This window comes from Gymnodraco acuticeps, unplaced genomic scaffold, assembly GCF_902827175.1.
Source record: "Gymnodraco acuticeps unplaced genomic scaffold, fGymAcu1.1, whole genome shotgun sequence".
In the NCBI taxonomy this organism is placed as follows: domain Eukaryota; kingdom Metazoa; phylum Chordata; class Actinopteri; order Perciformes; family Bathydraconidae; genus Gymnodraco; species Gymnodraco acuticeps.
Genome location: NW_022990199.1, coordinates 1 through 267,511, shown reverse-complemented (window position 1 = coordinate 267,511; position 267,511 = coordinate 1). Strand labels below are relative to the sequence as shown.

General features: G+C 40.0%; 9 protein-coding genes across 14 annotated transcripts; 2 read left to right on the top strand and 7 right to left on the bottom strand.

Moving 5' to 3' along the window:
- Positions 1-28,150: 28,150 nt before the first annotated feature.
- On the bottom strand, positions 28,151-57,147 carry c1qtnf12 (C1q and TNF related 12). The gene is made up of 8 exons (XM_034218198.1): positions 56,144-57,147; positions 38,831-38,935; positions 38,562-38,673; positions 36,751-36,938; positions 34,895-35,003; positions 33,898-33,991; positions 30,221-30,299; positions 28,151-30,129 (listed from the first exon to the last, which is right to left on the bottom strand). Exons 1-8 carry the CDS (start codon positions 56,321-56,323, stop codon positions 30,031-30,033), a joined length of 966 nt encoding a protein of 321 aa, XP_034074089.1. The 5' UTR covers positions 56,324-57,147; the 3' UTR covers positions 28,151-30,030.
- Positions 57,148-58,576: 1,429 nt separating this feature from the next.
- Positions 58,577-70,369, top strand: sdf4 (stromal cell derived factor 4). Of its 3 annotated transcripts, none has more exons than XR_004569189.1 (8): positions 58,577-58,715; positions 62,398-62,714; positions 63,522-63,658; positions 63,779-63,892; positions 64,005-64,163; positions 67,738-67,913; positions 68,632-69,003; positions 69,061-70,369. XR_004569189.1 is itself a non-coding variant. In XM_034218218.1 (7 exons), the coding sequence occupies exons 2-7, from the start codon at positions 62,404-62,406 to the stop codon at positions 68,806-68,808; spliced, it is 1,074 nt and encodes a 357-aa protein (XP_034074109.1). In that variant the 5' UTR covers positions 58,732-58,903; positions 62,398-62,403; the 3' UTR covers positions 68,809-70,369. The 3 variants fall into 3 exon arrangements, 1 of the variants encoding a protein (XP_034074109.1); XR_004569188.1 differs by lacking the exon at positions 58,577-58,715 and adding an exon at positions 58,732-58,903; XM_034218218.1 differs by lacking the exon at positions 58,577-58,715 and adding an exon at positions 58,732-58,903 and having other exon boundaries at positions 68,632-70,369.
- Positions 70,370-74,403: 4,034 nt separating this feature from the next.
- On the bottom strand, positions 74,404-95,504 carry hipk1a (homeodomain interacting protein kinase 1a). Of its 2 annotated transcripts, none has more exons than XM_034218188.1 (17): positions 95,126-95,504; positions 90,598-90,876; positions 89,908-90,371; positions 88,584-88,957; positions 87,273-87,396; positions 85,858-85,977; positions 83,852-83,938; positions 83,582-83,763; positions 83,038-83,188; positions 81,585-81,756; positions 81,011-81,129; positions 79,715-79,860; positions 79,447-79,563; positions 78,592-78,744; positions 78,100-78,302; positions 76,468-76,586; positions 74,404-76,060 (listed from the first exon to the last, which is right to left on the bottom strand). In XM_034218188.1, exons 2-17 carry the CDS (start codon positions 90,872-90,874, stop codon positions 75,683-75,685), a joined length of 3,186 nt encoding a protein of 1,061 aa, XP_034074079.1. In that variant the 5' UTR covers positions 90,875-90,876; positions 95,126-95,504; the 3' UTR covers positions 74,404-75,682. The 2 variants fall into 2 exon arrangements, with proteins under 2 accessions (XP_034074079.1, XP_034074080.1); XM_034218189.1 differs by having other exon boundaries at positions 79,715-79,857.
- Positions 95,505-96,483: 979 nt separating this feature from the next.
- On the bottom strand, positions 96,484-203,960 carry LOC117547445 (arf-GAP with coiled-coil, ANK repeat and PH domain-containing protein 3-like). 2 transcript variants are annotated; one of them, XM_034218200.1, is made up of 25 exons: positions 203,774-203,960; positions 160,995-161,052; positions 156,361-156,480; positions 155,346-155,399; positions 140,169-140,227; positions 139,685-139,868; positions 133,102-133,146; positions 132,896-132,991; positions 131,443-131,517; positions 129,184-129,195; positions 122,002-122,114; positions 118,484-118,535; positions 117,948-118,048; positions 116,989-117,100; positions 116,076-116,284; positions 113,701-113,770; positions 112,773-112,867; positions 112,473-112,690; positions 111,442-111,531; positions 109,578-109,676; positions 108,630-108,844; positions 107,188-107,297; positions 105,850-105,960; positions 104,286-104,347; positions 96,484-97,412 (listed from the first exon to the last, which is right to left on the bottom strand). In XM_034218200.1, exons 1-25 carry the CDS (start codon positions 203,818-203,820, stop codon positions 97,306-97,308), a joined length of 2,514 nt encoding a protein of 837 aa, XP_034074091.1. In that variant the 5' UTR covers positions 203,821-203,960; the 3' UTR covers positions 96,484-97,305. The 2 variants fall into 2 exon arrangements, with proteins under 2 accessions (XP_034074091.1, XP_034074092.1); XM_034218201.1 differs by having other exon boundaries at positions 109,578-109,667.
- Positions 203,961-213,046: 9,086 nt separating this feature from the next.
- Positions 213,047-216,761, bottom strand: LOC117547450 (PHD and RING finger domain-containing protein 1-like). The gene is made up of 7 exons (XM_034218212.1): positions 216,292-216,761; positions 215,227-215,310; positions 215,009-215,142; positions 214,406-214,497; positions 213,898-214,085; positions 213,437-213,530; positions 213,047-213,343 (listed from the first exon to the last, which is right to left on the bottom strand). Exons 1-7 carry the CDS (start codon positions 216,433-216,435, stop codon positions 213,306-213,308), a joined length of 774 nt encoding a protein of 257 aa, XP_034074103.1. The 5' UTR covers positions 216,436-216,761; the 3' UTR covers positions 213,047-213,305.
- A 749-nt stretch (positions 216,762-217,510) lies between these two features.
- Positions 217,511-229,724, bottom strand: wasb (WASP actin nucleation promoting factor b). The gene is given in 11 exon segments (XM_034218214.1): positions 217,511-218,905; positions 218,992-219,094; positions 219,781-220,341; positions 221,148-221,322; positions 222,733-222,919; positions 224,391-224,426; positions 224,518-224,547; positions 224,970-225,066; positions 225,165-225,251; positions 228,608-228,748; positions 229,459-229,724. Coding segments are annotated over 11 exon segments (1,578 nt in total). The 5' UTR covers positions 229,561-229,724; the 3' UTR covers positions 217,511-218,846.
- A 712-nt stretch (positions 229,725-230,436) lies between these two features.
- On the bottom strand, positions 230,437-246,143 carry LOC117547452 (sodium-coupled neutral amino acid transporter 3-like). 2 transcript variants are annotated; one of them, XM_034218216.1, is made up of 16 exons: positions 245,983-246,143; positions 242,869-242,976; positions 242,261-242,345; positions 242,032-242,147; positions 239,314-239,387; positions 239,135-239,227; positions 238,961-239,042; positions 238,781-238,863; positions 238,548-238,606; positions 237,663-237,800; positions 237,325-237,404; positions 237,075-237,175; positions 235,782-235,906; positions 232,561-232,705; positions 232,329-232,432; positions 230,437-231,650 (listed from the first exon to the last, which is right to left on the bottom strand). In XM_034218216.1, exons 2-16 carry the CDS (start codon positions 242,907-242,909, stop codon positions 231,546-231,548), a joined length of 1,431 nt encoding a protein of 476 aa, XP_034074107.1. In that variant the 5' UTR covers positions 242,910-242,976; positions 245,983-246,143; the 3' UTR covers positions 230,437-231,545. The 2 variants fall into 2 exon arrangements, with proteins under 2 accessions (XP_034074107.1, XP_034074106.1); XM_034218215.1 differs by lacking the exon at positions 245,983-246,143 and adding an exon at positions 244,633-244,811.
- A 996-nt stretch (positions 246,144-247,139) lies between these two features.
- apex2 (APEX nuclease (apurinic/apyrimidinic endonuclease) 2) lies at positions 247,140-251,584 on the bottom strand. Its single transcript, XM_034218199.1, is given in 7 exon segments — positions 247,140-248,596; positions 248,960-249,029; positions 249,340-249,483; positions 250,296-250,476; positions 251,183-251,216; positions 251,218-251,267; positions 251,369-251,584. Coding segments are annotated over 7 exon segments (1,722 nt in total). The 5' UTR covers positions 251,484-251,584; the 3' UTR covers positions 247,140-247,468.
- Positions 251,585-252,483: 899 nt separating this feature from the next.
- zgc:162200 (uncharacterized protein LOC558638 homolog) lies at positions 252,484-266,957 on the top strand (the record flags this gene model as incomplete). Its single annotated transcript, XM_034218196.1, is given in 7 exon segments — positions 252,484-252,737; positions 254,277-254,606; positions 258,379-258,591; positions 259,730-259,882; positions 261,105-261,605; positions 264,825-265,655; positions 266,778-266,957. Coding segments are annotated over 6 exon segments (2,127 nt in total), but the record flags the coding sequence as incomplete, so codon positions are not given.
- Between the last annotated feature and the right edge of the window lie 554 nt (positions 266,958-267,511).

The following is a 267,511-nucleotide window of genomic DNA, read 5'->3' as shown; positions in this document are numbered from 1 at the left end:
CAAGACATTCCGCCTGTGGGGCCAAAACATTCAAATCTGCTGAGTCCAAATTTGGTCGGTTCATTCTGTTACGATTGGGTGAAGCAGGTAGGACTCAAATGCAGAATTTAACGAAAAGCGAGCTTTATTAAATAATAAAAGCTGTGGCAAAAAAAGGCAGTATCCAAAATATCCAAAAACGAGCAGCACAAGGAACACAGACCGTGGAATAACATGGAGGGGAAACAATTAACCGACATGGAACACAGGGGAAGACTAGACTAAATACACAGAAGGGTAATCACAGGACAAGACACAGCTGGGCAGGGGAGGGAGAAACACAAGGGCAACAGGTGAACACAATGAGACAATCAGACACACCAGGGAAACTAACGACAGGGAGGAGGACCAGACAAAACACAAGGAGGAAGACAAAACACCGAATGAACAGACTTACAATACCCATAACCAGACAGACAACACTAAAACCGTGACATAAACTTGGGAGTGTGACAATTTCTCCTAGTAAGTCTACTCATTTCTCCTAGCTAGTCTACTTTCTAGCAACAAGGTACTAGCATTTAACACGTACAATCAAGCAGTTATTTCATTTTATCTTGTTGCACTGTCATCGCTACTACTTCTGCTTTTACCACTCTTATTTATTTATTTATTTACTTGTGTCTATTTTTTACAGCAGTGAGAGTTGCCAAATAAATGTCATTGTACTTTGTATGTTAACAATAAAGATATATTCTATTATATTCTACAGCACACAGTAACATTTTGAGAGACGGGCCCTTGGACACACACAAGTAAAAAACCTTCCTAAATGTCCTGAGCAATAAACCTACTCTGAAAATACTTTTTAACGTTTCTATTTAGTCATTTTGTATCTTGGTGGTTATTTGTATACGTGTTTTGTGTCTCTTTTAGATCTTTTATGGTTGCTGGCAGTAATGTTTCTTTATGTTCATTTTACATCTCTATGAGGGAACTGTGCTAAACAAATTTAAAGAGACAAAATGAACACAAATGGTGACGCTTTTGGTTATCTCCCTGTGTCTTTTGGGGAAATGTAGCATCTCCTTTGTCGTGTGGCCTGTCTTTGGGCCCCTTTTTACGGTTGTCTTTTATATTAGGTGTCACTTGTTAGACGCTTTATCCAAAGCGACTTATATACTCCGTAAGGCAAGGCAAGGCAAGTTTATTTATATAGCACTTTTCAACACAAGGCAATTCAAAGTGCTTTACAAAAAATGAAAGAGATTAAGAAAATAGCATTTAAAATCAGTCATTAAAAAGAAAAGATAATAAAATAAACATTAAAAGAAAAAATACATGGATAAAAGTTACAGTACTGTCAATTAAACATTAAAAGAAAAAAGTACATGGATAAAAGTTACAGTGCAGTCTAAGATATGAATAGTTCAATTAGAAAAAAGCAGCGACAAAAAGAAAAGTCTTCAGCCTGGATTTAAAAGTAGTCAGAGTTGCAGCGGACCTGCAGGTTTCTGGGAGTTTGTTCCAGATATTTGGAGCATAATAACTGAACGCTGCTTCTCCATGTTTAGTTCTGACTCTGGGGACAGAAAGCTGACCAGTCCCTGAAGACCTGAGAGATCTGGATGGTTCATAATTTAGCAGGAGGTCAAAAATGTATTTTGGGCCTAAACCATTCAGTGCTTTATAAACCAGCAGCAGTATTTTGAAATCTATTCTTTGACACACAGGAAGCCAGTGTAAAGACTTCAGAACTGGAGTGATGTGATCCACTTTCTTAGTGTTAGTGAGGACTCGAGCAGCAGCGTTCTGAATTAGCTGCAGCTTCCTAATAGATTTTTTAGTGAGACCTGTGAAGACACCATTACAGTAGTCCAGTCGACTGAAGATAAAAGCATGGACAAGTTTTTCCAAATCCTGCTGTGACATTAGTCTTTTAATCCTAGATATGTTCTTTAGGTGATAGTAGGCTGATTTAGTAACTGTTTCAATGTGACTGTTGAAACTCAGGTCAGAGTCCATGACTACACCTAGATTTCTGGCTTTATCTGTTGTTTTGAACATTGCACACTGAAGCTCAGCGCTAACTTTTATACGTTCTGCCTTGGCTCCAAAAACCATTACCTCAGTTTTATCTTTGTTTAATTGGAGAAAGTTCTGACACATCCAGTCATTGATTTGTTCAATGCACTTACTCAGTGTTTGAATTGGAGCATAGTCTCCTGGTGAAATTGTTACGTAAATTTGTGTGTCATCTGCATAGCTATGGTAACTTATTTTGTTGTTCTTCATTATCTGAGCCAGTGGTAGCATGTAGATGTTAAAGAGAAGAGGCCCCAAGATGGAGCCTTGAGGAACCCCACATGTCATATTTGTCAACTCAGATGTGTATTTACCTATAGAAACAAAGTTGTTTCTGTCCTTTAAGTAGGATTCAAACCAATTCAGAACTGTTTCCGAAAGTCCCACCCAGTTCTCCAGTCGGTCTAGTAATATGCTGTGGTCAACAGTGTCAAACGCAGCACTGAGATCTAATAATACTAACACTGAAGTTCTGCCACTGTCTGTGTTTAAGTGGATGTCATTAAAGACCTCTACAAGAGCAGTCTCAGTGCTGTGGTTTGGACGAAAGCCTGACTGGAACACATCAAAACAGTTATTTAAATGCAAGAAATTACTCAACTGTTGAAAAACAACTTTTTCAATGATTTTACCTAGAAATGGGAGGTTTGATATGGGCCTGTAATTGTTCATTACTGAAGCATCTAGATTATTCTTTTTTAAGAGCGGTTTAATGACTGCAGTTTTCAGGGCCTGTGGAAAAATACCTGAGTGAAGAGATTTGTTTACTATATGAAGTAGATCTGAGGCCATGCAAGGCAAAACATCTTTGAAACATCCTGTTGGAATAATATCAAGGCAGCAAGAGGAGGATTTCAGAAGTTGAATAATGTCCTCTAGGTTTTTATCATTAATCTGATGGAATTGTGTCATGATGTCTGAATTGATGTTAAGTGGAGATAGGGACAACACATTTGCTGTTCCTGATGCAGAGGCACTGACTGCTTGTCTGATTTTCTGAAGTACTGTGGACAACCCCCACAGGAGCAATTTGGGGTGAAGTGTCTTGCCCAGGGACACAACGACATGCTGCCTGCAGTGGGGTTTGAACCTGTGCTCCCCTGATCCAACCACCAACACACTATTCCACTGCGCCACACGTCTTGCATATTTTCTATTTGTTTTGTTTATTTTTGGGACTTTTTTTAGTCTTTCTTCCAGCTTTGTACCTCTTCATGGTTGTTTTGTCTTGGTTGTTCTTGTTTTGTGTCTTTTGTGGTCACTAGCAGTAATGTTTCTTTTAGTTAAAGGGGACCTATCATGCAAAATGCACTTTGTGATGTCTTTTATACATAAATATGTGTCCCCGGTGCGTCGGGGAACTCACGCAGCGTCAGAAAATAAAACCCTCTCTCTTTTCCTCCGTACCCAAATCTTTTAAAAACAGGGGAACAACGAGCGGATACAGATTGGCTGCCGATATGACATCAAATCTGCGGCGGACCCACAGAAAGTTGCTATCGGAAACAATGCCTGATGTGTTGTGGACGTAATCTCGTCTTTGTTTACATTAGCAAGCCTCGCTAACACTCAGAGCTAACCTGTACTGGAGAGCACATGTGTTCAAAAAGCAGGAAATAAAAAAAGGAACTCACCTTGTGATAAACCCGCAAGAGAAAAAGCATTTGAGCGCCATACTGTTTCAGAAATAATCCTTGATGTGGTTTAGAACAGAATGGCGTTTTATCACAGCAGAATTTAACTTTATCTCCGGTAGAATTCTGATCAGGCATTAGCTCCGCCTCCTCTTTTTTATGTTTTCAAGCTAAGGACCCAAGATCCGTGTTTCTCTAACAGGGCTGCAAAAGAGGGGTATGAGCAGTATGAGGGATGGCTACAATGGGTGAACTGTTTGGTATTTAGAGCAAAAAACTTCACAGACATGTTTTGTATAGGTTTGTTTGGTTGTTTTGTATCTCCCTGTGTCTTTTTAATTGGTTTAGCATCTCTTTTTAGTTGTTATGCTGTGTTTTAATGGGTTTGTATTAATGTGCTTTTAATTGTCCATATGTGCTTTAATATGTGCTGTAATTGTGCTTTAATTGTGCATATGTGTTTTTCTGTGCTTGTGTGCTCTTCTATATTTTTCTTTTAATGCACTCAACCTGCCAGGGACTGCATTATGTAAATCAGCCTTTTGGGCAAAATCTGTTTCCCATTAATTGTTGGGTTTCTTGGGAGTTATTCCTTGCGCACCTTAAGGCAGGGGTTCCCAACCTTTATTCTGCCAAGGACCGGCAGATACATTAAAAAACAATCGCGGACCGGTTGTCAATTTTAACTGATTTTAATATTTACTCACCACCAGCAGGTAGCAACAGAGGCTAATTGTATGTAACAGCCTGAACAAATACTAGAACAATATATATCCAAAACATATTAACAACGTATAAAAAAAGAACCGGTGTCGTTTTTTGGTTTTTCGGAAAACCAAAAAACCGACGTTATTCAGTTTTTAAACCAAAACGGGAAAACGTTCTCGTGCGCACAAGAGGCTGAGACCTTAGGCTGGGTCGCCGAATCCCTCGGAACATCATAAAAGCCATTTTCAACGGTTTTCTGGTGAAAGATTAATAGGCTACTGGATGAAATAATATGACTGGTATAGGTGCGGAAATTAAACACTTTTTGAAAAATATTATGATAAAATATTTTTATATATTTATAATTCTGCAAATATTACGATAAACTCACAGCTATTTCGCGGCCCGGCAGTAACACCTCCGCGGCCCGGTACCGGTCCGCGGACCGGGGGTTGGGAACCCCTGCGTTAAGGGGTTTAAAGACGGATATTGTGTATCCTGTACACACTGTAAAGCACCCTGAGACTAATGTGTCATTTGCAGGGTACAAGGGAGTATTCAGACCCCTCACTTGAGTAAAAGTACAAATACCATGCTCTTTAAATACTGTATGTAACTTAAGTAAAAGTACAAAAGTATAAGAATGGAAATATAGAAAAAGTACAAGAATTTAAATTACTCGTTCTGCACAATGGTACATTTCAGAACAATATAAAGTAAATATAGTGAAAAAAAGTACCATGTTTGCCTCTGAAATGTAGCAGAGTAGAAGTATAAAGTAGTTTTTAAATGAAAATACTCAAGTAAAGCACAAATATGTCAAAAAAAGTACTTAAGTACAATACTTGAGTAGATGTTTCCATCATTGGTAATTAGTGATATTGGGCTATATAAATACATTTGGATTGACTAATTGGATTGAATTTGCCTGACAGACAGATCAAAGATAAAGTTATAGCTATGAAACATGAAGACATTTTACAATTCAGTACACAAACCACAAAGTAGTTCATGTCCTCGTGTGTTTCTGTTTCATCATAGTTTGATTACGAGCCTCTGCAGCCGCCTAATGGCCGACGTCTCTAACGGCGCTCTTCTTCTCTGATTGTCCGCTGCCCACCATCCTCTACTGAGACCTGAACTGAACCCCGACCCAACCCACCCTGAGTCTATTTATACGGCCACAGACGGCAGGCCAGATGGTGAGTGTCGTCATGGTAACAAAGTGCCACACAGCTGCTTTTAGAAATCGAAATGGTGCGACGTGGAGATTGATCTAATCTGGAACACATTGCCTGTCTGGAGCATTGACAGGCCTACAGCTGTAGAAGTGTGTGTGTGTGTGTGTGTGTGTGTGTGTGTGTGTGTGTGTGTGTGTGTGTGTGTGTGTGTGTGTGTGTGTGTGTGTGTGTGTGTGTGTGTGTGTGTGTGTGTGTGTGTGTGTGTGTGTGTGTGTGTGTGTGTGTGTGTGTTTGATGCCCTAGAGGCTTTTTTTTTTCAATCGTCTCAGATTGATGTGAGTAATTACAGTTTTATTTCTTTTTACTGCTCAATTTTTTTTGCTGAATTGATTTCAAGCATGCGTCTCAAACTGCCTGCCAGTCAGTGCAGATGTTTTAATCTATTGTTAATTATGGGTTTAATTGTCCAATTGAGTAGTGTGATGTGATCAAAGGGCAACGCATCACTCAGGATCCATGATGCTCTTCTAAACATCGGCATATTGCAGTCTCATAACCTTTGAGCTTGAGGCAATGAAAGGTGTAACTGTAGCTCTGACATTTGTTTAAGGGTGGGACGCATTGATTGGATTTAATCAGGTGAGAGAAGACAGAAATGTCAGGTGGCAAGATCAGAAAACACACGATTGTTCATCAAGTGTCTGCAAAGTTATCCACAAGATGGCAGCATCTCTCTTTTTGTGAAATAGTCAGTATTGAGTTGTGTTGCTCATGTGCTCCATAAAGTAAACAATACTGTATAGCACGTTTTGTATTTAGAGTCCTATTTTAATAAATAGTTTTTTCACATGTGAAAATACTGGTTTCATGAAAAAATGTCACTTAATACTTGTTTAATCAACTATTCTTGATATACTTATTCATGTGTATCTACTGTAGATGTGTAGCTGGTGAGGTTGAGCTTTGAATATGAGATGGTTCCCAACGGGGTCACAAAATACATCTGATGGCGGTGATGTGATTAATGGGAGAGGAAAGAAGAAAGTTAAACAGTTCTGCTACAAAACTCACCAAATAATAGGATTTGTATTTCTTACCTTTGCTGTTTTTTTGAAATATTGACTACTTTAACCTCTTTAACAGTTATTTACAATTAAATTAAATAACTGTTTAAATGTTGCGACCTACTAAAAACGTGTATACTTAAACATGAGAAGGGACGCCAACCATGTGGTAACAATCCAAGAATATTGGGAACTATTCGTTACATTTTAAACATTGTTTTCAATTGTCTTAACTTATCATATGCAATAGTGATTTAAAAAGTAGCCACAGTCAATAAAGCTGTAAAATAAAAGTGTTTTTATGAGGTAAAAAGTACAATATGTCCCTTTTAAATTGTAATGGAGTCAAGTATGCATTACGATGAAATGGAAATAGTCAAGTATTACCTATAGCACATGTGTCAAACTCAAGGCCCGGGGTAAAATCAGGCCCTTGGTGGATTTAATTTCGGCCCATAGGATCATTTCTAATTACTATTAGATCTGGCCCGCCGGTATATTGCACGCACACCTTCACTCCATCCTGAGGGTCTCCTCAGCTCAAGAGTCTGACCCCAAACATCGATGACCTTGCACCCAAGATGAGATGCCAAGTATCTGAACTAGCATCACAGAGCAGCAAGCTGAGTTTACATGGATGTTTCCTTCTGCACTTTTTCTCTTGAGACAACAGGGCATGTTTGGTTTCTCTTTTGAGGGACATTTTTTTTTTTAAGCTGTTGTTGGCCTGTGGGAAAATGTAATGATGAGAAATGAAGCTGCAGATAGAGCCATAAGAAATGAATGCAACTGATTATGTAATGTTTAAAACAATTTAAGCTTTGTTAGTTCCATGTGCAATAAGTTCATTTCAATAAGTTTTGCAATAAACATTGAACCAGTCCGGCCCTCGAGTAGTACCCATTTTTTTTATTTTGGCCCACTGTGTATCTGAGTTTGACACCCCTGACCTATAGTAACAATTTTACTTAGGACTTAATTGATATGCAAGTATAATTGAAATGGCTCATGCACACATTAAAATCAATAGATTTCGCCGCAAAATGCAAAAATAAACATATACATTATTTAATAAGCTTGTGTGCCACTGGTTGGGGAGACACAAGGGGGCAACAAGAGTCCCTAAAAGACCAAGGTCAAATTCCCACAACTGTCAAATAAAGGTTGTAGGTATAGCCTCAGTGGGATATCGGTGTGTGGCGCAGTGGATTGTGTTCGGATCAGGTTCAAACCCCACTGCAGTCAGCATGTCATTGTGTCCCTGAGACACTTCACCCCAAATTGCTCCTGTGGGGATTGCCCACAGTATTGAGTATGTAAGTCGCTTTGGATAAAAGCGTCTAACAAGTAACATGTAATGTCATGTCATGTAATATCACCAATATATAGAGAGGATGAATTCCTTGGTAGACATCTAATGCTCAAACTCAAATAACACATTTCCAAATAGACGTATTTGCGATTTTTGAGGGGAAAAGTATTAAAAGTGATAAAGTATCAAGCTAATAAAAGAAAGTTAAGTATGTTTTTTGAGTTCTTGAAGAAGGCCAGAGAGCATTAGGAGAAACTACCTCAATAAAAAATGATTGAGTCTCCTTGAAAAAAGAGAGCACTCGTTTAGAGAATCCATTCTCACAAATTGATTATCTTAAGACGTGTGAAAAAACTGAAGTGATTTTAGACTACCACACAATGTTACATAAGGTTGATAAATGGCCTTATTTCTATAGCATTTATTACCACACACTATAATGAAGTTATGCACAGTTTCAAATGGTTATTGACAACAATTATAACTTGTTTGATGAAGAAATACTTTAGGTTGTTACAACTGTTTTCAACTACACTGAACAAAAATATAAACGCAACACTTTTGTTTTTGCTCCCATTTTTCATGAGATGAACTCAAAGATCTAAAACATTTTCTATATACACAAAATAACCATTTCTCTCAAATATTATTCACAAATCTGAAAAAATCTGTGATAGTGAGCACTTCTCCTTTGCAGAGATAATCCATCCCACCTCACAGGTGTGGCATATCAAGATGCTGATTAGACAGCATGATTATTGCACAGGTGTGCCTTAGGCTGGCCACAATAAAAGGCCACTCTGAAACGTGCAGTTTTGCTTTATTGGGGGGGTCTGGGGGGGGTCCGAAAACCAGTCAGTATCTGGTGTGAGGGGTAGGGGTAGGGTTAGGTTTAGGGTTAGGGTTAGGGTAATGTTGTGAATCGAGTGGCCTGTGTTCGTCGTCCATAACATACGCCTGCCCATACCATAACCCCACCACCACCATGGGCCACTCGATGGTGTTGCGTTTATATTTTTGTTCAGTGTAGATTGTTATTCATTACAGCAGCCTTCACCTATGGGTGCTCACAGGAGGTCCTTATACCTGCCTGTAACGATATTCAATTTACTAAATGTGTATATACTGCTTACATTTGAAAATACCACAAATCTCAACTTTGTTTATGAATTTTAATGTGTGTGTGTGTGTGTGTGTGTGTGTGTGTGTGTGTGTGTGTGTGTGTGTGTGTGTGTGTGTGTGTGTGTGTGTGTGTGTGTGTGTGTGTGTGTGTGTGACAGAGTGCAGAGGATCTCTATAATCTCACGCGCTGCCTTCACACCAGGCGTCAGGAGCGGCCCGTAGAAACCTCCTTTCCCCCTGCAAAGTGAACAAAAAGCCAAGCGGGCGTTAAAGGCAACATTCTTTATTACCCTGTTGTATTGATTGAGAGAAAACTTAGCAGCCCGGTGCCAGGTCGTATAAAAGCACAGGCCGAATGGGTGAAGCAACGTAAATCCTTTAGTCCCTTGTAAATAGCTTTAATACACCCGAGGCGCCAAATCACTTGACCTGCGTTAGCCCTGCCGTTTGGGGCTTTCTGGCTGAGTGAGCAGAGTGGAGCCAGCCCTTCTCCTCCCATTCTCTGGCTGTCACTCCAGGTAATAGTCAAGCCCTTATTAGAGACACACTTGCTCTGCCTGGCTTCATTGCATCTCCTGTATTTAATCAGCCTCTTAGAGCCAGGTTTTTCTGCCTCCACAGCTTTGTTAACCTATCAGTGGTGGAAGAAGCACTCCGATTGATTAAAAGGTAGCATTACTACATTGTAAAAAAAAAACAAGTAAAAGTCCTGCTTTCAAACTCCTTCTCAAAGAGGCCGTATTATGCTGAAACGCCTCCATTAGACTCCTTTGTTTACTTCTGTAAAATAGTGACATCACTATGTAACACTTGCACTTCTATTGGCTTGCGCTCTAACACATTGTACCTGATAGGCTAAGGGGCGGGACATCTCTAAGTGGTTGATCAAGCACAACAGAGCTGGCCAGCTAACCAATCAGAGCAGACTGGGCTCTGGTTTCAGACAGAGGGTGAAAGAAATATGTTTTCTTTAAGTAAAAGTACAAAAGAAAATTGAGCTGTTTAATATTGGCTTCCAAAATGAAGAAGTGTAGAAGTATAAAGCAGAATGATATGAAAATACTCAGTTAAAGTACCGCGTAATTGTATATATACAGTTTGATAGTTGAGTAAATATACTTAATTTCATCCCATCACTGTAACCTTTGTAGCCCATTTATTCTCTTTACTGCAATGGTTTTCTGAGATAAATCTTTTTTTTTTCCATGCAAGTTTATTCTACTTGAGCTCTGGATCTCTGTTTGATTGTTGGCCACATCATCTTGGAAAGTTAACAGCTTAGTGTGACTACAAACCACATTTTTGGAACATCTTCGGCGCATCAGAGTGAGTCATGATACTACCAGGAATTGTGAAATGGTTTGAGGTGTGAGGTGTATCCAAGCCAGATCTCAATGAAGTATGTATTATGTACACACATCAAGTATGCACAGTACACAGGTGTGTCCCGTTTCAATTCGTTTCACACAGGGACTTCTTGAGAAAATATTCTTTCCAACATGATCTCTAAAGTTGGCTGTGCGCTGTAATGAAAACTGTCTCTCAGCTTGAATGCTCTTTTTCTCGCTGCCCTGACAGCCGAAACGCACTTGCTCTGGTTTTTTAGCGCAGTCCTGCCTGAGGGGCTGGGGACAGCTGCTCAGAGGGGTAACAACTCTTCACAAAAGCAGCATTTATCCATGGTGGGCGCTGCAATGGGAGCTTGACCACTGGAAATAAAGACACAGTATGTGAGAGAAAATCCAAGGAAATGCCGTCACAGCTATTTGTCGCGGGACAGGAGCACACAGATGTTAGCCACACCGCTCCCCGTCTAGACGCTGCTCTCTGCAGCAAAATGTTGTGTACACATGCTTCTGAGCATCCACAAACACATTTATATCAAGTGGTTTAACAGATAGGTGCACACTTTTTCAAGTCCGTCTTAAACCAGGACTCGCATGCCTATCCAAAGCAGTTCATCAGAAATCTACAGTCGTCGTTATTTGCAATAAAAGTATACCAAAGTTTATCTTAAAGGTCCCATGTCATTTCTACTGATCATAATTCCATTGTTGAGGTCTACTAGAATAGATTTATATTGTGCAATTTTCCAAAATCACATTGGTTTCCAGTCTGCGAGACACAGCAAAACCCAGCCCGAAACCAGCCCGAACACCCACACACACCCGCAGCCTGGCTGGGAGTTTGTGTGTGTGCTCACACACCGACTCACAGCCTCACCGCGTCCCGCCGTCTCAGGGAGGAGAAATCGGCAGAGCTGCAGCTGAGAAAAGATTGAGTGTGTGAGGAAGTGTCCGCGGATTGGTCAATTTGGACCAATGGGTCCATTTGGGTATGGGCACGTCACTGTACCCAGGAAGAAACAATGGAAAAAGAGAAGTCTCCAACGAGGCGTTCTGGGGCAGCATAGACAGGTATTTTCTGTGTTAGAGTTTTACTCGCTACAGGGTGTACTTTGAGGGTTTGTGACTCTGCAGACCGTTTACATGCAGAAAAACCTTCATAACACACAAGGGGACGGTAATAACCGGAAAAGCATGACATGGGAGCTTTAAAGCAGCAATTATCTACATTTCTTTGGGTTAATCGTAACAATGAACATACAGATAGTTATCAACAGAGTATGCACTTCCGTCTCGGCTAACGAAGCTTTATCGTGGGTTTTAGCTCATAGTTTCGCTATCTGACCCTGAACTTCAAGGTTTTGGTACACTCTCACTGAAAAAAACGTTATTGTTGCAAATCATTTGGGTTTTAGATGGCAAATATGAACATGATGAAGGATGCAAAAAGATTGGATCTATCCGTTAACATATATAAGAGACCCAGTGAGATGTCTTGTTTGGATCAGATTTAGAGGAGTACTTAAGTTGTATCTAATGCAACTCAATCACCTGCCATGTGTAAATCAGGTTATATTTCTCAACCCGCTCCACCACCCCCTCCTCGAGCGCCACATGCGTCCCGAGCTCGTCTCCATGACATGTTTCGGCATTGTTCCTCCTGCTGTTACTGCCCGTGGAGCCGTGTGAAGGAACATAGCAGGAGGCGGGCTCGTGCATACCATTATCTCACAAAGCACTCATTACAGGAGTATCTCACATATCCTCTGTACCAGCAGAACATGTCACCTCACGCTCTCCGCCTCATTCTGAACACTCAAACCCAACACCTCCTTGGCACGGGGCTCCACTCCAACCATGACTCACTTGAGTGAAATGCATCAAACACTACAGTTGCCAAATTATGAAGTGCACAGCAATGTATGCAATACGGGCTTGGCCGCTTTTTCCTGTAAGCATAGGGAGGAGGGGACTTTGCAACCCACCTGCAAGCCCCCTTTTCATCAAAACATGTCATATTTCGCCACCATACATCATGAGTACACATATTTGTATTCAACGTCAACACCATAGCAGTAAAGGTGAGGTAACAGTCTGCCGACGGGAACATTAAATGACTGTTATAATTGCTGGAGTTCATTATACAGGCTCTTCACAACATGCTTCAACACTGATTACTGTAGTGCGTAAACACCTGATCCCAGTAGTTATCTTGGTGAAAATCACCACATTATCTGCCCTTACATTTTGTTGAGTGCATGTAAATTGGGCATACTTCTTTTATAAGGTAATTACATGTTTAGCGGCTCCATGTCTGGATTAGTGAAAGTATGAATGCATCCTACCCTGAGATTTATCCATAATTGCTCTGTAATTACCGTTAGAGAAAAGAAAAAAATGTTTTGATACATCAACCCTGACATCCATTGCATCATGTTAAGGTTATAACCTGTGATCACCAGATAAGAGTACAGTGCTGCGAGATGGAAACAATTTAGCAGTGCCTGGATCTTGGAGGAAATTGAATCAAATGTAGGAAAAGCCATTAGGTATTTTGTTTATCGGACTGTCATCTTTAGGTATGTCCTGAGAGTACCTTATCCGAAAACCGGTGTCACAATCAGAGCATGGCAGCAGACCGCAGCGGGCCGGGGGAGATGGGCCTGTCAGCAGCTGTTTCAGTCCGTCGCACGGTGTGGAAAAGCTCTGTCATGGCCCACCTAATGGTGATTGTTTGGGGCGGTGAGAGCCCAGCGTCTTGTCTGCATGCTGGTATCTGAGGGGTGAGTGGAAAGAGGAGAAGAGGGGGGGGGGGGGGGGGGGGGGGGGGGGGTAAGAGGGGAGATATTTCTCTTAGATTTAAAATGTTCCATGATTTCCTCAGTTTATAAAAGCAGGTTTATTCTGTGTCATAAGACAAGGGGATGCACATTTGTATGATCATCATTAAGGGGGAACAGGGGTTATTAGGTGTATGTTAGACAGTGTACAGAATACTGATACAAGTAAATGTATTTTATCATCAAAATAGATAGAGAGGTAGGTAGGTAGGTAGGTAGGTAGGTAGGTAGGTAGGTAGGTAGGTAGGTAGGTAGGTAGGTAGGTAGGTAGGTAGGTAGGTAGGTAGGTAGGTAGGTAGTAGGTAGGTAGGTAGGTAGGTAGGTAGGTAGGTAGGTAGGTAGGTAGGTAGGTAGGTAGGTAGGTAGGTAGGTAGGTAGGTAGGTAGGTAGGTAGGTAGGTAGGTAGGTAGGTAGGTAGGTAGGTAGGTAGGTAGGTAAGGTAGGTAGGTAGGTAGGTACAGTAGGTGCCATGCACAAAAACCTATATGACACACTACAGGAAAGTAGTGTAATAATTTAAGTGGGAGATGGGCAGAAAGGGAAGGGGGAAGAAGTGTCGGTAAGAGAGAGAGGGAGAGAGGGAGAGACAGAGACACAGAGAGAGAGAGACAGAGACACAGAGAGAGAGAGAGACACAGAGAGAGAGAGAGAGAGAGAGAGAGAGAGAGAGAGAGAGAGAGAGAGAGAGAGAGAGAGAGAGAGAGAGAGAGAGAGAGAGAGAGAGAGAGAGAGAGAGAGAGAGAGAGAGAGAGAGAGAGAGAGAGAGAGAGAGAGAGAGAGAGACTCAGACAGACTGTCTGGCTGCAGCAGGATCCCCAGCACTCAGCGTCATATGATTCTGGGGTCAGAGGTTATCCCCACTGATGAATATCGGGCCGAGCCTCGTCTCCCTCACAAAAGAAAGGGAGTTGTTTTCACTCCCTGTGTCTGGAAAGTTTATTTCAGGAATCCATCCTGCCAGCACGAGACTGTAAACCTGTCTCAGGGTAAAAGAGTTACGTCCACAGATATTACTTTCTCACTTTTATTGGCCTGCCAAAACATATCGAGATGCTCTTTCTCATTCAGATGCAGTCGCAGTGGGAGAAAGGAGGAACGCACAGAGACTGCGTATATTTGCTGCCGTATACATCCCTGGGATTTTGACAGGATTTGGAAGATTATAGTGTGCAGTCTGTGAACTGTGTGAAAGTACACTGGTGTTTTGTGTTTAATCCTTTTCATACTGAGCGCCTCATCCCACGAGCCATCTCATTATATCCCTGCGTCTTAAGGAGTAATACACCAGGCAAGCAACAGTCTGAACAACAGTGGGAAAAAAAGGATTCCCTTGTAAGAACTGATAAAAGTTATTTTTGTCCTTACAGTTATTACATTACATTACATGTCACTTGTTAGACGCTTTTATCCAAAGCGACTTACATACTCAATATTGTGGCCAATCCCCACAGGAGCAATTTGGGGTGAAGAGACACAACGACATGCTGACTGCAGAGGGGTTTGAACCTGTGACCCCCTGATCCGAACACCTACGGACAACCCACTACGCCACACACCCCCCTATTAAGCGTTCCTCCATCTTTTCAACAAATGTGTAAACTCTATTATAAATAATCACAGAGAATTTCAAATAACACTGTCAGCGGGATTTCTACTAAAAGCTTCTGGGAGATTATAGCTGCCCCGGGAGTGACAAGTGTGATAAATGAGATCACACATGAACAAATGGATGGACGCCTGGGCATTCACGAGCCTACTGGATCAGCCTCCGCCGGGATATACACAACCGTTTGACTGTCGTGATCTGAGTAATGAAAAAACCACACGGGCTCTCCCTGCAGAGCGAGGACGATCGCTGACAGCGACTGAGGTGTTTCAGAGAGTCGAGCTGAAAAGGGAGGAGGTCTCTTCTCAAGCACGCAAGGACCGAAACACCATCTTTACTAAAGAGTGGGTTCGCTTAAGCTTGAGGAGAATTGATGGCACTGCGGAGGATGGAACATCTCCACAAAATACTGTTTCTTGCTCACATGCTGCTTTCTCATCAATCACAGAAACTAAATCAGAGGCAGCAATGACACATTGTTGCTCCTTGTTTGAGGTATGGTTCCCTCGCTTTAGGAAGTTATTCCTCCCCAAGTTCACATTTAATGACTTAACTTAATAATAACCTAACAAGAATGATTTTCAGACGCGCTCAAGTTCTTTAATAAACCGTGTTGGAGAAGTACATTTACTTCAGTATACTTAAGTACATCAAGTTAAATTCCTCGTATGTGTGAACCTACCTGGCAATAAACCTGTTTCTGATTCTTATACAAGTTCGATGTATTTTTTCTTGTCACATTTTACCTCTACTTGACTCCATTTCAGAGGAAAATATACTACTCTTGTCTAAACTACTATTTTTTTAAACCTTCAGTTACTCCAAAAATATATATTATTGCCTTTAAAAGGTTTTATGGAATATCAATTGTGAAAATAGTGAAAAATAGCGACCAATTCATACTTGGGGGAGGTTACCTAATCGGATTTAATTGGTATTTAAAGGTGGGAGGTAATTCACTTCAGAAGCACTTTTTGTCAGCCTGTCCTCCTACAAAAAACGACCATTTAGGTCGATTGTTCAGCAGCTAAATACGACCCAGAGTCACGTTTTAAAGTGTAGCACCTCTAGTGGTCGTGTAAGAAACAACATGCTCCTGTCGATCGCAAACGCTCCGGAGGGTCGTTTATTCACAAATAACCCTCTCTGGAAAATCCTAAATTGTGGAATAGTTTGGCCATTAAAATGCTTTTTTATTAGATTTCTAGCGAGAAGTGTATATTGTACTTTTATAATCTACATCCAGTGGATGTGTAGGATCTACAGTTTGATAGATATACGAAGATGATTTGAGGTCTCGCCAGGAGAACTTGTACTGTATATGGGGCAGCTTCCATGTAAAGTTAGCGTGGGTGAAAACAGTATTTCCGGTCTCGAAGTTTTCATAATAAAACCGGAAGTATTCCCCACACTGTCAAATGATTACACAGTGATATCTGCATTACTCATCCACTAAAAACCATCAGTTTATCCTAGTTAATTACACAATATTGATTGGTTTAAATTGTGTACAATGCTTTTGTGTTTTTAACCTTCGATTTGGAGAAACAAATTGTTTTTTCGGAGTTTAGACACTACAGAGTTTCCGAAGATACTACACTACCCAGAATCCCCAGCTATCGTTTGGGACTACAACATCCACCTTGCTTTACAAACCCCGTGATTAGCCCTCAAGCTCTGTGATTGGATGTTGGAGTGGCAGTGCGACAAGGTTACGCCGAGTGTCAAACAGCTCTTTGAAATGGAATGGAACCACGGCAGACTTCCCAAAACTGGACTTGGACGGGTCCAGCCCCCCCCCCAGAATTACACATGCTGGATATTGTGTGTTTCGCAACATGTTCTATGGCACGTCTCTACTATGAATTGTAGTTTTAAAAGACGTTTTCGTATTTCCCACAATTAGAAGTTGCCAGTATTAAACTGTATACATCCCTGGAGGTTTAGGGGATACGAAACACATTGGTGTTATCAAATTTAAAACATATAATTAATACATGGGTGAAAATTGCTTGTGTCCATAATGGGCAGCATTAATATACCCACATGACAGCTAAGGTCAGAAGAGCTTTATTTAACAGCTGGTCTTATGTCTGTGACCCCTCCTGTTGTTAATTGATAAGCCTGAAACATGCACTTGTATAGGTTCAGATGCACATTTAGCAAATATGGCAGTAGCCATCGATCATCTTAAGATAAGATACTTTATTGATCCCAAGTTGGGAAATGTTTTTGTTACAGCAGCATGTACTATTTTGTTCTACTCCACTACAATTCAGAGGTTAACCTGGTATTTTTACTCCACTACATTTATTTTTGTTACATTGCAGATTCTGATTAATGATGTGAAATATAAACAACCCTTAAATCAGACTTTCGTTACACCTGAGTAAAATTCAGCCTTATCAGTTTGTATGTTTTGCACATCCTCCTGTTAATATCTTTGGACGTCCTGCACTAAACTGTTTTATTGTAGAGATCACTACAGTATCTTCTTGATATTTTCTATTCTATATTTATATCATTGACCCCTATTTTGTATGTAGGCTACTCTTAATATTTAAATGTTTTCATCAAATATAACTTATTCAACAACTAAATTCAATAACGTGCTTTAAGAAAACCAGTGGTCTAGTTAATAAAACATAATAATATCAAACATAATATGACTATTCACTTTATTGTGAAATTAAAACAGAACGGTAAAGGAAAATACAGTTTCAGTCTCTCGATGTGAAGCTTATGCATTGTAACATGAACTTGTATAGACCTGTAACCAGGGCCGCCCCTCCCTACAGGCCAATCACGCAGGCTGCATGGGGCCCCACCTTGCGCAGGGGGCCCCGCCCAGAGGGCCTCAGCTGCTGTGCGCAGTTCTCCGCTCAGTTCTCCGTCATTGCGGTGACAAGGGGAGCACGTCTGTAACCCGACACCGTTGCAATGAATCGACATCTGACCAATCACGGCTTTGATACGGCCACTAGTGCAGGTGAAGAGATGTCGGTGAAAAGACAGTTTCAGTCCGGCGCAAGCAAGAGGGGAAAAAAATAAAACATGAAGAAACTAGTGCATCACTCGAAGGTGGGTTATTGTTTGAGTTAAATGTACAACTTGCGAATGTTGTATAAGTCAAATTGCCAATTGCCATATTAAAACATCAGCTGCAATTCAGGACATGAAGAAGGCAGTCTCTGCAGAGCATACAGGCTAATGGAGATGCAGTTATTTCCAGCATTATTTATTTACCATTCATTCAAGTATTTTATGCCTTTTATCTGCTAATGTACAGGAGGAAGAGTGATAAACTGTCTAGTTGGCTTATGTAACAGTTAAAGTTTACAGCCTAAAAAACATGGAGCATTTTTTCCCCTTTTATTCATTTTTATGTCAATTTGCACATTTCATGGTGATGCTCAGCCTCTCCCCTTAACTCCTAACAGTCATCATCATGTCAACCACAACACAGAGAAATACTGATAGAAATGTGTGTGTAGTTGTTGATACATTGCTGACAGAGGGAACTACGTTTGAATACAGATTTAAGAAATATCAGTTTTTGAGCATGTCATAAGCATGTTTTGTATTACAACTATATTATAATAAAATAATATAGTATTTATATTATTGAATTGATTATGATTATTATTATTAGTAGAAGTAGTTTATTTGCATTCATTATATTTTAATCTTTTTGAGGCTAGTATTTGGCAGGAAATGCAGACGTATTCACCTGTAAACGCATACTGAACGACATACATGCACATTTACCATTTACCTCACTGTATACAAAAGTAACTGTGTTGATAATAATAATAAACAGGAATGATATTTGCAAAGTAGCCTACTTTGTTTCCAAAACGTTTTTGTTCACTCCTGTCGGTCGGGGGGGGGGGGGCTCATCTCACAATGTCGCATGGGGCCCCAAATTGGCCAGGGGCGGCCCTGCCTGTAACAGTCAACTGCATGAGGAGTTGGAAAGGTAGTTCAGAAAATCAGTAATATCTTTAAAAACTACAAAAAAGTCCCTTTCTATCAGCTGTGCACCGTTATGGTGTAAATACAGACTATCTACTAATTGGATCAAATATAAAAGTCAGCCGAATTAGTGTTGATACTGCAAGGAGACGTATTGTGTGAAAAGAAATGGAAGATGTTGTTTAATTGTTGATATATTTATGGTCCACGTCACGTATTCAGTTTTGGCGGCATCTCTTCCAGTTTGTCAAAAGGTCTTCTGATCAGGGCTCTATAAATAAATATCTACGGCAGATATGTAATATTTAATGCAGCCAAACCGTGTATTACAATGCCGTTATGTGATGACTTTCAAAGAGAAAAGCAAGAACACTCGGAATAAAGTATTATTTTATTTTTTTAAAATGTTTTCCGATTTCATATCACATAAACACCATATCCCGACGTGCATTGCGGCGTGATTTTAGCCTATCAAAACCTCTGAAAAAAGAAATGTGTCTCTCAGAATTGAAAGAGAAAAACCTATGGGAAAAACACAAAAGCATTGTACACAATTTAAACCAATTAATGTCGTATAATTAACTAGGATAAACTGATGTTTTTTTAGTGGATGAGTACTGCAGATATCACTGTTAAATCATTTGATCAATATACTGTTTTCAACCCGTAACTTTACATGGAAGCTTGCCGCATATACACGTTCTCCTGACGAAACCTCAAATCATCTTCGTAATATCTATCAAACTATAGATCCTACATAACGACTGGACGTGGATTCTAAAAGTACAATATATACTTCTCGCTCGAAATATAATCATAAAGCGTTTTAATGGCCAAACTATCCTACAATATAGGATTTTACAGAGAGGGTTATTTGTGAATAAACAACCCTCTGTAACGTTTGTATTCAACGGGAGCACTAGAGGCCGACAACTTTAAAACGTAATTATAGGTCGTATTAAGCGCTTGAACAAACGACATATTTGGTCGTAATAAGGGCTTGAACAATCGAGCCATTTGGTCGTATGAGTTGGAGGACTTGTTGCTTTTTGTTATATTCCATGGAATTCTCTTAACATCCCGATAGCAATGAATACATTACATGCTTTGACAATAAATATATATAAAAAATGTCACCTGTGGAAGCCGTGGCGCTGTAAAAAGCACGACCAATCATCTGAGCCGGCCCGGCTAAAGTAACTGGATGGCCTACCTGCCTGTCAGCCTTCCATCTGTGCACAAGCTTATCTCGTGCGCTCATTGGTCATGTGTGCGTTCGTGTGTGTTGTAGGAGGGCTCTGTAAGGAAGTGGCAGATTTGTTCGGGTTGTGTACTTTCAAATTCTAGCGCACTCGAGCTGGTTTCTCCATTCTTACCTCCCCCACCTTAGAAGAGACTGATTTTGTTATTAAAACTTAAAAGCAACTAAACTAATAAAGTAAAGCGGATCAAGATATGCCAGATGTATCTGTAAGAAGATAATGTTGAGCTTTAGTTAAATCAAGACATATAGCACCTGTCAGGTCTACTCTAATTCTTTCACACACAGTGACGTCACGAGCTACCCACAATGCAACACGCGCCATATATATATATATATATATATAAATACGCCATTTTCCTGGAAGTGCTAATATCCTGGAAGTGCAAATATAAACAGCTAGCTAACGTAGCCAGGCCGAGCGCACTAGGTTTTTTTTCTGAATTAACGACCAAAGAAATCGCTGCATGTCTTCGGATTACATCTCTGGACTTGAGGGGTGTGCTCTAGGTCGTTACCAGCGTAAACTAGAGCTGTGTGGGTTGTCGGATTGCCTTTACAGACTGCGTCGATTTTGGCTGCATCTACGTCTAATTTCTGGAAACACCAGGTGAATACCCCACTTGTCACAATAATATTATCATGCCATTGCATATATGTGGTATTTTAGAGTTGACTAGATATTGATTAAGGCAATAGACTATGATATTCAGTACAGGAAGCTTAGCAACACCTAGACGGTGTACGGCTGCTTGCACCTCGCGTAAAACGGCGGATACCGGAAGTACGGTGTCGCGCTCGGCCCAATACCCATATGTGTGTGTGAAAGAATAGTACGTCATAAGAGCTGTAGTTTATAGTTTGTAGTAATTGGTCCAAACCCATGTTTTTCCCAGGTAGCAGTTACTCTAATCATGTCCTCCCTGCCTCATCACTCTGAGGCCCCTCAGCCCTCCAAACTCTGGAGCCTTATCGCTGCGGGGCCTTATCTTATCCCCATCATCGACCTCAGACTCAACACACCCTCAGACATGAGCTACCGGCCCTGGACATCACCAGATCTACTGTTTTCATTCCCATGGGTCGTCCCGTCTCCTCCCCCCCAACCCACCACGCCTGAGTAGCCTCTGCTATCACTTGTGGAAAACATAATGAGGGATATTTGCCCTTATTAGTGTCAATAGTGGCTATTTAAGGCCTAATCATCTGTCATATGGGGAGGAGTATTACTCTGGATGTCTGACATGTTCTCCATAATAACTGAGCTTAGTGCTGCTGTTGCATAAGCAGTGGGTGAAAAAGGATTCAGAATCTTAAGTATAAGTACTAATAGTACACTGTATAAGTAAAACAACTGCATTGAGAATGGTACTTAAGTATTAACTTGTGTTAAAATGTACTTAAAGTAAGGTGTAAAAGTAATCATTGCAGAAAAAAAGCGAATTAATTTGATGGTAGCCCACTCGTGGTTTTAGTTAGTTAAATATAATGTTGGATGGTTTAATCTTTACAAAATAATCATATTTTAAAAGTGTTATCTTAGTATTGTTGGTCAAAATCTGAATGTAGGCCTATACAGTAACTAGTAAATCAATCTGTAAAATAAATGTAGTGGATTAAAAAAAATCAAAATTGGCTTCCGAAATTAATTAGAGTTGAAGTATAAAGTAGTAGGCTATAAAATGAAAATACCCGGGTAAAGTACCTCAAATGTACTTAAGTAAAGGTACTTTCCACCACTGTGCATTAGGAACCCTGAGAACATGGTACTGCTGTATAGCAATACCAAGTTTAAATAGATAAAAATTAAATGTGTTTGAAGGGACAGATGCATGTACTGTAGGTGTTCTTCTAAAAAAACTGATATAAAAAAGCAGACTCCTTCTCCGTCTTATAACTCGGTCAAATCTAAACACACATACATCATTCACATATTTATAAAGTAATTGGGACTTACTCTTTCGGAAGATCTTGTTATATTCGATGTCCATTGCGAAATAACACCCTTAAATCCGCTTTAAAATATTTTTTAAAAAGGCGCTCCAAGTCCAGAGATTGCCTAAAAATCAGCTGTTTTTAAAAGATGTGTGGAATCAAAGTGGTCCAGTGATAGTTGTCTACATGAGTATAGGTCAATTGCAAACTGGAACTGCTAATAGATGATTCGGCATACATTTGATGTTGCCTTGTAAAGAAAGAACGGCCAAACAAAAGGGCCTAAATGTATTGCCCATATTGAGTTAATGCAATATTATCCTACTTCCTGTTTACGTTCCCCAAAGCATGATGGGAAGTGTCGTTCCTAAACTCAGAAATGTAGTTAAAAGTGATGCAGGTGTTTCAGCTTTGTTCAGATTTCGCTGTGTCAAAATGTGAAGACCCCTGGCTTAATCAGTAGCCTACAAGAATCCAAGTGATGATTTAAAATGTACAAAACACTATTTTCATATTTATTTTTATTTTATTGCCTAAATGTTTGTTCTTGGCTTTTCTGTGTTCAGATCCGTAATTTCTAATTTGTGTGTTGGGAATGTAGTCTTGTATGACTTCATTTTTTTCGTGTTATTGTTTTGCTGTTTCTAGTATGTTAGGACCCCCTGGAAAACGAGATGGTTCACCTCAAGGGGTTTATACTAAATAAATACAATTCAGTAAAGTGTAAAAATGAAAAGATACCCCTTATTCCCAGTATGTTTGCTCATCTAAGCTAACTGGGTTTAGCCTCAAAACAAACACGCACGCATGATAGTGGTACTCAACATCTCATTTTACTCTGCAAAAAAATCTAACATACGCATTCCCCAAAAATGTTAAATTATTCTTGTAACACACACAGACATAAGCAGTCTAGTGAGGCATGAGAGGAGTCACCACAAGGAGCAAAATAGGTCTCGGGTCTGCGTGTGCAATTGTCCCTAATTATGACAATGATTCAAGAGAGCTGCACATTCCAGTGCCTCTTATGGTTTTGCTGCTATGTGTCTTGGAGCCTGTGGAGCCATTAACACGATACCAATCTCACCAATGGCTCCAGTTTGGGCCTCCCACGGGCTCCTGAATGCAACCTGTCCAGCACGAGGGGATCCAAACATCCACCTCAACCCTCCCTCCCCTCTACACTCACACACTTTTCTCCCCCTGAGGAGGTGGGCATCAGGACAAACAATCAATGCCAACGACAGATCCACGTCAGACAGAGCGTAATTATGGGAACAACGTTCTGAGAGATACTGTGTCATTAAAACCCACCGTCTCCACTCCAACTCCACCAGACTCTTTCCTGCTGCCTGCTGTGAGGAGTGTGTGTGTGTGTGTGTGTGTGTGTGTGTGTGTGTGTGTGTGTGTGTGTGTGTGAATGTCAAGCTTGACCAGTGTTTCTAACGTCTACCTTGTCCTCATTTAACTTTTTGTGTAATTGCGCCCGAGGTTGCTGAGTGAACCTGTATACGTGCAGAGATGTGGACATGACGGAGACACGAGACAGAAACCTTGTTAGGAGCCATGCCTGACTGAGGGAAGCCACAATTGCACTTGACAGCTGCAATTTGAGAACTAAATTGCTGAAAATACTTACATGGCTGCTGTCTGATTTTAAAACCGCCCTGACAACATTGATGCAAGATCGCTCGGATGATGATGTGACACATTCAGTTTGCGTGGGCTATGGAAAAGTGGTTTTGGCATTTAATGTGCAGGTAAATAAGGGTAATATGATCTGTGTTTGTGGTGCTGTTTTTCTCTTGCGCAATAATTAAGCTGCTGAGCCAAACATTTCATGTAGAGGACGAAACAACAACCAGAAAGCAACACGTGATTCAAATCTGTCTCTTTTCATTTAAAACACACTGACAAATCATTGTGATGACAGCAAAACAATCAAATGCAGCGTGGATCACCAGCAATGGAAGAGGTAAGCAAGTAAATGTAGCAATACCACACTGTACTGTGGATCCTTATCAAAGGGACCATACAGTATAAAGAGGAGCAGGAATGAGTCCTCGTATCTGGAAATGAGTGAGCCGTCTAACAATTCCAGTTCCCTTGTCGAAGTAAATGGTTTTTGGAAAGGTATGTTAGTCAGAAGCCTGAAATAAGATCTGTGGTTAACACATGCTTAAAGGGGACCTATCATGCATTTCATACATCAACATGTGTCCCCGGTGCGTCAGGGAACTCACGCAGCGTCAGAAAATAAAACCCTCTCTCTTTTCCTCCGTACCCAAATCTCTAAAAACGGGGCTACAACGGAGCTGATCCAGATTTGCGTCCGATATGACGTAATATCTGAAATGTGGACCCACGGCCCTATCAGAAAGTTGCTATCAGAAACAATGCCCGACTGTTTTGGACGTAATATGGTCGGTGTTTACATTAGCATCGCTAACACTCAGAGCTAACCTGTACTGGAGAGCATGTGTGTGAAGAAGCAGGAAGTAAAAAGGAACTCACCTTGTGGTATAACCGGCAAGAGAGAAAGCCTTTGAGCTCCAAACTGTTTCAGAAATCATCCTTGATAATCCATGATATGGCGTTTCATCAGCGCAGCATTTAGTTTAGACGGTAGCTGCCGGGTAGAATGGGTGATCTGTTTGGTATTTTGTGCAAAACACTTCATAGACATGTTTTTTATATATTTGTATATATCTGAGAGCTATGCTATTGCCTATAAATTGCATGATAGGTGACCTTTAAGAGATTTTAACGTTTTGTTTCATGACAGAAAATATGTCAGTAAATACCCCACTATTGAATGTCCAAAGCATCTATGTTTCATAGAAACGGTGGTTGCTAACAAGTGACTAAATCAGACTATTTCATCACTCCGAACATGAGTTTACGAACATCAGCTTAGTGATAAGCTTAGTGGTGAATATTAGCTTAGCGGTGGCGATGCTCAGCCATGCTCTGCGATGTGGTTTGTTTATAGCCTAGCTTTTTACTTCTGGCTATTGCATTTACATTTTAAGTCATATCATATAAACAATGTAAAAAATGTGGAGATAATCCTGCTGAACAAAACCTGTGAGTATCACAAACACGTGTTTTTGCAACACAGCAAATGTTCTGCAATATTTCAAAATCCAATGGAAAAACCCCATTGCTTTTTCTGTTAAGGGACCCCTTGCTGCCAGGTCTGCCTTCAAATCACTGCACCACAGCTATAATATTAGTGTGAAAAACAGCAAGTAATGAGCTCCACTGCTTTGCATTAATCTTTCATCTTCTGCTCCACTTGGGACGGTATCATAGCAACAGGTTTGTTTAGGGCCGCCGCACTATCAGCAGGACTGCTCGGCTCTGTTTGGAGTAACTTAGGCTGCTGTGAAAAAATCCAAGGCATGCTAAAAACATAATATACAGGAGCCTGGCTAAGAGAGAGTCTCCCTGTCTGTTCCCTCCGCAGGTAGCCATGTTTGGAAGTGCTGACAAACAGAGAAGAAAGACAGAATGCATGGGGTCCGGGACGGAGGCTGGCCCTTCTCCAAAACGTCCCCTCCTCCTCATATTTGTGCTCCAACTATGGTCGCCTCTCATAACCAAGATTGATAGTGAGTTATAGCAAACTGTAGCACTTTTAATAATAAAAAGAAGTGATTTAGATTGAGTTCCCTTGGGTTTTTTGTTTGGGTGTCACGTGCAGTAGTGTGAACATGGGTGTGAAGTAACAAAGAAGATTTACTTAAGTACCATTTTGAGGTAGTTGTGCCTTACTTGAGTATTTACATTGTTTGCTACTTTGTACTACTTTGTACTTCTATTTAAAGGTAAATAGTGTACTTTTACTTCACTACATATATTTAATACCTTTAGTTATGATGCAGATTTGGATCCCACACTTCCCCTGCCTGAAACTTCTTCATTGGACTCCATTGTTTACTTCTGTAACAGTGACATCACTATGTAACACTTCTATTGTCTAGCGCTCCAATACGTGATAGGCTAAGGGACGGGACATCTCTTAGCAGTTGACCAATCACAACAGAGCCGACCAGTTAACCAATCAGAGCAGACTGGGCTCTGGTTTCAGACAGAGGGTGAAAAGGCAGTATGAGGAAAATAAAGGGCTTTTGGAAGATTAAAGCATGTAAACAGTAGAAGCACAACATTAAAATATGGGGTGTTTCTCAATATCGAGTACGCTTGCTTGGTAGCACATGTCTTCCGAGTCACTTGCTTCAGAAGCGAGGCAAGAATACTTCCTGGCATTCGGAAAACAAAGAGTGGAACAGGCGAGCAAGTGTGCGTCATATGAGAGGCCCCGCCTTACATTTTCCGCCACAGATTTGGGGAAATTGGTCCGTGCGCAAAGCATTGTGGGGATTTTAAGACCGCTGAGTCTACACATATGCAGCCTCGAAATGTCTCCAAACGAAGTACGCCGGGCTCGGTAGAATTCCAAGTATGCTGGACATTGGAACAGTACTTCGGCGGCACTCGATGACGTAGTATGCTTGAGATAGTGTCTCTGGAGCAGCTTTCCTCGACATTGAGAAACACCCCTGGACCTGAAAATTGAGCGAAATAGCACCGTTAAATGCTAGATCTGAGTACTTCTACCACCGGTCACACGTGTGTCAAATTAGTGACATTTAGCGCTTCTCTCCCTTTGTTTCAGCGACGCTGCTACACAGGATTTGTTGCTAAAACCCATCTCCCAATGACTCACTAAGGTAGAGGAATCTCATAATTAAGGCCTCATTAAAGCTACACAGCACGTTGCACTATGTTGGTTTACAGGGCAGACAGAACCTCAAAGATCCACAATGGGGCTATTCATAATACCTCACTTCTCCGAAAGGAAAAGAGAAAAGCAAGTTGCTCTTAGCATTTCGGCAGATGTAATTGCAATCACTCAGCTTGTCTGATGCTGATAATGGGGCGATGGGAAATTCCTGTCAGAGTCGTGGCGCAGGGTGGTTTCGCAACCACTTTTGGCAGGCTTTATGTTCCACTGCAGGGCAGCGAATGCGTTACGGCATGCTCACATAGCTGTCATTAAACACATTTTGGAAGAAAAAAAAAAACATAAGACAATCAAAACTCACAAGTGTGTGCCATTCTCTTGCTTCTGGAGCAATGAAAAGGCAAATATTATGTAAACGTATATCGTCTGTCATCCCTGCGCTGTTCAATGTAGAAAGACTGCAGCTCATGGGGAAAGAAGGAGAGTGAATATGCTTTAGTCTTACAGTATGTACACTATACATTCTGGCTGAGCTATTTTCAATGTCTTTATTTTCAAAACATTTCTCATGACTGGTTTATGTGAAGCTTTGGGGCAATTAGAACACATAATAACTGGTACCTAAAAATGTTGGCAGCTCATTTAAAAATAAAAACAAGTAATGTTTGTTTTCCAAATGTTGGCTTTTCAGCAAGCAGCCCCCTTCCCTTCTGAAATGTGTGCTACAGTAGGTTGCTGAAATAGCACGTGGGTGCAACGTTCTTGTGGTGGGTTTTTGGGTACAGTATGTGACAGTTGGCATCCCAGCAATGCTTCCATGAGAAGGCATTCATGCAGTGATGCTAACAAGCTAATTTGACTGGCTGGACAAGCATTTATGCAATAAAGTCCTCCTTATTACTGCTGTAGAGACCACCCAGGAAACAATATTAACATCTCCAAAGAGGAGCATTAAAGTGCCATGTACTGGACTTCGCTGTGTTGAGATGGACAACAGATATTCAGTTTTAATTAAAATAGAAACCTGAGAAATACTTGGATAAAAGGTCATTGCTATTTGATTTGATTCCCTGGACATGCCATGCAGTTTTCATTACAAATACCAAGATGTTTTAGTAATATTTTACAGATAGTCATGAATTCCCTTGGCAGTCTGCCAGTGTTTGCAAAGGAATTTCAGGTATTTCACAATTGAAATGATGCCACGGGGAGCATTTTGTTCAACTCCAGGGGATGTTTTCATAAATAAATCAAAGCTACTAAAAGAAAAACAATGAAATGAAGGTTAATTACTCCCCCAGAGATAGTGATGATATTAGAACAGGCAGTTTCACATATTAAAGAGACCAGCATTTTACATTTAAAAAAGTTTAATCTTCAAATTACAGCATAGTATGGGTAATACAAAAATAGCAAAAAGATATAATTTTATTTTTACAATAATCTGGTTTTTCAGGAGTCCACGAGAGTTTCAATCAACAAGTGATTCATACATTTCCTTAGAATATAAATACCATATCAAATGTCACTGCTTTCAATGATACCTGTGTATTAGTTATTATAAATTACAAACATCTATATGACAAGAATTGGATAAAATACAAAAAATAAAACAGATAAATGATAGCAAAGAATACTGTAAAAATAATCTTAAAGTAAAAAAAAATGTTCTCTTACAGCTCTCTCAGTAAATGTCACTTGATTTGTCGGACACATTTAAACAAAACTAAAGCCATACTCAGATTATAGCAGGAAAACTGTTGCATGTGCCACCGCCATGAAAGGCTCCTGTATGTTGTGTGAGCTTTTGGAGGATGTTCATAGTGCGCAGAGCAGGAAAGGGCGGAAAGTTACAATTTGGTGAACGCCAATTGCCGCTTACCTACTTCAACCTTTTCAGAAGTGTCAAATTACAATAGATATCACCGCATGGAGACAAGACAAAACAGATATTTGCTTGGTGAAATATAAGCATTCACACAAATCATTGTTTGAGTCTACGAAACACAGCAATCTAGTGCTAACAACACCAGCATTGTTTAGTAAAGCGGACTTCTGGACTTTGTCAGAACACATTAATACACACTAATGTACTGCATGCTGAATACCCATTCTTAATGTACTGCATACTGCCATCATTAAATCGCCATCATTACAATCTACCACATGGACGCCATTGCAAAGTCTAAAGGGCCAGTTGAGTATTTCCAGTAGGCTCAGATCTCATTATCAGAAGACGCACCACACATTACGCAATACCTTTGTTTTTCCGTTGTAATGTGAATACGCCATAAATCGTCTACAGTCATGCTAGCATCTCTTATTTGGTCACACTCGTTTTCAATGTTTTGCTTGTATAATGTTAACCATCTTAGTCTTTTAGCAAGCCTTAACCCTTATTCTTCCTGAGCAGGACATGAATGTCGGTACCAAAATGTGTGGCCTACTATAGTTCTAGTGAAGACAGTAGGATTCATCCTCTTGTGGTCATGAATGTCAGGCTTACAAAATGTCATTGCGATACATGCACAAGCTGTGAGATACTTTGGTGTGAACGACTGACATTGCCACGGTGTTAGCATGGCTAAAAATGAAGGTATAGTTATATTAAAAATATGTAATAATTACATTTGTGGGACAACATCTCATTGAGCCGTATTTTCTCTGTTGAGCATGTTTCCATTGTCCAGTGTACTCACAGTCTATGTACCAGATAACATCTATAAATGTGAGATTTAATCCATGATTAAAAAGAACATGAATGTGTACATAGATCATGTAGAAAAAAGCATTAACATGTCCACTATACATTAAACACAAATGTACTTTCTAGTGTTCCCCAGCTCTTCCTACATCTATCCAGGGAACATTAATAACATTGATAGTTGGCTTACTGCAAAGGTCGTCAACAAGCACGATAACACACACTGTTACAGACATATTCACGGCTTATTTTCAGGTTACTTTATTGGTGAAGTAACAGTCCTCAGGGGAGTGGCAGTGTCGCACTGTGAAAAACCAACTCAGTCCTTGAGTTCTTCACACTGTCCTCTCACCATCTGACAAGCAGTCAAGTCCATGTCAGCCTCGCTTCCTTCCTTCAAACCTCCCCTGTGGTTTGGTTCTGTGTGATGGTGCTCTTAAGCAGTCCGTTGAAATACAAATATAAAAAGACAAAAATAAATTGGCAGCAGTGGAATGGCTTGGATTAGCCACTGTTCATTTGACAGGGCTATACACCAAGCAGCATGCCCATAAAATCTGAACCGTTCTGTATTGTGATTGAAGCGCCGGCTGCGTTGTCCACAAATATGGAGGTGTACTGCCCGGCCTGTAGAGGAAATAAAACACAACAGTGATGCAGAAGAGATTACACAAACACAGATATTTAATGTTGATGTGTTGTTAAGTGTGCTGCTCACCTGAAGCTCCAGCAGCCCCTGAACGCTGACAGTAAATATCTTGCTGTTACTTTCTAAGCCAACAATCATCTCCAAGGAGCTGCAATCACAAAGAGAAGGACATTTTGATGTTAATTTCGTGTTTTACAAAACATCTCACATTTTCAATCGTCAAGATCTTGCTTTGTCTCTATTCAGATACTTCCCTTGAACAAAGTCAAATCACACCATGCCGGAAATGACGAGCGCTAGCTAGTGAGCTACAGCAAACTGTACCAAATCATTATAGACAGCTCAATTAACACTATACAAATGACAATAGGTTCTTATCAACACCAGTATAGTCAACCCAGTGTCACGGCATTTCGTGTTATAGTCACGAAATTAATTTAATCTATTGATTCGTGTTCACCGACACGATTTCCGTTTTTTTTCATGTCACAAAGAACGATTTTAAAAGCAATGTATTTCTATTGGTAGTATGTTTCGTGCCTGCACCACGTCTTGGAATACCAGAAGCTGTGTGGTTCATAAAAACATTTTCTTACTCAATATCTTACCCTAAGCCTAACCCTAACCCTTTTATTTTAAATTGTATAATGTCGGAGTTTTCTTGCCGTCCGTGAGGAAAATAAATAAATGGCTCAGAGCCTCAGAATACTGAAATCTGTATTTGTTTTAATCCCTTTTTTTTTCTTTCTAATTTGTTATTATTTACATTGCTTTTAACACGAAATGCCGTGAGACTGTGTTGGTATAGTGGTACATAACTCAAATAGTGAACAAAATATAAATATAACCCATATATATATATCTTATATTCGTATACTGCTGTGTTTACCGAAGCAACCGCAATTGTGAATGGTTGTGTAACTTCTGTTAGGCAGCCAAGATATTGATAGTGTCCAGCTTTTCAGAATCAACTTTTTGACCATTATGAGTGCACCATCAGGGTCATGCAACACATTTCGCTATATTTTTGGATGCACCAATGCCCTCAAAACAGCAAATATTAGTCAAGAAGTACGCAATGTGAGACCCAGAACTTGTTTAATTGCTCATTTTAAAAACATCTTCCGACATGAGAAATATGCTTAATTCCTTTTTTACTCAGAATTGAATGAGAAACACATTTTTCACATAAGATTGACTGTCACGTCTTTAGAAATAAAAAGCTACTACAAGCAGCTTACCAAATTAGCTTAGCACAAAGACATGAAATGTGAGATAAAGCTAGCCTGCCTTAATGTGTATATACGAATCCGCAGTGAAACCTCACCAAATAAACCTCACCAAATAAACGTTATATCTCTATTTACAAACTTTGGGCGGAACACATAACACTGTGTAATTGTGACAGAGCAGTGCTAGCTGCTTACTGCTGTTCCAGTCCTTATGCTAAGCTAAGTTAACCAGCCCCAGCTTGTAGCTTATATTGAACGTATAAACATCACAGTGGTCTTTTTCTCTAACTCTCAGTAAGAAAGCCTCCCACATGCTACTTTTCTTGATCAACCCTCTGCCCTCAGAGCCTGTATGGATGGTTGTAACATTTCAACAGGCTTTAACCACACAGGGAGAGCCCTGGCTCCTGTTAAGTGGAAAATGGTACATTTTTATGGCAAATCAATCACGTTGGTCTTCACTCCAACTGCCATCACAATGAGCCTCATTTCACATTCTCTGCATTTTCATGTGTGGGAGGGCGAGACTTTCTGGGGCTTTGGCTCGAAATAAGTAAAAGCCAAGGACTCTTTTGGGTTAGGTAAGCCATCATAAGAATATTATGTATATGTTCCCCTAATTGTACCAAGCTAGGAGAGAGGCTGTGGAGCTCTGCAGAGTCCGGGGGAGACTTTAGGGAGCAATTCATTTTTGCAGTTTTCACTGACTTTATGTAAATAGAAAATATTGGAAAGAACTCAAAACCTTCCTCCACTGGATTTGCACAAGTAGAAATGCTGTATTAGATATCTCATTATCTCCCTCTCACATCCCAATAAGGGCATTTTACTGCGCTGCTGCCGAATAAAACAGGCTGCCTGAAGAGTCAAAGGTGAGTCTGTAAAGATTAGTTAGGCGACAGGGACGAAGGATCCAAGTGAGAGGACATTTCCTTTAAAGACCTGCTCTGCTTTTATACAGGAAATGCCAAACTGGTTCCACACAAACTGTTACAAACAACACCTTTAACAGCTCATAAATACTGGAGACGGTCAAGGCAGCATTGAACACCAATCAATGATGTGTCACAAAGGGAAAGTAAACAATTTGTCAGAATAAATATTTCAAGAAAGTGTAGTTGTTGGGGTCAGATGATTGTTCTCCAAGATCAGTTGTATTAACTTTTAGTGGTAAAAGGTTAAATGACTGAGCAGCTAAAGCCATGATCAATGAACATTATTAAGGTAAGAAGTAGTGTTAGTTAAAGTATGAATTATTGTTTGATTCTAGAGTTCCTATTTACAGTGGTTACGATCTACTTTCATTGTCAACTAAGGTTTTATTTACATGAGGCTATATGGATGTTCACATTGTCGCACGAAATCATCGGAAAATATATCAGAATGGAGAGCTACAATGAAAACTTAAAAAGATATAACAGAAGAAAGCAACACTTTTGCTGTAAACTAAGATAGTTACTCATATTACAGAGCTCTATATGATGCATCACATTTTCAAAGTACTTACATTAGCTATAGCGCTGTCCCATAAGGAAGGATACGTAGGAATAAGTTCAGCTGTTTATTTTAACGACTCAATTTACCAAAAGGATTGTGATGAGCGAAAGGTGTTTCTTAAAGCCGACTTCATTCAAAAACCCTAAGCATAAACTTGTCAGAACAAGATTAAAACTGTAGCAATATTAACCGTGGCAATCTACGGTTTAACAGTGTCACCGCCGTAACATTACTTTGCTAAACTCATTGTGTAGTACACCCATCTGGATAACTACAATAGAAACCAGGATCATTTGGCCGTTGGTACAGAACACATACAGGTGTATGCAGGAATCCTGAAGTCAGATGTAAGACCTTTTTTAAGACCCTTTCCATACATTTTAAGACCTCATCGCCACTTGGAGTTTTAACCGGTTACCTTGGCGACACACTTCACCTCACATTGACTATATACAGTATAGATTGTCCTTCCTCCTTATCTTCCAACCATTTGGACGCAGACTTGCATTTCTCCATAACGATGTTGTTTAACAACCGGCGTAAACGGAGCCTCGTGCTATCAAGCAGTGAGCGTGCGATGTCCTGTTCAGATGACGTCAGATCCAACGGGATGCCATAAATAAACTACACAGAATCACACTACACACCTACGCAATGATTACATTCAGGCAGACTGTAGAACACAACCTCTTTGGACAATTCATATACTTATTGAAAACAAGCTGCAAAATGTAATACCTTGGAAAATGCCGTTCAATACTTTTTAATAGCCTTCATTTTCGCTAAATTGATTTATCAACTTTTAATACTTGTTAAGACCCCGCGGACCCCCTGTGAACATAGAGGCTGAGATGTTGATGAGTCAAGACAAAATGCACACAGATAATCAACACCTGATACTGTTAACATCATGTGTTTGCATGGAGAAGAATAGCCAGGTGTATCATGCACCCAAATAAGATCCAAACTCAGGTTGTAGTGTGCATGTTAAGACACTGAATGGTACAAAATACCTACGTGTATCTATGGCAGAGTGATTCAATGCAGATCAGCACCCGAACATTATCCCTGGCCTTCAGCTGACTCTTGGTCCTCTTCACCTCGTTGTGGTCTGCAAGGAGAGAAACATGTACACAATCACATGGAGATAATGTCTCAAGCATTGCTCACAAACAAATATATCCCATTTAAGTGGCCGCAACTGAAACCCTACAGCTGAACAGTCCAATCTCAGTAACTTGACACAACAGGCCTGTCAAACTTCGCTTTTCTCTGTATCCTGATCTGTATATTTATATTTTTCAGTTTTTCCAAATCCGATAAAGTAAAAGTACAAGGCGTGGATTAAACTGCGATAGTTTACTCAAATATAAGCCGCAGTTGTATATATAGCTAACTAGCGTCTTCGCTGTAGTAACCTTATTTAAAATGTTTGGACATCATAACATTTCCCTCTTCTTTCAATAAAAGCTAATATTTTCTTCATTGTTCCTCATCATACTTTTAAAATAGGAATAACTCGCTTTACACGCAAAACAAGAACAATGCAGTTTCTTTATTTACATATCTACTAAATCAACGTTCAATTGGTGAAGATGTTTCACTTTTGCATGGGACATGTAGCTTTAACCCCAGTTGTTATGCATGTCTCATGTATGTAGGTGTCAAGCACATATTTAAGATCCTTTAAAAGGGTTGTCATTTTAAACCTGGTCAGATGGAAATGTTAAAAGTCAGACATAGGTTTGCTATCCTGGCTCCAAAATGGTGGAATGAGCTCCCCATTGACATCAGGACAGCAGAAAGCTTACACATCTTCCGGCGCAGACTGAAAACTCATCTTATCGCTTTGGATGAAAGTGTCAGCTAAATGTAATATAGACAGCGTAAAAACACTGTTTGCCTATGATGCACAAATTACGCCAATTAAGGACTGTTTCTTTACATTTTTAGACCCTTATTTCCTTTGTATATGTCCTGTAATACTCCATATAAGACAGTGACTGTGACTTACCAATGTGGACGTTAGCAGAGAACTGGTAGATCCCAGTGATGGGAGCCGTGAATCTCCCGGTGGACTGGTCCATCCCCAACCCTCTGAGGAACGCTCCTTTAGCCGGAGGCTGAAAGCACAGACACATGAAGTTAATATGTTAATTCATTCTCTGAGAGCCAATATGCCGGCCTGGCTAACTACCTGGTCAGCTACAGTTCACCAAGTAAGCTTCAACTATTTCCTCGTTTACCCTGAATCAGAATCAGAATCAGAATCAGGTTTATTACCAGGTAAGTTTACACGTACGAGGAATTTGACTTGATGTCATGGTGCATACATAAAAATGTCATTAAAAAATATTAAGAAATAATACAAAATATAGCAGTATTTACATAGAAATAGAATGGAATAAAATATGGAATAAAAATCGGCAGTAATAAAAAAAGAAAACAGATATTTTGTACATTGTGTGCATTAATGTAATGCATAGAATGGTTTAGTTTGACCCAAATCAAGTGTTGGTAAAAACCATAAAAGACTGAGTCAAGTGTTGTGAAATATCATGCAGTGGAAATTCTGCAAATGTCACCAAGCTTATGGAACCGATTTGGTGAAGATGTACGTCGTTAATTGGCTTTCTTTTTCTTTAAATATGACAAAAACATGTACGTATCCCTTCCAAAGCCATATGTACCACGCTTGTACGAACAAAGTGCTGTGTTAGCATGTTAAACAGTTCGGAAAAGCCTAATCCTCCCTCCTGAAACCATGACAGCCCATCCCAACGGGGCATAGTTCTTCCACTACAGCATGCCGTTTCAAACAGTGTCTATTTCTGTCCTCTCCACACTTTATTCCAAGTCAGAGACAGAGTGCCTTTTGTACGCTGCCCAGAAAGTGTTGTGTATAATTGAAAAAGTAGATATTTGTATCCAGAGAGCCAGTCTGGGTCTCGGAGAGGCAGTGCACGCTTTGCCAGTGCCAGTTATCAGAGAGGGGATGATCCTCTCGTAATTCCCCCCACATGCAAACTAAGCGATGATTACCAAACACTCGCTCTTTCAAACACAATTAGGAGAGAGAAGCAAATGGGTCAGAAAGAAAGCGTGAAACCATGCTGAAGCAGGATTAGCCAAAACCTTTCTTTTTCTACCAAAGCTGAACTGGTTCTTAAAGAATAGAATATATCTTTATTGTCATCATACAAAGTACAACGACATTTCTTTGACAACTCTCACTGCAGTAAAAAATAGACACAAATAAATATATGAATAAATAAGAGTGGTAAAAGCAGAGGTAGTAGCGATTAACGACAAAATTCAATGTCATAGTGCATATTTACTGTGTGTTGTTCACAAGGGTTATAGTAACCAAAGGATGCAAGTCAAATAGCCATACATATTTCTAAATAGTAGTGGTTGCAGTCTTTGAGGGGCGGAGGTGTGTTTGTGAATGTTCACAGTTGTGCTCTGAGGTTAAACATTTACTTGGTGGTTTCAATTCAAACGTACTGTCTGAAAGTTCTGCAGCTCCACCAGAGTGAAAATAAGGAGCCCCTCCCCACGCCCCTCTGAGAGATACACAATGGTGCTCTAGGAGGAGATTCAGGTGATAAGGGGGGGGGGGGGTTACCTTGGTTGGTGATTGGCTAATGGTTACACAACCCAAAAAATCGTTATGACATCATAAAGTGGCCAAAATCTGATCAGCTCATTTTCAGACTGGTTTTTATATAAATGGATCAGGACCAAAAGAGAGAGAATCTTTGTTCCTGAAACCTTCAGAGTCTCTTTCCACAGACGGGACACATGTTGATGTATAGAAGACATGAACACGTGGATTTTGCATAATAGGTGACCTTTAAACAAACGTACTGTCTGAAAGTTCTGTAGCTCCACCAGAGTCTTCTTGTCGACCACCACGGGTCCTTTGAGCTTGCAGTGGAAAGCCTCCTCGATCCTCCGGTACGAGGTCATCCCCTCTAGCGTGAGCAGGGCTGTGGGGAGCTGGCTGGGGCTCGCCTGCCTCTCCAGAGACGCTGCTGCTCGCCTCTCTGTGGCCTCTGAAAGAAACACATCCACGTTATTCTACACTCAATGAGTTAATGTTGGGAAAATACTGAATGTACTCTTCCAATATCAGAGTACACATGATAACAAAAGCCCTACGTATCTGTGTACGTAACAGGATGTATGATTAGAAGAGCATCAGGACTAGGATAGACATATGACAAGCATGATCATTTCTGAGGTGGAGCTAATCTGAAGTAAACATTGAATACTGCTTTCTATTCCTCCATCTTGTGACTGTGTAACCCCTCTCTTGGATATCAGCATGTGAAGGACACTGTTCAGGAACTAGTTGATGCTCTGTATGTGATGACTACTTCCATTCTGGAGAGGATCACAGATACATGGATCCTGATATTGAAGCTCAAGCTGTTGATGAGTGATATTTTAACATCGATTTTATTCGATAATATGGTCAAATGTAGATTCGATTAGACTTTATTCCAATTGAGTTCTGGGACAATGAAATACAGTAAGCATCTAACCAGAAATGCGTGAGAAGCTTTAAAGGTCCCATGTCATGGCCATTTCTACTGATCATAATTCCATTGTTCAGGTATACTACAATAGATTTACATTGTGCAATTTTCCAAACTCACATTGGTTTCTCATCCAGCATCTCTGTAAAGTATGTGTATTCACTCTCTGTCCTAAACGGCTTGTTGGAGCTCCTGCCCCCCCCCCCCCTTCCTGTGAGCCCTAGTGGCCGTCTGCGAAACAGCGAGACACAGCAAAACCCAGCCCGGAACACACACACACCCGCAGCCTGGCTGCGAGCCTCGCAACGTCCCACCGAGTGTGTGTGTGTGAGGAAGTCCGCGGATTGGTCAAAACGTAACGGCTCCGCAGACGTAACGTAACGGCTCCGCGGATTGGTTAATTTGGACCAATCTGCGGAGCCGTTACGTTACGTCACTATACCCGAAATACGTCACTATACCCAAGAGGTAAACAATGGAAAAAGAGAAATCTCCAACGAGGCGTTCTGGGGCAGCATGGACAGGTATTTTCTGTATTAGAGTTTTACTCGCTACAGGGTGTACTTTGAGGGTTTGTGACTCTGCAGACCGTTTACATGCAGAAAAAGCTACATAACACACAAGGGGACGGTAATAACCGGAAAAGCATGACATGGGACCTTTAAAGTACAGTGCAATGTATAGGTATAAGTGTCTAAATACGAGATATATACAAAAGTATATACAGAATGAGTGTAAAATGTATAATATAGACACTTAAAAGGTGAATGAAAATGTGGGGGACCTATATGTGGTAATATTTAACGGAAGGATTTACATGTGTTGGCATTTAACATGCTAACACAGCACTATGCTAGTGTTGGCGTGTTAAATAGGGCTTTGGAAACCATATTTACATGTCGTTGTTGTCGTTGTTGTTGTTGTTGTTGTTGTTAAGTCAGAAGTAAAGAGAAAGTATGAAGGAGGACACAAGAAGGCAAAGGATGGAAATCTTCATGAAATATGTTGACACTTTTATAAATAATGTGAAAGAATATAAGTGAATATTAATAAGTGTCATACATATGTGCACATCCATATGTTTAAAAATGAATGAGCCGACTTGTGTCTGGGTTGGAAAAATGAACAAATGTCTACCTTTAATCATGTCTTTGAACTCCTGCAGAAGGACTTCCTGGGTCACCTCAGCTCCAGGAGATCCAGGAGGTCCCTGAGGGCCGGGAGGACCAGGAGGACCAGGGGGGCCGGGCTAATGGAGGGAAAACATTCAAAACATTGTCATGCATCCAACTCAATCTCAAAATCACGATGTCTTATTTACCAATCACTGCAAAGTACCAACGATCATTAATCATGTACACTTGTTTGAAAAACTGCAAGACACACAATCAATCTCTTGGGTTTACCAGGGGTCGTTTGCGTTTGCGACACTTTCCAGGAAAGTTGCCAACAGGTCTTTTAACAAAGTCCATCCATGATCCCAGTGGATCCACTCGCTGGTTGTCAGAAACCTGCAGCAGAGAGAAAAACCCCAGAGTTAGTCATAGAATGAATAGGAAAATATGAGCATAAATCGATTTCAAGGACATTCACAGTGTAACCAATAATGAAGGCATTTATTTTAATCATACTTTTTATGGCTGTAATAAAATAAATAAGACCCAATAAAAAAAAGGCATGCCCCGTTATTGGAAGGCAAGATTTTAATAACCAGGATGTGGACGTTGCTATAGCCATCACACTGTGTTCTCATTCAATCATTACAGCTTTTAAAATACAGATCCATTATGAGTTGTATTTCTTAATAACTTTGCCCAACTGAGGCATGATGCAAAGGAACGTATTTACAAAACTGAATCAAATCCAGAGTCATTTCTTCCTTCTTCCTACTATCATTGGAAAAGTCTTGCCTTAAGATACAATTAACTGGTGCCAGACTCTGAAGAAGGTCACACAAGGAAACCTCTCTGTCTCTCCGACTGCAATTCCTGAAAAGAGGCTTTTTTAAAATTCACCCTCTAAGTTTAGCCACCATTCTTCCCCGAAAGCTTCACTCTGTCTGTGCTTATTTCTTTATCCCAGATAACTCACTCAGGTGCCACGTCAGGTCTTATTTGCCCAAAAAGCTCGGATGAATGTAAAAAAACCCGCAATTTCTTTTCGGCACATGCATGAACATTTCCATGAGCTCTCTGGTGAAAAATGAGTCTACTACTTATACGTGTGATGTAGACTGTGTGTGTGGACGTCAATTACTGTAGTTTATAACAACATGTCAGAATAGTCAACACTTTCTCCGTCATCGAAAGACATACAAGTGTTTTATTGTATTAACTGTGCTTATTTAAGTAATGTAATGATGGAAAAATGTCATAAACAAGATAACAAATGTATATACAGCATGTAAACCAGGGTGGGTTTTGATTTAAGATTGTTTCCTAATGCGCCATGTTCTTATCTCGAATGACTCCTTCATAATAAATTACTGTATAGGAGACTGGGATCTGGTTTGGAGATAAGAAAACGCAGTCCATGAAAAACCCACTGGAAGAAGCATTTTTATGCAACAACTGGCATGTTTTCATTTTGGTCAAATGTGAAGTTGAAAGAATTCCAGCTTGAATCTAACCCTTCCCTAAAAATGTCAAGTGCCGTCAGTGAAGATAGAAGAGGAGATAAAGACGAGGTGAGCTGCCTGAAATGGAATTTGTTTAGGGTTGGCAACGGGACACGGATCACTTATCTTCAAAACCAACATGACCCTTTCTTCACTGTTAAAGACTTGCCTCTTGTTCCGCCACAACAAAGTTACTCCTTGTTTGTCTTTTCAATTTACTGGAATAAAAGCTGTTTTTTTAAATATTCAGGCTTTGCAGCAGCGTCTCTCTCTCTTTCTCCCCCTTTCCCTCCCTCTCAGTGACTTTCTCTTCTCTCTGACAGCAGACAAAATAAACAACTTAACAGGCGCTGAGCCGGCTGTGCGTTGGATCGCTCTGTATTTTTGTTGTGATTTTGAGGTTTGGAAACGGATAAAAGCCAGGCTGATTTGGTCAAGACTTGAAATACTTTTACTCTACTCAATACTGTTTCCATAAGCCGGGGAGCCTGTTGAATAAACCGCTTTTTCCTCTGACATTTCAATTTCTCATATTCATTTACATACCAGCTCTGGAAGCTTTATAAGAAGAGTTTGACATTGTGGGAAATACTTAAACCTGCAATTACTGAGTTATTGGGCGACATGTGAACACCACTTTGGTGTATGTCATCACCTCTAAAGCTAATATGGCTAACTCATTAACAGTCGATATCCACACATCCAGAGGTCACAGAGCTACATTAATATTCTTGTATTCTTCAACAGTTGTGTTTCAGTCCATCTGATGCATGTAGGTCCAATTTTCACTATTGTTTATTTCTGTTTTTTTAAAAGCTTATGTTGAGTGTTGGGTGACCTTTTATCGAAATGCAGTTCATTTGAGTTGGGCTTTTATTCTGAAAGGTAACATCAGAAAGAGTGAAACTGTAAAAGGCTGCTGTTGACAATGTGGTAAATAAGGATTTGTTGCTGTTTTGGTGTGCACTCGTTCGACTATGAAGCCTCCATTATTTCTAATATGCAAAATTGCGACATTATGTTTTAGCTTGAAGTCAATGGCTCTTGTGCAATGTATCCTGGTACATGTAGGGACTGACAGCATGGCTCCACGAGTGCAGGAACTAATCTTTCTTGGTCAATATACCTGTAGCTTTCACCACAAACAATGATTGGACATCAACATAAAAGCAATTGTATTGTGAGAAATGCTAAGCTTAGCTAACTGGCTGCTGTTTGTTGCTTCATATTTACAGCACATCGCATTTCCCAAACTACTTCTTTAAATTGGTCGCTATAACGCTTTTTATTACACTATTGGCTAGCGCTCCAACACATTATAGGTGATAGGCTTAGGGGCGAGACATCTCTAAGCGCCAATCACCACAGAGCCGACCAGCTAACCAATCAGAGCAGACTGGGCTCTGGTTTCAGACAGAGGGTGAAAAGGCAGTATGAGAGAAATAAAGAGCTATCTGAAATCATGTAAACATGTCACAGTAGAGACACAACATACAAACATGAACCTGAAAATGAGCAGAATAGGGCCCCTTTAACATACCAGACTTGTAAGCTTGAACAAATATTAACGTGTTGACGAGTGATGGCAGGGGGTTGCGGTGGTGCTGGAGTCGTACTACTGTAGTATTCCCCGCCTGTGGCAGTTGGAGTACATTTCCACTGGGATTAATTGTAAAACTGTGAATCATCACCTCAGACAGCTCAGTACGATATAAAGACACCCACCTAATTATGAGAGCCAGTGGGCGCTGATTCTTTCAAAAAGCTCCACATATATTATTTTATATCAGTGTCATAGATCATCGTGTTGCTGTTCCAGAGATATGAAACATGTTGGCCCACACATGTGACTGATAATTATACATCTTAGCCATACCCTACATAATAATAAAACAGCATATAATTTCCAGGAAATCAGCCATACTCTGAGCTTGTTATCCTCTTTAAAACACGCCATTGTAATTAAACCATTAAAACCTTGCCCTCAAGGATTTTCTGTGCTCAGGGAAGACAGGCTATGAGCAAGGTAATTATTACCTTCATTTCTGAGCTGAAAAATAACAGCAAATCATTGTATAAATAATCCAATCATCAGCTTAAGGAATGCTCAGCTTTTTCCATGTTCTGTTTTAAGCACTGTCAGAGTGTAACATACGCTATTTAGTGACAGCTGGGATGGCTCACACAACATGCCAAAAAGAAAATCGGATTCATTGTATGCAGGTGAGTCTCCGTCTCGACTGAAAACATCAAAGACGGCACACATGAAAACCATATTGCTTGATGACAGAAAAAACCTGTCAGGAGCATTCAATCTCTCACTGGCTGCTATTGACCGTGGCGTACAGTAAACGTCAGATTCCCTCCCAGAGCTCTGTATCAGCACGTACAAATGGTGAACAAAGTGGGGAGGGAATCAGACCCAGGTATCAGTCTGAGAGCTGATGAAGAACACCAGGGCTCTGGCTTTGATCAGCGCTGATGTACGAGTGCCTCAAAGTGGCCTCGTCTGTCAGCAGGTGTGAGCGCACGCCTCTCCAGCACGGACCGAGGGAATGTATCGGGGCGTTCTGTCTGAAGGTGAGAAAACTGTAAGTCTTCGAGACAGTGTTTATCTTCGTTGACGGAGATTTAAATCATGACACATTACTGAGGCTTCAGATCTTAAGAATGGGGCGCATTGTGTCCAGGGTCTGAGTATAAGCACTAACACAACAATGTAGAGATACTCCATCACAAGGAAAAGCCTTGCATTCAATGTTTTACAGTCAGAGAACAGTGTGTGTGCATGAGCAGGAAGAATTCATAATACTGAACCAAACCCATCCTGCAAAGCTCGCCTGAAATGCATCCAAACCCCAACAGATCACGCCCTGCCATTATTTCTTCTCTGCCTCTCGCTTTTCTTTTTACCTTCTCCTTCATTTTTAATGAAGTTATTAAATATGAGGCCTTTTAATGTTTTTTTTAAATCAGTAACATTTATTTATTATTATAATTTAGCATGTGTACTTATGAGTTAATCCAAATTGTCTACATTAGTATATACAAATTAGTGTTTATGAAAGCAATAGATTCTTCACAATTATTAATCAGATTGAAGCACACTTTTACTTTTTGATGAAGGACTTAAAGAGGACATATACCGCTCTTTCTCAGGTTCACATTAGTATGTAGTGTCTCTACTGTGACATGTCTCCATGCTTTAATGTTCAAAAAGATCTTTATTTTTCTCATACTGCCTGTGCTGCAGCACCTCTTTTCACCCTCTGTCTGAAACCAGAGCCAAGTCTGCTCTCAATAGGAGCTTTCACACCGGAGTACTTTTCCCTTTTAGTTCCGATAGTTCATGAAAACTTTGTTCCCCCTTTAGTCACTGCTAGAGAGCAGGGACTTTCCTGGGAGAAAAGGGTTCCAATTTCTGATTGGCTGGGCGAATTGCAAACCATGCCCCGTAAAACTTTATTTGCTGGCATTAGCATTATTAGCATTAGCCCCGCGCACCAACGGAGAGAGACTAACTTATGGCAATGCAAAATAAAACATGGGAGCGGTGGAGATGAGGAGGTGTCGGCGTTCTGGCGATTTACTCGGAAGGCTTCAGTAGAAGCTGCTGAGAGTCCCAGCAGCTTCTACTGAAGCCAGTCCCCAACTCCGGGGACTTCCGGCCGGGGACTTCGGGCGGCAGTGTACGCTGTGAAGTTGTTTGCGGCCTGCCAGTAAACCCAAAGCAGAAGAAGAAGAAGTGACGCCAGCGGCTTAATTTGCCTAATCCACCCTCAGGGATTTATTCCGGTGTGAACGCGATAGTTCTGATGAACTAAGTACTGGGAACTAAGTAAGGCAAATTACTTGGTGTGAAAGCGCCTATTGGTTAGCTGGCCGGCTCTACTGTGATTGGTCAATCGCTTAGAGATGTCCCGCCTACCAAGTACAATGTGTTTTGAGCTCTAGCCAATAGAAGCCTGAGTGTTACATACAGTAGCGATGTCACTATGTTACAGAAATAAACAAAGGAATCTAATGGAGGCATCTCACGCAAAGGGGGAGTGTTTGGAAGAGAAATTCCCTACTTTCAGATTTTAGCCTTTAGCCTGACCATTTGCACATGCACAAAAACTTATATAACACACTAAAGGAAAGGGAAACCCCAAAAAGCACAATAGGGCCTCTTTAAAGGGATAAGTAAACAATTTTGGAAATACACTTCTGGCAGAGAGATTCAGAAGAAAAGTTGATACCAGTGGTTTGTTTGTTAGCTGGAAACAGGTCCAGCCTCAAAGCGAGCCTGGTTCCATCCAACAGTTACACAACCTTAGAGAAGTTGCCAGTGAACAAGCAGAGACCCCAGGAAGTTACTGTGCCCAGCCAATAAATAGTCCATCACGCAACCCCCTCGTTAAATGACGTGTTAATTAGTGACTTTAGCGTTGTTGGCAGGCTGATTTGTTACCGTTGGGTAAAGCCAGGCTAGCTGTTTCCCCCTGTTCACACTCTTTATGCTAAGCTAAGCTAACCACGAGCTAGAGCCTTACACAGATCATTATTGGAGAGGTATATTCACTTTCTGGCACAAAGCAAATAAGCCTTCTCCTTACAAACATGCAAGATAAACTTTGTTGAGTTATAAGGTACTCACAAATGTAGAGTCCTAACGTAGCATATAATATAAATACTCAAGTACAAATACCACAGGATTGTACTTAACCACAGTATTTATTTAACTAAATACACTGAGTTGCTCTCACCACTTCTCTTGTGTACCCATGGCACACAATAAAAGTCAACAGAGTTTGTTTTATTAGTCGAAAGCAAAGCGGGGTTTCGAGCTTTCTTTGGATCAATTACTGAATTAATAATTGTTGATGATTCGCATTAGGAATTTTGTATTACCTTAAAAAAATAATTGAATTGTTCATGGTTTATTTCTTTTTACATGCACGACTTAAAGCGTATTTGTCATGTCGTTTGGAGAAAATTGCGTTGAATTTATTTAAAGCAATAAAAGAGGAAATATTTCCCTGGGGCTGCATGCCACCAAAAACACAAACACCACTGTTAAAACATGTTCTGGAGCCGACACCAGACGCTGGAACTCTACTCCATCGAGGCAGCTCCTGAATTCCTCCTTGTGTACATACCTTAATCTATTTTCTGTGTCATCTGCTTGTCTACCTGTTCGCACACCAGCGGTGGGAAGTAACTAAGTACATTTACACAAGAAATGTGCTTAAGTACAATTTTGAGATTCTGTTTTTTGCTACTTTTTACTTCTACTCCACTACAACTCAAGGGGTAAATCATGTGCTGTACATTTACTCCACTAAATGTTTTTGTAGTTACTTTTCAGGTTTGCATTAATGATGTGAAATATAAACAACACATAAATCAGACTTTAGTAAATCCACAAGCCACCCTGCAGTATACAAAGTCATTCAAACTAGCTGCACCTTTACCAGCTTGGAGAACACTTTAATGATCAATCATTATAAAACATATCATATATATTATTCTGAAATGGATCTGCTTGATGAGTACTTTCACTTTTTCACTCTAAGTATATTTTGATGGTAATTCGTCTCTACTTTTACTTGAGTAATCTTTTGAATGCAGGACTTTTACTTGTAACAGAGTATTCCTACACTCTGGTACGTTTAATTTTACCCAAGTATAAGATCTGAGTACTTCTACTTTTACTCAAGTATAAGTTCTCAGTACTCCTCCCTCTGTCACACACACAGGATGACTTGAAACTTTTTTTTGCAGAAAATATAAAAAGCTGCACGGGCAGGTTTCAGAGGTTGGACAGGATGATGGAGAGCCTTCTTTAATCCCTTGTTTTTACATCTCCGCACTGCTCCCTGTGCAGTCATCCATGCATGGTTGGGATCAAGCAGGGGTCCCCAGGCCGGACGAGGGGATCCTGCTAACCTGCGTGCATCCCAGTCGTCATGCACCCCCCCACCCCCCGTGTTCCCCCCCACTGCCCTTCCCACACACAGATTGCCTTGAGGATTTATCGCCGACGAGCTAAATACAGTTAGGCATGCAATGTTGACTCTGTACTCCTCTCACACTGTGTTATTACTCAATTGGCAAGCACCGTGTGCAAAACATAATTACTCTATCAGACTATGAGGATGCTGTTATTAGTGCAACACATGCTGAAGAAACACTACTTGGAAGTGCAAATGAAATATAGTTATTATATAATAATACAGTAGAACATGCTTCTTATAACATGGTGGATGTTGTCCCAACAGAAGGTGTGTATACATTTATGATGTGTGAGAGAAAGTGAATACATTTGTGTTGATGCTCAAGAGATCACCCAAGACAATCTTGGCTTCCTCTAGACATAAAAAAGCAATAGAAGCTGAAAGAGACTTTGAACGATGTGTGACATCTGTTTTGTGTACGAATTATAGCTTTGAGATTGAAGTGAGTGCTCATTTTCCCTGTGGTAGGTAGAACGAGCTGATGAAAAGCTCCAGTGATCCGGATCCAGACCAGGTTTGCCCTGTGGCTCGACTGTGGGCAACATGTCAGGTAAGAGGTAATTAGACACGCCTCCTTTTATATAAATCATCGTGATACATAGGTATGTAAATGGTGTTTGGTTTGTTTTCTAACATTTGTAATGCAGCCAATTTGCCCTATGTTGTGTTGGATTACAACTTTTAAGTAGTTGGTGTAATGTGATTGGTGGTTACACACACTCAGCGACCATAAGTCATATAGCGCAAATAAAATTATATAGATGCCAAAAACAAAGATCTTTATTTTTAAAGGAGTTGTCCAGTGTTTTAGGAAATACAGTTACAATCTTGCCGAACAGGATGTAAAGATCAGTAGCCTACCATTATCAGGTTTTTTGGTAAATATGAAGTTAGCCGCAGACACTTAGCTTAGCATAAAAACTGCAAATGGCGGCAAACAGCTAGCCTTGTTCTGTTATAAGGAACCAATATCTGTCTAAAAGTGTGATTCTATATTGTTCAGGAAGGCGTGTGGCGCAGTGGACTAGTGCGTTGGTGGTTGGATCAGGGGGTCACAAGTTCAAACCCCACTGCAGTCAGCATGTCATTGTGTCCCTGGGCAAGACACTTCACCCCAAATTGCTCCTGTGGGGGTTGCCCACAGTATTGAGTATGTAAGTCACTTTGGATAAAAGCGTCTAACATGTAATGTAATGTTTTTATAAAGTGTACAAAAAACAGAGCTTTTAACAGAGTGCAAGCGAATGGTATACACCCCCAAATGTTGTTAGCTTCGGATATAGCTAGACTAGATGTTTACTACGTTTCCAGTATTTATACTAAAGCTAACCATCCGCTGCTGGATGTTGCTTCATATTCACTGTACAGAAAATAAAGTTTGTTGTTCTCTTCTAGAAAACGAGTCAGCGTTTTTCTCAAAATGTAATTTCAATATCATGTTTTTGGAATCTATTATATTTTTCATAGGGAACTGCTAAATATTTAACAGTGTCAACACAATTTTCTTTGTATAACTGACTATTATGCATTTTGCAGGTCATCTAAAATGCCATCATCCATTGTTAATTAAACAGCCATTGTTGACCAATGCATTGTTACGTGTTACAATAATTATGAAATCATGGTTTCAGAAACAGCACCGATAAGAATCAGGCAAGATTAAGGGATTGCTATAAATCTGGAATCAATCTGAAGCTATTTATAAATCAAAATTAATCCAAATAAAACAGTTGCTCTATGTCTGTGTAAGGGAAACATAACACTGTGTGGTTTATGTTACTTGTAGATTTCAGAAAAGACTTTGCTTTCTCTCTCATGATTTCATTGGGTAATTTTAAATGTGAAAGGACCTTTTCAGTCGTCGGACATGTTGAAAGCAGAGGTCACTGACTGAAGGTAGTTCACACCATCAGTAGTGTTTGAGAGGAGTGTGCTCTCACAGTGGCGCTGTTTCCTGTGGGACTCGGCCTTGTCTCTTATGTGTGGGTTTATCCAAAAGGTCCCACACACTGCTGCATTAATCACCACTGGGGATGAGAGAGAGGAAACAAAAACCCTCGCCTGGGGCTTAACCCAGCCATTACTCAACGCGCCAGGCGTGATGTTTGACTTGACTCCCTCAATTACAGCCATCACAGACCCCTCACAGATCCCTCGCCGCTCCACAATGACAGATTCCTCTCATCTTTTGGAGAGCAGAGCAATAAGGCTTTACACACATGCACCTTTGACATTATTATTTTTTAGTCAGTTTATTGAACATGTCAGAAACAAAAACATACAACAATAATATATATATATATTCTCGTTTTTTCCTTTTTTTTCTCACTCAAATTAATAATTATAACAAAGTACAAAAAAAAATAATAACAAAAAAAAAAAATAATAATTCTCAGGTAGTCTCTGTCATGTTCAACAGGGGCAAGAAGAAGCTTAAAAAAACGTTTCTGGTCCTCCCCCCTCTAGCATATATTTTTCTTATAAATAAAACATTAGGTCATCGTCATCAGCGACATGTTTTTTTACAAAACAATGAGAAATAAATTACTTTTACAATTACAAGAAATAACAACAAATGGGATTTTACAGGTCCTATTCATAACCATTAATGATTTGACTCCTAAATAATACTTTCAGTTTAGATAGACTTCAGTGCATCGTTACAGTTATTCCACAGACTAACACCTTTTGATGAGATGCAATGAAGTTTGGCATTTGTTCGTACGGGTGGTTTTTTGAAAATGCAGTTTCCTCTCAACATGTGCATGCTTTCTCTCCGTGTGAGAAGTCCCTGGATATTATGAGGTAATTGTTGATTTGCGGCTTTGAACATCATTTGAATAGTTTTATAGTCAACCAGGTCTTGTAGTTTTAGTGTGTGTAGTTTGATGAACAATTTATTTATAGGTTCTCTGTAGGTAGTTTTATGTATAACTCGTATGGCTCTTTGTTGCAGGATGAAGATAGGATGTGTATTTGTTTTATATGTGTTCCCCCAAACTTCCACACAATACATCATGTATGGAAGTATGAAGGAGCAGTACAGCATAAACAAAGAAGCTTGATTAATTAGGTATTTGGCTTCAGAATTGCTATTGATTTGGATATTTTGGCTTTGATATAGCTTATATGTGGTTTCCAACTTAATTTATTGTCTATGATTACTCCAAGGAATTTTATTTCCGATACTCTTTCTAATTGGACGCCATTTATAGTGAGTTTCTTCTCTGTATTGGTCGATCGATTCCCAAATATTATGAGTTTGGTTTTGCTTGCGTTCAATGTTAATTTATTTTGGTCAAACCAGATCTTCATCCTGCTCAGTTCCTTCTCCATTGTGACCAATAGCTGTTCTAAATCGTCCCCACAGCAGAGTAGACGTGTGTCGTCTGCAAAAAGAATGGTTTTAATCATTTTTGATACTTCACATATATTGTTAATATACAGAATAAATAGTAATGGCCCCAAGACTGAGCCCTGAGGCACCCCACATGTAACCTGCAGTAGTTGTGATTTATGGCTTTGTAGTTCAACGTACTGTTCCCTGTTATGTAGGTAGCTAGATAGCTATGATAGTGCAACACCTCTAATGCCATATCTCTGTAGTTTTTTCATTAATAATTCATGGTCAACCGTGTCAAATGCTTTTTTAAGGTCCAGAAATATCCCTATTAACTGCAAATGATGTAGTTCTGTTAGCTCTGAAACCATATTGTTGTAGAGTATGTTATGTTTGGTGATGAAGTCATTTAGTCTTGTATAGTAGATTTTTTCCCGTATTTTAGAAAACTGTGAGAGCAATGAAATTGGTCTATAGTTTGACAGTACATGTTTATCTCCAGATGTATGTATTGGTATGACTTTAGCAGTTTTCATTTGATTTGGAAATACACCGGTTTGTATTGACTGATTACAGATGTGAGTTAGTGGTTTGACTATACATTCAAATAGGGACGGGTGGCGCAGTGGTCTGTGCGTTTGATCATCAGATCAAGGGGGTGTTGGGGAACTCCAGTTTGAAACCCGCTCCCGCCCCACTGCGTCAGGCCGTTGTGTCCTTGGGCAAGACACTTCACCCGAATTTGCTCCTCTGGGTATCGTCCACAGTCGATGACCATTACATGTATGATCTGTATTTGTAAAGCGCTTTGAGAGTCTTCGATAAAGCGCTATAATAAATATAAGGATTATTATTAATAATGTTTTTAACTGTATACATGTCAATATCATGACAGACTGTAGACCTTTTACTCTTAAGTTTTTTAACTGTGTCAATAATTTCATTTTCATCAGTCCCTCTTAAGAATATAGTTTCCTTCACATATATATCTTTACTTTCAACACCATCACTACAACCAGTATTTGGAATTTCCCCAGCTAGACAACATTGACAAAGTACTTATTGAAATCTTCGGCAACTGAGGTCATGTCATAAATTACTGTATCGTTTTTTGACAGAAAACTGTTTGGGTATTGTGCCTTTCCATTTCCTTTATTAATAATGGTATTTAATACATTCCATGTGTCTTTAATGTTATTTTTGTTATCTTCCAATAATTTGTTGTAATGATCTATTTTGCTACATCGTATTATCTTTGATAGTTTGTTTTTGTATGTCTTGTATTTTTGTTCAGCCTCTACTGATCCATTCTTTAAGAAGTCTTTATATAATTCATTTTACATGCATTTAATATTCCCTTAGTGATCCATGGTTTTTCAGCATATTTTTGTTTCACTATTTTCTTTACACGAGGACAATGTTTTTCATACAGCCCTGATAGAATATGTAGAAATGATTCATAGGCTTCATTTGCATCTGGTACAGACACTTTGTTCCAGTCTTGTTTAGATAATTCTTCTTTAAAAGAATGAACAGTTTTGTGTCTTGTAACTGTGACTTTTCTGGTGTCTTTTTTTATCCTAGTACAGTTCTGTATTGTTGCAAAGACTGGCAGGTGATCACTTGTGTCATTGATTAACATTCCACTTATTACTTTCCTATCCATAACATTTGTGAATATGTTGTCAATGAGTGTAGCACTGTGTGATGTTGACATATTGCTCTTTAAAAAAAAAAAAGTACAACTTGACGGTTCACAGAGATTGTTTGAAAGTGTACTTCACTTATCATCTCATTAAAGAAATTCCACTGGCGGCACAACTCCACACCTCGGTATTGTGATCACTTTCAAATGGGAAAATCTCCCGAGGAATGCGGTGAACACGCTGCCAGAAGCCCACACGCAGGATTGGTCAGATATAAAGCGTATGCCATCATAACAAACTGTTTCCACTGGGCACAAGGGGGAAACATGTAAATGTGGAGCGTAAATGTTTGGCTTGTTTGAGAACACACATTTCTCGCCAAGAAGGTGGACGTGTTGTTTTCTCTGGGATCTAACAGATGTGTAATAGGATAAACGTATTATTTAACCAAAGATAGCAATTTTACCGCTTTTTACCATACGTGCAGAGGTGGGAGGAGTACTCAGATCTTGTACTTGAGTAAAAGTAGAAGTAAGTGTAGGAATACTCTGTAGTCCTGCATTCAAAATGTTGCTCAAGTAAAAAGTAAAACAAGTATTAGCATCAAAATATACTTTAAGTACCAAAAGTAAAATCCTCATTGTGCAGATTGGCCCATTTTAGAATTATATATATATGATATGTTTTATAATGATTGATCATTAAAGTGTTATCACAGCTGGTAAAGGTGCAGCTAGTTTGAATCACTTTGTCTGCTGCAGGGTAGCTTGTGAATGTACTCCAGGTGGAACTAAAGTCTGATTCAAGAGTTGATTATATTTCACATCATTCATCCAACTAAAGGTATTAAACAAATGTAGTGGAATCAAAGTACAATTGTCGTGCGATAGAAGTACACAGCAGCAAAACATTGAAATACTCAAGTAAAGTCCCTCAAAATTGTACTTAAGTACAGTACTCATAAGTAAATCCTACTTTACACCACTGCCTGTGTGGCATGCTTCTTCTTCTTCTTCTTCTTTTTTTAAGGGGGTTGCACCTTAAAAAAATACAGTCTTAAATACAACCACTTCCACCGATGTCAAGCTCAGGTTCTCATCAGAGGTGACAATGTTTGGCAGAGACACTATCTGGCATAACACTGCGTCTTAAGTGTGATTATGTCATTACCCTCTGATTGTGGGAGAGGAGATGAAAAGAATGTTAGAGAGGGAGGCGCGGGGGGCTAATCCTCGCCGAGGTGTTCCCTTTCAGGACCCTTTCTATGGGGCTTTGTGAGGGGCTTATAGGCATGCTGCCCCAGTTTTTCGGGGCCGCACCGCCCCTATCGGATGTCCCAGACACAGCGGAGTCAGACCGGGGCTTGTGAATGACAGAATCAATGGGCTGGGAAACAACATCGTCTTTAAATATCTGCCCACCTATAACTTTCCCAGGAGTTACATCATGGCAGAGGGACCCCAGGGCGAATAGTCAGAGGTGGGAGACGTACTCAGATCTTGTAAAGTAAAAGTAGAAGTACCAAACTGTAGGAATACTCTGTTTCAAGTCAAAAGTACTGCATTCAAAATGTTACTCAAGTTAAAGTAGAAAAGTATTAGCATCAGAATATACTTAAAGTACCAAAAGTAAAAGTAGTCATTGTGCAGATTGGTCCATTCCAGAATAATATATATGATATGTTTTATAATGATTGATCATTAAAGTCTTATCAAAGCTGGTGAAGGTGCAGCTAGTTTGAATGACTTTGATGCTGCAGGGTAGCTTGTGAATTTACTTCAGGTGGAACTAAAGTCGGATTCAAAATCAGAAACAGGTTTATTGCCAACGAGGTTTACACATACGAAGAATGTGCCTTGGTGTGTATATGGTGCACACATAAACACAGCTTGTAAGAAAAACAACCACACAGAAAATGTTAATTAAATAAAGTTAAGTGTAGTATTGTTATGAAAAGTGTTCCAAAAAAAAGTGTTTATTTAACATCTAGGCAAATCTCCAAAGTAACTAAAGGTATCAAATAAATGTCATGGAGTAAAAGTACAATATTTACCTCTGAATTGTAGTGGAGTAGAAGTAAAGAGAGTAGCAAATACTTCAAATACTCAAGTAAAGTCCCTCAAAATTGTACTTAAGGACAGTACTTGAGTATATCTACTTAATTACTTTACACCACTGCTTTGTATTAAGGTAAGTGTAACAATACTTCTTCCATCACTGTTGCTTTTAAATTTTCTACCTTTTGTTTTATAAAAGAATTCCCACTTTTCCGTTCCTCGCCATTAATATGTATAAGCTTGACACAAATTGAAATACTCAACAAAAGCACAAGTCCCTACAAATTGTACTTTAGTACAGTACTTGAGTTAAAGGTCCCCTATTATGCTGTTTTTCATCAATATATTACAGGTCTCAGATATATACAAATCATGTCTCTGAAGCGTTTGGCTCCAAACACCAAACAGATCTTTGCAGCATTACCCATAATCCCCTCTGTTTCAGCCCTGTTTCCAAAGTGCTGATTCTCTGTCTGTTACTTTAGATGAAAATAAGGAGCCCATCCCCACGCCCCTCTGAGAGAGATTTGGTTACAAAGAACTCAATGGTGCTCTAGGAGGAGATTCAGGTGATAAGGGGGGGGGGGGTTACCTTGGTTGCTGATTGGCTAATGGTTACTCAAGCCAAAACATCGTTATGACATCATAAAGTGGCCAAAATCTGATCAGCTCATTTTCAGACAGATTTTTATAGAAATGGATCAAAAAGAGAGAGAATCTTTGTTCCTGAAACTTTCAGAGTCTCTTTCCACAGAGGGGACACATGTTGATGTAGAAGAGACATGAAGAAGAGGGGACACATGTTGATGTAGAAGAGACATGAAGAAGAGGGGACACATGTTGATGTAGAAGAGACATGAAGAAGAGGGGACACATTTTGATGCAGAAGAGACATGAAGAAGAGGGGACACATGTTGATGTAGAAGAGACATGAAGAAGAGGGGACACATGTTGATGTAGAAGAGACATGAAGAAGAGGGGACACATGTTGATGTAGAAGAGACATGAAGAAGAGGGGACACATGTTGATGTAGAAGAGACATGGAGAAGAGGGGACACATGTTGATGTAGAAAAGACATGAGGAAGAGGGGACACATGTTGATGTAGAAGAGACATGAAGAAGAGGGGACACATGTTGATGTAGAAGAGACATGAAGAAGAGGGGACACATGTTGATGTAGAAGAGACATGAAGAAGAGGGGACACATGTTGATGTAGAAGAGACATGAAGAAGAGGGGACACATGTTGATGTAGAAGAGACATGAAGAAGAGGGGACACATGTTGATGTAGAAGAGACATGAAGAAGAGGGGACACATGTTGATGTAGAAGAGACATGAGGAAGAGGGAACACATGTTGATGTAGAAGAGACATGAAGAAGAGGGGACACATGTTGATGTAGAAGAGACATGAGGAAGAGGGGACACATGTTGATGTAGAAGAGACATGAAGAAGAGGGGACACATGTTGATGTAGAAGAGACATGAGGAAGAGGGGACACATGTTGATGTAGAAGAGACATGAAGAAAAGGGGACACATGTTGATGTAGAAGAGACATGAAGAAGAGGGGACACATGTTGATGTAGAAGAGACATGAAGAAGAGGGGACACATGTTGATGTAGAAGAGACATGAAGAAGAGGGGACACATGTTGATGTAGAAGAGACATGAAGAAGAGGGGACACATGTTGATGTAGAAGAGACATGAAGAAGAGGGGACGCATGTTGATGTAGAAGAGACATGAACAAGTTGCATAATAGGTCCCCTTTATTAATATACTTAGTTACATTACACCACTGGAAATAGTGTTAGTGAAGACACCCCCGGCCCCCCCTCAGTGGGGTGCGTCTCCATCAGACTTGAGGGTTGACACAAGGTCATCCTTCATAGCCTCTGCTTTAACAGGGCCAAACCAAGTCAAATAAACACCGGCAGCCACCTACAATGTGTTCTTACAGATACAAAGGAGACCTCACCGCGTGGTTTTGAGGCGGGGAAGGTTACGGTTGGAGGCCGGCGGCTGGTCGGAGCTGAGCGCTGGTATATAGGGCAGCGAAAAGTTATATGAGAATGCCAACATAATGGGTGGGCTAGAAGCTAAACAAATAGCCTGTTGGAAAACCCTCGCAAATATGCAACACCAGCAAGAAACCAATAAATAACAGGGGCCAACTGTTGCTGCTTAAAAAAATGAATTTGACCACTGTGATTCAGTTTTGCTGGAGGTTATTTTAAGGAAAACAACATTAGTTTTTACTTAGAGATGACTTTTTCCATTTTTCTCTCGGGAAACATTTTTATTTCTTACTTTTCAACTTGATTTATTTGGTTTATGATTGTATTTCCTGCTTATATAATGAATTGAACCACTTTAATGCAGTGTTGCTGTTTTTTAAGGAAAACAACATCGGTTTTTACATAGATTACTTTTTCCATTTTTCTCTCTGGAAAATAGCAACTTCTAGACTGAAAACCTTAGACACATTTCACATAACTGTATTAGGTTAGTTGAAAGCAATAATATTAAGTTGAACCTAATATCTTTTATTTAAACTTAATATTATTGCTTTCAATAACCTTGTGTGAAATCTGTTGACATAATACATTTGATTAAAGTCAACGTAACTGGTTAATTAATGATCTTATCTTATTGTATCTAATCTTATCTCCCTCTGCCTGATACTTGTAACTTTCCTACATCCTGATTTGTTCACTTAAGCCGGGAAATTGGTGTGAGACACCCGCGGCGCGCACTAATTGATGCATTGATCAGCCTTTAGATGTCCACATTCCTGGCATACCTCGGAAGTCATCCATTTGGCGTTTCACACATTTTGCTCCGTCTAACTGTCTGAAGCTTGACCCGGCAGGGCACACCTGTCTGTCCAAAGCTTTCTACCTTTGCCATCATTAATTTGCCTTGCATATTGCCTGTGCTGACAAGAAATCTGCACATATCTCACATTTCTGCAGCTTGACTCCAATTTCATCATAATGAAGAATGAATGTAATAGATATGCAACACGCTGAAATATCAGATTCATATTGAGATTTACCTTGACGCTTCCACCGACCTCTTCGCTGTTGGACATGGTAGCGTTGAAGGTCTCTGTCTGTTGTGGTGTGACCTCCTTTGGCCTTTTTCTCTCCTTCTTGGCATCCACCCCATGCAGAAGAAAACACTGAGTCCAAAACACTGCAGCCACCACGGCCAGAGGCCCAGCCCCACACCACATCTTCACACTCTGTCAAATCAGCACCAGAATCCCTGCAGAAACCGCCCGGATCTCCTGCGAAAGGACAAGCTGAGGATGCCCACAAGGCTCACAAACTCAGAGGAGACTGTAGGAATGCAGTTTCAGGGACTCCCCGTCCAAAAGACTGTCAGACTGACTGCTGCCGCCGCCGCTATCCCTCTTGATGAGTGCTCAGCCAGCGTTGCAGGGGCACTGTGTTATAACTCTAGCCAGAAAGCTAGGAGGCTTACTCAACTATGAAATGTGTCAAGCAGAATGGTCCAAGGGAATGACAGATCGGCGCAGATCTGACAGCAAATAAACCCATTAGTGAGATTTTTCACGCTTTCTGCTCTGTTGGGGGGTGAGGTGTAGAAGGAGGGAGGGAGTGGGGGGGTACAGGGGGCAAAAGAAGAGGCAGAGAGGAGGGGTTGTCCAAAAGCTGAGGGTGGGCTGGAGATGGATGGCAATATTCCCCCCTTTCCTGCTGTTTCTCACACTGAGCAGTGGATCCAGTCTCCAGTAAAGTTGTGTGGAAAAGCTTCATAAAAAAGTTGGCAATGTTCACCAGAAGTTGCAGATGAGTGTCCGAAAACCATGCACCCTGCGGGGGATGCAGAGTGAAGAAAAAGCCCAAGAGGAGATGATAAGGTCAAGTTTTGATCTTGTTCTGGAATCCTCACTGCAATCACAAGACTTTACAGAAAAAAATAACTTGTGCTAAATCTCCCACAATGCATCAAGCCATGTGCAAGTTTCACGTCAGAAAGCAGTGATTTGTTGTCTGGTAGCTCTCTGTTTCCTAGTCCCTCTGGTCTCAGTTGCTCCTCTGCTCCGACTGAGCTTACAGGAGGGCTCACAGTGGAGTTTTATCATCACCCTTTCTCCCCCTTCTCCCACTCCCTCTCTCTGTTTCTCTCCCTGTTGGCAACCTCACTGGCTTATTCAGCTCTGCTTTATCTCATAGGTGAAATGTTCACACAGAAGAGGTCCTTTGGCAGACAAGTTGTGTGTGTACAAGTTGTGTATCTGCCTGAGAGTGTCTGTGATTTGGGTTTCATATTTACCAAAGTCCTGTGTTTACATCCAGGCAAGAAATAGAAATGCACTTTTTTATGACCTCGAGGCATTATCTTGTGAAATCTGCTGCTTCAAAACCGTGCCAAACAACTCTGATCCTGCCAAATACAACAGTGTAAACATGTTTTGTTCTGTGTTGATGTTCAGCAAAGTCTCACTTTCTAAATTCTCTGTTAGGAAAAAAGGATTTGAGGTAAGTACTAATATTTAAAGTACTGTAAATTGCAGGTTATTAGAAAATAATACATGACTGATGTGGACAAATTATTGGTCTGGGTGTTCCTGCAATCAGCTCATTTGTCCAAAAGGAATTCCGCCCTGTCATACTTTTACTAGAATAAATAACATGTTAGCTACCAGGTTTTTTTTTTCACTTCACATCTTGCATGTTAAGACTGCGTTTTTCCTGCACTTGATATTATTAGATTTGAACACAGTGCCACCTAGAGGCAGCAGCCTGCAGTGCAAACAAATAAACAGTACCTTTCCAGTATGGCTCAATTCTCCATACTGCTGCAACCCTACTAGTTCCTGTTTCCGCTGGCACGTCAGTCAAAATTCCTGAAGCTAACCCCAGTCAAGTCTTCCACAGGTAAATTAGAACATCGGAAATGTTGGAAATTGTGAATATTTTCCTTCAAAATAAAATACATTCAGGTTGTTATGTTGAAATTGAAGTTCTGTAATGTTTCCAACTATTGCATGTTTTCTATTACAGCTCATGTGCTATTTACACCATTTATCCAAGTTTTTACTTTGTTAAGCATTTACCATAACTGTTAGGCCTACATATGTTTTCAACATGTGGGCTATTTATAACCTTACCATTTATTTTAAATATATATCCATTTGTTTTAGCAGTTTGGCCTTTAGCCTTTAGTCTAAGCTAATTATTCCATCTGTTTATCCATCACTTAAGCCTGTCATTAGCTATTTCAACCAGGTATCCATTGCATTTAGCTAAATATTTTCTGCATTGTGTTTGCCGTTATCTCACCAGTTATCTATTAGCCAACATGTTTTAGGCTATGTCAACCATTCACTTATATTCCCACATAAAACTTGGATACAAACTTGGAACTTCTTGAATCTTGTCTACATTGGTCAGCAATGGTTTTATTTTTGAAAGTGCCACCCGGAAGTTAAACATGAAATATGGTCACCTTACCAAACAAATATAGCTACATTAGCATCTAGCCAGGAACCGGTTCAACTGACAGCTTGTTCGAGTTAACGCCAACTGGAATATCTCAGAGGACTTTTTTTACCTCGCGTCTCTTCATTGGATTATTTAGACCCGACCCACATTGAGGTGGGGGAGTGTTTGTGGGGGGGGGGGGGAGAGCCACGTGTACAGGAACTGTTTCTGACAGCTGACTGGAAATTGCAGGTCTGTGACTGGGGAAGTACAGCTAACATTAGGCAGCTAGCTACCTCTAAACATACAGAGTCCTTTCAACTTTACTCACTGTATCGTTTGTTGGTCTTCCTTCTTGACAGGTTGGTCTCATTTTCTCTTTGTATACTATTCACATAATCCAGGTAGTGTTAACTTACCTTGTTTTGTTAGCTTGTGTTAGCATCTTTAGCCTAGATTCACATGCACTGCAAAATAATTCGTATGACGTCACGAAGCTAATCGTTGTTTACGTTAATTTACAGTTAATTGACTCAAGAGCACGCGACTAGCTGCTGGTATTGATTTAAGGTTACACACAATTACGTGAACTAAAGAAGTCAAGGTTTGACAGCTAAGTTGTGTTGCGTTCAAAGTACACGTCAGGTTTCCGTACACATCAATACGGACGCGTTCAAGTTGGTTGTTTACCTATTAAACTGAGTTATTTACAGTGAGTATTCAGATTCTTTATTTGAGTAAAAGTATTACTGTATTACTACAATGTAAAGATACTCAATTTCAAGTTAAAGTACTGCATTAAGAATGGTACTTGAGTTAAATTGAGTTTAAGGCAAGGCAAGTTTATTTATATAGCACCTTTCAACACAAGGCAATTCAAAGTGCTTTACAAAAAACGAAAGACATTAAGAAAATGGCATTTAAAATCAGTCATTAAAAAGAAAAAATAATAAAATAAACATTAAAAGAAAAAATACATGGATAAAAGTTACAGTGCAGTTTAAGATATGAATAGTTCAATTAAAAGCAGCGACAAAAAGAAAAGTCTTCAGCCTGGATTTAAAAGTAGTCAGAGTTGCAGCGGACCTGCAGGTTTCTGGGAGTTTGTTCCAGATATTTGGAGCATAATAACTGAACGCTGCTTCTCCATGTTTAGTTCTGACTCTGGGGACAGAAAGCTGACCAGTCCCTGAAGACCTGAGAGATCTGGATGGTTCATAATTTAGCAGGAGGTCAGAAATGTATTTTGGGCCTAAACCATTCAGTGCTTTATAAACCAGCAGCAGTATTTAGAAATCTATTCTTTGACACACAGGAAGCCAGTGTAAAGACTTCAGAACAGGAGTGATGTGATCCACTTTCTTAGTGTTAGTGAGGACTCGAGCAGCGGCGTTATGAATCAGCTGCAGCTTTCTAATAGATTTTTTAGTGAGACCTGTGGGACACCATTGCAGTAGTCGAGTCTACTGAAGATAAAAGCATGGACAAGTTTGTCCAAATCCTGCTGTGACATTAGTCTTTTAATCCTAGATATATTCTTTAGGTGATAGTAGGCTGATTTAGTAACAGTTTTAATGTGACTGTTGAAACTCAGGTCAGAGTCCATGACTACACCTACATTTCTGGCTTTATCTGTTGTTTTGAACATTGCACACTGAAGCTCAGCGCTAACTTTTATACGTTCTGCATTGGCTCCAAAAACCATTACCTCAGTTTTATCTTTGTTTAATTGGAGAAAGTTCTGACACATCCAGTCATTGATTTGTTCAATGCACTTACTCAGTGTTTGAATTGGAGCATAGTCTCCTGGTGAAATTGTTACGTAAATTTGTGTGTCATCTGCATAGCTATGGTAACTTATTTTGTTGTTTTTCATTATCTGAGCCAGTGGTAGCATGTAGATGTTAAAGAGAAGAGGCCCCAAGATGGAGCCTTGAGGTACTCCACATGTCATATTTGTCAACTCAGATGTGTATTTACCTATAGAAACAAAGTTTTTTTCAAACCAATTTAGAACTGTTTCCGAAAGTCCCACCCAGTTTTCCAGTCGGTCTAGTAATATGTTGTGGTCAACAGTGTCAAACGCAGCACTGAGATCTAATAATACTAACACTGAAGTTCTGCCACTGTCTGTGCTTGAGTGGATGTCATTGAAGACAGTACGATTAGGTAATTGTACTTAAAGTATTAGGGGTAAAATAACTCCTTCAAAATATGTTGGAGCAAAAGCAACAAATCTTCACATTTAAGAAGTTTGATCTGTGAAATATTTTTGACCATAAAAACGTCTGTTAACCCACTAATGGTTTGAGTGACTTTAATATAACGTTGGATGGTTTATCTATTCCAATATAATCATATATTTTTTAAAGGTTTTCCTAAGTAGTGTGTGTCAAAACCTGCATTTCTAAAGTAACCATTAACTACATCTGTAAAAATAAATGTAGTAGAGTAAAACGTACAAAATTGGCACACAAAGTAAAGTACCTCAAATGTGTACTTAAGTAAAGTACTTGAGTAAATGTACTCAGTTACTTCCTACCACTGGTTAGTTATGTTGTTATATGTGCTATAAGGCTGCCTCATTCTGCTTATCATACCAACATAGTTTTAGTTAAGGGTTTAAATGCAGTACTTTTACATGTAGTGGACTATTGTCACAGTGTGGTACAGTATGAGTACTTTGACTTCTTCCATCAATAAACGCCAGTATTACCCAAATGCCTGTCCTACTAAATGTGACTTTGCATATAAGATATAACAGTAGGCTCCTTTGTATATTCCTGGGTAATGAAAATATTGTGCTACCTTTGTTTTACAACATAATTCCCACTTTCCCAGTCCTCCAGAAAACATGCATAGAAAGGTTGAGTGAACGGGATTTTCCATTGGGCGGGATGCAATTTGGGAAAATCCCATTTGACAGGAAAGCAGCAATAAAGTCAGTTCAGTGTGTGAGGATATTGCATCATTATCTTTTATCATAGCTGACTTTGATATATACACAGTCTATGGTTAATACTAGTGTTGAGAAGATAACGCTTTATAAAGTTGTAGGGCTTCCACTCCGTTTGTCCAGAAAAATACAAGAAGATTTGGGGCCTCAAATTCAGCAAATAATTAGATCTGTTGGTTTGTAAAACGTTCAAAACTGGCCAAAACATTACAACTCCTTGCTCAAAACAAAAGCCAATGTTATCACTTCTGTCAAATGTAGATGGTACTTTCTAGTGAAACATGTCTCACTCAAATAATGCATCATTGAAAAATCCTACATGTAAAAGCCTTATGTAACATATTGGTGTAATGTATACCCAATGTCCACTGTGTGTGATTTTTCTTAAAGGTTTATATACGTTACATTTCATATTAGTGATGTTGTGATGGAAAACAATGTTTATTCAATTAGTGCATTTTTCTTTTTTACATGATTCGGTAACAGATAGATTTGCTTATGTTAAATGAATGCCGCTATAATTCTCATAAGTGACCTCTTTTCTTATCCTGAAAATGTAAGATCAATCAGGCCAGCTGTAAAACTTTCAAAATGGTCAAACTCTATGAAGCGCTTCCTGAAGCATTAGACATACAGATGTAGCACTCCAGATAGGACTCCACCCAGCGGATTCCAACCAAAAACCCAGCGGATCCCAGTGGCTGGGAGATGAAAGACCTCCCACTATTTCCTAAGAGGGCGTTGCCAAATGTGTTTATCCTCTTTAACATAAGCACCAACACATTGTAGCAGAACTGTTTGTTTAAAAGGAGTGAAGCTTTGTTATCATCTTCCCTTCACTAGTTGATAGCTTTATTTAACGACTTGGCTCACGTAACTAAACACTTGTTCCATCTTCAGGTAACTATGGCTGTCTGGAGGAAACTGTGGTGCAGGAACCTGCTGTCGGTGTCCCTGCTGCTCTGCGTCCTGCTCCTCACCGTAGACGTTAACGCACGGCCTGCCAACATGTCGGCGGTTAAAGAAAAGTCTCCGGCAGGCAAGGACGACAATGAGATTCTCCCCCCGGACCACCTGAACGGGGTGAAGATGGAGATGGACGGCCACCTCAACAAGGACTTCCACCAGGAGGTTTTCCTGGGGAAAGAGATCGAGGAATTCGAGGAGGACTCGGAGCCGAGGAGGAACAGGAAGAAGCTGATTGAGATTTTCACAAAGTAAGACATTCCGTCACAGTCAGGATTCAGCATTCCTGAACGAGACGCTTGTGCTGCAGAACGAGCGAGAGAAGGGAGTATTGTGGAATACAAAGTTTCACTTCAGAAAAAACACGAGGCAGTGCAACAGAGTAGCTGTATTTAAATGAAGAGCTGAAAAAAAACATTTAGTGTCTTTTTACAGGTTGTTACCGCCAAGATGAGATGAGTAAAAAGGCCTCTTCATATTTCTTTATCTAATATAGCGTGGCTAAACCAAAAAGAAACTCAATATTCAAACGACTTCTGAGTCAGCAGGTAGAGAATCTTACGCAGTGATAACTCCAATGTCAAGGCAAGTAAATAGTGCAGGTTATTCTCTTTCAAACGATTGTTTTGGTAAATAACCACGTGTGCCTTTCCCAATGATCCCTTCAACATCTACAAATATATGCCCAAATTCACGGTGCCCAAAGCTAGCTTCAGAAAAACCCATAATCAAACTAACTGAAATAATGATCAAATTGCTATACACAAACAACAGAGATAAAAACAAAAAAGGTTTAACTATTAAGTATTCCAAATCAATAAATAGCTTGATCTTAATTATTCGGTATGACTTAAAAAGCTTCCCCTCCCCTTCCTTATTCCCTTTATTTGACCTTAAATGGTAACGAAATGTTTAAAAGTATTAGAGCCTAACCAGTTCAAACAGAAGGACACAAGTCAGTAAAGCATATTGGTCATAACAGCTGATTTAAGTGTTAATGTTCAAGAACTTAACGCTACACTTACAGTTAATGTTTCTTTGTTATTCTATCTTCTCAGAGTTGATTCCAACAAGGACAAGAGCGTTAGTGCCAAAGAGATGCAGCGCTGGATCATGGAGAAGACGGAGGAGCACTTCCAGGAGGCCATGGTGGAGAACAAGAACAGTTTCCGTGGTGTGGACCCCGATGCTAACGGTGAGAGAGAAAACCCTCTTATCATTTAATGCACGCTGACTGTGATCAAATCAGGAAGTCAGGCTTCCCCGAATGAATGAATATGTTTCTGTTGAGTCAGAATTCATGCTTTGTCTTTAGGTCAAGTCACATGGGACGAGTACAGAGTCAAATTCCTGGCCAGCAAAGGTTTCAACGAGAAGGAAATTGCTGAGAAAGTGAAGAATAATGAAGATCTGAAACTGGATGAGGAAAGTAAGTATTCAATGATGTAAAATGTCGTCCTTCTTTTCAAGGATGTCCCAGAATATGTGCTGCAGATAGATCTCCAGGGAATACTTTAAGATGCTTTCCCTTGCCGTTGCAGCTCAGGAGGTTTTGGAGAGCCTGAAGGACCGCTGGTTCCAGGCCGACAACAACCCCAACGACCAGCTGCTGAACGAGCAGGAGTTCCTGTCCTTCCTGCACCCTGAGCACAGCAAGGGCATGCTGCAGTACATGGTCAAGGAGATTGTGCGCGACCTAGGTACGGTTTTACTAGACTAAATAATTGTTTGCCATTTGTTGGCAGTGGAAACCAACTGTTAAAAAGAGGGCGCTATTATGCTTTTGGAGATTTCCCTTTCCTGTTATATAGGTTTTTTTTACGCCTTCGTTTGACTCCTTTGTTTACTTCCCGAACATAGTGACATTACTACTGTATGTAATACTCGCACTTCTATTAGCTAGAAGCGCTCCAACACATTGTCTCTTAGCATTTGACCAATCACAACAGAGCCGTCCAGCTAACCAATCAGAACAGACTGGGCTCTGGTTTCAGACAGAGGGTGAAAAGAGGTGCTGCAGCACAGGCAGTATGAGAAAGATAAAGAGCTTTTTGAACATTAAAGCATGGAGACATGTCCCAGGAGAGACACTACATACAAATACATGTCTCCTTTAAGGTTGACATGGGGAAGTTGTTGGCTTATTTACACTCAGCAGATACAAAGGGCTATAAAGCTTTATTCAAATGCTGCACAGTTCCCTGTTTGTACTTGTGTAGTCACCCTGATCATCAGAGGTGCATACAAAGAGTAAATGTGTACTTAAACAAACTGTTCTCCAAGACAACCACCGAGTTATATGGTCCATTGGAAACATACAAAGATTAGATGCCTACTGTGTTTACATGCAGAGACATTTCTATCCTCATAAGGTGGCCTGTGTGGTGTGTGTGGTGTGTGTGTGTGTGTGTGTGTGTGTGTGTGTGTGTGTGTGTGTGTGTGTGTGTGTGTGGTGGTGTGTGTGTGTGTGTGTGTGTGTGTGTGTGTGTGTGTGTGTGTGTGTGTGTGTGTGTGGTGTGTGTGTGTGTGTGTGTGTGTGTGTGTGTGTGGTGTGTGTGTGGTGTGTGTGTGTGTGTGTGGTGTGTGTGTGTGTGTGTGTGTGTGTGTGTGTGTGTGTGTGTGTGTGTGTGTGGTGTGTGTGTGTGTGGTGTGGTGTGTGTGTGTGTGTGTGTGTGTGTGTTGTGGTGTGTGTGTGTGGTGTGTGTGTGTGTGTGTGTGTGTGTGTGTGTGTGTGTGTGTGTGTGTGTGTGTGTGTGTGTGTGTGTGTGTGTGTGTGTGTGTGTGTGTGTGTGTGTGTGTGTGTGTGTGTGTGTGTGTGTGTGTGTGTGTGTGTGTGTGTGTGTGTGTGTGTGTGTGTGTGTGTGTGTGTGTGTGTGTGTGTGTGTGTGTGTCTTCAGCTGTTACAGCTTTTGGCATGGATTTGTGCAAGAAGTCTTTTGAGTCAAATTTTTTTAAATCCATTGTCGTTTACTCTTACATGTTTTGTATACTCTCGTGATGCATTTTGCACCCTCTGGACCCCTTCGTGGCAAAAATGTACACGCTCATAAAAACTGCTATTAAATCATACATCAATATTTTTTAAAACTTTTTTTTCGATGAATCACTTGAACAACTTCTCAAAACTACCAAACATTCAATAATTTTCAGGATTTTAACCCTTTAAATGCCTGTTTCATTATTTGAATTATTTAATTTCTCTTAATTCTCTAAATGTCTTTGAGTTCCTCTGACCCTTCCTCTGAAAGTGGAGAGGACATTGAATGCCGTCCACAGTGAGGGGACAGAGAAGAACGGAGGTCGTTCTCCCAGGAGCTGGAGAAAACCAGGGTGTCCTCACAGATTGTGAGAAGAAAGCCCCCCGTGGTGGTGGATGGTGGGCCGGACCGTCAGTGTCCTCTCCACTTTCAGAGGAAGGGTCAGAGGAACTCAAAGAAATGCTGGACTCCAGAGAGCATTCAGTGTCAGACCCCCCTCGAACCTTGTGTCTTCTTCAGATGAGTCCTGCAGCTCGCTGGCAGAAGAAGGCTACAAGATTACTTCTGAAGTCTCCTCTGCACTGAAATGCTTCTTCATTTGAGTTCCTTCTCTTTGCTCCAGGTCTTTCTCCTTCTCTGCTCACTAAAGAAATAAACCCTTGGTCAAACTGCATGTTTATCTTTGGCAGCCAGGTGCATAAACACACTAACAGTTGTTTTTTGAGTAATCAAGCAGCTCTTCAAAGACACATCAAACACATCCCTCAAAAGATGGCCTTTTTTCCCATGGAATGATCCGTGCATGCTTACAGATTCTCACAGACACACACACACACACGCAGACACACGGAGAGGGAGGAGAGGTGTGTGCTGGTTGTGCACAGGCCTACAAAATTGTTGTTCTATCACCTGAGAGAGCACCAGGTCACATGCTGCAGGACCTGCTGGTCTGCTGCTGGAAACGACACACACACACACACACACACACACACACACACACACACACCACACTCTCTGGGCCCCCTGGTAGTCACACGGCTCCATAATATAACTGGCAAAAATGTAAGAATTCCATGCATCGGCCTCCAGTGGGAAAATGGTGTAATCTGTTGGAATAGAGTAGAAATATCAAATATCACTACTTGCCTTCTAAATGAAATGCTGACATTACAAAATGCATGGTTTTATACTGCAATGGCAGTGGGATCAACAAATGTGGTCTGAATGGAAGTCAATGAGGCATTTTTGAGAGAAATTAAATAATTAAAATAATGAAACAGGCATTTAAAGGGTTACATTCCTGACAATGATTGAATGTTTGGTAGTTTTGAGTACGTTAGAAGTTGTATTATAATGCAGTGAAATCAATTTTGTTGCTAATCTTTGACACATCCAAGACTCTAATAACCACCAAAGTTCCGTCCCTCTACTAATTATTATATTGAAAACAAATTCATTTGTGTTTTTTTCATAAATAATGAAATGATTAAAATAATGAAACCGGCATTTAAAGGGTTAAAATCCTGACAATGATTGAATGTTTGGTTTTGAGCACCTTATAAGTTGTTTAAGTGATTCATGGAAAAAAAAAAAGTAGAAAGAAATATTGATGTATGATTTAATAGCAGTTATTATGGGCGTGTACGTTTTTGCCACGAAGGGGTCGAAAGGTTGAAATTTCGAGGAGGATTTTTTTTTTTTGCACAAAAAACACGCTATATACAACGCGGCAATTTGGCCTCAGAAAGGACAGCATGAAGTGGCGGGAACATTAGTTATGTGGTATGTGAGCGGCAACTAATGATTGTTTTTCATTGACATTTATTCCTCAGAGCAATTTCATTTGTTGAGGAATTATAAAATGTCCATCAGGAGTTCCCAGAGTTTAAAGGGACATTTAAAAGTCCTTGTTATTGTCTGAATAACAGTTTTAAACACAAAGCCTACAAGTTTTCTATCATATGAAATGAAAAAAATCTAAAATATCTTCACATTTTAGAGCCTGAAACATATTTGATTCTTTTTGAATTATTATCAGAATTAGTGCTGATGAATGTTCTGGTGATGATCCACTTTCATTCAAAGGAAAATGCCCGTTATTGGAGCATTTCCATAAAAACATGGTGATGAGCAGTAGTAGATAATGTCACTATGTGCAGATGTGTTTGTATATTTGAATGTACCTTACTTGATGTGTATTTGGATAAGCAATCCTCTGTGATTGGGCCTATTATGAATGCATGTGTAGGGTTAACAAAAGGTCAGATATCAAATGTGTATTGTTTTCTGCGTGCAGACCAGGACGGAGATAAGAAGCTGACGCTCTCAGAGTTCATCTCGCTGCCTGTGGGCACCGTGGAGAACCAGCAGGCGCAGGACATCGATGACGACTGGGTGCGGGAGAGGAAGAAGGAGTTCGAGGACGTCATCGACTCAGACCGGGACGGCATCGTAACCATGGCCGAACTGGAGGTGAGGGATGAAGAGGAGAAAAGTCTTAAACTAAAAACACAGCTCACTGGAGTTTATGATGATTGTGTTACTGGTAGTAAAAACACTGTCACTCCAAATAAAGAATTACAAGGAAATGAAATGTCAACTTCCCAAAACAAAGAAAGGGTTGCATGTGACTGTTCTTAAGTACACTCCCGCTCTAAGGCTAAGCAAACAGACACTTAGATCAAACAAAAGAAATGAAATTAAAAAAGCAGACGTCTCTGTTAGTTTGAGCCTCAGAGTTAAAGCGCTTCTATTGGCTAATGCTCAAACACAAATACGTGATAAGCTAAGGGGCGGGACATCTCTAAGCGGTTGACCAATCCCAACAGAGCCAGCCAGCTAACCAATCAGAGCAGACTAGGCTCTGGTTTCAGACAGAGGGTGAAAAGAGGTGCTGCAGCACATTAAAGCATGGAGACATGTCCCAGTAGAGACATGCTGATATAGCATTATAGGCCCCTTTAAGATTTCCATTACTGTAGCTATTGTGCAAGCCTTTGAATCTTGAATCACTTTCTCAATATAATTATTGTTTTTACATTTTGTCTGACGTTTCAAAACACTGTCTGTTATTATTAAGTTATCAGCAAGCACTCGTAAAACTCCATAATCAACTTATAATTGCCATTTAATTTCAGATGTAATAGAAATAGTTCTGGATTACTTACTTCCCCTTCCTTCTCCCGTACAGGAGTACATGGACCCGATGAACGAGCACAACGCTCTGAACGAGGCCAAGCAGATGATTGCCGTCGCAGACGAAAACCAGAATCACAATTTGGAGCTGGACGAGATTCTCAAGTACAGCGAATACTTCACGGGCAGCAAGCTCATGGACTACGCCAGGAATGTTCACGAGGAGTTTTAGAGACAGTGAACCCCCTCTCTAGCGGCTTCAGAGACATGCCAGATGGGGAAGTAGCTAATCATGGGATGTTTTAGTGTGCAGCCCTTTCAGATCCAATAGAGCGGTGCAGGGATGATGGATTTTTTTAGGCTGACGTTTTTTCCATTGGATTTAGGAATATTGCCTAAAATAAGATCTTTGGCAAACACACGTTAATCTCCACATATTTACACCACTTTGATGATTTATGTTTTTAAGCGTAAATGCAATCGCTGGAAGAAAAACGCTAACATTAGGATATAAACAAACATCAAGGTCTCATGACAGCATATTAGCACCGCTAAGCTAACCGTCGCTAATGTGCGTCGTGATGACGTTAAGTAGTCGTTTTAATCACTTTTGTCTGACATGGCGGTTCCTAAATTGGCCATTTATTTAATGTATTGGAGCAAAACCTGAACATCTCATGCTTTTTTTTTAATCACGAACCTTATTTCTAACCAAAAGCATGTTAAGAGAAACGTTGAGTCAGAGACGAGGGAACCAGAAGGGGTCAAATAAATGAAACTAATAACCTAGAACTCATTCCTGCACCACTCTATGAAAACACCCATCAGCCCTGGACTGCCAGCCAATAAAGTTAATATGGTTTGTGAGACTTTAAATGTTAGGCCCTAAATCTAACTGTATTTGTGTGAAATGTGTGTGTGAGAGATTGTAACCCCTAATAGACGCTTCGTTCCTGATGCAGTTGGGAGACTTCGCCTTCATGTTTATTCTGCAGGATCTGCCTCCTTTCTTTTTTCTGGCGAGTCTGTACACTGTAAATATTCAATTGTAACAACGCCTCTATCGCAGAGAGAAGCTGAGTAAATATATTATTAATGCTGCTAAGAGGACACACATTATAGAGATGCTATGAAAAACAAACTGTTTATTGTTGACGCGCAGATTTAATCCCCCAAAATAATTTTTTTTTTTTTACAACTCTGCTAGTTTTCATTGTAGATAATATCCGTCCTACTTATAAACAGGGTAAAAGTACAGATGTATAGCTTTTAAAAGTTATAAAAGCCTCAATGATGTACAGTGATCCTGCTCAGCACATGTTTTCATCAACAGTTGGCGTTCAGAGTAATATATGAGAGCAGTGTGCCTTTTTCCCAGCAGACATGTTGACCTATTGCAGTGTGTGAGAGGTCAAAATGTCCCCTGTGTGTAAAGGCCTATTGTTTTGTTCTTCATTAAAAAGCTTAATTCATGCTTGTGTTCAGATGTAGATAAAGAGGAATGTATTTATTTGGAGAGCTATCTTTGAGTATCACAAGTTGGTTTACAAAGAACGGGTGCTCCTTCTTCATCCTGTTTGATCTGTTGACTAAAATGTGAAATCTTTTGGTTAATTCACTTGTTTCAAATGCATGGACAATGTTTTCACATGTCTAATAAATTCAGCTCGGATCACACTGTCCTCGGCCCTGTTTGGATTGTAAAATAAGATTTATGAAAACAGAATGTGACACAGCTTTATAAAAATGTATTGCAATTACTGGTAAACAATAAATATGTCTTATTAATTAAATGAAGCTCAGCGCAAGTTCTTTCAGGGAGACTGTTTCCCACGCTCTCATTCACAATTCTCTCTCACTCGCCCTTCCTTCAATAAGCAAGGGCGTCATACCCAGTGTTCGAATTACCTATTTGCTTTCAGGGGAGCCCTATTTTATTCAGGGCCCTCGTGTGGAGCTGTCAAACTCGACCCTAACGCCGCTTACAGCTGGCCCACTAAAAGACAAGTTGTTCCGTTCACTGCGAGGCTTGGCTGTTTTCGTTTCACCATATTTTTTATTACAAAGCCAGAGTTAAAAAAATATCAATAGGCCTATGAACATTTCAAATACCGCGCCGGCATCGCTGCCGTAACCATAAGTAGCGTAAAGAATCCAGCGCCTCCACGTACAGATGGCAACACCCAGAAATATGAAACAAATATTCAGAAACTAATGATGAACAATGACTTATTTATTTCAAGAACTTTTATTTACAGAAACTCAACATTTCTAATCTGTGTGACACAAATATGCACAATTTTGTTGGGCTCCCCCTATTTATCTCAAAGTCGGCCTTCAGGGGAGCTCCCCCTTCTTTAGGAGAGCCAAGCTCCCCCTGGCTCCCCCCCATTTCGAACAGTGGTCATACCCCCAGAGTAGACCAATCAGTCCCGTCACATCCCCCACAAGCAATCACAGCACACCCGGCAAACGTTTAAATCTGCTCTTCTCTCCCTCGCCAGCAGCATTCAGAGAATTGATGCAACCCTCCTTCACCTCCAGTCATCAGACCCAGAGCCAGAGTAGCCCTGAAGAACCCTCATCATTAAGGACCTGAATTCCCCTTCAGCACTTCACCACCACCAGTGTCTAGACCCCGCGGGGGGGGGGGGGGGTTCTTTTTTCCTAGTCGACTTCTCCTGCCCCCTAAATCCATCACAGTGCGATGGGGTCTAATCTCCAAAATGTATATTACCCCGAGGGCAATAAATATGCTATCAAACTCACGCAATAAGTCTCTCCGGATTGAAATAGCACCTGGTGTTTGTTTTCTGTTTTAGCTGCAAGTAATGATCGCTTTCATCACAGATTGTTTGGTCAACTAAAGGTCATTATTAAATGTACATATATTGGTAGAAAAAGTACCTTTTATTTTATTTTGTATTATTTATTCTACTATTTCAACAATTCGGACAGTTTATGCATCTAAAAAACAAACGATATTAGTATAATTTCTAGTAAAATTAGCAACAACACAGTATAATAAGACTTACTTATTATTCATACGTAATAGTATCAAAATATACCTAAGAGGACCAAAAGTACAAATCCTCACTTTTTTTTGTTAAATTCTGAATTTTTTTTATTATGACCTTTTTTCGAATTCTGACTTTTTTGAATAATCTGATATATTTCAGATTTCTGATTTTCTCAGACTATTTTTTCAAATTCAGATTTTATTTCGAAATCTGATTTTTTTATAATCTCATATATTTCAGAACTCTGATTTTCTTTCAGACTTTTTTTTCGAAATCTAACTTTTTTATTTTGACTTTTTTTCTAATTCTGACTTTTTTTTTTCTAATTCTGACTTTTTTTTAATTCTGACTTTTTTTTCTGAATTCTGACTTTTTTTCTCCGAATTCTGACTTTTTTTTAATTCTGACTTTTTTTTAATTCTGACTTTTTTTTCTGAATTCTGCCTTTTTTTATAAACTGATATATTTCAGAATTCTGATTGTCTTTCAGACTTTTTTTCTCGAATTCTGACTTTTTTTTGTTAAATTCTGAAAAAAAAGATTATTCTGACCTTTTTTGAATTCCAACTTTTTTTCGAATTCTGACCTTTTTTTATAAACTGATATACTTTCTAATTCTGGCTTTTTTTATAAACTGATATACTTTCTAATTCTGGCTTTTTTTATAAACTGATATACTTTCTAATTCTGGCTTTTTTTATAAACTGATATACTTTCTAATTCTGGCTTTTTTTATAAACTGATATACTTTCTAATTCTGGCTTTTTTTTTAAACTGATATACTTTCTAATTCTGGCTTTTTTTATAAACTGATATACTTTCTAATCCTGGCTTTTTTTATAAACTGATATACTTTCTAATTCTGGCTTTTTTTATAAACTGATGTACTTTCTAATTCTGGCTTTTTTTATAAACTGATATACTTTCTAATTCTGGCTTTTTTTTTAAACTGATGTACTTTCTAATTCTGGCTTTTTTTATAAACTGATATACTTTCTAATTCTGGCTTTTTTTTTAAACTGATGTACTTTCTAATTCTGGCTTTTTTTATAAACTGATGTACTTTCTAATCCTGGCTTTTTTTATAAACTGATATACTTTCTAATTCTGGCTTTTTTTATAAACTGATATACTTTCTAATTCTGGCTTTTTTTTAAACTGATATACTTTCTAATTCTGGCTTTTTTTATAAACTGATATACTTTCTAATCCTGGCTTTTTTTATAAACTGATATACTTTCTAATTCTGGCTTTTTTTATAAACTGATATACTTTCTAATTCTGGCTTTTTTTATAAACTGATATACTTTCTAATTCTGGCTTTTTTATAAACTGATATACTTTCTAATTCTGGCTTTTTTTATAAACTGATATACTTTCTAATTCTGGCTTTTTTTATAAACTGATATACTTTCTAATTCTGGCTTTTTTTATAAACTGATATACTTTCTAATTCTGGCTTTTTTTTTAAACTGATATACTTTCTAATTCTGGCTTTTTTTATAAACTGATGTACTTTCTAATTCTGGCTTTTTTTATAAACTGATATACTTTCTAATTCTGGCTTTTTTTATAAACTGATGTACTTTCTAATCCTGGCTTTTTTTATAAACTGATATACTTTCTAATTCTGGCTTTTTTTTTAAACTGATATACTTTCTAATTCTGGCTTTTTTTATAAACTGATATACTTTCTAATCCTGGCTTTTTTTATAAACTGATATACTTTCTAATTCTGGCTTTTTTTATAAACTGATATACTTTCTAATTCTGGCTTTTTTTATAAACTGATATACTTTCTAATTCTGGCTTTTTTTATAAACTGATATACTTCTAATTCTGGCTTTTTTTATAAACTGATATACTTTCTAATTCTGGCTTTTTTTATAAACTGATATACTTTCTAATTCTGGCTTTTTTTATAAACTGATATACTTTCTAATTCTGGCTTTTTTTATAAACTGATATACTTTCTAATTCTGGCTTTTTTTATAAACTGATATATTTTCTAATTCTGGCTTTTTTTATAAACTGATATACTTTCTAATTCTGGCTTTTTTTCTGAATTCAATTTTTTTTCTGACTTTTTTTGTAATTCTGACCTTTTTCAGAATTCTGACTTTTTTCTCTCTAATTCCTTGTTTTTCGAATTCTGACTTTTGTTTTCTTAACTTTTTACTTGTTGTCGAAAAACAAATTCACTTTTGGTCAGATCTAAAAAAAAAGGGCCATTTATCTTTCAGCTTTACACCCAAATCTGTCTCGTGTATAGATACTAGTGAAGCAGCTCTTTGCCATGCCTTTCTTTCAAGAACAGCATGTTAAGAAATGATAAGTTGATTCTGTGAGTTAGAGATGTATGGCTGACGGTTAGGGACACGTTTTTTTGAAAAATTCCGAACTCTATGATTTTCGGAAGTTTTCAGAATTTTTTAGAGAATTCTGACTTTTTTTTTAATACTTTCTTTTATTCTGACTTCTTTTCGAATTCAGACCTTTTTTTTGTTAAATTCTGTTTTATTCTTTCCTTTTTCGAATTCTGACTTTTTTCTTCGAATTCTGACTTTTTTAATTCTGACTTTTGTTTTCTTAACTTATTTCAAAATTCTGACTTTTTTTCTGAGTTTTCTCAGATCTAAAAACAAATACACTTTCGGTCAGATCTCAAATGAAAATGTCACGTGGCCCTAATCCTCTTCCGTAGTGATGCAAGGGTAGGATTCTGTATTTCATTAGGATGTACAGTATACTGTATGAGTGTGTAATTTGAAAACAATCCTTCAGTTTAATCATCAATGAGTCTCAAATTCTGTTTTGAGAATATTTTATTGCGTATATACGGGTTAAGGTCCATTGAGTGTTTTATGTAACGTAGCACTCCACAACACAGCAAAAGCCACCATTTCACCAAACCAATGATTTGTTTATAAGCAGTTACACATTGAACATCAATTTGTATTTTTATATATCGTCTTTTTCTCAGATTTTTTTCACAATTTTAAACGCATTAGCTTGGATGTGATAGTGTGATGCCCGATCAGATTTTGATGCACACATTTTAATATCACAGACATCACTTCACAAGACACAGGTTTAACAATTTACCAATATCCTTAATGTGTTTGTCCCACAAATTAAATATAACATGTATATTTGTCTGCAAGCGACGATGAAAATCAATGCAGATGCAGTTTGTACGCATCTCTCCTGAATGCTACTCCATGTCAGAGCCATGCAACCTTAAGAATACATTTAAAACTGTAATACCACACCCTATATAATGTTATGTCCTAAACATATACATATAATCAAGTATATAGCCAGCACTAAAACATAATTAACATGGAAAACATTTGAAGAACATTATCAGACTTCCTCCAGATACAGATAAAACACACACACATGTTCATAAATGAAACTTTAAAACGCCTAACGTATCACAATCTGCTGACATTAAAGTAAAACAACAATCAAGAAACGGATTAAACAGGTAAGGCGATTGGGTGTCTGACTTAATATAGATTACAATAGAGATACAAATTAATAATAACATTTTTGGACAGCACAGCAAGTAGTCAAGTTCCAGTTTCTCCTCAACACTTCTCTCTCAAATAAAATAAAAAAATGGGGCTCAACATGTTCGCAAACTACCAGGAATAGTAGAATTGCAGCTGTATGATTAGTCCCTTAACATTTAGGGACTTTGTACAAAAAAGGGCTACAATTCCTACTTGCTTCATCTGGTCTGTGTGTAAACAACCTTCAATTAGAGCCAAACGTCAGCACTTTAAGCTTATACTTATTGTTTAATTGTAAAATCTAATGTATTGGAGTGCAGAGCCAACACAACAACACATCTGTAAATAAGTAGATACTTGCCGACTGCACTGTAACTGTTAACTGGCTGTATGTATGCAACACAAAAACACGAAAACGTTGGAAAAGATTTTAAAACAGACCATGATTAAAATATAAATAAATTAAATGTTTAACGAAGTTTTAACACATTTTAAGATAATAAGATGCGTTTACAGAAAATGTCAAATAAGCCGCTTGTGCTCGTCTCTAGTCTCGGTCATTTGGTGTTTACAGGTAGGGGAACTGGTTGAGTTTTCTCTGGTAAGTAGCACTGGCGTGGTGAAAAGGCGGCACCCCCTGCTGGAGGCTTTGGTTACCGTACTGTGCCGGAGAGACCACCAGGCTGCCGGTCTTCTGCAGCAGCGCCAGGGAGGAGAAGGCCCCCCCGACCCGGCCCCCCTGCATCTGGTCCACAGCCTGCGAGACGGAGGCCAGGGCGGCGGAGGCGGGGTAGGCGTACAGGTTGGGGGCGGAGCTGAAGAGGGGGTTCTCGTGGAGCAGGAAGGACGAGTGGGAGGAGACGGGAGGAGGGTAGGTGGGCTGCCTCCTCAGGATGATACTGCTTCCTGTTGGGTCGAGGGAAGATGACATCACAGACTGCTGTACCTGAAACCACAGAGAGAGGGTTTGGTGTTCTGGGGTTTTTTTTGTAAGAAGGGGCAGGTAAAATAAGATGTTCTTCTCCCTGCTCCTTTCCACCATGCGCTATAAAAAAAAAAACAGTATAAGTGTACATGTCTTGTTTTAAAATAACTGCCATGTGTGGAATAAACAAATACATTTAAAAAAGGGTCAGAAATACTCCCACTTCAAGTCACAAAGCTACTGGTGTGATGTACTTCAGGTGACTGCAAGAAGGCTGAAGGTTCTCAGAGCATTTCATTTTATAATGTTCATTTCTGTTGGTTAGTCAGTCCTAAATCCAGCCTACATGAAAAACTGTTGAACTATTCTTTCAACTTTACCGAACTGAAGTGCTTGAGTGATGTCCCTGAATACATCAAAGCAGTTACCTGACTGAGGTTGAGAGGCTGAGATCTGCTGGATGTGTTTCGTTGATGGCGGTCAGTGTTGGAGTCTCCGGTCCGACTCGACGCTTTCTTGGATTTCCCAGAGCCACTTGTAGCTTGATCTACGAGTGGAAAAACAAAAACCAAAAAATACTGTGAGTTCGAACAAAGGATTAGCTTACATGTGCTTCAGGTAAAGATGATCAGTCTAACTTGTTAATTGAGCTGAGCTGATTATTAATGCACCTTAAATTGATCCATTGAGGCCACTTCATGCAATAACACCTGGTTAAATACAATAAGAATGAATAGATATACTGTATTAAAAAAACAAAAAATAGCTAATTCTGCGTAAAGTAAATTATTTTCCAAAAATCTTTCACTAGATGTGACAGTGATGAAATTAACGACTATTTAACAAGTTACATCTTCTCCACAAAAAGGCACCAAATCAAAGGACCTCCTGCTCCTAATCTCACTCAAATAAATCTCGAAATAAAAATGCTCTAGGTTACTGGAGAAATACAATTTGAGCTGTGTCTTCTTTTATTCACACTGAAGCACCTCCACAATGTCAATATGATTTGTGTGTGTGTGTGTCGCTCAGTCAGTAGGGGCTTGGACTGGGAGCTGTAGGGTCGCCGGTTCAAGTCCCCGACCAGAGTGTGGACTGCTACTTGGAGAGGTCCCAGTTCACCTCCTGCCCTGCCGTGGTGCCCTTGAGCAAGGCACCGGACACCCCCCTTCCCCCCTCACCCCCATTGCTCGCCGGGCGCTGTGCAATAGCTGCCCACTGCTCGTAGTACTAGACTCCTGGTACTAGATGGGTTAAAAGCAGAGAACACATTTGTGTGCTCTGCATGTGTGACCTTTAAAGAGGGTCTCATCCCTCCGATTCTATCATGCAGCTAGTATCTAAATCTCACCAGCAAAACATTTGATATACGAGACCAATCACTGCATAAAGAATAACGTGCAATTACGTATCTGCCACTACTAAATAACAAATGTGACCGTCTGTTTCCTGTTAGTGTACAGTTTTATTATTATTATGCTGCTGTGTTTATTGTATTTTTTAGGGCTGTACCCGAATATCCGAATATTCGTTCGTTGGAGTACTATTCGGGTTTCAATTTCGTTATTCCGTTTTTTTTGCACTGCGGCTGCAAAATGTAATTGATTGAAAACTCCAATATCAACGTAAGAGCTTGTGCCTCTTCGGGGGGGCTAACACTTAACCATAAACGTTATCGTTTTCTCCGTCTTTATATGTAGATATCACTTTTTCTCCGTTAATCTTCGTCACGTTGTTTCCATAGCAACAACAACTTCCTGTCAACAGCGCTACCTCTCCTTCAAAATAAAAGCATGTCCATACAAAATAGGAAGCCAAGCCAAATTACACGTAAGACATATACAACTGCAACGAAAGTAACAAACACAATGCGATATCCTTTTCAATTTCAAGAACACAAATTGGGTTACATTAACAAATAACTATAAAACAACAATACTGTAGAATAACAAAATGAATGTCGTGAATAAACCGAAATACACGTGTTGAAGCGGTTCGCTGCTGATTACTACGCACCCCCCCCGCGTGCGCAGGCCGAATATTCGCTGCTGATTACTGACCCGAGCTCTCCCCCGGCTGGCTCTTCACAGACGGCACGATGACGGCCAGAGGCTGGGTGGGCTGCGGGGGCGTCTTGGTGCTCAGAGGGGGGGTCTTTGTGCTCAGAGGGGGGGTCTTGGTACTCAGAGGGCTGCTGGTGGAGGAGTCCGAGTCATGCACCGTCACACAGCTGATCACGTTGGTCCGCTGGCTCGTTCCAGAGCTGCAGGAGAGGGAAAAAACGATAATACGATAATATTGGTCAGATCAAGTCTGAAATTTGACTCATCACAGCAGCTCCATGTGTAACATCAACATAGACACATATCAAGACACAATACATGAAAAACAAACATTGCATTTGATCTGGGATTCAGCTCTGTATTTACCGTGAGGATTGACTGATGCACAAAGGATGCTTCAGTCTGACTTTATTGAATCGTTATTTACAAATAAAGGTGTAAAAATAACAATTTCAGCTAAAACCTCTCAGAGACAGGAAGTGAGCTCACCAGCCAGCGGGGAACTTCCTGTCGTCCTCGTCCTCCGAGTCGCTGTGGATGGTGATGATGCTGACGGCGGGGCTGGGGGTGTCGGAGATGATGATTGGCTGAGACTGATCACCAGCAGGAGGGTTCTGGAGCACAGTGGCCGACGACACAGGCCTGCAGGGAAGAGGATTTTTTAATAAATATGTTTCGAAGATAACTTTTTCTTTCGTGAAGCACCTTGAGATTACATTGTTTTTTTAAGTGTGCTATACAAATAACATGTATTATTATTATTAAGATGCTCACTGTTTTATTGCAAATATTTATCTTATTTATCTTATCGTATCTGCCACCTATTTATGTTGCTTCAAGCTACTGTTATATTACCATTGTTATAAATATATAAATACTCAAACACGAGTAAAAAGACACTTTTTGGGACTATTTTCAGAGGCAGATTAATCTAATAAGTACTTGGGGCACCAGTATAGTGTATGTGGGGTTATTTCTAAATAAACTACCCTTTGTGTGTAATTTGTAGTGAAATAACATTTCACCCAGATCAACAAAGTGGTTTTTGAACGACAATGGAGCTCTATGTCTCAGAGGAATGTTAAATATATGGCTTTGATACACGGACACAATTGTTAGTAGTAGTTAGTTGTATCAGTTAACTGTTGGTTTTGGTATTACTATTGGAAACTTCAATTCTTCACAATTTGCTGACTGCAGGATAAAGGTTTAATGGATATCACTGCAGCCCATTGAACAAGTAGATATGAAGCCAGGTAACAGACCACCACCACTACAATTTATGGACCCCCCCCCCCCCCCCCATGGAGATGATGATGGATGTAAGGCAGTGTGACAGGAGACCTGGCTCTGCTCTCTGCGTGTCGAGCCTTTGCCCTCTTGCCCTGTTGGGGTCTGGAGGCAGCGTGGCTTTGGGAGGCAGCGTGACCGACGCCATCGAACTGGCTGCCATGACGACCCCTGAGAGAAGGACGGACACACGTTATTTATCTTAAACTGCATCTATGACTGACTGACCTCACAGAGATACATTTTCTTTTAAGTTGTAATAATACAATGACCTGAAGGTGTGTTTTAACATACAGAATGAAGTCCTATGGATTAAACTCACCTCCAGCCAGAGCCTTGTTGACTGTCGGAGGCCCCCATGGGGGGGTCCGGCACCACGTTCTGCCCCGGGTTGTGGAGGGCCATGCCGGGCATCTGCTGCCAGGTGGAGGGGATGAGGATCTGCTGAGTGCCAGCTGGCCAGCCCTGCAGTACACACGTACACACACACACACACACACACACACACACACACACACACACACACACACACACACACCACACACACACACACACACACACACACACACACACACACACACACACACACACACACACACACACACACACACAACACACACACACACACACACACACACACACACACACACACACACACACACACACACACACACACACACACACACACACACACACACGTTCAACTATTACAAGAACCCTAAAGTTCAGGATTTAAACTTTAGGAAATAAAGAAAATACATGTTCAGGTTTAGGTTCTTGCAAAGCCGTAAAGATAAGGTCCAGAAAGAACAGAGCCCCCCTGAAAGTTAAAGGATGTGTTAGTCTGGGACGAGGAGAGGAAGAAAGTGAGTTGTCTCTTGGCATAAGTTCAACCTTTTTGAAAAACTAAAATAGAGAAAGCTTCTACAGCATTAAAACGCAACAGTATTTTTTTTACATTGCAGTTTTAAAAACATCTTTCGCTAGATGTGACAGTGATGAAAGGAATCTTTTAAAGGAATAGTAAACCATTTTTGGAAATACGTTTATTTGTTTATAGCAGAGAAAGCCTAATACCAACTCTGAAAATAGAGTGTTATGCTTCTACCACCTGAAGCAGAAAGCAAAAGCAATAAATCACATTGTGCGCATGTGTCCATCGTCCAGCTGCAGTCTAGACATACATTAGGAGAGAACAGGAAGAAATAAGAGATGTTATCCAGTCATGATGATGGTGTTTTACCAGCAGGAGGCATTCTGATCCAGTAAGCCGGCAAAACTTTCACATCTGCAGCCTAAAGACGGCAACTCAGCCAGAGAGGCGTACAGACTGCCCACCAGCAGGGGGTCGAGTGAGGCCTGGGGGGAGCAGTGGGAGGGGGGCGTTTAGACATGGTGGATACAGACCTGCTGCATATTCTGCTGAAACCTGATGAGATTCTTTGCATACAAGAATACAGATATTCTAAATCATTGGTGGGGATTTTGATTTGTGAAGAGAGTGGAGACATGGAAGTACACAAGTACAGGTACCTTACACTTTTACTTGGGTAAATGTACTCAGTTAAATGTCATCCCTGCTGGTGCTTATGGATACTGGAAGAAGAGTGTGTCCCACCTGAGCCAGCATGCTGGGCTGGATGTGCAGAGACTGGGAGTTCTGGTTCTGAGGACCTAAGGGGACGGAGCTGTCCATCCTCACTGGAAAACCAGAGGGCTTACTGGATGTCTGGAGACCTGGAGGGAGAAGAAGAAGGCAGGTGATATTGGTTAATTCAATGAATATATAATTATAGATATAGAGATATAGAGGCTAGGAAATATAGGGATAATGTAGCAAGTTGCATAACATATACAGTACACAGGCCAGGCTACATTTAAAGCATTAAGACATAGAAACACTTTATAAAATGTCATTAGAGTACATTTAAAAAACAGTAAAGAGAGAATACAGAACTAGAAAAACAAAAAAGAATAAGGTAAAACATCTAAATCAAAATGCAATGTGTGAGATATGAAAGTTATTTGATTTAATAAACGGCAGCAGCAAAAATTAAATAATGATGCCTCGATCTAAAAGTTTCAATGTATTTTAAATGTTTGGGAAATATAAAAATGTAGTTATTTCAAAATGTTCTAGGTGACTATGAAATGATATTTATTTTCATTGAGGCAACATGTGGCCCTCTCACCCTGGATGGTGGGGGGGCAGACGATGAGGGTCTGCTGGAAGGGCTCGGTCTGGGTGCAGAGCTGGGGGGGGCGGGGGATGTTGATGGTGGCCTGCTGGTAGAGGCCGGGCTGGTAGTTGAGCAGCGGGACGTTACTGCTGAGGGACAGAGACTGGGCTCCTGCTGAGGACATCTGGAGACACAACGAGCCGGGAAATATGAGTCCAGTTCAGCAAGAACGTCTACGGTAAATGGACGGCATTTATACAGCGCTTTTCCAGTCTGTTTGACGCCTCAAGGCACTTTTACACATACAAGTCAGAACTCACCCATACAGTACATACAGAACATGCAACGGGACAATTTGCTTAAGGAAATGTATGCAGAACGAAATAAATCTCACCTGTTCTACATCCTCTTGCACATAAGTCTACAGACTAATTTACATACAGAAATGCACTTAATGGTCAACCAAGTTCTCTGAAGAATTGCACTTCTATGCAATTACAAATGCTGCCGTTTAGGAATAACACATGCTTCTTCGTTCAATACATTTAAACAAATGTAACTGGTGTTTAAAATAAAAGTTAGTGATTAAGTAACATTTTTGTACATTTCCTGAATTGAAAATAGAAATGTAAGTGTATGTTTAAAATAAATTGACTGTTTAATAATTAATGTTTTCTCTAAAAACTGCAACAATGAAGAGGACCTTCTACCTACCTCTCACTCAAAAAAAAATCCTCCATTGCAAAAAATATAACTCCAGATGAATTGCACAATATTCCAGTTTATTACATGATTTAGTTGAATACTCGATTCTGATTGGTCAATTCAGAACACGTGACACGTTGTTAATCCAGAACAGACAGTCCGCTGTCAAGCACTTATTGTTCAGGACGCTCACATCTGCACAAAGAAGTCCGGTCGATTGAACTGTATACAGTTTGGCTTCGCGTCGGGATCCTGATCTGCCTGGTGTTCTTTTACCCATAACGGTGCGTCCACACAGCGGCGTGCGTTGAAAGCTTCACCATTCACTTTGAATGGGGTGACGTCACTTTTTGCCGAACTGCATTGTGGGAAGCGACGCGGAGCTTTGCTGGCGTGGCTCGCGGCAAAAGTTGAGCAATGTTCAACTTTTGAAGCCTCGGCAGAAGCGTCAGCCAATCGAATCATATGCCAGTACAAGCTTTAGCCAATCAAACCGCTGCTTGTGTGTCAGGGGCGGGAGATTCATGTGATTGGTTGTTGGTCGAGTTTCAGACACGCCCGCCGGCAAGCTTCAACGCACGCTGCTGTGTGGACGGGCCGTAATGACCGCCTCGCTGCACATTATCCCTTACTTATCGAACAGGTTTTACTCTTCAAAGAAGTCAGGTTCAACAGTGGTTTGACTACTTAACTAAAAGGGCTGCTTTATAACCTTCAGCAGGTGAACCCGCCCCCCTGAGGCAGACGCAGGACTCCTCACCTGGCTGTGCTGGCTGAGCTGGCTGCTGAAGGTCACGGTGAGGTTGGCGGCTGCACTCGACGTGGTGTTGCTGGAGAACATGTTCTTCCCGTTCTCAAAGGCGCTGCATCTGCGTTTGCATATGTCCATATTTTGGAAGCAGGATTTCATGCTGTAAAATGACATTATTCAAAATGGTGAACATGTGGGCTCGAAGTTGTTACGTACCTTGTCACACTAGGGGTTTAGAAGGCTGGCAATAAGAATAGCATAAACTAAAATGTTTTGTTTGGGTTATGTGTGTGATGTTTTATTATATCTGAGTATTTACTTGTATACTGTCTATTTCCATTAATTATTTTTGGTTTTTATGATCTTTCTGTCGTATGTTTGTCAACTCATTGAATACCACCTGGAGGGGGAGGGGTTTGCAACTTGTTATCATAAATGTTGGACATACTGTATTTGTGAAAAACTGAAAAATAAAGTTGTTAAAAAAGAAAAAAATAGTGAACAAAGATGGAACCTAACTTCAGTCTTGATCCTCAGCGAGTCCTGCACTTACTGTGAGCTGTGAGGGAAGTGCAGCAGGTGCGTCATGGTAACGAAGGGGTGGTTCAGCGTCTTCATGGGCGTGATGCGTTTGTCTGCGTCCAGCGTCAGCATCTTCTTCAGCAGGTCGATGAACTCCCGCCGGTCCGCCTTCTCTGCCAAGATGTCCGTCCCCTCCAGGTTCGTCATGTTCACCTGCAGAGCCACAGGAAGTGGGTTTGTCAAGCGGCTTCCTGGAGCACCCTAAACTGTGAGAAGTGTATAGGAAAGGAAAGAAGCTCACCTGCATCATATCATCCAAACAGTTGAAGATGTATTTCCTCGCCTCCTTGGACTTGATGCCCATCTCCGCCTCGTGCTCAGCGGACGTCTGCAGAGAGAAATAACCATAGCAACACTTCAGTATATGTACTGCTCATATGCTTAATGATAGACTCTTTAACTTAAAACAGCATTGTGTTTGCACCAATCTTTAAACAATACAAATATACATTTGAGGGCTGATGTTGTGGAACGAACTGGAGGAAGGAATTAAAACATGACAGACAGTTTGAAAGGTGTACAAGAGGTTGATTGTGAATGATGCAGATGAACATAGAGGTTAAGTTGTGGGGATGGACTCTGTGGCAGATTGTATCAAACAAAGTTACAAAGTGCTCTCACATAAAAACAGAAACATTTACAACAGAAAATAAACTAAACTAAAACCAGCAACTAAAACACATTTTAATACAAATAGAGGAAAACAAACTGAAAGTAACACACACAAATAATTAGTTTTTAAAAGTGGATAGGAATAGAAAACCATGTTGCTTCCAGTAGCGTGGCGTGGGGAAAAAATGAGGGGAAGCCAATAATACGTCCTTTCTTTTGGGTCGGGGGTGTGGTGGTCAATGTAATAACGTAACCAGATGAGTGATTACAGCACCCGGTATCATTTTACACACATTTGTATCAGATGCAGGACTTGCACACGCCTTTTATCTAACCGACAGGTCCGCACGCACTCTCCAGCCGAAACTCTAATAAGCATTCATTCACAAACTAAATCAGGAGACCTTTAACGTTTTACGTCCGATTCGCTCCTTTTTTCCTCGCTGTACACAGCTCCAGTTTGGGCATCGGCCTGTCATCAGATTGTATTTGTTGTTGCTGCTGGAGCGGAAGTTTAGTACAATTATTTTTGATGAAATACTCCAAATCTCCACCCTCCATAATTGCACTTGCTTCAGTTGCTTGCTACTTTCTAACGGCGGTGAGAGTGGCGCTATCTATCTTCTATCGATTAGATTTATGATTAGAAAATTATAAAAGTAGGGTAGACATGTGGATATTATCCGACTGAACAAAACTTGCATTTATCTAACAGGTTCGTTTTCCACTGACCTTATTTCGAGCTATTTTCCTAAATCCTATGGAGGGAAACATGCGCAGCTTACTTCCGGATTTTAGGATGCAACACTAAATCGATGCGATTTGATTGGATTGTGAGGCAAGGGAAGCCAGCCGCCTCTGGCTTCCCTTGGCATGGCCCTGACCAATCACAGGTTGGCAGGGGCATCACGTGAGCCTCATCTGATTGGTCAATCCCTCCATTTTTTTTCACCAAGGGAAGCCAGATTCGGCTGGCCTCCTCTCGCAACAGAGAGTGCAATCTACTGTTTCACCATAACATCTAGAGGGGCGCTGTTTCACTCTTTGTAAAATACTCAATGAGAATGGGGGAGAGACGGGCCGGCAGCAACACACAGCAAAGGAGAATTATCGAAACAAAACAAAGTGTTTTTATTTATTTATTAAAATTATAACTACAATCCGAAAAACAGGGGAAGCCTGGCTTCCCTTGGCCTCCGGGAGAAAACGCCACTGGTTGCTTCATTTTACATGAAGTATCAGTTTGTCGCCTATAAACAAATCCGTTGTACTGTACAGTATATGGAAACTGCTATTTAGTGGTTACTTTTGTTTTGTTTTCCTGGAGCTGCATTGTTGGATTACTACTTTGAGAATTGAAAATCATTGTTTAATGTTTTTGTACGTCTTGGAGCCTGTTTATAACAAAGCTGTTATGTCCTTACTCTTTATTTGAGGTCTTTGACCAGGGGCAATGTAATTGGATAACGCACACAATCATTTATTTTTGTTTATAGTCTATGTTTCCTGCCTTCCTGCTTCAACTCACTTCATTTTCTTGTACTCTGTCTTGAGAACTTGGCCGTGTTAATGTTGAACTTGTTGAAAATGTTTTAATTCAGGCTCAGTAATCTCCATCTGTGCAGAGCAACTCACTTTGAGTCTCCAGAGGGGGTAGCTGGAGTCGGGCCCTCTGTTGAAGAAGCGGCTGGTCTTGGTTCCTGCGCTCAGTAGATACTCTGCAGGGAGGCCCTGCGTCTGGGAGATGTAACGGATCTGAGGGAGACAACAGGAGAAGACATTCAGTTGCCTTTTGTTTAAACAATGTGTTAACATCGCCTGAGGGCTGGTTCTCTGAATGAGGCATTGTGGGTTTGGATAAATACATGCAATGCGTGTCGACAAACCTGCTTTAAGAAGGTTCCCGTCTTCATGCCAAGCAACCTGGCAGTTGGCTAAAGCTTCATAAAACTTATGCAAAACTTGTGAAAAACTTGTGAAAAACGTATGAAAAACTTGTGAGAAACTTATGCAAATCCACAAACATCCTTTAAGAGTGTTACATTTTTTTAAACTGATAAACATTTTAACAAAGTCATTACAGTTTTTTCATACTTTGTACAAATTCATAGTCACAGAGAAAGGGCTAAAATGCAAGTTTGTGTGCATGTGTCTGTGTAACTGTCTAAAGTTAGATGGGTTAATCCACATATTGATTTATTTTGTCAGACAATATAATATAATAATATTAAAAGACGCAACAAAGATGTAAATAGTCCTGCACATTATCCACTGTAAAATCAAACTTAAAGGTGGGGTAGGTAAGTTTCAGAAACCGGCTCGAGTGCACTAACATTTGAAAGTACACAGCCGAAAAGAATCCGCCCCTTCCTTACAGAGCACCTCCTCCAACACACATGAACGCGCACATGACGTCAGCAGACTGGTGAAAGTGGCCGCCTGTTGCTGGCGAGTCATTGAAGTACTGCTGCAATGCACGCCCAATGACGGCACGCCCAATGAGGGCACGCCCAATGACGGCACGCCCAATGAGGGCACGAGATACATTTGTGCGTGCACGAGATGGAAGGCTGATAGACAGGGCGGCAATCCAATCCGTTTAGCCGGCCCGGCTAAACGGATTGGTTGTACTTTTTACAATATTACGGCTTCCACAGATGAAATTTTTTTATGGATTTTTTGTCAAAGAACTTAAGATATTCATTGCTATCGGGATGTTAAGAGCATTCCATGGAATATAACAAAAAGTGTATCTCGAGCCGGTTTCTCAAACTTACCTACCCCACCTTTAACAAAAGAGTAATTCTACACAAACAAGATATAAATGTTAATGTGTTATATTAATATATATAAAGCTGTTTACCCTCTGGTTTCTAGTCTTTATGCTAAGCTAAGCTAACCGGCTGTTGACTATAGCTTCAAACAGAAAGTGGTATCAATCTTCCAATCTAACTCTTGTAAACTATAATAAAATGAGAAAATTCTACAATGTCCAACTCTTTCTTACTCTCTCCTAATATATTAGTGTGTGTGAGAGCGCTGCAGCTGACCTGATCATACTCCGAGGCCCCCGGATAAAGCGGCCATCCCAAAAACAGCTCAGCGATGACACATCCCAACGACCACATGTCGATCGCCTCGCAGAAAGGAAGGCCCAGAATAATCTCCGGAGCTCTGCAAGCACAACACAATAGTATGTTAAAAAGACAAAAGAGCAGGTCATTTACATAATATTCAAGAAAAGGCACGTTTTTTTATATAGTGCTTTGTAGAGGGGGGAGTGTGTGAGGGAGAAACTCAGGGATTGTAGTCTTTGCAGACCATTTACATGCAGAAAAATATATACAACACACTACAGGAAATTGCCCAAAAGCAAAATAGGGCCTCTTTAAGTGCCTTTTAAACCAGCAGTAGTCATTTAAAACCGATTATTTGACCCACAGGAAACCACTTTAAAGACCAGAACCGTGTTGATGTGATCATCTTCCAAAGCTCTAACGCAGAGGTGTCCAAACTGTTTTCACCGAGGGCCACATACAGAAAAATATACGAAGGGCTGGGCCCACTCACTCGAGAGCCTCATAAGTTCAGTTATTATAAGTTGGAAAAATCTATCCAAAGTAGGTAAATTATTCTTGATACTTGAAAATGCTGTTAGAAAAAAACTGCCTACAGTACATCACAGCTCTCCAGAGCTAATTCCTTTAAACAGAAGCTTCAGATTGCTTATAATAATGGGAAATATGAACAGTAGATTTCAAGCTTGATATGTAATTAAGTTATTGGGCTTTCTTATCAACAGGGTATACGCAGGGATCCTGAAGTCAAATGTAATACCATTTCAAACCTTTTTTAAAAACCTTCCCATACATTTTAAGACCTCATCGCCACTTTGAGTTTTAACCGGTTACCTTGGCAACACACTTTACCTCACATTAACTATATACAGTATTGATTGTCCTTCCTCCTTATCTTCCAACCATTTGGACGCAGACTTGCATTTCCCCATAACGATGTTCGAAAATGCCGTTCAATACTTTTTAATAGCCTTAATTTTCGCTAAATTGATTGATCAACTTTTAATACTTTTTAAGACCCCGCGGACACCCTGATCAAGTTAGATTTGTTAGAACATGTTTTCAACTTTAATTGACTGAATTTATTAGAAAATTGGGCTTATTAACACATAAATACTCTGTAATATATTTGAACATATATACAAGCTGAAGTTTATCATACTCAAGTCATTATATTTTTTTAATTAGCTGAGGGCCAATTCAAAATGGTCCGCGGGCCGCATTTGGCCCCCGGGCCTTAGTTTGGACACCCCTGCTCTAACGGTACAGTCCAGGCTGACTCACCTGTAGTATCGAGACTGCAGGTAGGTGGAGCAAACTGCTTTGGACACGTGGCTGGCGGAGCCGAAGTCGATGACCTTGACTCGGTACGGCTGCCTCAGAGGGTCCACCAGCATGATGTTCTCCGGCTTCAGGTCGGCGTGGATCAGCCCCAGGCTCTTCAGCTTCATCAGGGCCGTGGCCACCTGCTGCAGGATGGGCCGGATGCACTTCAGCAGCAGCGGGCTGAACTTGCTGTGCTTCAGGAAGTCGTAGAGGTTCTGCTCCAGCATCTCAAACACCAGGCACGTGTGGTTCTTGTGCTGGAAACACTCGTAGGAGCGGACGAAGTTGAACTCGTCGGCGTTCTCTGTGCTCAGTCTGCTCAGGATGCTCACCTGCAGGAGAGAGGGGGAGGAACATGGAAATTGTATTGTGCTTAAGAGATAATGATATGGATGGAATGTCTTTAGACTATTTGTAAATGTTTAGAAATGGCAATTATTTCCATGAGTTGTTCCTAACTTTATCTTGTGGTAAAGTGGTTTGTAAAGGCTTTTTTCTTTACATCTACAGGTTTGAAAAACAAGCTAGATATCCGGTTTATAACTGGATAGAAGGGAGTGTCGGAGCTCCGTGTGAATAACAACCATGTTTACCGGATACGTCTCTGAGGCGTTGTACTTTCAAATAAAAATACATGAATTATGCAGAGGGAAAAACGTTCACCTGAATGGATTTGGGCTTCTTATTGTTTTTATCTAACTGCTATTTGGTATAATCATTTTATGTGACACAAATATTTTAGGGTCTATAGTTTCCATGAAACCATAGCGGGAAACAAGCCTCTTGGCTTCTTGTTTACTTTGCATTTTGTGCCTAGGTTGGCAATAGTCTGCTTTTGTGTGAGCAGGCCCTAAACTAGCATTCATGTCTTATCGGAGCCGTCATTACAACAAGAAAACTCAGATTTTTCCATGTCTGAAATGAGGAAAATGGAAACCCCCTATATGTATGTTATATTGTCGCTGCAGAGCATGGAGATCTTTCCCATCACCACCATCCATTTTATCTGACGTGAACATTATGCTGTCATGGACCACATTTTTTTGCCTTTATGTGTGTACATTTTGGCTATTTGGCACCTTTAAGTCATATTGAATTAGATGTTAGCAGTAACTGTCTGCACCCTACACTGTGGATTCATACAACCTTTAATAATGAAAACAAATTACTTTCTTTGGGATTTCTAAGCAGATTCTGGAGGTTTATCGGATGCTAAGAGTCAAATAATTGAAAATACTACCTTTTCTAGAGTTTTCATTTCATTTCAGAAAAAAATACTCACTTCAATTTGACCCTGCCGAGCGTAAGACGGGTGGTTCTTCAAGATCTTGATCGCCACGATCTCGTTTGTGCCTCGCTTCCAGCATTTGGCCACCTGTCCGAAGGTGCCTCGCCCCAGGAACTCCAGCACCTCGTAGCTGTTGGCCATGGAGCACAGGATCTCGTGCTGCACCAGCTGGTAGTCGCCCTCGCTGTGGGAGGAGCTGCTCTTGGTGGTGGAGGTGGAGTGAGCTATGGACTGCGCTGTGGTCCCCCCCCCTCCCCCTCCTCCTCCACCCGTTCGGTTTGACACCACGGGGGCCGAAAGCTCCTCCAGGATCTGAACGCTGTCGCTGCTGTCAACCTCCTCACTCTTCCTCTTCAGGCTGTGCTGCTTGTGGTAGAGGGAGGAGGACTCTGCATCCTTTATGCGGCGGCTGGAGGAAGAGGAGGAGGAAGAGGAGGAGGGAAGTCCGCGTACGCTACCTGTAAAAGTCAGTAAGTAACATTTATTTATAAAGCGCTTTTCACAGACAAAGTCACAAAGTGCTTGACAAAGCATTAAAACATCATATGAATAAAGACGTGCTAAAAACACAATACATTGTGAAAAACACAATAAACAATAAAATAGAATAAAAGCACACAAGTTACCCAAACGCCTGCCCAAACAGGAATGTCTTTACATGACATTTACCGGACCGTACGCTACCTGTGCTGTCGGCCGCTCGGACCACCGTCTGCTCCCGGGAGCCGGATGAAGGCGGGGGGGGTCCCTGGTTGGAGTTGTACACCGGGTTGAAGTTTGATCCGGAGCTGGAGGTGGAGGGCGCGGCTCCCTGGGAGGGGCTCTGCTGGAGGTAACCATTGTCCCCCGGCTGGCTGGAGGCTTCCCAGGTGGGGGGGTTCTCCACTTTCAGCCTCTTGGAGCGGGAGTGGGCAGTGGAGGAGACGGAGGGAGAGGAGAACACCTGCAGCTGAGACGCCATGTCTGCAGGTTGAAGATCAGCAGAAACCATCAGAAGTGTGTCAAGAAAACTTTATATTGTGTAGATAGTTAGATGAATGGATGGATGGGTGGGTGGATAGATGATAGATAGATGAATGGATATATAGATAGATAGATGAATGGATGGATGGGTGGGTGGATAGATGATAGATAGATGAATGGATATATAGATAGATAGATGATAGATAGATGATAGATGGATGGTGGGTGGGTGGGTGGGTGGGTGGATGGATGGATGGATAGATAGAAGTACAAAAATATATTGAATGTATTCTTGGTGATAAATGTCTTTTCTACTGTCGACATGTTTATGGTAATTGTATTTTGTTTATACTTTATTCCACCTTTTAAACATGTTAATGCCTGAACACATTGCTGCTGTAACAAATAATATCCCAATTTGGGATCAATAAAGTATCTATCCATCTATCCATCTATCCATCTAGAAATTGGAGATTTGAGAGTTCATCCTTTACGGATGATGATTCAGAAAATATATCAAATGGATAAAATTAATCGAGTAGTCAAACAACAGAAACAAATATTCTGTTGTTTAAAATACAATTATTTGTTTTAATTTAAATAATTAAACATTGTTTGGGTCATTCTTGAAGTAAAAATATTCAGGCTTCCTAAATGTTAAATGTTTAATGCTTTTTCCTATCTTATATTATAATACATTAGAAATGTATTTTACTTACAGAATACAAAAAAAGTAATAGATTATTGATATTTGATGAGTATTTTCGACTATTTTCTGATGTCCTAAATAACAAAGGGTCCATAACTTCAACGATTCATCAATTAATCCAGTAGACGAACAACAGAAACAAATATTCAGTAACTATTTTCATACAGTAATTTAACATCCTTTTTGAAGCAAAACATGGCAACATTTTCAAGATTAAAGCTTCTTAAAGTTCAGAGTGTAATGCTTTTTGTTATCTTACAATATAGTAAATTAAAAATGTCGTTTTTCGAATGTTCCCTTAATTTTCACCTTGATTACACCAGTGTCCATGAGCGGGCTGTTTCTTCCTATGGGCGGACTATGCAGATGCATAGTGCCCCGCAACCACTAGGGGGCCCTAAGCTGAAAGTTCAGGTTCAGCCTCAATGTATTTGGGGAGAATTAAAATTAGCCGTCTTTATTTGTAGACAGCCAAGCCCCCTCCTGTGTTCGGTGAAGCATTATATGCTTTCAAATCTAATGTAGGATATAAACACAACAAAACTGCAATGATAGCAAAACTGTGGCTTGTGTTTGTAATAAAGTCCAAACCATCGTTGGGCTGCCACCCAATGAGTGACGTCTGAGGAAGATGAAAAATGTAAATTAAACATTGATGAGAAAATGCTGCATCTCTTGCATTTGCCGAGGTAGAGGAGCCTTATTTTTTACCTTTTTAATATAATTCTTTGTAAGTTTCAATTGCTTGGTTTTCATGAAATTAGCCTGTTTTCCTCTTCAAGTGTAACAGATTGATGCATCTCCACAGATCATCTTAGACTTAAAGGCTTTGGGATCCCACCATTGTAGTTTGAAAAAAACTATAGGGCCCCCAAACAGCATCTTGCATAGGGCCTCCAAAAAGCTAGAAACGGCCCTGAGTGTGATAACATGTAACTGCTGTCTGATAATAATAAAAACTAGAGAATGCAATTCCTGACGAAACTGCTAGTGGGAATGCTTTATGCTGAAAATCTGACGCTGAATTGCTATGCTGAAATGTAATGTGTAAGAAAAAAGTGAAGAATTTAGGTTGAAATTATACATAGACACACTGGGGGCTTGAATGTGTGATGAGAGAAGAAAATAAAGTAAAATGGCTTGGAAAAGCAGCAGAATATTTGAACTGCAAACTTTTTAACTAACTTGATGGCGAATGATCTGTCGCCATGCCAATGGCATTTGATGACATCCCATAATACGCTTAGGTGCGTTGATGGCTGCATCGTTACCAAACCTGTGAAGTTTTGGTCAGTTTGGAGCATTTTCACTGAAGTTATGAGAAAACCGTGTTTCATGGCGAGCCTTGTGCTACCATGGCAACGACATTTGAAGAAATCTCAAAACTCTCACGTGTATGTCTTCACGGCTGGAGTGTTAGCACACGTGAAGTTTGAGCACTTTTTGAACATTTTCATAGGAGTTCTAGCGACATCGTGTTTTATGGAGAGGGATGTGTTTCCATGGAAACGGCATATGGTGAGATCTCAGATTTGGCGTAGAACTGTTGAGGCATGGACCGGTGATATACAAGTGAAGATTGGGGGACGATTGGACCGTGTCCATTGGACTTACAGCGACATTGTGTTTCATGGCGAGTGGTCTGTCGGCATGGCAACAACATTTGATGAAACCCCATAATACGCTTAGATGCGTTGATGGCTGCATCGTTACCAAACCTGTGAAGTTTTGGGCCGTTTGGAGCATTTTCACTGAAGTTATGAGAAAACCGTGTTTCACGGCGAGCATTGTGTTGCCATGGGAATGGCATTTGAAGAAATATCAAAACTGTCCCGTAGATGTCTTCACAACTGGACTGTTAACACACATGTGAAGTTTGAGCACTTTTTGAACATTTTTATAGGAGTTAATGTATAGCGACATCGTCTTTTATGGCGAGGGATGCGTTTCCATGGAAACGGCATATGATGATACCCCATAATTTACGTAGAGCTGTTGAGGGCTGGACCGTTAACCATTATCTGAAGTCTGCTGCTCGGAGCATGTCAGTTGGAGTTATGACATCATCGTGTTCCATGACACAGGTGTTTATATTTGAGCTAACGAGGTGTCCAGAGATCAGAGGTTTCCATTGTTCTGAATGAGAGATAAACCTCTTACATGTGAACGTTTTGTTGAAGAACCGTAACAGATATCGGTGAAATTTCAAAGCGTGAAGCATCTCAAGGACCTTGAGTATCTGAAGTGTGCTTTTTGTGTACTTTTGGGTCAATAATGTGGCCTTTTTGGCAGATTAACTAAAGGTGTGCGGCTGCTGCTGTGAGGAAATATCTGTCTGAAATTACAATGGGCTTTAATGGAGACATGTTGAAAGTTATTGTCACTTCATATCCACAAGAGGCATTTTGTTTAATTATTTTTGCTTAATTATTTGTCATTTTTCAAGCTACGAGATGTTTTCCTACGTTTGTCATGAAAGATTATGTCTCAGGAATGTAGGGTTTGGGAATTATGGCAGTTTAAAAAAAAAATATGAAGGCAAATTTCAAGATTTCCTACACTCTATGTGACATCATGCACTCAATGTTAAAATCTGAAGAAGGCCTCTGTACCAAGGTCTGAACAATATTTAATATCTCTAAAAGTAAGATTTAAAAGTTGTTTTACATGAATAATGTCAGAAAGATGTGTAACATTTTAAAGTTGGAATGAGGTTTCTGAGTGAAAGTATGAATGAACAGTTAGCAGTTGAAGTCGCATGAAGATTTGTTGAAGTCTGAAGAATTTCTCCATTGACTTCAATGGTTAAAAATGTGATGAATTATGGGATGTATCTCTGGAATTACGAAAGTTATGAATGATACAAAGTAATAGCAATCGATTCCCGACCGAGCTGAACGTTTTGATGTTTGAACGGAGTTTCTGCGATGTTCAATGCGGGAGGAGAAGACCGGCAAAATAACGGGCGGAATCAAATTAAAGAATTTCGTGCGTAGAAGAACAGATGGTTGGCTAACATATTCAGTAACTATTTTCATACAGTAATTTGACATCCTATAGGTAGTTTTTTAAGCACAACATGGCAACATTTTAAAGATTAAAGCTTCTTAAAGTTCAGAGTGCAAAGCTTTTAGTTGTCTTACAACATAGTAAATACAAAATGTATTTTTTCGAATGTTACCTTAATTTTCACCTTGATCACACATAATTAGGGTCAGGGTCTTTGTTTTTGGCCCCTGTCTGTTCACTTCAACTGTGCATAAGCCTTATAACATGCAACTACTGTCTGATAATTAAAAAACAGTCCCAAAAGTTTTATTTTGATAAGGTCTCAACACTCTAATATGTTATTTATTTCACTTAGTTATTTTAAACTGCTGCCACAATTTTTTTTTTGGCCATGGTTGTGTACTTATTTTTCTTTTTTATTTATGTATTACTAATGTGTCTTTCCCTTGCTTGCCTTTTTTACCTGCTATGCCACTTTTGCTGTGGGACTAATAACGGAATTTCTGGATACACATTAACGAGTGACAATACCTGTATTTGATGACTGAACACACCGATCTGATATTTAAGGCCTGATCATCATCATCTTCATCCTCTCCTCTTCAGAAGAACACCGGGCTGTGTGTTGCTGCTGCTGCCGATCAGAGGGAGCTGCTGGCCAGCTGCAGCTCGAGCTCTCTCTCGCTGTAGCAGGATGGATGGATGAGCACTAAGCTAACAGGCTAACGTTAGCTAGCTACGCACATCCCAGTCATAAGGGACTGACAGCCGCAGTCACATCGTGTATGAAGCGAGCAGAATGTGCACAATGTCAGAGGAAATGTCAGATACTATCATAATGAGCACTGTCGACTAGACAGAGCTCCATCATCATCCTCATCATCATCACCACTGTACGTACGCTTTCTACTGAGTGGACGTAACGGAGCGTACGTAACATGCGTCTACGGTCGCAGGGTCAGGGATAGAGCAAAACATCGTACAATTTCACAGAATGTCATCACTATAAATAAATATATACACACACCAGAGGTGGGAGAAGTACACAGATCTTGTATTTGAATAAAATACGTAGAAGTACCAGAGTGTAGGAACACTCTTTAACAATGTTAAAGTACAAAAGTATCAGCTTCAAAAATATACTTAAAGTACCAAAAGTAAAAGTCCTGATTATGCAGATTGGTCTATTTCCGAATAATATGATATGTTTTGATTATAATTATTGGTCATTAAAGTGCTATCAAAGCTGGTAAAGGTGCAGCTAGTTTGAATGACTTTGTATGCTGCAGGGTAGCTTGTGAATTTACTCCAGGTGGAACTAAAGTCTGATTTAAGAGTTGATTATATTTCACATCATTCATCCAAATCTGTACAGCAACTAAAAGGTACAATGTAGTTGAGTTAAAGTACACGAGTTACCTCTGAATGGTAGTGGAGTAAAAGTAAAATGCAGCATATTATTGAAATATTCAAGTAAAGTAAAAGTATCTCAAAATTGTACTCAGTACTTGAGTAAATGTATTTAGTAACTTCCCAACTCTGACACACAAACTGTACAGTAGGGTGAGCACTTTTAAGCAGTTTAATGCATAGAATTCCAACTGTTTCCAGTATTTCCTTGTTCCTTTTCAATATTCTTATTTCTCTCTTCCCGTATGATAAACGCAGTGGGACGTATAGATAGTAGAATAGTACAACAGTGTATATAAAAGAAATCAGGGAAATTCAAAGCCAACTAAAACATAAAAAAAGGTTATACCTCTAATGTAGAACGACAGGTTTCTAGCAGATTTCTTATTTCAACACAAGGGGTCGCTGCTGTTCAGCTACAGTGAGATGTTAAATAGTTGTGTGGCCAAACTATAGACAAGTTCCCTTAATGCATTTTGTGTAAACACAGACAAGTTTATTTTTCATCCATCTTTCATGTGCATTCCTGTTCATAGTCATACAGATATATTATCAAGTGTGCTACTACAACACATATACAGTAACATAAGCACTGCATTTCATAGTGGTACTGCAAATTACACAAAGTAATACAAAGACTACACCAGCATAGTCAATGCAAAAAAAACACAACATTTCATAACAAAATAAACGGAAAGTAATACTGCGACTTCATGGTTGTTGATGATAGCTGATGTCACTCTTTATCCATACAACATAGCTGAATTCAAGTATGAAATATAATGGGAGTAAATGCATGCATTACACACACACAAATGTATATGTCAAATAAATCCTTCAATGAATCAGAATAATGAAATTGATACAGCAAAGAAATGGCAACGATTACAGAAAATAACAAAACAAGTGCTTGACATTTTATCCAAACAATTTTTATCTAACACTGTACAAAAGCAATGCTATATTTATTTGTAAAAACATTTAAGAGGACAAGACCAGCAAAATCCTCATTTCAATATAAAACGTTGATCCAAGAACAGCACAAGACTCTTGCGGATATAATGCTACTGTAGGATATTGATATGAAATTGAGGGCTAATGACCAGCGAACAGCATCCAAAAATGAACGATTTCTCACTTAAAAGGATTAAAATGTGAATTTTTCTGCTGAATAAACAGACTGGGTAACTTGTAACACGTTATGCTTTTTCTTTAAGATTTGTGATAGTAACTGTGAGAATATGGAAAGTGGCTGTTGCACTTTTCAAGTACATCATTGTGTTCCTCTGCTTATTTACCGACTACCTGAAGGAGTGTCTGAAGTGAACACTCCTTCGTTTCAGCTTCTCCGGGTTGTGGGATGCCATGTGGGAAAATTCTCGGAAGATGTCGAGGTATGTGGCGTCTCCTGATGAAGAAAACAACGGAAATAATGTCAAAAATGATGCCACTTTGAACAGTCAAAACATCTAAGGGTGGGAGAAGTACTAAATCTTGTACTTAAGTAAAAGTAGAAAAACAGATATTAACGGATATCAACATTTAAATACGGCGATATCAAAAGATAAAGTTTACATTTAAGAGTGTAGGAATACTCTGTTGCAAGTAAAAGTCCTGCATCAAAATATTACTAAAGTAAAAAATACACAAGTATTAGCATCAATATATATACTTAAAATACCAAAAGTAAAAGTACTCATTCTGCAGATTGGTCCATTTCAGAATAATATATATTATATACTTTGATTAAATTATTGATTCATTAAAGTGTTCTCAAAGCTGGTGAAGGTGCAGCTAGTTTGAATGGCAGGGTAGCTTGTGAATTTACTCCATGTGGAACTAAAGTCTGATTTAAGACTTGAATATATATTATTAAACAAAATCTGCAAAGTAACTAAAGGTATTAAATAAATGTAGTGGAGCAAAAGTACACCATTTACCTCTGAATTGTAGTTGGGCAGAAGAAAACATTGAAATACTCAAGTAAAGTACAAGTAACTCTAAATGGTACTTCAGTACAGTGCTTGGGTAAATCTACTTAGTTACTTTACACCACTGCTTTTATATAAACACAAGCGATGAGAGGAAACAGAAAGCATAAGGAGCTGTGTGTAAGAAGAAGTCTAGTGAATAGAAACAGGCCGAGGCACCATGAAGCTTTCTGCTTTCAACTTTACAAATTCTGAGGTTTTACTTTACTCGTGGCCATGGTAACCGCTCAATCCACAGGCGTAACAAAGGCAGTCGATCTCTTTGTGTCTCATGAGAGCTCCCAGACTCGGCTAATTAAAAAAAGGAGGAATGAACATTCCTGTCTTTCCCTGTTTATGTGATGTGTGAGAAAGAAAAGCAGGGATCACCGAGTGCATCCTTAGATATGGCTTCATGGTAAAAATGTAAACCCTGCAATAAGTACTTCAAAGTAAACATCGTGGTTTATAAGACATACAGGAGGGAGATTTGAGTTTCAAAATAATATGTACTTCGGAGCACTGTGCTGTACAGACATTAAGGAATGGTTTATATAAGAACATTTTAACTTAAGTATTACATTTAATATATTTGTCAATACTCAATATACACTTGTAATGTGCTTCAATTGCATACTATTAATAACATTGTGTTTACAGTGATATTTTTGGAACAACATTATACATTATAAAGCAGTAACAATGGTCCAGTTTATCTACCTCAAAAAAGAGCCCAAGCCAGGAGAAAATGCAATTATAATGCGTTATAGTTTATATTTTTTAATTCTACCTTTATTTTTATATTTAAAGGGTCAAGGGCAACGTTTTTATAATTGAGCAACTGACTGTTACACAACATTGTGGCTATATACTGTAATAGTGTCTAAGTAGAGCTTATACACATTTTGAATGGTATATCCTATCCTACATTTTTGGGTTGAATCTTTCCAATAAAACACTTTTCAAGAGGAATAGTACATTAATTAGTCTTTTGCTAATTTTGTGGGCGTAAAAATGCAGCAAAAGTTCATTTTTGGCCACATTTTCTTACTACAGTTTGTTTGCTGTTCCAAACTCCCTCTGGAGGGAACTTTAGCCTTTGCAGACCATTGACATGCACAAAAACCTTTATAACACTCTCCAGGAAAGGGAAACCCTAAAAGCATAATAAGGCCTCTTTAAGCGTTGAAGAATGCATTAATTGAAATTAGGGCTGAACGATTAATCGATTTTAAATCGAAATCACGATTTTAAATGATGCGATTATCAAAACGCAAAGCCTGCAATTTCTTTTTACAATTTTTTTGTTTGTTCTTCTTGTGTGTCAGTCATCCACACCAATCAGAAGTGCTGTGCTCCACATGTACCAGCCATTGTTAACCAATCAGAAGTGGCCCATGATAGAAGGTGATAGACAGATTGATCCAATCACCTGCCAAGTGCTTCTGAAAGTGCCTGCCCTTTCCAAATGGCTTCCAATGGAGCTTTAGATGGTTTGGTGAAACCATCTGGGTCAGGTTAGTGATGCTCCATCACATGTTTCTATTACAGGGTGAATCTGAAACTGAAGCTTGACTTCAAAGCAACCCAACGGGAGTTTCATGTAAGTTTAGTTCTTTCACTCGTAGCTCGGGCTGCGGGGGTGCTAGAGACGGGAGCACGTTGATGCGACCTTCCTAGCCGGAGATATGGCCGCATTTTACAATAAACTTCCGTTGGGTCGCTAAAAAACAAATATCGCAAATCGAATCGCAATATCTGTCAGACAAATCGCAATTAGATGTTTTCCCAAAATCGTGCAGCCCTAATTGAAATACTTAAGTTAACATTTTCTTATATTTTCTTGCAACTATATAGTGTTATATACACCATTGTATAATTACTATACAGCGCCTATAAACACTCAAAAATAAAAACATTCAAACTCAAATGTTAATCTGCATAATGCACATTCTAATTGACTGAATACATATGTTATAATGTCATGCTGTGGAAACCAGATATATTGATTCATTGTTAGTGCAGCAGCAGTTCATGATGTGTGTTAGTGCTGTTACATGTAGCGAAAGGTTGTAAGAGAAAAGAAGAAGGAAGCAAGGAAGCAAAAGGAGAGGACAGATTTTAGTCACATCTTCCATTTATTTTACTTTTAGAAGACACTGGGAGGGGTTATTGAACAAAGAGGAGTCAAGTAGCAGTTAGTGTTAATATGCACAGGAAAGTTCTTACAATATTCAAAGAAATGAACAGTTAACAGTCAGAGACAGAAAAGATGCAAGAAAGTTAAAAATGGCATGTTAGAAGCAAGCAGTTAAAGTGTTAATAGTTTTTTTTGTTTCTATCCACAACAGTCAGCAGACACATCGTACTGTACAACACATAATCCTTCAATGGCTTGATGCAAATCATCGTCCGGTCAGTGACATCGTCTGTAAGCTACCACATCGAGTACTGCACAAAATAAGAGAAGGCTGGATTTTCAAAGTGCTTTCATTTGTTCACTGACAAGCAAGAAAAGGGAGTGAGCTGCTCTATTTGTCAGCGCTACGTCTGCTACACGGCTAAGACCTGTGTTAGCAAACTTAAGTTAGGGACTGTATGACAATTATTAAGGGGTAGGAGTAAGAAAAGTCGGTTTTCCCTTTCAAATTCAACACAAAATGTACATTAGTTTCAATGGAATCAATGCGTTTTAGTGGGTTCATTCGTGAGACAGGAGCGGATTTGCGTAAATATCTTAGCTTGAGTTCAACTTTGGTGAACTGTTGCTCGCAAAATGTTGACATCATGTTCTTTATTAAGAGAGCAGGGCTCATACTGAAGCTTATTAGACATGTTGCACCATCAACTCTGATTTAAACTCCGTTGTTGGAGTAAAAAGGCTGCCGTACAAATAATTGGTTGCACACAGTAATGAGACAGGAATCTTATTCTCCTATTAGCGACTGAGCTAACGAGCCGCTAAGTGAGAGATGGCAAGTGATGCTTTTTTTCCTTCCGATCTGGTCTTTTATTGAATGAAATAATATAAAATCGTGGTAAAGAAAATGTCAGCAGTTAGCTCTCCCTTGCCATGTACTATTGTAACTGTGCCTTTATTTCATAATGTTCTTGCAGGATTCAGTATAAAATGCATGTTCAGCACAAACCAATGTGTTATACTGTTAAGCAGTGATCATACTTAGATTCATGGTTTAGAAATGAGTTTCGCTTGATTCAAAAGCTCAATAAAAGGTTCAGCCAACCACCCAAATATTTGTCATAGTCCCTTTGGATTCATGGCCTACCTTAAGAAAGAAAAAGGTCATATAAAAGAAGAAAAACACTTGCTGGCACTGAGAAACTGTCTGTGGTCTTTGGTTAACCAAACCTCAACAGTCCATAGCATCTGTCAAAGACGAGCAACATCTCTGGGACAATATTTGTCTTTAGGCTAATTTAAACTCAGAAAACACGAGAAAACCACGTTCTGTATCACTGCTACTTAGGAGTCAAACAAATAGAAATCGAGAGACTTTGCTTCATGTCAGAGCGTAAACGGGATGATTCAATAAAGTTTTAGACAGGCTACCATGGTCATTGTCAACTTTTTGCACTATCCAGCCAACGTAAGAGAGGGGCGTTCAGTCCGTTTGCATCTATTTCTGTCATGAATGTCATTCCATGCACTGTTGTCATGATTTGGCAGTATATAATATGGACATCAACATTATCCAACAATATTAAAATGTCAAATATTCACTTACACTGGGCACACAAGTAAACAAAAGCAACAGGAAGATCTGGGCAACAGCCACCCATGCATTATAAACAAAGAACAAATCTAACGTATGCTTAATCGTGATACTTTAGAACACAATGATCAGACATTTTAACATATAAATACTGTTTATAAACAGTAATACTTGTTAGTTTAATGTGATTTATAAAAAAAAGTCCATCTTACACTGCAGTTTGTACTCCAAGAGATGATATATTATCGAGTGTTGGCTCTCTTTCTCACCATGAGAATATAATACTGGAGGTGCGTGTGTGTGTGTGTGTGTGTGTGTGTGTGTGTGTGTGTGTGTGTGTGTGTGTGTGTGTGTGTGTGTGTGTGTGTGTGTGTGCTCAGCAAAATAATATCTACCAAAATATATCCAGCTTAAAAAAATACTTTGATTATCTGTACTGAAATCATCATTGCACTATTGCTCTGGATGCTTTGTCTTGATTAAAAGCATTTTAACTTATTCCTAAGGAGAACAAAAAACTAGATTTAAATCACTGTTGGTAGGAAAAAGTGCATAATTCTGCTTTTAATAAATCATAAAAGCTTTGTAAGAGGAATGATCTTTCTTCAGTGATCTTCTACTCTCAGTCAGAGTTATCTCAGCCTCAGTTTCCCCTCAAAATGCAAATACAACACTACCTTTCATCATAAACACACAAACTACTGATCCTCAGGTTATTCAAACAAGTACATTTACTCGAGTACTTTTCTAAAGTACAGTTTTACCTGAGTATTCCCAATTTATGCTACTTTACTTTGTACATTTTAGAAGCCAATATTGTACTTTTTACTCCACTACATTTATCTGACAGCTTTTAGATACTAGTTACTTTTAAGATTTAGATTATTAGCTAATATAAAATATTCATGTGTTATTAAATAGGCTTTGACATATACATATACACCAAGATATCCAGCAGAAGTGTATAATTCCCAATAGCTCTACCTTTACCAGCTGTGGTAAACAAACACATCAATAATCATAATCCAGTTACTTAATATAACTCAATGGGCGAATACGCATAGGGAGTACTTTTACTTTGGTATTTTAAGTATAATTAGATGCCGATAGTTTTGTACTTTTACTTGTAACTGATTATTTTAACAATTTGATATTGCTGTTTTTCCACCACTGTGAACAGGCAATGAATTGATTGTTCTTTCCTCTATGAGACACATTTTAGAGTTACCAGGGCGTCCAGCCGCTGATTCCTGAAGTAATTTCTCCCATTCTGTATTCCCATTTCAATTTTAAGGACACAATATCCCCTAAAGCAGTATTTCTCAAACTTTTCCATACCAAGGACCACTTAACCAATAAAAAAACACTCGCGGACCACCTAACTCTACAAATATAAAAAAAACACATCGTTTTTCTAGAACAGATTACAAATCGCCTGAAAATGGTACAAACAAGTGGCAACATGTGTGATGAAGGTGTTGCGCTGGGCTATATCATGCAATCGAAACTTAAGCTCGCTCCATTGCGGAGATATACCCGCGAGAGTGCGGACAACTGAAATGTATTTATTTATTTCAAATGTGAAATGTTACCAATATACTCACGGACCACTAGGGGGCGCTCACGGACCACCAGTGGTCCGCGGACCACACTTTGAGAAGCACTGCCCTAAAGGATTAAGCCACGACCACCAGTTATAATTATCTCCGTTTCGTTTTTGAGAAATGATCTTGTGTCCATCCTTCCTGTCAAGCAAACAGCTCTTCATACTACATTACCCATGAGCCTCAGCCACCAATACCGGGCTAAAGAGACAAAAGAGAGCGATAGAGAATTTGAAATGCTTCATCGTTTTAAATGGAAACAAATGATGGGTCCATAGCGGCTGAAATCATCTAAAAGGGATTCCAAAAATAAAAAGCTAATCTGAGTTTAAGCTCTGTGATTGGATGTTTCTTGTGTAGTTAACTTTGACTGGAAAGTTGTATATCTTTTCAACGTTTTACATAAGAACTGGACTGACGATTTAAGCAGGATTTTAGTGCTGATTGACGCGTCAGAAGTCGTCCCTTTTGATTGCATTTTAGTCAGAACAAAAGCGTCTGAAATATCTGAAATAAACGTAGACTTGTTTGTAAAAGCAAACCGTGGCAGGTCTTTGGTTCAGAGCACACTGAAGCATTGAAACACTCAAATATGACTCTATCTGTGGTTTGTTGACAGTCGTGCTGCTGGACGTCTCGGACCCTTCCTTGGCAGTGATTTCTCCACCATGTTGTGTTAATGCTGTGTTCATGTTGGCAGCTGAATGAAATCTGACACCACTAGAGCAGGTTAACACTGAGTTAGTGGGTGATCCTAAGTGATAATCTGACTGTTTAAAGTCAGTAGTGTATGGTTCTGATGTGGAGAGGAAACACCTGCGTGTGTTTGTGTGTGTTCTGGCACCCCCTGCACTGCTTTTACTGTAGTTTGAACCCGAGTTCTGATCCTAGCACTCGGCTATAGTGAGACAGATAAACTCCTGAATGCACTTCTTATACTGCTGCTCAGTGGGGCTGCTGATTGGGTAATGACCTGGCTGTCCAAAGGGTCCCTCCGACTCCCGCATCTCCTCGTTCATCCGGGCCAGACGCAGCCTGGAGATACAGAGGAAAGGGTGTTAAAACTATCAAAGCTGGAGAGTGTCTGCTTTGTACACCTTTTTTGAGTTACATATAAAGAAAGAAACACAAACAACAGCACTGCTCCTACGGGCTATCTCAACTGGGTATACATGTTTCCAATATTTCACTGAAAACACAGCCTGACGTTAAGAAAGAAAGTGTGTTAAAATCCATCATAGCTGGAGTGTAAAGCAATAAAAAGTGGTTTTATATAAATTCTTATAAAATGGTGTGTAATTGAAAGGTTTGTTAAATTTACGTTTTTGAGGGGAAAATAAAGAAACATTTAATATTTGGACGCATTTTTGAATAAAGTTTGTGCCACACTTCTCCGAAAAGTTATCTGCATCTTAACGCGTGTTTAAATTGTTCTAATATTTCACTGTAAACTAGGGATGCACGATATTGGTTTTTTTAAACCGATACCGATACCGATAACTTCCTGCTTCTCAAGACCGATACCGATTATAAAAAAAAAATTACGCCACTAATTATTTTAACGCGATTAACGCATGTGTATTTTTTTTCCTCGGCCGCCCCGTAGTTTCAGAGCGCATCGAGTTTAAAATACCATCTACAAGCTGATGCTGACAGCCCCGCTCCTGCCGCCCGCTTGTGGCAGACCACACTTCCACGCTCACTGGCAGGCACCGGCAGACACCGACTGGCCATCTGGAGGACCGGGAGGGTGTGTGTATGTGTGGCCCGAGCGAGCGAGAGAGAGACCTTACGTGCATTGTTGTTGTTAGCATCTGGTGCTAGCTAGCTGCGCTAACGGATATACGGAGCTGTTTAAATGAAAACAGAGGAGCGACATTTCGCCACAACTGCGCCGAGCACTTGACTTTATGCAGGAAGCCAGACAGTGGGACATTGTACGAAAAGACAGCACACTCAGCACGGATAGTGCACAACATGATTGCAGCGTCCAGGCAGCTCCGGTTCGAGCGTATGCCTTGAGTTGCACATAGCTCCAACGCCCATACCACCGACGACATGTTTGTTTACTGTCCTGGCTTCACGGCTGCACACCATTTACGTCACAGCCAGGCATGAGTTAGGGAGCGCTGGATTTGTGAAAAACTCCCCTCTTCCTAAACCACTAATACCACAGTACTGGCAAAACGGGAGGAGCCGAGTGAAAAACAAGCGCCCCTCATCCCAATCCACCCGACACCGCCGTATTTTTTTCTTACCCAAAAAATATATTGTATATTATCGGGGCTATTAATACTGGTATCGGGTTTATCGGGATGACGTCATAATTCCTAATATCGGACGTGCATCCCTACTGTAAACACAGCCTGAAGATCTATTTGTTTATTCCACACATGGCAATTATTATAAAACAAACCATGGACACTTTAAGCCGTTTTTGTAGTAGAAGAAAAGTCTTGGATAAGAAGGAAGGGCTGTTAAACCCATCAAAGATGAAGGGGTTAAAAGAAAGATTGAATGTATAAAAATGAACATACAGTGTGACTATATCCGCGTTGGCTTGTTGCACAGCTATACTCAAAGGGTCCTGGCCATCTTCATCTTCATCGTTCTGTGTCGCTCCTCTTTTCAGGAATAAACACACCTGCCTGGAAAAACCAGAGAAACGGAGATCATTACAGCAAACACACATTCAGACAGATCGATTGACATTAAGAAACATAAATAAGTGACATTGTAATGTAAAATGCAGATATAACTTCAGGAGAATAGCAGATGTTATTTATATTATGTTAGTTAGCTAAGAGTAAGTCAATGATGTAATGTGTTGCAGACAGTTTTTTCAGATTTGAGTGAAAAAGCCAAATATTGTCATCTAGTGGTGACCTCTGTATTCAAGGGACTTTAATAATAATACATTTAATTGCCAAGCGCTTTTTCAGGTGCTCAAAGACGCTTTACAGTGGTGATAAAACGAGATATAATAGAATACAAATATTAAAACAGCAACACAACATAATTCACATATTAACACTAGAACCGCCAGAGATCTTTTTATACCTAAAACCGCCACCGGGGTCAAATTGACCCGGTATTAGAATGCATTGATTTTCAAGTCTCTCGCTCTCTCTCTCTCTCTCTCTCTCTCTCTCTCTCTCTCGCTCTCTCTCTCTCTCCTCTATCTCTCTCTCTCTCTCTCTCTCTCTCTCTCTCTCTCTCTCTCTCTCTCTCTCTCTCTCTATAAAAGGCGTTGCTATAGCAACACGTCATGTTTGTTTACACGCGGAAATAGGTATAAATGACAATTTTGTTGGCGATTTCTTCAATTTGACTTCATATTGACAATTCTTAACAACATAGGGTGCTACATAACACACTTTCAGGAAAAGTCACGGACTGGGAGACTTTAATATTTTATTGAAAAAAAGTTACATACAATAAAAAACAGCTCTGGGTCAAATTGACCCGATTGGCGATTCTAGTGTTAAAAGCCAGTCTGAAGATTTAAAAGACTACATTTCCCACCGCGCCAGCAATTTAAGAGACACAGATATGGGCAACCTGTGTAGAAGACACTGTCGAGACACAGGTTTTTAACAGTTACATTACACAACGTAAAAGAAAGAAAGACGATCTAAGCTTGTTTATTATTTTATTAGAATTTTGCAGCTTGATATAATGTTGGATCCTAAAAAAAGTCTTTATAAAACAAAGAGAGGCTTTAAAAGGATGTGAGAGTGATAGAGATATTATTATGTCCTATAGTAGGTAAGGTAATGATTATGAGCATGATGCTGGACATGCCTAACTGTGCATTCAATAAAGCAACATGATCAATATTATTCTGAAGTGGGTCATGTTGCCCCCTGACTCACCCCGTGTGTCCCAGATACGTGGCGTGGTGCAGCGGGCCCCTCCCCCTCGCGTCCCGCTGGTTGACGTCAGCAGCGTTCTGCAGCAGGAACTCACAGGCGATCAGTGAACCCTGAAATAACATCACAACAGCCGTTAGCTTCATGCTGACAACCAGGTATTGATCTGGGGGGTAGAAGAAAAACAGACATGCAACACACAGCTGCTGATGGGAGTTTCTCGCACCGGAGCAATTTTTGACCATTTTGAAGGAGATTTCACTTTAAATAGTTAATAATTGAATGATGTTTTTTGTTTAAAGTAACTTCATTCAACTTTTACGAGTCTCATATTTGTTTTAGTAATATTTACAATGTTGTATTGTACCAAGATATATGGGTATTTATAACTTTAGCACAGTTGTAAGTGAGGTGCAAGTCTCATCACAATCATATTCACGTTTGAATGTTCAATAATGATTTTGTTGTCATTTGTTGGATTATTTCTTTCTTTAAATTACCTAGAATTAATTATTTATGTTATAATTATGAGTTAAATGCATCTATTAGACATACAACGGAATAGCCCTCCATTTGAAATATTTTCCGTATTGTCAAAAGCTCTTTTTTAGATTTTGCCTATCTTACTTTGTTTAACATCTGGAGGTCAATGTGGATTCGTTTTGACCGACTCTCTACACTCAGGCCGTTTCTCAATGTCGAGTAGAGCTGCTGCAGAGCCACTATTTCAAGTATACTACGTCATCGAGTGGCGCCGAAGGACTGTTTAAATGCATGTTAAATGCCCAGCATGCGGCGCCACTCGATGACGTAGTATACTTGAAATAGTGGCTCTGCAGCAGGTTTACTCGACATTGAGAAACGGCCCCAGAATGACCAACAGAAGAACTATATACATTTCCATTTCACCATAATCCTATAAACTGGTCCTTTAAAGGAGCATTCAGAAACAATTTCATATTTTAATACAGATTAAAAAAAATAATGGCCAATAGAGTTTGAGATATCCTGACTGTCATTCTCTATTAAAGGTCAAGCTAAAAAAAGTATGCATCCTACATTTCCCACAATGCAACCTTACTTTAGACTACAAAATATACATTGCATTTCACCATATCCAACTGGTCAAAGCCAACCAACTTGTAGCAGGTTGAGAACCGCTCATGACTGACCTTCATGTGTGTAAGAGCTTTAAGATTCTTATTCTGTCACTGAACGTTTACTATATATCACATATATACAGTATATATTCCTGTGTGACTAATATCCATGTTGGTATGGATGTGTGAGCATATGTTTATGTGTGTATATGTTTATATAGATATATTTATTCGTTTTATGTGGAAATGCACTGCGAGGATTACTTTTTTAAATTTCGTTGTACCTGGTGCGATGACAATAAAGGAATTCTATTCTATTCTATTCTATCCGCTCATCTGACTCACCCCGATGACGGCCTGGATGAGGGGCGTCTTCCCTTCGTCTTCATCGTTCACCAGGTTGACGTCGGCCCCGTGAGCGAGCGCTTCAGCCATGATGGGCAGGTTTCGGGCTTTGGAGGCTTTGCAGAGCAGTGCCCCGGGGGGCAGCTCCCTAAGGTCCTCGGGGTCCGACGTCTCAGGCTCCGCCTCCCCGCTCGAGTCCTCCGACACCTCGCACTCTGAGGAGAGAGGGAGGGGAGTGTGTACTTATTTCCTATTCTAATATCCAAAATACCATCTGATACCTCTCCCTTTATCAAGATTTCTTACAATTATAAAAAATAAACAGAAATATTTAGAATTAACCAGAGGAACAGGAAACTAGATATAATATGAAAGTAAATGACAGGATAAACTTTAAATATAGTCAAACTAAGTCATATTAATATTATACTTATAATTAGGGAGGTCTTACTTAATCAGATTTACATTAATGAAGGTAAAACTATGCAAAAATGAAAAATACCTTCACTAATAAATATTGTGTTTAACATAAAAATATATATTTTTAAAACTATTATCTTTTTGAAGTTCAAAATTAGATAATATTATTCAAAATGTCCTGTAGTTTTCAGGTATGTTTTCATAAAAGATGGTTTTACTGGAATAACAAGAAGCAGTGTAAATATATATTTTTTAAATTTAACAAAAAAAGACCTAACCGGGCAGCATTTATGAATGACTTTAAATGATACTTCTTTTAGTCGAAACTTTTTTCCTGCAGAAACAGTTAAATGATTATTCCAAAAAGCTATTCCAGGTAAAACAGAAACAATATTCCTTTGAGAAAGAGCACAGATCTTACAATAAGTGTTTCTGCTCTGCCACATCAGTTGAAGGAAAATCAAAAAACAGAAGTTGATTCAAAACCCTTTATAGACATCAGAAAGTGATTCCTCTCCGTGGACTCACCCTCGGTGACGCTGCCCACCACCGATCCGAACACCAGGATGTCCGAGCTGCCGTCGGTGCTTCCTCCCAAACCGCTGTCACTGCTGAGGCCTGCGGGACCAGGAGGCGCCACAACACGGACACATTACTTACTCTGTCTCTTTCTCACTCATCAATACAGTTTAAAGGTCACCTATTATGCAAATTCCACTTCTTCATGTCTCTTCTACATCAACATGTGTCCCCTCTTCTTCATGTCTCTTCTACATCAACATGTGTCCCCTCTTCTTCATGTCTCTTCTACATCAACATGTGTCCCCTCTTCTTTATGTCTCTTCTACATCAACATGTGTCCCCTCTTCTTCATGTCTCTTCTACATCAACATGTGTCCCCTCTTCTTCATGTCTCTTCTACATCAACATGTGTCCCTCTTCTTCATGTCTCTTCTACATCAACATGTGTCCCCTCTTCTTCATGTCTCTTCTACATCAACATGTGTCCCCTCTTCTTCATGTCTCTTCTACATCAACATGTGTCCCCTCTTCTTCATGTCTCTTCTACATCAACATGTGTCCCCTCTTCCTCATGTCTCTTCTTCATCAACATGTGTCCTCTCTTCTTCATGTCTCTTCTACATCAACATGTGTCCCCTCTTCTTCATGTTTCTTCTACATCAACATGTGTCCCCTCTTCTTCATGTCTCTTCTACATCAACATGTGTCCTCTCTTCTTCATGTCTCTTCTACATCAACATGTGTCCCCTCTTCTTCATGTCTCTTCTACATCAACATGTGTCCCCTCTTCTTCATGTCTCTTCTACATCAACATGTGTCCCCTCTTCTTCATGTCTCTTCTACATCAACACGTGTCCCCTCTTCTTCATGTCTCTTCTACATCAACATGTGTCCCCTCTTCTTCATGTCTCTTCTACATCAACATGTGTCCCCTCTTCTTCATGTCTCTTCTTCATCAACATGTGTCCCCTCTTCTTCATGTCTCTTCTTCATCAACATGTGTCCCCTCTGTGGAAAGAGACTCTGAAAGTTTCAGGAACAAAGATTCTCTCTCTTTTTGATCCATTTCTATAGAAACCTGTCTGAAAATGAGCTGATCAGATTTTGGCCACTTTATGATGTCATAATGTTTTTTTGGCTTGTGTAACCATTAGCCAATCACCAACCAAGGTAACCCCCCCCCACACACACACACCTTATCACATGAATCTCCTCCTAGAGCACCATTGTGTTCCAACCAAATATCTTGCAGAGGGGAGTGGCTCCTTAGTTTCATCTGAAGCAGGGGTGTCAAACTCAATTTCATCGCGGGCCACATTAGAATTATGGTTGCACTCAAAGGGCCGGTGGTAATAAACTTTAAGATTATATAAATATACATAGATAAATATATATAAAAGAATGTATTATTTTACAATATTTCCTCTGCATTGGATTATTATCGGATAGGGTAATAACTTCATAATGAACTACGTCTGAAAGCAGAAGTCTAGGGAAAATAATTGCAAGTCTCTTCAGTGCGCATCTCACAAAATAAGATGCATTGTGGGACATGTAGTTTATGGGCAACGTGCTCATGTAAAGCGCCACGTAACCTTATAATAAACGTATTATATTCTTTGCAAGCTCTTGTGGGCCACATAAAATGAAGTGGCGGGCCGGATTTGGTCCCCGGGCCTTGAGTTTGACACCCCTGATCTAAAGTAACAGACAGAGAATCAGCATTGAAGAACACTTCAGAGACATGTCCTGTATATATCTGAGAGCTATAATAAAGTAATGAAAAACAGTATAATAGGGGACCTTTAAATGAATACAGTTTCTGGATGCTCCTGTGAATGGTAGAGAGATTGCATAGTGACTCGCTTACTTCGAGGCCCAGATCCCGTGTCAAAGTATGAGAAGAGAGAGTCGAGCTCATCGGGACAAAACAGAGATTCTCTTCTGAACTTAGCAGCGGCTGAAAGACAAACAGGCAACTTGTAAGAAGAAAATGTATCAGACAAACTTCAAACAGCTGGAGCCACATTTTTAAAGCTTCTGGATGTCACCATTTAGCGAGAACTGGCACCATTATGCAAAATAGCTTTTAGCTGCTACTGTTTTTAACACATTCATGTCTTTGTGTTTGACCAAATGATGACTCAGAGAAGGAGTGTGTTCTTGATGCAAATTGAGGCAATTAGCTGCCGAGGGTTGAAGTAAGTAATTGTCTTCATAAACCGTGTGACACAGCAGCCGCTGCAAATCCAACTGACCGTGTTGATGAATCGGCTAATCAGCGGACGGAGCTACAATAACGGCGTAAAGAAGTGGAATTCTTTGCCGAAGGATTTAAAGGGCTGTAAGACCTTTTTTAAGTTTAAGAAAATGTATAAAGAAAGCGTAATTAGACAGTATGAAGTCGACTTCTGATTGTGTTTGGTTTTATGTTTCAGTATTTGTAAGCAACTGTGACTGAAAGAATATTGCTTTTATTTCACTTTTTTTTTAAAGGTTATTTCCTTTATTTAAGAGGCAGGTAAAATAAAAAGTTCTTCTCCCTGCGCCTTTCCACCATGCGCTATAAAAAAATAGCAACCAGTATGAGTGTACATGTTTTGTTTTTAAATAACTGCCATGTGTGGAATAAATAAATAAATAAACAACTCACTTCCTGTTGTTTTAAAACACTACATTATTGAGTGTTCTCGCATTTTAATGTGTGAGTTTTTGTTAGACCTTCGATCTTTCTGTGTGTACAAACATATTTTGAGATTGACCTTTGACTATCATGAACCTGTCTCTATCACCACATGGGGTATTTTTGCAAAACCCTTATTCCACTGGTTGCCATGTTTCAGCGTGAACTTTTTTTTGACCATCCAGTGATGCTCCAGAGACAGAGACCCTCTGAAGTACCTGAGGAGAGGGTGGACGGGGAGATGCTTCCTATGTCGTGTCGATATCTCCGCCGTGTTTTAGGAACCGTGGTGGCGCTGTTGTGCCTCCGACACTTCTTCACGCTCCACCGCCGCTCCGACTTCCTCTCTCCGTTGATGAGGATCTCTGTGGAGCACAGCTTCTTCAGGAATTTCCTCTCCACGTACTTTGATTTGATCCAAGCCTCCTTCTCCTGCCTGCAACGGACCAAACACCAACATTATAGCTCACTAAAAAAGCAGAATACATTTGATTAAGCTTTATTTTAGGAATTCCTACCTTGAACTGGACGGTAATGGTTTCTTTAGACCTTGTTCTTGGTATGAGCCTTCGTAGATGTGGTTGATGACACTGTTCCCAAGCTCACACATTAACTACAAACCAAAGACAAAGAGACATTAATGGTGTCCTTATTAAGACTGATTGTTTAGAGCAGTTCGACATTTTAGGAAATTAGTTTATTTGCTTTCCTGAGTAAAACGAGAAGATTGATTGATAATCTCTACAACTAGAGCTACAGCTACAAGATGTTTAGCTTAGTTTAGCATGCATATTGGCATATGAACGCATTATATCCCCTTTGTTTCATTGGTGTGGTTGTTTTTAACCTTTATGAACCCAGGCTAGCTGTTTCAACCTTTTAAATGGCTTTTATGCTAGGCTAAACTGTCTTAGTGTCTTAGTGTATTAAAGGTAGGGGAGGTAAGAATGGAGAAACCAGCTCGAGTGCGCTAGAATTTGAAAATACACAACCGGAACATATCTGCCACTTCCTTACAGAGCCCCTCCTCCAACACACACGAACGCGCACATGACCAATGAGGGCACGAGATAAGTTTGTGCACAGATGGAAGCCTGACAGGCAGGTAGGCCATCCAGTTACTTTAGCCGGGCCGGCTCAGATGATTGGTCGTGCTTTTTACAGCGCTACGGCTTTTTTTAATGTATTTATTGTCAAAGCATTTAATATATTCATTGCTATCGGATGTTAAGAGCATTCCATGGAATATAACAAAGTGTTTCTGAAGTGAATTACCTACCCCACCTTTAAGCTAAGACAAGCTAAACTAAGCTAGGCTCCTTGCTGTGACTTCAAAATCAAATAATAATTTCCCCCAAAATGTTTGACTATTCATTAAGGAGTTTGGTAATAGTTAAGAACAACAACTACCTAATGATTGCACGACACTGCTAAGACAAACTGTACCTTTAATAATTCTGGTTCCCATGAGTCCAGTGTGAGAGAGCGAACCTTCGAACAGTGAACTCCCAGACTCCTGCAACAACAAAAGTGTTTATGTTTAAAAAAACTAAGTAATTATGTTCAGTAGTCAAAGAATTTAGAGGAGAAAGTGCAGTAATTTAACTATTTTGTGACTTAAGGGAAGAGGTTGCCTAACACAGGAAAACAAGAGAATATAAATATAGATTATCAGAACATTTTAATAAAAATAGGAAAAAGTAGCATGGAAAATTAAACATATATATTAAACACACTTTTATATTATACTTAACATTTATCATTTTAGTTTTCAATGTGTGTATAACCCTACCATCCGCAAAGATTAGAAAACACCAAAACATTTAAGACAAAACAATAAAACATAGAAAAAGTAATACATGCTTTTAGTTTTAGATGCAATTCACTGACATTATGCACCAATACATACAAGTAAACTCCTTCTGTGTATAAAACTACTTTGTAAACCGCATATAGATTCTAATTAACGTTTTTTATTATAATTGTTCCTACAGATGAATCATACACTTTGTTGACGGTCTCTGAATAGCTGCGGGATCTAACATCAGATGAGTTTTATCCGGAGGGAAATGAGAGAAGCTAATGTCATGCAGATCACAGAGTTCCACACATGAAGCTGTTTGGTATCCAGGCAACAGTGGCACAGTCAGAACAAAAACAAAAAGACTGACACTGTGTTTCTCCCTCTGCATTGTAACGTCTGATCTCACTGAGAGACGAACATGAATATTCAACAGGTGGGATTACATCAGCGGTGATCATTTCAAAATATAACGCACACACAATTCCAGAGGGATTTCTATTCAAGCCACGAGTGTGACGTAACAGAACATGAGATCTGTCGGAGGGTCTGACAGGAAATTACTCAATTAAATCATAATTTAGCTCTTTTTCACTGAAACTCGTCTTTATCTTCTCACTTTACCTCCCTCAATAAAAACTCTCAATCTTATTCCCTGATCCTATAAGCAACGTATACAACTGTAACCCCTTCAACAGTGTGTGTGTGTGTGTGTGTGTGTGTGTGTGTGTGTGTGTGTGTGTGTGTGTGTGTGTGTGTGTGTGTGTGTGTGTGTAGCCTAGCATTACTATACTTGTGGGGACCTACATCTGTTTACACAGATTGGAGGTCCCCATGAGGGGCATCATTCATTTTAGGGTGAAGACTTGGTTAGGGTTAGGCATGTGTTGGTTATGGTTAAGATTATGATAAGGCTCCAGGAAATGCATGTAAGTCAATGTAATGTCCCCTGAAGTGATGTATACATGGTGTGTGTGTGTGTGTGTGTGTGTGTGTGTGTGTGTGTGTGTGTGTGTGTGTGTGTGTGTGTGTGTGTGTGTGTGGCCTAGCATTACTATACTGGTGGGGACCTAAATCTGTCTACACAGTCACGTGTGGGGACTCGTCTCCCTTATGGGGACAAAATAGAGGTCCCCATAAGGGGAATCATTAATTTTAGGGTGAAGACTTGGTTAGGTTTAGGGTTAGGCATGTGTTGGTTATGGTTAAGGTTAGGTTAAGTCTCCAGGAAATGCATGTAAGTCAATGTAAGGTCCCCTGAAGTGATGTATACATGGTATGTGTGTGTGTGTGTGTGTGTGTGTGTGTGTGTGTGTGTGTGTGTGTGTTTTTGGCAGGAAGTTCTAAGTGTCTTTCACGGCACAATTTAGGGTCAAAGTAACAGACAGTTGGCATCACTTCCTGTTTTCAGTGCCATCGCCCTCACAGCAACACTGGCAGCGGCAGAAGAGTGTTCAGATATTTTATCATTTATATTTTTACGCTTTATGGAACCTTTTCTGTGCAAAGTGATGCATGTTTGACGACTAGAAGACACCTTTTTGTAATTGTCTTTTTGTTGCCAATAAAAAAAATGAAATGCTTGATTTAGACTAAAACACGTTGATATTATCTCACCACAACTGGAAAATTAAGACTCTTAGGACTTAAATAACTAATTTACAGAAAATTATTAATTTCAGGAAATGTTTTATCTACAAAGTAAATTTAGCAATCAGTTTTAAGTTAGTAGATGTAGGAGCAGAACAAGTTAATACTCAAGTGAGATATACTATAGGAACCTAAAAAAGTGTACTAAGGTGCAGTGATAATAATACTTCTTATTTTTATTTGGAAGCACCTTTCAGGACATTGTTGTGGATTACTTCAAAAACAGCATTTAAGAAATACTCAAACGGATAATAACATCAAAACAAAAACATAAGAAAACTCGAAATTAAAAAAAAGAGACATTTTTAAACAGACTGGCAGTACTTTAGCCAATAAGTCATTTTAGATTAGCCTGAAAACTCTTCTCTACCTGTGGATGCCGGAGCACTCGATGCACAGCAGGATGCCCAGGTTGATGGAGGCCCAGCGGGGGTCCGCCTGGCCGCAGTCGCAGCACTGCTCGTTGCCGGGCAGCAGCTGGATCCTCTGCAGGATGCTCTCTCCGCGGACGCTGCGCTCCCGAGGCTCGCTGGCCGAATCGATGCTGCTGGTGGACGGAGAGGCCGTTCTGTCCAGGTGCTAGACAAAAAACAAAGAAAAGACAGTCATTAGGATCACAGAATACGCTCAGGTTATCAGCAATACCACACTATCAAAGACATGTATTACAAATACATTTTGACACATATTTTGAACTGGTTAAAAAGGTATACAGTCAATTGTTAGTCAAGGTATAAAAGTATTTTAAACAGGTCAATTAGTGAGCTTCAGACATACTGATAGATTACTAAGCTAACCATCTGCTGGTAGTAGACACCCTACTGTACGGTACTTATTTATAATTTCATTTAAACATCACATGCATGCATCTCTGAGAAACGATTGGACCTTGTATTCCAAAAAGGGTCAATCTAGACCACATGCTTAAAATGCAGAAATTAACTAAATACTCCTTTAAGGTCTTTAAGGTCCTGCTACTATTTACATGCCCCCCCCCCCAGGATACATGACTATTATATTGTTACTCACATAATTGCAATTATAATTTTGTCATTTATTCCTCTTTTTGTCTAATCCCTTAAACGCACACACAAAGACTGTTTTTGTTTTCTTCTTTGTCTCCATGTATAACACTTGTTATTTGTCTTTACTTGTAAATTCACCTTACCGTCTTCTGTGTATCTGTGACACTGCACTTGTATGCACTTGTCTTGTAACTCCTATATCACTAAATGATTTTTTTTTTTAAAGGAAATGAACCTAGATGTATATCTGAGGCTCACCTCTATGTAGTAAGAGTCTGGGCTCTCTCTGTAGGCCGAGGCGATGCTGGCCTGAACCGCCTGAATCCACGACTGTCTCAACTTCTCAGACTCTGCCTGAAGCATGCAGCTCCTGCAAAACACACAGAAGAATTACCATAATCATCATTTTCCGTCCGTACACATCTGCATAATGTGACATGCTTAATAGGGCTGACACAAACAATTATGTTCATTATTGTTAGTTTATAGAAGTTTGGTCGATAGAATAAAATAGTGAAAAGGGTCCATCCAGTTTTTAGCCCCAGGGTTTGGACCGAAAGATCTTTAGTTTGATATGACATCAAACAGAAATAGGAAATAGATACCACACACATCCATATTTTCAAATGGCCAAATTACTTTAACGATTAATAATTGTTCCGTTTATTGAATATTTTAATAAACAAATTGACAGTAATAACAAAAAGGTTGTGGGTGACAGTGGTCATGTTTCAGGTCTTACAGAAAACCTAAAAACCTCACCCTTCAGATCGGAATGATAATACTGAAAGTACATGTTCTTTGCATAGGTGAAGAAAGGCCACATATCTTTTTAAACTTCCTCGAAAAGAGCCTTGCAATGTTCATGGAATAAACAAAAATGACAATAACTGAACAAGAGAAGATGCAAAGATTAACTTGGGCACAATAACATATACAATGTATAACTGGGCTGATAAGGCACTACATAAAAGGGTAGATATTACAATTCACCCTCTGAGGAGCATGAATGTGTGTATCAGATTGCATTCAAGGCTTTTACTGTCATTCGAACATACAGTAGCTACAGTGTAGTTATGTCGATGAAAATCCTAGGTCCCTCCAACAGTGCAACACAATAAGTAGATAAAATAGTGCAAGTAAATACAATCAAATAGAGAAGAAGTAGTGCCATAAGAGTCTATTGCATGTTAATCCATCCAATACTGAAGCCTTACTTGGAGGGGGAGACGACCTCGAAGCAGAACCTCCTCTCGATGTCCTCGCACGGTTTAACGGAGCACAGCCGGAGGTCCTCCACCACCACGGTGAGAGAGTCCTGCAAACACAAAAAGGGGCCGCCGTGTCACTCACTTGGTCGTTTGGTAGCGCTGGGCGCAGGTTCAAATCCATCCAAGACATTCATGTGGCTTGCTAGTTTTAGAATATAGAATAGAACGTAGAATAACTGCTTACCAATACGGCCGCCTAAACACAACACAAACATAAGGCAGCTGTTCCTACTTCATGATATATATATGTTTCCTGGCAGTTAGTGTACGTGGCCATTACATATTCACACACACTGATGTCAAGTAGAGAAGACTGACCTGAAAGCCACACTGAGATATCTCTTGACTGAGATTATGGATTTCTCTAAAGATCACCATAATGCTAAAAAACATCCCCCCCCCCTCCATTAAAGTTGCACTTAACCTCTTAGAGCCCACTTTACCCCGGGGAAAGCTGATAGCTGCCAGATATACGGACTCACCTTGAGCTTCTTCTGATAGACCAGCTGACTGTTCTGTATGGAGAACCACCGCCTGCAGAGAGAGGGATAAATAACTTATTATAAAAAGGATACGCTTCCAATCTTTAAGGGTCAGCGTGCAAAGGGGAAAAACATTGTGTCCATGTGAGAGGAATTCCTCACATGGCTTCACGTCACACACAATCTGCCTCATAGTGACAGAATCATGCTGAAACACCATGAGGAGATAGAAGTACATTCTTGTAAATATTATATTACATAGCATTTAATACTATATTTTAACATATTGTACTCACACTACCTCACTGTATTTACATTTTATTTTTAATGGGCCACTATTATGCACATTTCAGGTTTATATCTCTATTGCTTCCATGCTTTAATGTTCAAAAATATCTCAACTTTTCTCATACTGCCTGTGCTGCAGCACCTCTTTTCACCCTCTGTCTGAAACCAGAGCCCAGTCTGCTCTGATTGGTTAGCTGACCATCTCTGTTATGATTGGTCTACCGCATAGAGATGTCCCGCCCCTTAGCCTATCACGTACAATGTGTTGGAGCGCTAGCCAATAAAAGCGCAAGGGTTACATCGTGATGTTCAGGAAGTAAACAAAGGAGTCCAATGGAGGCGTTTCAGGCAGGGGGAGGGGAGTGTGTGAGAGAAGGATTGTAGCCTTTGCAGACCATTTACATGCACAAGAACATATATAACAGGAAAGGGAAAACCCCTAAAAAGCAGTATTTAAAGAAAAAGAATTGCACACTTTAAAGCCATGAATGCCAAACACTTGCTGGTTGCAGCTCCTCTGATGTGAAATGTTTCATCATCAATTCACTGTGTATACTAATGTGATACTCTACAGTAAATACAGATGTGTGCCCTCTTATGGCACATTTCCACTGCAGCGGGGTAGCCCCGTTTAAGCGTCCCTAAGCGTCCTCGCTCAGGCCTCGGGCTGCCTCGCTGGCCGTCCGAGGTGGCGGTTCTAGAACATTTTACATGGGGGGGCAAAGGGGAGGCAAGAGGTCATGCCAGGGTGGCATAGGAGGGCGGACAGTACGTGGTATTTTATACTGTATATAACCTATTTATTGTTAATTCATGCCCTAACACAAGTGTTCTTAATGCACAAGAGAAACAAGGTGTTCAGACAAACAATCGGGTGCCCTTTGAGTCCCCCAAGCTTACCTCAACCATTTTAAATGAAAGGAAACTACAAAATGTATTTTAAAGCAATGAATTAATGGAACAGGTTGTTTTGCATTACAATGTAAAATTAAATATATATTTTGTTTTAAAAAAAATTGGTTGTCTTAGACAGACATATTTGCATGTCCTCACTAAGCATTATTACATATGACTTTAATATTAAACAAATCAAAATGGCCAATTATCCCAACATGTTGCTGCTAATATAAATCACATGCTTGTCAACTTTAACTGATCAAAAATCAATTCTGAAAAAATACTTGAATTATCTATGAAATTGTAATATTGTCCCTCAGTTTGTTTCAACCCCGTCACGCCAATCATTTACCCTCCTATTAAAATAATGGATCAGTCCGTGTGTGATCTGCATTGAGGGAATTACATCACAAAAGTGTCAGTTTCTTCTCTTACCTATATTTCAGTTTTTGTATTTTCAGATTAAGATTGACAAGCTCAACATTTCAACTCTGTTGTATGAATTAATAATAGTAAATAATTGTTTATTACAAAAATAAACAATAGTTTTGCAAAATATTACAATTTTGTAATGTCCTTGACTTCCATGTGGTGCCATAGATAAACAAGGTCTCATGCCTACTTTTTGTCAAAAACTTCAACCCTGTTACATTTTTTCAAGGAAATTCCTAGTAATTATTTATATTTTGTGCCTGAGGTGGGAAAATGTAAGTAGTCCACTACCAGATTTTCTGACCAAACATTTTGGTTTCATTTTTCAAAGATATAAAGACCTCAAAAGGCACCTGATTCAGAGAATACTCAGAATTATGCATACTGTAAGTACTTAGTTATAATTAAGTACACAAATGACATCACCCATCTCTTCAGAGAGCTACAGGTGACCTGTGCAGCAACACATTTCAATCAATAATTGTCAATACTAAGAGCTGCTAGATTGTGCTGCTGTGATGGAACATGTAAGGAGAATAAGAACATACCATGTGGTCCAGCTGGAGTTTCATCTGCCTCCTGATCCCTGCCTCTGGCCCTCTTTCTGACACTTCATCTTTATTCCTCAAATATATTTCTTCATCTCCTCCTCCTGCTCTGACCCTCCTGGTCTCTTCATCTCCTCCTCTTCCTCCTGCTCTGACCCTCCTGGTCTCTTCAGCTCTCTTTTCCTTTTCCTCTTTCTGTTCGTCCTGATCACTTCTCATATGTCTTTGTGTTGTTGTTGAATCACTCCTATACTCTGGCCTGCAAGAGTCTACTTGTGAAAAGCACTGGTACAAATGCTTGTATAACTTTACGCGTTAGGGCCATGTAGCCTAGCTAATATGTAGCATATCATATAACATCAGAAAGTATTGATCAAGCGCACACAGGCAGCTGTGTTTGGATCCAGTTTTTACAGTAAAGGATGTATCCTGGTTTCATTGATCTGGCCTCATGGCTGTGATGTGTAGTTTACGTGGATTTAATAGTAGGCTACCGCGTAGTTTAGCAAAGTGATCGATCTCCCAGCTAACGCTGTCTACGTAGTATTTTGTAACGTAACGCCCCAAACAGCGCCCGTCTGTTAAACGCTATCGATTCAAACGGCAGCGTTTTATTAATATTTAGTTTCAAGCTCTCGTCCTTAGTAAAAACAAAACTAGTGGAAACGGAAATGCTCCCAGGGGAAGCTGATCCATAGGTGCTGGGACAGCTTGATCCCTCTCTGCAGCTCTGTGAGCCGCGGTCTGTGTGAACGCCGCTCCGCAGTTTAATGCAGGGCCGTAGCTGCGTTTTTAACGGGCCTAAAATTATATTTAAAATGATTCACTTTTAACTAATGTAATGCTTGTTTTGTTGCTTGAGAAGCTTGTGGAAATAGTGTAGGTTTGTTTTAGTACAGTTTTAGGGAAACAAAAGTTAGGGGGGCAGCTGGGGGGGCAAGGCTCTACAGTGGGGGGGCAGCTGGATTTTATCATCCCCAATGAGATGTAGGAACGTCGTCACCTCCTCGGTCGACCACGGTGTGCTTTTCTTTGACGTTGCCATTTTTTTAGCTCCTCCGTTTACAAAATGCTGTGTATAAAAATGCAGCAAGCTTGCTTCTAGATATATATGCGACGCTAGGGATGATCTCGCGCGCGATCTTGTGACGATTCTCTCTGACCAATCAGCAGTCGAGAGTGTTGACGTCACTAGTTCAGCCCTGGCCTGATAGAACCACGATTTTATGGGGCCGGAAAAAGTACCCGCTAGCCGGTACTACGCTATATGGAAAGGCCACCAAAAACTGGCTCGGCCGCTTGAGGACGCTTAAACGGGGCTACCCGCTGCAGTGGAAATGCGCCATTAGTTACCTGTTCCAGGTCTTAAAGGCGTTGCTGGCCCTCTTGAACAGGTAGCCCTCCATCACCACACCGTTGGGGGCGTCCACGTTGAACTCCACCTTAGAGTCGTCATAGGAGAAGTCCTGCAAGAGAAGAAGAAGAGACACATAAGACTCCAACACACAACAGATCTAAAACAGCAGATGATTGAAGGCAGGTTGAGCCTTTACATCGTCCAACAGGAAAGAGAGCTGCAGAGAAGAGCTGTGTGCTGTTCCTGGAATACCAGCAGCATTGGATGTGCAATGTACTGTACATACAGTCCATTAACCGACCGACTCAGCATACACTGTACGGCACTGTTTTAGTCCATGTATGCGTTGGAGATGCATGCCATGTTCCTGCCTGGCACACTGGGGCATTTCGTAACTCAACAGATGTGAATGTGACGTAAATCATTACATAAACAACATATGATTCATGAGAATTAGCCTCCAACCTTTTCATGACTTATATACCATGACATGTAGCACTTTAAAGCTAGCCAGCAGAGAGTGACACAGGTATTTAAAGCTTAGCTCAAAACATCAGTGTTTTCATGTAGGAGTATGACACAGCATGTCCTGAGAATGCTAACAAGCTATATTTAAGAGGTAATATAATATACAGGAGGAACAGAACATTCACTTATCCATAATCTGATTTAAACATCACATGCACGCAGACCATATACAGTCTATGACGCAGACATGAGAGACGACCAGATGGTGTTTTTCAAATGGGGTCAATTTAGGCTGCACGCTAAAAATGGAGTGATTTACCAGACATCAAATATAAAAAAGTACCAGAGTATATGTGAGTCATAACAGGGTGTGTGTACACCATCCACTACTTATTTGGTGTTTAAATGATAGATTAGCTGGTTGCTCTCTCACCCCAATTCTGGCTTCATTGCACTGGCTTCCAGTTCGGTTCAGAATAGATTTTAAACTCCTTTTATTTGCCCTAAATGGGCTGGCTCCTGCCTATATAGCCGAACTCCTCCATCGCTACACCCCAGGCCGAGCCTTAAGGTCGGCTGATCAGCTGCTGTTGATAGTGCCTAAGACCAGGCTTAAAACCCGAGGGCATCGAGCTTTCGCAGCGGCTGGCCCTAGGCTCTGGAATACTTTGCCCCTCCATGTGAGGTCGGCCCAGACCCTGGGGGGTTTTAAATCAACACTTAAAACTCACTTTTTCTCTTTGGCTTTGTTTAATTATCTATTTATTCATTTATTTAGTTCTTTATTTTAATATTTATAACATAACATAGGATTTCATAAAGTATTTTTAAAATAGTTTATACATTCTTTGAATATAGGAATAGTAGATAGGATTACTTAAAATATAGTACCTTATATTTAATCTTTTTTCCCTTTAGACCCTTGCGGTTTATTCTTAAAAACCCTTACCCTTACCCACCCCCCATTACCCCTCTGCTGGTCTATGGCCTTGTAGAGGGTAACGGGGTACAGAGTCGCTTAGATAAGCGGGGGAGTGCATCTGACGAAGAGATAGGTTGTTGTGCTCCCTCTCTCTGTTTCTTATCCTATATCTAATAGAACTGCTCGGGTCTTGATAGATTGAGTGGGGAAGTCCATGAGATCTTTCTAGAGGGTTATCAAGAATAACTTTTATCCAATGACCTTTTCCCTCTCTGTCTGTGTCTGTGTATTCTCTTGTTCCGATTAACCCAGCCAAATCTTTTTTCTTGTTTTGTATCTATATCTACGCCGGGATCCGGAGTCGAGGCTGATCCTCTTGCTGTAGTCCTGTGTCCTGGATCCTCTATCCTGAGTTCTGGATTAAGTCGTGGACTTCGGGTCGTGGCTGAACCTGTCTCTGCGGTCCTGCCTTGGGTCTCATCTTGCTGCTTCCCTGATGGCTTCCTCAGGATTGTTGACATCCTCGTGGATTCATCTTCTTATTACAGACACATGCATTTCCTAACATTCGGTCTATATGCTGTAAAAAGTATTATCTCTTGGATTTACACGTGGCATCTATTGCACGTCTGTCCGTCCTGGGAGAGGGATCCCTCCTCTGTTGCTCTCCTGAGGTTTCTCCCATTTTTTCCCCTTAAACTGTGGGTTTTGCTCTGGAAGTTTTTCCTTGTACGATGTGAGGGTCTAAGGACAGAGGGTGTCGTTTTTCTCATACTGATATTCTGAACAATCTGTGCCGTTGTATTTGCTGTAAAGTGTCTCTACTGTAGGCTATTTTTATTTTATGTACAGCACTTTGGCTCGACCAAAAATCGTTTATAAATGTGCTATATAAATAAAACTTGATTTGATTTGATGTAATCATACACATGTTGTCAACATGTTGAAGAAAATAGCGCTGTATTCCAAAACACATGAGAGAAATATAGTTTTAGTTATGGCTCTTCATCAGGAATCACATTTACAATGAGAAACAAGATGTGTAGCCTACAACATAGACTCAAGTCAAAGTGAGTAAACAATGATAAAAGAAAGAGAGACCAAATCTAGGACAACACAAACGACACATGTCAGAAATTGCTTAATACAACTGAAAGTAAAAAAAACGATATTTAAAGCTAGAAAAGACTAGACGAGCAATACAACGAAACACATTGTTTCAACATAAATATGGTTTTAAAAACGGCACTGGCGGCATAAAAAGTTAAATATAGCAAAAATAAAAACATATAGACAAAATGGGGATTTCTTCATACCATGGATTCAACACATCATCATCTATTTCCTTTAAGAAAAGCATAATGGAATCCATTAATAAGAAAGTATGAGGTAAAAAGTTCAACACTATACAAATTATGCATGAATCAAACATGATTGCATTTCCCTGTGCAACTATCTTCCAGTGTGAACACCTATTTAAAAATGTGCATGTACGTCATTGAGCATTACACCTGGGAACCCCAAACATTTTTAGATTTTAATGAGAGCAACTGTGCTGACAGAGAGACTTAAGTAGGAGAAAGAAAGAGATACTTTAACAGTGATATAGAGAAGTAAAACTACTCCAACAACAACACACACAGATGTCTCGTAAAAAAAAAACAGAGATAAATACTCCAGATACAACAACAAATATCATGATAATAACCAGTTTACAATCTGAACCAAAGTAACAACCAGCCAAAGTAATGCAAATCTACCCACCAAACTGCGGTCCCAGCGGCCGAGGATCTTCATTTTCAAACGTTTAGTGTGTTTCAACAACATTTCAGAGCACAAAAAGGCAACAAAAAGGGTTTAAAAATAGACTCCTTTAACGCAGATCCCTCAGAGCAGCAGCATGACTCTCCTCTCTCTCTCTCTCTCAGCGGAGGTTAACGCATCGTGTCGCTGCGTAATTCCAACAGTGCGCTCTCCACTACAGCCACCTGCCAGCAGCCTCAGGATTAGCACTGATTAGCATACAGCTGCTAACGTGGAGCAACAGTGGAAACACCTCCCAGTACTGTAGCCGCTCCCGACTCAAACAGAGCTTCAGTTTTACAACTCCCTAAACACACCTCCCTCTCTGGGGAGGGTCCTCTGTTGACCCAGAGGGAATCTACCTGGCAGGGGCCCAGATCCCCAAACAAACACCTCTCAGGGCGTGATTTACCATTGCTGTAACAATCTGTTTAGAAGTGGATATAAGCCTATTGCTTAAACAAGCCCGTTAGCCACTGGAGCTTTATAAAATAGCGACCATTTTCCAAAAATGTATGCCGTTTCCAGCCGATTAAACATAATTTTACCACAGAGTTGTAACCACTATATCAATTTGGGGGGGTTTTGGTAGTGAATTACATGATTGTTCACAATGGGGAAGTCAAATATACAATTTAGAAACTTTTGGGTGTCATTTTAAACACAACATGTTTAATTATGGGGCTTATTAGACAGAATCTGGGACAATTAACCTAACTAAGGCTAGTTTTCTATGTTAGCAGAATAAGTTAACCGTCAATGAACACCTTGATGTAACCAGTACTACCTCTACAGTACTACAACCCCAAAATACAACCACAACCTTCACTACCATGCATGTTCGGCTTTCCATTGGCACGTTATTTTGGTTTTGGCTCAGACACGATAAAATAAAGCTTCTGACCAACTACTGACGTCTGAATTTTGTTTTTACATGGTCAAACATTGATGATTTGTCAACAAGAGCATTTATATAGCTCAAGTGGAAGTGATGTTATTGCAGAAAAATACATTTGCAAGCCATCATTGGAAGTCATCTTGGATTGTTTGAGTGCTAACAGGCTTTTTTTTTTTTTAAAGTAACCGCCAAAGAGTTTAAGTGTCGATGTTAGTACTTCTCCTGGTATACTCAATTATCTGAATCACTACAACCAACCACAGCCAACTATTAAAGATAAAAAGTCAAACAGCTTACCTTCAGATTCCTCCCTTTCCCTGAACACAACATCCCATGCAACACCGAAACAAGATGTGCACTGTGTGCTACTCTGAAACCTCTCAAGCTTACAACAAAGATCATCTATTTTTAATGATGAAACGTCACACAGGCACAAACTGAACACGAGTGAATTATTGAAGCAGCAGGGAAACCGAGACTTTCCAAACGATGGGAAGCAAGGAAGCAAAGTGTGGAGAGGATGCAGACAAAATGTCCTGATGTGTCCTCCACCTGCTGCTGAGCGTACTGACGTTACACCTGGAGAGCCAACGCCAAATAGTGACCCTCGGACTGATTATTCATGATGTGATTGCTTGTTGTCCGCAGCATCCTTTTCTGTGTCTCAATATCAACGTGTTCCTCTGTTACACACCGGCTTTGCGTCGACTTGCTATGTTTGTAAAATGTAATTTTTAAAAATGTTTTATGTGAGGGACTGCGGATGGAAATGAGCTCAAAGCTAAATCTGGCACTGTTACGCTCGACACATTTGAATGCCTTAAGCGTTCATTACTGTGCATTGTCCCTGCCAAATAAACGATTAATGAAAAATGACTTGCTGAAAATACCTGGCTAACTTAACCATCATCACCTATTCTTCAACAAACCTGATTGACTTCCCTTCATAAGTCCCAAAGCCCCCAAATGTCTTAAAATACACTGATGATAATAGAAATGGAAGAAGCCACAGTCTTACATATTATGTATTTATGCAAATGTAAAGGAAAGCTGCCATGACAAGTACAGTAAGTAAGACAGTTAACGACAGTGTTGTTCAATTGCAAATAAGGCTTTAATGCCCTCTTAATGTTTTTCATTTGTGTAAAGCACTTTGAATTGCCTTGTGTGGAAAGGTGCTATATAAATCAACGTGCCTTTCCTATAATGAGCTGTGTTGGAATACAATAGGGATGTTGAAGATAAGGAGATTAAATGACTGATGTTTTTCTACTTTTATCTAACGAAGGCCTCGGGCTATGTGTACATGAATGAATGTGCCAAATGTCTACAGTAAATAGCAAGTGTTGCATTTCCTTTTGTCTATTCTGAAAGCTGAGGATTTGAACCGAGGAAGAACAAACAATTATTAAGACAGATTTTGACTTTCCACTGAGAATTTCATGGGCATTTCTTTGATAAAATGGCAGCAAAAATATACTTTTTCTGACTTGTATGATATAGTGAGCTCTGATTAGTCAAATGACAACCATTTTACCCAGTTCGTTTTTTTGATAATTAAGATTTTCTTATGCCAAGAATGTGCTTGTTTCAGCTCCTCTAATGTGAGACTGCTGGCTATGAAACTAAAACTTAAAATACAGGAAACAAATTATCACTATTTTACATGCAAATGATGATTGGCAGACCGATCATCAAGGACATTACATGAAGTAGCAGAAACTATTTTAATATACATGTTATTACATTATGTACATACATGCATGTATGTGCTGCATGTGCCTCCTATATCTCGTGCATTTTGTGCAAGTGTTGTTGTCATTCATAAAAAGCACCATACAACGGAAACATGTAATCATTATTTTACTACAACATCCATCTGGAGTTTAGAGCAGTGGAAATAAAACCAATGATGCACATTTGGGGCATCTTGTAGCGCTGCTCTGGTGATGTAAACACAGACATAGAGAATAGCAGGAGGAGCGACAGCAGGAACAGGACTTCTCCATTAAATCCTCCGTTAAAAATGAATGGCTGTGGTATTTCTTTTCGGCGACAGCACTTTAACTCCCTTTCTGCTCTCCTGATTTGTACTTGTATACCGAGAAGGAGCTGCCCCTTTGACCTGTGTAAGTTTACACCAGGCTTATTGCACAGAAGAAACAAGAAGACAAGAAACAAGAAGGAGGGAATAACAAAGTAGGCCATGCTGTTCTGAAGGCAGCGGGGAATAAGGAACACATCAAAGCGACATGCTGCAGTTTCCTGAATGGATATCTCTTAAGATACAAGATTCTGAAAGATGACATGTTCATTCTGATGCATATTGAGCTACTAAACATGTAGGTAATAAGATATTTACGAGGGAACTGCTAATTCAGGACACTTTAGTGTAAAAAAGTGACTCTACACAATTTACACTACTACAAATCTACACTTTGAATAAATATTACAGTAAACAGACTGACGAAAGAAGACATGTGTTAACCTTTTGCACTAGTCAGAGGTCATCAGACTTCACACTAAGTCAAAGTTACAATACCGCAGTGTACTGTAAATGTCCTGCATACGACACATTCCTTAATACAACTGCAGTATTTAGCATCAAACTAAAACTTTAAAACACAAAATACTGTATGCTACTTAAATGAAGTACAAAGTAGGATAAAATCCAAAGACTCATTTTAAGTACAAGTATAAATCAGGATTAAATGGAAATACTTAATTAAAGTGCAAGTATGAAGTAGGATAAAAAGGAAATATTCAATGAAAGAAAGTAGTATGGGTATAGTACTTAAGTAAATGTACTTTCCAACACTGGTAAATGGTGATATAACACGGTTTCCACACAGGCAGTTCAAACTGAGTTTCTAATTGTTGTGAATAAATGATTCAGGATGCACTTCAGTTTGCCCTCAAGGCATCTGGAGTCTGACTACAGCTCACAGAGACAACTTCAAAGGGGTTTGTTAATGTCCTGTACGATGACTGGGGGTCAAACTCCCCCCCCCCCCCCCGAAAACACACGACCCAAAGATGTGTTTCAAGCTCAAATTCAGATGGGAAAATGAATGGAGGATCACTCACCTGCATGAGAGTCTGAGAGGAGATGGTGTCATCGGGAAGAAAAGAAAATACAGCGTTAGAACAACCTGAGCAGTTTCATTTGAGATAATACAATAATCTCTCAGCCTCAATGCACCTCTGATTATCCTCCTTACTGCTCTTCAAGGAATACAAGCTGCCCACAGAAAGAAAACCACCCTTCAGGGCTGCACGATCAATTACAATTATATCCACATTGCAATATGGACTAGTGCTAAATCTAAATCGCAGTAAGCGGGATTGTGGGAATCGGTACTTCGATCTCTCTGTCTGTACACACAAACTGGAAGATTGGCAATAAAGTTGACTTTGATAATATGTATAAAGCTGCGGATGCCCAGTCCTACAAATGGAATAGATGAGAGTTTAATTAAGCATTTCATCCATGTTGTTTAGAGTATGTCTGCAAGAAAGAAAAAACAAGTTCAAAAAACTAAAACAATCGCAATTATGAATTGTATCTAAATTGTGCCGCCCTACATCCCGTCATAAAGATATTTCCATACCATGCCGATCCTTTTCATGTAGCTTCATCTCCCTGACCTTGATTATCTCCCACTACAGTCCCTCTGATGGACGGTGCATTAAAGCTCCGTGTCTCACAGCTCTGGTAAAAACAGATCAATAACGCTCCACACATGTGACCCGGCTGCAGGCTGCAGGCTGACAGATGGTCCCTGATCCTGGGGTTCACAGGAGCCAGACACAGGGCCCCTAAAAATCAGGCTTTCTGAATTATTAAATAACAACATGTCAGAAGAGGAAAACACCCTCGAGAGGAAATGCACTCATAGCAGGGTTCCCTCATTTTAAAGTATAACATTTCTAAACATTCCCAAGTCCATTCGTTGTAGGGAATACTGTTTGCCACTTAAATATATCATATTCCAATTACTTGTATATAGACTATTCTTGCACTATTTCTATTTTATTGTATTTACTTGCACTATTGTATCTGTTTTATTGTGTTGCTCTGTAGGAGGAGCCTGTGACCTCAGATGTTCATTGTCATATCTACACTGTAGCTATGCACACATGACAATAAAAGCCTTGAAACTTGAATCTTGTATAGCAGCACCATTTTACACCTCAACAAAACGTCTACAGACTTAACTTATTCCCTGACTTTACCAGGCCTTGAAAAGTTAGGTTTTCCATGATTGTAGCAACCCTTCTGTAGAGCCTTATTATTTGACTAAAAACGAGTCATAGCGGTTAGAGACAAAAAGATAAATCCATCCTCTGGGGACCATGCATGTCTGCAGAACGTATTGTTTCAATCCAATTCATATTTTGAAATATATCAAGCTGGACCAAAGTGGTTCATTACAATTGGGATCAATAAAGTACTATCGTATCGTATCTTATCAACACATGGTTAGAAATGCTCAAACATCACAGTCAACTCTTGCCTCACAGTCCAGGAGATAATGTGCTTATTATCTACAGCAGACAACAGTGGGATTAATATCTGGTCAAATCACTTAATACCTCCTGATTTTAATGCTTAAATCAATGCCTGGACTTTGTTAGGGGGATTCATCTAACACTTCCCAGCTGCCCAGCTCTAATCCCCCCCCCACCCACTCCCCAGTCACAACAGACGGTGCCGAGTGGCAGACAGACCTTAGAGGTGAGATGTGACATTAACGCAGCGTTAAATTAGCTCCATTTCACCCTGTGTCTCTCCTGGGACATGTCTCCATGCTTTAATGTTCAGAAAGCTCTTTCTTTATCTCACTGCCTGTGCTGCAGCACATCTTTTCACCCTCTGTCTGAAACCAGAGCCCAGTCTGCTCTGATTGGTTAGCTGGCCGGCTCTGTTGTGATTGATCAACCGCTTAGAGATGTGTTGGAGCGCTAGCCAATAGAAGCTCAAGTTCTACATAGGGGTGTCAGTATGTTACAAAGTTATTTGGTCCTTTTTGCCTATGAGATAACATGTTGAAGAGATTTAAGTTTTGCGTATCTCCGTCAATATAAATGCTACTTTTTATGGCATTTGTTTTTACTTCTCTAAATTGGGTGCATGTTCTTCCTATGAGAAAAAACACTAAAGCAATCTCAATGTTTGCCGATATCTTTCCATTTATATTTAAGCATTTTAAAACCTTTTTAACATTAAAGAATTCAATGAAATACCCGTCTCAAACTGGCCAAAGTATTACCGTATAATGGAAAACCATTTGGAACAACATGGTCTAAAATGAAGTAAATAAAAACGATGAAATAGGAACTCACCCTCTGCTGAATGGTCGCATGTTTATGCTCCATTTCCCTCTTCTCCATGGCTGAATCAATCACCAGCTGATCCAGCTAGAAGCCCGTCAACATATACACAAAGAAATAAAAGTTCAGCGTTTCAGGGAGACATTCAGTCGAGAGGGCTTCCTGTGAAACTCTCCGTTCTGCAGAGATGACTAACATGGCAGTAAAGGTAAAAAGAGGTGAAGAGAAATCAGAGAGCAGCACTGACTCTGGGTCAGCGTCTGGTAATGAAGCATCGATTGTCCTGCAGCAGAAACAACATGCTGCTACAGTATGTTGGTCCAGTGACACAGCACTCAACATAGCATACTGTGTAAGATGTCTATTAAGGCTTCACAATTAATCAATGTGTAATCAATATAGGCTAGTGCAATAATCTAATGGCGATTTCCCATCGGCGAAAACACGTGGGTTTGCTGTCCTGGCTCCAAGATGGTGGAATGAGCTCCCCATTGACATCAGGACGGCAGATAGCTTGCACATCTTCCGGCGCAGACTGAAAACTCATCTCTTTCGACTCCACTTCGAGCGATAGAACTATTAACGAAGCACTTTTATACTAATAAAGGACTGGCTTATCTAAAGCCAGTTGAGTAGCACTTGAAATGTTTGGCTCTATGAAACCTGATCTACTTATATGATTCTGTTTTCTTCAAGGTTGTGTCTTCCTGGTCGAATGTACTTATTGTAAGTCGCTTTGGATAAAAGCGTCAGCTAAATGCAATGTAATGTAATGTAATGTAATGTAATGTAATGTAATGTAATGTAATGGCATGAAGCAGAATATTTGTTGAAGGCTAAATATGAGTTATCATTTGGAATGAAGTATTCACATTTTGACGTTTTTTTCTGGCTTTGTCGACAGTTTTATTGTGGTGTTGTTATTCCTCGTGTTTTTCGTGTGGCTAAATCACAAATAGTCAATGTATGTTTTGTTTTGATGTAAAAGTGCAAAGATATCCCGGACTACAGATCATATTCTACAGACTTAACGAAACATCAGATCGTTTTCATTGATAACGAGAATAATGATTCACAAATGTCTCCAATATCATGAATCATATCTTAATGTCAAAATAATGTCAACAAGTCAATGTTGTTTTCAAATTGTGCCGCTATATTTTATGTACATACTGTACAAGCTATTATTGCACGCCAAGAGGAAGACTTTTTTTGTATCAGTACACCCCGAATTTCATCAAAAATCCAACATATTGAATTAAAAAGCAGAAATGCACAATATATATTACACAACTGTCTCTTGTCAATAGTTCAAATGAGGATCAACCAGTTAAAATCAAGACACAGAGCACCTAGAATCTTAAATCCCTTTTAGTAGCTGCAGACACAGAGGGAACCTTGATTTGTGGGGAGATTAAAATGTTGTTGTGAATCATAGTAGAGATACAGTGCCTGTTTCTCTCACCTCAGCAGCCAGCTTCTTCATGTACGGGTTGATCTCATCCAGCAGGTTGTAGCCTTGTTGGAACAGCGAGTACTGCGCGTGCATGAAGGACAGCATCTGGATGGGACGGGTGTTATTACTAACATTATAAAGTGTTTTAACTCAAATGACACTCTTTAAGTATGTGGAATATATGATAACGATACAGGTTTATTGTTTTGACTTACAGCGTCCAGGATCTCAAACTTCTTCTTGGCCTGGAGGACATTGATCTGCAGAGAAGAAGACAGACATGTGTTACTAAACGTAAATAATGACCTCCTGGAGTATTGATTATGGTGGTGATGATGATCCGCTACAAAACACCACATTTGACACCTACTGTACAGGCTAATGAGATACCTCCATCTAGTGGACAGCCATTTCCTTTCTCTCACTGTAACACCATTAACAGACCAATAAGAGTTAACCTTATTATACATCCATGGAGTTAACTCGGAAATAAACAAACCACCAGCCATCAAATGTAACCGAGTACTTTCACTCTACTGAATTTGAAGTACTGATGTCTCCTCCTCCACTATGTCTTAGACCACATGTGTCAAACTCAAGGCCCGGGGGCCAAATCAGGCCTTGGTGGATTTAATTTCGGCCCGCAGGATAATTTTTAATTACTATTAGATCTGGCCCGCCGGTATATTGCATGCACCCCTTCACTCCATCCTGAGGGTCTCCTCAGCTCAGAGCCTGAGCCCAAACATCGATGAACTTGCACCCAAGATGAGATGCCAAGTATCTGAACTAGCATCACAGAGCAGCACACTGAGTTTACATGGATGTTTCCTTCTGCACTTTCTCTCTCACGACAACAGGGCATGTTTGGTTTGTTCTTTGAGGGAAATTGTTTTTTTGAAGCTGTTGTTGGCCTGTGGAAAAATGTACTCATGAGAAATGACTCTGCAGATAGAGCCATAAGAAATTAATGCAACTGATTATTTAATGTTGTTTTTATAGGCAATAATTTAAGCTTTGTTAGTTCCAGGCTTAATATGTGCAATAAGTTCATTTCAATACGTTCTGCAATAAACATTGAACCAGTCCGGCCCTCGACTAGTACCCACTTTTAAATGTTGGCCCACTATGTATTTGAGTTTGACCCCCCTGACTTAAACTCTAAGACTTAGAGGGAAAATATAGAATTGTTTCTTAACTACATACTCTATATTTGAAGGCTTTTATAACCTTGCAAAGTGAGATTTCTGCATGAATAACATACAAAGAGCATATCAAATAATATATATTTTAATAGAGTTTTGGAATGCTAAATCCTGGTTTTTCAATAATGCATTTGGTAAAAATAACGTGAGATAGACAGAAGGTTAACAGTCACAGCAGCATTGAATACTTTACATTTTAATACTTGAGGTGCATTTTCATGATTATACTTAAATAGTGGTGCACTTTATTAGAGGTGTTGATCTTATATTATTATTAGTAGACTGGGCTCTGGTTTCAGACAGAGGGTGAAAAGAGGTGCTGCAGCACAGGCAGTATGAGAGAAATAAAGAGCTTTTTGAACATTAAAGCATGGAGACATGTCCCAGTAGAGACACTACATACTGATATGAACCTGAACATCAGCAGGAGAGGACTCTTTAAAGTAAAGACACTACATACCGATATACACCTGAACATCAGCAGGAGAGGACTCTTTAAAGTAGAGACACTACATACTGATAAACACCTGAACATCAGCAGGAGAGGACTCTTTAAAGTAGAGACACTACATACTGATATACACCTGAACATCAGCAGGAGAGGACTCTTTAAAGTAGAGACACTACATACTGATAAACACCTGAACATCAGCAGGAGAGGACTCTTTACAGTAGAGACACTACATACCGATATACACCTGAACATCAGCAGGAGAGGACTCTTTAAAGTAGAGACACTACATACTGATATACACCTGAACATCAGCAGGAGAGGACTCTTTAAAGTAGAGACACTACATACTGATATACACCTGAACATCAGCAGGAGAGGACTCTTTAAAGTAGAGACACTACATACTGATATACACCTGAACATCAGCAGGAGAGGACTCTTTAAAGTAGAGACACTACATACTGATATACACCTGAACATCAGCAGGAGAGGGACTCTTTAAAGTAGAGACACTACATACTGATATACACCTGAACATCAGCAGGAGTGGACTCTTTAAAGTAGAGACACTACATACTGATATACACCTGAACATCAGCAGGAGAGGACTCTTTAAAGTAGAGACACTACATACTGATATACACCTGAACATCAGCAGGAGAGGACTCTTTAAAGTAGAGACACTACATACTGATATACACCTGAACATCAGCAGGAGAGGACTCTTTAAAGTAGAGACACTACATACTGATATACACCTGAACATCAGCAGGAGAGGACTCTTTAAAGTAGAGACACTACATACTGATATAACACCTGAAACATCAGCAGGAGAGACTCTTTAAAGTAGAGACACTACATACTGATATACACCTGAACATCAGCAGGAGAGGACTCTTTAAAGTAGAGACACTACATAGCTGATATACACCTGAACATCAGCAGGAGAGGACTCTTTAAAGTAGAGACACTACTACGCTGATATACACCTGAACATCAGCAGGAGAGGACTCTTTAAAGTAGAGACACTACATACTGATATACACCTGAACATCAGCAGGAGAGGACTCTTTAAAGTAGAGACACTACATACTGATATACACCTGAACATCAGCAGGAGAGGACTCTTTAAAGTAGAGACACTACATACTGATGATATACACCTGAACATCATCAGGAGAGGACTCTTTAAAGTAGAGACACTACATACTGATATACACCTGAACATCAGCAGGAGAGGACTCTTTAAAGTAGAGACACTACATACTGATATACACCTGAACATTCAGCAGGAGAGGACTCTTTAAGTAGAGACACTACATACTGATATACACCTGAACATCAGCAGGAGAGGACTCTTAAAGTAGAGACACTACATACTGATATACACCTGAACATCAGCAGGAGAGGACTCTTAAAGTAGAGTAGAGACACTACATGCTGATATATAACCTGAACATCATCAGAGGAGGACTCTTTAAAGTAGAGACACTACACACTGATATACACCTGAACATCAGCAGGAGAGGACTCTTTAAAGCAGAGACACTACATACTGATATACACCTGAACATCAGCAGGAGAGGACTCTTTAAAGTAGAGACACTACATACTGATATACACCTGAACATCAGCAGGAGAGGACTCTTTAAAGTAGAGACACTACATACTGATATACACCTGAAAGTTAGCAGGAGAGGACTCTTTAAAGTAGAGACACTACATACTGATATACACCTGAACATCAGCAGGAGAGGACTCTTTAAAGTAGAGACACTACATACTGATATACACCTGAAAGTTAGCAGGAGAGGACTCTTTAAAGTAGAGACATACATACTGATACACCTGAACATCAGCAGGAGAGGACTCTTTAAAGTAGAGACACTACATACTGATATACACCTGAACATCAGCAGGAGAGCACTCTTTAAAGTAGAGACACTACATACTGATATACACCTGAACATCAGCAGGAGAGGACTCTTTAAAGTAGAGACACTACATACTGATATACACCTGAACATCAGCAGGAGAGGACTCTTTAAAGTAGAGACACTACATACTGATATACACCTGAACATCAGCAGGAGAGGACTCTTTAAAGTAGAGACACTACATACTGATATACACCTGAACATCAGCAGGAGAGGACTCTTTAAAGTAGAGACACTACATACTGATATACACCTGAACATCAGCAGGAGAGGGACTCTTTAAGTAGAGACACTACATACTGATATACACCTGAACATCAGCAGGAGAGCACTCTTTAAAGTAGAGACACTACATACTGATATACACCTGAACATCAGCAGGAGAGGACTCTTTAAAGTAGAGACACTACACGCTGATATACACCTGAACATCAGCAGGAGAGGACTCTTTAAAGTAGAGACACTACATACTGATATACACCTGAACATCAGCAGGAGAGGACTCTTTAAAGTAGAGACACTACATACTGATATACACCTGAACATCAGCAGGAGAGGACTCTTTAAAGTAGAGACACTACATACTGATATACACCTGAACATCATCAGGAGAGGACTCTTTAAAGTAGAGACACTACATACTGATATACACCTGAACATCAGCAGGAGAGGACTCTTTAAGTAGAGACACTACATACTGATATACACCTGAACATCAGCAGGAGAGGACTCTTTAAAGTAGAGACACTACATACTGATATACACCTGAACATCAGCAGGAGAGGACTCTTTAAAGTAGAGACACTACATACTGATATACACCTGAACATCAGCAGGAGAGGACTCTTTAAAGTAGAGACACTACATACTGATATACACCTGAACATCAGCAGGAGAGGACTCTTTAAAGTAGAGACACTACATACTGATATACACCTGAACATCAGCAGGAGAGGACTCTTAAAGTAGACACAAACCTGAAAGGAGACTCTTTAAAGTAGAGATGCTACATACTGATATACACCTGAACATCAGCAGGAGAGGACTCTTTAAAGTAGAGACACTACATACTGATATACACCTGAACATCAGCAGGAGAGGACTCTTTAAAGTAGAGACACTACATACTGATATATACACCTGAAAGTTAGCAGGAGAGGACTCTTTAAGTAGAGACGCTACATACTGATATACACCTGAACATCAGCAGGAGAGGACTCTTTAAAGTAGAGACACTACATACTGATATATACACCTGAAAGTTAGCAGGAGAGGACTCTTTAAAGTAGAGACACTACATACTGATATATACACCTGAAAGTTAGCAGGAGAGGACTCTTTAAAGTAGAGACACTACATACTGATATATACACCTGAAGTTAGCAGGAGAGGACTCCATTTAAATATTCTGTACTTAAATCCTTATTTTTACTCAACAAGATGATCTGAACACTTCCTCCACCACTTTAAACCACCAGTAGAAGTGGAAAAAATACCCCATCACATTTCCTGAGTCAAAGCATCTCCATTGTACATATTAACCGATGCAAAGCTAAATAACGTTTTGTGCTACATTTAAGAGGTCACTTATCCATATAGCACATCTCCCTGCAGCTTTGACCTTCTCTGCCTTGAGACACTTTCAATTAAGACTCAAAAGGGTAACGTGTCTGAGAGCAGTGAGAGGAAGCTTTAAAGAAAGGAACGAGGGCACGGCGTGGTAGAGATCGCACTGAATCAGTTTCTTTGTCGCCCCGCGGGCAGCCATAGTGCTCACAACTTGTGGGCAAAATAAACCGCCTGCTGCATATATGAAGAGAGGAGGTTGTGTCACTCGGAAAGAATGACGGACGCAGACACCACCGCGGGCTGAAAGAGCAACGTCACGGTCATCCTCTGATCGTACGGGAGAAAGTGTGTCTGGTGGGATTTTAATCATTATAGATACTTTATAACCGCTGAACAGATTTAACCACATTTTAACAGTAATATTCAGACTTCAACCGATTGTCACCAGATGTGTTTTGCTGTGTGTGTTGAAGCCCAGCTTCTGTTAACACGTGTTATTTTTCATCTCGTGATCTGAATTAAGGAGAGTTTGCGAAAAACTAAGTTAAAGCTGGGAGCTGTCTCAAAAGTGTATGAAAGACAATGACTTACTTCTGTTTGACTTGGTTGGTAGTATTCTCTTGTTTTTGCAATGACTGTTTATAAGTCAACTCGTTTATTTATCATAAAATAATCAGAGTATAGGGTAAAACATATTTAGGCGGAGGCGTGTGGCGCAGTGGGTTGTGCGTTGGTGTTCGGATCAGGGGGTCACAGGTTCAAACCCCACTGCATGTCGTTGTGTCCCTGAGACACTTCACCCCAAGTTGCTCCTGTGGGGATTGCCCACAGTATTGAGTATGTAAGTCGCTTTGGATTAGGGATGGGAACGATTAATCGAATATTCGAAATTATTCAGGTATTCGAATAATTATTCATGTGTTCGAATATGAGTTATGAATATTTTTATTAATTTCTTCTTTTGGGAGTGATGCCTAAGTTGATTACATATTATCAAATTGAATAATTCAATGTATACGACTGTGCCATAGCTATATGTGTTAGGTGACGTCTAAAGGTGTGTTTTGCCTCTCTCTCTCTCTCTCTCTCTCTCTCTCTCTCTCTCTACACATGAAAGCTGCAGGCCTATAGCTGTCAAACTGTGATCACCAGTTCAATACATTTGACAAATTCGACTTGGTTTCTACACTTATTTGAACATGTATGTATTTATTTCCAAAAATTATTGAAAAAAAATTGGTTAAAAAAAAAAAATTTTGCACATTTTTTTTTTATAGGATATGTAAATTTCAGTTAACCGGTTAACCGTTTTTTGGGGGGTCGAATATTCGAATATACTTTTGCTTTCAAATTCCCATCCCTACTTTGGATAAAAGCGTCTAACAAGTGAACCGTTCAGCACAAAAAATAAGGGGGTCGCTAAAATACTTAGTGCAGTTAGTGAGACCAACAATAAGTATAGTAAAGTATCCAAATACCAAAATGTGTGTGACATAGACAGAAGTATATATGTAGGTCAGAAAGAGAGTATCTTTACACGACTTGTGTGTAGACGTTGATGTCTCTGTCAGGAAGGTGCAATATCCTGAAATACCTAAAAGGACCACATTGTATATCCTGACATGTGTCTAACCTGCAGCACGTAGTCCAGCGCGAGGTGTCTGAAGCACTTCCTGGTGATGCTGAGCGTTCCGGTAGCTTCCTCCACCTCGTGAGGTTTGTTCCTCGGCGCCTGAGCATTCTTCACCTGAGCGATCTCCAGATCCTCACGCACGCGGTCAAAGTGCTTCTTCGTGTCCTTGAACTTACGAACATCCCTGTCAGAAGAGCGGATTTTAAAGCGAGACATTAGCAAACTCAAACTCAAAACAAACAGGATTACAGGTTTTTGGATATACCACAAAGTCAACGTGAGGTCACGCTGCATTGTTCATGAGCTTTTAGCACACCTGGGGTGCAAAAGGTTGTACTGTTTAATATTTAAAGACACCAAAAAGGTTTTCGGAGGTAACAAGGGTACATGTGCTCTTTTAAAGTTGCTAGTTCTTCTATTAAATCTTTAATACATCCCAAGGTACAGCAGGGATCTGAAGAAAGTGAAGTGTAGGTTTACTCACTCTTTCACAAAGTTCTGCAGCTGCTGCTTCACAGACCTCTGAGCCTGATCGAACAGGACCTGAAACAGAGGCAACAGAACACATTAGCATGGAGTTGAAAGACATGGCAAAAATGTCGTTACTTTTGCTTTGACTTTGTTACTAAGGATAAACAGTTTAGTTTTGTGGATTTATATATTCATATAACCAAGAGCTGAAACGATAAGTCGCTCAAGGGATAAATTATTCTCAAATATATTGTGGATAGGTTAATATAACGTGTGTGTGTGTGTGTGTGTGTGTGTGTGTGTGTGTGTATGTGTGTGTGGTGTGTGTGTATGTGTGTATGTGTGTGTATGTGTGTGTATGTGTGTGTGTGTGTGGTCTAGCATTACTATACTTGTGGGGACCTAAATCTGTTTACATAGTCACGTGTGGGGACTGGCTTCCCTTATGGGGACAAATTGGAGGTCCCCATGAGGGGGAATCATTAATTTTAGGGTGAAGACTTGGTTAGGGTTAGGGTAAGGTTAAGGGTTAGGGTTAGGCATGTGTTGGTTATGGTTAAGGTTAGGATAAGTCTCCAGGAAATGCCTGGAAGTCAATGTAATGTCCCCTGAAGTGATGTATACATGGCATGTGTGTGTGTGTGTGTGTGTGTGTGTGTGTGTGTGTGTGTGTGTGTGTGTGTGTGTGTGTGTGTGTGTGTGTGTGTGTTGTGTGTGTGTTGTGTGTGTGTGTGTGTGTGTGTGTGTGTGTGAAACATAAATGTTTTATATGACCTAGTGCTAGCTTCTTGAATATGAGGGTTTGCTACATTTCGTTATCTTATGTGTTAATGAACTAAATCACTTTAGCCTTTGGACTGTTTGTAAAAAAACAAGCAATTGAGTACACCTGGCTTTAGGAAATGGTTTTGATGAGTTTTTTTACATTTCCTGACATTTGATAGAGAAAATAATTGATAGGTTGATAACAAAAATAATTCCAGATCAAGCCATTATAAAAAAAAATCAGAATAAACAAATTAAAAAGCCTTAACTTAATGTAGAGTTTAGACTCTTTGGAGAGGCATAACTGCAGTATTTAACATGAATATCTTTGTACGTCTAGCACTCAAGTCAAATATCTAAAAAAGGTTTTCCATCTCTGACCAAGAAGTAGAGTATATACAAAAACAATTGGAAAATTCTTGTGTGACAAATAAAGACGTCGGACCCTAACTGTTGTTTGATTATTTGCTTACTACTATTAAAACCGATTCAGCGTGAAAGTAATTAAAAAGAATATATATTTTCTGCACAATCTCACACAATATGCCATTTCTCATCCAAAGTGACTTTTGGAGGGAAACCCACCTTCCCACCGTGTATTTCTGACCAACAGAGGGCGCCAAAGCACAAATGTTTTCCCATAATGCATGCATACGTTATAAATCAGCCTTTAATGCCTGTTAGAATGAATGCTGCAGGAATGTCTCTGACTAACTACACCGGCTGAGACACAAAACAACAACATTCAAGATCCTCCTCCTCTCGATTCACCCTCTGAACACATCCTCTGATCGCTGCTGCCGCTAAATAGGTCACTCGGGCAGAGAGGAAGTGAGAGAGAAGGAGGACAGCAGAGGAGAGGAGGGGAGGAGGCTTTTGGTCCAATGTGACACTGCAGAGTAGGGCTGCTCAATTAATCGTATTTTAATCGCGATTACGATTATGGCTTGCAACGATTACGAAAACAACGTAATCGAAATAAAACGATTTTTTTTTTTTTTTTTTTTGGTTTTTCAGTTGAGTTATTCTTAAAGTTCAGGGTAATCAACTGTTAAAAACATACTGTTCACATTTTTTTTCTCCAATAAATGGATGTTTTCAAAGTCAATGAATAATCACATTTAATAATCGCAATTACAATTATTGACGCAAATAATCGAGATTATGATTTTTGCCATAATCGAGCAGCTCTACTGCAGAGTCAATGCAGGGTTCAGAAATACTAAAACTGAGCAGCCTGATTGGTTAAAGGGGTTTGAGTCCTCATCCTGTCTGAATGATTGGATAATACAACAGTGTGTGTGGATTAGGAGATTTGCAAGGCTCTTTAAAACGAGGCTTATGGGTGTTTTAACTCTGGGGTTACAAGCACTGATGATGAGTAAGACCCTTTCCTTCAGTTGACTATGTAGGCGATGTGCCAGCATAATCTTTTTTTTTTTTAAATGACTTTGAGTTCAAAAATAAAAAGCGGCTGAGATAAAGTGGTCATCGTGTTACTGCCTATAAGAGACGCGTATGTTTTAATTTGGGGTTACGGCTTTATTTTACTGCTCTATAAACTCCAAATAAGAGTAAGTGTGAGAATAACGAAGCAGCCCTCCCATCCGGTCTGTTGATTCATCAGAAGCCCACTTCACTGCCTGTGAGAAACAACCAAAGGAATCCCTTCAGTGCTGCGTCACACTTTGCAAGCTGCATGTAACTAGCAGGTGATAAAAACTTTTGAGTGAAGTTAATTGAGTGCTTTTAACTACTTCCTGTCAGATTCCAAAGCCACATACTTGACTGCAAAGGGGTTGATGGTTCATGTTGGGTCAACAGGTTCTCCTGGCTGCACGATTTGGAAGAAAATCACTAATATTGCAATTGCGATTATATTAGCGTAGAAAGGGAACGATCAATTATGAAACATTATTCACATTACCATTGGAAAATATCATAAAATGATCCTAAATGTGATATTTTTAAGGATGATCTGTGCCAAACAAGTATTTTTGTGTGAAAAACGTTGCTTTTCTGCGGCATCGTAACACTTAATTCACAGATTTTTTCAAATATTTTGACTTAAACAAATATTGCGCTTTCTGCGATTTGGACATTGTACTAGTCCATATTGGCATTTCTTTATTTATAAATTGTAGATTAGTTGTGAAGCCCTAATGCAGTTTAAGAAGTGAGAAGTGGAGTCTTGTGCCATCAAGCATTTCCACGATGTGCAGAGGCCATAAACACTCGGGTGTAAGATCAGATTGGGCACCGTGCAGAAAGGACTGAAGTGTACGAGTCCATATTGCAATTTTGATAACATTTGGATTAATTGGTCAGCCCAAATGCAGTTTAAAAATCACGAGTGAGAAGTGGAGTCTTGTGCCATCGAGGATTCCCACCAACATTCGAGGACTCAGAAACAGAAGTGAGCAGAGGCCATAAACACCCGGATGTAAGATAAGTTCGGCACCGTGCAGACAGGATTGAGGTGAACAGAGTCAACCACAACCTTTAAGAGCAGTCGAGTCAACAAGCACACATCCATGTTGGCGAGTGTGTGTGTAATTGTGTGAGTGTGTGTGTGTGAGTGGTGGCAGGGAGAACTGCTGAGAGACTTCCTGGCTCGGGGGGAAGTGCAGCTTGAAGCATTCCTGAGCTGCTTTGAGGGAAGTTGACACCGTAGTTTCGTTTGACAAGATGCCAGAGGTCGTCTCTGATGGGAACTCGCCGGACTCCAGGACCAACAATAACCCATCCAAAGGAATATTAATGGATCTGATGGTGCAATCGTGTGTGAAATATCTAGGCTAATGTTGGAGGTATGGCAAAGAGATTAGGATATTCGTGGTCCCCAGAGGTTACTTCCCACTTAAATTATCATCATCAACAAAAAGCATAAACGTATCAGACACAGTTGTTAACAGGATACGTCCAAACTGAAGCTCTACTATAAGCCAATACAAACTTTCTGTTGCCCCCTTAAACTAATTATGTTGTTTGTTATTATTTTGAACACTGGATAGCGTATTGGTGCAACACGTGATGTGAGATGGCAGTGATTGAGGCCGTGACGAGCACCGTGTAGCCCTGCACTCACTGTCTTTGGTTGTAAATAAATAGCATTGCAAGTAAATAATGTTGTAGTCAGAGTGCATGCGTCCAGATTGTTTACCCAGTTTAGCAATCTATCAGTGATATTGAGAATAATCACCACACTTTCCACTTTCCTTTCAGTAGGTCCGTGTTTGGTCCTTTATTTTCTACGCCAAGAGGAACCACACAATAAGACACAAGTTACTTTCAATGGTTTGACACGCTAACAGACAGTGGTGGAAACGTTCCTTAAAAATGGACAAATCCAATAAAGGTTTAAGAATATCTTTTGAAACGCGGCTAAATGTCTGCATTATCATACTAGCATTCACAGATACACACACGCGGTATGTTTGGATGAGAACATGACAACTCCACGAGTACAACTGATGCTAACATAGCATTCATGTCTCTAGCTTCTGAAATGTGAACCTTTTCTAACGAGAAAAAGGGAACAACCTAAACCATGGTATTTTGGAAACAACTTTTTTCCAAATGAGATCCACACAGACCCCTCGACCCATAGCCAATGATAAAGGGCGGTTATATGTCATGGCCGTTAAGCTTGGCGCCCCAAATTAAGTTTGACTGGATAAAGATAACAGTATAATTTTTTGCAAGAACATACTTTTTATTTAAATAAATACAGATATTTAAGAGACAGGATTAGGCACATTGAATTATATCTTATAAAACAAATAGTAGTGAAGGCTTAATGTTATGAATGAGATTCCTATTTGTTTTGATTTTAAATCAAAGCTGATGACACATTATTTTTCTCATACTCAATAAAGAGGTCAACATTCAGTGTTTCTGGAATGTGGTGGAACAAAGAAAACTCTGTCCAACATGTGAGTGTGTAAGTGAGGAATATCTGTCTCATCTTCTGTGACCTGATATCAGAGCTGAGGAATGACACGGCAACAAACTCCCTCACAAAGCTCCACTGTACCGAAACCAGCTTCTGCTCCCATTCCTCAGACATGTCGGGACACACACTGATCTAATCCAACCAGTAGAGCAAATTATCTTCAGCCAAATCAGTGATCCATGCGCAAGAGTAAAGAACACAACTGTTAAATCTGAGAGGAAAACTGTTCCTGTTGTTGTTGTTGTTGTTAGACTTAGGCTTCATTCAGTCAGATAGGTTTCTAACCTTCAGAGCATCTCAACTAGCTGCACAATTCATCAAGCAGATGTGCTGCAATCTTCAAATAGCAGAAAGCACAATATTTTTAAAGATTACATTTCTATTAAAAACCCGTTTCGAGGAAAAGGTATTGGCCGACAAATTGTTTAGTATACGGACTCAACCAAACCATTTTTTCCCGTTACATTTCCTCTTAAGTCCAAAAAAAGTTTCCAATGATAATGAGAATGTTGATACTAAAGAGATCTTCAATCGTAAGGCTTTACAGAGGGGGGTGAAAACTGCAGAGCACATCACCAGGACGGAGCTGCCATCCATGGAGGACCTTTACTCCCAGCGGCTCAGGAAGAAAGCCCTCCGGATTATAAAAGACCCCCATCACCCCAGCCACAAATTGTTCAGTCTGCTGCCGTCTGGCAGGCGTTACCGCAGCATCCGGACTGGTAAACGGACTGTACTTATATAGCGCTTTATCCAGCCTTTAAGACCCCTCAAAGCGCTTTACATGTCGTTCACCCATTCACACAGAGCAGTGTACCTTACTCTAGGACCTAACATTCACACACCGTTAGCCATGCCATCGGGATCAACTCAGGGTTAAGTATCTTGCCCAAGGATACATCGACATGTTGACTGCATGGGCTGGGATCGAACCCACAACCTTCTGGTTGAAAGACGACCGCACTTCCTCTAAGCCCCAGTCGCATCAAAGACAACCAGATTCAGGGACAGTTTCATCCCACAGGCAATGAGACTGTTAAACACCTGAACTGTTGTAACAACATCCATAACATTCATCTGCTACTTAGTAATTATGTATCTATTTATCTAATATATCATTCTAATAGCTTGCATATAGACTCTTATTTCACTTTTTTAAAACAATTTTTTCTTTTTGTATTTACTTTTTAATATTTACTCGCACTTATGTTTGTGTTTATCTGTATTATTGTGTTGCACTGTTGGAGAAGCCTGTGACCTAAGACATAGATACTCTGTAGCTATGTTCGTATGACAAATAAAGAACCTTGAACCTCCAATACCCTGAATTATATCGCTGTTGCAATGCGAGTCAACGTAATTGCCATCATCTCAAGAGCATCAACACTTTTCTAATCTTAAATCAAATATAAATATATACTCGGGAGCAATTTCTAAAAGGATGTCTTTTTCTACCAGCACCGTGTATTTTGCACCATTTGCTTAAGATCATTAAAAGTTGTTGCAATAGTGATATCGCAGCTCAAACACGCCCATTACATATTGACGCTCAGTGCAGGTCACCCTTGTGTGTCTATTTTGCAACCATTTGTAATGAAGTAACTATCATTGCTATCTGTTACTTCATCCCAAAATACATGCATTTCAGTTTAGACTGACGTTCATGTTCATATCATTTCAAAGTAACTGTGTGTGGCCTTCATTGGGTTTTTTTGTTGCAATGAGGCTAATTTGTATTGAAAGAAGCCAAATGTGCACTAAAAACATGCATATGATCCATTAAATGGGTGGGTAAACATGGGTAGTGGTAAACATGGGTAAACAAGGAGGACAGTCCCATTATTGATTTTGAATGTCAGGGCTATAGAAAAATAATAGGCCAATGAACGCTAGAACAACATGGATCAAGTAATTCCTTTCATGAGTTGTGTGGTGAATCTGTCATTCAGCAAATGTGTCTCTATAAGAATCAGTGGCTATTTGGGGCCACTGTGCTCCTTTTGAAGAAATATTTGAAATAGGATTTCACTTTTCGGGACAAAGAGTTGTCTTCTGTGAGGAATGAGAAGGATTGAAGACAGGATCGACTTCTTGTTGTGTCTTTCTTTGTTTTCCAGTTTCCAAATAGACTTTGGATTAAACTCAGAGTGTACAGCCTACTGCGGGAGACACGTATTGTATTCAAATGAAGTAAATCTGTATGCAACTGAAAATAATATGCAATTAAAACATAAATTCATCAATCTATACTTAACTTCTCTCTAATCCTACACATAATCCTTTCGCAGCTCGGATGTTTGTCTCTTCTATGTGCTCATGTCTAATGGATGTTCAGCGTCAAACACAAGTCAATCATTTATTGAGTATTCATATGGAGTTTCACGCTTGAATTGAACAGAAAGCGTCAAAATGTTGGCCTGATTCTGTTGATGCAATGAGCCAAAGCAGGGGTCGGCAACCCGCGGCTCTTTCAGCCCTCTGCTCTGGCTCCCTTGAGCTTACACAAAAATAAGAAGGAAATACAATTAAATATTCGTAGGACTATTTATATTTTGTTGCACGGTTGAAAATATTTCGTATCTTGTATTTTGAGGAGATACTGTGACACGTAATTATTTTTCAAACGGTTTTAATGAGGTAAACTAAAATATGCGTCATATCTGCTACAGTCCCGCGCCAGCGCCTTTTATTCCAGGCGAATAACCTGACCCCCGGCTCGATGAGCGAACTATGGATACATCAAAGAAAAGTATCGGAGGAACACAGGATTTAATTCTGCGTGGACAGAGTTATCTGCTTTCACAGCAAACGATGCTGGCTTACCGGTATGTTTGATATGTAGAGAGAAGTTGTCAAAGGTGGTGCAGCCTTTACTATCGAGGAACAACACGGGAGAGGAAGACAGCTGACGATCTTCAGTCATCATTTATTTTATTTTATTTCATTTCAGTCTTTATTTCGAACAGATTAAAAAATTACATATAAAAAATAACAAATGTGAAAAACAGAATACCGTATTGTTATAATACAGTATTTATCCACATTCATGGTAATATTTGTATATTAAAAAAAAAAAAAGGTAGGTAGGTAGGTAGGTAGGTAGGTAGGTAGGTAGGTAGGTAGGTAGGTAGGTAGGTAGGTAGGTAGGTAGGTAGGTAGGTAGGTAGGTAGGTAGGTACATATATCCTGTTGTTTTGTACAGAAATGGGGGAAACAAAGTTAATCTAACAGGAAATGGATGGAAATAAGGGCCAATACTCTTTTCTTGGATGTGTATGAGCTCACGTCTCTGTGTATACGTCAAACATAATGTGTTCATTCGATGCATTTTAAAGGCATCTGAGCATGGCTGCAACAAGGCCAGTTGGCCCTCAGCGGTCCCATTCGTACGGGGACATTTGTTATTCCTAAGCGTCCATCACCAGCAGCAGATTTAACCATCGTCATGTTTTATTCATCGCAGCACTGCCGGAGTCCCTCGGCTGCAGCAGCGGAGCTCAGTCGAATGCACACGCTGTCTTTCCTGGTTAAAATAGTAACGTGTAAAAGATGTCCACATGACATGTTAATGCGAGTCGTGAAAATCAGCGGATCTCGAGGCCGCGTAAAGGTCACATTGTTGGAAATATGTCAATTTCTTTGAGATGTTTTATCTCAGGGGGGATCGTTCTTATCGCTTCAGTCTCACACTTTTCAAACACTGAACCCCCCCCCCTTTGTTCTGATCGTACATCATAATAACATGGAAAATATTTCACAGCCAATCATAACAATGTCCGGTCACATTCTTGGCTTTGATGGGAGCGCTCTTATGAATATGCTTACAAAAGGCCAATGAAATCAAAATATCGCCAATAAAACGGATAAAAAATAAGCTTTTTCCACCATTATTCAGACCCGGCGGCAGACATACGTCTCTGGGCAGGCATTTGATTCACCAGGGCGGGCGGCCGGCTGAGCGATTAATCGATTTTAAATCGAAATCGCGATTTGAAATGATGCGATTATCAAATCGCAAAGCCTGCGATTTTTTTTTAACTTTTTTTTTTTTTATACAATTTTTTTTTTTTTTACAATTTTGTTTTGTTTTCTTGTGTCAGTCATCCACACCAATCAGAAGTGCTGTGCTCCACATGTACCAGCCATTGTTAATCAATCAGAAGTGGCCCATGATAAAAGGTGATGCCAAGTCTTTTTGAAAGTGCCTGCCCTTTCCAAATGGCTTCCAATGGAGCTTTAGATGGTTTGGTGAAACCATCTGGGTCAGGTTAGTGATGCTCCATCACATGTTTCTATTACAGGGTGAATCTGAAACTGAAGCTTGACTTTAAAGCAACCCAACGGGAGTTTCATGTAAGTTTAGTTCTTTCACTCGTAGCTCGGGCTGCGGGGGTGCTAGAGACGGGAGTACGTTGATACGACCTTCCTAGCCGGAGATATGGCCGCATTTTACAATAAACTTCCGTTGGGTCGCTTAAAAACAAATATCGCAATCGCAATATTTGTCAGAAAAATGGCAATTAGATTTTTTCCCAAAATCGTGCAGCCCTAGGCGTGCCCACCCCGAAACTTACATATCCCGGGAAATCTGAATTGTCAACGGGGGGGGGGGGGGGGGCTGTTGGACGGCTTATTATAGGCTACATCCATTGGTTGGTTTTGTGGCACATTTGTAACGCTGTGCCAACTTGGGAAAGCATGCAGGCAAACCTGAGGAGTGCACACAGGGTGGAGAGGTGGATTGAGGTTGAGCCATGGAGAGAAAGGGAGAGAGAGAGAGAGATTGAGCGAGGCAGAGAGCATGTGCAGCGGTCTGCTTGCGCACAGAGCCGGAGTTTGTGAGAGAGCCGGCTTGAGTCAATTTCTCTTCAAAATATAATTGATTGCCAGCCTCCCTTGTCCCTGGCTGGCTTGCTAGCTCGTTGGTAACGTAACTGATATCTTCTAATGTGCCTGCATCTGGCGCTGAGTTGCCATATTCCTTTCATGAACCACTTCCTGATATCCATTGTTGCAGATAAATATAAATGATAATAGCCAAACTAACCTAGCAAGAGTAAACTGACAGGCTGCTGTGCCGCATCTCACTCAAAAACCCACACGACTCAACCATGGACTCAACCTAGAGAAAAACCAGTCTCGCAAAAAAATGATATTAAACTAATCTTTCAACATAGTTTAAAACAAAATAAATATTAGGACAAAGCCCTACAAATAACAATAAACATAATAAAACAATTAAAATGTTTTATTCAGCCCTGATTAAAACAGAGGGCCCAAATCCTGGATGGGCAGGCCCGGCCATGACGCCGGGTCTGCCATTATTGCATTATAATGTGATGATATATATAGAGTAAGAAGGAATCAGTAGTTCTTGGATTTTGAAATAAAGATCCGAAGGTTCGGTAAGATAGTTTTCCAATAAACTATTCAGGGATGTTTTTAGTATTTTATTTGTATTTAACATGCATTATAGAGTGTGCTGCTTGTAAGGGTAAATGTACACTCAAGTCCAGGGGTGTCAAACTCAAGGCCCGGGGGCCAAATCTGGCCCGTGACTTCATTTGCTGTGGCCCCACAAGAGCTTGCAAAGAATATAATTTATTATACGGTTACGTGCAGCTTTACAGAAGCACGTTGCCCATAAACTACATGTCCCACAATGCATCTCAGATATTCCTTTATCTTAGAATTTGCCATTTTCTCAGAATTGTTCTTTTTTTTCAAAATGTTACTTCTTTTTTTTGATTTTCAGAATGTGTTTTTTCTTCAAATCATTTTGTGACATTCTCACTGAAGAGACTTGCAATTATTTGCGCTAGACTTCTGTTTTCAGACGTAGTTAATTATGAAGTTATTACCCTATTTGATAAAAATCCAATGCAGAGGAAATAATGTAATATAATACATTATTTTATATATTTAAAATATGTATATATGTATTCTTATATAGTCTTAAAGTTACAACCGGCCCTTTGAGTGCAACCATAATGCTGATGTGGCCCGTGATGAAATTGAGTTTGACACCCCTGCTCTAGTCGAAACAAATACAGTCTGATAAAGTCCTGTCGTAAACCATGCTATTACAAAGTATTCAAAATAGTTTGTATGACTTTTATCTTCTGGAGGACGGGGTCCAAAACTAATTTCCTTACAGAGATAATAAAGTATATTCATCTACATTCCTGCTCTGATTTGTTTTAAAGCCTCTGAAGCAGAAGAGAATAATATATAACATTTTTCTTTGCTCGGATAACAACCTTTGCTTCATTGGCTGATATTGTTGTCCCTGATACGACTACATATTCTTCATATACCAAAGCAAATTCATCGTATGTGTAACCCTACTTGGTAATACAAACGATTCTGATTCTGACAAAACAACATTAAAACATTTGTGGCTGAGGTTGTGACCTACGACATCAATTTGAGACGCCAACGCCGAGAGGCTGCTATAATAACATTTCAATCAAACTAAATGAAACTATGCAATCCTGGAGGATACGCCAAGAAGAACAAAACGATGGAGGTCACACCAGGGACCGTAGGAACCAGATCTTCCTCTACTTAAAGTAAAAGGCAAATGGATAACCTAAACTAAAAAAACAGCAACAACTGGACAACCAGATCCTCCATCCTCAAAAGAAGCAACATGAAGATTTAAAGGTCCCTATTATACTGTTTTTCATCAATATATTATAGGTCTCATAAGGAATAATGTGTCTGGTAGCAAAACAAGAGTTTGGCACAAACACATCAGCTTGGAGGACACTATTGTCTGACTACATGCTATAGACAGTCACACATACATACTGTACACATGCCAGACCATATATAACACACTCAAGGTTAACTAAGGTCACTTTTGTCTGAAGCTAATCCTCGCCTGGCTGAGCATCGCGGCTCTATTGACCCTCACTCTGTCAGCTGACCCCCGACACACACACACACACACACACACACACACACACACACACACACACACACACACCCACACACACACACACACACACACACACACACACACCACACACACACACCACACACACACAACACACACACACACACACACACACACACACACACACACACACACACCCCCCCCCCCCCCCACACAACACACACCACACACACAACACACACACTCACACACACACACACACACACAAGGGTCCCAGCTAATGGACTTCAAAGGGCCTCAGGGGTCAAGAGGTCAGGAGCCTCGGAGGGGAAACCCCACAGCTGTAAAGCTATTACAAATATTACCTAATTGTTATTGTTATTCAAGGTTCTGATTCTGAGGAATGTTATTGCCGTTAGATGAGTGGATATGACCTTAAATACTTGTACATAACTGCCTTGTTGAACAGATAATGTACAAAAACAAGGCTTTTACTGTAGCGGTCTCTACTAAAGCATTGTTTATAATAGGTTTTTACGATGTTACTACTGCCGTTAATAACGTTAATGACTCGTTTGCCAATGCTTTATAGACAAGTTGTAAGGAAAACTAACTAGGGCGGGCACGGGTTAATTCAAATATTTTATCGATTTATCATCAAATTGCAGATACTGTAGCACAATATATGTTTAAGACTTAATATTAGTATTGTGAAGCTGCAGCGATATCCGGGCCAATCAATCATATTCTATAGACTTCACAAATACAGACCCTCTGAAAAAATGGAATAATTTAAATGTATTTTTCAATGATAATGTATTATACAGTAATACTGTGATTCTCATTTACAATATCAGTCAAAAATAATCAAAATGTGTATTTATTTTGCAAAACATGCAGCTTTATCAACTAATGAATACATTTTAAAGGTGGGGTAGGTAAGTTTCAGAAACCAGCTCGAGTGCACTAAAATTTGAAAGTACACAGCCGAAAAGAATCCGTCCCTTCCTTCAGACTTCCTTACAGAGCACCTCCTCCAACACACATGAACGCGCAATGCACGCCCAATGACGGCACGCCCAATGAGGGCACGAGATACATTTGTGCGTGCACGAGATGGAAGGCTGACAGACAGGGCGGCAATCCAATCCGTTTTCGTGCTTTTTACAGTACATTTTTTTATGGATTTTTTGTCAAAGCACTTAAGATATTCATTGCTATCGGGATGTTAAGAGCATTCCATGGAATATAACAAAAAGTGTATCTCGAGCGGGTTTCTGAAACTTACCTACCCCACCTTTAACAGAAATTGTTTTGTACATTTAACAAGTAGTTTACAATGCATTTAATGTTTATGCATGTAGGGAGGGAAAGGTTTTAAAGGTCACCTATCATGCTATTTTTAGGCAATAGCATAGGTCTCAGATATATAAAAATATGTAAAAAACATGTCTATGAAGTGTTTTGCTCAAAATACCAAACAGATCACCCATTCTACCCATGCCTCATATCCCTCTATATCACTTCCTGTTTCAAAAGTGCTGATTTGGGTATAAAGCTTTAAAAATAAAAAAGAATTGATAAAAAAATAAAAGAGGAGGGGTCTGAGCTCACGCGGGACCCGGCAGCTGCTGTCTAAACTAAATGCTGCCGTGATGAAACGCCATATCATGGATTATCAAGGATCTGAAACAGTCTGGAGCTCAAAGGCTTTCTCTCTTGCCGGTTATACCACAAGGTGAGTTCCTTTTTACTTCCTGCTTCTTCACACACATGCTCTCCAGTACAGGTTAGCTCTGAGGGTTAGCGATGCTAACGTAAACACAGACCATATTACGTCCAAAACAGTCGGGCATTATTTCTGACAGCAACGTTTCTGATTGGGCCGTGGGTCCACATTTCAGATATTACGTCATATCGGACGCACATCTGGATCAGCTCCGTTTTTAGAGATTTGGGTTCGGAGGAAAAGAGAGAGGGTTTTATTTTCTGACGCTGCGTGAGTTCCCTGACGCACCGGGGACATATATTGATGTATGAAAGACATCAAAAAGTGCATTTTGCAGGATAGGTCCCCTTTAATATCCAGATACATTTTTCTAGTTCCTGTTCGTCAAAATCCCCAAAACTGCTGCACCAACAAATCTTTTATGTCTCCCCACACTTCTTATACAAGTTAGATGCTTCTTATTTTCAGTCGTTGCTGATCATTGGTTTCAACGGTTAATATAACCAGTGGTAGATTTGGATCAGCTGAAGCTAATTATCGTTAATTTCAACTCTGTAAAGCCGTTTACATTTACAGTTCATATATTAGGATGCTCATCTAGTTTTGAAGTTGTGCTTTATCAGCAAAACAAATGATAAGACATCTTTGAGTTCTTCTTATTTTTCCTTTAACATCCAATGAAGGATTTTAAAGGATTCAGATTCAACAAATGGATTAAAGTGTTTGTTTTCTTTCATTTAATATCGAGTAAAGTGTATTGCGAATCTCTGAGTGAGGAACACACATACACTGCGATGAGGCTTATCAAAAATGTATGATAAACTATATATATATACTGTATATACGGCTTATAAATTATAAATAGGGACGGGTAACTATTCCTGGAAATGGGCTGACGACAATCGGCACATTTCTCAGCAACTTATAAATAGTTAAATCATCAAAATGCATGATTTAAATGATTTAATTTAATATTTTAACACTTATATCCCCAGAAGGGATTTGTTATTGGAAGGTAAGCGTGTATTTTGTCCGGCAGTTGCTCAGTCAGTAGGGACTGTGAGCCGTAGGGTCGCCGGTTCAAGTCCCCGACCAGACCTAAATATGGAGTGTGGACTGCTACTTGGAGAGGTCCCAGTTCACCTCCTGCCCTGCCGTGGTGCCCTTGAGTAAGGCACCGGACACCCCCCTGCCCCCCCCCACTCCCATTGCTCGCCGGGCGCTGTACAATAGCTGCCCACTGCTCCTAGTACTAGACTCCTGGTACAAGGATGGGTTAAAAGCAGGGAACACATTTCACTGTTTGCTGTGTGCTCTGCATGTGTGACCATCAAAGAGGGTTTCATCCCTCCGATTCTATTTAATAATGGGATACCAACATATGTAAATTATTAACAAAAATACATTTAAAAAAACACCTGCTAATGAGAGATTTCACAACCCTGAATGTGTTCTAAAAATGGCTTAAAACTGATATTAAAGGCATTTATTTTCAATGTTCAAGGGTTGCCTTATTAGTTAGTAATTCACTTAACCCTCTTACATACTTTTCTTATATAAAACCCACTTTTGTGTGTTTTCCGGGCCGTTTTGCTCTCTGTGGGACCATCTGAGATGTGATACAGTGTTGACTGACAGTCCTGACAGCTTCACAGCGACGGACAGATTTAATGATGTGGGAAAGAAGAAGTCCATGTGGAATCAGTTCAAACACAGCCGGAGCTTGACCCTCAGTGAAGTCGGGGATAAAGGAGCCTTGTGAGGCCTGTAAAGCTCAGCTAATGTTGGATGAAATCATTGCATCTCAATATGTGGAGCATGTGCGGAGCGGAAGACTCACCATGTGGTAGTTGATGATTTCCTGGAGGCTCTCGCCGCACTTTTCCAGGCACTCCTACACAGAAGAAAATGACATAATTCTTTAAGTAGTACATGAGGATATTTTCTCCTCAGAACAGCTGCTATATTTGTATGTGGAAGTAAAAGAGAGAAATAAATACAGCCAAAAACCATAATAGAAAATGAGATGATCTGCAAAGCTAAAATTAAGCTGGTTAACTTGAGGTACTCTGAGGGATTGAATTAACTGTAATTGAATGGTTGCTTCAGTGTTTTTTTACAATGGAAACTACAAATACTTTACGAAGGAACTCTCAATTAGTCTGACGGTTGAAGCCAAGAAGGCTTTTAATAGCACTTAATGTCAGAAGCAATGAAAAAGCATTTGGTGCTGCGAGACGAGACAGAAGTATGTTTCCAGATCGGATCTGATGCTCACTTCCTGTTCTGTTAGTAATCAGGTTAACTCACACACACGAGACACAAGTCATAATCACAGGAGACTTTCACTATCATACATTTTACATTACATGTCACTTGTTAGACGGTTTTATCCAAAGCGACTTACACACTCAATACTGTGGGCAATCCGCACAGGAGCAATTTGGGGTGAAGTGTCTCAGGGACACAACGACATGCTGACAGTGGGGTTTGATCCGAACACCAACACACCAACGCACTAACCCACTGCGCCACACACACCCTCCTTGTTATCATACATTTTACCTCCTTGTGTCTATCTGATAAAATGTTATATTTTGCTGCATGTACCTTTTAAAGTTCTTAACAAATAATCTGAGGAGAATTTCTTGTTGTTTGTTTTTAACTTGTGATTTTGTAAAGCACTTTGAGCTGGATGTGTTGTATTAAAAGTGCTATATAAATAAAGCTTTATTATTATTATAACTGTCGTGGCTCTGATCCTAGGCACTAAACATGGCTAAATATGACATAAATAAATAAAAAAGGCTCTAATGCCTCAGACAGAGACACCGGATTAAATGGCCTGTCCTCACCGATATCGACTCATCCTTCTTGCACTGTTGAGATAAATCCCGGACGCCGTTAACGAAGAGTTTGTTGGCGCTGACGTACGCCTTCCCGGCTTCGATCATCCCACTGCATAGCTTCACCAGCTGTGGAGCACAGAGACACATCAAATGAAAATATATCACTTTAAGGAGTGGAAACATGAGAAATACTGTAGAAATCAAGTTCATATCTTTGACGAAATATGGGGACATTTGGTGAGGAATGCAGCACAAAGATTTAAGGGTATTGGTTAGTGTTCAGTGTTTTTTACCTTGGGATTTTTCTGTATAATATAATATTAAAAAGTTTTAATAGCGTTGAAGGCAAACCAGGTGATGCAAAGTGCGACTCTTGCAATATATACATTTTCTGTCACAGGACAAGATTGACTGATTAGCTGTGTGTTCTCTCTTATCCATAAAAGTTCAAATATCCCTAATTGTTAGAAATCAAGAATTAAGTCGGAATTAAAATGGCTGAGCATGGATGGCACGGTGCAGCTTCCCATAAACATTTCATGGTAATTTCCTGAAGGCCATGTTTCCCCGCTAATCTGGTGTGTTTTCGCCATAAGAGTTACAAAGGAAATACAATTGTAGTAGAGAAAACATCAAATCAGTTTTAAGTTTTTTAGCTGTATAAGCAAAAATAACTGCAAACATTAAGGGAATTTCTCCGACAAAATTATATTCCAAGCATTGAGGAGGTGGGAGAAAATATTCACCAAATATGTATTTTGTTTTGTTGGGGGTTGTACTGCATGTGGCAATTTGTTATTGTGGCCTAAGTTTGTCTAAAATCCTACAGCCCTGAATTTCTGTTATCTAATATTGTCTCGTCATACACAACCAGGCTCTGTGAATTAGACATTTTTATAAGCTGAGCCACAACACTAACATGTGAGTGAGGAGCTAAAGGGATGTCCAAACATCAAACTATTCAAAAAGAGGTATAAAGACACAATTCTCACAAGGTACAGGGACTGCTAAACCATAACTGTTTATATTCTTGTTTTGTATTCTATTTATGAATTTGTGTATGTATGAATTTGTGTATGTACATATGTGTGTATATATAAATATATAGACACCATTCTCCTAACTTGCCTGTATATATTATATGAATGATTATATAAAGTATTCAAGGTTAAAGTATACATTGATATTGTATGTTAACATATATTAAGATGTTATAAAAAAAAAATAAAATAAAATAAATAAAAAGGGGTCGGATGTAAGTGTAAACTTCTTCCGACTCCTTTTCGGACGTGTAATTAACTAAAGTTTTGTTGTTTATTGATATCAGACAATGATACAGACTATTCAATTATTAATTAAATATTTCGTGTTGTTATTGCATTCATTTGTATAGTACTGTATCATGTCTGTATCATCTTTTGTTTCATTTGTATTTTCTTTGGTTTTACACGCTCGAAAAAAATAAATAAACTAAAATCAAAATACCACATTTTCTCCTCTGTTTTCAGCACATTACCACACACAGACCAGGACGTGTCCCGCAGTTTGTGTATTATCCCTGTGGTAACAGACGGTGGTGGGTGACTCTCAGGTGCGCTCCATATGTTCGCCCCCTGATAGCACGTCGCTCCACACAGATCGGTAACACTGTGACACGGTTGTTTTCTCTGTGGCTGTCAGCAGAATGTGTGATATCTATCGGACACAGAGCGTGTTTTGTTTAGCTTTTATGTTCATCAGAGGATTTATTTGGTGTGATCTAATGCCAGGTTTTTCAGCACCAAAGTCAAACAGCTGCTAACCAGACATGAGACTGATTTATATTAGTTTAAAGACCAATTATTCCTTGACTTAAAGAAGAAATCGGTACCATGTCTGAACACTTAAAGTTTTAGCAAGACGCAAATTAGCTTAGCATTAGCACCTCTAAAGCTATCTAGTAAACACATTGTATCTTGTTTGTTCAGTGTATATTCATATATTAGTGTCTTGCAATCAACCTTTATCTACATTTTTTTTTCATTTTATATCATATATAATATTATTATTAATATGATTATTATTTGTATGATTTTTAATTTATTTGTAACTTTTTCAAAAAAAAAATTTTTTTAAATGTGTATTTATTTATTTAGGCTATATGTGTTTTTGTATATTGGTGAGTAGATACTTGTATATACAGTAAATGTATACATACTTTTATTTATTTTTGTAATGCAAATTAGCTTAGCATAAGGGATGAGAGGAAACTGCTAGCCTCACAATTAAAAAAAACACTTCTAAAGTTAGTAAACACATTATATATTGTCTGTATATAAAATATATCTTTCAGTGTCATAAAATCACAATATACTACAAACATGGAAATAGAATACAACACACAACACAATACACTTTGTTAAATGACAGTACATTTGCACACAAAAAAGGCTGAAGCTCTGGTTTGCTTTTAGTCAGCGCTTACTCTAATCTTTGTGGAAAGGATTTTACATCTGGAATACATTTTTAATGTAATGCTAACATGCTGACGTTTAGCAGGACTAATCATTCCTGACTGGAGTTCATGAACTATGATGGAGGATTCCTGCACTGATGGCAGAAAGAGAAGGCTCTCTCAGACACGTTCTGTAATTTAATGTCAAATGGAGCAGATGGACCGGTGACACGAGCATCACCGGCAAAACACCTGCCTCTTTATAACGGGACGCAGTGTGAGAGCCACGTCACGTTTAAAAAATAATAAATATGGCCAAAAACTAAAACCATGATAGAAAATAAGAAGATCTGTAATGCTATATTTAAGCTGGTTAACTCGTGGTACACTGGAGGATTTCTTGTCTTGTACAGAGAAATAAACTATACTTGTATGGTGGTTTCTGTGTTTTTTTACAATGGAAACTACAAATACAAACACTTTAAAGGTCACCTATCATGCTATTTTTAGGCAATAGCACAGGTCTCAGATATATAAAAATATATAAAAAACATGTCTATGAAGTGTTAAACTCAAAATACAGATCACCCATTCTAGCCATGCCTCATATCCCTCTATTGCACTTCCTGTTTCAAAAGTGCTGATTTGGGAATGAAGCTTTCAAAAAAGGAGGGGTCTGAGCTCATGCGGGACCCGGCAGCTACCGTCTAAACTAAATGCTGCCGTGATGAAACGCCATATCATGGATTACCAAGGATTCTCTCTGAAACAGTTTGGAGCTCAAAGGCTTTCTCTCTTGCCGGTTATACCACAAGGTGAGTTCCTTTTTACTTCCTGCTTCTTCACACACATGCTCTCCAGTACAGGTTAGCTCTGAGTGTTAGCGATGCTAATGTAAACACCGACCATATTACGTCCAAAACAGTCGGGCATTGTTTCTGATAGCAACGTTTCTGATTGGGCCGTGGGTCCACATTTCAGATATTACGTCATATCGGACGCACATCTGGATCAGCTCCGTTGGACCCCCCGTTTTTAGAGATTTGGGTTCGGAGGAAAAGAGAGAGGGTTTTATTTTCTGACGCTGCGTGAGTTCCCTGACACACCGGGGACACATCTTGATGTATGAAAGACATCAAAAAGTGCATTTTGCAGGATAGGTCCCCTTTAATAAGGAACTCTCGATTAGTCTTACGTGAAGTGAACCTCAGTTGAACTAGCGACACTCTGCAGTCCTTTTTCAGTCACTAGAAGCGAGCAATATTAGCACTTTGGCATTAGCTAGTGAGTATCATGCTGGGAGTGAACAGCTTGAGGTGATGGGCAAGCTGTTTCCAATGTCTGTTGCAAGAAGAAGCTGTGACATAATATGGAAAAAATCATAACAACGTTCCTCCTTCTTTAGGTTTTTTTTTTTTATCCCAATATATATACACATTATAGGCCTGGGATTAGTGTGTGAAATACCCTCTGAAGATCAAGAGGGTCCAATATCGGTATAATGTCAAAGTCTGTTTACGAGAACCAAAAGATAACATGCAATTATCTCCAAGACATCAAATATACAACGCTAATACATGGAGATGACAGGGTGTCCATGTTTCCAATCAATATTTTTCCATCTGCAGGCTCTATACATGTTAAGATGCATTTAAATGCTAAAACCATGCTGGTAGCTGATGTATGACTCCAACACATACAAAAGAAAAGCAGATGGGCTGATCTCAATTTACGTTTTTAAGAGCAAGAACATAAGCGTATTATAAATGGCAAAGTTGTTGTACTGACTTTAAATGTTGAGCTGGATGACTTCTGTATATGTTACCCTATTTGATCTTTATTAGAAGAAAAACACTAAAAAGCAAAAAAGGCACAGACATCAAGAGAAAGCCAAAGGAAACAAACTGGTTTTATGATGCTCTGATTTGGCTTTTAAGAGATGGCATACTGAAACAGATAGGTTAGTGTCAGCTGCTTTAGTTAGTATGCAACATGTGGCCTTGGAGAGATGCTGCAAACATCCGCTATAATATCAATGATTGGAGAGAAGCGGCGACATGCTTGGAAGTTTAACCCCAAGAGAGAAAAGTGTACCAATCCTTTTGTATCCTGTAATGCAGTAGATTGGTTAAGCATTAGTAACTAGTAAGCATGTGCCGAGTTGGACAGTATCAAATAAATGAGGGTGTAATACAACATTTCTTACCTTATCTAGTTTTGCCTCGATCTCCACAACCTCCGTTTCCACCTCCGCGATATTTGCCCTGAAAAATACAAATAAAGAGAAACCGTTAAAGCAACACATGTTGAAGAACACATGTTAAAGCATGTGTTGTAATGTGTCACCGTACAACTGAAAGAAACTCTTTAGAAAAACAGCCGTTCAACAATCTTTCCCACGTTGCTCAGAGAGCATGAAGCGCCTCCATAAATCGGAGAGGGACAGATGGAGATTTTGCACGGGGCCAAACGCAGACGTGTTCGTGCAGAAACGGGCCAGAGTTTTGGGCTTTAAGTGTGGAGAAGGCGTCTTGGGAGCGGTTCAGCTCTGTCAAAACAAAGTGACAGACGGGGTCTCGACACAGTGAGGGGGAACATGGCTGTTTTGGACCCCCACCCACTCATTTTCACTGTCAACACAACCACCACTATTACCACCCCCACTGAGAGGTGTGATTTACAACCAGAGGCTCACAGCTGCATCGTGGAGACCCTAAATCCACTGCTTTCCCACTTCTTAAAAGGTCCCCTATTATACTGTTTATCATCAATATATATTATAGGTCTCAGATATATAACAAACATGTCTCTGTGGCTCCAAACACCAAACAGATCATTGCAGTAGGGCTGTGCAATTAATCGTATTTTAATCGCGATTACGATTATGGTTTGCGACGATTAGGAAAACAGCATAATTGACAAAATACGATTATTTTGCTGGGTGCGCTTTCGCCCCTCCCTAAAAGCCCACTCGGCCACGTGGGAGTGACATGTGTTGTGAGTGTTCAGCGCAAGCGAAGATGTCAGAACAAGAGCAGCAACTAGTTAAAAAGAAGGGTCGCGGGGAGATTCCCAGTCGATCGCGAGATGTGTCTAAAAATAGAACAACAATATTCTGTTTTATCGTTAATGTCCTGTAACATAATGTTCCCGTGCCAGAATAATGCACTTGAACGCATCAAAGCTTTGTGATTGGCCGGCCTCACCCCATGTGTCCGGGCGTGGCTGGTGAGCAGTGCACTAGTTCGCTGACGTTGTCCGTGTCAACAGCATGGATGGTCAACAGGAGTGACAGATATAATTTTCACTCCAAGTGGGAGGATCATTATTTTTGTATCTATTCCAATTCAAAGTCCATCTGTCTCATCTGCAATGCGAGCGTGGCTTTATCGAAGAAGGGTAATTTAGGAGCGGCATTTCAAAACAGTACACAAACGCTACGAGACGGAATTCCCTCCTAATTCTGCCCTACGCTCCAAAAGGGGAGGGGCCTGAGAGCACAGCTAAATGCACAGCAGCCCATTTTCACCAGGCCCAACAACAAGAGCAAGGCTGCTACCACAGCATCTTATCGGGTCAGTCACGTTCTTGAGAAACACATGAAGTCTTTCGAAGACGGCGAAGTTATGAAAGAAGCTTTCCTGGAGGCTGCGACGCGCTTTTGTGGGACAGTAAAATAACAGCAGCATTTCAACAGGTTTTTGATATAATAAAAACTCAATTTAGATACCGTTATTAATCAGCTGTAAGTTTTAGTTTGTTTGAATTTATTCATGATAATTATTGTACAAAATGGTATAAGAATGCAAACATTAAGATCTGTTCTGTTTAAATTGATTATAGTCGATCAGTTCATAAACTAGTGTTGCTTGCATCCTATTTTAAAGGCATTTATTTGTATACTCTAATAAAATGCAACAAAAAATGGGTTTGATTCTATTAATGTTGTCTTTTTTATTGCACTGTTGCTGCAGCAGATTACTGTGTAGCTTCAGATCTGAGTTGTCTTATTAGTAAGCCTAATTTATACTTTTGTAGCAACACTATTTTTATATAATGGCTAGGGCCGGGACTTTAACGCGTTAATTAAGATTAATTAATTACACAAAAATTAACGCGTTAAAAAAATTAACGCATTTTAATCGCACTTATTTTTGCACCGCGGAACGTTTCTCACTGGATGAGTTTCAGGCGTACCGATTATACTGGAGCACCAACTAACGTTCATGACTTCAGACAACAACAAACCACAGTGAACAACAGTGGGAAATGTTGTTTTAAAAACGGACGGATGGAAGCGTCGATAAGAGCACGGTTGTGTGCAAATTATGCAAAAAGGAATTCGCATATCACCGCAGCACATCAAGCCTCAAGTATCACCTCAATGCAAAACATATAGCAGCTAGCGTGGAAGCTAGCGTGGACGTTAGCCTCTTTTATCGCGTTCACACCAAAAAGAGCCGGTACTAAAATTAGTTCATGAGAACCTTTTTACCCTCACGAAAGTCCCTGCTAGAGAGCAGAGAGCTGCTAGAGAGCAGGGACTTTCGTACGGCTCTCTTGTGAGAAAAGAGCTATATTTCTGATTGGCTGGGCGGATTGCAAACCACGCCCCGTAAAACTCCCAAAAAGTTTTGTGAAGCCGCCATTTTATTATCCTCGCATTAGCATTATTAGCATTAGCCCAGCGCAGAAACGCAGAGAGACTAACTTCTGGCAACACAAAATAAAACATGGGAGCGGTGGAGATGAGGAGGTGTCGGCGTTCTGGCGATTTACTCGGAAGGCTTCAGTAGAAGCTGCTGGGACTCCCAGCAGCTTCTACTGAAGCCAGTCCCTAACTCCGGGGACTTTGGGTGGTAGTATACGCCGTGAAGTGGTTTGCGGCCTGCCAGTAAAACCAAAGAAGAAGAAGTGACGTCAGCGGCTTCATTTGCCTAATCCTCCCCCAGGTTCAAAGAGTTCTCATGAACCTTTGTGGGAAAAGTACTGCGGTGTGAATGCGCCTAATGGTATACTAAAATCCATGTGAAAAAAATTGCTTCTCACTGTTCTCAGGTAAAATATTTATATGTGATTAAAAATGCGATTAATTTCGATTAATTAATTACAAAGCCTCTAATTAATTAGATTAATTTTTTTAATCGAGTCCCGGCCCTAATAATGGCAAAGAAAGGGTTCTTCAGAGTCTTTTCTTTTTTTCCTGTGTCATATGTGGCAGCACTGCCACAAGTTCCTCTTCAGAGAGGGTCTTCAGTACAGGTGGCAATATTGTCACCTGCCTGCGCTCATCTCTGAAACCAGACCATGTAAACAGCCTGGTGTTTCTTGCAAAAAATCTTTAAGAGATGACATGAGCAGCCCTACCAGCATGGTGTGACCATGGTGGCCTAAACATTTTTATTTGGTCTTAAATTGTAGTTCAACATTTATTTCCTGTTACTTCTAGACCATGACGGTTGGCCAACCTTCAACGTTTAACTGAGTGGAATATGTTGAATATGTTTTACCAAAATGTTGGCTATATGTTAAGGAGTTTTCAGTAGGTTGTGACAGTGCACTGCAACATGTAGGATTTAATTTATTTTGGTCTAATTTATTTTTATTTATCATATTAATAATATATGTTTAGTATGGTTTTGGAAGTGCGCTCCAACACATTTATTGATCTTGTTTATTGGTAAAATATTATTTGTTTTAAAGTTCAATAAATGGTCAATGAATAATCGTCAAAATAATCGTGATATCAATTATTGACCAAATAATCGTGATTATGATTTTTGCCATAATCGCACAGCCCTACATTGCAGCATTACCCATAATCCCCTCTGTTTCAGCCCTGTTTCCAAAGTGCTGATTCTCTGTCTGTTACTTTAGATGAAAATAAGGAGCCCCTCCCCACGCCCCTCTGAGAGAGGTTTGGTTACAAAGAACACAATGGTGCTCTAGGAGGAGATTCAGGCGATAAGGTGGGGGGGGGGGGGGGGGGGGTTACCTTGGTTGGTGATTGGCTAATGGTTACTCAAGCCAAAACATCGTTATGACATCATAAAGTGGCCAAAATCTGATCAGCTCATTTTCAGACAGGTTTTTATAAAAATGGATCAAAAAGAGAGAGAATATTTGTTCCTGAAACTTTCAGAATCTCTTTCCACATGTTGATGTAGAAGAGACATGAAGAAGAGGGGACACATGTTGATGTAGAAGAGACATGAAGAAGAGGGGACACATGTTGATGTAGAAGAGACATGAAGAAGAGGGGACACATGTTGATGCAGAAGAGACATGAAGAAGAGGGGACACATGTTGATGTAGAAGAGACATGAAGAAGAGGGGACACATGTTGATGCAGAAGAGACATGAAGAAGAGGGGACACATGTTGATGTAGAAGAGACATGAAGAAGAGGGGACACATGTTGATGTAGAAGAGACATGAAGAAGAGGGGACACATGTTGATGAAGAAGAGACATGAAGAAGAGGGGACACATGTTGATGAAGAAGAGACATGAAGAAGAGGGGACACATGTTGATGTAGAAGAGACATGAAGAAGAGGGGACACATGTTGATGCAGAAGAGACATGAAGAAGAGGGGACACATGTTGATGTAGAAGAGACATGAAGAAGAGGGGACACATGTTGATGTAGAAGAGACATGAAGAAGAGGGGACACATGTTGATGCAGAAGAGACATGAAGAAGAGGGGACACATGTTGATGTAGAAGAGACATGAAGAAGAGGGGACACATGTTGATGTAGAAGAGACATGGAGAAGAGGGGACACATGTTGATGTAGAAGAGACATGAGGAAGAGGGGACACATGTTGATGTAGAAGAGACATGAAGAAGAGGGGACACATGTTGATGTAGAAGAGACATGGAGAAGAGGGGACACATGTTGATGTAGAAGAGACATGAGGAAGAGGGGACACATGTTGATGTAGAAGAGACATGAGGAAGAGGATTTTGCATAACGTTTAACATGCTGATGTGTATAGAGTGGTGCAGTGATGACGTTTTCTTTACATAACATTTTGGATTATTGCAGAAGAAAAGATAAGTGGCAAACACATAATTATGTTCAGCAGGATAATCTCCTCATTTAAGCATAAGTGCAATTGCAAGAAGCAAAAAGCTACGGTAAAGATCCACATCACGGTACCATTGCTGCACGTCACAACCGCTAAGCTAAAGGTGGCTATTTTTTGGCGGGAAGAGATTTAGTATTCTTATTCAGTCACTTGTTAGCAACCGCCAGAAGCTAAAAACGTTCACTGGTGAGGTATTTACTAATCGAACAAGGAGTGGTAAAATGCCAACTCATATCCAGGTTTTAGGTCTCATTTCTGCACCGCTCAATAAGGAGTGAGTTTATAATGAACACACATGTACAGTATGAACACTTGTTTTTGTTATGCATTTTTAAACGTTATGTCATCTGAGTATTATGGGACTACTTTCTTGTGTACAATTATGTGTTACTTTCTTATATTTCAAGGAGCTAGGCTACTTTGTCTAATGCTGCAGAAACATGAAGGTGGTTGAACAACATATTGCCTTAAAACGTGATTTTTGGTAAATATTTTTACATTTTTGTCTATGGACAAACATTTAAAAAATTGTGTGACTGCTCTGATTTTTAATTGCTAGTTTTAATCTTGTCGAAGTCTTGCTTTCCTCTTGAAAAATAGGTCATCAGAATGATTTTCGTCATCGTTTTTGGCGACAAAAACAACATTTGACAAGCACTTTGGAAGAATCATATATGGCAGGCAGCTTCTCCATTCAATAACACACACACACACACACACACACACACACACACACACACACACACACACACACACACACACACACACACACACACACACACACACACACACACACACACACACACACACACCACACACACACACACACACACACACACACACACACAGCTTTGTGATGAGAGTATCTGTGGCAGAAATCGGCCACGGCTGGCAGGAAATAAAACTTGTATCTCTGTCTCTTTGGCCTTGGGTGGATTAGCCTGCTCAACGGAGGATGGCTCTTACTCTCCCCTCCACCCCCACAGCTTTTCCCTTTTCTCCTTTTATAAAAGATCTGAGGAAGTGAAGAGGGGGGGGGAGAGAAATACTCCAGAGAGGATATATCTGTCAAAAGCTCCGACTCGTGCAAAATGGAAACATACATTACTAAAATAATCAATGGCATATTATTCCACATGTGGACGTGTGTTATTGTAACCTCGGATGATCTCCTTCAGCTCACCACACCCCGGGATTATGTTGCTGTGAGCAAAAGCTGTTTTCATAGCTGATGTCATTTTTTTGAAACTTCCCTTTTTACTGCGATAATGCAGAGCTTAAGCTTTTCAGGACGCTCGACCCCGTCACGCCTTCCAGCAGCAGCAACTCTGATCTGGAAACGACTGCAGATTCCCAACATGAGTGACCGAGAGAGTGACTTTAGGCTAGAGCGGATAGATACATATTTTGTGAAATAGGCTTGGGGTTTTCTGTAGTGTGTTATATAGGTTTTAGTGCATGTAAATGGTCTGCAAAGGCTAAAATCTGTGTGTTTCCTACTACCGGAACAAAGTGAAATCACTATGTAACACTCACACTGATATCGACTAGCGCTCCAACATATTATACGTGATAGGCTAAGGGGCGGGACATCTCTTAGTAGTTGACCAATCACAACAGAGCCGGCCAGCTAACCAATCATGTTGAATCGGCCGTGCGTCGGCCACAGGCAGTCGGACAAAGACATCACTCTGATTGGTTGTTCAGCTAGCGAATCAGTGCATGAGAAGTGAAACGGTTGCTTGAGAATGTCGTCCACAAGCAACACTCCAATGGCTGATAGCTCCAGTACCGCACGAAACATGTTTTCGATGGACGAGAGTGAAAATGGAACGCACACGCTATTTGTTGTTTGTTTAGATCACGCAGTCTGTTCTTCTTCTCTGTCTTCCGGTTGTTGCGTCTTTTGAATGACGAATACACACTACCGCCGCCTGCTGGTAAGGAGAGTTATTGCCACTCACGCATACGCAGTTCGTACGTGCTCGGCTGAAGTATGAGAGTTCAGTCTTTGCGGTGTGTTCCAGTGCGACACATGGCCAACAGTCGGCGTCGGCGAGTTCTCTGGTGACTGCTTGGTGTGTCAGGGCCTTAAGGGACTGTATGAGAGTTCAATGGGTTCAGAAAAGGTCAATGATAGAAAGTTGACCCCTACACTACAGACTTCTGACAATATGACGAGGAAACGACTCTTTCAATACATTTCTCACAGTTTTGTAAGCAGTGTCTTGGAGATGTATAACCCAGACTTCAAACCCTGAAAGAGAGCCTTACATATATATATATATATATATATATATGTATGTATGTATGTATGTATGTATGTATGTATGTATGTATGTATGTATGTATGTATGATCCCTGGGCTACTCCACCAGGCCTAACATCACAAATCTTGGGATAAAGATGGACCCTGAACTCAAGCTTGACAGCCAGATCAAGGCAGTTGTTAAAAACAGCTTCTTCCACCTCAGGCAGCTAGCCAAAATAAAACCTTTTTTAAATAGTGACCTCTTTGAAACGGGAATCCATGCCTTCGTCACCTCCCACTTGGATTATTGTAATGCACTATATATGGGGATAAGTGCATCCTCCCTTGCTCGCCTGCAGATGGTGCAAAATGCAGCAGCACGGCTACTAACTGGCACACGCAAATACGAGCACATTTCCCCCCATCTTATCTTCGCTCCACTGGCTGCCCGTTCATTTGAGGATTCATTTTAAAACTCTTTTATTTACTTTTAAAGCCCTCAATGGCCTGGCCCCGCCCTACCTCTCTGAGCTGATAGACAGCTACACGCCCACTCGCACTCTCAGGTCAGCTGATCAGTTGCTCCTGAGGGTGCCAAAAACAAAGTCTAAGCGTAGGGGACCGTGCTTTCTCTGCTGCCGCCCCTAAACTGTGGAACGACCTGCCCTTGCTCATCAGACAGGCTCCCACACTGACTGCTTTTAAATCCCGTCTTAAAACCCACCTCTTCTCCTTAGCATTCGGAAACAAGTAGATTGTTGCTTTTATTTGCTTTCAGTGGTCTATTGTTTTTATTATATGGCTGTAATTTATTTTTTAATTATTACGTTTATTCTGGTTTGTTTTGTGTTTGTATCTTGTATTTTAAATGTATTTATATTATGTTGTGTGAGCTTATCTCTCTGTACAGCACTTTGGTCTGAAGGTTTTAAAGTGCTATATAAATAAAGTTGGATTGTATGTATGTGTGTATGCATGCGCGCGCGTGCGTGTGTGTGTATAAAAAACATAATTGTGTAAATGTAGGTCCAACAGCATTGAATCACACCAAATTTAGAAATGTGGGACGATCACTGAATACTAGGGATGCACGATATTGGTTTTTTGAAACCGATACCGATAACTTCCTGCTTCTCAAGACCGATACCGATAACCGATAATAATATAATATATATATATATATATTAAATGTAAATGACATGAGCATTACTACTATGAACAAAACAAAGCCAAGAACAGTTTTGACTCTTCAAAGTGACCATATTTATTTTCCCAAATAAAGTTCTTGCCTTTTTCAAAAGCCTTGTTGATAGGTAAAAGCCCCGGTGCCTTTGCAGCTGGCTTTGGATTCCCCGCTAGTTTAGCAGCGCAGGCGTCTTCGTACGCTTTTAACACACCATCGTAGCGATGGCAATGTTTTAGGTGACTAATCAGGTTGGAAGTATTATAGCTTGTTGCCTTTTTCCCTCCTCGTGGAACTTCTGCATTGCATTTGTTAATACAAATAGCAAGCGAACTATCTAACTCTGAAACTTTGAAAAAGTCCCATACTACCGACGACATGTTTGTTTACTGTCCTGGCTTCACGGCCGCACACCATTTACGTCACAGCCAGGCATGAGTTAGGGAGCGCTGGATTTGTGAAAAACTCCCCTCTTCCTAAACCACTAATACCACAGTACTGGCAAAACGGGAGGAGCCGAGTGAAAAACAAGCGCCCCTCATCCCAATCCACCCACACCGCAGTATTTATTCTTTTTTTTACCCAAAGAATATATTGTATATTATCGGGGCTATTAATACTTTTATCGGGTTTATCGGGATGACGTCATAATTCCTAATATCGGACCGATAATTATCGTGCACCACTACTGAATACGATACGGTGAATGCCCTGAAGGAAATTAGTTTTGGACTCCACATAAAAACCACATACTACAAAGCAACCGATAAAAGTAACTAACATGTTAACCCAAGACTTATGCACACACACACACACACACACAACCATATTGCATAACCATCAAACGTCTCATATAAAGGTATTTTTTAACGCCACTTTTTGCTGTGACACGGTAAATGTCCCCGCTGTGTGACGAATAAAGGAAATCTGATTCTATATTACATTTACTTCTGAGGCAATAAAAAGGGAATATTTCAAAGCCCCTCTCCACACAGGGCTGCTCTATATATCCTTATTTAACCAGGTAAAAGTCTCATTGAGATTAAAACCTCTTTTTCAAGAGCGACCTGGCCAAGAGGGCAGCATGAACAAAGTTACAACAAATGAACACAAAACAATACAGGCAGACGAATACAGCGGTCGTGTCTGAATGAAACTGAACTCAACACAGCGACATCTCGGCTCCTTGATCCAGATGTGTGGACCAGCTGAGCCCCCCTCCAGGCTGAAACCCCCCCTCACTGCACATGCCTCTCATAATGGATGCACACGGTTCCACCCCGGGTCCCGTAGTCACAGCAACCGTCTCCTAAGTGGGCCGGAGAGGTCCCCGATGAGCTTGTGGATCGACCCTTATTCACACCATGGGGAACGCAGAAGCTAAGTAGACAATAACACGACTTCATGACAGGAGATGACCATCCTCACACCATTAACAGCTCATCAGGAGACCCTTAAACTGCAGTAAAGCAACAGTGACTTTATCACCGTGACTTTATTACCTGTCAGTGCAGATTGAGGTTAAGTGCCCCCGTTTGTGTGCAGGATTTAAGCTTCAGTGTAAAAAAAAAACAATTAACAGTGGGATTGTGCTGAGCGAGCGGTAGCTCTTGTGGTTTCTAGATGCTGACGGAGCGTTCAGAGGAACGTCTGAGGTACTTTTACTGGTGCAAAGCAGCAGAACACCTCGATTTGGGTTTAATTTATAAACAACCGCGCTTCTTAATCCCATGATGCAGTATTACAGCAACTAAATGTTTTCCAAGCTGGCTTTCTATTGTCGTGTGCAAACTTTTAGAGCTTCAGCAAGCATCTCGCAGCAACAATGTTTACATTATTCCAGAAATAATTTATGGGAGAAAAGTGTTTACCTTCTTAGCTGCACAAATATTATTAGCAAAATAAACTTTAAAGTAAAAGTACTTATAATACCGAACAATGGTCAGGTTGTAGTTTTCATACTGAAGTACTTTTGATTATTAAATAGACTGTTGAGTGGTTTGTAAATCTTAGTTTCTAATGCATGTTAAATAGTATGTAAAGTAACCAGTTGATCAAGCTACTAAATAAATGTACAGTAAGTGAAGTAAAAAGTATTGGGATCCTGCTAATTTAATATTGCACTTCAATATTGCGATTTCAATGACATTTAAATTAATGGTGCAGCCTTATAAGAATCTAAAATCTGTACCCAAATATCGCTCTTGTGGCCTGGCTGCAGTTTGAGAGGATGCAGCTGGGCTCACACGCCCCAGAGGGTTGTGTGTTTTGGAGGGTGAATCCTCCTGGTGGTCTGGATGGAGAACGAGCAGGTGGGGCACTGAGGAGAGAGCCAGCACTTGGTCCAGGTAGTGACCCCTAAAATAGAGCCGTGTACCCCATCCCAAAAAACAATCCTCCGGCTGGGGCACAGAGACTAAACCTACTGCACTCGTCCCTCTGGGAGTGAAGCACACAATGGGTGATGTCTCTCTGCCAGAATACAAATGAGAACAGCTGTAGCGCAGACTGCAAGTGATCCTCAGTCTGATGTCAGTCTGCAGCATCTGCATCCAAACACTGCCACAGAGCTACCTCTTCTAATCTGCACAGCTTTCCAAACAATACAGCACATATTTAATATTTATTCTACTTTATTTTATGAGTATTTTGTCATATGACACTGAACATAGTTGTTGGTATCAATCAAACTTCATTTATACAGCCCTTTTCTTTCACACAAACCAAAAATACAAATAAAACTATACCCTTCCCAAGCGATAAATACTAAGCAACACATAACTTAAAATAACTAAAACAGAAGTCAATAAACACAGGACTGAATAAACAAGTATTCAATTATTTAAAATAGATAATTCAATTAAAAAAATTGAATAAAATAGAAATAACAAATAAATACAATATTCATAAATACATGTTAATTAAAATAGGACTGGTTGAGTGTTATAAGTATGGGGGTTAACCAGTTCAAATCTATATCTCATGTTAATATTTCTCTTTATTTTAATGTTATAACATGTTGTTTTAAAATAGCTTTTTATAATGGTTTTATTTTTTTGTAATTTTCTCACAATGTATCTTCTTTGACTGTGTTTATGTAATCACCATACAGTATACACCAAGGCCAATTCCTCACATGTGTAAACCAAACTTGGCAATAAACCCGTTTCTGATTCTGATGTCATCAGGATGGAGTATTTGGGAGTGTGGAGGAGGGGGAACCAAAGGGTCTGGAGAGGGGGGCGGCCCCGTCTGTCTGAGGGCCCCATTGTGAAGAAGCCACTTCCTGTCTGGAGAAATGGCAGCATTTTTGTCATATTATTGATTGCTTTATTGTCCTAATTAAGGCTGTAGTGGCTGAATGGCTGGCTGACTGAAGGGGGGGGGGGTCAGGAGTGTTTTCCCTTCAGCAACAGAAGCTTGGGTTATTCTTAGCTCCCTGCCGCCAAGCACTTACACAAATACTACCATTTTTTTTATTTGTGCTGTTGTATTTGCTGTAAAGTGTTTTTATTGTATGTACAGCACTTTGGCTCGACCAAAAATCGTTTTAAAAATTTGCTATATAAATAAAACTTGATTTGATTTACCAAGTGTATTTTCAGAGTCACTTCAAAAGGTCCAGTACAACGACTGTCATAATAACAGATGAACGACCGTAACCAGGCACTTCAGGTCAGTCAGGCTTTGAATTGTTTAATATTTGGAGCGATACTTAACATTAAAAGCATTTGGATGGTGGTGTTCTTTTCCAATATATACTTACTTACTTACTTACTTACACTACTACATAAACTAACGCAGGCTCGAGGAGACCTCGCTGGCTATGCAATGCCACGCACTTACACAAATACAAGCCAGAGCATTTTCAGACACTATAAATATCTTCCAAAAAACGTTACGGTCATTTAAACTCGCCCGCGGTACAACAACTGTCCCAATAACAGATGAACAACCGTAACCAGGCTCGACAGGTCAATCAAGCCTTAAATGTAGTAATATTTGGAGCAATACTTGGAAAGAGTCTGGATGGCGGTGTTTTATTTCCTAAATAGAATTTAACCATATATACAAGAACAAAACTGTAAGGATTATTAAATATTTGTGTTTATCTGCAGGTCCTTCTAACTAGCTTACCTCCAGGAGTAACATTATTTCCACGGACAAGATGCACATAACTACCAGTTTGTGTTACTGCATGTTAATTGAAAAACTAGCACACTTCTTTAACTATTCCCATTGTGGATGCCAACCTTGAATGCTCTATCAGAGTTTAAGCTAACATTAGTGGTTGTGTCTTTTGCTTTATTGGACTTAGAGTAATTTATAGTCTAGAAACCGCTACTAATGTAACCCAATATATGTTTCCATGTCTTCTACATGATCAGTGGCTGGTGAAGAGGTCAGAATATACCCCTTATTATACCATATAAGTCAGACATTTTCACTTACTCATGAAGCTAAGTGGCAGTTATTTCAGCCATTAGAAGACATTAGAAGTCTGCTTTTGGTTCCCTCTATATGAAATCAAGGACCAAATATATAAAAAAACCTACTAAGAATTGAAAGTACTCTTGCCTCGTCTATCATTGTAAACTGCATGACCTCAGAAGAAATTCTGAACATCGTCATCCTAATAATTTGAAAAAAGCCCTGCCCAATAATCTCTTGTAACCCAATCCTAATGCATTTAAGGTGCAGAGGGAGTTCAAATGTCTCCAGTAATACCCTCCCCTGCATACGCTCAAATCCCTGACTATTGTTTCATAAACCCAGGATTGTATTTCCACTAGAGAGCTTATGTGTGTTTCTCATTCTTAAACAGGTCTGTTCTAAAAGAGGAGAGAGCTTGGTCTATAAACACCGCTCACATTTCTGCAGCAGACTGTACAGAGTGTGCTGCTGTCCCTGCACTAACCACCAACCATCTTCAACCACGTACATCTGCACTAATGGCTTCACAGAAGTGACATGTCTGCTTCTGCAATAATCATTTATGCTTCGATGACAACATGAAGGTCAGAGCATGAAGTCATTCAGCTGCATGTACTGGATGGGTGGTATCCATCACAAGGTTAACTTTTATGTCTCTGGACAGGTGCTGTCAGTGTGTGTATTAAAGCCTGGTCGCTCTTCTACAAGAAGCCCCAACAACCTCCCCCCTACCCATTTCTACATCATCAGCATCCACATTAAGTGCCGTTTCCAATCCATCTTGTAGGAGTGGGTTATTCAGCCATCCAACAATGAGTTATTAAACCCTCTAACACTAAATCTGCATCGGTTTTGAGTAACCAGATGTTGGTGTTTTGAGCGACAGACTCAAAACCTTGGTTACGAATAGCTAGGATAGTTCCTGTTTCTGCCAAAAGGAGTAAGGGGCATTTCCAGCAAAAGGTCCCTGGACTAAAAGCAAAGAGATTTTTTCATTGGCTTTTAGAATTTTGCAGAAGATAAGCTTTGTTTCCAACACACGTTCGTGATATCCAGGTTTTGTTCAGCAGGATAATCTCCCACATATGAACCCCACTTTATTATTTTTGAAGCGTAAATTCAACCGCCAGAAGTAAAAAGCTAACATTAGGCTATACAGGAAGTACATCACGGTCCCATGACTTCACATTGCTACTGCTAAGCTAAGGGCGGCCTATATTAAGCGTCATGGCGTTTAGTGGGCGGTAGGAGTCCGGTATTTACTGACATGTTTTCTGTTGCAGAAGAAAATCTCTTCTGCTTGTGTTAACAATTTCAGGCATCTGACCAAAAACATGTTCAGAAACCAGTTGATATTACGAGCAAAACAAAGTAACCGGAAATGATAACTCGTTTCCAGATTTTTGTAGTACTCATTCCCACACCACTCTATTGGTTGTAGTGTTTAGTGCTCACCATCCGCCCCCCCCCCCTCTTTCCTAATACTTGTGAGAAGCCAAAACAGCTGAGAGGCAGCCATTCACCAGGACACGTTTCTACGGCAACATTCATCTGCCCTCGCAGACAGGCGGACCCTCCCGGCCCACCCACCCATTCTCCCAGTGGACTCAAAACAGAGACCACCAACACTCCGCAATAAACTGTTTCCACCCAGAGGCCTTGTGTGTCTGATCTCTGCCAGGTCTGTGAACGCACCGTCTGGTGTTGAGTTCAGGGGAGGACCTGTGAACCTTCTGAGCTCACATAGTTTCACATGTTAGTGCTGAAATAAATCAGTCTTCAGAAAATCCATTGATTGAAAAGTTGTGGTCATTTTATCAGGGATAAAAGCAAACCCTTCATTGGTTTCGGCTGCTTAATTGTGATTTTTTTTTGGACAGAGAAAAGGAATTTGAAGATGTGAATATTGGCTGTTTGTCGACCAGCTAACCAATCAGAGCAGACTGGGCTCTGAAATACAAATATGAAACCTGAAAATGTACATTTAAGACCTCTTAAATAATTAATTGATTAATCCAATATATAATTGCAGCTTTATTTTACAAGCAGAAGTTTTTAAGTATGCAATTACCTCATGGATCAATTATTTGGTCTATAAAACATTGACCCTCACAAACGTCTACAAAAACAGTTATATATCATGATTGAGAAGATTTTCTAAACGTAGCTGGTTGCAAAAACAGTAGCGACAAATCAAATTTGTAGGAGTACAAAAAAAACGTAATTATTTCACCGTCCATTTGAATCCGCCCAAAATGAAATCTGCTTTACATCACTGCTTTGAATACTACAGAGTGTCATCTAAATCTGCCAGGATGAAAGCCAACCCCTCACCGCCCTGAAGGCTCTCTGTGAAACAGCAACTACATCAACAGTGACTCGCACAACTGCCAGCTCGTCCACGTGAAGGAGCCCAAAAAAACTCTGTGTATTTTAGCAGGAGAGCACATGAACTCCCTCTCACGACAATGAAAATCCTCTTAAATAACTGACAAGGACACAAACTCATGGACAGCTATGTCTATCTGCAGGACAAGTTACCCAACAGCACTCCAATTATACGAGACTCAGACATACTGAAAAACCACAAAGGCATTCAAATAGAAAAATGCAGGGGTGTTCAAATTAACTCCATTAAACAAATTCTGCAGTTTTGTCTTTGCATGCGACGAGAAGCCTCTGAAATGCAAATTAGATTAGAAGCGGTGTCTCAAAATAGATACATGATTAATATTTTCAGCAGCAATTTTCTTAGGCACTCGTGTTTTTCACTTTTTCAGAGTAAATTCAGGTCAGAGCAGCAGACGTTCACTGACTGTATCATAAGGTGATTTTGGAAATTGGAAATTGAAGCTGCATATCAGAGTTCATGTTTTCATAGCAAGGTAATAAATGTGCCCAGAGCTAGATAGGAAAACACAGATGTAGCCATAGATAACTTCACTAGAGCAAGAATGAAATGTATTTTCGAGAACAGCCACCATCATCACTCGGCTTGAGTAAAATGGATGGTGATATATTGTTTATTTCTTCTATTCTCAGAGTGTGAAGGCAAGTGTCACACTGCTGCTGTTATTCCTGGTCAGCCACGTTTACCCTTAGTGCCTATAGGCAGCCAAGTCTCTCCAGTAATGGGACCACAGACATTCTTCACAAAGACAGCCTCAACAGGGTCAGTCCATCAAACATGAAAGCATTGTGTTGCTAGACCACCAACAGATCAATATGGACTATGGACCACTGTTTTGCCATAACACTTGTGCAGTATTTTACTATTGCTATTACTGGCTGCTACTTTTGTATGCATTACTTGATACTGCATAAATAATATTGTGCAATACATAATTGTTACTATTTTACTACTTCATTACTTTTATAATGCTGCTACTTGTTTTTTTCTGATTCCATTTGTATTTCTTTATTATGTGCTTACCTCTTTATTTAATATGTTAGTCTACTCTTTTATGTTGTCTTCATCTGTACTATACCCTTTACTGTAACAATGTAAACTTCCCTGTTGAGGGATGAATAAAGGATTTCGGATTACTATGCAATTGTGAAAACATCAGGCTGCCATGTTTTCTCTGTAAGGAATTTCCCAGAGCTTTAAGTGGGATCGGATGATGAAACGTACAGAATCGGCACGACTGCAACATCAGAACATCTAGAGATGTCTGGACTGGAAAGAACGAAAGGGAAAACATAGCCAGAGATTGACAGAAGAGGAAAAGGGGAACTTGGCTGACGATACATATTCCTCTCCAGACTGCACGACGTCTCCCAAAATCAACACTCCTGATGTTTCTCTAACTGAAGGAGCTATCTGGTCTGGCGGCAGGTTGAGCGGCTTATGATCAGTCTGCCGTCTGTGGGTGAACTTTTGCCTGTCTGATCCTTCCTCTTCATCATCCTCTTCCTCCATCCCTCCCTTTCCTACTCTGGTTGGCTGTGTTTTGCGTCTTTGCACGCTGAAAACCACAGCACATAAATCCTGACAGAAAAAGCCGCAGCCCGTCCTCTCAGAAAGCAAACCCCAAAACTCTAAAAACAACCTTTGGTGTTGGCGTAATCCAATAAAGCCACGAACATAATTAAAATGTTTAACTAATGAGTTTTTAAAGACCAACGCTTATACCAACATGACTTATTGATTAATACCAGTGTTGAGTATATTTGTATACTGTGTATGTGACCAGTCCTATGCCAGAAATTACAAATCCCCCCATCATTTTCTAATTTGAAATATAACTCATAATACTTAGATTCTAGACACTTTAACCGCCTAAAGAACCAATGTGAATTCAAATGTCAACAAAGAAATCAAAAATACAATTTAGTGCTGGTTTTCCTGATTGGTGTTATGTAGCTGTGGTCAGAGAAGACCCTAAATCATATCATAGGAGGACCACATGACTTTAAAAAAACATATGATAATAACAGGGCCACAATAGATGGTGCCGTGATGACGTATTATTGGAGGCCGACCCGGAAGTAAGCTGCGCGTTGGTTCCCTCGACAAAAAAGGGATTTCTCCATAGGATTTTGGAATATTGATAAAATAAGATCAGTGGAAAACGAACCTGTTTGATAAATGCACGTTTTGTTCAGCCAGATAATCTCCACGTCTACCCTACTTGTATACTGTTCGATTCATAAATCTAATCGCCAGAAGCTAAATGCTAACGTTATGCTATAAACAAACTACAGCCGAGTACAGCAGGGTCGCACGACTTCAACGTCACGCCAACTTAAGATCGATATTTAAAAATAGACTCAACATTTTACATGTTGAAGCGTTTGTTTTAACAGTTTGCAAGAGCACAGGTACTTGCTTTCAAGCAGAACAGGGGCAAACAAATTTAGCGGGAGTGTTTACGTGTTCGGCGTATTGACGTACAACGTCCTCGACAAGTTCTGTAGTCCTATTCAGCCACTTGTTAAAAACCATCGTTTTTCAGACACGCAAACTCTTCAAAAATCACCAGTGGGGTCACTGCTGATGGATTTAATGTCGTAGAACAAAACGTGATCCGTCTCTTAAATTTGTGTCAACCACAGACCTTATTTCCAGCTATTTTCCAAAAAACATGTCCAAAAAACCGTAAAATGCTAACTCACTTCCAGGTTGTAGGACTCGTTCCTGCACCACTCTATTGGTCTGAGATATTAGCAAATCATATTTTTCAGCACCTTATTCCTCTGGAAAAGTGAATGCACTAGCAGCGCTTTCACACCTTGTGCACACAGAGTAGATCCTGACCCCTCAGAGACACTGTGAGCGACCCGACCCTGCAGGGAGGAGCAGCTGCCCTCCACTCCCCCTCATCTCCCCCTCATCACACTACAGGCTCAGCAGCTCAGAAGTGGGTTAGCGTGCCAAAAGAAAAACACACTCAGCTTGTCTCACCCGGTTCCCTTCAGAGAGACAGGCTGCTGTTGACCAACTGCAACAGCTGAAGACGCTTTTCCCGCTCTTTTTCAAATCTTGTCAGTTGACATTCAAATTTGAATCAGTTAGAGTGTTAGCGCCAGGTTAGCACTAACAGATCTGTTAAAACATGTACAGAAGTACTTTTTATATGGCACTTTCTACTTCTACTCCCCTACTGCTCAGGGAGAGTACACAAAACATACTTAGAATTTATAAAATATGATGTACAGGTATACAAATTAAAACTACCCTAACACTTTTTACTTATACAAGTCAAACAAAAACGATTTGTTGATTATTTTTGTAATATTTTGATGCATATAATGCTATATAATTCATGTTTCCAGCTACTCCAATGTAAACATTTGCAGCATTTCCTTTCAGTTATTTAATTTTAATTTATTTTAGGTAGATAAAGGTTTGACAAAACAAACACTTTGGGACACTATTTAAAGTAAATTAATCCTTGGCATAATTGAAAATAATAACTAGTTGCAGTTTAAAAAAAAAAAAATGGATACACTAACTTCAACCAACTATAGTCAAATCCTACTTTGACATTAATGCAATAATGACCTTTTGATGTAATTAATAATTGTATAACAGCCAGAGGGGACATTTTTCTACAAAGAGCACTTGTACATTTCATATTTCATACTTAAAAACATGTAGTAAACACCATTAGCACTGCAGGACATTTACGTAAAGGAGCATTTACAGTGGGGTATTAGTACTTTTACTTAATACGTCTAAATACTTCCTCAACCACCGACAAGACATCCACATCATTTGAAATAAAGCAAACTCATGTGATTTAAAATGCTATTTAAAGCACAGAATATGCCATCATGACAAACACTGATGCTTTTTATGTCATTGAAGTCGTCCAAAGACGTTTTTTTATGTCTAAAATAAGGAAAGTGATGTTATTTCCATTTATAACTCTGTCTGGCTCAGGGATTTTGCGCAGCAGACAAATGGCAAAACATCTGGATTATCTAATTTTAGCTTCGACTCAGACAGCCTGGTTTAAGGGGACGCGACCCGAGTGGAGTCGGAGTTATAAGCTTGAAAGTTAAAGTGGAATTATTTCTGCTTTGCACATGCTTGAAGTCTACAATTAAAAGCCCTGATGCCCGTAATGTGGAAGAACGTTTCCGTCCTGGATCTGGGAGCGTTTCCTTTTCCTGTGTCAGCCTTTCCACTAATATTTCAAAGCTTTAACTACAGGTCAGCTGTGGAACAGACGTCTTCTGCACAATATCGCCTTTCACTCTGTAGTCAGGCTGCTGGATGGATTTCAATACCGAAGACAGTCGTATGAAAATGTCTGAAAAGCAACATCTCCCTCACTTAACTGGCTGCTGATGTTTCTCCTTTTCCTTTATAACACGCAGCTTTTAGAGCGCATTTGATTGGTGGTACATCCTGGGTATCACAACATTTAGACATTTCATGACATCTCGTCTCTGTCAGGTGTCATGTTAATAAGTATGACTGACAATAAACTGAAGATTATAGGTTGCACAAGTGTGGAAAAAAATACTAATTTGGTTTATTTGACTGATAGAGCATATGTAGAGTTTATTACATTTTATTTTATTTATTTATAGTTTCATATGTAGGTTTATTTGACTGATAGAGCATATGAGCATATGAGCATATGTTTGAAATATTAGGGGAATGATCATTTTTGAAACTCTATTTAAAATGTGCACTGAAAGACATATTAAAATGATCATTACATGGTCTGTACTAGGGATGCACCGAATATTCGGCCACCGAAAATTATCGGCCGAAAATGGTTAAAAAGGCCCTTTCGGCTTTCGGCCGAAAAATATCACCGAATGTCAGAACAGGCTTACGTTGGTAACCTAACGTGTTGTTGTGATGACGTAATAAAGACGCGGCGACCATGCTCGCGGCTGGCTCACAGGGGGGGGGGGACATTGACCTTTGTCATCGAGATTGCCCTGAGCCTTTAACAAATCGTATTAAATAATCTGATGACAGACTGTAAACAGAATAGCTGAAATTTTAACAAACTAAATAACTCAGTTTCCTCTAATCATTAACCCATGTTTGTATCATGTAGTTAACTGCGTGTGTTGCTGCTAGCATACATAACACCTGACGTGGAAACGTTACTCGTGGATGGGGCTACAGAGCTGCTAGAAAGACGGTCGAACCCGGTACATTCCTCCGTCTGCATGCGGTGCACTTTTGCTAAATGTTTAGACAAATTGCTCGTGCTTACATGCTAAACTCTTATTGCACTTATGGTAACAAGTATTCTCCACATCGAGACGGGTAAAGTTTAACCACACCTCGGAGCGCGTTCTCTCCGCCATCTCCGCAGTGTGCTCCGCTGCATGTAGCAGCTGCGTGTGTGTAAACTGCCCCGCCCCCTCGCACACAGACGGGAGAGAGATCTCGTCTGATCGAAAATACATCATAGACGCATTTGTTGTCTTTGCATATTAGAAACGAGTTGGCGACACTAAGACTGCGATATAATGTTTTTTAGCAATAATACATGACATATATAAATGTACTGTATGCATTCAAAAGTGCTGAATAAATGTTTTATGGACCCATAATAGTGATTATTATTTAAGTTAAGTTTTGCCATAATTATGTCTATTTCCATAATCAGGTAGCTGAACAACATTGGTAAAAAATGTATACATTATATATATATATATATATATATATTTCTATTAATCATTTTCGGCCTTTCGGCATTCGGTTTTCGGCCAACTGTTTCCTATTTTCGGTATCGGTTTCGGCCAAGAATTTCCCATTCGGTGCACCCCTAGTCTGTACCAAACAAGGAATGTTTGAAACATAGGGGTTGTAGCCTTTGCAGACCATTTACATGCACTAAAGCCATAACAAACTAAAGGAAAGGGAAAATAGAGATTGTTTAAATCTTTAGACTATCTTTTGTAGTGCAGGACTTCTCTGCAGCATGCAATATTCCAATATTAAATATCGTGCTTACTGCACTAGACCACAACATTTCGATGCTCTCTTCTAAATCTGAGAATGAAATGATGTCTTGAAGGATAAAATAATGAATGTGGTTGCTTCCTTGAGTTTGCCTCAGACCGTCTAGCCCAGGGGTACTCAAATACAAATCTTAAAGGTCCAAAATAAATGTTTCAATAAGACAAAGGTCCGTTTATTACGGTCATTCAAACTTTTAAACAATTGCAACAAGATTCTTAACACGAGGTTGCAAAAACAAAAATAATCTGTATGCAGCAGTTTTCATTGTTATTGTGTCTGTGCCTGACCCCTCAGAGTCGCAGTGTAAGAGCTGCACAGTTATGAATAAAGGCAGCTGCACCCTCTTTCATTCAGCATTCCCATTATTGCTTTATAAATGTCTTGCCCCCTTGTGCGTCCACTGAGGTTCGTCAGGCCCAACACATCTTCAACAAACTCCCCCTTTGCCTCATCATAAAAACTCACAAACACCAGCAACTGAGCATTGTCAGTGGTGTCAGTGGACTCACCCACAGCTAAGGAAATGCACTGACTTAAAACAGTTTTTTGGGGGCAGACCCCCTCAAAGAAAAAAATATATTTACACACGTAAGGTCATCATCTTAATAGTTGTGTATGCTCATCCGTGAGCAGAGCATCAAGTTGACATGTCTATTACAGCTGAATGCGGCGATTACCATTTTGTTCAGCAAAACGCCTCACAAACGTATTAAGATCACAGCTTCAGTGCGTTTTGATTCAATGCTGAGTACAGCCACACTGACAGTCTCTTCTCTGTCATTGTAGAACGCAAATACCTCATTGCTTCAGTGCTTGGGTCCGAATGCTTCTCGTTTTGCGCCGTCCAGTTCAAAATGAAATCGCCGCCAATCGTATATCCACGCTCGCGTTACATGACGTGCATCTTGTGCTGCATTCACTTGCACTCGGACATTAGAGACTTTCTCTCATAAATGTCCGATGAGCCACAACTTTTCTTTCAAAACAAAGCTGCCTACCGGGGTGGCAGCTGGGGTGTCAGTTGCCACCCCGGTAGGTGAAACTAGGCTACTAGCTACAGTACAGATGGAACTAGATGAGCTGTTAACTCTCGCTCTGAATTTTTTTTTTTAATTCTCGCTCTGACTTAGACAGGTTGAAAGAGACACACACATTTTTCCCACCCGCAGTCCGCGAAGACCCGCCCTACTGTGCCTCTGATTCGCAGATTGTTTGGGGGGAAAAAACGCTGACTGGATGCTGAATGTGATTGGACCAAAGCGTTGACACACACAGGTAGAACACAGTGGAACAGTCAGACATGCAGAGCGCTGTTTGCAGTGGACATAGTGGAGAATTTTGACTCGTTGCGAATGCGTTGTGGCGATGTCTCACATATAATACAGAGAGATCATACATATGAAAAGTATAATTTGCTCGGAGTCCGGAGACAGTGGTGGTTCGGTCCGGATCCGGACCGGAGTCCGTAGTTTCAGGATGCCTGGTCTATGTCCTAAAAGCCTCTCTGGATGTTGTGGTTGGATTGTTATTAGTTATTTATATATCCTTATTCTGTGATGAACCAAACAACCATGGATCCAGGAGACTGTAGAGATGACAAGTGATGACAATCAGTCCAAACAAAGAGCTACATAAACTGTGTATAAAAGACAATGAACATAGACAGGACAGACGTTTCTATAAATGCCACTGTCAATCTCAGCCTAAAGTATTTACAGTGAATTGGCAGCATGCGCTTCTCTACTCCTGAACTTCCTGCTGTCAGCTCAGTTCTTGGAAGCTGAACTAATGCAGCCGGAACAAAAAGAAAAAAGGACAATGAATGGGAATTTGGCCAGCCGCGACCTTGAGTTGTTGTGGGGTCAGCGGTGAAGTCATTCTGGAAATCCCATAAACAACCACTCCCTCTTTGATATCAACACAGGAAGAAACCACAGTCCCTGCTTTCACTCTCACTCTTAAAACATCCGTGTGAACTCAGAGCACTGCAGGTGTGATGCAACAGTCTGTAACCTGACATGACCAAATATCACATCCAAATTCAATATTCTGCAGGATATTTCAGCTTAAAGCTTCTCAATTTTGAGATGTTGGTGGCCTTTTTTTTTAAAATATCTTTGCCAAATAGACAATTTAATTTATTGATTATGGCGTAAAACAATAATAAAAGGTCACATTTGGTTTTGGTGATAATGTTACATTTCCTGAAGGCGCCATATCACCAAAGTTATTTCGATTCATCCTCTGGGGACTATTTCACGGTATTTTACATGATTGTTGTGGAGACATTTTATCATAAAACAATATAGTCAAATCCAGAGTGCCAGGCACGAGATGAAAAATCAGGGGATCAGTGGGATTCATTGATTGGAGAACAAGAAAGTCCTTGCATCCAATAGTTACCGAGATAACTAAACCTAACCAACTTAACTTGGATTCTAGCCGGGCTAAGAATATCATTACCAATTCAACCAACCCTAAACTCCTGAGTCTTTCAAAAGCAAATAAGATCTTTGGTTGAAGTGCCATATCATTTCTTATTTGCAATTGGAGCTTTGAATCAATCCAAACTGAGATGACCCCAGGTTTAAAAAGTCTGATCACTGCACGATTGTTAAATCTGGCAAACAGCAGGGAGAAGGTCTTTAATATCGGCCGCAATTGGGCTTTTTGACAAACCAGCTGGGTGTAGTCGCCATGCATAATGCAATGCCATTAGCTATAGTGGGAGAGTTGGGGGGTGCTGCACAATTAGGCCACCACAGCCCATGGGGAAATGGCACTTCAGTCAGAGAGCCTACAAAGATGGTCATGTAGAGGAAATGTGACACAGATTAACCCTTTCAGCACAACACCACTAAGTAACTAACTAACTAACACGTTAACACCACTCCTCGGCCAATAATTGGATGAGTATGTGGAGCTTCCTGTGCTCAGGGGAAACAGACTTGAATGGACAGTCTCAAATCTTGTGTTTATTATTACTCTGGATGCTAGAGGATGTGTTGGATACACAATAGTATTGTAAGAGTCGGGATGCTGTTTATCGGTGGGGGTAAACGGGAGAAAAAGGCCGGAGAAAGGTCAGGATATGAGAGGTCTCGGCTGGCGGCGCAGGTTTATATTAACCCAGGGTGGTCCGACATGACTGCAACACGCAGAAATGTCAAAGAAGATATTTGGGCCGTAAGAGGGAACACACACAGGGAGGATCCAGAGGAGGCCTGGGCTGTGAGAACCGGCCTGGACAATGTATTTCATTGACGGGAGGAAGACAATAAAGCCTACAGACGTGAAGCTCCTCGCTGCCTTTTTCTTGGCAGAATACCCAGAAAGAAACCAGCAAATAGAACAAAACTCTCATCCCAATAAACTAATCCAGTGTAACATCCTGACATTTTGGTGAAATAGCTAAATTCCCTCTGTAAAAATCCCTACAAACACAGGCGTGATGTGGTGGGGCTGAGCTGGGAGTCTTCCCAGCATTTTTGTGGGCTAAACATCCAGCTTGGCTTGCACTAGAAAGACATACCAGACGTGTGAAGCATTCAGCGCTTTCCTGTCTGAAAGCTCCAGAGATGGCTAGCAAAATAATACAACAGCTCAAGATGCTTCCACATGAAGTGCTGTAGTATATTGGTCTTTTGTAGAACAGTTTAACTTAACTATAACATTTTATATTGAGCATTGTTTGTGGTTGATGTCCTTTCTTCTGTAGATATGTGTACAGTATGTCACTCCCAAAACCTGATTATGTTTGGAAACGCTACAGATTTAGGGTTGATGTAAGCATGTGGAGATGGTGCTTATTCGGACATCATGTCAACGTCATAGGGTCAAATCAGCTGACTCAGAGACAGTCAAAGACAACAGGAGAGATGTTACTTCCTGCTTGGTTTCCCCCAGGTGTTTCCTCTGGTCTGAGGTCAGAAACACACCCCTGACGTCACCCTTTGGCTTCTGTGACCTGCAACCCCTCCCCATCCCTCTTTGGACCTGAAAGCTAAACAAGCTAACCCTGACACTATCAGTGAGGAAGCAGAACAAACCAGAGAGGATACTGGAAACTATGGGACATCACAATTGTTATTGCTTCACCTGTAATGGGACTGGGAATGAAGTTACGAAGACGATCCGGGACAATTTCTTGCTACTTTTTCCTCGAACTGCGTGAGAGAAATACAAACCCAGGAACACTTCATGGGCAAACCACAATGGAGGAGAAGTGAAGCTTGGGATAGCTGCCTGAACCTCAGTTAACAATGCAGGAACATGGCAGTGAAAATGACTCTCTGGAGAGTAACAGCTCAGCAGTTCTGCCAGACTCAGTGAGAAAAGAAAATAAAGGAATTATACAGATTTGTGAGGAGAAAAATTGAATCCAGTCACGGCTCATTGGTATCTTTCGCCCGAAACCACACTATCCAGGGACAAACACTACAAAGAAACTGTGAGAAAGCTAAACAAAGAATGAGGAATTCAGGCTGATGTGTATGTTTAGTTAATGTTGACAAGGACCAAAGCATATGGCTCACATCTGGGGAGACTAACCATTGTTTTCCTAACAATAAATCAACTTTTCAGTTAATCATTAAATGAATAAACAACATGTCTGTCACGATTTTATCCAGAGAAGACTGTGCCAGAGACGACGTCTTCAAATCAAAACCCTGAATCCAAAGATATTAAGATAAAATCTATTTACAACTGAGAAAAAGTAGCATATTCTCACATTTTATAACTACCAAATTATTTACTGCTTGAAATGTAACCGATTTTATTAACACAATTGTTTTATAGCAACATTTTCTGTCAATAAACTTAGTGGTTTTAATTGTGGCAGCTCTACACAAATGTCTCAGCTTGCAATCATATACAAATAATTCATCATATTTAAGAAAATGGGTGCAAGACATTTTTGTCAATAAATGTTATATTGATAATTTCAGCTTTGCTAAAAACATTTTTTTATTCCACTAATTAGGAACCAGGAAACAACCCATTTCTTTACACAACTTTTTAAAAGTGGTGTCACTTCTTCACTTATAATTGTGTCATACAGAAATATCCAACTAAATAATCCTCTTTTGTGCCGCATTGTGTCCTTTTAAGTTGTATTGACGCTTGAAGTAGTTTTTAGGGATGAGTGTCGTGACTCAGGGTGTCAGAACACAGTCAGCAGCACACATCACCTCCTCTGGGTTTTCCCCTTTCCTCTGAACCTGCTTTTAATTTTTTTCGAGGTGGACTGACGCATTTCCTGCCCTGTGCCTTAGACCCGGTTCTGGCCCAGCCCCGACCAGAAGTCTGCCCCCGCATACAGGAGAAGGGAGGACGGAAAAGGGGGAGAGAAAGAAGGGAGAGTATGAGGCAGCGAGTGAGTGAGAGGGATGGAACAAATGAAAAGCAGATGCTTGTCCACGTGTGATTCAGCATTTCAAAAACTCAGCTATGCGAGCATGTGGAGAGCATTGATTCCTCCCTTTATCTCATCTTCATTTCCAATATTTGTACAGGGACACAGAGTCATTTCTTTATTCCCCAGATGACGACAAACGCACAGCTGTGTGGTTGAAATATGTATTTTCTCCCATTTCCTGATCCATGGGGTGATAAACATGTAGCTGATGTTGATACACCTGGAAACTACCCAACCAATCCCCCCCCCCTCCTGAGATCATGGATTTCCTAGCAGACTCATCATCAGGGGAGAAATTTCATAGAGACATGACATTAAACAGTGAAATCCGTTAGTCATAACTCTCTTTTTTCCACTTGTGTCAGGCTATTTTTCAAGAGTGTGGTGGTAAGAGCAAGTACAGGTCATTGTGTCTGTGGATCTACTGACAAATGACGCACAGACACACAGTCGCTGTCACACTGAGAGACACTGGAGGGCAAATCTCCTCCAGCGAAGTCGTAACAACACAGCGGAGAGATAGAGAGGCCGAGAGTTGCTGAGGAAATTGCGTATTTTCCAATTAGTCCTCTATCTCGAATGTCAAGCGCTCAGTGAAATACAGTCCAGGCTAAACACTGAGAAAATATGATTGTGATAAATCAGATTTTAGAAGCTCGAGCGTCTGTGAAATGTTTCTAGGTCATGCTCTCGTTAACAAGGACACATGTCAAACAATGCAGCCTCTTAAAGCAACAGTTTTCTGGAAAGGAGCGTATTGGCCTTTTTCACAGCATTAGAGGAGACTGTGTGTTAGGCTAAATGTGCTTCAGCAGTTGGTTTAGATGCAGCAAATGTACTTAATGTGGAGACATATAGGCTGTTAGCTGTTTGTGTTGAGCTCAGCCTTTGAATGAGAAAAAAAACTCTTGTTATTTCCTCTCAAATCTCCTTTTTCCTTTCCTTACATTCATGATTCGTAGCAGACACGTAAGGAAATGTGCTTCTTATTGAGTCTTTCCATTTACTTTCTGTGCAATAGTGATCCAGAAACGACACAGATCTGTGGTTAACACAAGCCTAAGAGATGTCCACGTTATGTTGTTCAACATAAAATACATCAGTAAATACGCACTGGTGAATGTCCGAAGCTTCTGTCCGAAAAACATTGGCTGCTAACAAGTGACTAAATGTCATCACGCGGAACATTAGCCACCTTTAGCTTAGCGGTGGTGATGATGTGCAGCCATGTAACCGTGATGTAGTTACTTTATAGCTTTTTGCTTCAGCCGACTGGTGAACAAAATGTGTGGAGAATTATAAATGTGTGTTTGTCGAAGATCTTATTTTCTGCAGGAAAATCCCATTGCTTTTTGTCGAGGGAGTCCTTTGCAATGCTTACTTCCGGGTAGGCCTACAACAATAAATCATCACCACTTCTAAATTCCCTTTGCTTTCTGCCACGTTACAGCAAGAAAACGGTTAGCTTAGCCTAGCATAACAACATGGCAAAACAGGCCTTTCCTGCAGTACATCTCTGCTTACCAGTATGGATAATCCACCAGGAACATTAGTCAGACTATTAATATCAACTCAGAATTATCGCGCATTTAATAACCGGATGCCCTCTGTGCACTCAGGTTGAGTAGGGGTCAGAAAAGGTTGAAAGAGCACAGATGATACTAATCCTAATGTGATTGATTCCTACCACCTGTTGTTGCTCTGAAACACACATTTCCAACATTTTGCTCATGTTTCAAGATGTTCTCTGCCGTGACGAAACATATGATCATGTTTGTCTCTGGGGCAAACTGGCAGTCCTTCTCTTACATATTAACGTGGAAAAGTGGATTTTTTTAGACATCGGATATCCACGGCCGTGCAGAATTGAGATCAGATGTCCCCCCTCCATTACCATAATCCAATCTGCTAGGGAAAACAAATGCCGAGTTGTGAGCGATTTTGTTCGCCCCGCGCTGTGAACCAAGACCAAAAGGCTTGAATTATCAGCGTTACAAATCTGCTGTGTGTTTCCAGTGTGTGTGTGAGACTGGCTCTTGTTTTCTGACTCCCCTGCCTCGCATTAGTCATCGCTGGGCTCATTCAACGTGGTTTGTGATAGGAATACTAATGCAAATTCAGTACAACACGTTCATCATTTCAGGGGCTCAGGATGTTGCCATAGTGCTGATTCAATGTCTGCAACCTGTGGCAACACCGGATGGCTTATTTGGAAAAAACAGACGAAAGCAATTGAGCTAAGTCTGGCTATGAGATTTTTATCCCACTTAATAAACTGTTCACACACTTGCCGGTTGCTCGCTGACTGATGGAGGTCTTTGTCAGCTCTCAGGATGTCCGACAGAAGCAGATTAGCAGCGTTCAGCATGCGGCTCCATGCTTTATAAAGCTCTTTGTGTGTGCAGTGTGTGAAACGTCTTGCTATTCACAAAAATTAAATGAGAGGGACAGCCAGGGCTCATGTGGCGATCCCCTCTCCTCCTTCAGCACAAAGGACTCAGGGATGACATCATCTCTGCACCAAGCAATTCACCAGGACATAATCTGCATTTACACAAATCATCTATTAACTTCCTGGATATAGAATAAAAAGGCACAATACAAAACCACGCATTAATATAAATGTTCAGGGACCTTGTGTTCTGCTACGTCTTTAACCGAAGATATATGTATTTTTGATAACAACAATTTAGAGTAAACTACTGAATAGGGCTGCTCAATTAATCGTATTTTAATCGCAATTACGATTTTGGCTTGCAACGATTATGAAAACAACGTAATCGAAATAAAACGATTATTTTCTTTAATTTTTTATTTTTTTTAAATTATACTTAAAGTTCAGGGTAATCAACTGTTAAAAACATACGGTTCAATTTATTTTTTCAATAAATGGATGTTTTCAAAGTAAATGGATAATTGTTTTTAATAATCGTGATATCAATTATTGATCCAAATAATCGAGATTATGATTTTTGCCATAATCGAGCAGCCCTACTACTGAATGTGTATTATTTAGGGAGTTAACAATGTAGTAATGTAGGTCGGGGGGGCTCTACTTTCTGCATGTGCACAAATATGAGTATTTTCCAGGAGAAACTGTCAGCAAAGTGTGCCAGCTTTTCACTCAGCCTTCATATGTGGTTGCTTGGAGCAGCTTTACACATTTGATTTCCAAATATAACAATCTGGAGGGGATCAAATTCACTTTGATGGAGGGTCCTAGAACTGCCAGATGTACTGCTCAATATGGAAAACATACAGTATATATTATCTGCACCACATGTACAAATGCTGTCTGTTGCACATTGCACTAGTATCAGGTATATCTGGCTAGTACTACAGTCTGATACAAGTCATGCAAAAAGTCTCACCTTGGTGAAGGTTATAACGTTCTGCATTACCGTCTCTGAGGCGGCACAGTTCATCTAAATGTATTGATAATCTAATAAACAATAAATATGGGCTAATGCAATATTCAAATCGCATGAGGCATAATGTAAATTACCAGCAAAAAGTGTGTAAATGTTCATTCTGAGGTAAGGAATATGGTGATGTATAGATATCCTGGCCTAGAGATCATATTCTATGGACTTTCTTTGGTACAGATCGTCTTAAAGAGGCCCTGTTATGCTTCTGGGGTTTTTTCCCTTTCCTGTGTAGTGTCTTAAATACGTTTTTGTGCATGTACTGCGCAAGGAGGTCCAAGTTCCCATCAGCAAAAACACGTGGGTTTGCTATGCTGGCTCCAAAATGGTGGAATGAGCTCCCCATTGAAATCAGGACAGCAGAAAGCTTACACACCTTCTATCGCAGACTGAAAACTCATCTCTTTCGACTCCACTTCGAGCGATAGAATTACTAACAAAGAATTACTAACAAAGCACTTATATACTAATAAAGGACTGGCTTATCTAAAGCCAGTTGAGTAGCACTTGAAATGTTTTAGCTCTATGAAACCTGATGTACTTTCTTCAAGTTTTTATATTTGTTGGTCGAACGCACTTATTGTAAGTCGCTTTTGATAAAAGCGTCAGCTAAATGTAATGTAATGTAAATGGTCTAGTGACATGACTCTGTAACACTTCTATTGACTAACACATTGTACATGATGGGCTAAGGGGCGGGACAATTGACTAATCACAACAGAGCCGGCCAGCTAACCAATCGGAGAGAAAAAAGCATGAGAACAATTATGCAAAACAGATGAACACCATCCGACATCTTGAGTCTAATCACCATTGTAATATCAGCCAAAATAATCGCAATTAGCTGTTTTTTCCCTATCGAGCAGCCTTAGCTGTTTCTATTCAAGGTTCAAGGCTTGTATTGGTCATAAGTACATCTACAGTGTAGTTATGACGATGAAAATCTTAGGTCACAGGCTGCTCCAACAGTGTTTTGTCCACCCCATTTTTACCAATGAGGATAGTCTGAAAACAGCTCTGTGTAAAATGCGATACAGGTTCAACAGCGCCTTAAGCAACGTCCCCTAAAATAATCATAAAGTTGAATCAACAGCAGTTAAAAGGGGGGGTTTATTGCAGCACTGTTGCATTAGACTGCATTAGCTTTAGCATGTATTAATAAACTAGTAGTAGTATATATCCTTCAAACACTAATAATATATGTGCAGCTGCTCTCCACAGTACATGCTTGGAGCCTGGTGAGCTTCGAGGCTTCAACTGGCAAAAGCCCTTCATCTGGTCTCATTTAAAATAAAAAGATGAAAGCCTTTCCAACTAATGCTGTGCCTTCTCAGTGTGAGGGCAACAGCGCCGTGATGAAGATGCCGTGTGCATCATTGGATCCGTTTGCAGTCCGTCACATCGGTATCAAACCTGGACGTTAATCCTCCAGGTGCGACACCTTGCCGTTTCCAAAGGGATTGAGCGGGAGAATGTGGGCCAATCCCCGATTAAAGAAGCGCCGCATGAACGTCAAACTCCACACCGCGGATTTAATCCCTGTCACTTTCATTACCTGCAGGCGTTAGCTCGGGGCACATAGCTCACTGACGGCCTCTAACGAGATAGAAGAGGTAGAAATGCCCACTGAGCCGCTCTCGCTCATTAAATCAAGCACATGGGTGAAGATTAAAATAGCAGAACAAACACTAAAGGGTGGGGGTGAGGGTAGGAGAGTTAAATAGGTCGAAACAGGAAGTAGGCTTAAGCGAAAATATTTGTAGCTACTAGATATTAACGTTCAGTAATATTCAATAAATTCAAGTAAATGTCATATTCAGGAAATATTAAGCAATTTCCCACAGATATTTAGTAGATGTTAATCAATTTCAACAAGAGAATTATAACTCAAACTACAGCAGATATTTTGAAAGTCCAACCCATTTTAACTGTTGATTTCATTAACATGTCATTATTTTTTATTTAGTCGATTTATTCAATATCTTTTAATCAAGTTGTTTGTTCATAAGACTCAATTATACTGTATAACGTGTCACTTTGTTGCCACCATTTTTGGAAGTAACCAATGGTCACATTTTTCTAGGGTGTAAATATTAGGCTTCCACAATAATAAATGATATACAAATCGCAAAATGGACGAATACAATGTTCAGACTGCAGGAAGAACAACATTTGAAAAAAGGTTAAATATGTGTGAAAATACCATTTATGAATGAACTATTGTGGAGATATCCCGACCTACAAACAGAACAGACTTATTAAACCCATATTTGTCTGGAACAGATGTCCGGCAGTGGCTCAGTCAGTAGGGGCTTGGACTGGGAGCTGTAGGGTCGCCGGTTCAAATCCCCGACCAGACCTAAAATATGGAGTGTGGACTGCTACTTGGAGAGGTCCCAGTTCACCTCCTGCCCAGCCGTGGTGCCCTCGAGCAAGGCACCGGACACCCCCCTTCCCCCCATTGCTCCCCGGGCGCTGTACAATAGCTGCCCACTGCTCCTAGTACTAGACTCCTGGTACTGGGATGGGTTAAAAGCAGAGAACACACGGTGTGCTCTATGACCATTAAAGAGGGTTTCATCCCTCCCAATTCTAATTCAATTTTATAAAAAACTATGATAATGAGAATTATGATTTAAAATCCATCCAATATCATGAATCATGTCAGCCAAATTGTGCAGCCAGATATAAACTGAACAATCTTATCCATAAATGATTAAAATATCAGCTGCATGAGAAGATGGATGCAAAAGGGGACCAGCTAGATGTCTGCAAATTGTTGTTTTATTATAATATGGCTGCGTCCCCTCACCCATAACTGGCCGAAGTCACAGCCTGGTTGTGAGGATCACCGCTGGCTGAACAGAAGGACCACTGACACACATTCAAGATGGAAAGAGGTCAGTCTGAAATAGAGCAGAAGCAACAACACCTCGCAGAATAAATCCCTTCCAGCTCCATGCAGCTGGAGAAGCAGATCTTCCAGAAACTTGAGAAACCTCCTCCAGCTAGAGCCGCTCCATGTGAGGGGAATACGCGATAACACTGTTGAATATCGCTATAATGATACATCCCTCATGCACAGAAAACCAGAACTTAAAATCATTCGGGTTGTGTTTATAAAGTAACTAAAGCAGGCACAGCGAGTCGTCCACCACAACCTGAACCATGCTTGCCAACCTTGAGACCACAGAAATCGGGAGAAATTAAAAACCACGTGCCGGGGGGGGGGGGGGGGGGGGTTGCTAGTGGATCGCCGGAGCTGTTAGAACTGTTAGCGCCAGAGCCTCGCAGCGGGGAAACTGACTTTTAAAGATGAAAAGAACATCTACACATGCTTGTAGTTGTAAGTGTAATGCCGTTCTGCCTGTAGCACCATCCTTGATGGAGCATATGTGGGCTGGACCTGTATAGGAAAGGAGTGAGCAGAGGGTCGAGTTGTCCATTCCTGGACACTCCTCACCATGCTGAACACCCGCTCAGACTTTCAGTTGGCGCGCTACTAAAGAGATAGCTACCATTACATCACATGACATGATGTCACTTGTTAGACGCTTTTATCCAAAGCGACTTACATACTCAATACTGTGGGCAATCCCCACAGGAGCAATTTGGGGTGAAGTGTCTCAGGGACACAACGACATGCTGGCTGCAGTGGGGTTTGAACCTGTGACCCCCTGATCCGAACACCAACACACAACCCACTGCACCACACGCCTCCCTCATGGAAACCAAACAATGGTGTAGCTGTATTAAAGTCCGAGTGGAAACAGAGTAAATCTGATTTTGTCAGAAATCGGGAGACATGGGACCCCGGGAGGAAACCGGGAGAGGGCAGTGAAATCGGGAGTCTCCCGCGAAAATCGGGAGGGTTGGCAAGTATGACCTGAACATGAGCAACAAACCGAAGAACAGGAGGATTTGGTTGGAGAAAGAAACTGGATGGAAATGTGTCAGCTCCATAGAGGATGATGTGACTTTGGCTTCATCCGGTGTACAATCCTGTATTTTATAAACAGGCCTATACACCACAAAAAAGCAATATATTAAAACAAAGAATATTACATTTGTATTGAAGAAAAGAGGCCCACTGACACAAATTCAAGATGGAAGGAGATTAGTCTGAAATAAAGCAGAAGATGTTGAATATTGCGATTACTTGCCATAAATATGCAGACATTTAGATGTTAAGCCTCTACTGCTTTCAGTTTGCTGCTCAAATACAACGAATATTATCGTTGAAGTAAGTTGTTTCCAACATCCTTTAATTGAACAGAAAACAAAAGGCACCAATAACAAGATCAAAAAGGGCAGTTTTCTATGTAATGACTGTCTTTAAACTAGCAAATAAAACATTCTTTGGTGATGCGTTTGTTGACAACAGATGAAATTGTTTTCTCCTGCAGCCCTGCTCCCAAAACGTCCCTCCTGAACTGAGATGAACCCGGATCTTTTAAAATTGAACTCCAGCTTTATCTGCACCACTTGATGTTGTGGTTCCATTATGAATTCAACATGCCTCGTTGTTGTGTGTAGATTCTTATTTATGAACAGCAACAGACTCCAATATGAAATCTGGGCCTTCCTCTCGGTAACATGTATTAAATATGAAGTCATGAAGCCAATGTAATCCCTCTATAAATTAATTTCCTTTTCCCACAGAGAGAGAACCAGATGGAAATGCATCTTGAAATATATTTAAACTAATATAGAGGCAAATTACTTTTCAGGTCACTCAAGGATACAGAAATGAACTCAACTTACAAGCAGTGGGATGAAATTAAATTGGGTAAAACAGCAATCAGAACTTTTGTTTTTTACATTTGTATACTGAACATGGAAACTTGTTGTTAACAGTGATAATAAATAGCATTTAAGACAAAACTAAAACACAGTCTTAGTGTCTAAAATGTTGTTACTTCCAAAGTCTTTTAATGTAAGAATACGTAACAAATAACGTACTTAAATGAACTTATTCAAGCTGCATTTGTTTGGCTGATGTGGTGATAAACTGAATATTTGGGGTATTGGAAGGTCTGTTGTACAATGAAAGATATTGAAGTTATCTGGGGTTTTTTCTTCACTTTTTTTAAAACAAATGGTTAACCAATAACCAATTAAAACTTTAATTGATACAAAAAAAAGTCTTAGTTGCAGACCTAGTGTTACCATCTATTTACATTTTGTGGAATCATCCATTTTTAGAGCTGCAACTTAAGACTTATTTCATATAGATTAACATGCCAAGTGTTTCCTTAACCAATTGATGAATTGTGTTGTTTAAAAAAGAAAACCGAATTTATAAAGGACTTTTTTTATGATTTAAAATGGATTCAGCTCCCATGCATTTAATATCAATTTCACCATTTCATACATCCATGTTACTACGGACTATCCCAATATCAGAATATCTGCATTTTGTTGTCTCTAAACTTGTACTGTAATAAAGCTCAACTAACCCATTTTGTTTTACTATATATCATCCAACCTTAACGTCGTTATCCTTTGCATTCATTTATGCTTCACATTCAATTAATCGACTCTAAATAAAGGTATTATTCGTGTCTTCTATTCAGACTAATCAGGCGTATTTAATTCATCTCTCTCAGAGCTAGAAATGACCCTAAAATACTTTGCATTCCTTCACAGCTCGTGGAATTTGACATACACCCCCTCCCTCACCCTGTCATCTGACTTTGTGTCATGAATCCATCCATCCCGTCACTCTCTCACAGACGCTGCCGACAGGTCATTGAACTTGGATTCCCAGACTCTGCTCCGTGACTTAATGGCAAACCTCCCCCCCCCAGCTGTTCACAGGGAGAGGGAAGGATCATGGACGCCCCAGGCCTTTTCAGAGCCAGAGAAAAGAGTCTGTCTCTCAGCGGAAGCAGGAAAAGCTCTCTGGACAATAGTTATATTCTGCTGGAAGACTGTGTGGACGCATGAAGGGACGGCAGAGATGCTGAATACCCCGCCAAATAGCAAAAAAAGGGCGGTAATGAAATATCCCCTCAAGTTAAGCATAAACAGAAGAAGCATTCATAGTGGTTCAGGATCCGTAGTCATAAATCATCCTCATCCTAAAGCCCAAAATTGCTTTTTGATGCCTGAATTAGCAGAGACAATTAGAAAATTAAGTAATGAAAGTCCTAACTTTAAAGAGTGTGTAAGTGCTTATGATATTTTAAGTACATTTTGCTGATACTGTAATACTATTTCCTAAGCTCTGCCTCCAAGCACGTTATATGGTATAATGTTTGGTTAAAAATGTTTTTTCTTACCTTAAAAAGTCTTTAAAAAATGTCTGAAAATCGACTCTTTCTCCCATTCTGCAACTTTCCAGGTTCATATCAGTATGTAGTGTCTCTACTGGGACATGTCTCCGTGCTTTAATGTTCAAAAAGCTCTTTATTTTTCTCATACTGCCTGTGCTGCAGCACCTCCTTTCACCCTCTGTCTGAAACCAGAGCCCAGTCTGCTCTGATTGGTTAGCTGGACGGCTCTGTTGTGATTGGTCAACCACGATGTCCCACGATCACGTACAATGTGTTGGAGCGCTAGCCAATAGAAGCGCACGCACGCTTTACTTAGTGATGTCACTTTTTTTTACTGAAGTAAACAAAGTAGTCCAATGTTCAACACACTACAGTGTAAACCCCAAAAAGCATAATAGAAGTTGACTTGACTGTAATGGCGCATTTCCACTGCAGGGCCTCGCACGGCTTAGTACGGTATAGTTAGGCCAGGCTCACTTTATGCTGCGTTTCCATTACAGTTTAGGAACTGGGGTAGTAACTATAGTAACGCAGTCTAGGCGGAGCCGTGACGTCATCTTCAATGCGAAACACAAAACCAACATCAGCTGTTAGCTCTTAGCACTCAGAGCTCACAGCTCCTCATATCTGTTCAGAAACTAGACAAAAGTTAAACGAGTACAAACCACAGACTGCCTGTGTCATGGCGAATACAGACGCTGGTTTATTTATGTCTGTATAGGCTGTTGTTGTGAGTGTGGACGGTCGGAGCATATACAACGTTAGCTTAGCCAAGCTACATTTAGAAAACACGCATTTTAAAAGGTGTTTCTCTGCCGTCTGTCTGCAGACTTGTCAAAGCATTAATTCATGGTTTTTACTAACCGGTATCAGTATGTTGTTACTTCGGCATTAGGGATGTCCCGATCACCTTTTTTTGCTCCCGATCCGATCCCGATCATTTGATTTTGACAATCTGCCGATACCGATTTTTCCCGATTCGATCTTTATGCAATGCATTAAGAGAAAAATAAGGTAACAGATAACGGCTGGTCATCCAACGCGATGAATTCAGCTATCTTGGCTGTTGTGTTTTTGGCCTTTTCACTGTTCTGGGGCAGTTTCTCTTTCCTTTTGAAAGTCTCTGAAAGTGTCGGTTGTTTCAGTACCGTTACCTGAGTGGCCGCTGTGTACTCGTCGTGTTGTTGTTGGGGTTTGTTTCTCAGGTGGCGTATTAGATTGGTCGTGTTGAACGTAGCTCTGTTCTTTCCACCACGCGGAACCTCCGCCTTGTAAACATTGCATCTGGCCCAAACTCCTGACATTTTCTCTGTCCCGACTCCCGAGTCACCGGCTGAACGTAGCCTCTCGTTAGCTTACTGCTACAATTAGACACTGCGCCCACTCTGTTGCCAGATTTGAGAGAAATAAACAACCAGGTCTATAAAAACAAGCCCAAAAGAAGCAACACATACATGATGTTGTGTAATTTTAAACCAAAACTAAGGCCTCAGGATGACGTTAAGACGTGAACATGGTCATTTTTGTTTTGTAACATTAAAGGTGGGGTAGGTAAGTTTGAGAAACCGGCTCGAGATACACTTTTTGTTATATTCCATGGAATGCTCTTAACATCCGATAGCAATGAATATCTGAAGTGCTTTGACAAAAAATCCATACAAAAATGTCATCTGTGGAAGTCGTAATACTGTAATACGGGCCGGCTAAACGGATTGGATTTCCGCCCTGTCTGTCAGCCTTCCATCTCGTGCACGCACAAATGTATCTCGTGCCCTCATTGGGCGTGCCCTCATTGGGCGTGCCGTCATTGGGCGTGCCGTCATTGGGCGTGCCGTCATTGGGCGTGCCCTCATTGGGCGTGCCCTCATTGGGCGTGCCGTCATTGGGCGTGCCCTCATTGGGCGTGCCGTCATTGGGCGTGCATTGCAGCAGTACTTCAATGACTCGCCAGCAACAGGCGGCCACTTTCACCATGGCAGAGTTAGGTTCGACATCGTCTACTGGTGGCAAAATAAATAATGTAACGGAGCAAATTAGGAACAAAAACAAAGTGGAAACTAGGAGAATTCAAACCAGAGTCAATATCGGAGTTGCTTTTCAACGATGGCGACTACTGATGGAACACACCTATGGGGGTTATTCCCTATCTTTATTCAAGAGCGTGGTATTTAAATTTGAGAGCATACTTTATGTATTTATTTCCCTCAAACCCTGTCCTCGCACTCAAATAGTGCCTGCTTGCACTTAGATGTGCTCTGCTTCTGCTCAAACTGTACGCTTGCACTCAGATATATTGCTGCTTACAGATTTGTTCTGCTCTCAGATTTATTCTGTGCGTGCTCGAAACTTTTGTGCAACAATCCTGTCAAAATCCCTCAACCAATAGGAGGCCAGGTGTCCTTGCGGGTGCGTTCGCTTTACTTATTACAGCGTCCCGTAAGGGCGGTTACTCTTTGGTGCGATGACAGGGTTTGAGTGAAGGAAATCAATAAAGTATGCTCTCAAATTTAAATACCACGCTCTTGAATAAAGATAGGGAATAACCCCCATACACACCGAGTTGAAATCTGACGCCGTGGTCGCTCTTTTTCTCTTGGACAGGTAATTATCTGTTTTGTATGGTTTACAATTCCCTGAACTATATAGCCAAGTCATGTGCGCGTTCATGTGTGTTGGAGGAGGTGCTCTGTAAGGAAGTCTGAAGGAAGGGGCGGATTCTTTTCGGCTGTGTACTTTCAAATTTTAGTGCAATCGAGCCGGTTTCTGAAACTTACCTACCCCACCTTTAAATAAAATAATTTAAAAATAATTAAAAAAAAAATAAATAATAATAAAAATTCCCAATCCCCGATTTTTTTTTCTCCAGATTCCGATCTTTTGAAAATCACGTGATCGGCTCCGATCCCCGATCACGTGATCGGATCGGGATATCTCTATTCGGCATCATTTTGAAACGTGTATTACAATTAAATCACGGTCAAATATGTTCATTTTGTTGTAGTTGCCAGTGATTCTCTCTCTAGTTCAGCATACTCAGCCCGGTTGTTGGCCCGGAAAGAACCTCGATTTTGGAGAGCCAGAAAAACTGTGAAAAAGTACCCGCTAGCCGGAACTACGCCGAGTGGAAACGCAACCAAAAACGGGCCGGGCACGGCACGCTTAAACTGCGCTGTTGTGGAAATGCGCCATTAGAAGGCCTAGATCGCTAGCTGTAGCATAAGTGTTAGCCAGTTGGCTAGCAAGGCAGCTAGTTTCAGTAATGCAGGCGATCAGGAGAGCTGCTTTATTTCAGAAACACAAAGGTGGCGGCAGGCTGGGAGAACTTGGTGGGTGGTAGTGACTCCGGCTGTTTAGCTCAGATCTCCACAGAAACAACGGAGAAAATGTCAATATGAAACATCATGTTTAGCCAAATTACTATTTCTAGAACTGCCCAGCGAGGGAAGGAACGTTTATACAACTAGTCCACTTATCACGCATATCCCTAATTGCTATGCCTCAACATTATCCTGCAGCAGTGTGTGAGTCCGACCTCAAATTAACATGTCAGTGGGGAGAAAACAGCTCAAACGTTGCGTGTTGCCACTGTTGAGCCGGAGCAAACACAAACAGTTCCTGCGGCCGTGTAATCATCACAGACCACTTTCTCAAAAACAGATGTGGAGCGCATCAGTGCCTGCAATCTCACATCTGTCTGGGACTTAGTATCCATAGAGAGTAAACACAGAATACACACAGTTTGGTGAAGAGATCTGAACATGACTGGTTATTTATCAAGTGCTTAAACATCCGAATTAAAAGGGAGAGAAGAAGAACCTTACTGTCAACTTTTTAGCTCTGTCCTGGTCAGAGTAACTGCTAAATCATTGAAACTGGAGCCAACGAATGGATACGTCTGAAACATGAGATAATAGTACAAATATGTGCAGGAAATCAGTTCCTGTATGATTTCACACGTGTGGGAAGCAGAGTGTCATGCCAATTGTCATAGAGAAAGGCAACATTTTTCCTGTAATCTGGGCCTGCCGCTTCCTTCCAGTCATCCACCTCCAGGGACGTTACATAACGCAACACAGCGCTGCTTTTAGCCACACAAAGGAAAGCATTTGAATGCTCCATGAAAAAACACAGTTACAGGCTTCATTGGCTGCAAGAACATGCGTGTACTTAATCTCTTTCAGCGCCTCTTCTAGTCATTTAAACAGCCTGGGCAGCAGATACAAGAAACATAAAGTGCCGAACACGGAGCGTATAAAAGCATCTGTAAAGCCAGGGAGAAAGGGTACAGTTGTTTCATTCCACATGCACAGCTTCAGAGTGATAAGAGATAACTTTATCGACCCATTCAAGGGGGAAAAAGGAAACAGTGAGGCGCCTCAGAGCTTTATATAATGAGGTGGGTTATTCTGCAGCCTGTAGCCTCGCTGCTTAGCATATGAAACACAGGAGGAGAAGGTTAGTGCACTCAGCACTTCCTGAGAAGGGCCTTTCTGCAGCCCAGATGGCCGTCATTAAGGTGCCGCTGCCAAGTCTGGAAGTCTTTGATTTATTTGGGAGCAGAGATTTTATCCAACACACACACACAATGTTGCATGTACTTGAGTATCATTTTTGGGTATACTTACTCTATTTTATGCCATACTTCTACTCTTCAAAATGTCTGGAGCACATGTTGAACTGTTTTCATTTGACAGGTGTAGTTACTTTCCAGATTTACGATAAAGACATAGCCGCATAGTTGAATGTATCGTAAGCCCCGGCCCTTACTATAAAACATTGTCTAGTCTAGAGGAGGCTGCTTGTCATGTTTCAGATGAGTTGTTGGTTTCCTTTGTTAACTCAAAACCCAATGTCACATGAGAGTACTGTTTTCTCTTCTTTCATTCCCCATTTATCATCTCATGACCCCTCAAACCAACCTTATGACCCTTTATTTGGGGCTCAACTACTACATAAAGCTACCGATTCTAGAAAGTAGTTGAAACTTGCTCTGGCTCAACTAGCTTGAAGGACCCCTATTATGCTTTTTGGGGTTTTCCCTTTCCTGTAGTGTGTTCTATAGGTTTTAGTGCATGTAAATGGTCTGCAAAGGCTAAAATCCCGCACACTCCCCGCCTGAAACACCTCCATTGGACTCCTTTGTTTCCTCCTCCTTTACTTCCAAAATATAGTGACATAGTAAGTGATAAGACCAAGTGCTACCGAGGTGTCCCTGAGCAAGGCACCGTTCCCTACACTGCTCCCCGGGCGCCGTTCAAAATGGCAGCACACTGCTCCTAACACTAGGATGGGTCAAATGCAGAGAAACAATTTCCAGGGATTAATAAAAGTCCATCCATCCATCCATCTAAGGGGCGGCACATCTCTAAGGATTTTCTACTGGTTTTCTCATATAAATAAAGCGAATATGTTTACATCGTGGTATTCCTGCTCACTTTATACTTCAGTAAAGTCACTTCTTCAGACTCCGAGTCCTCAGGTCTTCCCCTCTTGACTCGGTGGGAGCAGAGGACCAGGTTTAGATGTGGGTGTAGAAAATTCCTGCCTTATTTATGTAACATTTGCTACACAGCGGTCAGGGCTTTGGTGCAGGCTGTGTGGGATAACCTTCACTTCGCTCTGATCCAATGATTAGTGACACCGTTTAAACCAGAGCTGATACATCAATTAATTAGTCGATGACAGAAAAGTGATTGCCAATTCATCGTTTAGGTGATCTCATAGACACAAATCCTTAAGTCACATTAGTTTCAGCTCCTACATTGATGCTTTTCTTGTTTTATGTGCAATTAAACAGGATATTTTGGAGGGTTAAAACTGTATTTAATAGACAAGATAATTACCTGATTAATCAATAATGGAACAAAAATCATTACTTGCAGCTCTAGTAGTTTGAACTGCATCCTTTGGTCAGGAGATCTTTTATAAGGAGAAAACAATTCACAGAATCATCTCCATCCATAGCTTTAATTATTCTGGATTGGGACTATGTTTTTTTAAGTAGGCTGCAATGATATAACCTACTTGACACTATCTTAACTGTCAAATGCACAGGGATCAAAAAAAGCTATTGCAACACAAGAGGAAAAGCAAAGAAAACTCAACACAATGTGAGACTGAACAGACTCTGATTTCATGCTGTCCCCATGTGACAAGCATTGCTCATCATCATGCAAGCAATGACTGACATGGAGGCTGAGAAATAACTCGCAAATCCTTCTGACTGTTCCAAAATTGTGATCCAGACACCATTTATTGGATCAATGTATACAAATCCCACTGAGATTTAAATCCAAAATGCAACATAAGAGAGAAGACGAATGCAAAACAAAGAAAATGCACTTGCTTCAAATGTCTCGGATAAATAATGTGAATATACTAGAAAATCGCACCACAGTCTTGCATGGGAATCACTGGTTGCGTCCAATAGTTAAAACGTGGATTCGGAGTTTTGCCCTTACCTAAACCGGGGGGAATCCTTAATGCATTCTTCAAAATCCACCGTCATCTTGGGCTGGATGGTGAGCTTTTAACACGGTTAAAATGTGGGTGTCATGTCCCGGGTGTTGAGGAAAGTAGAGATGTTTATTATCCGATACAGCGATGCGATCCTCCCGCCGGTTAGTGCTCCTGTTGCGGATCAGTCTCTCTCTGAAGAGCCAGAGCTGGAGCACCAGCACTGGACCCTGTGCTGCCTTCATGGACTCCTGCTAACCTCGGATTTATAAGCTGCGACGTCCGAGTTGTAGTTGTTGCCTGTAAATTGACATTTCAAGGTTCAAGGAGGTTCAAGGCTTTTATTGTCATTTGTGCATAGCTACAGTGTGTAGATAATGAACATCTTAGGTCACAGGCTCCTCCAACAGTGCAACACAATAAAACAGATAATCGTGCAATTAAATAGAATAAAATAGAATATAATAGAAATTGTGCAGAATAATCTATATAAATGAAGTAATTGGAATATTGACATATATATGTATATTTTTGCTTTTATTTATTGTTTATAAGGGCACTATTATGCTTTATGTCGTTGTCCCTTTCCTGTAGTATGTTATACAGGTTTTTGTGCATGTAAAAATCTGCAAAGGCTTAAATGTTAACTTACTTACTTAAATATTTGGACATATTGGACACTAGTTCAACATCTGATGACATATGTTTGTAGAAGTACTGTGCTTTTCTTCTTTCCTTCCCAATGAATCATCTCATGACCCCTCACCTTGGGGTCTCGACTAATACATAAAACGACTTTACTGTATGTTAAGTAATTAAAGGGGACTTATAAAGGCAAGGCAAGTTTATTTATATAGCACTTTTCAACACAAGGCAATTCAAAGTGCTTTACAAAAAATGAAAGACATTAAGAAAAAGGCATTTAAAATCAGTCATTAAAAAGAAAAGCTAATAAAATAAACATTAAAAGAAAAAATACATGGATAAAAGATATATATATAAATCCTTTCCTGTCGTGTGTTATAGGTTGTTGTGAATGTAAATGGTCTGCAAAGGCAAAAATCCCTGCGTTCCCTCCAGACGGAGTTTCTCTCCCACACACTTCAGTTTATTTCTATAAAATATAAATAATTTCTTATGACTAAAATCTCAAATTTCCCTTCAAATGTGAACCTGAAAATGAGTTTAATAGGGCTCCTTTAAAGTGGGTTCCAACTAAAGGCGAAATGTTACACATACTCAAGTCAATTCCTAAGTATAATTGTAAGGTACTTGTACTTTACCTGAGTATTTCAATTTCATGCTACTTTATGCTCACTTTTACCATTTCAAATATGATTTATTATGTATTATTCATAATAAAACTGTTTTGATCCATGGCTTAAATTCCCAAGGTACTCCAGCTGCAACATTAAACTTATGAACACATTGATGCATCGACAAATATAATTGAACTATAATACATTTGCATACATTGACTTTATGTTCGGATGTAAAATAATGCTTTTACCTGAGGGAGTACTGAACTTTTACTTGAAAGCATACTAAAAATATCTTAGCACTTCATCCACCACTGATACATAATATAACACAATAAAAGCAGGCCTTCACTATTTGGAAATACACTATTTGGAAATACATGCATTTCACAATGATGTTTATTATGTTATTGTATTATATATAAGGACGCATTCATGCATCAATGTCATGTTATAGCTGGAAACAATACGGCTCTATTAACTTCCTTTATACATATACTTTGATGTGATTTTTGCTAATGTTATGATGTAAACAGCATTTTATGTTGTAGAAGATTGAGGTAAAGTGGTAATTTAACTAGTTTGACAACATTTCATTATATAATCTTTGAAGTACAGATGTCAAATACATTTAGTAGAGAAATCAAACATTTAGTGGTAAAGTACATATAAAGCAACATGTTTTCAATTCAATAGAGTAGAAGTAGCTCACGATTGTATGTATTTGTTACTTTTCACCATTGATCATAGCAAAAATCGTGCTGTTTTGCATTCAATTTGTTGAAATTATAACATTTCCGACAGTACATGAACGCACCAGGTGCTCAACCCTCTGCATGAGAATGAGTAGAATGCTGACGTCACGTTCCGTCTCATTTGAATGAATACAACGAGTTCAATAATCTCATATATTTTGAGCCTGTTATGACATTCAGTCCTTTGTCTTTGTATCGTAACACCATCAAATAACCCTTTAAATGTACAGGTATAAGCAGAAAGTAAACCTCGTGGTCCGTTTTTTTTTGTTGTGCAGATATTCAGGTCACTTTTATTCTGTAATTGTTTGCAATTTTGATCATAAAAGACACAAAATAATGTGCATTTTTTTAGGCAACATATTCATTAGGGGAAGTGTGATTCGGTATTGTACACTCTCTGGTGTGTTATTATCTTAAGCAATGAATAAGCAAACACCCACAATGGCTTCAGTTTCTTCTTTTCAGAGATGCTCTAGTCAGATTCACACCTCTAATACACTATGGTGTCAGATCTGCTTGTTTTTACTGCTTTGCAAGCTGTGAAAATCTATTTAATGTCAATATCTGACTCACTGAAACTAATTGCTTGGTTTTCTGAAACACTTAAAAGAGACCTCTAACACATCTGAGTGTTGCTATACCTATCTACTTTCCCATGCTGCTGCATGAGGGTATCTCAAGTGCATCCACTTCCCCAGCAAGGCTATTATTAATTTACAGGAAATGGGAAAGCATCGAGTAATACGCCTGCTTGGGATTTCACTGCATGTTTTCATAGAGCACCATTGTTCCTTCAGATCCTGCCTTTAAATAGGCTGCGGGTCAGGCCATGAACAGAAATGATTTCACTCTTTTTCAGTGGAGGTGTCTTGACTTTTAATCACCATCGGACAATAACACAATTAAATCTCAGAGGAAATACATTTTCAGCCATGCAACAGATGGTTGGTCCACCACTTTCACCGTCTATTGGATGGATTGTCATAAAATGTAAAAGATATAGGCTACAGAGTTCCCAGAGGATGTATCGACTTTGGTGATCCCTTTATTTTCCTCTTGCATCATCAAAAGGTGGCCATTTGTAGTTTTCAAAAATGTCAGAACACATATTAAATAGATTGCCATGAAATTGGTCGAGAAATTTCTTATGCCCTCTGGATGAATCTTAATAACTTAGATGATCTGATCGACGATCAAAAAAATGCAGTGACGTGCACCTCACATTTTCAACCTGCAAAACATGCTTGCACTTAAGGCACAACAAAAAAAACCATGGTGCTCCAATACAGCAGCTCTATTTCTCTTCCCTGCATTTGGGACACAACACTAGGCCCATTTTTAGACTCCACTAACCATCCCCCCTTTTCCTCATTGCCTCACTCCCAGTTCCTTTCACTAATCTGAGATCAAAGCACCCTCTGCTTCTTTGTGAAGGTGTTGAGTCAGCAGTTGGATGATCTGAAATGCACACTAGTGGAACTTCAGAGCAAACTTAGTGGAGTCAATATAATATATAAGGTTGTGCATGTTATTAAAGCAGGAGCAGCAGCCCATGAACATATAGATACAGATATAAAATGGTACCTGTATTCATCGAGCGAGTATGTTGATTACATTTCCATGCAACTGGCACGAAACAGGATGAAAACAAACATTTGGTGTGAATGAATAAACAACTGAAGAGAAAACAATATTCGGGAGTTTTTTGATAGAAAACGACACCAAAATCGTCAGACAAATAAAAGGGAGACAGTCAGGCTTCTTGTTTCCAGTCTTTTTGCTAAGCTAAACTAGCCTGTTGCTAAAAATAGTCAGATATTGTGGTATCAATTTACTGGGCAGAATATCAGCCAGGCAGACACAAGTGTATTTCTCAAGATTTCTTTAAGATTTGGGAATCTGGGTTTTTTGAGGCAGATTCTTCATCGTATTATGAACAGATTTAAGGTACTTGACAGCAAGATGATTTACAGTGGAGACTGCCTAGCTATCATATTAGTAATGGACCGTTCAACTCCTGCTGCTTTTGTGTAATTTAATAGGAGCAGGGATGATTCTCTTCTGCCTTTGTGCAGGAAAAAGAGTGGACTGGAGCTGTCGACTCTCATGTTTGAGGCCCTCTGATGGCAGACACATGCACTGCTGCAGTGTGAAATCACTGGGAGAGATGTGTGGGTCTCTGGGAGGGTGACCTACTTTTTCTCCCCTCTTTGGTCTGCTGGAGAGAGAGCTGCAAGTCGCACTGCTGAGCACACAGCTTGTAATGTTATCCCTTCTGACTGCAGGTGCACGGCTCTACAAGACACCACCGATGAGGCATGTACAGATGCTGCATGAATGTTCTATTTTATGCAAGTATAAGTCTTCTCAGCAGCGACCTATTCCAAGTGTTATGTATTCCCATGTCTTTTGTAAAGGAATTTGAATCTTACTAAAGGACTGCTGCACTGTGTGTGTGTGTGTGTGTGTGTGTGTGTGTGTGTGTGTGTGTGTGTGTGTGTGTGTGTGTGTGTGTGTGTGTGTGTGTGTGTGTGTGTGTGTGTGTGTGTGTGTGTGGTCTAGCATTACTATACTTGTGGGGACCTAAATCTGTTTACATAGTCACGTGTGGGGACTGGCTTCCCTTATGGGGACAAATTGGAGGTCCCCATGAGGGGAATCATTAATTTTAGGGTGAAGACTTGGTTAGGTTTAGGATTAGGGTTAGGCATGTGTTGGTTATGGTTAAGGTTAGGATAAGTCTCCAGGAAATGCATGTAAGTCAATGTAATGTCCCCTGAAGTGATGTATACATGGTATGTGTGTGTGTGTGTGTGTGTGTGTGTGTGTGTGTGTGTGTGTGTGTGTGTGTGTGTGTGTGTCATATGTACTAAGAAGACATTCTGGCATTGTTATAGTAGTATTTATATAATAATATGCATTTGACAATTCTTAAGATTTTTAAAGAAATTGGCTGACAAAGAAACGTGCTTATTTGCTTTCTTGCTGAGAGTTAGATGAGAGGCTTGACACCACAATATCTGTTCAGTATTTATGAAACTATCATCAGCAACTGGTTAGCTTAGCATACACAACTGGAAAAGAGTCAGGCGCTCTCCAAATGTGATATTATACCTACTGGTCACTCTAAATCTCACAAATAATTTTGTTCACACAACAATTTGCGCTTTTTTGGAGGGGTTATGCTGAATGATATTGGCTCGTACATATTGCCAGAAAATCAGAGGAGAAAGTTACTCGATGCAAACATAAAAACTGCTAAATTGACATTTTACACTTTGGCTTTAGTACGTATTAGACTAGAGAGATAGTAAGTGTAATTGTACAATGAGAATAAAAGTAAAACAAGGCCTGGTACCTGCTTATACCTGGAGGACTATTGCAACCAGTGACAGGGGTTACCAGTAGACATAGCTGTTCCCATGCAAATACTGTATGTTGGGAACCACTTCAGCAAAGGATACTGCATGTCGTGAAAATAGAGCTCATTTTAATAAATAATATTCTTAATTTGCATACTGGGTCATATTCAAAAGCCACTCACACATGACCTTCGTGAGTTTGAAACCCCCGTTCCCAGAAGCTGTTTGCAGTCATGCTTACATCACTGCTGACTTATTTAGCATCCCCGCCAATGCACATTAACCCGTGTTGCTAATGTCTCAGGCAAAGTGCTTCTGTGCCGCTCTAAGCATCGCTCCTGGTGGTAAAACAACTTCAGCATCAGTTCACCTGCATCAGCTAAATAACTTGATGGTGGAAGGAGAGGGTTTCTTGCTTTTAATACAGCTATATGTTTTCACGGTTCTCTAATAGGCCTAAGTAGATGATGTTTGTATTGCCAACAGAACAAATATGTTAAATACAACAAAAGAAAGTAGAATTTCAATTAAATCATTTAAAAGTAATATACTTTTGAACAGAGCTAAGTTGTCCCCCTTTGATTACAGCTAAGCTAAGTGGCTAAGCAGGTAGCATCACATTTAGCATACAGATACGAGTGGTACTGATCTTCTTCCCGTATTTCCCAAAAAGGAAAAATACCTCTTTAAAGTATGGTTTTAATAAATAAGTACAGGTAATACATTGAAAGCCTTCACATGTGGAATTAATACACAACAAATTATGTTTTTCTGAACCACTCGTTAGCGCCTTATCAGGTCACTTAGCATGTCAGTCTTTAAAAACACACTGTGCTAAACAGTCTCTTGAGCAGCGAGTCATTAGGAGTTTTGACCTTGGCTCCGTTGTGTGTTAATCGTGTTAGGGTAAGCTTAATTGCTTGAGGGATTGCAGGATGTACAGCCCAGAGCCTGTCAGCGTTGGCCCAGCTCCATATCCACTCTGCAGTATGTTGTTCCTGTCAGTGATTCCTTTGAGGAAACTGACAGGATCCCATTCAGAGTGGATGGGGTGAGTCCTGGGTCAAAGCTGGAACAGAGACATGGGAACTTCATTTTGAGGAAGTCTGTTTCACTGTGTCAGCTAGTATCAAATATTCAGATGCCCAAAGGCAATCCGAATCCTTGCCACCAGGTGTAGTAAAAGTAAGGCAGTTGACCTACTCAAACACGTAATTATTTGGTTGAAAACATCACAAAAGAATAATATGGCCAAAAAATGGCCTTTTATAAAAAAGTGTTGCTTTATTGTGCTGATTTACTTTTGAATTACAGGCTACAAGAAGATCGATGTCACTCTCATGTCTCAATGTCTCATTCCGGTTATTTTTATTTTGAAATTAACTGACTGAGATTATGGAATTAAGGCGAGACACGGCAGGCAAAAACATCGTTTTTCAAGTACTGGTCAATTTTGAGATTTTGTGCTATTTTGATTCCATAACATGTTTTCTTTCAGGCTTTTGGAAGGAAAACGTACAAAATACACATTTAAGTGTTTATTTTACTATAGTTTGTCTATTTGCGTCTGTAGATTTCTCCTAAATTCACCAAAAGTTAGCATTCTAACGTAACATAAAGTACCGCGACCGCTGTGTGCACCATGTCAACAGAGGTATCGCTGGAAAGCTCCGTCTCTCCTGCACAATCTCATCGGATCCAAATATGGTCATTTCCTTTGTATCAGTAACCAATCGTGAAAGCACAAAGGGGTCTTAAACCAAGAAACGAAATCTCATTGGCTGGTGTCAATTTCTGACAACGTGATTCGTTCAGATGCGTCACGTGGTGTGCTAAAACACTTCCTGGTTAGCTTTCAGCTAGAAATTGAAATCTCAAAATGCCAAAAGAACGGCGAAAAAAACGTTCACAGAGAAGACGACAACAATTGTCACTTGCACGAAGCAAGGTTATAAAAAAAAAAATGACCCTGAACATGAAATACCTTCACGGAGTGCGTAGCGCGTCACTGCAATCTTTAAAGGTCGTTTTCTCAAAATGAGTTTTTTCTCCTACTCTGAGTTCGAAATTTCAACTTCAGTAGCACGTACATACACCAAACCTTCCAGTTATATTCCTATCAATATTATGAAGGCTTTTACAGAAGGGTTTGTTCATATATAATTCATAGCCTGAATTATACAACATTGTATACCTAAAAACATGGCGAAAATGGATATTTTAGGGCTGTTGACAGTATTTTCTGATTTATGGAGTGATAAAAAGAGATATCCAATATCCCTTCTGTAAAAGCCTTAGATACTAATATGACTACAAAATGAAACAAGAATTTTGAATCTGGCTATATCCAAAGTTCAGATTTCGATTCCTGAAATGTGTTCAAATATGTGCATATTTAATGAGATAATGGGTAATTTGCATATTTAAACATGCTATTTCAGAAAACTTGTAATACAAAAGACAATTGCCTTATTGTAAGTAATTAACTGGAGAAATTTTAAAAAAATTACCCTAAAAATTACCCTATTCACCTGGGGTGTCTCGCGTTAAACCAATAAATAAAAGCAAGGATAATTGTGTGTTATTGGTGAGTAAATAACAGTGTGTTATTTTGAAAAGAATAACGAATTAGAAGGAAAAAAATATTTAAAAATACAGATTTCCGTATTCTGAGGCTCTGAGCCCCATTTCTTTTCCTCACAGACGGCAACAAAAGTCCGAAATTATACGATTTCAAATAAAAGCAATAACTGTGGCTTGATATTGAGTAAGAACATGTTTTTATGAACCACACAGCTTCCGGTCTTCCTCGACCCGACTGGAGAAAAAGACGTGCTGCAGGCAGTAGAAAAACATTGCTTTTAAAATCGTGCTGTGCAACACGAAAAAAAGGGGCAAATCGTGTTGGTGAACACGAATCAATAGATTAAAAATCGTGTTGGTGAACACGAAATGCCGTGAGACTGGGTTTGAAACCACAGCCAGGAGACAATAAGCTTAGTTTAGCATAATAATGACTGGACTTTCGCTCTACGCTGTTTAAAGGTTAATGTGTAGTGGCTAAGCTAGGCTAACAATCCCCCTTCTTCAAATGTAAAAGTATCTCTAACCCTGTTACATATTCACACAAAAATCATGCTTTATATTGATGACTAAATCAAACCAAGCGTTTCTATCTGGATGTTAAGTAAACAGAGGAACAAGCTAAGCTAAGCAGTTAGCCTGCACCCCTTCACCCTTTGTCTTTTAAACTGTGTCGTAGCATCACAGATTTTTAACAATTTAGCAGTTTTTAATAGTGCAAATAACTCCTAAGTTGTGGTTGTCTAAGTAAAGATCAACCAGCAGCAAACAAGGAACTGTGAGTGCTTTATTGTGTCCACTTGGTTCTACACACCATTCAGTGTCCTTTTTGTTCATTTGAGAAATGTTCTGGCAGATTAAGGTGAACATTGTTTGTATCCTGTGCATTGTTAAGGGGGGAAAGTAGGGCAAGATGAGCTGGAGGCTTGTCAAGTACCCGCCCACTGAATCATAACACAGGCTGATAGTATTACAATCAAACCCAAATTGATAAGCAGAGAAAGAATGTTGCTTTATTTACTGTATTATCAGGGATCATGAATATATTGTAGTTTTTGTTGCATTTTCTCATTTTTCTTGCATCTCTTAGAATCTAGTTATGATTAAAAGACGTCCAATCCAACACATGATTGATTTTGAACATGAAAGTATGAATTTCGATGACCAGAAACATCAGATGTGAGTGTCTGACTGAAGCTCCTCTCTCGAGTTCGGCCGGACGAGATCCTGAGAGAAATGAGACGGAGGATGCTGTTGCTAGGCGACGGCTGTGGGAGGCGGGATGAGGAGGAATTTAAAGGAGTCTCAAACATCTGTGTTGCCTCAAATACTTTATTTGGTCGAGGTTCACCTACTGTCTCCTACTGTATCTCCACCCACACCATGTCATATGTAACAAAGCTGCTGTGAACAGTGATTTTCTATGCAAAAAAACGTTCCCTTAAAAACCAAAGCAACAAGAAACAAAAAAAAGCACGAGACGTGAGGTTTTGGTCAGTTTATGTTTGGGACACAATGCTGCCATCATGTGGTCATTTCTGACAGTCCAAGTCAACCCTTCTTGATGTCAGGAGCTCAAGTTGCACGCTTCTTTCTTTTTCTTGTGTTTAACTCTGTAAAATAGACAAAAAGCAGATATTTCAGCTATAAAAGAATTCATCGACTCTTAAATCAATGGGTCATGTAACTAAAAGTTGATGACTTACTGACTGAAGCACTGCTGGTTTCACTGTGAAGAGCAGCTTCTTCCTCTGTTGTGACGGCAGCCTTTGAAGCCCGTAACAGATATTTAGGTACATGCTGAGAAAAAAGATAGAATGTGTAATTAAAGTTATGTAAGGTTGCCTCTGACAGACGAAAAGCAAATGTATAAATCAACCCCTATTTCATCAACTGAATTGTGTTTTAGTACAGTTAGTATTTCAGGTTACAGGAAATGATGATGAACTTCAGTTAAACAATTCAATGTTAACAATGAACTGCCTCTTAGCATTGTATCTCTATTTGTATGGTTGCACTTTTTTTTCACCGAGCCCTCCGTCTTTTCAGAATCATATGACTGCCTGTAAGTAAATCACTGAAACACCACTCTCTGTGTTTTGAGCTCATGCTGTCTGATAGGTATCCAGATGTTTCTCTCTTGCTCCCTGTGTAATGTTGTGCTGACCCAGGAGGTTTGTTGCAGAGGAAGAGGATCGGCTCTGCTCTGGATCCTGCCGCTGTGTCGTCGTTCAGTGGAGCTGCTGGGGCGACTTATGGTGGACGGCCGAAGACGACTGCTGGTGGATTCATCTGCTTCAGCTAGGAGGTCTGTTAGCTCTCCATCACTGATCTCCCCCTCCACCACGGAGCCCTCTAGCACAGGGACAATTTCACAAAAGACAAAACTAAATGTATTGAGCAAATCTTTGAAATACTATACTTCCCGTAAAACTTACTTTTCTTTAGCACTTTTATCTGGATCTTTTCCTATGTCATGTGGATTCACTAATCCACCACTACCACTATTATTATTATTATTTATTACGCCCTAAATGCTTGGTGTAAAGACAACACTGGCTTTGATTGTATCATTATTTCAGTATTTACACATATTTCAGCTTTGTCTGAAAATGTCAATCTCCTGGAACTTTCGCCCCGTAAAATCATATGCGAATTGAATTCACAGCTTGTACCTGTATGTTGAGGAGTGACCGCACACTCAGCACAAATCCAGTCGCCTGCATGAACTGTGTTTAAACGTCGCGTCAAGCAGTCCAGATGATACCTGGAACAATAAGTACAACCACAGAGGACTGGATTAGCATCTTGTGTAGCAACAAAGCTTTGAATAAAGGAAGTTGCTAAGCCTCATTACTTTGACTCATTTCAAATAAAAGAGTCCATGCTAAAATGGAGGTCTGTGATATTTAATAAAGAAAATTAAAAATGTCTCTCTGTACCACCCTTTGCCCTCTAGCAGCCAAACAGGCGGACTAAATACCATTTAACGCCCAAGTGACAATCGCTGGAAGTGCCCAAAACAAATGTGTGAAGTGTTAACAAATAATGATAAGAGTAAAAGAATAAACTGGTGCTAAATTAGCATGTTGGCTCTTACAACATGTATTTAAAGTTTGTGGGTGTTTTGATGGTAAAACTTCAACAACAACAAAATTCAAGTGCAACCCACTATAATGCTTCTGCTTTGACAAAACCACTGATATGTACCAACACATAAAGATCAAAATAACACTCGATAAAGCTGTGTTAAGCTCCCAAGCACTCAAATGCCATACCCTGAGTCACAGTGAACGCACACCAGCAGCCGGTGCCTGCGGTCGCTGCGTCCACATTCCTCACAGATAACAGCAGGGCTCTCCTCCTCATCATCATCATCTTCTTCTCTCTTTTTCTTTGTCCTCACTTTTATCTGCAGAAGCGGCACCGCAAAACAGTTTAGCTCCAAAATATTTCCATGTATTTCCAAATACTTCAGGACACTGTAAATACTCACCTTCTCTTGAATGTCCCCTCCAGGACACCGTCTCTGGTAGATAAAACCAAAACTGATCCGGTCCACGGGGCAGGTGTTGGCTGTCTGAGATTTGAGACGAAGCAAAAACACATGAAACTTAGCTTATACATAATAGTGTTTTACACTTTGATTCACATCGTGTACAGAGGCAATCCATCAAACATCATGTCAGAGCCCCTGGTGACACTTTTTAAAGAATTCGATGGTATTGTGCTGCAAAAAGCTTATAACACTGCAATCCTAATTTCCCAATTATACATATAGACAGATTTTATTTTTTATTTAATCGTTTATTTGAACCGGGACAGTGCACATTAATGAACATTTTAAACAAAAATAATGCTTTCAAATGTAAATGAGTCGGATTTTAGCTTTGAGCTCATTTCCATCTGTAGTCCCGTCACATACAACATTTATGAACATAACATTTATATAAATGGCAAACAGAATATGAATATGAAGAAAGAGCATGAGCAGCATACAAGCATTTACCACAAGGTAGCAGCTACGACATATAAAGTGCAGGAGATACAAGAGCTACATAAAGTGCAAGAGGAGTTACCCCTGTGTTAAAGTGCATTTCGTACTGATTGCACGTCTGTTTCTTAACCATTCTTTGAGTTGACCTTTAAAGCTATTGGGAGTGGGACAATCCCGTATCTCAGTTGGGAGGCTATTCCACAATGAGATATATAGATAGATAGATAGATAGATAGATAGATAGATAGATAGATAGATAGATAGATAGATAGATAGATAGATAGATAGATAGATAGATAGATAGATAGATAGATAGATAGATAGGAAGAGTATCTATGAATAGACACTATCAAATATACAGAATTATTTTAAGTTATTAAAGGATAAACATGTCTACTGACACTACTTTTCAAACACAACTTGTGTCAATATTTGTATATATTGCCAATTTGGGATTGTTGCACCTTGGAGTATTATACATTTTATACTGATAAGATAGTATGATGGCTGACAGCCTGACACATTTAGCAGGACAGGGGTGACAGGTGAATTGTGTGTGTTTACCTGGGACCATTGCAGAATACATTTAAGGCAAAATACATGCTGGCATTTCTCCAGAGACGCCACTGTTTGCTTTCCAAAGGGGCTGAGGCAGATATAGCATTTATCTGCTCCACCGGCTCTGTTTATCACGGAGGAATCATCCATTTTTACAATATTGCGGGACAAAAGAGTTTCGGTGGAGGAATTTTAAACGGCTTTTGTGACGAACTCGAACTCAACCGTTAGCGCAATGACAACAACAACACAACGAAGCTAACGTCTGTTAAACGTTTGAAGCTAAATGAGAAAAATACGATTTGTGAAATCAAGGGTAATATAGTCAAATCCTGTACACCTTTTTCTGCCTTGTTACAGAATATATTCCCTAAAACAATTAGCTCTTTGTTAGTTATTTAGGACATTTAAAAAGCTGACTGCTAATATTAAGTTCTTCTTCTTCTCTTGATGGCGGTTGGCAAACAGCTTTTAGGTGGATTTAGCGCCACCTTCTGGAATGGAGTCAGTGTGGATCTAAAATCTAAAAATAGTCCTTTTTAAAAACCTAAATACGCTACTTCCTGAACCCCTCTCTATTCTCTCCAATCTCTATTAAATGTAGTTCTGTTTGGCTTCTGGTTTCAGAGATTCCTTTAGTGATAAACGGTCTCATACTTACACTTACTTTTCTTTTTGTCGATGCTTTTAATTGAACTATTCATATCTTAGACTGCACTGTAACTTTTATCCATGTACTTTTTCTTTTAATGTTTAGTTGAACAATTCATATCTTAGACTGCACTGTAACTTTTATCCATGTACTTTTTCTTTTAATGTTTAGTTGAACAATTCATATCTTAGACTGCACTGTAACTTTTATCCATGTATTTTTTCTTTTAATGTTTATTTTATTAGCTTTTCTTTTTAATGACTGATTTTAAATGCCATTTTCTTAATGTCTTTCATTTTTTGTAAAGCACTTTGAATAGCCTTGTGTTGAAAAGTGCTATATAAATAAACTTGCCTTGCCTTGCCTTGCCTTGCCTTACACATAGACTGAAAAAAATACGTTTGAAACTTACAGTTGTTGCAAATCTTTAAAATTGACTGTTTATTTTGAATGGCTTATGAATGTCATAATTGAAGCTGGCAGAACACTTAACACATATGCAAAGTTATTATCATAATTGGCTCTCAATTGCAATTTTATTGGCAAATCCAATCTATCTGGAACCAACAAAGCTTATTGAATGATGAAAACTTTATGCAGAATAAAATATTGTTTTACAGTAATAACGTTTTTATTTATGGATCACAAATTACACATTTGTCTCAGGGGTCTTTACAGACCGTACAGCATACAGCACCCTCTGTCCTTAGACCCTTGCAATGCAAAATAAAAAAACTCCTCAAAAGGAAACCCACAATAACGGCAGAGAAATGGAAGAGATTTCAGAAAAAGGAAAGGAGGAGGGGTCCCTCTCCCAGAACGGACAGATTTGCAATGGATTTTGTTTTTTCCAAATGAAAAAACATAGTAAAATGACAAAATCCATATGACAAAAATGATATAGTAAATAGTTGGATCCATGCAGGAGGACGTGAAAAAGCTTCCGGTTTCCGCAAAAAAGTAATGTGGTCATCAGGTACTGTATGACCACAGAAACAAGAGACAAACGATGCAAATTAAACCGTCCATGCCATTAGAGCTTGTTAATAAAATGTTGATAGTTTAGCACACACTTTGCGTAACACGTCAACAACAACAAAATACCATAAGCTTCATAATACGTGTCATCTATGAAATACCATAATAAAGCCGTTTCTTTCAAGTTTTCTTTAATCCATTTTAAATTATTATTTGTTTTCACAAGATTGTCCCTTGTCGGAATATCTTTTCAGCGTGACACATTCTTGAGTCTTAACGCCCCGTTGCGAATTAAATTAAGAAGTACAAATATATGTTGTCATGAATACTGTTATGCTCATCTAACAGAGCATGATAAAATACAATGATGCAGGTCGACATATCAAGTTGACAGCTCTGAAGCACTCTTTTAAATGCCTGCTGTACCAACTCCTCTCTTCGTGCCAAGTTATTTTTCTGTGTGTGTGTGTGTGTGTGTGTGTGTGTGTTTGTGTGTGTGTTGAATCAAACTAGAACACAACAGAGGACAGAAAGACATGATAAACGCTTGCGTACTTAAAAACGAACAGGGATGTAACGACTTGTTCGCCACAACTTTATATACCTGCAAAAGGCTTTCTGTTGTCCCAGTATCTGTATTTGAAAACCTGGGAATGAGAAAAAGCCGCACACTTTTTTTTAACCTAGAAATATCCCAACAACAAAAAAGAACAGAGATAATACAGGCAGAGGGCAGCAGGGTCAAACACTGCCACAAACTGCTAGTTTGACATAAGAGAGGATTGAGAGGGGTCATTTTTATTTGTAGACTATATGTGTTTTCTTTTAATATGAAAATGCTGCATATTAAACCTTTAACCAATCATAACTTAACAACAAACATGTACCAGTATTGTAATTCAAATGTTTACATAAATTCAAAATCCTGAAACTAGTCATCCCACTCATCGTCATCCTCGTCTTCATCTCCTCCCTCATCTTCACTTTCATCTGAAAAAAAGGACATATGTTAATATATATGAGACCTTTTTTATGGCCCTCTTGGCTCCATGCCGTGATGATATTGTGATATTTACCAGAGGAATGGATGGCTTTACTCCTCTTCTGCATGACCATCATGAGAGCACCAACGATGCCATCATTGGAGTCCGCTGGAGCTGCGTCAGGACTGTCTATCACCTGCAACAAGACAAGAGGACAGCGTTTGAACATCTGCTTCACATGTAGAGGCACTAGGGCAGAACAATTCATTGAAACTAAGTACAAATCCAAATATTGGTGCCTTAAGTGAAAAAATCAAATCGCAGGAGGCAGATTATTTGTTACATGCTTTGTCGTGCAGCCCTACCAAGCACAGTTTTAAAGGGGCCCTATATAAGGGGTTATATAGGTGTTTGTGCAAGTAAATGGTCTGCAAAGGCTAAAATGCGTTTGTTCACTTTCTCATCCCCCCCCCCCCCGCTGCCTGAAAGGCCTCCATTGGACTCCTTTGTTGACAGGAACCTAGGGACATCACTATGTTACACTCACGCTTCTATTGGCTATCCCTCCAAAACTTTGTGATAGGCTAAGGGGGGCGGGACATCTCTTAGCAGTTAACCAATCACAATAGAGCTGGCCAGCTAACCAATCAGAGCAGACTGGACTCTGGTTTCAGACAGAGGGTGAAAAGAGGTGCTGCAGCACAGGCAGTATGAGAAAAATAAAGAGCTTTTGAACATTAAAGCATGGAGACCCAGTAGAGATACTACATACTGATATGAACCTGAAAATGAGCATAATAGGGCCCCTTTGAATATGCCTGATTCAAATCAAGAATTGTGTATTATAGCAAAAATATTTTAAGAGAAATAAGTTTGTTTTACATTTTTGAGCTTCTTCCCCAGTCGGATCTGATCCAGCAAAGCTCCTCGGGGCTCTTCTCCTCCTCCTCCGGCTGCAGAAGCTGGTGTTGATGGTTTTACACTGGAAAGAGGAGGAGGAGGAGGGGCATTTGAAGAGGGAGGTGGAGGTGGTGGAGGAGGAGGAGGAGGAGGCCCTCCGCCTCCCCCTCTGTTGGGTGTAGATGGGACAGGAGGAGGTGGCATGGAGCGATGTGCGCCGGATGGTGGAGGAGGAGGCAGGCTGTGAGAGGGGATTGATGGGGGGCCGTGACAGGGAGGAGGTGAGGGGAAGTGAGAGGGAGCAGAGTGTGAGGGTGGAGGAGGTGGAGGTCCGCCTCTGTTTGATGAAGGAGGGGGGGGTGGTAGGGCTCCACGTCCAGGAGAAGAGTGGGGTGAGTGTCCTGGGACAGGAGGCAGGGCGCCGGAGCGGCTCCGAGCAGGTGGAGGCGCCGGGGCCCCGAGGCCCGGGACCGGAGGGAGGGGCCCCTGCCTGCCAGGCGGAGGAGGGGGGGGTCCACCTGGAGGGCAACAAGATATGAGTCACTATTTAGTTTAGAAAATAAATGATATTAGCAAGTGGTGACAGTAAGATTAATAATGAGGAACATTACATTTCCGTTTGTCGAGTTAAACAACATCTAAAAGTTAAAGTTAGACATTTACCACTTCTGGTTCCCCATTCTTAAAGTCAACGTTTTTTTTGTATGTGTTCTTGGTTAGACGCCTGAAATAAAGTCTATGTTTAACACAAGATATGTTCACATTTTGTTCTACGACATAAAATAGGTCAGAAAATTATCTACTGGCTAATCTCCAACCAGTCGAACATTAGCCGGTGGTGACATGAAGTCGTGTGACTGTGATGTTCCTTTATCGCCTAATGTTTTTAGGTTTTTCCTTCAGAAATGAATGAAGGTGGTAGTAATATGTGGAGATTATCTTGCTGAGCAAAACATGTAAGTTTCAAAAACGTGTGTTCATGAAAGATCTTACTTTTTGCAAAATTCCTGAGGGAGATCTTTCAATAACCTATAAATATAAGTCATGTGTTGGACGCACTTCTAAGCCTGCAAATTACTCTCAACATAACTCCTTTTCACCTTTGCCTTGTTCACAGGATGAATTAGTGATTCACAGACTGTCTTTATATGCACTATTTATAATACAAATAAACGTGTTTCTGATTCTGATGGACCCCTTACAGTTTTCACCATTAACAGATTTTACCGCCAACAAGTTTTACAACAGACAGAACGTTTTTTATATACTCAATGAATTCCTTTGCAGTCTGACATAGAAGTTTAAGTGTAATCTGAGTGAGTCTCAAACTGATTGAGAGTGAGTCTTACCTCTGTTCATCTCCTTTTGACGGCCTCCATGCCTCCGGACTGCTCGATGACGTTGAGAACCATCTGCGACGTCTGTTCGTCGTTCATCGCGTCCGCACTGATCCCGGCCTGAGAGAGCAGCTTCCACATATCAGGGTCGATGTTGTTCGGATCCCAGCCCACATGACCAACATGCCTGACAGGGGGGGAACAAACAGACCATTTTACAAATATTGTAAAATGAGCTCCTCTCTAGATATTTACCAAACTTCCCTGCCTGACATCCAGTGGAAGATGAGGTGCTTTCTCTTGAATAAAATGTGTATTTCCAAAGTGTGTCTATCAGTGTCAATAAAACCCCCTTCTGTATACATTGGTTTTTATTAATGTATAAAGCCATTTTAGGTAAGCTTCCACTGTACATATGTGCCAGATCTGCTCCAGTTTGTGACTCTCACAACCTCAGATCCAGAGCCTGGATACGGTTCCAGGTACGCTGTGCGGACTGAGGCTGGAAAAAGGAGTCTTTTCTATTATGGTCCTTGGTCTTGGAATGACCTTCAATCACGCCTCAAACTGACGGCACTTGTCTCAATAGCATGTTTTAAATTGAAGTTGTCTGAAGACCTTTCTTACTGTCCTAATGTGCTCAATGTAGTGACTGCTTTTCGTCTTAGTTATGTCCTCTGTATTTTATATGTTTGTGTTATGTGTAACGTTGCTGCCTTCTTGGCCAGGTCAGCATTGAAAATGAGATTCTACCTCAATGCTTTTATGGTTAAATAAAGGTTAAATAAAAAAATAAAAATAACAGCCCATGAAAATAACAAATGGCTTTTATTATAATAAGCTTGATTATTGATGCATTTAAGTCGTCATCACTTCAATGTTGCACCCGTTAAAGAAGAACCTTAGATGCTTATTAAATTGTATTTATTTAAAAGCTATTACTGGGTAGCTTATGAATTTCACCAAGGGATCAGTTAGGTTTATCATAACCCATAAGAATAACATAGATGATAAATAATCTGTTATATTTTTGTGTAAAGTAACTAAAGTTATTGAATACATTAAGTCAGTGCTTCTCAAAGTGTGGTCCACTGGTGGTCCGTGAGCACCCCCTAGTGGTCCGTGAGTATATTGGTAACATTTCACATTTGAAATAAATAAATACATTTGAGTTTGCAGAGATATCTCCGCAATGGAGCGAGCTTAAGTTTCACTTTCAATTGCATGATATAGCCCAGTGCAACACCTTCGTCACACATGTTGGCACTCGTTTGTACCATTTTCAGGCGATTTCTAATCTGTTCTAGAAAAACGATGTGATTTTCGATATTTGTGGAGTTAGGTGGTCCGCGAGTGTTTTTTTATTGGTTAAGTGGTCCTTGGTATGAACAAGTTTGATAAACACTGCATTAAGTAGAGTAAAAATAAAAACGTTTGCCCTGGGGTTGTAGTGGAGTAGAAATGTAGAGAAGCAGGGAATGGACATATTAATGTAAATTACAAACACCATAAAATTGTTCTCAAGTTCAGCACATGAGTAAACACACTTAGTCCCTTTCGACATTAAGGCAACACATCCATCTGCTAAAACACTCACTTAAATCCACTGGGGGCCCCAATGTCTGCTTTGGAGAGTTTGGGGGCCTTCTTTCCTTTCTTCTTGTCCTTCTTTAGGCCTAAGGAAACAGCAGAAGGAGGCATCGCGCGGTACCGAGAGGAATGGATGTCCGGGTTCTGGATGTCCACTGTGGCCATCTGGAGAGCACCATGGCCGCCTGGGGACGCTTCAGGAGGAGAGACAGACGTTAAGGATGGTGTAGGCTTATTATTCTTTAGATGTTTTACTTTAAAGGTCCCCTATTATACTGTTTTTCATCAATATATTATAGGTCTCAGATATATACAAAACATGTCTCTGAAGTGTTTGGCTCGAAATACCAAACAGATCATTGTAGCATTACCCATAATCCCCTCTGTTTCAGCCCTGTTTCAAAAGTGCTGATTCTCTGTCTGTTACTTTAGATGAAAATAAGGAGCCACTCCCCACGCCGCTCTGAGAGAGATTTGGTTAAAAAGAACACCATAGCCGCTTTCATACCAAGTACTTTGCCGCACTTAGTTCCCAGCACTTAGTTCCCCCATGGAACTAAAGAGCAGATCGCGTTCACACCGGAATAAGTTCCCTGGGAGAGGATTAGGCAAATGAAGCCGCTGACGTCACTTCTTCTTCTTCTGCTTTGGGTTTACTGGCAGGCCGCAAACAACTTCACGGCGTATACTGCCACCCGAAGTCCCCGGCCAGAAGTCCCCGGAGTTGGGGACTGGCTTCAGTAGAAGCTGCTGGGACTCCCAGCAGCTTCTACTGAAGCCTTCCGAGCAAATCTCTAGAAGCGCAGACACTTCCTCATCTCCACCGCTCCCATGTTTTATTTTGTGTTGCCATAAGTTAGTCTCTCTCCGTTGGTGCGCTGGGCTAATGCTAATAATGCTAATGCAAGCAAATAAAATGGCGGCTTCACAAAACTTTTCAGAGTTTTACAGGGCGTGGTTTTCAATTCGCCCAGCCAATCAGAAATTTGAACTTTTTTCTCCCGAGGAAAGTACCTGGGGATGGGGGGAAAAGTTCTCATGAACTAAGTTCTCTTTTTGGTGTGAACGCAAAATCCCAGGAACTATCGGAACTAAAAGGTAGAAGTGCGGGGGAAAGTAATCCGGTGTGAAAGCGCCTAATGGTGCTCTAGGAGGAGATTCAGGTGATAAGGTAGGGGGGGGGGTACCTTGGTTGGTGATTGGCTAATGGTTACACAAGACAACACATCGTTATGACATCATAAAGTGGCCAAAATCTGATCAGCTCATTTTCAGACAGGTTTTTATAGAAATGGATCAGGACAAAAAGTGAGAGAATCTTTTTTCTTGAAACTTTCAGAATCTCTTTACACAGAGGGGACACATGTTTATGTATCTATCTTATCTATAAAAGACATGAAAAAGTGGATTTTGCACAATAGGTGACTTGAAGGAGCCCTATTATGCTCATTTTCAGGTTAATATTTGTATGTTGTGTCTCTACTGTGACATGTTTACCTGCTTTAATGTTCAAAAAGGTCTTTATTTTTAACATGGAGTAAGAGTATAAAGTAGCATAATATGAACATAAAGTACATAAGTATCTCAACATTTAGTAAATGTACTTAGTTACTCTCCACCACTGATTGTTGGTGGTAGTAACAGTTACAGATGAGTTTAACGTACCTTTTTCAATGGGGACTCGAGGCAGGTTACCTCTATCTGCAGAGACAGGAAACAGGAAGGAAACCGTTTATTGTTTGCCACATATGTAAATGAAATTGTGCAGATGTGAAATGTAGTGTTGTCTTACCACTTGGGGGCGGGGGGCGCTGCTTCTTAACTGTCAATAACAAGCAGGTGAGAGAAACCATTTTGGGACACATTAAAAACACCATAACAATGTTTTTCATTCTTCTAAAACATCCTAAAAAAACGTTTGTTCAATAAGAATGTTTATTAATTTTAATTCACAATTATGAATCAACTCATTAGCATTTCCTATATTTTCCATAATGATATGAGAATATTTAACAATTTCTGTTTAATGTAAGTCTCTGCAGGAGGCTTCTTGATAAGGACTCACTTGTAAAATGTGTCAGATTTTTGCAAAACATAGCCTCATTAAAATTGATTAAAGCTTTTATTTTGCAGGATCGTATTGCAATGAGCCCAACAACGAATAAACACATATTGCATATTGAATTGTTGTATTCATTTCATGCTTAAAATACACATGAAAGAGGTCTCTGTGACCTCACTGACCTTGACGAGTGTTTCTCTGGTTGATTTTGTCATCCACAGCGTGTCGGAAGTCTTCTGCTTCCTGTTGCATCGAAAAGTTTAGTCCCACTTGACAGTCCTGCGTCGCGCAAAGAACAAACAAATATGTTAAATAATTGTGACGGTTTAAAAGACGAAAATTGCAGTGCACCTGGTGGAAAATGAGGGTGTGCTTACATCCGCTTCGAAGGTGTGAAAGAACGGTTGTGGTGAGGAGTAAACTATCTGGTTGTAGATCTCCTGCTCCCAAACCATCCTCCCCAGCTGTGGAAAAAAAACATGTTTAAGTCCTTCAATAATAATACTCAGGAAAGATGCGAGCGATTTGGTGCTGGTTTCAGGCTTCTCCATACAGAGCGTCCTCCTCGGTCCAATATTTTATGGTATTTTATTTATTTGTATATTTATTGGGTTTATGCCTTTTATTTCGTTTCATTTTATTTATTATTATTTATTTTTTTATTGTCAGTCATGTTTTTTTTATCTGTAAAGCCCACTGACACAAATGTGTTTTAAAAAAAAAAATATATATATATTTATATGTTATTAAACATTTTCAAAAGACAAAAACACACGGACAAGGACATGGCTCACACACATCACAAGTAGGACAGGACATAACATGAAGGGTGGGGGGTAGGGGGATTACAGTGTCAGTTACATTTGATGTATGCATATTTATACATCATTTGCGTCATTGTTTAATAGGTAAATAAATAGATAAATAAATAAATAAATATATACATATGTACATATACACACACATCTCTTTCTCTTATGATTAATTCACCTATTCACCCATTTCCCATTTAATTTCACTTCTTTCATTATTATTACCGTTATTTTTCTGTTTCTTCATAGCTCCTTTCTCTTTATTTATATTTATTTATTAATATATATTATTATATTTATTGTTGGCAGCCGAGATGGTTTGAGTCCAGGAAAGCCCTTATCTTATCCCAAAGGCTGTTGTCTGGCTTAACCAAATGTCACAGGGAGAAAGCAGCTTCTTCCATACTTAAGATGTTTAGGAAGTCCTCCAGCCATCTATTGAAATTCAAGCAGTTGGGCTTTCTGGCTTTCCAGTTCATAAGAACGAGGCGTTTAGTTGAAAGGCATGCTAGGGCTATACGTTTACTTGCAAATGTTGATGTTATGCCATTGAGCAAACACAAATGTGTATTGTGACATTGGGTTATATAAATAAAATGTAATTTGATTTCATTTAATTTCAAACCTTTATTTAACCAGATTGGTCCCATTGAGATCATAGATCTCTTTTTCAAGGGAGACCTGCAGCATATAGGTTCCACATGAAACATAAAGCAATAAAGGACATCATACATTATATTTACAGGATACATTTACATAGTTATAGACATTTACAAGTGTCCATAGTATCAACGAGCATTTCATTTAGCCTAGCTTTAAAACATGCAGAGGAATGAGATTGCTCAGTTTCAATTCTTGCTGAAGATTGTTCCAAGCAAGTGGAGCTGCGCACATAAAAGCTGTCTTACCTAAGACAGTCCTTGCTCTTGGCACATCTAACAATACTACATCATGCGATCTCAGACAATAGCTGCTTGCAACTCTCTGTGTTATCAGAGAGCAGATATAATACGGGAGTTTAACCAACAAAGCTTTATAAATAAACGTGTACCAATGACTGAGCCTCTTTACAGTAAGTGATGACAGACCTGCCTTGGCATATAGGGTACAGTGATGAGTAAGTGCTTTACAATTTGTGACAAGTCTCAGTGCGCTGTGATAGGCGGCATCTAACTTGATCAGGCAATGGGCAGGTGCATTCATATACAACAAATCACCATAGTCCAGCACAGGTAAAAAGGTCACAGAGCCTTTTCCTGGCTTCAAAAGAGAAACAGGACTTGTTTCTGAAAAAGAAACCTAGCCTAACCCTCAGCTTTTTAAGCAGGTTATTGACATGAAGTTTAAAAGTAAGACAATCATCAAGCCATATACCAAGGTATTTGTAACAGGTAACCACTTCAAGTAATTGTCCTTGCATAGTAACAATATCCAAAACAGGCTCTGGTGTCTTTTTAGCTTTAGAAAATAGCATTACCTTGGTTTTATCAACATTTAAAAGAAGCTTAAGTTCAGAGAGCTGAGTCTGAATAATGTTAAAAACAGCCTGTAATTTAACACCAGCCTCCTTAATGGAGGGACCTGCACAGTACATCACGGTATCGTCCGCATAAAAATGTAAAGTAGCTTCATCCACATTTTCACCTAAACTGTTGATATATATGGAGAATAAAAGTGGTCCTAAAACAGAACCTTGAGGAACACCATTAGCAATGTTTAACCACTCAGAAGACAGCCCATCAAAGTGAACACATTGGGACCTTTCAGAGAGGTAGTTCACAAACCAACCCACTGCATGGCTGGATATGCCGATACTGAGTAGCCTCTGCTTTAAGATGCGATGATCGACGGTATCAAACGCTTTGGAAAGGTCAATAAATAGAGCTGCACAACTCTGCTTATTATCTAAAATACTCGTAATGTCATTCACCACTTTCATTGTCGCAGTGATGGTGCTATGTTGCTTTCTGAAGCCTGACTGATGTTTAGACAGGATATCATTTTTACATAAAAACTTTTGACTTAAATTAGTTTGAAAAGGGCCAAAATACTTTAGTGCAATCATACAACAAGCTCTTGGTACAATGGCAGTGAAGTCTGAGATCATTTTGTTTAGAAAAAGGATGGGGACACTTTTCAGATAAACAAAACAAACTATAGTGAGTCCCCCACACGCAGTATCATATAGGCTATTTTCTGATATTAACACCTAAAGACGTCTGCAGACATGGCTTTGATTTCAATGCTGTACACCCAACTCAACAGCTTACAGCATAAACAAATAAAAGCATAATGTTAACCTTAGACTAAAATAAACTGTGTCAATCATGTGTTACATTATTTAATTTAGTTGGCAACTAGTTTAGCGCCTGGGCCCTGCTGCTGCAAAGCGGAAGCTCTTTCTATTTTATATTTAAAGTTCACTGATGTTAACTGTGTCACATTTGGGTCTCCGGAAATACACCAACAAGTTTGAACAGTAGAAACAATTTGTAATTTGTCTGTTTTGAATATTTTCTAAAAAGAAAAACGGGACAAACGATACAACTTCAGGATGAGGACTTTTTTATAAACCTTTAAGGCGATGGATTTGATAGAAAAATGTTAATACAACTAAATGTATACATTTCCCGTGAAGAAATGGACTGACTCTTAACCACATGTTTACACATCTTTACTTAGAATTACAACAATGATTAGAAATTTAAAAAATATTGAATTTGATAAATATTTCGCCTAATCATTCACTTTTGTTTACTTCCTTACTATTTTCTTTATATTTATTTTACACTTTATTTGTATCTGTAAGTGTACCTGTGTACACCAATGTCAATGTTTGGTGTGTATTATAGTGCATGATGTTCATTTATACTTTCTTGAATAAAATAAATTCAGAACCTTTTCAACAAGATGTACTTTAGAAAAGTGGTTGGGACTATATTGGCCATTTAAAAAAGTGTTTCCCCCAGCTTCCCCAGCTTAAATGACACCTGTGTCAGTGAGGTTACCTTCATATCAAACATCCGTATGAAGTAGGAGCGCTGAGGGTTGTCTTTGATGAAGCACACGACTCCCGTTTGCTGCAGGCTCCACACCGAGGGGCTGTGAGGCAGAGCCATGAACAGCTGGGCGACTGCAGTGGCCATGGACTGAACACACAAAAGAGATAAAACATGCATTACAAAACACATAAGATCTGATAGGACACTTTTATTGCAGCTCATGTAAATGTGTGGTGAGGATCTACTTCCGTGCATTCACTTGTTCAAACAACAACTTTTTTAAAGTGCTGTGCTGCTCTTAAATTTGCATGCACAGATAGCATACGAAATATGCAGCTAGAGTCAATGTGTTGCGGCTCACTGACAGTGCTTACTTCAGTGGCTTAAACAAAGTCAGGAACAAAGCCAACTTCTGCTCTACTGTAAGACTAAACAACACTAGAGTCTAATTCTGACACCAGAGGAGGAAATGGTTCAGCCACCATTTCCTGCTACAGCTACCTCCTCTTTTCTGATGACCTAATGTCAGCAATACATTTTAAACTGCATGTTCACAGTCTTGTGACGGAAACATATGTCAAAGTAAGACTGGAATTAAAATAAATGTCATTAAATAAATCGACTGGAATTCAAATAAACTTCATTAAATAAATCCACAGCGCACATTCAAACTCAGGATATCCAAGAGCCTTAAGGGCTGAGACAACATTACTATATGGAACAACCAGAAGAACCTGTATTATCTTGGACGGCCACTCCTTTCCACTTGCACGACAAATTCTGTATCAGGTAGTACACAAGTCAAGAGAAATACAGCAGGTGGGACCCCCCCCCTTCCCCAGTTTGCTTTAACTTACAGCACATCTTCTGCCCATTAGCTCCTCACACTTCTCATTCTCCTGTTGGCTCAGCAGAGAGCTCCTGGCACCCTCCGATTTAGTTTTAGATCCACGGCTCATGCTGATAAATCTCCCAGCTTGTCTCAAGTGAATGTGTACAGCATTTAAAGAAACAAAAAAAAGACAGTCGTCCTCTGTTCAGAATACTGAGCTCTATAGTCAAGGAAGTTTCTCTTCTCTGTTCTGCGCACACATCAACTGAAAGCAGGAAGCGGACAACCGCACTTCTCTAACCCCCACTTTTCTTCTTTCTCTCAGACGCAGGAGCACGAATGAATGTGTGACTTCCATTTTCAGAGAGAGGCAGTGCACTATGGCTTCTAATGCTGTGACTGCATTCATTTTACAACCACTTTAGTGAATTATTACACAAAGTAGTTGTAGTAGTGTCACACAGTTGTAATGCCTATTTATATATTACCTTTGTGGATTGCTCATGTTTGTATTTGTGGGTTTTAAATGTTTTTTGATAGATAGATAAATAGACAGATAAAGACTTTATTTAAATAATTTTGTCACAGTAGCAGTGTTGTCAAAACTGTTACGGTACTGGATGTGTATTTTGTAAATTGTAAATAGTAATATTTGTTTACTTTTATCTTTAAAATGTTCATGCATGCTTCTGAATTAATACTAAGTTATCTTTTTTCTTTACTTGCTGTAACAAATGTACATTTCCCCTCTGTGGGACGAATAAAGGTATTCTAAATATGCCTTTTTTCTTAGAATGTGCCCTTTTTTTAAATGTCACTTCCCTTTTAAAAAAGTCATTTCTTTTTTTAAATTTTGACTAGCTTTTCTTTTCAAATCATTTTGTGACATTCTCACTGAAGAGACTTGCAAGATCCTTTTGTCTTTTATCTGCAAAACAAATCTACGGGTCCAAATAAAGAATCCTGAACCTGAGATTAAGCTGTGGATTAAAAAGATACTTTGTACAAATGAAAGACACATTTTATTGACAGATATCAACATTCAAATTAACAAAAAAAAGGTCAAAACATGTTTGTAAGTCAAATTTTAAACAAGTTTAAAACTTAAAAACCCATAGGTCATTATTCACCATACTAAACAGTTTCTGGGGCGGCTATAACAGACGTCTTCATTAACACTGACATTATTTCATGTACACTTTTTAAATGGATTTTTCCCCGCTTAATTAATTTTTTAAAAAGTGTGATAGACCCTCTTTCAATATGACACAAAAGTATAATCTCTGGGTTTTAACGTTTTTTTTTTCAGGAATACATAAAAAACTGTACAAACCATCTCTGTTGATTCACATGTGATTGTCTTTAACTGTGTGTTTGACCTTCATAGATAGCAGCTGAACACCACACATTGCACCATTTCTGTTGTATTATTTATAAAAGACCACCACAGGCTCAGCTTTGAAGATGATCACTTCTACAGGAGTCATGTTAAGTGTCAGTATAGATTAAAAAAGTCACATTAAGAAAATGTTAAACTCCATGTACAAGTCATTGAAAAGTGTGTTTAGGTATGGTTAGTCTGGCCTCAGCCTCACTGCTCGTATTTTGCAGCTTCTTTGAAAGTTTGGGGTAATTTGGACACAAAGCACCAGCATTTTTGACAGTCCTGAATGTATATTGAAACAGCAACTGATGGATGGACAACTGAAATTTTCATTTATGTATGCAAACTCCCGGGAAAAGCAAGTGACAAAATACGACACAAATTTCTGCGTGGGGAAGTGTGTCGAAAGGAACTTTACACATCCATACTCTAAATGGAATTTCCATTTGAGTCAAGTTGTTCCCGTTCATCCTTTGGCTGCATTTCTACACATGCCTCCAAACATCCTTATAGCGAGGCATGCCTTTGTATTCAGTCAGAACACATTTCTTTGTATTCTCATTTATCTCCATTATTATTTTTTCTGTTGTATAGGAGAACTTCACATATCCTTCATCTTGTGCTGCCAAACTTTTGTTTTCCTATTTGGCTTTAAAAGAGAGGAGGGGTTTAATAACAGGGAGAGTTTGGGATGGCATTGTGTTCGTTTAGTTTCTCTGTTGAGACAGTTAGTGTCCGCCTCTGCTCCGAGACTCCCCGGTCACCCAGTCGATGATGATAAACGACGAACTCATGACCATGAAGACGACTCCCAACGCAGCAAAACATGCAGCCTGCAGGAGGGGAAAGGAATAAATGGACATTGGTATCAACAACACACTTAAACTAATTAAAATGTACGTTTAGTATAACGTATCCTGGGTGGACACAAAATTCCTAATTAAAATGGTTAAAAGAACAACCATTAACTAAGTCTTTGTTAACGTAACAATAATGTATGCATTTTTTGCATTAAACCATCAGCTCATTAGGAACTAAGGTGCAAAACCAATCATAACACAACTAAATCTAATGACTGGAAATGATACATGTAGAAGATTCTTAATCACTATTTTGAGGCACCCCATATTTGAAGTTAGTAAAACATTTGTTTTACTTCAAAATTAGAGGATGGTTAGGGCAGAAGTCAAACCATAGTCATATATTTTGGTCATCTAAGGCTTAGCGGTTTCTGGGAAATGGCTAGGAGAGAAATGTCAGCTACTTTTGGTATTTCTCTAAATACAATACCACATATACTATTACCTGGAAAAACACCAGAAGAAATTAAAGGAAACGATTCTTACTTATTCCTTGTGATAAGTGTAGCCATTATTAATTACAAGAAACTGGTAAAAAAAAATGGTATCTTGATAAATGGAAAAATGGAAAGATCTGGTACATAAATGTTATGGTAGCGATCTGTTACTATATTTAAGGTATTTGAAATAGCTAAAGGAGCCGAGTTGTACCTGAATCTTAGGTCTGGACTTCAAAGGTTCCTGGTCTTCAGGAATGATACGGATGTAGAAGATTGCAGGAAGGATGAAGATGAGGCTGGGGGCAGTTGTGGCTCCTGAAGTTAAAGGAGGAGAAGAAGTGAGTTTTCTTAAAGCCAAACACAGTACACATAACACAGTTTAGGCATGATGATAATAATGGAAGCCCAGACCGTGCAGCCACTCTTTCCTGCATAAAACATACCAATGAATCCAAATATGTCGCGGATGGAGGGCATAAAGATAACCAGCAGGTTGACCACAAACAGGAGACAAAATGTAATGCCGATGTGCACCGGCCAGCTGAAAGGCTTGTTAGGGAAGAACATCTGCAGCAAGGCCCTGCGGATCTACAGGGGGAAGGTTGGAAAAGAGGGACAATGTCATGACTTTCTTTACTTTACAACAAGATGCATCAGGATTAATAAATAAAACGATATAAAAGCTGTTTCATAAAGCCATGTGGAAGATAAACTCAATACAGGCAGCAACTTGACTACATCCCCTCCCAGCAGGTTAGCATTTTCCATTAAAATGCCTGCTTATTGTATATTAGTTAAGACTAGAAGTGCAACACACTTGAAAAATACTGTGTGCTTATTTGCTTTCTTTGATAGAGTGGGATGAGAAGATAGATATAAATCAAATTCATCAGTTCAATATGAAGCTGGAACTATAGCTGCAGGTTAGCTTAGCGATTAGCTTAGACATAGCTTGTCTGGCTTTGTTATAAAAGCTTACAGCAGAGAGTGGAGAGAATACAAAATGGATTACCCTGTTGTAAAACCCAAACGTGACACCTTAAACATATCTATGAGGGTTTAAAATGAGATACAATGTGTATAACATATTTGGACTTTTGGAGCTATTTCACAGCTAGCATTCTTAGCTATGCTATCTGTCTATTGGGAGCATGTCTATGTTCCCACAGCCCGATGGTCCCACATTTCTAATGTGTTTTTTTTCTTCAAAATTAGGCCCTATGTTCCCAAAGCCCAATGGTCCCACATTTCTAAGTAATCTAACTATAACTAACCTAACCCTAACCATTGGGCTGTGGGAACATAGGGCCTAATGTTTTTGTTTAAATATAGAAATGTGGGACCATTGGGCTGTGGGACCATTGGGCTGTGGGAACATAGGGATGACCCCTGTCTATTGGCACCAGTTTTATACTGAAAAGATGGACATAAGCTAGGTGACACTTCCCAAAATGTCAAACACTGTCTATCTGACATTTAAAGGTTTGTGACTACAGTTTGTGTTTGCTGATCTGCTCTGTATCTTTACCATTCATTTTTTATTTGGATGTTTTCCACCCATTTTAAAAACCTGCTTACATTTTGAATGGTCATATTTATCAACTACTGTATATTCAGAAGTTATGTTAAGTCCATACAGTCAACACACCATTAAGGTATAAATAGCTGTGTTCATAATTTACACACTGACAGACACAGAACTGAAACAGTACAGTTACAGTGTATTTATTTATAAAACTAGTCATGTTCTTTGAGTCAGACATCATTTTTCGGCAGGATCAGCAATGTGGTTAAGATGCTACATCAACATTTTTTCAAGTTTATTCTGGGTAGAACTGTTACGTCTCTACAACTTACTACCACTAGGGGTCATTGTCATTTCATATAATTGTGGCATATATTTCCATGATGACATTCGCATTGGAAACAATTGAGAAACACATTGAGAAACTGATTATTTTGTTGTATGAAGGTTTTTGCTTTGCTTTGTTTTGCTATCTACAGCATTTTAGAAGTATTTTGTATACATAGAAATACAAATAATAAATATAATAAATGTTTTGGCTCTATGAAACCTGATGTACTTATGATTCTGTTTTCTTCAAGTTTGTATCTTCTTGGTCGAATGCACGTATTGCAAGTCGCTTTGGATAAAAGCGTCAGCTACATGCAATGCAATGTAATAATATCATATAACATTTTAAATAAATAATAAATGTTATACTGTATAGAAAATCCTATTCAAGTATTTTGTATAAGGCCATTTTTATATACATTTTTATAAAGTTCTATAAGGCTGCAACTATGGATTACTGTTCCTAATTGATATTTGTATTATTTGGGATATCAAATTCTGGCAAATTGAATGTTTGCAGGGCCGGCCCACGGCATAGGCAGTATAGGCGAATGCTAAGGGCGCATCAACCCATAGGGGGCGCCGAAAAAGAAAAAAAAAAGTTAGAAATTTAAAAAATATATCTTTTTAAATTTCATAACAACACAATTTCCCGATTTTGGATCAACAAAGTACATCTTATTATCTTATACTAACAGAACTACACCTATATTGCGTGCAGCGCCCATAAACTATGGCACACACCCCACCCCCCCAAAATCAAGTTGAACTGCCCAGTAAAAACCAGAGGTTTATGTGAAATTGTTCTTTTTTTGAAATAATGGTTTTAGTGTGCAATTATAGTTTTTAATTTTGTATTTGCGTTAATTTAAAATAAATAAAACTCCCAAAAAACGTACACAGCTTCTGTGTGCTTTTGTTAACATTGGAATTTACATTGTAAGCGGCCGCGGGGGTGAGAGCTTTAGAGAGCTCTCTCCTGAAAGACTGAGAGGCTCTGATAAGCTCAGCTCAGTGAGGTAAAGGCACACCTTTATATGATCATTATAGTTATACAAAAATAAGAGAATAGGTGAAAAACAGGTATAAAATACTGACAGTACAAAAAAGTTGTTATTAATAAACAAGAATACAGTTTGAAAGGGGAGTGATTTGTAAAATATCCATAAAGAAAAAGAAAATCTGCTTACAGTTCTGTTTCATATGGGTGTTGAGAGATGTATCCATAGATCTCCTAATGTTGCTCTCAAAGTGCACCAGATTGATGCTTTTAACTTCAATATTAAAAAAAAAAAGTCTTCCCGGGGGTGCATGCCCCCCGGACCCCCCTAGAGAGGGTGAAGTCCCCCCCCCCACTTAAATCATGTTCAAATGGATAGGAAACTAAATACAGTTGCACATATCTTGTGTCCATATCTTTCTGTTTTGGTGGTCATGCCTCAACCGTGCATGCACGAGTCATAGTAAGTGTCTGCATTTGGGGGGGGGGCGCCAGCTAAAATCTTGCCTAGGGCGGCAAATTGGTCAGGGCCGGCCCTGAATGTTTGATTGTGGTCCAAAAGCAACAAAGAAAAACTGAAATGTACACAATTTAGAAGATGAAACCATTTTGGCGGAAACATTATTTTAAGCAAATCAATTATTCAGCAGATGGTGTCATACTCTTTTAACCTCTCTTTCGTGTCACTTCGTTTAATCTATTTTATCTCAATCTACTTTTGTTATTATGTAAAGTGTGTTGAATTTGTGGAAAGAGTAAGGAAATCATAACCTAAATATAGTTATTATTCATGTTGACAGATGTCTTACCGGGAAAAGAACAACGGGGACGGTCAGAGTGACGGCCACCAGCACGGCCAGACGTACACAAAGCATCAGGCCATCCAGGGCGTTCACCTGACTGTAGGTGTGTAACATCTCTGACTCCACAGCACCTGAACACACACACACACAAACACACATAAACACACAGAAGCTCTTTACACGTGGTCTATCCCTTCATTCACAACACTGGAAAGTACACATGGGCTCTGGATACAAGTGGCTCATTCATTTAAAAATATCCCCATTCACAACTTCTGAACTAGGTGACCTTTGACCGACAAAGCCAGCTCTTTGAGACAGCATATGGAAGAAAAAAACTTTACTCTCATTTTAGAAAATGGAAATAGAAATGAAAGATTTAAATGAAATATTCTCTTAATTGTCACGCACATGTAAACAGAACTGCACACAGAGGGACATTTAGACTGTGAATACAACCCATCCTTGTGCAGCGCCCATGTAACAGTGTGGAAGTTATTAACACAATAATGCATCAATAGTTAAGTAATGTGATATATATATGATTCTATGATTTTTAAATGTACACTAAAGACACACTTCTTCTCTCTGGCCTTCTAGTCAGAGCGGAGTATGACACCGGACTATTCCCTGTGTTTTTGTTTTTTATATTTCTGTTGTAGTAATGTGTTTTTATTATATGTACAGCACTTTGGCTCGACCAAAAATCGCTTTTAAATGTGCTTTATAAATAAAACTTGATTTGCTTTGATTCTAAAATGTGCTATTATGTCCATTAAGTACTTTAACGTTTGGTGCTTTCAGTTCAATTTGGTGCCAATACTTTTGTACTTTTACATGTAGCAGTGTATTTTCACATGTATTATTGATGCTTTTACTTAAAGGTAGGGTAGGTAAGAATGGAGAAACCAGCTCGAGTGCGCTAGAATTTGAAAATACACAACCGGAAAAAATCTGCCCCTTCCTTCAGACTTCCTCACAGAGCCCCTCCTCCAACACACACGAACGCGCACATGACCGATGAGGGCACGAGATAAGTTTGTGCACAGATGGAAGGCTGACAGGCAGGTAGGCCATCCAGTTACTTTAGCCGGGCCGGCTCAGATGATTGGTCGTGCTTTTTACAGCGCCACGGCTTCCACAGATTTTTTTTTTTTCATGTATTTATTGTGAAAGCATTTAATGTATTCATTGCTATCGGGATGTTGAGAGCATTCCATGGAATATAACAACAAGTGTTTCTGAAGTGAATTACCTACCCCACCTTTAAGTAAAAATACTTATTTTACCACTGCTTACCAAAAAACGTGAGGTAACCAAAAAGAGCCGTTATTAGGTACATGAAGAACATGGCCATGATGGAGACGTTAGCGATGTTCTGCATTCGTTTCTTGGTGGCGCTGTGGTAAAGAAAAGCAGAAAATGTATTTTAATTAAATGTTAGGAAAAATGTTAATTTTTCCCTTAACCTTTTAGCACATCTCTCTGTGTTCCAATAAGATCATTATTTTTTAGATTTTGTGAAATGCATGACGGCATTCTGACTTACTCTCGTAGCTCGGTGTAGATTGGCAGCACCTCGGGGTGGCAGACGAAAGCAAAGGCCAGAATTGGGATGGTGTACGCTGTCTAAAAGCAAGTCATATCAAAGGTCAGTGAATAACCCACCGGACAAACATTCGAGAACACATCCATATTTTAAACCAAACACTACTGTTGACATTGTACACTTTATTGCTGTTGACATAACAACCTCTACCGTTAGCCATACTAACACATGAGAGTGAATCTGGCATGCTAACCAAAAACAGCCTATGGTGCTAACCAAGGAATACATTAAAGATTCAGAGACTTAGGCGCAGGGATAGTAAAACAAATTCCTCTGACCTGTGAGTTAGTGGTAAACATTTTGGGCTCACAGAAGTCGTCTGTCACATTCATGTGTTTGATAACATTAACACTTGTAAAGTTGTTTTGATGTTGATCAACCAGGGGACACGGGATGTTGAATTTCTTGAAGATAACCTGGGAAAACCAAAGATAAATAATGATTAGAAAAACATCATAATCAGAAACAGGGTTTTGCAAAGTAGGTTTAAACATACAAGGAATTTAATGTGAATTATTCTAAAAAATAACTAACTTAGTAACTAAATAACTAGCTGACGGACTGACTGACTAAATAAGTAACTAAGTAACAAAGAAACAAACTATCCAACTTTTTAACTAACTAATGACGGACTGGCTAGCTTACTAACCAACTAAATAACTCACATACTAACTACCCTTTGTTTTGTAAAGCACTTTGAATTGTTGCGTACAGAATAGTGCTATATAAATAAACTTGCCTTGCCTTGCCTTACCCTAGCTAAGTAATTAACTAACTATCTAACAAATTAACTAACTAACTGACTAACTTAATAACTAACAAATTACCAAACTAAGTGACTAAGTAACTAACTTACTAGATATCTAAATAACTAAGTGACTAACTAACTAACTAACTGACTAACTAACTCACTAACTCACTAACTAACTAGTTAACTAAATCAATAATTAGATGACTGACTGACTGACTACCTAACTCACTAACAAGCTAGCAAGCCAATTAACTAAATGACTAATTAACAGACTGACTGACCCTTTATTATTATAATAAATATAAATATATTAAAAATAAACCCAGGAGTGTGTGAAAAACACAGGGAATGTGGTCAGGTGGTTTTGTTGTGAAATACTGTGTATATCTTTCCTGAATATTTGTACACTCACTGAAATGACGAAGAACACCATGCAGCAGAGGGAGAAGCCACTCGTGTAGCCCAGGTAACCTGTGGGCAATGATAACACCATATTAAGAACTGTATTAAGAAGTGATGGTACTTTTTCAGAAAAGCACATAAAAGTACAGTCCATGTGAAAAGGAAGTGAAAACATGATAATATGGGAAAGTATGAGGAATAAAAAGTTAAATGAAAGAGAAATGTGACAACAGAAAAACATACCAAGTTGTTTCATGAGTGCAAGAGGAAGGATGATGGCAACACTAACTATTATGATCAAGTAGTTTCCATTCAAGAACCACTCTCTAAGAAACAACCAGACAAACAGGTGAACAAAGAAAAAAGTCATTACAAAAAAAGACAAACAGAAACTGAATACATCTCAATATGACTGACACTCACCCCGTGTTTTCCTGTTTACTGAGGAAGGCTTGAATAACCAAAGGGAGCTCAGATTTGACGATAAAGAGGTAGCTGGACATCGCTAAAAGGAAATGAAATCAGTCAGTAATATCTTGTGAAATGCATTTGCTTAAATATATTAAGAAATAATCTTTAAAGGTAGGAAATAACAACCTCCAATGTTGTGTACTGAAATGATGCACCCTGCCAGTATTTTTCCCGGGGTGCCAAAAGCCCGATTTCCCAGCTGTTCATAAGCACGGATACCTGAGGAACATTCAAAATGAGTGAGGAGTTATACAACTAAATGGCTTTGTTTGCTAAGTTGTGTGTGTGTGTTGAATCCAGCTTACCGACAACTCCAGCACTTTTCAACAGGAGATGAATTGAATATGCAGACAGAAGGGCGATGGACACCAGCAGCATCCTGAAACACACGAGCAGAGGTCTCTCAGTTTGAAAGATGTAACGGATTTATCGTCATTTGCACAATAGCTAGAGCTTAGATATCGGCAAGGAAAATCTAAAGTCTGACGCTCTTCAAACAGTGCAGCATACAATATACTTTAAACAAAAGTTTTTTTTAAAATACATAAATAGTGCAAGAAAAAGGTGCAAGTAAGAAAATGGCACGATAAAAAGTCCAGGAGTAAATAAACGATGTACATGTGAACTAGAACAAGATAAAACAGGATGTTAAATTAAATACTTAAGTAAAGTACAGTGGAATACTTTGTTTTCATATTTAAATATAAGTATAAAACCCTTGAGATGCACCATTTAATTTTTAAGGGGTTACTAAGGCACAACATATTTTGTGCATACAGTATATATACATCAATATATATATACAAAAACAGTATATTTCGTACTTTTTAAGGCTGCAACTATAGATTATTTTCTCTATTAATCAATTAAATACATGGTAAATAAAATGTCAGCATATTGAAACCCCCTTGAGATCCACCGTATTGATGAGAGACACTTTATCATTATAACAACCACATCATTATAACATAAAAATACATTCACAAAATAACAAAAGATTATTATAATGGAAATTTAAAAAAACAGTAAATAGTAGGTGTGGAAGTCATGGTAAAACATAATTGATCTGAGGAAGTTAGGAAGAATATCTGTATCAAAGCTCCTTCAAATCTGGAGATTAATATAGAGTTAAAACTGAGCTCATTAATTAAAAATAAATACAGACAGAAAGAAAGAGAGAAAAACGATGTTATTCTCTTTAGAAACGAGAAGCTCAATCCGAACAAGCCATTATTGTCATTGTTGTTTTTTCTTCTCCACCTACACAAGTTAGTTTGTCTTCCAGAGAGAGCGGCTCTCCAGTCCAGACCTCCTCCTCCTCCCTTTCCTCTCCTCTCCTCCCTCCTTCCTCCCTCTCCTTCCCCCTTCCTCCCTCTCCTCCCCCCTTCCTCTCCCCTCCTTCCTCCCTCTCCTTCCTCCCTCTCCTCCCCCCTTCCTCCCTCTCCTTCCCCCTTCCTCCCTCTCCTCCCCCCTTCCTCCCTCCTGCCACATAGCACAGGACTGATCCAGCAGGCGTTTCTTGGATCTGATCACTACGGGCTATTTTTAAACACTTAAATCTGATTTAGGGAGGCTGCGTGTGTATGAACCCTGATGCGCGCACACACACACACACACACACACACACACACACACACACACACACACACACACACACACACACACACACACACACACACACACACACACACACACACACACACACACACACACACACACACACACACACACACACACACACACACACACACACACACACACACACACACACACACACATACCATGTATACATCACTTCAGGGGACATTACATTGACTTACATGCATTTCCTGGAGACTTATCCTAACCTTAACCATAACCAACACATGCCTAACCCTTACCCTTAACCTTAACCAAGTCTTCACCCTAAAATTAATGATTCCCCTTATGGGGACCTCCATTTTGTCCCCATAAGGGAAGCCTGTCCCCACACGTGACTGTGTAAACAGATTTAGTTCCCCACAAGGATGGTAATGCTAGGCCACACACACACACACACACACACACACACACACACACACACACACACACACACACACACACACACACACACACACACACACACACACACACACACACACACACACTGATATAAATATACATAAATTAGGTCTGTAAAAGCTGTGGAGACATCTGTAGAGTTTGCCTCATTGTAGGAAGATATAGTAAATGCAGTTTCCAAGGGTTTTTATGCTTCTGTATGTCATTTATTCTACGATTGTACTTGTGTTCTATCTGGACCTTAAGTCTGTAATAAAGTTTTGATGTAAAGGTGGGGTAGGTAAGTTTGAGAAACCGGCTCGAGATACACTTTTTGTAATATTCCATGGAATGCTCTTAACATCCCGATAGCAATGAATATCTGAAGTGCTTTGACAAAAAATCCATTAAAAAATGTCATCTGTGGAAGCCGTAATACTGTAAAAAGCACGACCAATCACCTACCTGCCTCTCAGCTATCCATCTGTGCACAAACTTATCTCGTGCCCTCATTGGTCATGTGCGTGTTCGTGTGTGTTGGAGGAGGGGCTCTGTGAGGAAGTGGCAGATTTTTTCCCGCTGTGTATTTTCAAATTCTAGCGCACTCGAGCTGGTTTCTCCAAAATTACCTACCCCACCTTTAATGATTGATAAAAGCTTTTTTTTTTTAAATATAAAGGAATAAAAGTATTTGTTTTTTTAAATAAGGCCTTGGAAAAACTTATATAGTAGGTCAGGAGCAGCAAAAATTACTTTAAAATCTCCACCGTATCATTTTCTAAAACTCATACCTTAAACTCTAACACATACGACAAACAGCCTTGTGTGAACATTGGCTTTCCAAATCCTGAAATCAAGATACTACTACTCAATTGGGGATCATATTACGACTTAATACTGAGCGTTGAACAAATAAAAGGCTGGAAAAATACACAAACACACAGAGAAACAGCCAGGCACGGTGTTAAACCAAAATGAAGATTGTGTTAGGCTTGCATACTCACAGAAAAAGAATAATTCCGGTGTTGGCCATCGCAAAAGCCAATCCCAGAATCCCACTGCCCATAATAGCGTTACTGAGGTTAAAGATGGACATGCCAAAAGAAGTCTTCCCCTCGAACTGTAGGAGAGGATTAAACACAGAGATACCGTTTGAAAAGTCTTTATTCATCTGAATCAACAACAGAAACCAACAATATGTTTTCTAACATATTGCTGAGCAGAAGCACTCACATCTGTGAAGTGGTTTTCCTTCTTGACTCCAGCTTTGTGGGGGAGAAACTCGTCGTGTTCAGCCAAGCCATCCAGACCGTCAAACCTTCAATGGAATAAAAGTCATTGGTTTAAGAGAGCCACCGAAATACTCCAGCTTTTTAAATACACTTTTAAAGACACCTTTGAATCATAATCTTAATAGCTTAAAGAGGCCCTATTATGCTTTTTGGGGTTTTCCCTTTCCTGTAGTTTGTTATTTCCAATTAGGTTTGTGTGCATGTAAATGGTCTGCAAAGACTACAATCCCAAAGTTCCCTGCAGAGGGTTGGGGATTCTTCTATTGGCTAGCGCTCCAACACATTGTACGTGATAGACTAAGGGGCGGGACATCTCTAAGCGGTTGATCAATCACAACAGAGCCGGCCAGCTAACCAATCAGAGCAGACTGGGCTCTGGTTTCAGACGGAGGGTGAAAAGAGGTGCTGCAGCACAGGCAGTAAGAGAAAAATAAAGAGCTTTTTGAACATTAAAGCATGGAGACATGTCCCAGGAGAGACACTACATACTGATATGACCCTGAACATGAGTTTAATATGGCCCCTTTAAGTTGAAGTTGTGACACTTACCCATTGTCCTTGCTGTGTCCGTTCATCTTCTGAAGCTCCATGCTGATTGCAGAGGTTGTGATTTTTTTCAGATTTGCTGGACTGAAAGAATCCCCTTCAAAGTGTCCCCTGGATAGAGGTTAAGAGAAAATGTTTTTTTATTTTTTGTTATACATGTCTTCAACTCCTTAACATTGTTTGCTATTAATCATGAGAGTTCAGCTTGGATTGTTTTTCCACAACAAACACGCTTCATGCATCGATCTTGGCAACTTTCCATCATTTGTTTCATGTGTGAAGACTGCAAGTAGCTTGTGACTTTTCCTTTCAGGAATCAGAAAGAGGACAGGTAAAGACTAAATAAAAGAGCAAAGTACCACGAGATAGATGTGGAGAAGGCTCTGTTCTACCACATATTTGATATAAAGGTGTGTCACAGTGGCAGACGTCTTTAAATAAACTCAGCCTTTTAAAAGGTAAACATACCTGCTATGTGTACTCAAACAGACGGATGCCACTGCACACAGGAAACACTGAATCAGATTGTTGTAACACAAACGGAAAATGTGGCGTATAAAGGGCAGACCTATTTCTAAAGTCTTGAGACTCACACCACTGTAATTTTTCCTGCAGGGGGTGATAGTTGAGTTTTCAGAAATCATTGAACTCAGATATCAGGATACTAAAACCCTCACACAAATAGTTCACAAAATAAAAAAGGGGACACTTAAGTCCAATTAGAGCTTGTGTTACATGAAAGGCTTTAAATAACAAATGTTGTCAGAGGATTTATATTGCTCTAATCTGTTGTGGCCCACAGAAAGCTGGCATGGGAACGAGCGTAGGTCTGCCGCTGCCCGGGGTCATGGGATACTTCACTCCTACTGCCCTCAGGATTTTCACATTTGACCCCTAAAGGACACACTCACACTACATTGTGCCATTCCTTAAGAGTTTCACACAAAACCAGAGTTTCTTATAGTCCTACGCTCATCAATGCGCTGGCCTGTGGACGCACAATAATCCTCAGTTTGATATAGCCACAGAGATAGACAAAGGGTTGCTGTGTAAAACGTGCTATTTCGTCTAAATACAGAGTAGCCTTTTCCCTGCATACTTGCCTCAGGTCAAGTGTGGTAACAGGAACCTTCTTCCACTACATACCCCAAGACTTTCCCATGGCCTGCGGCCAACACACACACAACCGACAGAGTTAAGGGTAAATGTCAGGAATATTTAGTCATTTAACTTCCACAAATAGCCAGTTTTGAGGAGTTAGTTAGTCCCACAGCTTTTACAAGTACCATACTTTGCATTTTCATGTGAGAGAGATGGGATACTAGACAAACCTGGTTAACTAGAAAACTTTCCATAAAACTGCTTCACAAAGGCAGCCTGGAAACAGTCACATACAAACTGTAAATTCCCCTGAGACAAATGTAAAATGTGTGATATTGGGCTATATAAATACACATTGATTGATTTTGATAGTTGGAATAAAGTAGATGAAACAACTAAACAAGCACTTTCCATCCATCTAACAAAAGCTTTATTTCAAAAAACCCATCTCAAGCCCTTGACAAACTCTCACAATTAGAGTAATAAGCTAAATATGACAATCTTTACCATGACTTCTTAATTTAAACCCAGTAGTTATTAATGTGTCCTCACTCTGTGGCTCTACACACCACATGGCTTTCGTCTGATGCAACAGCAGCTCACTATTGACAGACAGCCCTTCCTTTCTCTTCCTCAACACACACTCATTTTATCTTAGAAACTTACCCTGGTGGTCAAGAACAAATCTACTTTTCTTTTAAATATTGACAGAATAGATCCTGGTGCGAGCCCTCTCAATTTTCTGTGTGTGTGTGTCTTCCAATGTTTATGTTTGGCCTTGTGTTCCTAGGAGCTCCTCTCTAAAGCTCCTTGGTAGTGAAGAGAGGAGAGAGTGAGAGAGATTACAGGCAGGGAGGAGTGAGCGGGGAAATGGCAACACCCATACTTAACCCTTTGTTTAACCTGATGCAGGGAGAAAGAGACTGAAGGGGTCCGCTCACCAGGTGTCTGCACTGAAAAGGTGTCAACACAAGGGTTTGAACAAATGGAAAGGAATCGCCTGTAGTTTTGAGGGTCGGTTTGCAAGTACAAGGCTACAGGTAATCCCATTAATTCAACAGGGTTCATACTAGACACCAATGACCATGTCGTTACCCGAGCATGCAAAATGGGAGTGAGCTGAGGGGGGGCTTTGTTACGGTGTGGGTTGAAACTCAGTGACAGTTGGCCTCCTGCTGGAAGTCTCAGTGATGGTAATTAGCTTAGGAGATCTTTTTTAAGATAGCCCACATGTGATAAGAGTGGGAACATTGTGCATGTTTACAAGTTACTGGAGCTTGTTCCTAAACAAATAGTGTAAGACCTGAGGTGACACTGGACGTGGGACATTTAAAGGGACCGCCATATTATCAAAGTCAAAGTCAAAGTTATTATGCTTTGTTTGGGTGTTCCCTTTTCATGTATTTGTATAGCACAATTCATACAGTGATGCAATTCAAAGTGCTTTACAGGATCAAACTGATTGGCAGATTCTTGTCATACCTTTTAAAATGTGTTTAATTTCTAGAAAGCTTGACATCATAATAAAAGAGGAAGTAAATGTCCATGTTTGAAAGATTTGGCAAAATATCAGGTTCAAGGTCTGTACTTATCATGGCTGCCTCCGTCACTTTAAATGACCCAGTGATTCGTAAAAATACAGGACAAAGCATCGAACATATAATTACATACTTTTATAGCTAAAATATGGTTTAAGGAAACATTTATCAAATGTTATTTTTGTACCAAACAGTGTTACCAGAAGTAGCTTTCATGATGGTCTCATGTGTGTCAGTGCGTCTTTAAATCCCATGTGCTTAACAACTGCCAGCATGTCACCAAAAGGACAATATCACTACATCCTTTGCTTAGAAATGAAAGAAACAGGTTGAAAATAATGGCATCTCTATCTCTACTGTCAATACACTGGAGTAAACATCATATTTTATCTTGAGTAGCTTTCCACATGTATGAATGGGAATTGTCTCGTGGCTTTTGTTAGAGCAGCTTTAGTCTGCCGGCCTTGAAGGTACTCACTTCTCCAGTAGCAGTCAGACAGATGGATGTCCTCCGTCTTCACAGAAGTAGAGTAGAGTTAAAACGCGTGGCCTGGTCCACGTCAGAAAAACTGCCTTTTCTCTCAGACACGCAGCTGTGAGAGGAGATAAAAAAATGGCAGAGAATTTGAGAGTAATTTGCCGCGTGAAGATATTTCCTGCCATGTCACAAGTCAAGCCACTCCCTGTTTCTGCAGCCCTAAAACAGGCAAATAAAAAAACGACAAATGAAATACACTTCTGTCTGGCCATGTGCCCCTGGGAACATATGTGCAAAAGCTCCCACCATATCTCTTCATAGGAACATATACGTTATAACTTTTCATATTAATGATATGTCTCTCTGCATCTCTTTGTAGTTGTTAAGGCCTGTTTTTAGTCTTTTGGTTTCTCCTTCTAGTAGTTTAATGTCACTGTGTTTATTTTTAGTCTATTACTGGCCGCTATGCATCTCTTTGAGTGACATTTGTAGGTGAATGCCTGGAGGGGCCCTGTGTCTGTGCCCAGTAGGCCAGCTCAGTAATCCATCTATGATACTGGCCTACATACTTCTTATGTGTCCTTATGTGACCTCTTGCCTATTCACTTCTGTGTTAGAATCTTATACTTGTTGTTGCTTTAACATCCAATTTTCTTACGGGAATCAATAAAGGTTCATCTTATCTTTAATAATCTTGTCTTAAATTACATTGCATTTCAGTGGTTGTAATTTGGCTCTGCACGTGGTGATGTCAGCATAAAGAGTTGCTGTGGAAAGTTACTTTTCATTTCTTCTCTGCATTTTTGTCCGTCTACCATCATTGCCATCTACTGGCTACCACAGAAAGTCACTGATGTAAATGAGACAAAAGTAGGAGGAGAGAAACTCACTGGAGGGAACACAGGGATTTGAGCCTTTGCAGACCATTTACTTTTAACTCAGTCTGTCCTACAGATGGCAGTTTAATATACATTATACACCATCTGGTATGATAACAAGCAGGACTGCAACAAGTCTTTTTATGCAATTATTTGTTGTCATACTAGATTCATTATTAAAGGATCGTTTCCAAGGTGACATCTCTAATTTGCTTGATTTGTGCAACCACTGGTAAAGAAATATCAAATATATATGATGTACAATGACATGAGAGAGAGAAATGCTGCAAATCCTCACATTTCAGAAGCTGGAACAAGATTTTATTTTCTTGAAAAATTATTATTACATTTGTTGCAGATACATTTTCCGTTAAAAGACAATTAATGTATTATTTGCCTAATTGTTTCAGCTCCAAAAACAAATGTAACTAATAATTACTTTCAATAGAAAAAAACAACAATCTTGTAATACTATTATAATAAAAAAAACATAGAAACATACAGTGAACTATTTGAATGTGTGAAATGCTGGGACATGTGTGTGGTTTTCTTACAGTACTTGTGAAGCTATCTGGGAAAAACACCTTGCAGTCCACACAGTAAATATGTTACTTTCCCTTCTCCACCCAGGCAAAGAAACTACACCGAGCGTCGGGGTTGGAGGCGTGTCCCTGAGGACGAGCGCAAACAAAGAACTGTTTCCCCATGTTCGGCCCCTCCTTCTTCACCGTACGCAGCACACAGGGTTCCCTATGGACCTTACAGGAGGGCGGTGGAGGCGGACCATGAAGCACGGACTTCCAGAACCCCAACGAAGCCCCTTTTTTGGCACCGGACTGTCCCACATCGGGCGCTGGGATTAAAGGTTTTAGATTAATCGGTTTGTCGCTTTTCATTGAGGTGCAGAGCTTTGTTGAAGCATCATCGAGGAGCTCAGGGACAGTTTCGCTGCTTGTGACTGAGGATGTGTCTTTGCTGGTTGTGTACGCTTTTTGGGAGTTTTGCGAAGAGGTTACTTTGTCCGTGCCGAGTGTTTTCTTTTCAGGGGCTTCGGTAGAGGGAGCAGCCGTTGGAAGTTTGGGTTTGAAAAAGGAGAGGAGGCTGCCCTGTGGCTTTGGACAAGTCTTAGCCTTTTTCCCCTTTGGAACAACGGAGTCTGATGTTAATAAACGTTTTTTACCAGAGGCGTTTCCAGCTCCGGATGGCTTTAAATTCTCCCTCAATTCCTCCTCTTCCTGAGATCCAGGTAATCCCTCCCTGTGCTCGGACTGAATCGATTTCTGGTCCACCTTAACAAAGAAGCGGGACAGTTTCTGTTGCTTGCCTGCAAACTCTGGCAGGTAGCATGTGCCGAAGGGGGGGGCTTTGGAGCTGGGCAGGAGGGAGCAGCTCAGCTTCGCCCACACAGGGCAGTGGTCCGACCCCTCCACCTCCGGCATGATGTCCACCGCCACAAACTGCTCTTTGGCCAGCTGGCAGTCGGCGAAGATGTAGTCAATGCGCGTGCCGTAGTTGGTGTGCCGCGCTCCAGTCATGGTGGACCAGCACGTGAAGGCGCTGGTGCGAGTCGGATGGAAGTGGCGAAATGTATCCACAAATTTCCCACCGTGGACGGGATCTGAGGAAGTTACCTCAGGTTCTTCGTTGGGTTCCTCCTCATTCGTTTCCTCTGTTTGTCTGCCACTGTGCAAGAAGCCATTCAGCCATTTCCTCCCAGGGTTTTCAACGAAATCCTCCTAAGTAATGAGAAATGTAGAGTTTTGTTCTTGTTCAAAATAAGCCTGATATAATAACACCACCACATGCTTCCTTGATGCGATAGATAACACCCCTGGAAACGTTGAACAGCTGAGCAGTAGACAGTGCAGGTTATACACATGAAATATGAGATTGAAAGCTGCCAGTGATTGTTTTACATTTGATCAGCTGTTTAGTGTCTCAGCTGTTTTAGTCAGAAATAAGCTAATCCAACTGCTGGCTGTAACTTCATATGCAGACATGAGATTGGTATCAATCCTATTCTCTGACTCTTGGCAAGATATTGGAAAATCACATTTCCTAAAAGACGAGCAAATGTGAATGCATTCAAATGTACTTACAATATCGCTGGGGTCACAGTGGTCTATTTGCCGGTGAGACGTGTTTACATCTCCTAAAACGATCACTTGGCTGAAAATAGAACAGGAAAAACATTAGTTTGGAAGTTTAAAAAAAGAGAGAGGATAACAGAGTAAGTAGCAAAAACTCTCATGGTACATTTTCCAAAATAAGTCATACATTAGCTGTTTCTTTTACCACATTGTAAATTACTTTAAGTGTTTATCCACTCATGACAGCAGTGTGATGTTCAAGCTCAAACGTGCAACAGCTGTAAACTGGTCAAATGTAGCAGATTTAAAAATAACAACAGATTGAAAGTTGAAATATTTGTGTAAAGATTGAATTATAATCTTTATTTTCAGTCTTTGAAAACTCTCACCTGCCATCTCTCAGTATAGCTTCAGCCCGACTCTGAAGCAGTTTGTAGAACTGAAGCTTGAACTGCTTTCGCTCCGGCTTCTCAGGGTCGGCCCGCGGACAGTACACGTTGATCACAGTTACAGTTTGTTCTCTGTCCTGACACCTGTGAGAGTCAAAAAGAAGCATGGACACAAAACATTACGACATTGATATGGTCGTTATCAACGTGTCTGTTTTGATCTACACATTTCTTCTGATACTTGAATTGCATAATTCAAGTATCTTTCTGTGTCCTGGATCAATGTCATTAAAGTGATTCAGCCTCTTCTCCTGTCTCTCTTCCAATTTGTTTTATGGATATTCAATATTGTAATTACACTGAACACAAATATAAATGCAACACTTTTGTTTTTGCTCCCATTTTTCATGAGATGAACTCAAAGATCTAAAACATTTTCTATATACACAAAATAACCATTTCTCTCAAATATTGTTCACAAATCTGAATAACTCTGTGATAGTGAGCACTTCTCCTTTGCCAAGATAATCCATCCCACCTCACAGGTGTGGCATATCAAGATGCTGATTAGACAGCATGATTATTGCACAGGTGTGCCTTAGGCTGGCCACAATAAAAGGCCACTCTGAAACGTGCAGTTTTGCTTTATTGGGGGGGGGTCCGAAAACCAGTCAGTTTCAGTGTTGCTATTCTGTAAACACGCCATCTATTGTAGGTCCGTCCTGGAAGAGTAATCCCTTCTTAAATCGCTATAACTGAGGTTTTCTTAAATATTTACCCCAATAAAAGATTGGTAAGGGTTTTCTTTCTAGTCCAAAGCGTCTGAAAGGAAAGAGGGTATCATATACAGTGCAGAATATAAACCTTCCAGTAGTACATTTGTCATTTGTAATATTGGGCTATATCAATCAAATTGACTAGACTTGACTTGTAATAGAAAATCTGATATCTCTTACATGACTCTGTGCTGTGTGATAACGGTTCGTCCTTCATTGTCCAGAAGCTGCAGTTCCTCGCTGCAGAACTCAGACTGGTCTCCATAACATCCAACAGCTCCTTCATGGTGGGTCAGCAGACCGGTGAGACCCTCTTCAGCAGCACATGGGGTGGCACTGCCTTTACAGTAAGTGGCAACCCCTGTGCATGTGAGGAATGGGACGGGAATTAGTTTGTATGGTTATAGTAAGGTATCTGTAAAGAATGTGTAACAATGGGCAGTGGCATTAACAGGGTTCAGTGTGGATTAGTGACAAGTTAATAATAGAAGTATCTTAATCTAGACTATTGTGGGGTTTTGGTGGAAGAAGTATTTACATTCTTCAAGTAAGTAAAAGTACAAATAGCAAACAGTAAAAACACTTGCATTGGAAAGGTTACTTAAGTCAAAGTAAGTATAAACAGTAAATGTTAATGGAATATTAAATGCAAAAACACAACTAATATTCAAAATAGATTAGAAAATGAACCTCATGTTTATTGATTAAATGATTATATAATGAATGACTGATCTCTCAATTGGCCAATTAATCGAATAGGCTGTATTTGTATAAGCTGTATCTAATAATAAAACATCGTACTTTATAAACTCTTGTGTTTTTATGCAGACATCTTAATTCGTAAAGTAACTACAGCTGTCAAATGTATGTAATGTAGTAAAAAAGTGTAATATTTATACTCAAATAAACGTAATACTACCTCGATTTTGCACACAATTAAAATACTTGATATGCAATTAGCTACGTTACACTATTGAGTCTGGGTCGATCAAATATAATGTAAAAGAAAAAACTGTACATAACTATTCAAAGCCGTAAAAATCAATGTATAAGACAATGTAATGAACCTGAATAGCCGCTGCGTCCTCGACTGAAGCTGAAAATAAGAGTTGTATCCGTCAACAATGGCAGTCCTCTCATCGAGCAAGTCTCCTGTGGGGGAAACATTAAGGGGTTACACCTCTAATATCTCCCATAACAAACTTCATGTCCACATGACAACCTCTCCACGTTTTCAAGCAAACACCACTTACTTGTCACTTTTGTCTCTTGAACACAGATTATATCCGCGTCCAGAGAATCAAGAGCCTTTTTAATGCCTCCTCTGAAAGTCCTTATGCCATTTATGTTCCAGGTAACGATCTTCATTGTAAGTCAATAAATAAATCTACCGTTTTTTGACAGACAGCATGGATGTATACAGAGATTGAGCTGCAGCAGCCAAACGCACATACAGGAAGTAGAACGGAAGGAAAAAAAAGTACGACCGGAAGTGTATTTTGTACATTTATTTTATTACTTCTCTTATGTTGGTTAACTTATCATGCTTAATTCCTGGGGGAACACATGTGTTTGTTGTTGTTTTTTCAGTTTTCTTCCCTCAGTTTTGAATTAATGTAATGAACACTGGTGTTTATGTGCCTTTTTTTTACTGATTTGTAAGATGAACAATGTTTTTTAAATGTTATCTATACTTTATATGCACCATTCAATGTTATTGACTAAAACATAAGCGGCATTCAATGTTATTGACTGAAACATAAGCGCCTCAAAGGATTTTAAATTACTCTAACCCTAACCCCTACCCTAATAAATAAACAAAAAAACTAATTAAAGAAGCAATAAAATAGTGCAAGGGAATGTTGTAACTGTCTAATGTGCATAATTGTGTAGGTTAATGTGTTTTATTCTTCTATTAAATACAGAACATAAAGACATGTTGTAATTGCATTGCGCAGTTGCTTAGCTAGGGGGGGTGAAAGTGCTTTCATGATTTCGGCGCGCATTTGACATCCAGACCTGAAACCAGGATGTGCTCCGGCCATTGAAGCCAATTTTATGAATGGCCGTAGTGGACAAACGGTGGTACTACAACCTTCATGACGTCATTTTGGCACCAGAAGACTTTTCTTCTGGACTGACATTGGGAAACAGACGTCTGTAGATCAGCCAGCGTATATAGAAAATATATTTTTGAGCTAAATAAAGTACCCCAACACGAACACTTGTATAGCCCCTGTTAAAATCAATAGGGTCTCAAACTCTCAAAGATACAAAATGTAAAAAAATGAGCCGAGAGCGGGAGATCGGATCACAGGATCGGATGCGAGAAAACTCCACTGCGCATGCTCAGTAAGCGGATGATCCGGGTACTTTCTGAATCTACAGTTGCCTTCCTGCGCCACTGAGCATCTCTCATAGGAATGAACGGAGTCCCGCCTCCAGTTCTCTTTATACATCCATGCCTGAAACCAGAGAGCCGGTGGGAGGAAGGGAAGCGGCTGTTGTACCCTGGGTACTATCGTTATTAGAAACCGTTACCGCTGTCATTTCCCCAAGGAAGTAAATAGGGGACGTTTATTCTCAACTGGCGTTCTCCATCTTTGAAGGGAAACCGAGAGGGTGAGTAGGTGCTAATGGTCGCAGTTTAAGCGGTAGCTAATTAGCGCCTTTGACAGGACATGACTGACGTTAGAGACAACGGAGAACAACCCTTTGAGGCGTGGAAACACATGTAATATCGTAAATTCCGTTAAGCCTGTTTAAATAAACGAACTAAATAAAGTCAAGAAGCTAGCTTGCTAAATGCTTTAATACGACGTTGCAAGCTAGTAATTGTTAGCATTGATATAACTACACTTGCTAGCCGTCCGTGTCCTGTTCATAGTCCGTATTGTGTCACTGTCAGAATAGTATTCATCGTCTAATGATCATACTTTGAAATCAGTGAGGACTTATTTAATGTCAGAGTATTGACCTCCTTTCTTGTAATCTCAGTTGACGCTAGTTTGAGGGTTAAGGGAAACAGATGCTTATGTGATGCATCATTTGGCATCACTCGGGTGTGTGTGGTGTTTCCATCTTCGGTCAAAGGAGAGGACACGAGGAGGAGATGGGGGATGTCCGCCCCACCCCAGTCGATGAGGGTCGTCAAAGTTAATCCATATTGTTTCCAATCACTGCTACTCTGTGGAAAATACAACACTTTAACCAGCTGTCATAACCTTGTAGCTAACACCAGCTATAAGGCTAGCTTGTTCTGTAAAGATGTACCGTTGCTGATGTTGAAGGCGTGGGATGGTGCCTGCCAGGAATCACCAGTGACGGTGTTGAAATGCCATGGGTTTATCGGTACCTGTTAAATAAGGCAAATAGCAGAAATGTGATCGTTTTCTAGTCCAGATACATATTTACTAACTTCAGTCCTTTATGTCTTGGATAGTCATTTGGCTTTCTGAGTTCAAAGTACATACCCATTCAAATAATCCCCATGACCACCACACAATATCGTCTGTAACACCACGGTTGTGTTATAACACTACAATGTGTAATATATAATGTAAACTATTTACTCATGTTATAACTGGCTGCGTCTTCAAAGCTCAGACTGGTTGAAAGAGGACTGTGCTACACTATGTGCAACATATACACCTTGTACACACTTATGATGTTGTCACTTGCTGTTCACTTTTTATAATGCTGCTACTTTTTTTTATGTGTTCCTATTTGATTTAGTATTATTGTGAGCAGGTGCTTTCCTATGTATTTACCATGTTATTCTACTAGCTTTATGTCTGCCTTTGTATCCGCCCTGTCCCTTTGCTATAACACTTTAAAGGTCCCTGCTCCAGGACAAGATTCTACATTTTCTGATGTTGTGCCTGTTTAAGAAGGCCAATAGCAGCAATATGCTAGTTGTAAATCCTTGTGAGTTATACATGCTAACTACATCATTAAAAACGGTAATTAATGGCTTGGATTTTTGCCATTTTGGGCTGAAGGTACGCATTTTCCCATTCAACCAATCCCAAAGATGATCCTGCCCTATGCAGTTTGCTGCATTTTCATCACAATGTGATTTATACAAAACCTCTTTCCATTGTTGGCTTTTTTTGAAAAGGCCTTTTCATAATCACCATCTTTGTGTTTTGCCTTTTGTAGTGTGGAGTAATGAGAGTGGGGGAGAGAAGGAGGCAGGACTCCCAGTAGAACATTGGCAGCAAAGTTGAAGGCCAAGCAACGATGCTGGAGGCGGATGCAGACGCAGCAGGTGCAGCAGAAGAGAGAGAGGAGGCCGAGATGGGGAGCGGAGACTATACGTCTGAGATGAGGCGGCTGAATCTGGAGCTCCAGGAGGCCACGGAGGAGAAGCTCCAGGCAGCGCGCTATGGCCTGGAGGTGCTGGAGGAGAACTCTGCTCTGAAGATGAAACACAGGCAGCTGGAAGAGGAGCACGAAGTCCTCAAAGGGGAGCTGCTGCAACTCAGAGCGGTAAGAGCACCCAAGGCATCACAGTTATATGTAGACAACATTAGGCTGTAAAGACCAATTCTTTCAGCATTGCAAGTGTTATTGTCTGTCAATGAACTACTGCTTTATATATTCTAACATGTATCGTTCACACAATAAAAGTAGAAATCTCCCCTTTTTATAAATAACCAAGTTTGTCTTTGCATCAAATTGATTTGGTTGTTGATGAACACAAACATTTCCTGAATTCAAATGTCATAATACCTATCTGATGAGGACTATGTAAAACCTCTGTCCTGCGTGTATAATGCACATTACATTACACAGAATATTCTTCTACAAAAGCTGCAATCTTTTGTCTATTGCAGGATGTTTTAAACATGATGCATTTTACCAGTATCATCACAGCTCTTTTATCGTTAGCCTGCAATAGCATTGTACAAAAATGTAGAATTCCCTGCTGTTGTGAGACTGTCGGCAAAATGTAAATGCTCGGCTATCTATTGATGCTGCTCCTTTTAACTCAACAGTCGAGGACATTCCTTGCAGTGTACCTAGTAGTCCTATAAAGACACCATTGTTGTATTTTTACTAGGGCCGGGACTCGATTAAAAAAATTAATCTAATTAATTAGAGGCTTTGTAATTAATTAATCGAAATTAATCGCATTTTTAATCACATATAAATATTTGACCTGAGAACAGTGAGAAGCAATTTTTTTCACATGGATTTTAGTATACCATTAGGCACATTCACACCGCAGTACTTTTCCCACAAAGGTTCATGAGAACTCTTTGAACCTGGGGGAGGATTAGGCAAATGAAGCCGCTGACATCACTTCTTCTTCTTCTGCTTTGGGTTTACTGGCAGGCCGCAAACCACTTCACGGCGTATACTGCCACCCAAAGTCCCCGGCCGGAAGTCCCCGGAGTTGGGGACTGGCTTCAGTAGAAGCTGCTGGGAGTCCCAGCAGCTTCTACTGAAGCCTTCCGAGTAAATCGCCAGAACGCCGACACCTCCTCATCTCCACCGCTCCCATGTTTTATTTTGTGTTGCCATAAGTTAGTCTCTCTGCGTTTCTGCGCTGGGCTAATGCTAATAATGCTAATGCGAGGATATAGCGACAATGGCGGCTTCACAAAACTTTTTGGGAGTTTTACGGGGCGTGGTTTGCAATCCGCCCAGCCAATCAGACATATAGCTCTCTTCTCACAAGAGAGCCGTACGAAAGTCCCTGCTCTCTAGCAGCTCTCTGCTCTCTAGCAGGGACTCTCGTGGGGTGAACTAATTTTAGTACCGGCTCTTTTTGGTGTGAACGCGATAAAAGAGGCTAACGTCCACGCTAGCTGCTATATGTTTTGCATTGAGGTGATACTTGAGGCTTGATGTGCTGCGGTGATATGCGAATTCCTTTTTGCATAATTTGCACACAACCGTGCTCTTATCGACGCTTCCATCCGTCCGTTTTTTAAAACAACATTTCCCACTGTTGTTCACTGTGGTTTGTTGTTGTCTGAAGTCATGAACGTTAGTTGGTGCTCCAGTATAATCGGTACGCCTGAAACTCATCCAGTGAGAAACGTTCCGCGGTGCAAAAATAAGTGCGATTAAAATGCGTTAATTTTTTTAACGCGTTAATTTTTGTGTAATTAATTAATCTTAATTAACGCGTTAAAGTCCCGGCCCTAATTTTTACATACTAGTGAGCCATGCCTTAATTTGGTTCCTCATCCCTTTATTGCATGTTGGCCACCCTGTCCTTCTGCCATCACAATACCAGGTCTGTACCGGCTGTGACCTCATGTAATGAGTACAATGCAGAGGCTTGTGATTGCATACCGAGTCAGTTCTGCTCTCGTATGTCATTTGAAGCTGATGGCATCGAAGGGAGAACACTGTTTATTAATTAGGACAACTCAAACAGCCAATTAGTCAGCACATCCGGTGCCTTTAGAGCAGCACATGTTCTCTGTTCATCCTAAACTGCTTAACTGAAAATCATTTCATATGGATTTGGTTCATTAGGGATTTCCAATACAAAAAGATTAGCCGTCGGATAACAATGTAATCCATGTGTTTCACGGATCTATTCAAATTGACGTATGCATTGCATTGTGCTTCCCAGTATTATGCTTTTACGAGTTGAGTCATTGCCTAGTAAAGAGACTGCTTTGGATATTGTAACTACGCAAGAAATACAACTTGAAGTGGTTACCTGTTACACATACTTGGGTATCTGGCTTGATGACTGTCTCACTTTTAAACTTCATGTCAATAACCTGCTTAAAAAGCTGAGGGTTAGGCTAGGTTTCTTTTACAGAAATAAGTCCTGTTTCTCGCTTGAGGTCAGGAAAAGGCTCTGTGACCTTTTTACCTGTGCTGGACTATGGTGATTTGTTATAAATGAATGCACCTGCCCATTACCTGAGCAAGTTAGATGCTGCGTATCACAGTGCACTGAGATTTTTGACAAATTGTAAAGCACTTACGCATCACTTGTCTTTGTTTTAAGTCATTATTAAAGTTATGCTCATGCCAGCACTGGACATGTGTTGGGGGTTCACTTGTTTCCTGATTGTTAACTTTGTCACGAAAGCACCAGACGGGTAATGAATGTATTTAGTATTGCTGTAATAGGCTTGTAAATGGGTTCATATGAAAAGGGTAATCGCATCAAATGTAATGCCGTCAAGTGAGCAGATTTGTAATTGTTTCACCCACCTCTTTTACAGTGAGGTGCTTAACATCCTGTTCACAAGCAGTGGAGTATTAAGCAATACATATGTGCCAGAACCACATCAACACGGGTCCATCCTGATGTTTCATAACTAAATGTGAAGCAAAGCTCTTAATGGCTTTAGGGACGCAGTGGTACAGTATTTCAGCTATGTTTATAATCTGCATAAACCTCATGTCTGGGCTGTGTACCTACCCAGGGTTTAAACAAAGCAGGGCGGACTCGTGTTGTGAATTAGCATCATTATATAACCAGAAGGATCAGTGGAGCGTGTTCAGAAGCGTGTTTATCTAACACCTATTTGATCATTCTTTCGCAGTCACTGATGCAACATGTGTCATGGCTGCTGAAAATGGCAGACTTTGGAGAATTATTATTACAAGCTAAGTGCAATGCTTTCGGATCATCTACAGATCGAGTGTGGAAGCCGAGGTGTCTCGTTACAAAGCCATATCCTCAATGTAATCAGTTTCAACCGGATGGGTGTCAGGGAAGGGCTGATTTCATTGGTTTAAGATGTCTCCATGTGTTGCCTTGGTATCAGAAGTACAGCATGAATGCAAAAGAGTGGTGCAGGAATAGGTTACAAAACTCTGAAGTGAGTGTGCTTTCCCCCTCTTCCTGTTTCCTCGTCTGAAGGATATAATGAGAAGCGTCCGCAGAACAGGAATCCGCCTTTAGCTTGGTAACCATTGCCATGTGAATGTGATAGCCTTGTTAGCGTTTTGCTTTTGGCAATTGCATCTTGCTTCAATAATCATGAGTTGATGTTAACATTTGGAGATAACCCTTATCTACAACACGTGTAAATGTCATAAACGTTTGTTTACCGCAGATCTTTTTTCCGACACTTTTCCAAAGTCCAATGGCAAAATCCTATTTCTTTTTGTCGAGGGAACCCTTCGCAAATCCAACTTCTGGGTCAGCCTATAAAAACACATCATCACTGCACCACTCTATTGTCCTTATGCACTGAAATGTTGATCCTATATGTAACATAGCTGACAGATACCGCCGGGTTTGCCCGTTCCTAAACCATATTCTTTTTGTGTAAAGGCATTTTCAGATTCTGTGAGCAGCCAGAAGCGTGCAGCTGCCGATGGAGAGTGTCGGGAGGAGAACCTGATGCAGGAGACGGCCACTATGGAGGCCGCCTTGACAACTCGCATGGATGAAGTCCAGGCAGAGCTCAAACAAGCACGCCTTGCTCTGAGCAATGCACATGCAGAGATCGATAGACTGGGGGTGGTCTCCACCCAGCTAAAGAAGGTAAATCTAAAGGTGTTGTTTCGGGGAGGGAATCATCAGGCTCCCCACGATACGATACTATCGCGATACTTAAGCCTCGATACGATAGTATTGCGATTCTACGATATGCTATGTATTGCGATATATTGCGCATATATACAGTATGTGATTGCATGATATATTGGGTTCCAGTGTCTTTAACATGTGGCAAAAGCCTTCGTTCTCCACGACGCCGTATGGACGCAGGTCTCTGCACATGAAGCAGGTGATTGAGTTATGTTCTTAGCTCGCTCAGAATTTGCCGAGCTCAGTCGGATTTGCAATATGAATAATTGATATGATAAAATATCGATACTTGGCGTCCGTGTATCGATACAATATCGTAGGGCTGTGCAATTAATCGTATTTTAATCTCGATTTTGGCTTGCAACTATTACGAAAACAACGTTATCGAAATAAAACGATTATTTTGCTGCATTTCCCTCTGCCGGAGAATCTCCGGTCTCTAGCATACGGTCAACTTTGACTACCCTCGTCAAGCCGGAGCCTCTTGGCTACTTCCAGTTTCCAGATAAGGGGTTACCAAAATAAGAGTAGCAGATTAAACGTGACCGGTTGTGAGTGACCTTGGTTATCATATTTATATATGTTTAGTATGTTGTGGAAGTGCGCTCCAAAATATTTGTTGATCTTCTTTATTGGTATTTGTTATTTTGATATGATTTACTTAAATGTAGATATAAATGTATTATCTTTGTGTATTGGTTTTTCAGTTGAATCAACTGTTAAAAACATACCGTTCACATTTCTTTTAAAGTTCAATAAATGGATGTTTTCAAAGTAAATGAATAATCGTTTTTAATAATCGTGATATCAATATTGACCAAAAATAATCGTGATTATGATTTTTGCCATAATCGAGCAGCCCTACAATATCGCCAGGCAAAGTATTGCGATACTATGCTGTATCGATTATTATGTTGTGAAACTGTGCGACCTGTCACGTCCTGATGCGTGCCATTGAAGCATGAACCACTGGAGGATGTATCGCTGTGTAGCCTCGTTCCCAAAGGGAAATGTAATGTGAAGTTTATTACATTCATTGTGCAGTTCAAATGTTTTGCTTTGGATTGATTTGACCTTGAGTTGTGTTCTACAGGAGTGTGAGTGTCTAGATGCCGAAAAGGGCCATCAGAGGGACGAGATGAAGGAATACAAAGTACGTGAGCAGCGCCAGTTGCAGGACAATAGCGAGCTAGAGGAGGAGAACACCTCTCTGCAAAAACAGGTGTCCGTGCTCAAGGAGAACCAGGTCAGTTGTCTTTCATTCGTCATTCAAGCTACAAGTTTCTCGCACTGCCCGTAATTCTATGGATGGATTGTTGAAAATATGAATTAATGAAACTGTAGCTATCCAGAAAGTTGATATTAAAACTATCCGTAGAAATATGCAATTAAAGGAGAAAAATGTTGATGTGCCATACTATTGTTTTTTACTAAATTAGCTTTTTTACTTTCTATACTTTGTGTTGGTGAAGTTCTTGTAAGTGGATGTCAACACTTAATCATAGGGTTCATTGTTATAGAACACTATATGAGGGCAAAACTGCCTTGACTGTACAAATGTATAATCTTCGTCACATGCTGATATAACTTTACGAACTGGCCTATGTTGTCTAGACTTAGTGGCACTATGTAATCCGCGCTCCGACCTGCATTCCTTCCAAATGCATTTGACATTTTCTGACGTCGCTAGAACATTTGGTAACTTACTCTGAATGGTACTGTTGGGTGTTAATATTAAATAGTGATGTTGCTTGGATTCTAAAGGGAGAGAGGCAACTGTTTCCGTACGCAGATGTACCTTCTCCGTGTTTATTGCAGCTCTGCCAAGACAAACTGTCCATGACTAAGTGTAGCCAAGGCCTGTTATTTTGTGCAACACCCAGCCTTCCCTCTCCAGCCTGCTGTCGGGATAATTGAAGGGTTCTATGTAAACCAACAAAGAAGCTCATCCATACAGCCGCATGTTTAAAAGTGCATGAGTACTAATTTGTATATAAAAAGAATAGACCTGAATTGTCCACCCAAGCCGAAAGGGGTGTTTAACGCTATTGTACAGATATTTGATCAACACTAAATATGTGTTCGAGTACACGAATACTTTTTTTATGGAGCTGCAGAAATATCCTGGCCTACAAACAGTAGCCTACCAACTTAACAAAGCATATGTTTGGTACATACGCTCTTACAATATTACACTATAAAATATGTTTTAATGACAACTAGCATTATGAATTAAATATGATCAATCCCTCAAATATCGGTCTAAATAATCAATTGATTTTTTTCTTCCCCAAATCGTGCACCCATATCTGTTGCATCAAACGTACCTTTGCTTTTAATTGAGTGTTTTTAAATGCCCTTTTTATAATGTTTCTTCATGTCTTTCATTTTTGTAAAGCACTTTGAATTGCCTTGTGTTGAAAGGTGCTATATAAATAAACTTGCCTCTTGTTGTGATAACATTTCAGGTGGAGTTTGAATCGATTAAGCTAGAGATGACCCATAAGAACGAGGAGCAGGAGGAGCTGCGAGCTCAGATGGAGGAGACGGAGCGGCTGAGGGAGATCTTGGAGAGGCAGCTGGACGAGGCCCTGGACTCCCTGAAGGAGGAGAGGGAGCAGAAGAACTGTCTGCGGCGGGAGCTCTCCTCCCTGACCCTCAACCCCTTTGAGTCCATGGGGAACCTGGAGCTCCACCTGGATCAGCTGGATGACAGCCAGGAGGAGGGCCAGGGGGGTGAGGGGGGAGTGGACCAGGACAGCGCCATTAACAATGGTCCTGGCTCTGCTCCCAATTCTGCTCACCCTCCTCACTCGGGGGGCTCCAAAAATAACGGCCATATCCGACGCTACTCAACTCCGCGCAGCAGCATGGCGTTCCCCCGCGCTCCGGCCTCGGGGCTGGTGTCCGACCTGCTGAGTGAGCTACACTTCTCAGACAGTCAGAAACTAAAACAGCAACTCCTGCAGGTAGGTGAACTTGTCTCACAAAATGTATTAAAGGGGACCTATTATGCAAAATCCACCTTTTCATGTCTTCTACATCACCATGTGTCCCCTCTGTGGAAAGAGATTCAACAGAGAGAGACTCACTTATGGCAACACAAAAGAAAACATGGGAGCGGTGGAGATGAGGAGGTGTCGGCGTTCTGGCGATTTACTCGGAAGGCTTCAGTAGAAGCTGCTGGGACTCCGGGGACTTCCGGCCGGGGACTTCGGGTGGCAGTATACGCCGTGAAGTGGTTTGCGGCCTGCCAGTAAACCCAAAGCAGAAGAAGAAGAAGTGACATCAGCGGCTTCATTTGCGTAATCCTCCCTCAGGGATTTATTCTGGTGTGAACGCGATCGACTAGGACAGGTTCAGGGACTAAAGAGTTTGGGGGCACTAAGTGCCGGCACTAAGTACTACAAAGTACGTGGTGTGAAAGCGGCTATTGAGTTCTTTGTAACCAAATCTCTCTCAGAGGGGCGTGGGGAGTGGCTCCTTATTTTCATCTAAAGTAACAGACAGATGCCCCGGCCACACGAGGACGAAAACGGTCGTTTGCGTTACTGTTTAGTGTCATATAGACCGTTAGGCCACACGAGGACGACCGAATACGGCACTAAACGACTGCGGAAACGATAACGGGTCCCAAGGTGGATAGAACGGCATACGCAACGCTCTGGGGCGTCTAACGGCTCCGTGTGTACGCCCTATACGATCATTTTCTGATAATGATGAGGCAATAGCCCCGCCTCTCCCCACCTCTGCTGCTCACCCCCGCGTCAAAGTAAACTGCAAACTGAATTCAGATTATTTATCTTTCTCTCGATATGGACATACACGCGAGTGAAGTCTAATCTGACAGGACGGAGACACCTCTCAAACTACCTAAACTAGTTATAAATATGTTTATTTTTACTGTCGGCCGGGTCACTCATTACTGGATCAGCTGCTGCATGAAACAGACACTGGCGCTGTCCGAAGAGAGGGTGGAAAAAGAGAGGCTCCGTGTATTTTATTATTATATTATATAGAGTCGTTATTCATTTGTTTTAAAGCTCAATAAATAACAAAGAAGACCTTTGACCGGCACTTTTATAATTTTGTCGGAAGATTTAAACTTTAATACACGTTGACTGGCGAAAAACTCTGCCCGGTTCCCTCGGCCCCCACCGCGGAGAATAAACAGAAGGGCAACCATGACAACCATGCTTCTTCGCTGCTTTTATGGAGGAAGTTACAGCGCCACGTACAGGCTCGGCATATGTACTGCAGCTTCTCCAGCGGTTGGAGCTAAACGGAGCGGTCTCGTGTGGACAGACACTATACGGTGAATATTGCGTGTGGACGGAAGCTTTTTTGCGATCGCGTTAATCCTATGCGTTTAGCCGTTTTCGTCCTCGTGTGGCCAGGGCAAGAGAATCAGCACTTTGGAAACAGGACTGAAACAGAGGGGATTATGGGTAATGCTGCAATGATCTGTCTGGTATTTGGAGCCAAACACTTCAGGGACGTGTTTTGTATATATCTGAGACCTATAATATATTGATGAAAAACAGTATAATAAGGACCTTTAACTGTCAGGGCACATTTTTCCAACCTCTTGGATTTTATAAAATATTACAGCTAGTTTTTATTTGACCATTTTCACCATTACAACCAACCGGAAGATACTTGCAATCACAAGAATCACCAAACAAATGTTGGTCTTTGCTATGGTAGGTTTCCTCTGCAAGACACAGTCAAAAGACAAGCCTCCTACAATTCCTACAGCGACGTCACCGGCACTTTGTTAAGAGTTGAAATGTTTTCAAATTCTAAAGGGCGCTATGTGAACACAGGCCCTTTTTAATAGTAGCCTTCATGCTACTGCGAACACCATGCATGCACACACAGGAGACAATGTATATATACATTGACATGAAAGTATCTGTTCTCATCAGGCTGAGCAGTGAGGTTGTCATACAGGTTGCTTGTGTGTCTTGTAACGTGGATGTGTGCTTCCTGCTTGAAACTACAATCCCTGTATGTTTGTACATGATTGAGCCTTTCTACCAACACCACCTGGCACCACATTGCATCATCTACTTCACCCAGCAATTCAGTTAACTCTCACCTGATACGGTCATGCCTCTCAAATATGGGTACTCAAGAAAATTAAGAATGTCTTGAGCTGTCATTCCTCTGAAGGAAATATATTATTCATGATGCACTTACAATTGGGGGTTGGGTTATAGGGCTACTACCCACCAGATGTTGGGTGTGGAGCCAAAGGGGGTCAGCCAGTGTTATAAATAATGGATCAAGAGGAAGGGTGGAGGGGCAAGAAATGTTTAGTAATCTTTTGTTTTATTGAATCAAGTCAACAATCAATATTGGTTTAATGGCATGTATTCAAACTAAAATGGAGGATTATTGAACTAATGACAGCAGCAATTTGAGCACATTTAAGATTCAATGGTTTTATTGTCACAAAGGCTAAAGCTTATTTTAAACAATAAAAACCCTAAGGCCCAGACTCCTCCGTCAATGCAAAATAAAATGTACTTTACATACAATGAAATTAAAATGATGAAAGTAGAAAAAAACGGTGCAAGTGACGCAATAGGTAAAATAACTAAACTATTAAAGGTGGGGGAGGTAATTCACTTCAGAAACACTTTGTTATATTCCATGGAATGCTCTTAACATCCCGATAGCAATGAATACATTAAATGCTTTGACAATAAATACATACAAAAAATTCATCTGTGGAAGCCGTGGCGCTGTAAAAAGCACGACCAACCATCTGAGCCGGCCCGGCTACGATAACTGGATGGCCTACCTGCCTGTCAGCCTTCCATCTGTGCACAAACTTATCTCGTGCCCTCATTGGTCATGTGCGCGTTCATGTGTGTTGGGGGAGGGGCTCTGTGAGGAAGTCTGAAGGAAGTGGCAGATTTTTTCCGGTTGTGTACTTTCAAATTCTAGCGCACTCGAGCTGGTTTCTCCATTCTTACACCTTTAACGTGTAAAATAAAATAAGACCAATAAATACAGAATGTAAAATGTAATACTGCTTATTATATAAATAAATATGTAAACTCTAATATCAAAAAGAAAAACAAAACAATGAAAAGGCAAAGTTGGAGAGGGGCTTGAGACATGTCCGCCATTCACGCCGCCAACATAACAATGTTTTGTGTCTGTTTGCTCGTATCCAGGCAGAACGAGACAAGTCCAGTCTGGCCAGCAAGGTGGAGGACCTGCAGCTCCAGCTGGTGATGTCCAAACAGGCTCTCAGTCAGCAGGCGGACAAAGTGGGATCTCTTACCCAGCAGCTGGAGGAGGTGCAGAGCAGCCAGCGGCCCAACGGCGGAGAAGAAGACAAAGGAAACGGAGACGAAGCACAGTTTGATTATGAGGTGGACACCAAGAGCAAGGAGGTGCTGGAGTCCCGCATGCGCTCCGCCAGCGACGACCTCCTGAAGCTGAGAGATGAACTGTCTCAGGCGGGGACGCGTTACAACACCCTGGAGCACCGATACAAGCAGGAGAAGGACCGCTGGAGGGCCGAGGCTCAGGACCTGGCCGACAAGATCCGCCTTTGCATCAAATCCAGCAAGCAGGACGAGGACCGCATCAGTGAGCTGCAGAAGGAGATCGGAGCCACGCGGAAAGTGGCCATCGATTCAGAAGGGCACCTGAGCGTCGCCCAGGAAGAGCTGCTGGCTTTCTCCGAGGAGCTGTCCAACCTCTACCATCACATCTGCGTGTGCAACAACCTGACGCCCAAACGAGTCACGCTGGATTTTTACCGGGAAGCACGGAGAGCTCACCTCATCTACCCCCAGCACGGCGCCCAGAAGAAGCCGCGAGCGAACGACATGTTCAACTCCAAAGCCTCGGTGCTGCAGTTCATGGGGGAGGTGGACAGCGCGGGAACCAGCTCAGACTCTCCCGCATGTCCTGGATCCCCGACCCTGGACTTCAGGGACCCTTCAAATGTCTGCAACTTGGTAGCCGTCATCCGGTGCCAGATCAAACACCTCCGGGTAAGAAGCACTGATAATCACATATACAGGATGTCGGATTTAGATTATATATACTTATTTGAAAACAAAATCAGGAAATGGTTGCAGCAGCATGTTGACATGGCTTTGAAAATGAGTCAATGCATACAAATCAACAGTAGAAATAATATGAATATCTGTAGAGTATTAATAGAATTCAAAATGTAAAATATACAAGAAATGGAATTCACTCTTATAGACCAACTTACTACTAAAACTAAATATATAAACATATATTTTTGCAAGAGTGCAATATGTTATATAGTGTTTATTTAAATGCAATGAGGTAGAGTTGAAGTCAAATAAGTACAATTGTTATTAAAAGGGGAAAAAGTGCAATCTGGTTAAATACAGACACTATGGAGCTGGGCGTTTCTGCTAGTCAGAGGTGAGGTGTTGTAAGGGAGTGAGTCATCAGTCCTTCTAGTGTCCAGTTGTACCCTGGAAACTGGTACCATTGGAACTATCTCATGTTGGTTTGATCACTTGAAGTCAGGCTTTTGTTCTGATGAAGGTCTTCCCTTCATCAGACATTTCTTTCCTAACCTAATGCCCAGCTCAGACGTAGGTGAGTAGTAGCTCTCGTGTGCGCTTGGGTTTCAATGGATTACAAGGGTCAAAGAGGAGATGTGTCTGCTTCTAGAGAGAACATACCTTCAGGAAACAGCAGTGTGTCTGGAACACAGATCACGTGTGCTCTAGTCCATACTTCATATTTGTAGAGACATCTTAGATAGATAGATGTGTGTGTGTGTGTGTGTGTGTGTGTGTGTGTGTGTGTGTGTGTGTGTGTGTGTGTGTGTGTGTGTGTGTGTGTGTGTGTGTGTGTGTGTGTGTGTGTGTGTGTGTGTGTGTGTGTGTTTTAAATGTACAGTGTTATAACAAAAGGGGCATAGCAGGTACAAAAGAAACTCACACAGTAATAAAATAAAGACAAATAAGTACGCAACAATGGCGAAGTCATTTGAAGCTGCAACTTTAAAAAAAAAGAAGTGATATTTGATATGCAGTATAATAAAACACTCCTATGCTATTAGACACAAAAGTAAACCCTTAGATTAAGGTTTTTGTTTTTAATAATAACTCCACTTGTGTGTTCTGTAGGTGGCGGTGGACCTGTGCCGTCAGAGGGGCGCGATGCCGTACTCGGGGTTCAGCGACAGCGGAGAGTCGGAGCGAGACGCTGAGAGCCTCATGGAGGAAGTCCTGAAACTCAAGTCTCTCCTCAGCACCAAGAGAGAACAGATCGCTACGCTCAGGACCGTGCTGAAGGCCAACAAACAGGTCGGTCGCAGATAAACCCAACTACACTTTAAACTCCTTAATGATTTGAAAACCATGTTAGTCTTGTTAAAGGCTGGCATTACACTTTAGGGTTATGCTCTGAATCAACTTCACCTGCTGTCACTGGTTGCAGTATTATCTGTTTTAATGTGTTGCACTGTTGGAGGAGCCTGTGACCTAAGATTGTCATCGTCATAACTACACTGTAGCTATGACGATGACAATAAAAGCCTTGAACCTTGAACTTAATGTAATCATTTCCAATATGTGGAATTCTTTATTGTTATATCTTTATTCTAGGGCTTCAGAATAACTTGAACTTGTGAAGTATCCGAAGTAGGGATGCGCCGGTCGCCAATTTTGGGGCCGATCGCTGGAATCAGTATCGGCCGATCCGATCGAGTGGGCGGGGCCTCTGGGGATCTTCCATTGAAAGTGATGTTTAAACTCAGTTCATGCTCAGTCACTGGAGCTTCCACAAACAACAACCAACATAATTATTACATTCAAATGAAGTACATTATTCAAGTTTACATTAACTTTGGATACAACAC

Excerpts from the sequence above, each read along its gene's own strand:
- c1qtnf12 (XM_034218198.1), bottom strand. The coding sequence starts at position 56,323 with ATGTGGTGTGGGGCTGGGCCTCTGGCCGTGGTGGCTGCAGTGTTTTGG. Across the intron at positions 38,674-38,830 it reads GCAAACGCAAACGACCCCTG|CCCGGCCCCCCTGGTCCTCC; the intron begins GTAAACCCAAGA and ends TCCCTCCATTAG. Across the intron at positions 30,130-30,220 it reads AGGGGCTGCTGGAGCTTCAG|GCCGGGCAGTACACCTCCAT; the intron begins GTGAGCAGCACA and ends TTTCCTCTACAG.
- sdf4 (XM_034218218.1), top strand. The coding sequence starts at position 62,404 with ATGGCTGTCTGGAGGAAACTGTGGTGCAGGAACCTGCTGTCGGTGTCC. Across the intron at positions 64,164-67,737 it reads GGAGATTGTGCGCGACCTAG|ACCAGGACGGAGATAAGAAG; the intron begins GTACGGTTTTAC and ends TTCTGCGTGCAG. Across the intron at positions 67,914-68,631 it reads TAACCATGGCCGAACTGGAG|GAGTACATGGACCCGATGAA; the intron begins GTGAGGGATGAA and ends TCTCCCGTACAG.
- hipk1a (XM_034218188.1), bottom strand. The coding sequence starts at position 90,874 with ATGGCGTCTCAGCTGCAGGTGTTCTCCTCTCCCTCCGTCTCCTCCACT. Across the intron at positions 90,372-90,597 it reads CCGAGCGGCCGACAGCACAG|GTAGCGTACGCGGACTTCCC; the intron begins GTAGCGTACGGT and ends TGACTTTTACAG. Across the intron at positions 85,978-87,272 it reads GGGCCTCGGAGTATGATCAG|ATCCGTTACATCTCCCAGAC; the intron begins GTCAGCTGCAGC and ends TGTCTCCCTCAG.
- LOC117547445 (XM_034218200.1), bottom strand. The coding sequence starts at position 203,820 with ATGACGGTGGATTTTGAAGAATGCATTAAGGATTCCCCCCGGTTTAG. Across the intron at positions 155,400-156,360 it reads AGAAGGATGAGTCGATATCG|GAGTGCCTGGAAAAGTGCGG; the intron begins GTGAGGACAGGC and ends TCTTCTGTGTAG. Across the intron at positions 118,536-122,001 it reads GCCTTTAAGACCTGGAACAG|GCGGTGGTTCTCCATACAGA; the intron begins GTAACTAATGGC and ends CTCTCTCTGCAG.
- LOC117547450 (XM_034218212.1), bottom strand. The coding sequence starts at position 216,435 with ATGGATGATTCCTCCGTGATAAACAGAGCCGGTGGAGCAGATAAATGC. Across the intron at positions 215,143-215,226 it reads GAGGGGACATTCAAGAGAAG|ATAAAAGTGAGGACAAAGAA; the intron begins GTGAGTATTTAC and ends CCGCTTCTGCAG. Across the intron at positions 213,344-213,436 it reads AACCAGCAGTGCTTCAGTCA|AGTTAAACACAAGAAAAAGA; the intron begins GTAAGTCATCAA and ends TCTATTTTACAG.
- LOC117547452 (XM_034218216.1), bottom strand. The coding sequence starts at position 242,909 with ATGGAGCTTCAGAAGATGAACGGACACAGCAAGGACAATGG. Across the intron at positions 235,907-237,074 it reads TGGTTACCTCACGTTTTTTG|GTGCTGTGGAGTCAGAGATG; the intron begins GTAAGCAGTGGT and ends GTGTGTGTTCAG. Across the intron at positions 232,706-235,781 it reads TCCCCGTTGTTCTTTTCCCG|ATCCGCAGGGCCTTGCTGCA; the intron begins GTAAGACATCTG and ends TTCCCCCTGTAG.